Source organism: Bos grunniens, chromosome 21, assembly GCF_055505025.1.
Source record: "Bos grunniens cultivar Pamir isolate PY7600 chromosome 21, Bosgru_T2T1.0, whole genome shotgun sequence".
In the NCBI taxonomy this organism is placed as follows: Eukaryota; Metazoa; Chordata; class Mammalia; order Artiodactyla; family Bovidae; genus Bos; species Bos grunniens.
Window position 1 is genome coordinate 3,809,057 of NC_141185.1, and position 259,047 is coordinate 4,068,103.

At 47.6% G+C, this 259,047-nt stretch overlaps 1 protein-coding gene and 3 long non-coding RNA genes across 39 annotated transcripts; 3 read left to right on the top strand and 1 right to left on the bottom strand.

The window, feature by feature from the left end:
• Nucleotides 1-9,254: 9,254 nt before the first annotated feature.
• Nucleotides 9,255-149,684, bottom strand: PPP2R5C (protein phosphatase 2 regulatory subunit B'gamma). Of its 36 annotated transcripts, none has more exons than XM_086362903.1 (18): nt 148,771-149,078; nt 147,819-147,884; nt 131,441-131,603; nt 65,477-65,676; nt 44,166-44,276; nt 43,127-43,219; nt 42,909-43,039; nt 38,249-38,308; nt 36,413-36,521; nt 34,813-34,866; nt 28,551-28,721; nt 27,102-27,229; nt 24,437-24,538; nt 22,814-22,886; nt 22,196-22,255; nt 17,814-17,930; nt 14,285-14,343; nt 9,255-12,001 (listed from the first exon to the last, which is right to left on the bottom strand). In XM_086362903.1, exons 1-17 carry the CDS (start codon nt 148,795-148,797, stop codon nt 14,296-14,298), a joined length of 1,713 nt encoding a protein of 570 aa, XP_086219029.1. In that variant the 5' UTR covers nt 148,798-149,078; the 3' UTR covers nt 9,255-12,001; nt 14,285-14,295. The 36 variants fall into 36 exon arrangements, with proteins under 36 accessions (XP_086219029.1, XP_086219027.1, XP_086219048.1 ...); XM_086362901.1 differs by having other exon boundaries at nt 14,257-14,343; XM_086362904.1 differs by lacking the exon at nt 9,255-12,001 and adding an exon at nt 13,569-14,154.
• Nucleotides 106,117-115,098, top strand: LOC147348936 (uncharacterized). Its single transcript, XR_015149411.1, has 2 exons — nt 106,117-106,234; nt 114,479-115,098. It is a non-coding gene; the product is annotated as an uncharacterized LOC147348936 (long non-coding RNA).
• Nucleotides 137,274-142,319, top strand: LOC147348937 (uncharacterized). The gene is made up of 3 exons (XR_015149410.1): nt 137,274-138,666; nt 141,318-141,495; nt 141,808-142,319. It is a non-coding gene; the product is annotated as an uncharacterized LOC147348937 (long non-coding RNA).
• A 64,280-nt stretch (nt 149,685-213,964) lies between the features above and the next one.
• On the top strand, nt 213,965-230,510 carry LOC147348938 (uncharacterized). Its single transcript, XR_015149412.1, has 2 exons — nt 213,965-214,081; nt 230,198-230,510. It is a non-coding gene; the product is annotated as an uncharacterized LOC147348938 (long non-coding RNA).
• The last annotated feature ends 28,537 nt before the right edge of the window (nt 230,511-259,047 follow it).

A 259,047-nucleotide genomic window follows, 5' to 3' on the forward strand; every position in this document is an offset into this window, starting at 1 on the left:
GTTGCCAACATCTGCTGGATCATGGAAAAAGCAAGAGAGTTCCAGAAAAACATCTATTTCAGCTTTATTGACTATGCCAAAGCCTTTGACTGTGTGGATCACAATAAACTGTGGAAAATTCTGAAAGAGATGGGAATACCAGACCACCTGATCTGCCTCTTGAGAAATCTGTATTCAGGTCAGGAAGCAACAGTTAGAACTGGACATGGAACAACAGACTGGTTCCAAATAGGAAAAAGAGTACGTCAAGGCTGTATATTGTCACCCTGCTTATTTAACTTATATGCAGAGTACATCATGAGAAATGCTGGACTGGAAGAAACACAAGCTGGAATCAAGATTGCCGGGAGAGATATCAATAACCTTAGATATGCAGATGACACCACCCTTATGGCAGAAAGTGAAGAGGAACTAAAAAGCCTCTCGATGAAAGTGAAAGTGGAGAGTGAAAAAGTTGGCTTAAAGCTCAACATTCAGAAAACGAAGACCATGGCATCCGGTCCCATCACTTCATGGGAAATAGATGGGGAAACAGTGGAAACAGTGTCAGACTTTATTTTTCTGGGCTCCAAAATCACTGCAGATGGTGACTGCAGCCATGAAATTAAAAGACGCTTACTCCTTGGAAGGAAAGTTATGACCAACCTAGATAGCATATTCAAAAGCAGAGACATTACTTTGCCAACAAAGGTTCATCTAGTCAAGGCTGTGGTTTTTCCTGTGGTCATGTATGGATGTGAGAGTTGGACTGTGAAGAAGGCTGAGTGCTGAAGAATTGATGCTTTTGAACTGTGGTGTTGGAGAAGACTCTTGAGAATCCCTTGGACTGCAAGGAGATCCAACCAGTCCATTCTGAAGATCAGCCCTGGGATTTCTTTGGAAGGAATGATGCTGAAGCTGAAACTCCAGTACTTTGGCCACCTCATGCGAAGAGTTGACTCATTGGAAAAGACTCTGATGCTGGGAGGGATTGGGGGCAGGAGGAGAAGGGGACGACAGAGGATGAGATGGCTGGATGGCATCACTGACTCGATGGACGTGAGTCTGGGTGAACTCCGGGAGTTGGTGATGGACAGGGAGGCCTGGCGTGCTGTGATTCATGGGGTCACAAAGAGTCGGACACGACTGAGCGACTGAACTGAAGTGAACTGCGCTGGGTCTTCGTTGCTGCACAAAGGCTTTCTCTAGTTGCGGCGAGCGGGGGCTTCTCTCTAGTTGTGCTCGGGCTTCTGCTTGTGGTAGCTTCTCTTTTTTGCAGAGCGCGGGCTCTTGGGAACGTGGGCTTCAGTAGTTGTGGCGCTCGGGTTTAGTTGCCCCACTGCATGTGGGATCTTCTCGGACCAGGGATCAAACCCATGTCCCCTGCATTGGCAGGCGAATTCTTAACCACCAGACCACCAGGGAAGTTCTTAGAATATTTTTAATATTTAATATTTTAAACATTACCCAACTGCCCTTCTAAAGAGTTATACAAGGTTGCATATTCATCAACAATAAACGAAAATGCTCTTTTCCTCCCTCTGCTCCCCCACCGCCCCCACTGCAGTGTGAATTTCTTTCTCAGCTCCGTGGTGACCAGTGCATCCCATCAGGGTGGCTGACTTTCCATGGTTGAGCCCCCTTCCCTCTCGGAGCCCTTGTTTTCTTGCTGTGAAACAGGGCGAGGGTACGTCATAATTATAGCAGGTGCCATCTGCTGGCTTCCTCTACCTGCTTGAAATGATCATCTCTAATCCTCCCAAACACCTCCAAGGACTAAACCATTGTCTGCATTTCACGGTTGGGAGCCTGGAGGGCGAGGGAACTGGAATCGCAGCCCAACCTGCAGGCTGCAGGCCGCTTTCCTCCCTAGAGCCCAGCCTTGGAGGGTGAGCTGGAAAGCGGCCATGGGTGGATGGGTCCTCTGGCATCGGGACGGGGGAGCGTTACGGTAATCACCTGCTTGATGTCTCCTCAGAGCTTAGAGGGATGCACCCCTAGGGAGGACCCATCGGAGGAAACCGATTCCTTTTCCTCCTTTATAGTGACAGAAGGGCCAGCTTCCTCTTGTCAATTCTGGGTCATCACCTGTAGCGTCCTTGAAAGAGTAGGTTTCATGGAGAGTTAATTCTATTGTTGTTGTTCAGTCGCTCAGTTGTGTCTGACTCTTTGTGACCCTGTGGACAGCAGTACACCAGGCTTCCCTTTCACCATCTCCTGTGGTTTGTTCAAATTCATGTCCATTGAGTCAGTGATGCCATCCAACCATCTCATCCTCTGTCGTCCCCTTCTCCTCCCGCCTTCTATCTTCCCCAGCATCAGGGTCTTTTCAAATGAGTTGGCTCTTGGCATCAGGTGGCCAAAGTATTGGAGCTTCAGCTTCAGCCCTTCCAATGAATATTCAGGGTTGATTTCCTTTAGGATGGACTGGTTTGACCTCCTTGCAGTCCAAGGGACTCTCAAGAGTCTTCTCCAACAGCACTGTTCAAAGGCATTAATTCTTTGGAGCTCAGCCTTCTTTATGGTCCAGCTTTCACATCCATACATGTCTACTAGAAAACCCATAGCTTTGACTATATGGACCTTTGTCGGCAAAGTGATGTCTCTGCTTTTTAATACACTCTCTAGGTTTGTCATAGCTTTTTTTCCCAAGGAGCAAGCGTCTTTTAATTTCATGGCTGCAGTCAACATCCACAGCGATTTGGAGCCCAAGAAACTAAATCACAAAACCTCACTCCTGGAGAAGGGGGCAAGCAGGTGGGGAGAGGTGGGGCCCCCGTGCGGCCAGAGAGAATCACAGCACTGGCCTCACTTTCAGTACAGCCTCATTTCACACTCAGGATTCACTGAGAAAATCCAGGAGGTCAGAGAGCACCTCCGTCATCTACTTGCCCTAAAGCTGTGCCTCTATGTTAACTTCTCCCTCTCTTCCTTCTCTCAGCGCTGCGTCTCCTTGCGTGCATGCGTGTGTGCTGTCACTCCAGTCGTGTCCGACTGTGCGTCCCCATGGACCGTAGCCCACCAGGCTCCTCTGTCCATGGGATTCTCCAGGCAAGAATACTGGAGTGGGTTTCCATGCTCTCCTTCAGGGGATCTTCGTGACCCTGGGATCAAACCCGTCTCTTACATCTCCTGCATGGTTCCTGCATCTCCACCATGGTAGGTGGGTTCTTTACCACTCGTGCCACTTGGAAGCCCCTGAGCCCTCTTGCTGCCCCTCTTTCTGGCAGGCCTGCCGTGTCTGGTCAAGGGCCCGGGTGGGCAGGGGCGGGTGACAGACGAGAGCAGTGTTTGGATTCCTGTCGCCTGGATGAGGTTCCAGCTCCGCTCTGCTCAGAACAGGGCCAGGCCACGTGACCTCCGAGTCTCTGTCCCTGGGCTGCCTCCTGGGTCAGCGCACAGCCCGAGAGACAGCAAGTGGACGTTCCCCGGGGGCAGCACACTGGCCACCCTCTGTGCAAGGGGACCCTGCACAGCCTTCTCTGGGCACCGCCCTTCCTCCCTATGCGTCCAGCCTGACTCCTTGGCACGCCAGGGTTTCTTCACTCTTGGTCTCCTCCGCGGGCACCCCAAGTCCCAGTGGCAGCAGAGACTTGGCACCCTCAGGTGGCTTCAGCTCCTCCCAGCTGGTCCTCACTCTTCTGCATGGGAGCCCCCACCCACCCTAGCTCTTGTCAACTTGCAGGGCTTACCTGTCACCTGCCTGTTCTAATCTTGTCACCCCCTCTGGGTAGAATTCTTTTCAGTTGCCCACTGCCCACGGGCTAAAGTCCGCATTCCGCTGGCCCTTGCACACATCTACAGCCTCATTTTGCAACCACTGTCCCTGGGCCATCTGGTGGCAGCGTAGCTCCAGCAGAACTTCAGGCCTTTCCCACCTCTGGGTCTTTGAGCGCTTCCCTTTGCCTGCAATATTCTCCGCCCTCAGTGGGCAAGGCCCAGGGGGTGCCCCTGCAGAACCCCGCCCTCTCCCTACTGGGTGCTGGGGTCTGTGCTGCTCATCCCCACCATCGCTGCCTGGCACATCCCATAAACACCCATGGGATGAGGGCCGAAGGGTCCTCTTCCTCACGGCCACCTCCTTTGGGTGCACAGCCCCTTTCGGGTGGACATCCAGCCCTTTGTACCTTCATTGGCTTGACTGAGTGAGCAGAGTATCCCAGGGATGGAGCTGGGCGCAGGTGACATACAATGAGAAACAGGTGAGGTCCCTGTATGGCGGTGGAGGCTCTTAACTGAGAAACAAAATTGCAAATTGTATCAGGGCTCTGAAGGGAAGGGAGTGGGCTGAGAGGAACGGGGATATCCAATTTGATAGGGTGGTCAGAGAAGCCTTCTTTGAGGAAAAGACATGGCCATTTAGATCCGTGGGATAACAAGAAGCCGGCCAGGCCACTTTGGGGATGGCAGGGGCATGACAGCCTGTGCAACGGCCCTGAGGCAGGAAAGAGGCAAGACTGAGACCGGTGATGGACCAGGTCGGCAGCAGTCGGATCAGAGACTCTTGTTTCTGCAGCAACGAGTTCAGGCTTTAAATGCCTGGTGAAACCACTCAAGGGTTTTAAGCAAGAGGGTGACGTGATCACCGTTTAAGATGCTCTGGAGAGAAGGTTGTCACACTGTCCAGGGGACTATCAAAGCCCACGATGGAGGCCCAAGAGCGAAGCTTGGGTAAGGCGGATGGACAGGTGCAGCTGGGAGGCGTGGGCCCGGGATTCAAGACTCCACGTGCAGGGAGAGCCAGGCTGGCCTCCGGGCTTGGCCAGCGGAGGAGGTGGCACTGGCCCCTGGGATGCAGATGTCAGGGTCGTGGCTGGGAGGTGGCAGGCAGGTGTGGCCCATCCTGCCAGCACTGGCCCCTGTGTGTGGGGTGTTGAGACCATCCCAGGCACCCTGGGCCCCACCACCCACACATGCACAGACATCTGTTGTTCAGAATTCTTTCCACTGTCTTCACTCAGGTCACATCTTAACTCTTAGCAGCCTGGGTTTGATTTTTTTTTTATACTCAAATTTTGCAAGGTCAATGAGTGAAAAATATGGTACTTTTTTAAAAATAGGAAATATGTTGTTATAAATGAACACTTCTGGTACATCCTGAATAATGGACTGAAGACGATTCAAAATGCTTTTCCCAAATGTTCTGAGAAACTTGGATTTTAATATTTTGGGCTTCTCTTGTGACTCAGCTGGAAAGAATCCGCCTGCAATGTGGGAGACTTGGGTTTGATCCCTGGATTGGGAAGACCCCCTGGAGAAGGGGAAGGCCATCCACTCTAGTATTCTGGCCTGGAGAATTCCATGGACTGTACAGTCCATAGGGTTGCAGAGTCGGACACGACTGAACAATTTTCACTTTAATATGGGCCTTATTTATTTATACATGCTGTGCGGCTTGGGGGATCTTAGTTCCCCAAACCAGGGATGGAACCTGGGCCCTGGCAGGGAAAAACAAACAAACAAACAAAAAAACCCGAACGCTAACCACTGGGCCACCGGGGAATTCCATGAGAATTTTTTCTTTTCACTCTGAAAATATTTAAATTTTCACTTGTTAAAAAACATTTCCATATGAAGCTCATTGCCTGTCCTAAGTATTTCATTTTCCTAGAGAGATAGTTAAAAAATTCACAACCTAGAAAGAATACAAGTGGCAGGCAACATAAAGGATGACCCACAAACACACAATTCTGAGGTCGCATTAGATGGGCTGGGAACCAGCATCTGCTGGTTTCATCCGGGGCTTTCCCGTCTCTGGGTCTGTTTCATTCTCTGTAAAACAAGGGTTTTGAACTAGACCAGGGTTCCTAGAATCCCAGATTCTGCAGAGCCGGAGGCAGATCGTCGCTGCTGTATTACTAGTTTCTCCAGGGGGTGAGGGTGGTGCACAGTGGCACCAATTGTTTTCAAGTAGGGAATCACTGAAAACTACTATTTATGTTCATGTTTCACGAAGGCTTAACGCCAAGTGTGGAGGACAAGCATGTCGGGTGAAGGACAGCTTCCTGACCCAGGTGGCACAGTGGTAAAGAGCCTGCCTGTCGATGCAGGAGACGAAAGGGACGGGGTTCGATCCCTGGGTTGGAAGATCCCCTGGAGGAGGAAATGGGAACCCACTCTGGTACTCTCGCCTGGAGAATCCCATGGACAGAGGAGCCTGGCGGACTACAGTCCGTGGGGTCACAGAGAGTCAGACACGACTGAGTGACTGGGCACAAAGGGAGGGAACCGGCTCAGTGCCCTGGAGGACAGAGGAGCCCTCCGTCATGCCCAGCACTGTGTGAGGAGACGGGTGGTGGGGGCCCGGGCACGGCCATCAGGGATCCGACACGGTTCCCGTGTCACCTTAGATGGGGCGGATTTGGGGTCTCAAATCATGTCGACAAGAACAAGGGGCTGGGAATTGGGAGATGTGGCTTTTCTGCTCACTGAGCATCTGTGGACCTGGGTATCCTCACCCACGAAGCAACTTGCTTTGGGAGGAAGTTATGCCAGTCTCCGGGCCAGAGAAGCAAGCTCACAAGGGACCTAATGGTAACTTAGAGTTACTGGACTGCGTCTTGGTTTGGGCAGTGGGCCCGTGGTGTTCATGGTGGTTATGAATGGATGAGTGAAGTCAGGAAGCCTCTTTTGCCCGAGATCCCCACCCTGGAGACTCCTGGGCCCCTGTCTGGCTAGGCGGGTAACCAAGTCCACTGGTTACCTAGACACCTCCCCTCCCACCACTCCGTACTTACCAGGACGCCCTCGCCGACCCGCCTATTCTAGAAGCCCAGGGAGCAGGGAACACGTTTCCCCCAAGTTCAGACTCTGAGTTGAAGGGAAAATGTAAAGCGAGGCGTATTTTCAGGTTTATTTGATGTTAATGTTAAATACAAGTCACCTCCGGGCCACTCCCGGGTGTCACGCTGCATCCTCCGGGAGCGATGGAGCCTCCTCTTCAGGCTCTGTCCTTCTGCTGGGCAGCTCAGGAGTCTCGTCTCCGGAAGCTTCTACTTCCTCAAGTGGCTCCATCGGAAAGCGGGTCTCGCAGTTCACCCGGCAGCCCCCTCCTCTTCCTGTCTCCATGTGCCTGCGTGGTGGAAGCCGTTAAAGGCCCCGCACACAGGCGCCACCGGCCGCCTGCCCTGCCCCGTGCTGGCCGTAGCCGGGACGGTTAACCAACCTCGCTGTGCCTCCCGCTCATCTGTGAGGCGGCTGAGCCCCCAAGGGCTCCCCTTTCCCCGACACACGTCTGCCCTTTGCTCCCGGCAGGTCACCTCTCGGCCCTGGGAACATCCTGCCTGATAAGTTCATCTGGGGGGGCCTTGGGCCTCCCTGGAGAGTCTGTGCTAACGGTGGGATTTGCGGGGTAGAGGGCAGAGCTTGGGGCGCACAGAATCAGCTCCATCTTTGGGGGGATTGGACAACACTCATCAGTTGTCAGTGTGACTGACCCCCAATTAAACTGGACACCAAGGCTGGGGCCACGATGGCCAGGAGGAGCCGGGTGGAGGGAGGGAGGAGCCAGGTGTCTGGGAGGAGGGGGGTAGGTGGTGGGGAGGAGGAGCTGGGTGGTGGAGGCGGGTGGGGAGCTCCCAGCCGTCCCAGATCACCCCACTGGCTCCCGCATCTCTCCCTGCGCTGACTTCCATCTGGATCCATCTGGATCCTTCTGCTCATGAACCGTGAGGACGGCAGCTCCGCTCACTTCCACATGTCCTTAAGGGGAATCAGGGAGCCTGAGGTGCTGATGTTGGGACGCTGAACTTGGCAACAGCCCTCCCACCGATGGCCTCGCTGAGTGTCAGGCCGCCCTCGGGGTCCAGGAGGCCTGTTTTCTCCTCTGCCCATCATGCGAGTGACCCCCACCTGCCCTGGGGCTGGGTGTGGCTGTTTACCCTCCACAGCAGGCTCTTTACTCCAGTCTTTTTGAAACTCACAGAGAAACAGTTGTGGAAGAAGCAACCTCTAGGTTTCCTAGCAGAAGCGTTTACTATGGAATCATCTGGACTCTGACCCAAAGAGAGAAAGCTTTAAGATAGTCCGCTCAACAGCAACACTTCCTGTGGACATGACCTGCTGTGCGCTCACCTGGGCTAAGTTCTGAGGAGCCTGCCTTCAGTGTGGTCTGAACACCCTCTAAGCAGATGTGGGGTGAACGTGTCCCCTGGGGCTATTTCCCCTGCTCTGCCCGAGTGGAAGCTTCAGCTCACAGCCCTACCCGTGTGGGCCCTGGGGCTGCAGGAGGCAGTGGCAGGTGCCCTTAAATTTACAGGGAATTTGAGAGGTTTCTAGCAAGCGCACTCAGAGAGGGCAGTGAAGACTCTACTAGGGGCCCCACCAGAGACAGTGCAGCCTTAGGGCGACTTCTCCATGTTACCTGTGGTGCCAGGGCTGCCCGACCCTGCCCCTTGATCAGTGCCAACCCCCTCAGCGCATATTCTGACTCTGCGTGTGCTGCCAGTGTGAGCACGTCGGGGTGTGTGTGGGGGGGGAAGGGGGTGCGGGCACAGGAAGGCCCTGAGGACACAGCCGCTCCAGCAGCTGCACCAGCGCCGAAGGGCCGCCACACTCGGGTACCCTCCGCGGTGGCGCACGGCCTGTGTGCGTCTCCAGAGTGGCCCCGTCACCAGACACGCGGGGATGTCCCCGAGGTCGTCACTGAGCCCCGGCTCCAGGAGCTACTTCGGCACGTTCGTCATTGGTGGTGGGTGGCGGGGAGGGGTGGGGAGGAGTCACAGGGCCCGCGTGACAGACAAGGAAGCGGAGGGGCCTGGGTCACAGCCCACCCGCTGGGAGGCCTGAGGAGGGTGAGCTTGTCGCCATGACTCCAGGGAGTGGCTGATCCTGGGCGGCACCGGTGAGGACAGAGAGCCCCTGGGGAAGATGAAGGTGGATCAGCTAGGACCCCAACTCCTCCTCAGCCATCCTGCTCTGCTCTCAAGACTTTAACGTCCCTTCAAGAACCATTTTAAACATCACGGTTAGGGCTCGAGTAATTCCATTTCTATAAACTGTGTTCTGATTCACATTTGCCTACTCGTAAAACAAGGGTGGTCATTAAAAAGTCATCTCTACTTTTTTCCATTAGAGAAACAAACAAAAAAAATGAGCTTCTGGAAGGCTCGGGGAAGACAGGGCTGTGGTGGACGGCAGAGTGGCCACCCAGCCTGTGTTGTGAGGGCCTTCCAGCCGGCGTCCCCGGCGGGGCTGCCCGCCCCTCACCGTTACCTCACAGTGATCGGCACCGGCTTGCCCAACACCATGGCTGAATTTAGCGTCATGATGAGCAGTAAAATTCACAGGTTCTTTATTTAGTCCATATAATACACCATTTTTTTAGAGTTTTTCTTCTTTTAAAATTAGATAAAAGAGCATATTAAATGGCAAGTGTATGAAGTTTCTCTTCATAAACAATGTCAAAACGAAAAGTTCTGAATTACAAAACGTTAAAAAATATGTAGGTACTTAACATTTCACTAAAGCATAAAGTTACAGATATTCTCTAAAGAAAAATAACTGTGCCACTTACCTATTTTTGCTGTTTCTATGAACTTTTTTTTTTATTCTGTACATAGGACATTTTGTACAAAATATGAAGTCTACATTTTTATTACTCATTACCATAAAACAACGGTATGATGTATGTACAATATTAAAAGGAAGCCACACTAAAGCCGCGCTAAAAAGACACTCGGAACAGTGACATTTCTGATGTACAGATACCTTTTGGAAAGAGTGAAGATGCCAAACGCAGAACTTTATGAAGAAAAACAGTCACCAGTTTATTTTCAATGCAGTACTTTTGAAATCAATTTGGTACAGAATAAACAGTGTATCTATGTAATAATATGTAAGCTGAACAATTAGCACAGGGAATCTGAGTTCTAACTAGGAAAACTTTAAGAGGCCAAAATATTAAATAATACTCTCGTCAAAGAAAATCAGTTTCTCTCAAAACCTTTTTTTTTTTTTTCTTCCCTTTTTGGTGAATGTTTGTCTTCAATAAAGAGCAGAAGGAAAACCTAGACAAAAAGATGTTCTTAAATGCTGAGCTTTCCACGTCACCCAACACCGAGGTTTTTCGCTTTTTTTCCTCGGGCGAGAGGAGAGGCTTCCCAGAGACCTCTCAGGGACACACCAAGAACATCCTTCGTCAGCTGAAGACTGAAGTTCAAACAATGGTTTATCGAGATACACAAGACGCTGCTTTATACAGTGAAAAGCACCCTTTTTCCCTCAAAAGGAGAAGGCATCTGAACTTTTTTTTAAATGATAAATTTCATAATGGCAAAGTGGAGGGATACTTGTCAAGTTTCTCAGGAAGGTTTCTCCTCCCGCTTTCGGCTGGGGTGGCCTTCCGATTGACTGCCTGCTCTGAACACAAGGGGTCCGCTCCCTCCAAGTGACAGGACCCAGGGAGATGCACGCCATCGGGTGGGGGGATTAACTGAGACCCACGGGCAGGAGCTCCGAGCTGCATGGGGAACGATGTCTGCTCTGCTCCTCACAGGGTCTGAATGCGTCCCCCCAGACCTTGAGCGAGAGATACATCCCGACGGAAGCCTCTGAAGCATCAAGACATTTAACATCAAGTTGTAGCATCTTACACCAGAGACACGGGAAACTAGAATCACTGGTTGAGGGCAGCTGTGTGCATCTCAAATAGCTTTCGAGCAGGATAAGTCAGTCAAAATACTGGCCACCAGGAGAGACGTAAAGAACAGAGCCTTAAGTTTAAAGACTTTTCTCCTCGTGCTGTCCCATTGAAAACAAAGAGCTTAATACATGCAAGGAAGTCTGAAATATTTAGCAGCATTGAAGACCAGTGAAGACTCAGACGCTGTATTTTCCTTATGAAGCTTCGACTAAGGTGTCCTCTTTGCAACAGAGACTCCTCGGAGGCCATCGCTGCTGCCTCTGCCGCCTCCATGAATCCCTGGGGACTGCACCGTGGGGAGCGGATGGGGGTAGGGGTGGCACTTGCCCATGGCACTGATCCTGTGACTTCTGCCCAAAGGCAGCTGTGGCCTGTCTCGGGCCTAGAGCTGGCCTCACTCAAAATGATTCCCGTCTGACTTTCTATAAAATGTGGAATTCTCAGAGAATTTTATCAATTGAAGAGCCTCATTCAAGGGTAACAACATGTTAAGTAAAGAAAAATCATTCTTCTAAGTAAGACATTGAGCGCGCCACTTTAAAGTTCCAATTCCAGGCAAGAGAAAGCTTATTATTATTATTATTTTTTTAACAAATTTCTCCTATGAGCTCACTCCTGGGACCCTGGTGCTGGACCACAGACCTGGAAATATGGCTTTAGTGACACGCAGCAGCAGGGCGTGGTGTGCACGGCACTGGTTGGAGTAAAGTGATACCTCGGGAAGACACGGCGGGGAGAAGGGTCACGTCACTTTCCCAGTGAGCTGTGTTAAGATCAACAGCATAGAACCACCTCGGTGGGATTAAAAACAAAAACAGACCAAAAAAAAAAAAGCCACCACCCAGAAAGAAACTGTTGGTGTAACAGTCTGAAGGGCTGTACAGTCTTTAAAAATATGTGACACTCTCTTATAGTGTTCCTTTGATTTGAAAACCATTGATATTCTCATAGGACCCACCTACCCTAAATGATTGCAAATCCCATTTGCGGAGAACGTGAAGGTGACGACTGGGGTGCTTTCCTTAGCTCTGATTTTGGGGAACCATCTTACGTGGGGCCGTGCGGGGACCCCGAATTTGGGAGGGTGCACGCACAGCCCTGGGGGGTCACCATTGTTTGAACTCCTAGTCTCGAGCTGAGGCGGAAGGACGTGATTGCCTACAGACGGGGTTGGAGAAAGCTTGGACTTGAGTGTGACTGACTGGTATGGCACACGGAGCGTGTCTTCTCTACAGGCGGGCGTGGGGGCTAGCGCCCGTCCTGGGGCGCCGGCTCCTCGGCGCGGCCGTGGGCCTCCAGGGCGCTCTTGGTGTGCAGGTCCTGGGGAAGCTCGGACTTGCGGCGCGCCAGGGGCCGCTCCTTCTTCGGGTCCTTCTGTGCCTGCAATGGAAACGCACAGCGTTGGCGACAGGCCCGGCGGCCCGGAGGTGTGCTCGCCCTGCTCTGAGCCGGCGCAGCCCACGCTCCAGGGCCCCCCTGAGGACTCCAGACGCCCAGAGGGACACAGTGACTGAGGGGGATGCCTCGTCTATTAAGAGATAACCCAGGGACGGTGTGCGCGGTGTTGGCATCGTGGTCTTCTAAAAGGTACAGTTTTGTCCAGGGTATTGGATACCTCTGTTTTGCAAATTCATCAGCTTTAGTACATCTCATAAATGGCAAAATCTTCCCAGTTCATAAAATGTCACCAAAACCATTTTATGGTTGTGTCCCTTACAGAGGCATTTCAGGAAGTCGAAATTTCCCTTGGAGGTAGATAAAAAAAAAGAATGAACAACATATTTAAACTGGACTCAAAGCCAGCAACGGGTCTAAAACTTCTATTAAATTTGAAAAAAAGATATTTAAAATGAGAGGTATTAAGTAGGTCATGTAAGGGGAAAAACCTTCTAGAACTTAAAAAAACTATACATTTAATCATCTACATAAAATTTCCTAACATTAAGGGTACGATATAAGACTCCCCTCTCCATTCCATTTTCTTCCTAAACTTAGGACATTTTGGTCTTACTAGGGGAAAAAAAGAAGGAAAAAAGTTAAATGAACCCCTGTTTGCATGGGGATTTAGAGAATTGTGTCTGCAGAGAAAGGGTGGTCTGAAATACGGGGAGTTTAGATACCAACAGAGTCCATTTCCATGAGAAATAGTTAAATTATTCAGTTTTGAGGTAGGGCCATTGCATCAATACCAGTATATCTGAAACAAAACAAGAAGCCATCAAAGTTGCCTAAACACACCGTTATATACCAGGAGGCAGCCAGTTTGTAAGGAACTTTGACAGAACCACAACTTCCTTTCTGTTTAAGTGTCTCCAGCAAAGGGGAGATAGTACTTAAATAGCAATACTTTGGTGGTGATGAGCAAACACCTACCAGAAAACACTTGTACTAAGTCAGTCACTTGATAGCAAAAAGCACACATCTCTGACCACTCCCTGGAGTAGCCAGCTTGCCAGCACTGCTGGCATGATACACAAAGTATACTTCTCTGTGTTTTAATAACAATATTCAGGGACTTGCAGAAACCATATATGAAAAGTTCAGCTTTGCAGAGCTACTATTTCTTACGGTTCTTTGCAAATTTATCTATGAAGACCATAATAATGTCAAGGTTTGGAAAGAATTTTGTGTCACATCATTTTAGGATTGTTTCTAGAAATGTTATTTGGATATTAAGGTTCATTTACGGCAAAGGCAGGAATTCTGATTTTCTCTCCTGGAAACTGGTGTAAGACAGCTTCAGGACCGCCAGCACGTCGGGAGACTGGAGGCCCCCCAGTCCCCGAGGGGCTGCTGATCATGGTCACAGCCCTTGTAAAAGTGCTCTCATCGGTGAAGCCTGTTTGCCTTCGACCCGGGAGAAACTCAGAGGGAAATTCTACCCTGAATTTTATGTCCATTCCATGTTGAGTTGTAAAACAAAGCAAAGCAAGGCAAAACAAAAGCCTTTCAGATACTTGAAATATTTAATAACTGCCACCGACAGGCATTTCAAAGAGAAGAAACATTTTCATAGAAAAAGGCAATAGTAAAAGCCTAGGAGCTGGAAACCAACAAACGCAAATTGAGAAGGCAAACTCGACCGGGGAAGCTTCTGGAAGGAGAGAAAGAGAGAGTGAGGGACCTGCTGAGTCTTCCTGTGTAGCCATTTAAAACCAGGGTGTAAAGCAGAGAGCAGTTACACAAGCCACAGAGGTTAAAAAAAAAAAATCAGAGACACAGGAGGCAGGAGAGAGATGTCATGCAGGTAAGTCACCCCTGGAAGAGCGACCCTGGTGGAGGGGCGAGCACGCTGTCGACGGGGTGGACGAGACAGATGGAAATGCTGCCCCGGACACCTCCGCGGAGGTGAGCCGGAAAGACGCGGTCTCTGTCCGCAGTGGGACAGCGGCTCTGAAAGTGGCCATTCAGGAAGTGGGGGGCAACATCGGGTGGGCGCATGGTAAGACAGCACGCTTCCACTACTTAATTCAAGGACAGGACTCATCAGAGTCTCCTGAGGGACCAGATGCCTTAGTCTTCACCATCACAAGCTGGAATGACAGGGGGAAAAAAGGGAAGATACTTCATGTACACAGCATTGTCAGTTCTTTTCCTAAATATAAAAAAAGCCTTATAAATACACTTCTACGTACTGGAGTAAGGAACACCTTCACTTCCCACCTTCCGTCTTTCTACACCTTCCTTAACTGCACGCTCGACACTGCTTTCCTCCCGACCGACTGTTAAAAATGAGAATTGCAAAACATTTTAAATTTCTCTGGTATATGAACGTCATTCACATGAACTTTACTAGTTCTCTTTGGAGGTTCTACATAGGGTTACACAATTTTCTCGGAAGAAATACAAACCACAGTTCTGACAGGTAAATACAGAATCGAATTTCTCCACAGGATCCCAACCCAGTATGTTGCACGACCATTAGGGTCTCCTCCACTGGAGAAGATTCTCCTGCAATGCTGCCTGCAGTAAATGCAGTGCTGCATTCTCCTGCACCGTACCTCACGTCAGCTGTGAGCCCACATTCAAATTACTTCGAAGGAATGTAAGAGTTATTTTGGAAAAAATAAACATAGCTGAAAATAAACTAAAAGGGGCAGTGAAAATATTCAAACTGCTAAATATAAAAACTGAAAAGCCTAGTTTTTAGCATAACCTCTTAAGTCAGTTTGGTCTCCAAAATAGATTTCCCCTGCATCTCAGTATCTTCTCTTTGCTTTAACGACAGTGTTTTTGAGGATTTCAGGACTATGACTCCAAATACTTTCAAATTGACAAGAGCCTGTCATATCAAATATTATGGCTAAGAGACTGCACTATAAATGTCTTCACTAGGTAGGCTGCTATTTGCAGGGGGTCGGGTGGGGGCGGGGAGTTCAACTGATCCACAGAAATCCATAATAAGTCTTGAAATCGGGTGGTGTTAGTCTTCCAAGTTTATTCAGAGTTATCTTAGCTAGTCTAGCTCCTTTGCATTTCTGTATACGTTTTAGAATTAGCTGGTCAATGTCTTAAAAAAAAGAAGGGTGACTGTTGGGATTCTGACTGGGTTCTGTTAATTTGGGAGAGAACTGATACCTTAATAGCACAGAGTCTTCCAACACAGGAGCAAGATCCGTAGACACTTAAAGGTAACATGAGGGGCGGGGAGGGGAGATTTTTGTAGGAATGTCAATTACACAGAAAGCTCAGTCTTATAATCTAATTTCAAGAGTTTCATGAAAATAAACTGGCAAACAAAGAGCTCTCCGAGAGACGCCCTGTCTACACCCAGTGACCCAGGACTAAGGAGTGGATAAGCAGAGAGGCTGCTTCCTTCTCAGAGAGGGGAAGGAGACACGCCCTCCACACGCCCTCCAGGGGCCGCTGGAAGATCAACCAGCTGGGAAGGAGCAGCCACCACGGAAATACGAGAGCTGACTTTCAAAGGCAGTCTTTCTCAAGGGCAAGAATGCTGTTTTGTGTTCTAAATCCCCTACAGAGTGGGCCCTGAGTCAGAAATATACCCAAAGATCGCACAATTATGTGATATGTTCATTACACTTTGGGAGTAGTCTATCTTTTTCATGGGTTTAATTATCACGTCAAATGACGTCCCCAAAAGAAAACCCCTCCAGCCCTAAAATATTTAACGTATCAGGACTGGCTTGTAAGCTGTCGGTTTCCCTTTCTGTGTTGTTGGGCCTGAGTGACCTAAAGACCACCGTGAGGTTAGACTGAAGGCCACCCACGGGCAGGCTTGCTGCTAAGAGGGACCCTGACATGCAAGCCCTCTGCCTGCCTGCAGTTCTAGCCCACCTGAGGCTGTAAACTCGAAATGGCAATCAAAGAAATGACTTCAAATTCCTTTCCAAGTTAAAACAAAACAAGCCTTAGTAAATTAACACCCCCATAAGACTGAGAAAAAAGATAAAGGTTTTCATTTTTTTTCATTCAGGCTATTCATTGCTAAGACTATTGTGAGGAAATGATGGAATCCAAACTGGATTAAGTAAAAAATGCATCACTGATGTTTTTCCACTGTAGTTTCAGTGTTTGCATCCACCTGCCTTTCCCTGAACCTGAGGCCAAGAGCTGGCCGGGAGGGAGGAGGCATGGTGGGGTCCAGCAGCCCCTAGAAGGGGGTCTGGGCCCGCGCTGCCCGGTGGGAACACAGCGCTGGCCACACACACAATTCCAGACTGTCTAGCAGCCACGCTGAAAAGGTGAAAAACCAACAAATGAAAATCATTTGAGTAACATTTTTTATTTAACCCAGTATATCCAAAATATTATCATTTCAACACCTTGTCAGTGACAGAAAGCTAAGAATGAGCTTCCTAGGTTCTCTTCTGTGCATTAAGCCTGGGAGTCCCTGGGTGTGTTCCGGGCCACAGATGGCCACGGGGCACACGGGCCTCTTGGCTGCCGTGTGGGGCCATGCAGTCTGGATGGTCCAGAGCGTGTGCCCGTGGCGATGTCCAATCCTGTCTGATCATGCGGGGGACACAATTTACTTGAATGAAAAACACAGAGTTAAAAAAAAAACACAACCCTGAGCTCAGGATGACCCTCTCCTCTCGAAACCATCTGCATTCAGCTGCTGCTGCTGCTAAGTCGCTTCAGTCGTGTCGGACTCTGTGCAACCCCATAGACGGCAGCCCACCAGGTTCCCCCGTCCCTGGGATTCTCCAGGCAAGAACACTGGAGTGGGTTGCCGTTTCCTTCTCCAATGCATGAAAGGGAAAAGCGAAAGTAAAGTCGCTCAGTCATGTGCGACTCTTCACGACTCCATGGACTGCAGCCCACCAGGCCCCTCCATCCATGGGATTTTCCAGGGAAGAGTACTGGAGTGGGGTGCCATTGCCTTCTCATTCAGAGTGCAGCTCAATTTTAGCCTCTCTGTTTTTACATTTCAGGATTGTAGCGCTGGGAGTCTTTAGGAATTCTTATGAAGCTCAAAGGGGATTCAAGTTTTAGAGTCAGAAAGGGCCATGTCCCCAGACTCGGGGAGCACTTATCAGCTGCCTGGACTGAGAACGGGAGGCACCGTCAGAGACACAGGGCGACCGAGGCGCCCCTCGCAGGCAGTGGCTCCACCCGCTACCCTCTGCAAAGCCTAAATAGTGTCTGCTCCCGATTTAGCGACAGGAGCCTTTCTTTGGACCAGTGGTGATCTGAATATGCATCTCTGCGAAGTGGAAACAAGACCATGTGACTGTGGGTACTGCCTGAGGGACCCCAGAGAGCCCTGGCGTGAGCAGGACCCTGCTGTTGACAGCACGAGAGCTCTGCCTGGCGTCCTGGGGCCCCTGGGGGCTGGCAGGAACTCTGCGAGAAGTTAAAGGGGCCGGCCCTGGGCCAGAGCAGGAGCCAGAGGTGGGCAGAGGGCGCACATGGGGCAGACATGACCGCACACCTTTCAAGTTCTCGCTCTAGCTGTGAGCTGACCTGCAGGTAAGAGCTGGGATTATTACTCTTAAGAGTAAACATAGAAAACGCGTTTCAGGCACGTATTAACCCTTAAAAACTGCTTCTACTAACTTGATCTAAGATGGACGGATGGGAGGCTTCCCGTAAGATGGCCAACTCGTGAGTTTCCACGTCAGCTTGCACGGGAGGCGCTGCAGCCCACCACGTGTCTAAAATCGCACACACGTTTTATAAGCAAGTCTCTAAGGGGCGCGGCCAGCTGAGCTCTGCGCGCTTTTACCTGGCGAGCCTCTTCGTTCACTGTCTTTCTCAGCATCTGCACATCTTCAAATAAAGGCCCATCTGTCTCCATTGCCACCGGGATGCTGATGGTGCTCGCTTGACTATACACTGCGTACTGCAATGCAAAGCGCGGAGTCATTCTCGGCCAGCACTCAGGGGGGCGGCTCCAGGGCTCCTCCTCTAGACGCCGCCCTCCCCCGGGGCCCCTCCTCAAGGAAGCCTGTGTGCAGGAGGAGCCTGAGCCTGGCCTACACCTGCCCACCTGCGGGCGGGGACAGCAGAGCAGCCGCCTTACTTCCAGGCTCTCCCAGCCCTGGGCCACAGGACACCACCCTGGAGCCTTGGCCTCCTGACGCCCTGGGCCTGCTCATGGGGACCGCTTCCTACAGAAGCCTGTGCCTCCAGCCCCAACCTCTGCCCCCAAGCTGCGGGCCTCATCGTGCCTTCCCTGTGTCCACGCCGCCCTGACTCATGTCCCTGTTTGCTCTGCATTCTCCAGACTCGCCCCAACCCCAGCACGGATCACACCCGCCCTTTGACGCACAGCCTCTCTGTTTGCCTCCTGGACGATGTGGTCTCGATCGATCCCCCAGCTCACACCTCACCCTGCCAGGCGGGGCCGGCCCTGCGGGGGTCCTGATGCGCCAGTGGGGTCCCATCGGGGCACCCGGGGATGCCACTCTCCCCGGGCTCCAGGCCAAGTCAGGCTCTGGTGTGAAGTGTGGTGAAGTGAAGTCTGCTCAGTCGTGTCCGACTCTTTGCGACCCCATGGACTGCAGCCTACCAGGCTCCTCCGTCCAGGAGATTCCCCAGGCAAGAACAGTGGAGTGGGGTGCCATTTCCTTCTCCAGGGGATCTTCCTGAACCAGAGATCAAACCTGGGTCTCCCGCATTGCAGGCAGACGCTTTAACCTCTGAGCCACCAGGGAAGCTCTAGTGTGAGCAGGACGGTTTCTGACTTTGCTTCTGAGAGTGCGACTAGGGGTGGGGTGGGGGATGAGCTTGCTTCACAGGTGCTGGAGAGGCCTGACTGTCCTTAGCACTCAGCATCCACTCGTGTGTCTGCTGCGAGCTGGGTGCTACTCCAAGTACAAGCTACAACGTGAGTGCTAAAAGCCCCTGACTGAAGGATTGCTGCAGTCCTTACGCTAACCCACCGAGGCTCCGGGCCAGTGCGGGGGTCGGGGTCCCAAGCTGAAGCTCCGCCCTCCCTGCCCAGCACCGTGCCCTCCTGTCTGGGCGGAAGGCTCTCCGGTCCACAGCGAGCCCCTCCCTCCCACCGGGCAAGCACCCAGGAGAACCGCTCAGCTCTCGGGGGGGCCCTTCTCCTCCTGATCCCTCAGGCCTGGGTCTCGCCTCTCTGACGGGACGCTGGGCACCAGGCTGTGGGTGACCTTGTGACCATGCGCTGACCACCGTCGGCCCTGAAGCCGCCCCCTCCCGGGCCTGGGGCGCCAGCCAGCCCAGCTCCTCTCTCCTCTGCCACAGCTTGGATGACACAACTGTCCCCCCTCACAGCCCCCGAGGGTCTTGCAGACTCCCGCCCTCAGCCCCCTTGCAGAAGCCACATCCTTGAGTCCGATTCCTCCACTGAAGGTGCCCAGGCCCTTCAGCGCCCCCACCCGCCCTGGCCAGCAGCAGCGTCTCCACAGGCGCCCCAGAGCACCCCAATGAGCTTTCTGAACACAGGTGAGCCGGGACGACGCCCGCACAGCGGAGGGGATCAAACCCACGGGTCCTGCTCCCTCTCCAGCTTCAGCCCCGACTCTGACCACGCCTACTCCTGCCCCGTGACGACACTCCATCCACGAGCAGCTCGGTCTCCTTAGTGGCCCCATTCTGTCCTGACCCCCGGCCCTTGAAGCACCTCCCAGCTTAGTTGAGACGTGTTGGCTCCATCTGCAGGCAGCCCAACGCTCTTAAGTCCTGGTGGCGTGGGGACACCCAGCTGTGCCCACCCTATCCCCAGCCCTCCTTTACGCGTCCCTCTCTAAAGGCACGACCAGACTCTCGCCAGCATCATCCCCCATGTTTGTATCATCTGACAGTCTGGGTTCTCTCTGTTCCCACCTGGCTCCCATCCTTGACACCCGGGCCCTGTCTCATTCTCATCTGTGTATCCTAGGACATGCAGTTGGCACCATCAGCTGAGAGAGGAGGGGGCCTGCTTGGCACAGGGAGCTGGGGGCCTCACGTGACTTGTCCCAGCAGGACTCAGGCTGGGCAGGGCAGATAGGGCAGTGCCCAGGAGGTGGTGCGTGGGGTTTGAACCAGTATTTCAGCTTTTGGCCATGCTAGGAGAAAATCAGTGCTCCACACAGAACCCACGGATGAACGGCTGTGCCGAGAGCAGCGGGGGGAACTCTGAGCCCCTGGGGGGCTTGGGGCAAAGAGAAGTTCGCACAAGGATGCTAGGTGATGTCTGCAGGAAGTCAGTGTCACCAGCAGGCTCGGGGCGGGGAGGGGTGTGGGCAGAGGAGTCTCACCAGGAATAAAAACCTTCCCCCACCTGCTGAGGCTGATGTTTTCAACAGGTGGGAGAGGGAACGCACATGCCCAGAGGCTCGTCTCGCACAGGAGAGGCAGGCAGCCAGGCTCTGTGCCCCGGGCCTGCCACGCATTGTCCTCTCGCTGCTAACGGACAGAACGCTGAGCCACAGCCGCATCTGAAAATCACAGAGGTGCGCCTGGACTGCGTGTCACGAGATGCCCGCAGAAGGGAGATGAGCATTAAACCGCTGTGTGGCTTCTTGGTGGATTGAGAAAAACACATTCACGTTAGAAACCTTCCGTATTTCACGACTTTACTAAACTGAATTACGTCTGACGTTAAAAACACCCCAACGCAAGCCACCACGACTGCTAAGACAACCCGAATCCTGAAGGACCACCGCTTTCTGAATCCAGCGGCCTACGCGGGGACCTGCGGCCACGTCTCAGGGCGGATGAGACCCGGCTTGGGCAAATCCAAGGCTCAGCACCAGGCAGACTGCTAGAGTCCCCCCCCCGCGAACAGAGGGAGGGGCTGGGGGCTGCCTTAAATGAGGAAACTGGTGAACCACTTCTCAGATGGCAGGTTCGAGATGGAGCGTGAGGCTGCAACCACCCAACTACCTACTTCCGTTACAGAGATAGAAAGCAAACTCTATTACCCACAAAATTATTTACCGTTTTTGTTTGTCATAAATGGCAAGCAGTGATTAGAATTTAGAAAAGATTTTCTCTCTCTCTCGAGAATGAACAGTGAGCACCAAGGCCCTGATTTCCAGCTCTGACACACTAGCCCATGAAGTATTTTCCGACAGGGAGCGGTGGACTGCAGCGTGTGGATGGGACGGGCCGGGGTGGAGGTGGTTCTCAGGCACAGATGAGGGACGGGGCGGTGCTCAGCCCGGGGCTCCGCAGCACAAACGAGGCGGACCCCAGCAGAGCCCACCCCGCGAGACGCCGGGAGACAGAGCAGCCGAAGGAGGGAAAACGCGATGGATGAACATTCAGGAAAGGTTCAGAAATGGTAATGAGGACGATACATATATATATATGTTAGCGGGATCTCCCATGGGGTTTTATTCCTGTTTTCCAGGTAAAACAAATAAAATCAGACCCTCTGATTTGTACACATTTCACCTGTTTTCCAAGGGTGTGCGTGACGGGGGCCCTGACGACCTTGACTGGGACCCTCCGCCCCGTCTGACCTCGGCACGTGAGCTGTCAGAACAGAGCAAGGCAGCCGGGTGCCTCATGAGGCCCGGCCTGTCCACCAACACACCCCAGATGCAGGGCTTTACGACAAACGTCAGCCGTATTTTAACCTCACGTTCAGCACAGATTCTGTTCTTAAAAGTATACGCCCATAGCCACCCGCCTCAATAACTACCGCACTGTTTCACAGTAATCTTGAAACAGTACTTCTGCATAAGAGCGTGGCATACAGACAGGAATAACAAATCAGCATGTTGTTACGAAGGTGAAGGACATATTTTCAACTTTGATTCACGTGTCACTTTTTATTAATCGAGAACCCACCGAACACCTGAGATCACGATGACCTGTGCACACTTCTCACCAAAGGCAATAAATAGGCTGCGTGTCATCTGCTTCACCTCATAGAACCTTTCAGGACCTTAGTGGGTAGCTGGAGCAGTTATCCTCAGAAAACAAAAGTCTTTCCTTTTCTGGGGAGCTGAGCACAGCCCTGAGAATTCTCAGGGGCGGCAGAGACTCACAGAAAGGGCCTTCAGGGACGGTCAGATGGACACTCAGCACCGGGAAGAACGCCTGCCGGGACCTGCTCCAATCCCCCAACCAGAGGACACGACCCCAGCAGCCCCAGCTCCGGCCCCCGACCCCGGCCGTCTGGGGGGGTGTCAGCTGGCTCACCTCTACAGGGGACACTGCTTCAGAAGACACTTCTTCCAGATGACACGCCCGTTGGGCCCACTGGCCAGGGCGCGCCGGGACGGGAGAAAAGGGTTAGTTGCTAAGATGACAGAAGCCAGTCCACTGTTAGTGAGAAAGGCTCAGGCCTGTAGAAACCTCATTTTAGGAAACAGGTCACTGACTTCATACTTCACCTATTTCAAATCCAGTTTTTATTTTTTTTCCCTGTAGAATTAATTTGATATTAAAAAGAAAAGAAAGTACTGTTTCAACTACAGCATCTATGATATCGGAGAGAGAAAAGCAAGCTGTAATCTGGGCCCAGAACAGAGGTTGTATCCTGGCTTTCTTTTTACCACAGTATATTCGAAAGGTCTGTATCTTATTTAAAAAGCATAATAATAATAATAAATAAAAACGCCAATCCTGTGGTAAAAACTTGGTGGGGCAAAATAAGTACTTATACGAAAGTTGAAAAGTATTTTTATTGCAGACAGTTTCATACACAATGTTAGTGAAGTGGATCTGTCTCCCTCCCACGATGAAGCCACACTCCTATCTCACAAAAATACTCCAGTCACAGCCTAGACGTTTTCACGTCACTCTCTTTTTTAGTACCTGGGGGTTTGCTTTGGCTAGGTTTTCTATTTTAACCCACGCTTCTTCTCGTTCTTTCATTTTTAGCTTCTCTCTGAAAAATAGTAAAAGGTGGTTGGCATTAGAGAAACAGATCAAATTCAAGAGAGCGTTAAGTGGAGGGGGGGCCACGGCCGGCAACACGACCCCTCACTTCCCCTTTGTCACCGTCTGGTCTTATCTCACGTACATCACAGTGGTGACCACGAGGCATGCAATGGGGGAGAAAAACAAAACTGGGCTTAGAGGAGAAAGAGCTAAAATTACAAACACACCAAAATCTTAACACGTCTAAGAATTTCAGCTCTTAAGAACGTCTGTGCCAGCACCTCCACGCCTCCTTCCTCCCCTGGCTCTGTTGCGCTGTCACAGGATGCTCACGGCTTCGAGGAGAAGTCTCTACACCCGTGAAGAGTGAGACCGCACCCCAGTGTGGAGGAGCCAAGTGAGGACGTCCTCACAGAGGCACAGCATGCAGGTCTGCACCCGCGAGGCACAGGACCTTCAGGAAATTACTCATCACGGGACCGACCCTTTAAATCTAGAAACCGTGCGGCCTGATGAGTCAGGTCCCTTTTAGGGATGCGATGTCCCATGGACATTGATGCACCATCAGACAGGCCCCGGGGGTCACGCACTTCAGCCCTGGACACACGTCCACCCGAGGCAGGAGGGGAGCCAGGCAGCCTGAGGCCTGAGGACACCACGGCCAGCTCCCCGCGCCCTCCTCCTGCTGCTCCCTTTGTCACCGCCTCTCACACACTCGTTGATGTTTTGCTATCTTTCTCTTTCCGCACCGCCCAGGGCAGAAACTCCAGAAGGGCAAGGGTTTTTGTTTGTCTTATTCACAGCAGGGCCTGGCATACAGGTAGACACACACTGAGGAACGAACATGGCACTGTGTGATTCTAATAATGGATAGAGCACGCTGTTCCCAGCACCGCTCGGGGACGGCCTCATTGAGCGTGTCCCTGTGCAGGTGTGGGCTCTGGCGTCCTCAGGGCACGAGAGCAGGGCCCTGATTTTGTGAGGGACTCAGGCACCAGACTCTAGAGAGAATGCCCGAATTTATGGAGATCAACAAGTCAGAACAATAAAGCTACGCTGGATGAAGTTCCGGCTTTCTTACACAAAACTTACAGGATAGAATATAAATTCCTGCCTGATGACCATGAAAAATTACTACACATTCCTGTTTTTAAGTGTCCCCTGAGAAATGCAAAGATTTTGAAAGTTAAATTCTTGATTATTACATGTACTTTTTGCAAAGATGACTGAACTGGTAGAATAAGGGAGGGAATAGCTAAGGTCTGTTTTTTGTGGAGGGGCGGGCTGTGAGGCTTGTGGGATCTCACTTCCCCGAGACTGAAGCTGGGCCCTCGGGAATGGAAGCGTTCAGTCCTAGCTACCACGGAGGCGCCAGAGAATAGCTAACTTAGAAAATACGTTTTCATCACAAAGATTTAATTTGCTTTCCAGTACAACAGGGCAGACTTTGCTTTGAAGTGAAGAATAACTTTTTAGGACAAACTAGTGGCAGAGGTTTATTCAGGATCAAGGGGAAAAAAATCCTTGAAAGAGTAACTGTTGAAAAGAGCAACTTACTTCAGTTTCTCTGCTTTAAACTGCTGGGTGCAGTCATCAAACAGTTTTTGGTTCATCTCCATGAAGAGCTTCAGTGCGTTGTATATCAAGCCATGTATTGTCCTGCAACGAGAGCTTCGTGTTCAAACTCAGGATGCTTCATCTTATTCATCTTTTTGGATCCCTCTCCCTCCCCTCCCCCACCACACACTCCTTCCTCTCCCAGCCTGGCAGCGTATTTCAATAGTCCCACAAGTCTCCTAAGCTTCAGAGTTAAAAGCCTGTGACTTTTTGACTCCTTGTTGGTTTTCTCAGAGGCAGCCCTGCTTCACCACGCCTCTCCTCTCAGCGCCTGGGCCTTCTGGCTCACCGACCTTGCTAATGGCAGCCAAAAGCCGCATCATTACTTGGAAGTCGAATAAAAAACGCTGAACCTTGAACAGGTACAGTTAAGGCAAGGTTAGTCATACAGAGAATAATGGAACCGTTTTACTTCCTGTAGACGTCAGCTTCCTTTCAATCTTACTAAGGACAAAAAACTAATGTTGACACTGCCAGAGCACAGCTTAGGAGAGTGTTAAACGAAACTGCTACCGATCAGCTTAATCCAGCTCAGCTCTCAGGCGCTGACACCAGGAGGGGGAGGGCCCCGCTGTCCCCCTCCCGGCAGGGCCTCAGGAGGACTCCGGTCTCACCTGTCATCAGCTGCAGCCACGTGAGGGACCCCCCCACCCCCACCCCGTGATTCGGGCAGAGGACTGCCCCTCGGAGCCTGGTCAACCTACAGAATTGGGAGCAACAACCAAAAACTCGACTCGCAAGTCTTAACTGGTATTTAATTCACTATAATAAAACCAGACCCTGTTTAGCAAACATCTAACAGGACACGCCTGTCTTTGCAGGGGGCAGGGACATAAGCCGTCACTGCCGGCCTTTGCAGCGCTCTGCACCACATGCAGGAACTGGGGCTTAGCTCGAGGGCTTGGTTAGCACCTGCTGAGCTCAACAGAAGACGAACGTCACGCAGCAAAGCTTGTTGAAAGCGACACGTGAACACTGACCGCCAGGCCACTATTCCCACCGCCACGGCTGCATCTCTCCTACCCCAGCCGTCGGAACCACTGCCAGACCTGTGGCTGAGGGGCTGCTGCAGAAGCGCACTGAGTGCAGACAGGCGCCAGGAGCTTTACACCGACGCACACTCACTCCGTCCTAACCAACCCCCGCAGCAGGGTGGCGGGCACCACAGGGCAACACGCTGCATGTGGCCTGACGTTATCTTGGTCGACCGATCACCTCTGAACAGTGGGTGCCAACATTTACTCCTTTTTTTTTCTTTGGTTGAGCCAAGTGGCTTGTGGGACTTTAGATCCTGGACTTGGGGGACCCTTGGCAGTAACAGTGAGGAATCCTAACCACTGGACTGCCAGGGAAGTCCCAGTGCCAAGATCTTCTCTACTTTTCAGATGAGGAGGCTGTGGCTGAGAGACCCAGTGGGCAGCAGGGCAAGTCTGTGAGCCAGAACAGCAGAAAGGGTGACGGCAGACCCCGCGGACAGAGCGGCCCACCAGCTCCCGGCGGCGGGCCGGGCCGCGTCCCACCCCGCCGTCCCCCCACAAACAGGAGGGCGGGACTGGATATCAGAGCTCTGTCCCTCCTGCTTTAAATTTGGATTCACTGATTATAACACAGAAAGGGCAGAACGTGGACGAAGCGGAAGCCTGACTCCTTATTTATGAGTACAACGAGGGTACCAGGGCAGCCCGGAGGGTAGCGTGGTTTGCAGTCTTAGCAGACGACTGCTGCGAGCGTCAGTCTGCTCACCTGTGTCAAGTGAGAGGAGGGGGCAGAGCAGCACAGACAGCCAGGTGTCAGAGACTCCGAGGTAGTGTTTAGGTTACTCGCCCCTTCTCTCTGGCTGCCTGGGCAGCGGGCACAGAGGGGCTCACTAGGGCGAGTGTCAGTAGGGCTCCGGGGGCCCCCATGGGAGGGGTGGCCTCTGTGCTCCAGCGGGGACTGAGCCCAAGGCTGTGATGACCTTCAACTCCTCTGGAGGGAACTTCAGAGGAGGCCTGGAAGATGTACCTCCTGACCCGCCCGGGGACAAGATGGGGCTGGGCAGGGAGGTACTGTGTCCTCCTACGTGGGCCCGACTTGGGCACAGGATGTCAACGAAAGGGCGAGATGCAGTCCACGCTTCTGCTTGGTCACAGCCCGCGGAGAAATCGGCATCTAATTTTTTTAACTGATACTGAGACTTGGATTCAATAGTAATTGGTTTCAAGTATCAGCAAAATACTGTACACAACACTTAAAAATGGCCAGCGCAGGACTTGCTTGGGGGTCCTGTAGTTGAGAATCCGCTGGCCTATGCAGGGCACGTGGGGCACGTGTGATCCCGGGTCCGGGAAGACCCTACATGCGGTGGAGCAACCAAGCCCGTGTGCCACGACTCCTGAGCCCGCACATCTAGAGCCCGTGCTCCGCAACAAGAGAGACGCTGCAGTGAGAAGCCCATGCACGCACCTAGGGAGGAGCCCCTGCTCGCCCCAACGAGAGAAAAGCCTGTACGCAGCAACAAAGATCCAGTGCAGTCAAAAAATAAAAGCTACTTGAACTAAAAAAACAAACAAACACACAGGTTAATTAGAAAGGGGTAAAAGAAAGGCGGGCGGCGGGCGCTCACTTGTTCCAGTGGGTCTTGGAGTTGCGGTACAGGGACGGGAACATGATGGGCAGGATCTTGGCCGCGTTGTCGCTGATCAGGCTCATGATGTACTCGTTGTTCCAGTAGTACAGCGCCCGCTCCGCCACCTGCAAGGCAGAAGGGCGCGGCGCTCATCGGCCGTACGCACACAGGTGGGAGAACGACTCTACTGGACGGGAAGGGTAGTATCGCTTCTGCAAATGAGAGTGCTCTAGACTGTAACCCTGAGGCGCCTTCAGCAAAGAGGCGGATGACTCCATGTCCCTCAAGATCACGGTCACTCAGCCTTCCATGAGTTGGATCAACACTGCTGTGGGACACGGGCCAGGTGCTGAGGCCACAAATCACATGAGGTCGCCCTCCTTAACCATCAGCTGCCCAGCACCCTCTACGGGCGTCTCCCCCTGGGGAGGGCGTCTCCCCCTGGGGAGGCACCGTCCGGCCCTGAGGATCCTGCGGGGAGGCCTGCAGGCAGAAGCTGTCGCCGTCGGGGAGCTCGCGCTCTGTGGGGTGAACCCGTGACGCCGAGTGGTCTGATGTGTTAGCGCTACAGTGCGTGGTGAACGGCAGCAGGGGAGGCAGGGGAGCCCGTGTGTGCACGGAAATGTGGCTTCTGCTCAAAACTGGTGGTGGCGGGGCCCGTCCCTGCCGAGGGCCGGCGGGAGGGGGCGTGAGATGGCTGCAGGGTGGCCGGCTGGGGACAGCAGGGTGGGGGACGCGGGCCAGCTCTGAACCCGCTGGCAGGACGGAGCAGCCACACCGCCCTCTCCGGCCAGATCGTGACTCCCTGGAGACTGTGAGGTTCTGCTCCTTTGGTGCTTACGTTTCTACCTTGTTCACAAAGACTTCACCATAAATACCGTCTCGATACAAAACGATGGGGTACCCAGTGTGTTAAAAGGAGGCAGAAAGGCTGGAAGAGCCACCGGGATGACCTCTGACGGGGGCTGGGAGGGTGTGAGGGCGAATCGGGAGAGGCGTGGCGTGGCTGCGGCCCCCACGCAGGGACGTGGAAGGGATGGAAATCAGAACCACGACTGTTTCCTAAAACTCATGTGTCAGAAGTGGAGTGCTTATGGAGGGAGGGAGTGGAAGCCAAACAGCTGCACACTCTCTGTAAATACTGAGATCTCAGCTGTGGATGGTAAGGCTGTGTGTGTCTGGCAGCCCAGGGAACGCAGAGACAGAGGCGGCTTACAGAGAAGCTGCCCTTAATCACTCTTACTGAGAAGCGTGTCTTTAGTGGCAGGGCGGGACGAGGCACTGGAGGCTTATTTCATAGACCCGAAGCCTCAACGTGTTACAGCTGAGGCGAAAGCCTGATTGTCACCTTCAGATTACCTGAAGGGCAAGAACACCACCAGCGATGCCCCGAGACCCACCAGCTCCTGAGGGGACGACTCGAGGCCGCTCTCTGCGGCGCCCTACCTGGAAGTGAGGGCTGGAGACGCACTTGGCCAGCTGCCGGAAAAGAGGCTCCATGATCTTCACGAACTCTGACGGCTCAATGACATCCAGAATCTCTTCCAATTCGTTCAGGAACATGACTTCTTTTGGACTGTGGGTCTTTGGCCAGTACTTGAGAAGTGCCATTACCACCTACAGAAGAGAGAACACACGGGGGTCACGGCCTGCTCCCCTGCTCAGGGGTCCCCTCTGAGAAGCCACAGATGAGGTGGTGCTTTCTCCCTTGTAAGAAGGAACAGTGATTCAGTGGTTGAGAACGTGGGCTTTTATAATTAGTGTTCAAGGTGTTAGTCGCTCAGCTGTAACTGACTCTTTGCAACCCCACGGACTGGTGCCCGCCAGGCTCCTCTGTCCTTGGGATTCTCCAGGCAAGAATATTGGAATTGGGGGTTACCATGCCCTTCTCCAGGGGATCTTCCTGACCCAGGGATTGAACCCGGGTCTCCTGCACGGCAGGCAGATTCTTTACAATCTGAACCATGAGCTAGACCTAATCTTACATACTTTAGAATCACAGTTTTAATTTATGTGACCTACTCTGTTTAACCACCCTCTCAGTAAGAGTCAGATCTTTAAATTAAAAAAAAAAAAAAAAGATATGCAGTTAGGTGAGTTTAGAGAAAATAAGACCAATTGAGGAATGTAGAGCATATGAATTTGTATAAATGCCTTAGGGTGGAGACACACATACATAGGCACAATCCATTTCTCTCTCAAATTAACTGACTTGTCATATGTATTTACACACATACATACACAGGTGGCTTATGTGGTAAAGAATCCACCTGCAAGGCAGGAGATATAGATCGGAACCCTGGGTCGAGAATATCTGTTGAAGGAGGAAATGGCAACCTACTCCAGTCTTCTTGCCTGAAAAATCCCATGGATAGAGGAGCTTGGCGGGCTCCATGGGGTTGCAAAGAGTCAGACACAACTCAGCGACTGAACACACATATACATACATAGCTGTGTACAGTGTTTTCAATGTGTTAAAACACATCAGAAAGAGAGACGTGAAGTGCTGTGAAGTACTGACGCTGCTGGCAAGCCCTCTGCGTGGCCACGGGCTGGTACCAGCCCCTCAGTGTCCCGGAGCTCTCCTTAAATACCAAGGGGAATGACAAGCCTCGCCTTGGGACTGCTGAGAGGACGTTATTACTAAATCCACACAAGCGCCTGTGGAGCGCTGGCTGCAGTGCGGGGGTGAGCCTGGCCCGGGCCAGGGCCCCAGTGCAGGTCTGTGCAGCCGTTCCCCATGAGGCGTGCCTGGTGGGGTGGCAGCGGCCTGGCTGGTGAGTGCTGGCCGCTAGGTTCCTTGCCCGTGACACAGGCAAAGTCCCTGCTGGGCAGCCTTTCTTCATCGTGTTCCTACATTTCCCAAACTTCCTACCAGTAGAGGCTGTTCACCCAAAATATCTGATGGGTAATGCAGACTAGTAGTATCCCTAAGAGTTTAGCTACCTTAAGCCCAAAATGGTACAATGATGCCAAACATTATGCTGCTGCTGCTGCTAAGTCGCTTCAGTCGTGTCCGACTCTGTGCAACCCCATAGACAGCAGCCCACCAGGCTCCCCTGTCCCTGGGATTCTCCAGGCAAGAACACTGGAGTGGGTTGCCATTTCCTTCTCCAAAACATTATGCGCGTGTCTGTAAAGCGCAGACACCTACTCGCCTGTGTAACTGAACGACGGCGACGTGTCGCCTGACGCAGCCATCTACCCTCGTCACGGCTGTTCCTGGCCGCCAGGGCCAGGACTGTGGTGAGAATCGATGCTCGTGGCCGGGATTCCATTCGCTGCTCATCCCCGGCTTCGCAGACCACGCCAGCTCTGCTGCCAGCATGGGCGCCGGCACCGCAGGCAAAGCGAGCAGCTTCGGAACAGCGTCTGCCGAGGACAACTCTGCCTGGACGCTTCTGACCTTCAGGCTCCTGGATAACCTTCTCTGTCCTTACACTTTATAAAACTCCAAATTTACTCAAAAAGTGCCCCCAGTTTTGAAGTCTGTCATAAGAAGTTAAGACACAACTGTCTTTAAGAGGGATCATTTAAAAAAAAATGCATCATTTGATGATTTTCCTACTTTTTTGCTCAAAATCATGTTAGTAGACATTTGAGCCCCCCACTCCATTCTGTGTATTGGAATCACTTTTAAGGTTCAGCAGGTGCCAATTACTTCACAAACCCACCATTCCTTGTCATTTGACAGAATGGAGTTTTTCTAGGAGAAATATGCTGATCTGTGAACTACAGAACCCAACTGATTTATCTGGCTAATGTCTCTAGAAAAGGTCTTATTTCTGGAATCAGAGTTGTATACTGGGCTTACTTTTCACACTGTTTGGAACGACTTCTGACCAATAGCCAACTGGTTCAGCTCCTTCTGAGGGTGAGGATGTTCTGCAGGAGCAGGAGTCTGCTCAGGGAATGCTAATCTGAGCCAACAATGGCTCTCGCTGTCGGGCGCACTTCAAGACTGAGTTCTCCTGGGGAAGCCAACGGGCGGCCTGCTCCCAGGGGGAGGCTGGTGGGGGGGCAGTGGTGGTGGCTGGCGAGCCCGGCATCCCGGAAACCCCTCTCCTGTCCTGGAACACCAGGGGGAAAGGCCACGGGGCAAAACTTGGTCAGCTTCAAGGGACAGGTGGGTGGAAAAGGAACTTGATTTTACTTCCACGATGAGCCTCTGACTCTTATAACGACAGTGCACACGTTCCACACACCCAGAAGGCTTTTGGGCACTCTACACAATTTTAAACAACAACACAATAGTTACAGATCACCAATGGGTACATCGTGGGTGCAGGACCGTGAGACGCAGGCCGAGTGCCCATCCCAGTGCCTTCACAAGGGCTTACACCTTCATCAAACTCTCTACATGCCTTTGATGCTGAAGTCAGACAAGATGGGCTTTGGATTTTCGTAACACATGAATTCTAAAGGAAGGAAATTACTGAGGCGAGGGTCTGAACATTTGTAAACTTTTTTTTTTTACATTAACATCTTTAATAGCACTCTGTAATCAAGGGTGCTATTATATTACTTGTGCTATAGGAAATCAAGAAATGAAGTGGTTCTGGGTGGAAATACTGGGGACTGCGTGTGGGGGGACCTGAAGTAGCTTTGGGCTCATGCCGAGTCAGTGTTATCTATCTACTATCTAAGACAGAAGGACCCCACTGAAGCCAGGAAGGACACTGTCTGTCTCCTGCCTTCTTTCAGACAACTACAGTTAAAAGCTCTCACTGCTGAAAAGTTGTATTAGCTTATTATTAGTGGGAATTTATATGGCAGTTCAGCTGTTAAAGAATCCTCCTGCAATGCATGAAACCCTGGTTTGATTTCCTGAGTCAGGAAGATCCTCTGGAAAAGGGACAGGCTAACCACTCCAGTATTCTTGGGCTTCCCTGGTGGCGTAGACGGTAAATAATCTGCCTGCAATGCAGGAGACGAGACCTGGGTTTGATCCCTGGGTCAGGAAGATCCCCTGAAGGAGGGCGTGGAAACCCACTCCAGTATTCTTGCCTGGAGAATCCCCATGGACAGAGGAGCCTGGTGGGCTGCAGGCCATGGGGTTGCAAAGAGTCAGACACGACTGAGCGACTAGGCACACATGCATAAGCTTTATCAGCAGCCATATTACTTCCAGGTGAGAGAGAGAAGGGGGTGCAGGCATTGACTGAGTCTTGCTGGAGCAGGATTAGGACCAGGTTCTGACAGATGGTGGTGGTGGGGGGCAGGGTGGGGGGTGTGCAGGTGGACAGAACCTGCAGGGGGTGGCTTGGTGAGAAAACCTGATTCCATGATAAAAATGTAAGGTAAGAGTCAGTGAATTCTTTAGCCACTAGACAGCATGAGAAATATGCACAAAGAAACGTCACACAAGGAAACTGCGCACCCTTTTCTTAGTTTTGAAGTAGGAATAGTAGGGAAAGGGCAGGCTTCGTGTTAAAATCTCTTCATATAACAGTTGGGAAAGAACTGCAAATATAGACAGGAATTAGGGTGTGTCACTAGAAAGACATTAAAAAGGGCTTTTTTATTATTAGAGCTATCTCAGTTTTCTTTCCCTATCTAAACATGTCGTCAGTTTAGTAGGAGGATAAAATAACACGTCCTCAACCTAAATTGCAGTAAATACTTTTGTGTTTGGTACGGAAGTCTGGTAAGATTTGGTACATCTCCTGGTTTGGGAGGTGGACGTCCAGAATGTTGGTCAGAGCTGAGGCAGAGGTGCAAGGAAGACCAGGGAGGGGCTGCAGAGCAGGGGGCTCCTGTTCCCCCTGCAGGCAGAAGCTGAGCAGTATGACCAGGGGCTTTCCCTGAATTTTAGGGTGAAGGGGGGTGGCCACATGTGGAATTTAAAAGCTTACAAAGAAAGGAGAGATCAGAAGCAGTTTAACTCAGGATACAGTATTAAGAATTTCTCTTTTTTTTCACTATAAAAATTACAATTTCGACAAGGAAACTGTGGAAGACCACTAAAGGACAAGGAGGAGTCAGGAATTACGACAGTCACCTTTTCAGTCCAGTAGTGATTTTTCAACGTGTTCAAACCTTTAAACTGGCACCTGACACTTCCTGCTCTGTTACTCAACAGTAAACCAACCCAATTAAAAATGGGCAATGAATTTAAGAGATTTCTCCAAAGAATAAACACACATGGCTAATATACATGTGTAAAGATGCCCAACATCGTTAGTCATTGGGGAAATGCAAATAAAAAACCATGAGATACTCCTTCACACTCACTAGAAGGGTTACAGTAAAAAGAACGGAGAACAGCAAGTGTCTGCGAGGGTGTGGGTCAGCTGGAGTCCTGTGGCTGCGGGTGGGAATGCAGAACGGTGCGGCTGCCGTGGAGAACGGGACAGCATCTCCACAGAATTACCAAACGATTCAGCACGTCCACTTCCTGGTTTATACACAAAAGAACTGAAAGCCGGGACGCGAAGAAATGTTTGCACACAGATGTTCACAAAAGCTGAAGTATGGAAACAACGCGAGTTTCCGCTGACAGGTGAGCGCGCTGCCCACACGCGGTCTAGCCACGCAACGGAACACTACTCAGTCCCGACAAGGAGTGAAGTTCTGGCACACGTGGCAGCACAGACAAAGCCTGAGCACATGACACTGAGACAAGCCAGCTGCAGAAGGACAAATCCTGGACGAGTCCACTCACATCAGGAATCTAGAGCAGTCAAATTCAGGACAGAGAGGAGAGCTGAGGTTATCACGGGGAGGGTGGAGGGCAAACGGGGCAACCCTGCTTAACGAAGACAGAGCTTCTGTCTGGGGCGATGACAAAGTTTTAGAAACGGTGGTGGCAGCTGCACAACATCCTGAATGGAATCAATGCCCCTCAACAGCATTATCGACTCAAAGGACACGAGCCTGGGCAAACTCCAGGAGAGAGTGGACAGGGAAGCCTGGTGTGCTGCAGCCCACGGGATCAGAGTCAGACACGACTATAGCGACTGGACAACAACAAAACTGTAACCTTCAAATAACAATCTTGTTATACAGTATATTTTACCACATTTGAAGAAATTAATAACCTAGTATATAAAAAACCATTGAACCACACACGTTAGGTGGGTGAGCTGCATGGCACAGAATTACATCTCAATAAAGCTGGTGAAAAAAGTGTATTCAAACGCTTCAACGGCCACCTGACACACCCAACTTTGTGAATCTAAGTGACAACAGCCTTTTTATTTTTAATAAAGATAAAGTGCCAAGAAACCTGGAAATCTAAACACTGACGGTGGCAATCTAACGTTCATTTATGATACAATGATCATAAAATAGTTACACTCTAACTTGGGGAGAATTTTCAAAACAGCAAAAGCTCTTTAGTATAGGCATTGTGAACCCTTACTACACTTCCTCTGACTGAAGTCAGTAAACTGTGCCGTTAAACCAAGCGACGTGGAAGCATTAAACCGCACGCGATTCAGCAGCCGCGCCGTTCACTGAGTAAACGGCAGTGCGGGATAAGGTGGCCATCTTATTACATAAGAGTCACTTTGGCAAGGGGACTTGTAATTAAAATTGCTACAGTTTGCAAGCTCGTAACACACGAATAAGATCGGTCTGCGTCCGTCGGTGCTGTAACTTAGGAGGGAGAGGCTGTCGTGGTGAAGGTGGAGGAGCCAGACTGCAAGGCTGATAGCTGCAGTGCGCACACCACACCGCACGGCCCCGAGCGAGCGGCTGTACTTACCGGCTCAGTGAGGGTGCTGTCCTTCTCTAAAAACTGCACCACGCAGTAGGCCAGCTACGCGAGAGAGACAGAGTGTTAACACCGCACGTTACCAAGGAAACGCGGCATCACCGCAGACACCTTCCCCTGGGAGACAGGCCTGGACGTGACCCGTGCCCCCCACCTCCCGCCCCGGGAGGGACTCTCAGGGAGGGACCCAGGACCGACGTGCGACACAGGTCAACTGGAGAAGGAGCATCAGGAAGCTGTAAACAAACAAACAAACCCAGGAGACGGTCTTTTAGACCAAGACTGCCAAGTCAGCCCAGGGCTGGTGAGGACTTTCCCTGTGGCCTTTTGGACACCGTAATGAACAAGTAATCTAACTGCTGGGGGGAAAAAAATCTGTTTCCATCTTAAATCCCTAAACTATTAATTTCTAATACAGAACAACTAACGTGATAATAAATTGGTTGGATGTAAAGATGTTACCAGTTAATAGGAAGCAGAGAAAAAACTCTAAGTAAAAGATTTCTCAGGAAGCCAGTGTTATTAGAATGGCTGGGTTCCCCAGTGGCTCCGCTGGTAAAAAATCCACCTGTAATGCAGGAGACACAGGTTCAATCCCTGGGTTGGGAAGATCGCCTGGAGAAGGAAATGGCAACCCACTCCAGTGTTCTTACCTGGAGAATCCCAAGGACAGAGGAGCCTGGAGGCCACAGTCCATGGGGTCACAAAGTTGGACACGATTTAGTGACTAAACCACCAACTACCACCCAGGAACACACTTTCTGATGCTATGAGGCACACTCCTCGAGGGAGGCCCCACAGAATGCAGGGGGGTGTTTCCTGGTTCTCAGACCTAGACAAGGACCCGAAACTTCCCGAGCTGTGTCAGTGTGGCTTATTTCTGTCTACATGGAACTTAGAAGAAAAGTGTGAAGGAAAATCCAAATTTCCTGGGGGAAATGCAGCCAAACAACCAGTTAGAAACCATTTATGGATTAGTTTTTCAGTGTAATTGTAAACAGATGTTTACAAAGTTATAAAAACCCCACAGCTTCAAAAAAAAAAACAAAACTTTTTGTTTGGAAATATATACTTTTTTTATTCTTTTGGCTGCACCATGTGGCTTGTGGAATCTTAGTTCCCTGACTGGGGATCAAACCCGTGACCCCTATGGTGGAAGTGCAGAGCCCTAACCACTGGACCGCTGGGGAAGTCCCCAAACAACCTGTCGTTCTGCCACTTTACTGGCGGGCAGACACAGCGGTGTCGTCTTTGGGGTGCGAGGTTTCTATCCCGCCACAGGAAGTCTTCCTCCAAGAGGTCTTCCTTGACCCCTTCATTGTGTGAACCACTCCCTTTTCGATACTGACAACCAATTTTGAAATTCTCCATTCTTGAGAATTTTCTGATATTCTTAAAAAGCAATCTCCTTTACTCCCTTATCCTTTCACTCATCATCGGAATCCTGATACCCAAGTCCACATGTGATGTAACAGAGAAAGCACTCCCTGCTGAAGGCTGGGGTTCAACATCCCAAGTTCACTGAGGTCCAAGCAGAGATGGCCACGCTCCCTCCCGAGGCCCCACCAACCGTCGAGGGAGGAGCCCTCACCTGCGGATGGTAGACGCTCAGAGACTTCACTTTGTGCAAAGGTAATAACACCTTCAATAAGAAAATCTTGTGCTCTTCTTTTAGTGGTAAGGCAAATCCGTTAATTATACTGTGAAAACAGAATTTATTCAAAGTTTGAATATTTACAAATTCCAGGTTAAAAAACGTATCTCGCCGTTTTTCTTTTAGTTTTTGTGTTCACCATGAAAACCAGCAAGCAAATTATGAGTGTCAGAAAAAAGGAGGGCGGATAGTAGCAAAAATTAAAAGACTGTTAGGTCCCTTTCAGGAAGCACAGTCATTTCTATCTTTGGAACTGCAGGGTGATTTAAAAATTCTGAGCTCACAGGTAGCTACCTGGAGTAGTGGGAGCCTCTGGGGGCAAAACCTCCTCCACCAGGCAGGGCCCTGAGACCGGCAGCTCGGGTGGGCACCAGCGCCTTCCTTCAGCCTCCACCATCGTCTGGAATTCTCACTCACTTCCCCAGAGAAATCCTGCCTCTTTATTCTAGTGCTGGCAGAACAGTCTGCATGTGCAGAGTGGGTGTCATTTAAAAATCAACAAGAAAGCTGTTCCCTTCTGCAGGGCAAGGGGATCCCCTGCTCTTAACCTCCAAGCTGAAGTTTTCATCTGCAACATCGAGGGCGTAGTTACCTACTTGGCGTTTTACACTCAGGTAAGTTGCTGAGAGCTGCAGAAGTGTTACAGCAGTTTCTCAACTGGTGCCTTGTTTGTGAGCCTGGCGCGCTGGGCACTCAGGCAGGATCAGTCCAAAGTGACCACTGGGGTGATTTGTGCATTCAAACGAGGGGACAGGAGAGGACCTCGTGTGTGGTGTGGGGGCTGTCCAGACACGTCACTTGGCTCACCTCAGCCTTGCAACAATCTCAGACATGAACACGATTACCTTCCCATTTTACAGGGAAGGAAACAGGAGGCGCGAGTGTTAAGTAAGGCACAACAAGGGCACCCACTCTCGTGCTCACTGCTCTCTGCTGAGAGAGAACCCGGGACCGTGTCAGAGAGGAGCTCGCCACGAGGACTGTTGTTAGCTTTACATTTTATCTGAAACGGAGAGGGAAGTTGTTTTCAGAACGACTGGGCCTCGGTTCGCCAGATGACAACACTGCAACGGTGTTCTAACAGCTTTGGGAGTTACTAGACTGAACAGGAGGACAGTTTCCTCCCCGCAGGACTCCTCAGAACCTTTAGCTTCTAACGTGAACTGAGGTGTTGGGGAAAAAGCACTTTCGAGCTTATTCAGCGTGGAACCCTGAGGAAGGCTATTTGAGAATCAGTGAGTTAGGAGGCCTGGGAGAAGACCTATTGGTCGTTGATTAAAAAAAAAATGATAGGAAGCAAGAACTCTACTTGGATTAAGACAATGACATTTTTGAAATGTTAGTTTATAAGAATACATATGAAAAATTTATAAAATCAAAGCAATTTGAAATACTAGTATTTACTCAATACCCCAAATGTATAATAAATGACCTATTCTTCTTCTAAGTGTCAGATATAAACCTTCTTAATGTAGCTATTTTTAGCACTGCTCTTGAGGAAATAATTGAGATGGGTTCCCATAGTAATGCTACCGAGGTATATACGTGGAACAGAATCTACATATGGAACCATACGATGGGAGAGTCCCGTCACTCAGTCCTGATCCGAGGGCTCACCAGCCCCTGCCACTCAGTGAGGCTGATTCCAGTTGCTTCAGAGGACAGCCTGCTCTGCCCTGCTCTGGGGGGGCGGCTGAATGCAGTGAACTGGATCGCTTTGGCACGAACCCCACCAAAGGCTGTTCACTGCCAATTAACAGAGAGACCGCTTACCTTCCCAATATTTCCAGTAATTCTGCTATGCCATTGTGATGCTCTGTTTCATAAATAAATCTGGAAAAAGCAAGATGTCATTTAGAATTAGAACGCTGAAATCATGGCTAGAAAAGATGAAAATGCTCTGAAGAAGAAAACAAGGCTTTTAGGAAGAAAACCATGTAGCCAGGCAATGAGAAGCACCGCTAACTGTTATCAGAGACTCCTCAAGGCCTGGGTGTGCAATACTCAGGGGGCAGGGAGCAGGGCTCGCTCCCGTTTCTCCCGAATATTTCACTTTGAAAGTTTCAAACATAAATTGGGAAGGATGTTTACAGTTAGCACTGCATCTCAACACCCGGATGTGACAACAAATAGCCTGCTGTTTGCTTTTATTTTTTTGCTGCATCTCAAACTAAGCTGACACCTGACTCAATTTTAAAGCCTACGATATTTAGCATGGTCTCTGCAAAGGGTACAAGCTACTTCCTTACCACTGAGGCTGGCTCCCTTACTTCCTCCCTGACACCCCACACTTTTCCTACGTTGCTTCAGCTGCCATCTTCTAAACCCGTCTGAGCAGCCGCTCCCTCGGGCCCCGTGCGTGGTCCCTGGGGCTCCCAGCGCCTGTGTCAGCCTGAGGCAGCACACCAGGACTTACTGTCAACACGTCCCTGGTGTGAGGGCCAAGCCTGGCCTCTGAGACATGACTGCTGAGTCTACTGGGGCCAGGGACAGGAAACAGGACAGCGTCTTCTCTCTCCAAGGGTCCCCCAGGAACAACCCACTGCCGCCCCACAACCTGGCTCGCCTGGAGTCAGCCTAACCCAGAACATGCAGCGAATTCTGCCTGAAGCCAGAGGGGGCTGGTGTTTGAAAAACGTTCCTGGCTAGCAGACAAACACTACCAGTTTAGAGCCAGCTTCGGGCCAAAAATAAGTTCGCAATGAATAAAAATTTTCATTGTCCTCATTTGAAACAAATGGAATAGGGACATTAAGGTAAAGACCAGGTCGGACACAAAGTGTGACACGCTTCCGAGGAGCAGGTCTCATGTCTCTAGATTTTGGAACCAATCTTTTAAAAATGGGGTCGTGAGGCAGGGAGGTAACCCCTTTGGCTACAACAGAGGTGGGTGATGGGCAGGCAAGGCAGTCACGCAGAGGCCTGGACACCAGCTTGGACAGATCGGAGCTGAGCCCACAGGGACCCGGGTGACAACCGCTGAGCAGCAGAGCACAGTGGTGTGGTTGCAGCATGGAGCTGAGGCAGGGGCGTGCCCGTGATGGATCGTGGTGGCCAGGCTGGTGACAGCAAGGCTGCATGGCGTGTGGAGGCTGTGCCAGCCTCAGACACATCGGCCCCGCCGCCCTGCCCTGAGCTGGAAAGCTGGCCCCTAGGGAGCTCCAGCCTCCTCAGACATCTACACGGGGAGGCGCTTCAGCTCATGGAACTCAAGGCTCCCTTTGCTTCACCTGTTTTACCAGAAATACTTAAAAAACGGCTCAGACGTACAAAGTTACATTTTCGTCCAGCACGGCTGGCCCACTTCTGTTTCTGTTCCTCTGTGTCCACCGGGGCGGCTGGGCAGGCAGCAGCAGGGCCAGGCTCCTGAAGCCTGAGAGCTCGGCTCTGGCTCCTGACGCTTGGAGGCGGCCAGGCCCCTGGGTGCCACCTGTGACCCAGCGCCACCAGCACCGACGTTTAAACAAGGGTGGCCTGGAGCCGGCAGCCATTCTGTTTTCCTAAATCAACTTTACTATCTTCTCATCGATAAACTCTTAATTTGGATTACTCGATAGATGTGGAGCAGGTACAGGAAACAAAAGGTTTCCCTGGTGGCTCAAACGTTAGAGTCTGCCTGCAGTGTGGGAGACCCGGGTTCGATCCCTGGGTTGGGAAGATCCCCTGGAGAAGGAAATGGCACCCCACTCCAGTACTCCTGCCTGGAGAATCCCATGGATGGAGGAGCCTGGCAGGCTAGTCCATGGGGTGGCAAAGAGTCGGACACGCCTGAGTGACGTCACTTCACTTCACAGAAAAGAAAAAGCAAGTACAGCCCCCTTCCTTCTTTTCCAGAGGAGAGCAAGAAAGCGGGTGCAAAATGGGAGGCAGCCCTAAGGGTCCATGCAGAGCTGTGGTGTTCCTTCCTCCTTCCACACAAAGGAGCCAGGACTCCCCCCACGCTGGGCTGAAACCTGCCTGTCAAGGACAGGGCCCCCACAAACGGATGCCATGCACCCCTCTCATGAGGGGTGAGGCGCTCTGCACCTCACACGGAGGCGGAAGCTGGTCCCCCTCGAAGCTGGGCTGTGCTCACCTCCCCGAGTAGCTCTGACCCATACCAAGGGAAGAAGCCAGCTTGCCCCAGGCCGAGGCCAGGCCCTGTGGGGCGCCGGCAGCCCCTGCGGCCTCTGCCTCGAGTTCCTGGGGCCTGGGCGGGTCACGGGACGCGAGGGCCAGCAGACGGCTGACCGAAGCTTCCGAGAAGGCTGCAGGGGCGCGTTGGCAGCAGAGGCTGAGGCCCGGCTCTACCTGCCACCTGACCTTCGGGCTCCACCAGTGACCAAGACGGGTGCAAGCCCTCACCCGGAGCTGCCAGCCCTCAGCCGGGCTGTGTCTGACTCAGCTGTGAAGACGCTGACTAGACTTGAGAAAGCACAGGCCTAGGTAGGGGCCTCGCACCAGCAGCTCGGGGAGGGGGCCGAGCGCGTCGGAGACCGTCTTACAAGCCGCGGCTGTGCCACGCCGGGCGCGGCAAGCGGGGTGCAGCTCCTGGGGACCCTCTCCATCTTTCTCACATGAAGTGAGGAGCGGGTGGTGCCGAAGGTGGAGACCAGGCTGGTCACGGAGCCCACAGAACCGGCTCCCTTCTGACCGCACCCATCAGGGGCGGTTCTTACAGACGGGATCACTGATGATAAGAGGAGAAGGCCACGTGCCCAGCACCGAGTGTGCAGGGAGAGCTGAGCTGTACCGGGTGACAAACTTCTGGACAACCACCTGGTCAGGCATTCCAGGCCGAGGTCACGGTTCCTCAGGTACGAGGCAGCCTCTCCTCCCTGCACGCAGCACTGACTGGTGGTTCTGCACAGAACAGAACCCACCTGCCCAGGGAAGGAACCTTCAGGCAGAGCTTCCTCCACTTTAGTCTAAAAGACCGGAACTGAAATCCTACCTGCTTGCTGTTGATTAAACAGGGGATGCTAGGTTTTGATATATAAGCACATCAGCCAAGGAACGATCTTGTTAAAAAGGAAACACTACACCAACAAAGACAAAACAGGAACATGACATTTAGGAAACACGACGCCACCCCTCTAAGTCATGGGTCCAGCCTGGGCTCCGCCATGTAAATGGGCCATGTGGAGCGTGGAGGGAGTCTGAAGGGAGGCCATTCGTGAGCTGGACAGCTCTGACGCCAAACTGCATTGTCAAGTCTGCAGATAAAGTGGGGGGCACCAGACCCTGCTGACCTGCAGGCGGGCGGGCGGGGTGAGGGACGGCTGGGGCAGGCCGGCCCTGGGGCGGAATTCCCAGAGAGGGCCGCTGGTCTTGGCTACAGGACCATGTGTCTCGCCCACTGTCTCAGCCCCTCTGCTTTCCCTGCTTGGTCACAGCCACTAAAAAGGCCCCGGCCAGGCTACTGGGGTGCTCTGTGCTGGTGCCCCCAGGCCACCCCGTCCCACAAAATCCGCCGGCCTTCCAACCTCACAGCAGATGCCCGTCAGCGCCGGGATTCACCACTACCTGAGGCATCCCAGAGCCGGGGGCTTGGGGCTGAACTGCCCCTTACTGCTTCCAGGGGCAGAGAAGGAACTATGCTAAGGGTTTTGTCCACTGACATTTATCGGGCGCCCCCAGGAGCTGGGCAGGAATCTGGAGCTGGAGCTGTGAGACCAGCCTGCCCTCCCAGGAGACCAGACCACCCGCCACGCCGGGGCCTTTCTGGTGTGGGTCTGTTTCCAGAGCCCGGGCGGGTGAGGAGAAGGGCTGGTGGAAAACGGGAGGATGTGCGGGGCACTGGGGGCTCGCCCAGAACCTACATCTGCTCATCCGAGGAGCATGCTGGCGCAGGAGTCGGCGGATCTAGGGGCGTTAGCACCCAGGTTCACAGAGGTGGAGGTGGGCCGGTGTGCGAAGGGAGAAGGGGGTCAAGCTGAACACTTGAGGGACACTCTTCCCTGAACCCTGGGGCGCGGCCCTCCTCCACCATACCAGGGCCTAGCCGGCCCCCGTGGACCTGCAGGCCTGGGGAGGCCCTGGTCGCTGCTCTGCCTCACCCACTGCTTCCAGCAAGGACGCCTCCAAAGAGCCCCTGCGCCACCCCCCACCCTCCTCCTTCCACCAAGATCCACAGGGAAGCGTGAGCTGGTGCGGCTCTGGGTGGGTCCAGAGGGAGCCAGGCTTGGGGTGCCCAGCCTGCTGATAAGAGCTGGACCACAGGCTGGGGTGCGAGCCGTGGGGTGTGGGGTGGGGGGGTAGGGGAGCAGGCAGAGCGAAGGGGCCCTGCCCAGCGCCGAGGCAAGAGGTGTAGATGGGCCCCCAGCTGCACACGACAGGCCGGCTGCTCACAAACAGCCCCTCCTGCTCCTCAGCCTCTGAAGGAAAACGGCGAGGCTAAGTGTGACGGGACCATCGGCGTGCAAGAGGGGAAGGCCACCGTGCAGGGACTTACCTATAAAATATATTATTTATCTGTTTTCTGATGTAAGCTCTTAAGCCTAAGAATTTTCCATAGATTCTGTGAAGGGTAGTTTTGAGAAAATCTCTCTCGCGGGGATCTTCACTGTCAAAGAGCTCTAAAAGCTTCAAGGAGAAAAAGACACTCAGTGACATGGTAATGCTCTCTGCGTAGATCACGCAATCTGTAGCTTCAGCTAATCTGGGCCTTACCTGCAATACAAACTTCTGATCAATATATTTCTTCGCTATATTAGGTTGGAAATCTGGAGACTCTAAAAGTCTTAAGAAAAACTCATAAACAAGCTAGGAGGAAAGAAAAAAAAAAACCACAGTGAGTCAAATAACATGGTATTTCATTAAATGGAGATTTCAAAATATACTATGAGTTGAATCTCTGTCTGCAAATACTAACCTTAAAAAAAACCACAGACATGTATCTAAAGAATCCGTATCAAAGCACGTGGCTTAATTATACTGAGGATGGTAATTGCTTTACTTATAAGAACCACAGGCTATACTCTTCCGTGGCATCTACACAGGGATGCCCGTGGCTGAGGTCGCCCCTGCTTGGAGCCCACAGTGCACAGGACCCACGACCCTGGCTGGGAACAGACTCCAGGTGGGATGTGCAGGTCCCGGCATCCCAGGGTCCTGGTGGAAGGCTGGACGCACAGGAAGCTGGGACCCCCGCATGAATGGGCTGCAGGCTGTCACGGTCACACACGATACTGAGGGCAGGGTGCTCTGCCTCTGGCCCCTCCTGTCTGCTCCCCATCGAGCTCCTTCCCAGGGTGTTTAGCTCCCCGACTGCCCTCCTTCAGCCGACCCAGACCTCCCAATCTAGCTCCTGGGGCTGGCGCCCTGCCCAATCCACCTCTTTCTTCACAAATGTGTCAGAAAAACAGCATCCGTCAAGCAGGTGGGCCCTGGGATGCATCGCAGGCAACAGTAAGTCTGAGGACCAAGACTGAAAAGTGTCTGCATAAGACCCGCGACCTCAGCTCGACAGTCACTTCCACTGAAAATATACTGACAGTTCTGTAGCTGTGTAGTTTCTGTAACATGTCCAAACAAACAAAAACCTTCTTCTGCTACAACACTGCTCTCGGATGTGCAGGTCTGCAGGGCTGTGACACCAAAGCTCAGAGGCCTCCCCCCGCCGCCCCGGGACCAGCTGGGCGTGGGCTCCCGTCCTGGAGAAAACACCGTGTCCCGCCCCTCTGCTTCTGGGGCACCCGCGACCCCGTACCTGCAGGTGAGGCCAGGCTGCTTCTAACGTTGGCTCGTCTTCCTCTGGGTCAAATTCTGCTCCCGTGGGGTTGGAGGAAGGTGGTAACGTTCGAAACATGTTAACTGCAAACTAAAACCCACATATTTTATAATTATAACCAGGATATTAAAACAATTTCCAGAGAACATCTACAACAATCTCAAGGCATTCTAATGGCAGCTGCCTCCTGTGGCGATCTGGCTCGTCTTAGTCTCAGTGTTCGGAAGCGGCGTGGGTCTCGAGAGCCTGGGTCAACGCCGCAGCCGGACCCAGGGCCGTGACAGCCTACACCGAGGTCCCTGCCTGACCTCTGGACAGCCAGCACCAATATGCACCACTCGGCAGGGATGACACCTGTTTCGGAACATGGAGAGAGTTCCGAGTGCTAGTGAGAAAAGCGGAGATCACAAAGGAAACTGTGGAGATCCAAGAACTGCAAACGGGGAGGAAAAAGCAGAGGTCGTGTTGCACTGGACACCGTGTGCACCTTCTGGAGTCCTCCGCAGGGACAGGGACAAGAGAGGCCACAGTGACGACACGGTGGTCTCCGGGTGGGCGGCCAGAGGAGCCTTTCCAGAGAAAGGGCTGTAGTGTTGGCAAGGAGAGGAGGATAGCCTCCTCTCGCCAGACAGCCCGGCCTGTGCCAGGACAGGACGCACAGACGGGCGAGTCCTCTGGGGTCCGGGCGATCCCCGCCGCGCGACTCTCTGCCCTCTGCTTTGTTCTCCTCCTTCACTGTCCGTCACCACGTACCCCCAGCCCAGGCTCTGATTGATCCCAACTTCATAAACATCAGCGGGCTTTACAACACATGTTTTCTATACACAATCTAGAATTCTTGGGCGCACAGGGGTCCTCATGGTTAATGAGGATAAAGCACAACATATACGACAGATTCCTGATATAAAATAAAAGTTTAGTTTTTCTCTGTCACCAATTCATAACCTATTTTTCTTTTGTAGTCAGTTTATTTCTAGAAAATTTCTGTTTTGTTTGGCTGTGTCGGGTTTTGGCTGTGGTGCTCGGGATCTTCTCTCGGGGCACACGGACCCTCCAGTTGCGGGGCACAGGCTCAGCAGTTGCGGTACTTGCTCTCCAGGTGCTCCGGGGCACCTGGGACCACAGTTCCCCAACCAGGGACTGAACTCACGTCCCCGGCATTGCAAGGTGTATTCCTAACCACTGGCCCACAAGGGAAGTCCCCTCGTAGCTATTGGTTTAAATGTGACCAGTGACCTCACCAAAATCTTTGAGCCGACCTACGCCAGTTAACAGAGCTTGACTCTAGGGATCAAAAGAAGCCCTCTGTCCCTGCAGCCCAGATGCACAGAATCAAACCCCCCCAACCTACAAGGCAGAATCCCATTCCACGGCAATAGAGAGGGTCTCTGCAGGGAGTTCAGAGCAAATCTGGCTCTTCAGAGAACAGCCTTGTAGAGACCAAGCGAAAACTCCAAGGCACCTGTTTTGGCTCGTCCTGTTTTTCTGTAACACCATTTTCCATGAACACACACAGTCACTCCCCATACCACGGGCTCCAGAAGCCCCACACCGAAAGTCTGGTCTCTAAGTCGTGTGAGAGGAGCCCACATAGGTGGTGCAGGAACAGGAGGGACAAAGAACGGCTGGAACAAGGAGCCGGAAGCCGGAAGCAACCGCAACAGTTTACTAAGAATACGAGTGACGCTCTTCCTGCGGCTCAGCTGGCAAAGAATCCTGCATCTGCAATGCAGGAGACCTGGATTTCATCTCTGGGTTGGGAAGATCCCCCGGAGAAGGGAAAGGCAACCCACTCTAGTATCCTGACCTAGAGAATTCCAAGAAATGCAAGGACACGCATGTGTAGTGCAGGGGGTCGTAAAGAGTCGGCCATGACTGAGCGACTTTCACTCTCGCTTTCCTAAGATAAAAGTAAAAAGGGGCGGTGCTCCAGAACCTGTGGACGGGGTGTGCGCACAGGGCCCAGAAGAGGCCTCCCAAACAACAGGTGACCGCAGAGCAGATGCTGGGACAGGCGTGGCCAGGTCGAAGGGGCAAGTCCTCTGTCTGGCCCCCAGGTTCCCGCCCATTAAGGAGAGGCGAGCTCGTCTCCTCCAGGCCTGAAGGGTGGGGCGGGGGCAGCAAAACAAGCATGGTCACCACCGCCCGCCACCCCCCCTCCCAGGCTGCGGGGTGTGAGAGGAAAGGATCAGAACGGAGCCGGGGGCCTTCGTGGGGTGCGGCATTCCTGGGCCGGGCTTCCCAATCCTCTCCCTGAGAGCCACTGGTTGGGGGGCTCCCAGAGATTGGGGCTGGGAGCCCTGGAGGGGAGGTGTCTGTGAACACACTCTGCCTTCCTCTTTGGGAGACTTGCTGGTGGGCCCATGATGTTGGGGTGCAGGGCACCTAGAGGGGAGCACAGGGGCCACAGAGGTCAAAGGGGAGAGAGGAGGGGTCAGCTTGCCCGGATAGGGGCTGGAGGCTGGGACACATGGGGAGATGGCCGCCCCTCAGAGGGGGTATCCGGGGAAGCCCAACATTCCCCAGAGCACAGACACCCCCGGGAGGGGTGGTGACCCAGGCAGAGGCCAGGCTGCAGGACGGCAGGCACAGGCCCCGCTCAGGGGATAGGTGGGGATGGTGAGGTTCTGAGCCGGGGGTTGAGTGTTAAACTTGGTGTGACAGCCATAACCAGAGGAGCAGGAAAGGGAGATACGACAGATTGTGGTTAAGGCAATGGCTGAAAAAAAAAAGCATACCTGGCTGACGGCTTAGAGTACCCACTATTCAATCCAACAGTGATCTGACTGTCACTGTGATGGCATTTAGTCACTGTGGTCACATCTAGATCAGCTCACTTTAAGGAAAGATTACCCTCGAGAATGAGAGTGGGCCTCATCCAAGCAGTTGAGAAGTCTTCTAAGAGCAAAACTAGCTTCACCGAGGAAGAAGCAAGTTCACTGTGCACAGCGGCGGCGGCTCCCGCCCCTCAGGGTTCAGATCTGCCCCGTCAGACTCCACGTGTCCTAAGACAGAGCCTCAAAAATCCACCCATCCATCCATGCATCCATCTGCTCCTCTCTGTCTTTCTCTGCTCTATCTTACTGGTTCTGCTTCTCTGGAAGAACTCCGACTGATCCATCCTTGGGGCCTGCAAGGGGCTGTGGACCAAGTTGGTTTGAACACAAAAGTCCCCTTTTCAGTGTCCTGTGAGGATGACCATCTTCGGTCTAGGAAGTTTTATTACTGGCCAGCTCCAATGGATAGAAAATTATTTGTTTCATGCAACAACAACAAAAACCTCACACTAATTTCTACCCTCCTTTCCTACCACATTTCACTGCACTGATTTAATGCTCTAGAAAAGGGTAAAGACATTAAAAACTAAAACACAGATAAAAGAGCAGAAAGCAAAAAAACAGGCCACCTCAAGCTGTCCTTGGGTTTCCAACCCACCAACATTTCTTAGCCCGGAAGCTTCGGGGTCAAATGAATTGAGCACCGTGGTGTGGAGTTTAGCTTCAGCACTATAGGAGGCGATCACTGCCAGCATCACATCACGCCATGGATATCAGAGGGAATCCGTTTCTGCCGTGAGTCTAGAAGCCTTAGATCTGGTGCAGATCATGCAGACCACCCCCCACAGCCTCTCAGCGTGCACCCCGATCCGGGCACACAGAGCCGGAATCAGGTCTTGGACAGAAAGGTGCAGCGTGACCTTGGGGCAGCCTCCCTGGGCCCTCTTCTCACTCAAGAGCAGGACCCGAGACTCAACAGCCTACTCAAGCCTTGGTTTTCTCACCCGCGGAAAGAGAGTAAACCCCTGCTTTGCACGGGGCATGTGAGAAACAGACGTCGTGACGCGTGTAGGCGTGCACAGCCCCCGCGCACGCGTGCAGGCATGCAGAGCCCCCGCACATGGCGTGGACTGACCGTGCAGTAGGAAGCACCTGCTTTGACAGCTCTCCCGACACTTCTACTTTCAGTATTTAAATGACCCTGGAGATGCTCTTCTCCCAGTTGCTAAATTTACTGAGTAAACACAAACCAAAATGGCTCAAGAAGCGAGTTTATGGAAAAGTCTCACCATTGAGCAGTAACATGCACGCTTTCTATGCCTGTGATACTCACCACCAGTGGGTGAAGTAATAAAACACTCATGCTGTGAGACACCTGCAGTACAGTAAACAATATAAAGGTTTAAGACAGGAAGGGATACACTCCAAAAAGGAACACTGATAATCTAATTTCAGAGACAAGGAAAGAAAGGTTGATTACTCAGTTCTCTGTTTAAAACCACAAGGGTTCTCTACTGCTACTGATTCTGTTTTATTCATATCACTAGGATTTATAAAGATGAGTCCACCAAAGACCAAATTACAGCCCTTCCTCCGGTAATAGGAAGGCCAGGCTCTGAGGGTCATATTGCTAAGAGACACATTTTGGGGGTAGGGAGGAATGGAGCCCTTCCACGTTATATTTTAAATGGCAAGCTGTTATTTGACTGCAAATTACGTAACTGGGAAAACCAACAGAGGCAATGGCCAGAGCATCACAGTGGACCACCCATACGAAAACCAAAAATACACACCTAACAGCAACAGCCTCTCCACCAACAACAGGTAATGAGGAAACAGCTTCTCCACCAACAGCAGATAATGAGGAAACATGATTAATAGGTGGACCCCCAGATATGTGGCCACAAAAACGACCAAGGACCTGGGAACTCACAAGCCAGTTACAAGGCCTCAGAGCATGAAAACCCTAGGAAAGGCACTAAAGAATACCCGAACGAACAAGGACCCTTCCCTTCGCCAGTGTGAGATGACATCGTATTACAAAGATGTAACTTTTCCACAAAGCAATTCATACTTTGAAAGCAATCGTAGTAACTCTAATTGACTTTTTAGGTGGATAATAATCCTAGTAGCAGTCTTAAAGAGAAAAACCGTCCCCTGCCTCACTTGTAAAATGAGATCAGTCTGGTTTCACAGCAGAATTCAGGCGTCATCCTGGGGAACGTCTGCTTGACTTTGACCCTCCAGCACCTGCCACAGCGCCCGGCACCTGGTAGGGCCTCAAAAACCTGCTGAGAGTAAGTGGGTCCTTTGGGAAAAGCACTGACCAGTCACCTTATTAACTGCAACACCAAGTAATTACCTGGAAACTGTGAAAATGTCCCAATTAAACCTCAGCTCTCCGCTGCAGTGTCATTTCATCAGGGGAACCTCTCCTGACCCCAGGCCCAAATTGGGCCCCTGAGTTCAAGCTCTTCCATCATCCTGGACCTCTCTTCATGATCTGTGTCTCAAATATAACTGGACGGTTGGGTGATTCCTGGTCTAATGTCTTTCCCCTGGTGCTGCTTTCCAGGGCCCATCGCTTCATGCGGCACAGAATGAGCACTCTATTAACGTGGTGGGGCAGTGAAGTTGGGTCCCCTCCTCCAGGAATCGACATCATCACTTCCTCTAAGTGACAGCTGCTTTCAAAGGATGCAGCTTCACCTCCAAATAGATACCCGAATGAAGGAACCACAAGCTGAACTCTTACTGTGAACAGCTGGTTATTCTTATGATCAAATATGTTCTTAATCAAAGTTAAAGCTATGGAAATAAATACCTACAAATCTTTATAGAATACTTAAATAAAGGAAATTTACTCTCACGTTTTCAAACAACATACATTTTAATTTAATGACTATTTCACTATTAAGGGTATAATAGCATCTTCTTCAAATGAAAATATGCTCGTCATTTATAGTTATGCGATTCATGGGGTTGCAAAGAGTCGGACACGACTGAGCGACTGATCTGATCTGATCTATAGTTATGCATATAAATTTATTCTTTAGTTTTTATTTTTTGAACTTCAGAACAGAACATTTACTTACAAAAGATAACCACTAATCTGCAATACTTATAGTTCAGTTGGTGCTATTTAAAGATAACACTGCAACTGGAAGCTTCTCCTAAACTGTTTACTCTGGATCTAAGGTGACTTTTACACAGCCTCTGAACGATGTATTCCCCAGTATCTTGCTATGAAAAACCTCAACGATAAACAGCTGAATTTCATAGTGAATAACTATACAGCTACCAATTAAATTTTACCATTAACATCCTTATACATTACATACATTGATTTTTTTTTTTTTGCAATAAATTGTGAAAAAGTTTAGGAATGCTTTGGAACGGCAAAACTATGTATTCTGCATTCAACATGAGAGAAATGAACTGAAAAGGGAAGCTTAAGAGCTAAAGTATTTTATCTGCTGGTCATGTATGCATAACCAACCATCTTCTTGCTATGTGCCATCTCCACTGGCTAGATGTACACAGCTACGCGATTATAAATTATGCACATAACCTTTAATTAGTTCATTTTTTAGAATCATTGCTGGACCACCTGTGTGGATGCAGTTACAAACCAACTGAGTATCTATTATAAATGAAGCAGAGACTTACACTTCCTGACAAGACACAGAAACAGAAATGGGATTTGCCCTACTTCCTGAAACAATGAAAAAAACTAAGCTAAAACATGTGGAATAATGGTTTGCAAGGCATGGATTTCAGGCAGTGAAAGATAGAGATTCCTGAGAGATGGGAAACAAATACCCAGCTTTCTCCTTCAACAGAATTTCCAGGTTTCAGCACAGGCAGAAAGAACCCAGGTGACGTTCAGCAGACACAGGTGTTAGAATTTGCAAGGTACAGTCCCAGAGAGGACAGAAGTGCACAGAGACAACTCCAGAGACTGCAGAGGTCTCCTTAAACTATTCAGCAGAGGACTGACCAGCACATCTGTGTCAGAAAACTACTGGAGCCTGCAAGAACACCCGAAAAGAGCAGAGACCCAGTACTCCCCCGGGGCCAACAGCAGTGCCTGTTCCCACCAACCAGACTGGAAGAATTCATTAATTCACAGAGTACCGGGCTCATAATCAGAGGGGTCTTATCTCAGTAGAGGGGATAATTAGCCACAGAGTGACTATGACCACAGTCCTTCTTTCTTGTTGTTCAGTCGCTAAGCTGTGTCTGACTCTTGGCAACCCCATGGACTGCAGCACTCCAGGCTGCCCTGTCCTTCACCATCTCTTGGAGTTTGCTCATAGTCATGCCCACTGAGTTGGTGATGCTATCCAACCATCTCATCCTCTGGTGCCCCCTTCTCCTTTTGCCTTCGATCTTTCCCAGCATCAGGGTCTTTCCAATGAGTCAGCTCATTAGTCCTTCCTAACACCTCTTAAAAGCAAGAATCAAAAGGATCAAACTGTTTGCAAGTAACTTAACTGCATGCAAAGCAAAGCTCCAGAACATTAGCAGAAATCAAGACAAAATCCACATGGTCAGGCATCCAATAAAAAATTAATTACCAGACACATAAAGCAGCATGAAAGATATAATCTATAACAAGAAGGAAAACCAATCAATTGAACTGACCTGGGACTGACACAATGGTGGAATTAACAGATAAGGCTAAAACAACATTCTGTGTTTATAAAGTTAGGTGGAGACACGAAGATATAGAAAATATATAAACTATATAAGATGAAGACGACAATGTGAGATGAAAAACTTACTGGGTGGGAATTAACAAAAAAGTGGAGACACTGCAGAAAATTACTGAACTTGAAGACAACAAAGGGAATCACCAAATGAAACACATGGAAAAAAAAATACAATGCTAAAGAGAAAAAGAGCACCTGTGAGCTGGGGGACAACTCTCAGGGGCCTAACACACACGTTACTGGAGTCTCTAAAGGATTATGGTGCAGGGGGGCAGAAAAAAATGTTTGCAGAGATAAGGGCCAAATACTTTCCCAAATTTGATAAAAATTATAAATGAACTCCAAACACAAGAAAAAGAAGACAAATACACCAAGGCCCATCGTAATCAAGGTGCTTGATTAAAAAGAATAAAAGAAAAAGATGGTAAAAAGCAGCCAGAGGGAAAAAAAAAAGATGCACCAGGTTCAAAGGAACAGAGGCAGGAAAGGCAGCTGACTTCTCATGAAAAACGATGCAAACAAGAAGAGAGTGGAGCACAATTTTTAAAGGATCAAACTCTGACGTGCTGCTCTATACCCACAGAGGTATTGTGGGTTCAGCTCCAGACCACTGCAATAAAGTGAATGTCAAAAATAAAGCTAGTCACACAAAGTTGTTGGTTTCCCCGTGCCTATGAAAGTTCCATTGAAACCGTATTATAGTATATTAAGTGTACAATAGCCTTATGTCTAAATATGCTAACCATTATCTGAGTCTTCAGAGAGTCATAATCTTTCTGCTGGTGGAGGGTTTGAAATATTTTGAGCATTACCAAAGTGTGACAGTGGGACACAAAGCGAGCAGAATGGTTGGGAAATGGTGCCAACAGAGCTGCCTGTCACAGGGCCGCCACAGATCCTCAATGTGTCACAAACACAATGCATCCAAAGCGTAATAAAGTGGGGGATGCCTGCGTGTCATTCAAGATCAAAGGCAAAAGAACGACTTTCTCAGGCAGACAAACACTAGAAGAATCAATCGCTGGCAGACCTCAGGGGTGGGCCTCCCTGATAGCTCAGCTGGTAACGAATCCACCTGCAAAGCAGGAGGCTCTAGTTCGATTCCTGGGTTGGGAAGATCCCCTGGAGGAGGGCATGGCAACCCACTCCAGTACTCTTGCCTGGAGAATCCTGATGAACAGAGGATCCTGGCGGGCTATCGTCCATGGAGTCGCAAAGAATTGGACACAACTGAGCGACTACCCATAGCACAGCACAGATGTCAGAGGTAAAGAATCCACCCGCCACACAGGAGACTTGGGTTTGATCCCTGGGTTGGAAAGATCCCCTGGAGAAGGAAAAGGCAACCCACTCCAGTATTCTTGCCTGGGACATCCCATGGACAGAGGAGCCTGGTGGGCTATAGTCCCCATAGGGTTGCAAAGAGTCGGACACAAATTAGCGACTAAACAACAACAGATGTCTACGACAAGAGAAATTTAAGAAAGTCCTTCAAGCAGAAGAAAACTGGAATCAGATGGATATCGGAATGAAGAATACTGAAAACGGTAAGTATTTGGGTAAGTATAAGAGGGTTTAAGAAAGAGAGGAAAACAATAGAATGGGAAAGACTAGAGATCTCTTCAAGGGAACATTTCATGCCAAGATGGGCTCGATAAAGGACAGAAATGGTATGGACCTAACAGAAGCAGAAGATATTAAGAAGAGGTGGCAAGAATACACAGAAGAACGTATGAAAAAGATCTTCACAACCCAGATAATCATGATGGTGTGATCACTCACCTAGAACCAGACATCCTGGAATGTGAAGTCAAGTGGGCCTTAGGAAGCACCACTACAAACAAAGCTAGTTGAGGTGATGGAATTCCAGTTGAACTATTTCAAATCCTAAAAGATGATGCTGTGAAAGTGCTACACCCAATATGGCAGCAAATTTGGAGAACTCAGCAGTGGCCACAGGACTGGAAAAGGTCAGTTTTCATCCCAATCACAAAGAAAGGCAATGCCAAAGAATGCTCAAACTACTGCACAATTGCACTCATCTCACAAGCTAGTAAAGTGATGATTAAAATTCTCCAAGCCAGGCTTCAGCAATACATTAACTGTGAACTTCCAGACGTTCAAGCTGGTTTTAGAAAAAGCAGAGGAACCAGAGATCAAATTGCCAACATGTACTGGATCATGGAAAAAGCAAGAGAGTTCCAGAAAAACATCTATTTCTGCTTTATTGACTATGCCAAAGCCTTTGACTGTGTGGATCACAATAAACTGTGGAAAATTCTGAAAGAGATGGGAATACCAGACCACCTGACCTGCCTCTTGAGAAACCTATGTGCAGGTCAGGAAGCAACAGTTAGAACTGGACATGGAACAACAGACTGGTTCAAAAGGAGTATGTCAAGGCTGTATATTGTCACCCTGCTTATTTAACTTCTATGCAGAGTACATCATGAGAAACGCTGGGCTGGAAGAAGCAAAAGCTGGAATCAAGATTGCCGGGAGAAATATCAATAACCTCAGATATGCAGATGACACCACCCTTATGGCAGAAAGTGAAGAAGAACTAAACAGGCTCTAGATGAAAGTGAAAAGGTGAGAGAAAAAGTTGGCTTAAAGCTCAACATTCAGAAAACAAAGATCATGGCATCTGGTCGATCACTTCATGGCAAATAGACGGGGAAACAGTGGAAACAGTGGCTGACTTTATTTTTCTGGGCTCCAAAATCACTGCAGATGGTGACTGCAGCCATGAAATTAAAAGACACTTACTCCTTGGAAGGAAAGTTATGACCATCCTAGACAGCATATTAAAAAGCAGAGACGTTACTTTGCCAACAAAGGTCTGTGTAGTCAAGGCTATGGTTTTTCCTGTGGTCATGTATGGATGTGAGAGTTGGAGTATAAAGAAAGCTGAGCATGGAAGGATTGATGCTTTTGAACTGTGGTGTTGGAGAAGACTCTTGAGAGTACCTTGGACTGCAAGGAGATCCAACCAGTCCATCCTAAAGGAGATCAGTACTGGGTGTTCATTGGAAGGACTGATGTTGAAGCTGAAACTCCAGTACTTTGGCCACCTGATGCGAAGAACTGACTCACTGGAAAAGACCCTGATGCTGGGAAAGATTAAGGGGAGGAGGAGAAGGGGATGACAGGATGAGATGGTTGGATGGCATCACTGACTCAATGGACATGGGTTTGGGTGGACTGCGAGAGTTGGTGATGGACAGGGAGGCCTGGCGTGCTGCAGTTCATGGGGTCACAAAGAGTTGGACACGACTGAGAGACTGAACTGAACTGAAGAGGGTTTAACAATTTTTAAATCTCTTTAAAATAGAACAGTTTCCTAAAAATAATATACCATCGGGTTTATAACATACGGAGAAGATGTACAGCAACAACAGCAGAAAAACTGGGGGAGAAGACATGGAGATCCGCTGCTGTAAACGTATTTACATGACACGGTGTACAGTCACTTAAAGGCTAACTGTGACGAGTTACAGATGCATTCTAGAAAAGCTAAATACATGAGATCAAACACTAGTCATAGTTTAGGACTTTCCTGGTGGTGCAGAGGATATGAACCTGCCTGCCAGTGCAGAGGACATGGGCTTGATCCCTGGTCCGGAAAGACCTCACATGCTGTGGAGCAACTAAGGGCGTGAACCACAATTACGCAGTCCACGCCCCAGAGCCCACGAGCCGCAGTACCAAGTCCATGTACGCTGGGGCCTGAACGTCGCAGCTACCGAAGCCCAGGCCTGGCGCGTGCACTCCACAGGAGAAGCCCCGACAATGAGAAGCCCGTGCAAGTAGCCCCTACTTGCCGCAACTAGAGAAAGCTCTCACAAAGCAATGAAAACCTAGCACGGCCGAGAATAAATTAAAAAAAGTTTTTTTTTAAAAACAGTGATAGTTTAAAAGCCAACAAAAGAGATAAAATGTAATCACAAAAAATATTCAATTGATCAAAAAGAAAGCAGAAAAAGAGGAAAAGGGAACAAAACCCAGATAGAATAAATAGGGAAAAAATATAGCAAAATGGTAGATTTAAACCGAACAATATCAATACTCACAATGAAAGTTAATGGTTTGACTACCCCAATCAAAAGGAAGAGATTGCTTGACTGAATAAAAGTATAAGACTCAACCATATACTGTCTATGATAAGTCCACTTTAAATATAAAGATACACATTGGTCAAAAGTAAAAGGAAAGAAAAAGATTTGCCATGGTAACACTAGTCAAGAAAGAGTTGGAGGGACTATACTAACATACAAAGTAGGTTTTGTAGAAAATAATGTTACTTGTGATAAATGGATCATTTTACAGTAATAAAGGACAATTTAATTAATAAATAATACTAATACGTGTGCACTGAATGACATGAAGCACGTGATGCAACTGCAAAAACAGAAAGAGAGAATGAAAAACTCCAATTACAACAGCAGCAAAAAACGAAATACTTATGAGTCTAAAAAATACACGGGAATCTACATGCTTAAAACTTCAGAGATGACCAAAATGCAGAGATATGCTGTGTTCCTAGACTGAAAGGGTCAATATTGTTAAGATACCAATTCTCTCCAAATGTACATATTCAATACAATTCTAATTAAAACCCTTGAAAGATATTTTGTAAATAAAGACAAGCTGATTCTAAAATTAATTTGGAGAGATAAAATAACTAGAAAAGCTAAACAATTTGAAGAAGAATAAAAAGGTTGGACTTGATCTCAAAATTTATTACAAAGCTAATGGATTTCCTCAGTGGCTCAGATGGTAAAGAATCTGCCTGCAATGCAGGAGATCTGATTTAATCCCTGTGTTGGGAAGATCCCCTGGAGAAGGGAATGGCTACCCATTCCAGTATTCTTGCCTGGAGCATTCCATGGACAGAGGAGCCTGGCAGGTTACAATCCACAGGGACACAAAGATTCGGACACAACTGAGCGACTAACACTATCACTTCACAATCATGAAGACAGTATGGTACAGGTGAGCAGATCCCTCGATCAGTGGACGAGAATACAGGGTCCAGGAACACACTCACAAATACAGTCAATTTTTGATTGACCACATCAAGAAGGTGGGAAGGAATTCAGTGGAGAACGGTTATTCTCTTCAACAAACACTTGGACATCCATAGGCCAAAAAATGAACCGAAGAGAAAATGGATCATAGATTTAAATGTAAAAGTAGAAACATTTAGGAGAAAATTTTTTGAGTTTGGGTGGGGCAAAGAGTTCTTATACATGACACCAAAAGCAGTATCCGTGAAAGAGACAAATCATGAATTAGACCTAAATGAAAAACTCTGTAAGACACTGTTAACATAAAAAGACAAGCCACACACTGAAGAAAGGATTTGCAAATCACGTATCTGGCAAAGCGTTTGTATCCAGAAAATGTAAAGAAGTGTCAAACTCAGTAAGAAAACAACCCAATCAAAAAATGGGCCAATGATATGAACACACACTTACCCAAGGAAGATATGCAAACACAGGAAAAAATGCTCAGCATCGTTAACCGTCAGGGAATTCCAGCTTAAAGTCAAAATAAGATAAAAGGACTGAAGACACCAAATGCTGACAAGGAGCTGGAGCAACTGAACTATCACGTGACTGGTGGGAGCACAAAAAATGCACGTCGACCCGGGAAAACAGTTTGGCAATTTCTTAGAAAGTTAAACAAGTACTCGACGATATGACCCAGCAAGCCCACGCCTGTGTGCTCAAACATAACTTCAAACTTGTTGTGCTAAGTTAAAGGAGCCAGACTCAAAAGGCAACATACTGTCCGAGTCCATTTATACGACATCCTGCAAGAGGCCAAACAGAGCTGGGGGAGAGGTTAGTGGCCGCCAGAGGCAATGGATAAGGGGAAGGTCTGATTTCAAAGGAGCAGGGTGCAACGCGCAGCGCTTTTTTGGAGGGCAATAAAACTGTTCTCTACCCTGAGTGGTTACATGACTATACATATTTGTCAGATCTCAGAGAACTCTTCACGAAAAAGTTAATTTTGCCATATGGAGATTTAAAATCAATTTAAACATGTTACAGAAAGGTATTTACTAGGTTCTAAGTTCTCAAACCTTCTTGGTTTACAATGCCCTAAATGTCATCATAATTTCTTCACGGTGCTCCTAGATCAAAAGAAATAGCTACCAATTTAGGAGCTTAAAAAACTCCAGCTTTTGTGAGGTACAACTGACATGTGTAACTGTACGTCAACTGTACAATTTGATATATTTAACATTCGCATACATCCATGAAATACATCATGCAAGATGATAAATGTATCCATCATCTCCCAAAATTTCTTAGCAGTCTTTTGGGAAAAAAGGTACATATAAGTTGGTTGGCTGGAGGTAGGGCTGGGTTTAGGTAGAACCAGGAAAGGGTGGAGTAAAGACAAAGATTAACTTTTTTTTTCTTTTTGTATTTATTTCACTTATTTAAAATACGCACACATTTAAAAATAATTTTAATACATCCAACAAAACAAAGGGTAATTCTCTCAAAATAAGAACAAATCTCCAAAAAACGGCTCACTGATACTTAAGGTAGAACAAGCATTCTCTGGATTTCAATAAGCACTTGCTGTTTTCATCTCCCCTTAGCTCATCTCTGATGAAAGCGCTTCTTTACCCCCATGTTACGGTGACTTTGGTAAAACAAAAACAACTAGGCAAAAAGGGGAATGCATTGTTCATCGGAAGGACTGATGCTGAAGCTGAAACTCCAGTACTTTGGCCACCTGATGTGAAGAGCTGACTCATTTGAAAAGACCCTGATGCTGGGGAAGATTGACGGTAGGAGGAGAAGGGGACGACAGAGGATGAGATCAGAGGATGGCATCACTGACTCGATGGACATGAGTGAGTAAGCTCTGGGAGTTGGTAATGGACAGGGAGGCCTGGCGTGCTGCAGTCCATGGGGTCGCAAAGAGTCGGACACGACTGAGCGACTGAACTGAACTGATGGTTTAAATCACCTGAAAGAAATCTGCGGACTACTGAAGCTTCATTTTTAATATACCACCTCCTTTCATTCAAAATGCCCTTTCCCCTCTCATTTGCAAACTATCTTTACCCTTACAACACATAAAACTTTCCAGAACACACTGCAAACATCAGATATAAACCCCGAAGGAGAGTATCCACCATCAGTCCTTACTGGACACAAGACAATCACCGAGGGGAACTCGGCATGAAACCTCCCGTAAGGACCAGAGAGAAACGCTCTGCTCTTATTAGAAAATGCCGACTTGAACCCCAAGCCTAAAAGAAAACTTGCAAGGCACCATCTCGTCACTGACAAGCAGTACAGGTTAAAATATGGTGATGCACTCATTTCCCCTGAAACTCAACATGGATCCCCACAAGGACAGTACTGCTGTTACACTACACATCAGGAGGGGTTTTTTTTTTTTAAAGAAAAACATATTTACTGATTTTTGATGATGGCAAATGAGATACATAATCATATGAAATTTTTTAAAACTACAAAAATATAGTAAAAGGGGAAAATCCACATAAACACACCACGTGGAGGCAGCTACTATTAACAGTTGGCTCTGCGCTCCTCTAGAACAGTCTGTCTCTGAGACAGTAAGGGCAGGGTGCGGAAGGGCGCCTCTGCGTCTGATTCACTGACTTCTATGGAGTAATCCAGCCCCACAGAGACAGGTGATTCCAGAGAGGTCTACCTTGATGTGAAGCACTTCTGAGCCAGCCACTCCACTCAACCGGTGACCAAAACAACTTTTCTGACCTGCAGGCTATATTCATCTGTGACTAAGACTAGCCTTAGTGCCCTCGCCGAGGCAGGAAACTATCGAGTGAGGGTTACTGAGCTCTGACCAGGACTTGTGCTAAATTCCGCGGAAGAAGCGGGGCACTGCAAACCGTATTCTCTGGAACTGAGAGCCCAGGGGGAGTTGGAGTTGTCACAGGCTGCACGGGAAGGCTTCATCTCAGGGGGCGGGGCAGGGGGCGGGGCAGGCAGGCCATTCAGCGTGACCCGGAGACGCTGGCAAACTCAGCGCGATGCCCCAGGAAAGCGATGCCCTGGGAAACGTTTCTGAGCCGCTCTCAGGCCGTGCTGGTAGACCTCCTTGAGAGGAGTGCTTCTCACACTTTTTGGTCTCAGGACCCCTTTAAACTCCTGCGAGTTATTGAGGATCCAAAGAACTTTACTTATTAGAGTTCTGTCTATGGATATGGACAGTATTGGAAATTAAAGCAGAGAAATTAAAAAAGAATACTTGCTCATTGAAAAATAATAAACTCATTATGTCAATATAAATTTATAAAAATAACTACATTTTTCATAACTAACATTAGTTATTTCATAAAACAACTCATATTAAATAAAAAGATTTCCTAAAACAAATTCAGTGAGAAAAGTGGCACCGTGTCACATTTTTGCAAACGTCTTTACTATTTGGTTTCATTAAAAAAAAAAAAAAAAACCCACAAAGCTGAATTCTTATATCTGCTATGCTCAGAATGTTCACTTGGTTGAAATACAGGAAGAAAAACCTGTCTCCAGCAGATACGTAGTTGGAAGAGCAAAGGGTGTGATCAATAGCTCTTCTAGATAACTGTGGATTTCTTTGATACTTTACCAAAACTTGACAAGTGGTAGTTCACTAAAGGAGAAGGCAATGGCACCCCACTCCAGTACTCTTGCCTGGAAAATCCCATGGATGGAGGAGCCTGGAAGGCTGCAGTCCATGGGGTTGCTAAGAGTCAGACACAATTGAGCGACTTCACTTTCACTTTTCACTTTCATGCATTGGAGAAGGCAATGGCAACCCACTCCAGGGTTCTTGCCTGGAGAATCCCAGGGATGGGGGAGCCTGGTGGGCTGCTGTCTATGGGGTCACACAGAGTCGGACACGACTGACGTGACTTAGCAGCAGCAGCAGCAGCAGCAGCAGCAGCAGTCCACTAAAGGTTACCTATTCTGTGGAATCCTAAATCTTATCAATTAGAGGGGTCTCTAATTCCTGAAAACCCCATGATGTGTCTTGCACTCTAAATGGCTCTCCGGCCAGTGAATGATTTTATAATATCATCTGTTCGTCATTTGGAAAATACTGGCCTCACTGAATTATGTGTGTTAATGTATTGTAAACAAATTGCCTATTAGACTGAAGTGCCATGCTTTTTAAAAACAGGTTTATTGAGACATTCACATATCATACAATCCACCCCTTTAAAATGTACAACTTGATTGTTTTTAATATATTCACAGGACTGTCTAGTTCCTTTCATTGTGTATACTAAGGATCCCACTCATTGGTATCGACGCCAGTCTCAGCAGGACAGCTTGCAGCACTGGGAAGCTGAAGTCTGCACTGGCAGATACAAATCTTCCAAAATTCAGAATTTCTCCTGAGAGCTTGAATTTTCTTTTTGAATGCTCAAATTTTAATCACTGACAACAAACATCATCAGTTATCTTCCTTAAAGTGACATTTTCATTTTATTTTGTGAGAAGATGCTCCCTGAAAACCCAAGTCTGAATAACCTTTTTGTTAGTCGTTCAAGTATAAATGGTATTCTGTGAAAGAAGAGGCTATGCTATTAACTTGGTTTTGCTATGAGAAAAATGCCAAAGCCTGAAAAAAGGATTAATTAGATAAGTTAATTAAATACCAGATGGCTGACTGTATTTTAAAAATGGCCGAAATATTGAGATAATGGAGTTTATGTAATTTAGCCTAAGAATCTAGACTCCAGGAACTTCCCCCCTGGGTATTGCTCCCTTTTCATCCTCATCTCCCTGAACCTAAGCTATTTTAATCTGGAAAATAAAGGTCGGGCTTGATGATCTATAAGCTTCATTTAATTTCCGTTGAATGACGTATAATAGAAAGACACAGCTCACATGAAAAGTGCTAAACGTCATTAGCCAAGAGGGAAACACTAACCAGAACGCCAGTGAGATCCTAGCTCATACCTACCAGGATGGCCACCATCAAACAGACGGGCAGTAACAAGTACGGGAGAGGGGGGGAAACTGCAGCCCTCATACCCTGCTGCTGGGAACGTGAAACGGGGCAGCCACTTTGGGAAGCAGTCTGGCAGCTCTCCAAAACGCTAAACACACAGTGTTAGCACGGGACCTAGCGTTCCACTCCTGGGTAAACACTCCAGAGAAATGAAGACATGTATGTACACAGAAGTCTGTACATGAATGCTCACAGGGGCATTAGTCACCACTGCTAAGTAGCAGAAATGACACAAATGTCCACCAATGGATAAACAGATAAATAAAACGTGGAGTATATATTCGTGTAATGGAATATTATTCAGCAATAAAAAGAAGTTCTGACACATGCTACAACATCAATGAAACGTGAGAACATTATGCAAAGTAAAAGAAGGTCGTGTACTGTGTAATTCCATTTCTAAGAAATATCCAGGTTAGGCCAATCTACAGAGGGAGGAATTAGAGGAGTGGTTACCCGGGACAGGGGTGAGGAGTTAGGAAGAGTGGCAGTAACTGTTAATGGGTACAGGATATTTTTTAGGGGGATGAAAATATTACAAAATTATATGTGCTGATGCCTGCACAACCCTGTGAACAGACTAGACTGAATTGTACATCTTAAAGGGGTGGATTGTACTTATGAATTACCCGTCAATAAATCTGTTAAAAAAATATAGCAGCCCAGTGTAATAGGCAACGTATTTAAAAGATGTAAGCATAAAGAACACATCTCTAGAGTTTTGGATTCTTCAAAGTCAGTAGGAATAAATGTCTGTAAAAATATTAAGACAGGGACTCCCTTCGCAGTCCAGTGGTGAAGACTCCATGTTTCCACTGCAAGGTACAAGGGCTCGATCCCTGGTTAGGGAATTAGGATCCCAAGAGCCATGTGGTGCAGCCAAAAAAGAAAAAAGCAAAACACACACCAGGCAACCCTTCAAGCAAGGCTCATGGTGAGCACACCAGGGGCGTTGGGATGGAACTGCGAAGGGGCCCACCTCTCCGCCTGCCCCGCCGGGTCCGGGCGCTGCGAGGTGGAGGCCTTCTGTCGGCTCTTGAGTCCTGCACCCGCTCTGCTTCTGAGAGGGTCAGACAGGCTGCTGGCGCCATCCCCACCACACTCTTACATTGTGTCTTTCCTCAGCACCCTCCGTCTACCAAGCGAAACAGCGAGAGCAGACACAGCGCAAACCCTCCCTCACTCTCATTAACCCATCAACAGGGGTGCCCCCTCCCCGCCCCTCCTCGAGGGAAGGCCGGCTGTGCTCTCCTGCCCTCGCCACAGTCAGAGACAGAGCACAGAACTACAGAGCACAGAACTACCGTCCCTGTCCTCAGCGACACGGGAAAGCACCTCCTTCGAGCACCTTCGTGGGAGGGTCTAACTCAACTCGTACCAGGTTTCTCTCCGCACCTCTTCCCACCACGTGGGCGGTCCTGCAACTCTACTCTCTCCCCACTTCCCCTTCTTTCATGGCCTCACCTTAACCAAAAACGACACGTTACTGATCCCAGCTCTGGGAGGGCGCACATCTTGCTCACCACTCTTATTTCCTCACCTAAAAACGTGCTCAGGGGATGCTCAGCAAGTGTCTGCTATGTGCATTAGAGGCAAGATGCCCAGGACTCTGAAGACGGCCTGCATTGCCTGGAGGGGAACAAAGCTAAGATGGCGGGAGAGCCTGGTTATTAGGACACGGTTTTAACAGGGAGGCAAGAAGTAACGATCACTTCATCTGAAACAAGTCTCAAGAGCTCAAGGCATGCTAAGTGGTTCTGGTAACACGACGCCTCAGTGAAAGACCCAGGAGAGACTGCGACCCGCAAGCAGTGCAGGGCAGGCATCCAGTCCACACCCAGCCAGCCTGGGCCTCGATGCCCCTTGCGGACCCCCTCCCTCCCGGGGAGAGAGCGGGACTCAGGGGCTGCTGGCAGCCCAGGCTCCGTCCAAACAGAAGAAGCTTCCACACGGGTCATCTAATACAGAATATATTGAGTGTTTATAATAGATGCCATTTAGATACACAATGGCACCCCACTCCAGTACTCTTGCCTAGAAAATCCCACGGACGGAGGAGCCTGGTGGGCTGCAGTCCATGAGGTCGCTAAGAGTCAGACACAATTGAGCGACTTCACTTTCACTTTTCACTTTCATGCACTGGAGAAGGAAATGGCAACCCACTCCAGTGTTCTTGCCTGGAGAATCCCAGGGACGGGGGAGCCCGGTGGGCTGCTGTCTATGGGGTCACACAGAGTCGGACACAACTGAAGTGACTTAGCATAGCATAATTCAAAAATAGAATACATTTAATATACAGTAAAGCAGCATTTAAAGTCAATGGAGAAAGGGGAATATTCATCACACGATGTAGGGACTAATGATTTTTTAATCATTTTAGAAGACACAGTTATATCCCTACCCTGAGACATTAAAAAAAAAAAAAAAGGTTCCAGGAGGACTGCAAAACATCTTTTTTTTGATTTTTGAACAGAATTATCAAAGTGTTAGAAAAGACTAGAGATTTCTCTTTGCGATTCTGGGGTTTGGGAGGCCCTTCCATAGTAACTGAGAGTGGAAGTTAAGGAGAGAAAAAGACATTCCCTGATTTTCCTTAGTCTGGATGAGAGAAGCTTTAAAGGATTTACTGATCAGTATACACCTGCCAGGGGATAGTGAAGGACAGGGAGGCCTGGCGTGCTGCAGCCCATGGGGTTGCCAAGAGTCGGACACGACTTAGTGGCTGAACAACAGGCCTGTGATGGTTCTTCAGGTAGGCGTCTGGGGAGGAACCCAAACGGACCTCACAGCCCTAGGCGGACAACAGGCTGGTAAAGTCTGACCTTTAAGAGTTAACCAAAATAAAGGAAGCAAGTTGATCTCAACTTTGGATACAATAGATTATGAATTACACAAAGAACGTGACTTACATTTCTTTTCTTCCAAAGCACACACACTAATATAAGAAGAAACATATTTTAGGTCAATGAGCCTAGTCAATTTTGAAATATATAGCTTTAGGGGAAAAGAATCAGAAACTTAGAGAGTTCAATGGAAATCAGGATTTAAAATTTTATATTAAGCCACAAGGATTCCCTAGTTATCAAGGAGTAGATTTCAATGGAAATCAGGATTTAAAATTTTATATTAAGCCACAAGGATTCCCTAGTTATCAAGACAGATAAAATAACAATTCAAAAAAAATGCAACAGATAACTGGAGTTCAGCATTAAACATTAGAGTTTTAAAAATGGTATCACATGAAATGTTTCTAGATGGTACTGACTGAGGTCACAGCGGGACCTGCAAAGGACCTAGAAACGGGCTGGAGAGTCTGAGACTCAGACAGGGATTTGGGAGTCAAATGAAACCAACGGTGAACCCGCCAATCAGGGAGGACTGGCCTGACTCCGGCTTGGCCCACCACTATTTCACCTCCTCCCAATCATCAGCATTTTCCTGCCGATGTGTGGACCACACGCTTACTTCTGAATTATGCACGGGCACTGTTAAAGAGGGTAAGACAGTTAAGAAAAAAATGAAAGTTCTGACATTTCTACCCCACGTGGTGGCTGTGAGGAGCAGGTGAGTTAACACACGCAGGGCACAGCGGTCCTTCGAGTCCCCTCACTGTAGTCGATGTTCATTCCTCCAGGTGCCAGTACACATTTTTGAACAGGAGGATTTTTTTTGGTAGCAAATGTCATGTTAGGCTTAAACGTCTTAGCTTATTCTAAGCAAGTCAGAGTTCAGCTTGTAACCGAGGGTTGGGCACGCTGGTTAAACGGCAATTACTTACCATATGGACTACTTCTGGGTAAATAGGCTCTGTGATCACATTCCGATTATGGGTGATATATTCTACCATCTCACTTAAAGCAGCTCGTTTTACTTCCTTCCACTTTAGGTCACTTAGTGGATCGGAAACAAAGTCAAAGAGGACACAACACTGACGTAACTTCTGGATAAAAAGCTTCTCTTGATCAGCAGGAGGAACATCTGAAAAGGAGAAAGCAAAGTATTATCGATCGCAACAATGCTTAACCCAGAATTACTGTGACGCGCTTTTAAGTTTTCTACAACTTTTGAATCTCTATTGAGATTTGAGAAACAAGAGATGGGGTAGGAGTGAATAGAGATTATACATTCCTTAAAGACAATGAAAGGAAAAAATAAGCTAGTCGCTGCTCATATCATATGTTTCATATGACAAAGTTTCTATGTTTCTTAACTCTCTGAAGCCATGTCCAGAGTACTGTTCAAAATAAAATTCTAATTAAGTGCTTGCATTCAACAAACGTGACCCTGAAGCCGTACCAGATGCTGGCAGGATGCTGGGCAGTGGGACAGGAGGCAAACCACAGCTCCGGTGTGGGGTGAGGGGCACCAGGGCCCGCTGCACACGGCAGGTGAGCGGTCACAGGAGGGGTGCCCCCCGGGCCTGCTGTTGCTCTAGATTTACGGGGGAGGGCGTGGTGGCTGTCCCTCGGCCAGCTGGTAAGCAGCAAGGGCCATCGCTGTGGAGCTGCCCAAACACGCTGTTCCATGCACACAGTGGGGGTCTCCACCCACCCTGGTGCCCCGTATCCTCCGTCAGCGTGGGTGACGGTCAACACGTGTCACATACGACAACAGCAATGCAGAAACAGCGCAAACAATAGCGGTGTTACTGAGGGAGTGCTCGCCTGGGCCGGGGGTCGCACCGAAAGCTTTATACACATCACACATACTTTTCTCACGTAATCTTTACAATGACACAACAGAAACAAGATGCAGGCACGGAGGGTCAGTGTAGGACTGGGAAGTGATGGAGCTCTGTGCGACGTTCTGGGAGGTGTTGGAAAGCCCCGATCTGCCCGTGTGAGTGTGACAGCTTTCTGGGGTGAAGAGGAAATCGGTGGTGATATTAACAAACAGGATCTATTGACCCATTGACTGAAATGTGTCCAAGATCTGCCTGACACAGTGAACCAAGAGTTTCCACAAGATCACACTGGTGTTACACTATCAGTTAAGGGTAAAATAGCCATTCGGAGGGTGAAGCAGCCCACCAGGTCTTAATTTGATAAGGTGTACAGGAGCCTATTACTGTGGTTTCAGAGTCCACGCTGCAGAATCCTTCAAGAAACCTCTCACTGCTTACTTTTTGCTGTGGTATCAAAGAAAATGTCCATAACGATCTGAAAAGCCTACTGAAACGCTCCTCCCTTCCCAATCATGTGTCTTCCTGGAAGCATTGTTTTAACCCAAACACATGGCAACAGGCTGGATGCAGAGGCAGGCCGCAGAATCCAGCTCTCTCCTCGTAAGTCAGACATTAAAAAGACTTTCAAAATAGAAAATGATACCACCCTCTCTGGTTTAATTTTTAATGTGGTCAATATCAGTAGTTAAGCCTGCATAAACAGAAGCTCTCCACATAGTTCTGAGGGGCGTGAGAGGGTCCTGAGACCAAAGCTGTTGAAACCTCCGCCCCATAGAAGCCAGCACCGCAAGTGGGTGCCCTGGTGGCCCCGGCTTCCCTGCTTCCACTCTCCTCTCCTCGCATCAGCTCCCCCAACCCACCTCACCTCCCTTTCCTCCACCAGCTGCCCCTCCTGTTTGGAGTTCTCGCTTGGCCTGCTCACTTCCTGGTCAGACAGGACGCACTCCTGGTCGTCATTTAGCTCCTCCTGCCTTGAACGGTCAGCTCCCTCACTGGGCATTTCTTCCGCATCGGACTGCTTGCTGAGAGCAGGTGCCAGGTGGATGTCCCCTGGTTCTCGGTACCCTCCAGTGCCCAGTGTGGAACCCTGCAACTAGCAGGCACTCAGCACAGCCTCCCACTTCCTGGGAAGCTCCCCAAGCCCCCACACTGCACAGCTGGTCCAAGGAGTGAGGGCGTGCTGCCTGAAGGCTACTCAGGACTGAGGGACAGAACTATGACCACAGACATCCTGAGTCTAGGTGGCTGTTGAAACTTAGATGAGTAATAGTCACTACAATGTCTGGGTCTCTTTACAATCAAACATCCAGCCCTCTTCAATGAAACGCTTCATTTTCTTAATGACCTCTGAGCTTGACTTCAGTCCTTACTCAATTCCACACCTGCACTCACCCTCCACTTTGCCAGAAACACCTTGAATGAGCACATTTTGTAGTCACAGCTCGTGTACGTGGAAACTTTGGCTTTCTCACACTGTAGAGAACCGAGAAGCCTGTATTTACCCCTAAAAACTACGTGATGACTCAGCTGTCACCAGAACTCTGAAACAATCCTATTGCAATAAGAAGCAAGAGCAGAGTAAAATCTTTTTTCTTCATAAAATTTCTACCTATAAATATCCTTCTAAAAAAAACAAGAAAATCTCAACTTGCTGAAACTGTCAATTCTTCCAGGGTTCCAGATGGCTAAGGTGTTCAGTTCAGTCGCTCAGTCGTGTCCGACTCTTTGTGACCCCATGAACCGCAGCACGCCAGGCCTCCCTGTCCATCACCAACTCCCGGAGTTCACTCAGACTCACGTCCATCGAGTCAGTGATGCCATCCAACCATCTCATCCTCTGTCGTCCCCTTCTCCTCCTGCCTTCAATCTTTACAGTATTAAATATTTTTGTTTACAGTTTAAAGTTTGTGAGCAAAATCTCATGACCTCGTGTTTTAAAACCTCATTTGGCTACATTTACAACTTTATTGTTTTTTAAAAAAACTATATTAGACCAATCAAATCGAGTGAAAAATATTGCACCCACAGCCCCATCAGATATTTCCTTATGTTCACTGATTTATTTGGCTGCATCGGGTCTTTCCTTGGCAGGCGGGATCTTTTGCTGTGGTGCACGGGCTCTCTAGCTGTGGTGCCTGGGCTCAGTAGCTGTGGCACACGGGCTCAGTGGCTCCATGGCATATGGGATCTTAGTTCCCTGAGCCCTGACCAGAGATTGAACTCGTGTCCTCTGCACTGCAAGGCAAATTCTTAACCACTGGATCACCAGGTAAGTCCCTCCTGTGTTTTCTGAATGCAGGTTAATTTAGGTTCTTGTTGGTCACCATATTTTAAAAATCTTCAGTACTTTCTGCTGTGTTAATAGACTGTACCACTGGGGGATAAAAATGAGTGGAGGTGGTGGTGGGAGAATATGCTTTTTACCCTTGTGTACGTTGGGTCTCTACAGAATGAGTTATTTTTGTAATTGAAAAATAAACTCTCTAAAAACTATTATGTTAGCATCGCTAATCTTTTTTTAAAAAAAACTATTTATTTTTTAGTTGAAGGAATTACAGAAATTACAGAAATTACAGAAATTCTGCTTTACAGAATTTTGTTGTCTTCTGTCAAACATCAACATGAATCAGCCATAAAGCATTGCTAACCTTGAAAGGGGAAAAAAGGTATGACGGGTACAGCCCGTACCTGACCGGACTGTTCTGATTACCACGTAACGTGGATCAGACAGTAAAAGCTACCCGGGGCTGACACTGTCGGTGTATCACACTTCAGCGTTTGGTAGTCAAGACTGGTATTGACTCTCGAAGTAATAAACCACGACCCCGGATTTGACCCAATTTTTACAATTACTTCTATGAAGCAAAATAAAAAAAGAATGGATTTTGAATTCTGCCCATGACTGACAGTGGTTTACTTTAAACTGTTTATAGACGAGTTAACACTGACATTCTTGTTTTCAGACATATTAAAGAGCAACCTTGAGCCCCAAAGAGAGCATCAACTAAAAAGCACAATATGAGACAAACTGCTGTAGCCCGCGGGTTTGGCCGGGAGCCCCCGTGACAGGGGTCTGGATGGGCCCCAGGGCACCACCCGGAAGCCTGACAGTGTGCGGAGTAAGATCGCTGATCTAAGAGCAAGAGGAACACGGAAGGGGCACTTGCAGCACTGGCTGGAGAGCGTTCTTCGTGTTGAGCAACATTTCCTTTCATTATTATTTTTTTAAGTTAAGAGTGGTAACATTTCTCGCTACAAATAACATCACAGGTGCCTTGCATTTATGTTAATTTCTTCACCCCTCCCTCAGTTGTTTTCACTGATTTGCTAATGTGAACTTGGGATGCTTCCTGATTATTTCAAGGTAAATCCTTGATGATACCAGGAGCAAACCTGATGATACCCACACAAAACCTGCAGGAGGCAAGGAGCAGAGAAAAGACATTAACCCACAGCATCTGAAGAACGCATTACTCTTCGAAAAACATATTTCCTAAAGGGAAGCCTGTAATTAACAACTGATGCATAGGGGCGCTTAATGAGGGTCGCCGCCAGACTGGGGTGGCTTCGTGAGTGCCCCTGGCCCTTGGGTGAGGGAGGGCAGCATTCTCACCAGTGGCCCCAGGGCAAGCTCATAAGCAGTGGACACCCTCCTCTGACCGCTGACCCCCAAGATGCGGGTGAGCCCTGGGGCCTACCCAGGGTGATGACAGAAGTTCTACGTGTATTTTCTTTTACAAAGAACAGAAAAGTAAGAGGCACTAATATTTGACAGGAGCTGACGCACGCTGGAGGTGTGTGTTTAAGACTGCTCTGCTGCCAGGCAGGAGTGATCGGGAGCCTGGGGACCTCTGGCCAGGCAGTGAGGAGCCTCTCCAGGCCTTCCCAAGTGAATCCAACACAACACAATCCACAGGTGTTTACAGCATCTGTGCATCTCAATTATCGCAGGGCCGGACGGACATGACAACATGCTGTAACCGTCAAACTGTAGGACGGGACACAAAAAAGTTACACCACTGAACTGTCACTGTACCGGAAGGGGTGGCACGTGAACTCTGACTCTGAGTAGAAATATTATCAAAGGAAACAAAACAAAACAGGGAGGCCCACTTCCATATGACTCATCTCGGTGGTGACGAGAAACATTCCAAGAGGCCAAAAGGACCAACTTTGGCAGGACAGTCACAGAGAGGCAGGCCTTTTTAGCACGGAGATGATGGCTTTTCCCAAATAAACACAACCCCGATGAGGACCAGAGCCAGAGCTACACGAACTGCCAGCCCAGAGACGTCACTTTGAGAAGATGCTCCCGGAGGCACGGCCGTGAGGGTGGGAACCATTTCGCAGTCACTCATGTACTCCGTGCTAAGCAGATGCGGCAGGCTAGCTTTGAGAGACCCCCGTGCATCCCTCCCGGCCCCCAGCGCCCACCTTCCTGACAGTGTGGGGATGAGAGTCTACGAGCATGTGCCCATTCTGAGCCTGCAGACAAGAGGCAGTCCACACAAAATGGAAACACGTACAAACTCTCCAGAAGGAGAGAGCCAATCCTTCAGCCTGTCTTTCCAATACACTTATTCTGAGTACAAAGTGAGTGGGAATACGGCTGAATCCAATTACTACCAACTTGGAGTAAATCTGGGATTCGTCATTAATAGGCATTGAACTCCACTTACTCTTGGCAAGTACCCCCCACCAAGAAGAGTTCAGCGATACTGCTTTGATTTTGAAAGAGAGAATCCACACTCTGGTTTTTGAAGTGACTGTTTTCCCCACTGCCTCCTGCGTCTTCTGTCCTGAACCACGTGTCTGCAGACATGAGAGCCCTTCTGTTGCACCGTCACCTCCCCCATCGCAACACAGCAGAGCCTCACGACGGGCCTTATTACCTGTCAGACGACGCTCCTTCACCTTGCCCAGCTTTACATCTAGACCATGCATGGCCTTCAAATTCCCCAGATCAATTTGGCGAGAACAGAAGTCTTTGCAACATTGACTCTTTCAATCCACAAACAAGAAATATTTCTCCAATTACTCTTTTCCTTAAATGTCTTTCAATAAAAATTTTATACTCTTCTAAAAATACATTACGCATCATTTTTCAAGGTTTATTCTTAGGTATCTGTTATGTTCTGATGCTACTGTAAACTGTATCTTTAAAAAGACTCAAGAATTTTCTAACTGCTGATGTGGTTTAGAAGGAAAAAAAAAAAGATTTGGAATATGACTTTTGTAACCAGCTACCCTTTTGTGTGTATGAAAACAAATTTCCTGTATTTTTTAATTAATTAATTTTTAATTGGAGGATAATTGGTTTATAATATTGTGCTGGCTTCTGCCACACATCAACGTCAGTCAGCCACAGGTATAGACGTGTCCTCTCCCTCTTGAACCTCCCTCCCACCTCCCACCCCATCCCACCCCTCCAGGTGGTCCCAGCTCCTATCAACTCTAATGACGTCTCTGTGAGTCCTTGTGGATTTCTGTGGGTACCACCCTTTCATCTACGAGTACCGACACTGTTCTTTTTCTCGTCTGAGCAACGCTGCAAGGCAGCGGTGAGGGTGTCACCTTGGTCTCTCCATCGCCTCCGAGGGAAGCTCTCCCTAGCTCCCCAACCAGATAGACACTGGCGATAGGACTCTACAGATGACATTTAGCAGAAAAAGGAATTGTTCTATAGGTTTATGCGTGCATACTTAGTTCCGTCCAACTCTTTGCAATCCCACCTGCCAGGCCCCTCTGTCCATAGGATTTTCCAGGCAAGAATTCTGGAGTGGGTTGCCATTTCCTCCTCCAGGGCATCTGCCCGACCCAGGGATCGAATCCATCTCTCCTGTGTCTCCCTGCATTGGCAGGCAGATTCTTTACCACTGAGCCGCCTGGGAAGCCCCATTGATGGGTTCAGTGCCATCTCAATCCAATCCAACAGTGACTTCTGTGAACTGATAAGTGAATTCTAAAAGGTACATGGCAAAGCAAAGGGTCAGTACTCACCAAGACCCTCGGAGAAGAACAACAGGGTGGGTGGGGGGGGCTTGCTGTTTCAGAAACCTAGACTCACAGGGAAGTTTCATGAATGAAAACGGCCACCAAGAACAGGGCCCAGGACAGGCTTGTAGAGACGTGGATACTTGATTTACGACAGGACTGCATTACAGAACAGCGAAGAAAGATCAGTCTTTAAAAATACAGCTCTGGGAGAGGAAGGAAGGATAGAGAAAGAAGACATCGGATCATATTCTACGCAAAAATAACAAATAAGTTCCTGGAGGACTAGGACTTCAGTCTGAAAGATAAAACTCTAATGCTTTTAGAAAATAATACAAAAGAATATCCCATGTAGAGAAAGAAGTAGAGAAGGACTTCTTAAGACCTAAGGACTGCAATCATTACAGGACTGATGTAATGAACTATATAAAACTCAAACCTTTTTCTTCATCAAGACACTACAAAGAATGAAAAGACATGCCACAGAGTAGGAGGACTATTTGAATACATAAAGCCAATGAATTAACGTCTGGAATATGTAAGCATTTCCAATAAGTCAGTAAGAAATACGCAGAGTACCATGAGAAAACGAGGCAAAAATTTTAACCGGGCACTTCATGCTGCTGCTGCTGCTGCTAAGTCGCTTCAGTCGTGTCCGACTCTGTGCGACCCCAGAGACGGCAGCCCATCAGGCTCCCCCGTCCCTGGGGTTCTCCAGGCAAGAACACTGGAGTGGGTTGCCATTTCCTTCTCCAATGCATGAAAAGTGAAAGGGAAGTCGCTCAGTCGTGTTTGCAGCCCACCAGGCTGCTCCATTCATGGGATTTTCCAGGCAAGAGTACTGGAGTGGGGTGCCATTGCCTTCTCCGTATGCCCCAAAGGCTAACTGATCGCCACTCACTAGTGGCTAGAGCAATGCAAATGAAAAGCACAGTGAGGCACCATGAGACACGCCACAGACTGGCAGACAGTCTGTGGACACCCAGTGCTGGGAGCAGCCGTGTTGGGCTGGGCAGGGCTGCAGGGCCCGGCGTCACCAAGGACAGAGGTGGACAAATGCGTCTGCGAGCTGGGATGCACTGCTGGGAATTGTGTATGTTTTAAATACGTGTGTGCGCGTGCACATGTGTGTGTGCATGTGTGTGTATATATATACACACATATGTACGTTCATATAAACCTAATGGAATTCAGACACACGTGCACCACAACACGTGTCAAAGAATGTCCACAGCAGCACTAACAGCTTGAACCAGAAACAATCCAGTGTCCACCAGCAGTGGGCATTATATAATATTCTGAAGCTGTGGCGATGAATGAAATACAGCCACACACAACACAGATGTACCCTACGAAATCCGACTGAGGGAGAGAGGCAAGATGAAAAGGACTTACTCTGTGATTCCATTCATACGGAGGCTAGAAACAGGCGCCCCTGAGACCTGTGTGTGACCTCCGGGGGCTGGTGGGGGTGACGGTGGGGGTGCCGGTTACAGGAAGACTTGCTTCGCGATGACCCTTCACACTTTGCGCTTGTTGTGCACAAGTCTGAGAGTTACATCACAAACTGCAAAGGTTGCAGAATACACGCAGGTGGCAAAAAACGCCCGCAAGAACACTCAGGAGCACACGGCGAGCCGTGAGCCTCCGACCCTCCTCCCAAAGCCGAGTGCCCGGGGCCCCCAGAGCCGCCCGGCACACACTCCACACGCAGCATACACGGGCGTCTCCTACACAACAGCTTTAGAGGAACGAACACTGACGATCTCCAAACTAACCTTGATGGACACACACACAGACGATCCCAGCACATTTTCTAAGGTCCCTCCAGGCATTTCCGTTGAAGAATTTAAGCTCTGGATATGTGCTTTTTTTTTTTAATAAATTTTGAAAAAAATTACCAATCAAGATGCAATCTTAGTGACCTCTGATTTTTTCTAACTATATAAAGTGTCTCCCTGTTCCTCTCAAAGAAAGGATCAGTAATTATGACTTCAGATGCATAATGTAAAAACGGTGGCAGGATTTGTTCATCAGATCTAATGCACCTGGTATAAAGCAGAGCAGAGCAGGCCCCGGCCTTGAACACGTGGAGCCTGTATCACAAGGAGCTGATTTAAGGATGTATCCAGTACACACACGGTAGGCACTGTACCAGGCATGACAACAGAGAGATAAATTAAAGCATGCTACTTGATCTAAAAGAAAGCAACAACTAAAATGTGTGAGAACTGCAATGATGCATGAGGCAGGACGGGGCCTGGGGGTGGGGAGTGTGGTGCAGGGAAGGGTTTCCTGAGGCGCACTTGAACTTGGCCTTGGAGGGAGGGCAGAGCCACGGCAGCTCAAGGAGGCGAAGGTTCGCTGTGGAGGGGCCGGGCCCCGCTCAGCTGGAAGAAGATCCACAGGTGCTGTGCTGTGGTCGTGTCTGACTCTTTGCCACCCCGTGGGCTGTAGCTCACCAGGCTCCTCTGTCCATGGGATTCTCCAGGCAAGGATCCTAGAGTGGGCTGCCACGCCCTCCTCCAGGGGATCTTGTGGGCCCCAGGATCGAACCCGAGTCTCTTACATCTCCTGCCTTGGCAGGTGGGTTCTTTACCTCTAGCGCCACCTGCCCACCTCTCAAATCTGAGCTCAAAAAGACAGAACCTTACCCGAAGGCAATAGATTACACTTTATAAACCTAAATTAATCACAGTGGATCTTTAGCCATACATTTTCACAGAGGAGAAACTCTGTCTTGCTCACCACTTAATCCTTAGTATCTAGGACTGGCCAAGCACACAGCAGAACCTCAAATCATCTGCTGAATTTGAAAAAGTTGATCGGAAGGAAACAAATACGGGTAATTTAACTGAGCAGCATCATAATTTAAATCACATTTATATGAAAATAATGACACAGGTATCAGAGCAGAATGCAAAGTCCATATAAAACTTATGACAAAGTTCTTCAAAGAAGCTGCTCATGTGAGGCATTTCAGCACTCTAAACTCTCAGAGGTTTGCATTTTGACAGAGAAATCTGAGAAGTACTGCGAGTAGACAGATTTGAATCAGAGAGGGTTTTTAAGTGGATGATCGACATGAACACAGCCTGGAAGTAAGATCTCTTCAGAAGTGACACGGGGGCACTGAAATGAAGATGCAGGAGCAGCGGGGATCTACTAGGAGGGAGAAAGCAACAATCTATGAACCGACTTCTCAGTCTTCTCAAGAGGCATTCGTCACTCCGAGCATGGTTCCTCAGGGCGTCGGCCTGGCAGGGGTCATTTTTGGTAATAATTATCTCTTACTCCACAAATCCAAACTTCTGCAACTTGAAAGCCTGATAAATACACTGAATGAAACTCTCACTTCTCTGCAGACGATGCGATGAGACCAATTCTACGCGGATCCATGGTGCCTACGTGATTTTAAAGTTGAGTGAACCCTCCCTCTCCAGCAGTTCCTCACTTGGCTGATGAAGTTAAAAACCATCATCAACCTTGTTAAGTCTTTCTCAGTGTCACAGGGCAAGGGTCAAAGTTCATCTATTCTAATGTTTACACGTTCCACTTCAACAGCGAACAGACCAAGCTTCTCTTTCCATGTTCTCTTTTTTTCTCGGTGGTCCTTAAAACAAGGTTGGACTTACAATCAACAGCGTCTTAGATCTGATGGGACTTCACCACACACACTGAGCTGCGGGGTCAGATATTTCATGCAAATACAGCCCACAGGCTGCCGCTTCACGCTGTCTGTACCGCCTACACGAGGAGCTAGTGGCCCGCTGCTGGTGTGAAGGGGCCAGAGCGCCGGGCGCCGTCCACCTGCTGCTCAGAGAGAGCCAGCGCGGACGGCCAGCCCTGCATCCTGCCTCGCTGTGTAGAGCCGCCCTCCTCCGGTCCTGGGTGGCGTTCTGGGTGCCGCAAAGTGGAAACACCGCCCGCTCTATAATCTGGATGTAAATCTGGTTATGCAAGGATGCCAGCAGCTTCTACACCACCGCTTTCACTTTAAACATGTTTCGCTGGTGATAACTACGGCTCGAAATCCATTATGAATGCTCCCTTCGCAAACTCCAATCCTGTAGTTTATCAGCTGAGCCACACACATGCGTGAAGCTTACCTCCTCCCTCCCACAGGAAAAGACCTGCCCCCCCGGGGCCGAGTCCGGGCTGGAAGGTGGCTCAGGACAAGCGCACCTTGTGTAAATCCGACATCTGACTGGTTTCCTTGCCAACCTGGGTGCGCCTCCATCCAGCCTTGGAGACCCGGTTTCCCCACTGGTTTTCCTGCAGTTCTTCAGTCTTCTCTGTATTTACAGACAAAGCAGGTCCCATTCCCCTTACTCACTGACCTTCCACCGCTGACCCCCAGCCCACCATCCCTTTCTCATGAGACTACAGTGTAAACTTATAAGGCAGTGATTCTCATTTCAGAAAGCAACATCTGAAACCAAGGTCTAGTTCATCCCCGTGCTCTGCACCCTGGGAACTGGCAGCTTCGCAAGGGAGGCGGGGCGGGCAGAGGCTGAAGGAGGGTCAGACTGAGGTGAGACAACAGCCAGCAGAGACTGGTTTCCTCAGAAAAGCTCTTCATCAAGGCAAGTGATCTCAGGAGAGATGTCACATGGAGAAACAAACTGATTTCCAGCCTAGACCCTGCCGTAAAGAACACGGCGAAGTCACGACAGGATTCTAAGCCTGGAAAACCTTGAATGGACACACAGGAACGTTTAGGAATGTGCACCTCCCAGCGCAGGTGATGCATAAGAGGAAGTCAACAGATTTGGCTGAATTATAGCCTCAGCTCTTTTGACAGTGAAAGATTAAGTCAAACTCCTAGGAATAAAGAGATTCAGCCCCAAATTTGTTGACAAAGGCTTTCTTTCCTGCTTAAGGACTTAGTTCTAGAATGCCTCATCGGGGAACAAACAAGACACTCACCATGAGTACAAATTAGTAAACGCCCAACGTCTCTGGTCACGTTGCTTCCTCCCTCACTGAGGCTGGCGTTCCTGACGAAATATTATACAATACCACTGCGCCTGGCGACCAACAGCGCCAGCAACACAGCAGCTCTTATCTAAGGCACAAGGACAGGTTATCACTTCAGGAAAAGTAACTGCTTTTATTACATTTGACAAATAAGAGATGGCCAAACGAAGGCTGCAGAACATCTCATATCTTTACCAGTGGACAGAACCATGTGGAGTTGTGAGAAGGATATACTGAAAAAATAATAGAGGTTTTTCAGTTTTTATTCACATTCTCTACCCCCGTTCTCTGTGTCTCAGATAGATGAGTGATTCCTTCTGGACACAAGCTCCTTTAGGATGGACTGGGGGCTCTTCACGCACGTCTGGCCCAAGGCTGCGGCACGAAGGATCAGTGAAGGACACAGTCCGGTAAACCCCGAGGGGCTGTGTGCCCCGGGAGCCGGGGCCCGGAAGCAGTAAGGCGCCAGGACATCGGGGCCACGTGCACGCTGTGGGTCACCCTCCCCCGGCGGGGGGAAGCTGATGGAGATGGCGCTGGACCCCTCTGAGCCCTCACGGGAGCTGCCAGCCTCCTCATCTCCCGTGCCCACCGCCCCGTCCCTCGCGGTCTAGTATTAACTAATCAGCGCTAATATTTGCCTGTGCTGGGTTCTGGTCCTCAGCTCATAGCCTGTCAACTACTCCCTGCCCAGAGGCTGGTCCTGGTAAGGACGCCAGCATAAAGACGGAGGACAGCCCCCCATCTCCAAGGCTCAGCACACCCACGCTGAAGGTCGGGGGGTGCCCACGCCCCTCCAGGGATACAGAGCTGAAGCCTTCCCCAGGGGCTTCCCGACATCCCACACTGAACTTGGCCTCAACTGGGGAGGACCATGGAGGTAAAGAGGGGGCACAGCTGCTGTGCCCTCAGCAAATAAAAGGCATCTGACCCACGTGCCACAGAAACCAGAGGCGGGACAAGGACAAAGCCAAGGGTGCCGACACCCCTGCCAGGGTGGTCATCGCAGACTAAACCCTAATACAAAGATGCACCATCCAAGGGGCTGGCCCAAAGGTTCATCTGCCCTTGGAGAAAAACATGCCAACTCAATCGCCAGTGTTTTTGTTATTAGTTGAAACAGGAAACACTCTGTGTTCGGGTGTGTGCTGAAAGACACTCAGCTGCTCCTTTACTTCCTAGTTGACCCCAACCTGCAGGGCAAACCGAGACGATGCTTCTACTTGGTCCCCGTTTGCCTGACGTGCAGGGTCTGGTGACATGGAGAGCCTGCTGGTCTGAAGGGGGCTCTGCTTGGCTCCCACACGAGCTGCTCCTGGACCCAGGAAGAGGAGCCCGCCCTGCCTGTGGGCATGGCGAGGGGCAGAGCTGCAGGCGGTGCCAAGGGCAACAGGAGGAGCCCGAATCGAGCAGGCAGCTGTGATCTCAGTGTCTGGGGACAGGATGGGCACAGCCTCATGGGGAGGACGAGGCGCGCTGAGAACCAAGGTGGAAAGGGAGGACATGTGGGGGGGAATTTCAGTACCACCTGTTACTAACTTACTGACCTTGGGCAGAAGGCTGGACCCCTGTGGGCCTCGGTTTCCTCAACTGGGAAACGGGGGGTAACTAAGCAGTGGGGAGTGGGGGGCTGTGAACAGATGTGATGTGATGCAGTGATGTTTGAAACAGACCATGCCCTCAATACAGGGTGCTTGCTTCTGTCTCCCGTTAATCAGATGCAGTGGCTTGTTAGCGTCTATTACTCCATCCTGTTTATGCTCCTATCCTCAGAAAATGTCTGCTACGGAAGCAACGTTTTTCATCCTCTCCAGGCATTTCCGAGCAGGCCGCCAATGCCCTGCACTCAGCAGCAAGCCCGGCACCTAACAAAGGCCGGCTCTCAGGCTGTGGGTGTCTGGTTGTGCATAACACAATTACGTGGGTGCTCTGGCGAGCAAGGCACCGTGGCCACACGCGGCTGCCCCGGTCCCTGGAACAGCGCAGCGCGAGGGCAGCTACATAACTGCTGGCCAAGAGGGGCTGGATGGACCCCAAATCCAATTATGACCCGTGTGCCTGCTGGGTCACGGAGGAGCCAATCTCTCTGTTGAGTTCATGGACGTTTTGGACTATCAATTTGTGGTGTAACTGGATTTGGATGGGAAAATATCCTTGAAACTTGAAAGGTTTATAAGGGATGATGGTAGGGCTGGTTTTCTGGGGAGTAAGCCTGCTGCCTGAAGCTTACTCGGGTGAGGAGACAAGATGAACTGGAACGCAGAGGCAGACCAGGCCGGCAGGAGACACCGCTGTGCCCTGCGGTGGCCAGTCGCGCGATGTTTCTGGGCCGCGGTTTCTATATCTAAAAACTAAGGTTCTTTCAGGCTCAACGAGATTGTGTGAGACCGCTGGTCTCAGACACTGGGGTGCCGGCAGCAGTTTCCAGAGCAGGGAGATGAAACTACAACAGGTCTCTAGAAACAGTAACTCCTACACGGGCACCACAGGGAGGAGCACACACAAAACCAAGGGCTTGAACCTAGACGCGAAGCCTTTCTGCGCATGGCCGACCACCAGTCAACATGAATTACCCCAGCCAGACATTTAACGTTGAAATAGTACATTTAAATCAATTTACTCAGTTTAAATAGCATTTTGAAAAAGAACTATCTTCAAACCCTTGAGATAAAATCCTTGAAATATACCTTTCTGAAATAACAGAACAACTTGCTCACAGCGATGATAGAACTGGCTGTAAGCGGGTGTGTGATCCGAGAAGCAGCGGTTCTGGTCTCAGGCTGGCAGGTCAGAAGCCCAGGAGGGAAGCCCTCGCCTGTGGCTGTGGTCAGGTCTGGCGGCCGCTCTCTCTCTGCCGGCAGGTTGGGGGACTTCCAGACCCAGGTCTCTGCCTGCAGCTTAGCTGAAACCCCGTTCAGCTTCCTCGCCTCAACTCTGTAGAGCATTTCAGATTTTATTCTATTTCTTTTACTGGAGGTCTAATCTTATTTATTTTTGCTTGGGGCCTGAAGAATTTCCTTCACCAATTTTGAAAATTTAGTTTACTATTGTATTTCATTTTGCTGGTTCTCCACACTGTCTTCACTTCACATCCTAGAGTGTGAAGTCAAGTGGTCCTTAGGAAGCATCACTACGAACAAAGCTAGTGGAGGTGATGGAATCCCAGCTGAGCTATTTCACATTCTAAGAGACGACGCTGTTAAAGTGCTGTGTTCAGTACACCAGCAAATTTGGAAAACTCAGCAGTGGCCACAGGACGGAAAAGGTCAGTTTTCATTTTAGTCCCAAAGAAGAGCAGTGCTAAAGGATGTTCTAACTACCACACAAATGCACTCATCTCACATGCTAGCAAAGTAACGCTCAAAATTCTTCAAGCTAGACCTCAGCAGTACATGAACCGAAAACTTCCAGATGTACAAGCTGGGTTTAGAAAAGGCAGAGGAACCAGAGATCAAACTGCCAACATTCGTTGGATCACAGAGAAAGCAAGGGAATTCCAGAGAAACATGTACTTCTGCTTCATTGACTACGCTAAATCCTTTGACTGTGTGGATCACAACAAACTGTGGAAAATTCTTAAAAGAGATGGGAATAACAGAACATCTTACCTGTCTCCTGAGAAACCTGTAGGCAGGTCAAGAAGCAACAGTTAGAACAAGACAAGGAACCATGGACTGGTTCAAAGTTGGGAAAGGAGTATGACAAGGCTGTATATTGTTTACTTGCTTATTTAACTTCTATGCAGAGTACACCATACGAAATGCCAGGCTTTATAAATCTCAAGCTGGTATCTAGATTGCCAGGAGAAATATCAACAACCTCAGATACACAGATGATACCACCCTAATGGCAGAAAGCAAAGAGGAACTAAAGAGCTTCTTGATGAGGGTGAAAGAAGAGAGTGAAAGGCTGGCTTAAAACTCAACACTGAAAAAACTAACATCATGGCATACAGTCCCGTCACTTCACGGCATACAGAAGGTGAAAAAGTGGGAGGAGTAACAGATTTTATCTTCTTGGGCTCTAAAACCACCATGGGCCGTGACTGCAGCCATGAAATGAAAGATGTTTGCTCCTCGGAAGGAAAGCTAGTAGTAGTTGTTCAGTCACCTAGTTTTTTCTGACTGTTTGCGACTCGATGGACTGCAGCACGCCAGGCCTCCCTGTCCCTCACCATCTCCCCAAGTTTGCCCAAGTTCATGTCTGTTGCATCAGTGATGCCATCCAGCCAGCTATCTCATCCTCTGACGCCCTCTTCTCCTTCTGCCCTCAAACTTTCCCAGCATCAGGGAGTTTTCCAATGAGTCAGCTGTTCGCATTAGGTGACCAAAACACTGGAGCTTCAGCTTCAGCATCAGTCCTTCCAACGCGTATTCAGGGTTGATCTCCCTTAAGATTGACTGGTTTGATCTCTGTGCTGTCCGGGGACTCTCACAAGTCTCATCCAGCACCACAGTTTTAAAGGCATCAACTCTTTGGCGTTCTGCCTTCTTTACAGTCTGGTGTTCACAACCGTACGTGATCCCTGGGAAGACCACAGCCTTCACTGTAAGGACCTGTGTTGGCAGAGTAACGTCTCTGCTTTTCAGCACACTGTCTAGGTTTGTCATAGCCTTCCTGCCAAGAAGCAGTCGCCTTCTGGTTTCATGGCTGCAGAGTTAAAGAGCTGGCTTAAAACTAAATACTAAAAATACTAAGGTCATGGCATCCAGCCCCATTACTTCATGGCAAATAGAAGGGGAAAAGGGGAAAGCAGTGGCAGACTTCCTCTTCCTGGGCTCTAAAATCACTGTGGATAGTGACTGCGGCCATGAAATCAGATGACAAAGCTAGACAGCATATTAAAAAGCAGAGATATCACTTTGCCAACAAAAGTGCATATACTCAAAGCTATGGTTTTCCCAGTAGTCATGTATGGATGTGAGAGTTGGGACCATAAGGAAGGCTGAGTGCCAAAGAATTGATGCTTTCGAATTGTGGTGCTGGAGAAGACTCTTCAGAGTCCTTTGGACTCCAAGGAGATCAAACCAGTCCATCCTAAAGGAAATCAACCCTGAATATTCATTGCAAGGACTGCTGCTGAAGTTGAAGCTCCAATACTTTGGCCATCTGAGGCAAAGAGCTGACTCATTGGAAAAGACTCTAATTCTGGGAAAGACTGAAGGCAGAAGGAGAAGGGGGCGGCAGAGGATGAGACAGTTAGCATCATCGACTCAATAGACATGAATTTGAGCAAACTCTGGGAGATCGTGAAGGACAGCGGAGCCTGGTGTGCTGCAGTCTGCGGGGTCACAAAGTTGCTATTCCACTGAGCGACTGAATAGCAAGGACATCTTCACTTTTATCTCTTTTAAAGACTTCTGATAGCTAACCATCCCTGAGTACTTACTATGTGCCAGGCATTATTTTAACTCTTCTAAGCCCAGGAATCGAGTTACACAAAGAAACAGATCCACACAGAGGTTAAGGTGACAAAGCTCAGAAGTGACAGGGCTGGCATCGAGTCTAGGCGGTGTGGCTTCAGAGCCTCTGCAGGGGACAGTTCTGGCCACTCTGGTGCCATCCACTGGCCAGGAGCCCTTTCAACCCTCCAGGCTGGTCCCCACGTGCTGCCCGCTTCTTACGGGAAGAAACCCTCCCAGGCTGGTCTCCACGCGCTGCCCGCTTCTTATGGGAAGAAAACCTCCGGGCTGGTCTCCACGTGCTGCCCGCTTCTTATGGGAAGAAGCGTGGCGCTGCTACTCCCGGGCAAGATAAAGACCGGGACTGTCCCCCAGTCTCTGTGAACCTTAATCAAACGTTAACAAAATTATTATTTCTAGGATCTTAAAATCGCCTCCAAAAAAAAAAAAAATCTGTGAATTAAAATCAGCGGTGCCTAATATAAATAACTCTGACACGGGCCAAGTTCCCCGTTAGCTCGTATCCTATATGAGAGGGCGGCCTGGACAAAGGAACCCTTTCAACAGATCATCAGATGGCTGGGATTTTGCCTGAAGTCCTGGGTTTCATCTAATAACACCACCATCCAACTAAAGATCCAAACCGTCCACTTTTCCTTCTATGGATTCTCTCGGATGCTCAGCGGACTGCGAAACATGCCCCACGCTGGCAGCCATGGAGGGCACACAGCCTTCAGCTCCGAGGTGGGATCTCATCCACCAGCTCTCGGCCCAGGCCCACCTCTCAGGCATCCCAACCCGACAACCCTCTTCTCCCCACAGAACACCGCTGTTTTGGCGTCTGCCAGACAGGCTGCCTCAGACGGCCACGGCCTCAACCGAACGGTTCCGGGCCATCGTCAGAGACTAGAGACAGAGGCGCCTCCGCCCCTCGCCGTGAGTGTGCTGCGAACAGACCCCTAAAGGAAAAGGCTTCTCCAGGGAACTGGGAAGAAAGGGAAGCAGAACAGAAGGCCCTGCCAGACCTTCTAACCTTCCTCTGAGGCTTCTTTTTTAATCATCACATGCTCCCGAGTGAGCTGTATTTAAGGAAGTGATTTTCCAAAATTCAAGGACTTTTTCCTCGTAGGTTTTCGGAAGAGTCATCTTGGGAGAGGAGAGGGTAGTCGTAGTCAATTAGAGGATTGATTTCTGATTCCTCCCAGGTTATATAGTCACTGCTCTAGTCTCCAATCAGATTCCTGATAAGACCAAACTGATATCTTACCACGTAAACCCTTTCTACAATGCCCCCAAGCAACTTGACAGCCCTCAGACATTAAGCAAGCATCACATGACCTCGTGGTTTAAGAGACTTGGATGTCAGGACTGGCAATGATGCTGAGGTTTTACCTACAAGACGCTGGGTGTGGGAAGAGAATTTCCCCTGGAATCACCCCCTGACCTTGAGAGGGAAATGCTTTCTCAGGTCAATTACTGGTGGCCTGTGGGGTGTCAACAGCCACACTTTGATGTTAATCAAGGGATCACTTAATGTCACACTTTTTCTTCCTCTCCTTTTTCTGAGAAGACTATTTTTGGCCCAGCTTGAAAAGACCACTTACTCCTGAAACTGGCCTTGGTCTCACTGTCCCCACCTCTAACCTCACACCCAACCTCCAGGACCTCAGCGCGGAAGACAGGCTGGTCGGACGCAGACGGGGCTCTCCCTTCCCGGAGACAGGCTTCGAGGGGCACGTCAGCCACTGCTCTCCGGCCAGACTCACAAGGTGACCCTTGGTCTGTGACAAACTGCCAGGGCCACACCGGACTTGGTCGGTCAGAGAAACAGACCACTTCGGATTCAGTGAAGGTGGGAAGCCCAAACCAAAGCGCTCTGAGGCACATTAGAGAGAAAACGTAAAACATATTTACGGCGCTCTCGTGACTCCGGCAGTGTACTGACACACAAGTGCCACCCGATCCCAGGACAAATTGATGAGAAGGCTCGTTCGGCACGGTCACGTGCCCTGATGGCTGGCCGGGAGAGACAGAACTCAAACCCAGGGCCTCTAACTCCACCACATGGCGTCCTCTCGAAAGAAACCAAATGAACAAAAGTGGGGGCGAAACGATCATGGCCAGAAGTGAAGGCAAAATCAGGACCAGTTACCCACGGCGGTAGTGCCTAAGGAACCATCACACCACACAATTAGTCGTCGTAGGCAACTTTCCGATCTGTGACAGTTTGTGCCCAACTTCGAGAGTTGAGGGATCTCCCCGCTGACCCCAAGCAGCTCCGTCTTAAAACATCTGCTCTGGTCATGACAGGCTGGCCGGGACCCCCAGGCATCAGCGGGGCTGAGCGTCTCTCGGGCCGGTGAGGACGCCACAGCAGTCCCAGGGTCGGCCCGAGGGGCAGACCCGGGTGGCTGGTTTCTCTCACGCCCGTCCCCTGCTCCCCCGCAGCCTGGGCCGAGAGCAGATGTGAGCCCAGCGTGAGGTTCTGGCCAGGCCAAACCTTCTCTCCTGAAAAGTGAAGTACCAGTACTCCGCTTTCACTAGCTGGGGGTCTGAATTTGGAAACGAGGGAAGAACCGGGCAGATCTGATCGCAGTGGCTGCAAACATGCCTGGTTTTAGCGCGTCCCACACTCTGTGCTGGGGCTCACACCCTCGTCGCACTGAAAGTAGAACCCACAACTACTCCTTGAGAGAGAGGGTTATCATTCCCAATGTACAGATGAGCAAACAGTTCCTCAGCAGGTTAAGTGACTCGCTCGAGCTACACCAGCAAGCATAGAGAGACACAGAGAAGTCACCCAGTGAATGAGGGTGCAAAGGGGCACTGAGGGTGAGGTGAGGAGGGGGAGGAAGACAGCACGGAAGGCCAGAGTGTGGCCGCAAGTGGCCGGACGGCTGTGAGCCTGGCCCTCCCCTGAGGGCTACTGGGACCCAGACCCCTCCGTCTCCGAGTCCAGCGCCACCAGGCTCCTGTGCTTGGAAGCAGACAGGAGACTGCGGGGCTCTTTCGAACAGTCTTCCTTGGATGAACTCAGTGGGCCTATCCCAGGGTTTCCGTGCTTCAGGCATCCCCAAACACCTCAATTTCAGCCACATCTGTGCACAGTCGTGCTACTGCTTACTTGGTGTTTTTGTTTAAGTGGACACACTTTTTACTAGGCCTTGTCCTACACAACAATACTCTAAGAAATTGTGGATTTGACATGCTAATTACATACTTTTACATCAATATACAATGCTTAAAGTGAAAGTCGCTCAGTTGTGTCTGACTCTTTGCGAGCCCATGGACTATACAGTCCATGGAACTCTCCAGGCCAGAATACTGGAGTGGGCAGCTGTTCCCTTCTCCAGGGCATCTTCCCAACCCAGGGATCGAACCCAGGTCTCCTGCATTGCAGGCGGATTCTTTACCAGCTGAGCCCCAAGGGAAGCCCATATAATGTTTAAAATAATGTTCAATTCTGAACCACTTAAAACCATCTCTCGTGCGACCAGCAGCGTGTACCGACCATTTCTGGAAGCACCTTGGGTTACCCCAGTGTGTAAAGAACAGAACAAAACTCTTCTTTCACCAAGTTCATGCTTTTCTTTGTTGACTCTTACTACCCAGCAAAGGGCATACTTTGGAGTCCTGAATGAGAAGCAAGATCATTGAACCCCTCTCGTACATTCTGTTTCTCTCACTGAGGGAACAATTGCTCTCAGCCTCTGCTGACCCTCTGCCAGTCTCCGGGTCTATAAATATAAGACTATTTAGGAACCCTGTGTCAGAATCTCTCCATCACTCCCAGGCAGTCAATTAGTTCTTTCAGGTTTTGCCTTCAAATCTCCGTCATAGTACTGCTGCCAAAACAAGAACGTCTTCAGACAAACTAAACTCAGCTTTAACCAGTGTAAATAACAGATGAATTCTTTTACTTATTTCAGGAATAAACTACAATAAGGTGGCCATGTCCCACCTCACAAATCACACAGGAAGGTAAGCACCTTCTTTTGTGCATTTTGCAATTGTTTTAGTTATAAACTAGAAGCCAGCTTAAAAAGATGCTATGCCCATTGGACCATTAGTAGCATGAATTTTTTTTTTCTGAAACTATGCTAAACAGCTCGATTCAAAGGTTGAACTGACCCTCCAAACTGGTTTCTAATACACTTTTTTCTTTAATACACTGTTGTATATATTCTAATACTTTAGGCCTCACCGAATTCTTTTTTGGAAGTAGCTAAAATAATAAAATGTCCTAGGTAAGCATGCAAGCACGTCTTATACATTAAGCTATCACAAACACCAACAAGAAGGCTCATATTTCATTTGTTGTAAAACAAGACAAATCACCAAAGCTGAGCAAGGCTTTGGTGCTTAAAACCGCCTCTCGTTGCTACCAGCGGTGTGTGCCAACCACATCTGGAAGCACCTGGGGCTACCCCAGCATGTAAAAAACAAAACCAAACCCCTTCCTGCGGGCCGCTCGCCCTGCACGGCTGCCACATCTGCCCACCGCAGGGCTTCCAGGTGGCACCTGGGCTGTTTGCATTCTTCGCCTGGTGTGACACAAAAGTGCTCAGAAAGGTGCCGGATGAACACACTTACAAGAAGCCTCCAGCAGGGCCCAGGCCCAGCCCCCACCCCTCACCGGCACCCGGGCACGTCTTCGCCTTCCTGCAGTTCCCTCTGCCGCATACCCCACACCATCCCGACCGCTGCAAGTCCAGCCAGTGGGCAGGCGCCCCCTTGGAACCTCACTGAGCCTCCCTTCATCCTCTCCCCCTGCAGCCCCACAGCCGCTTTCCTCCAACCTTCTCCACAGATACATGGTTCTCTTCTGGTCATCCCCAGTCCACGGGCTCCCTGAGGGCGGGCCCTCTTGCTTATCTGTGTTTTCCCTGCTTTCTGAACTTGAAAGCCCATTCGTACCTTTCAACTCAAGGACCTGACACAGGGGCTAGAATTTGACCCAACTTGACAGAAACCATGTGTCTCTTTGGATACCATAACAGAGTTATACTAAACCTTACCCAAATATCTTTGCTAGAGGAGACCCATTTCACGTACGCCTAGCACAACACAGAGCCCGCACTGCGTTCCTTTCCAGGCCCAGGAGCCCTGGGAAGCTCCGGTGAACTTCTGGCTGCTCTGACTTACACAGGTCTGGGCAAACCCTCAGCAATCGTCGGCCTCAAAGCAGTACCGAATTGGGACAGAGCCTCCAAAGCCACAGCTGAGAACCTGTTACAGTTCCGAGGTGGGTCATCCTTACGGGCGATACGCTGGTCTCAGGATCCGAGGGAGCAGCGTATAGCTCACAAATCCTCTGCGATTCCACTTGGGAGAACGGAAGGTTTCACTCATGTAAAATGTTAGAGGGGCTACAAAGGTTAACTGGCGATGGGGACCAGAATTAACGGATTAAGACGTTGCCTCCCTCCTGTGGACAGCAGCCAGCTGAGCCTCGGAGAACGAGCGGGAGAGAAGAGGCACCGTGATGGCTCACACTGCAGGTTCCCACCGAGTCAGGACACAGAGGCTGCCTGCCTCAATGGCAGGCCTGAACGAAGCAGGTGTTTTCTTTACAAAAGCAGAACTCTTTTTTACGGAATGATACAGAATCTGAGATTCAGATGGCACCCTGCATGCCCTTGTTTCGGTTCTGGCTCTTAACAGACAAGAACACGGAGCAATCAGCTGTGGCAGCTGAGGACAAAATAGAAATGACTTCAGAAACTTCTTTTTTTTTTTTTTGGTCACTATGGACGCTAAACAGTTTCCAGTACAACTTCAACGCCGCAAAGCAGAAAACAATGCTGACAAGAACCACGAAACAACAGGGGGACTGAGTTGCCAGCAGCCTGTGAGGAAGCGCGACTGGAAGGCACCGGCTAAGGGCGACTGGGGAGCGGACTGCCGCGGAGCCATGTCTGAATCCCTCCCTCCAAGACCTATGTGCTTGGGACTGCCCTGCCGTGAGCAGGCTTGAGGCACGGAAAACCATTTAAACACTGCCAAAACTCAACACACTTACAAACATAAAGTCAAAGTTAAGAGGAAAAAATCACCTTCCTAAAAAAAAAAAATCCACCTTATGGACACCTGACTAGGGATCCTGAACTCTGTTACTTCAGAAAACTAAGAAACCTGAACAGTGGTGAGTGTTCCCGCCCCCCCAGAACCCCAAGTCCAGGGTGGCTCAACCCCAGCGCCTCGGTGGGCGTTCTGTGGATTTCCTTCTGGAAGCAGCAAGGAAAGAAAGTCTAACAACAACAATGCTGTGCTTGGAATTTGTAACAAGGGTTCACTTAAAAATAACGTAGGATCTTTTCTCTCCTTTCTTTTTTGGGGGCAGAGGAGGACAAATTTCATGTTCCCCTTTCAGGGGTTACAAGACAGGACGTCACGGACCGTCTCCAGCCTGGTGGCTGGCGTCCCAGTAAACGCCAGGGCAGAGCCGCTGACAGAGCAGCAGGAGAAACTTTATTCCGCTTTCTTCTGATGGCGAGTCCAAAACTTCAACTTTCCAGGGTGAAAGGTTGTAAAAAGCAGGTGGATGTACATTGTGAGATGAGACTAAAGTATATCTTTGAGTTTCAGTGGAGTCTTAAAACCAACTTTTTTGCTGTCCCAAAGCAGAAAGTCTGTTGATCTGGTTAGCTTCTAATGATAATGCTTAAAGACACAAATTAATAATATATACCAGCGTGTGTAAGCACACATCCTGTGCTCACCTGGATTCATATAACCCTGACACACCCCCCTCCCACCTTCCGGCTCATATATAATTACAACATTGAATAAAACGACTTTAAAAAAAAACGAGGAGAAATTCACATAACCTACAATTAACAATTTTAAAGTACATAGTTCAGTGGCATTTAGTGCATTCAAGCGTTGTGCAATCACCCCTCTCTGGTTTCAAGACTTCTTCATCACCCTAGAAGAACACTCTCCCCCCGCCCCTGGCCACCACTAACCTTTCTGTCTCCGTGGATTTGCCTATTCTGGAAATATAAAGGAAATAAAAAAATGGGCTTTTAAGTTACATAAACTGTCTGAAATATTATGTGGTAATTCCGAATGTAAACAAGGCATAAATAGGAGATTTGTGGCTTAAAGCGATGTTCTGAAGTTTGATTTTGCAGATCAATAAAATTTCACAAGGAATCTTAAAGACTGACATTGGCTTACCAGTGTAACTGACAAATAGGAACACTCTTAAAAAAATCATAAAAGACATTTTAATACCAAAATAGGACAATCTTAGCATAAAGGATAGGCCTGTAAATTGAATTAATTTAGCCGTGTGAAAACTCCACACTACATCACCTTTACCTCTGCCTGGACAGGCAAAAAGCCTTGTCACAGAGCAGCACAGGCATTTGGAAATGACTATTTCCAGGCCGTCACTGTCAATACATCTGAATCTAGATAAACTAAGGAGGGTGCTCCTGGCCGAGAACTTGACCTTCCAAGAAAGGATAACTTAGGGAACGGAATGGATTGCACCCTGTAGCAATCTGTTTGACGGCCAAGACCGACAAGGTCTAAACCTGCCTCAAGTCTCGAGAGGAAAGGGCGGCAGCCTCGAGGTCAGGCAGCCCCACCTTGCCTGGCGGGTGGGCGCCAGCCTGGGGTCTGCAGAGGTGATTCAGAAGCTGATGGTCAAAGAAACAACCGTCACAAACACAAAAGCTCCACCGGGCAGGTTTCCTGCAACTCGGCCTTTCAAACTGGGGCATGTGATCTGAGCGTGGGGGGCGGGGATGTGTGCACAAGACCGCAGGATAAACACGGCACACTTCCTGGAGTATCCGTCTTAAAAAGCAGTTGAAATTATGTCAGACATCTTTATATTAAACTATGATAATTATACAGAGAACACAAAATTCAAACAGCTTTCTGAGACAAAACCCAAGACTTCAAACATTTTGGGGGTTCTTACTAGAGCAGAACGGACTCATTGGCAAAGAGCCTGATGCTGGGAAAGACTGAAGGGGAGGAGAAGGGGACGACAGAGGATGAGATAGTTGGATGGCATCAAGGACTCTATGGACATGAGTTTGAGCGAACTCCGGGAGTTGGTGATGCACAGGGAGGCCTGGCTTGCTGCAGTCCATGGGGTTGCAAAGTCGGACACGACTGAGCGACTGAACTGAACTGAACTAGACCAGAACAGGACATGGCCCCAGACTCCCAACAAGAGCAGATTTCTGCCCCAATCAGAGGAGCTTCCAGGCAGAGTGCGGAGTGCACTGTCCTGATCTAACCAATGCTCGCCCTGACAAGACTAGTGAGAGAGGCCAGAGGAGCTGACAAACTGGCCCTAAATACTACATGGAAATGCAAGGAACCCTGAATACAAAACAGTTTGGAAAAAGAAGAACAGAGCTGGAGGACTTCCATTTCCTGATTTTAAAACTTCCAGTAGAGCTACAGGAATCAAGACTCTGGTACAGACATATAGACCAATGGGACAGAAGAGAGTCCAGAAATAAATCCTCACACTCACGGTCCACTGATTTTCCACAAGCGTGCCAAGTCCATTCAGTGGGGAAAGAACAGCCTTTCAATAAATGGCGCTGGGAAAACTGGAGAGCCACATGCCGGAGAATGAAGGTGGACCCTTACCTAACACCACACACAAAAATTAACTCAAAGTGGGTCAAAGACCAAGTGAAAGAACTGAGGTGGTACAACTTTTCAAGGAAAACACTGGAGCAAATCTCTGGATTAGGCAATGATTTCTTAAAAATGACACCAAAAACCAAAAGCAACAAGAGACACATTAGATGAACTGGATTGCATCCAAATTAAAAACTCTTCTGCTACAAACGATAACATCAAGAAAGTGAAAAGGGAGCCCAGAGACTGGGGAAAAGTGTTTGCAAAGCGTGTCCATACTAAGGGATCGTGATCACAGGCACCACCGCGGATTGCTCCCGGGAGGCTGCCCACACCTCACCCACCCAGTCAGCTCCTCTTGCCCATGACCCTTTCCTCCCTCTGCCAGGTCACCATGCTCCCCTCAGTTTTCTGCAGAGGGCTCCCCTCTTGTGCCACCAGAAAGCCTAAAGCCATTCGGCCTCATCTTCTCCAATTTCCTTCTTAAATTCCCCCTCCAGCCCTGAAAATTTCTGAAAACCCTCTCTGCTGAAGACGATGCTGCGATTTGGGTTTCCAGCAGATCTGGTTTTGACAGCCTTACCACCCACATGCAAGAAAGGAAGAGGGCTGACCGCACCATGATGACACCTGAAATACAGCAAAACTGGTTCATGCGACGAAGTGAAATGCAACGGGGAAAGGTCAGTTCAACCAGAACCGTATAGTCTGAGTGAGGCCCTGGTTAGGAAGTGGAGGTGACTGAGAGCCTTCCTGCATCCTGGGCTCTGCAGTGAGGTCGTGGGCCAACGGGCCGGGCCAGGGCTGGCTAAGCGAACCTCTGGTCACGTCTCAAATCCAAGTCCGTGACAGTGGCCTTTCCACCCCATGTTCTAACTAGTTAGCTAGGAGCACAGGAACACGGCAAGATGAGTAACCACACATGGCCTCCACTTTACTGCTTTGTCTCCCTTTTAGTTTTTGAATAGGAATCTGTTTACAGCATACACACACAGTGATAACCCAGGTATTTCCCTACCAAAGGTATCAGCTTCTCGCCTGTCTCTGAGGTTCACTGTGGGAGGAACCGGGGCCCTCCCTTCCTGTGTGACAACCATGGTCTGCAGCTCAGTCTTCTCACTCCTAGCTCCCTGATGGTCTCCACTTCTGGTCCACAAAGAGATGCTGCTTACTTGACAAAAACCCTTTTCTAGCGCTTCTCTCACCACACCCGTCGTAACACACTCCCCGATGTGCTGAACGAGTCACCCCTGGCCCCGCCAGCGCCTGGGACCACCAGTGAGCTTATCCAGGATGACTTCGGTGAGGCCTCCCCGCCCCTGCCCCACCCGGCCAGACCACTCTCTCCTCCCCGGTGCCAACCCGGTGCCAACCTGAAGGTTCCCAGACGTGCACCTTCAGCGCCCAGCACAGCACCGACCAGCAGGATGGTGATTTATAAATATTTGTTCAGGGAAGGAGACAAAGCTTTAGGGGGCCAGAAGGCAGAAGGTCACAACTAAATTTTGTTCTCTATATTCCATCAAGTTTTCCCTCCCATCAAAACAAACCTGGTGGACTAAAAATCCGGGGTCTGAATTTTAACCTTATCTGGCACAATGAAGGCCAGAGTGCTGCTATACTACCAGTGCTGAATTCAACAAGAACACGTGCACAGAGCTCTCGGAGCAAAGAATGAGGAAGGAAACATCTCAGAGCTTTATGAAAATCAGGAACATGAGTTCACTGGCTGTTAAAAAACTATTTTTAAAATGTAAACATCCTCCCAATTGTATACATCATCCAAAAGCAGCTGTCCTTCCTACTATTTCCCTTGGACAAATGCTTATACTGAAACAGCCAGTTTTCAGATAAAGAACGTCTCTCCTCCTTATCGCCCGAAAGCTCCAAATTCTATTACAACAGAACAACATATCTTACTTTGTTCTAAGTTCTAAGATCACTCATGAGGAATCTTTACCAGTAGTAAGTTTATGTCAGCATCGAAATCCTCTGTTAGCTATGGTGAAAACAAAGCTTTGACGTAAGTCTCTTGGGACGTGCAAGGCCCTCGGACCAAGTGGAAAGCAGTCCCGGAGACTGTGTTTCAACAGGAGCTTCCAGGTTATGCTAAGGGCAAGTGGGTGCGCTTTAAGGCTCCACTCAGTTAATTTCATCTGTACCCACAAACCCCCAAGGCACGGCCCTTACCTTCAAGACCCAGAATCTGCATCTCTTGCTTTTCTAGATGACACCATAAGATCAACTAACCTGGTTCCAGCTGCACGGCACTCTGCACCCCTGTGAGAAACAGAGCAGAAAGCACCGCGCTGCTAGACGTCTGTGATAAAGGGGCTGAGAGCGGCGGTGTGCACATCAGAGGGGTGTGGGCCCCGAGTCGTGACTCGGAAAACCCAGGAGCTCATCCTTCTGACCTCGGGCAAGGCCGGGAACCTCTCTGCTTTGGCTTCCACAGCTGTAAAAGAGGGACTAATAAAACCTGTTTGCTGCCTCGCAGGAGAGAGGGGATGGTTAATGAGTACCTGCAAGGTGCTCTGAAGATGAAAAAGGTTCCTGGGCGCTAATGACAAACAACCGCAGCCTCCATCGGCCTCTGGGTATCGATAGCACGGGAGGACGAACTGCCCTGAGTAAGCTGGCCCTCCCAGTTTCTCTCTAGGCCATACAATTTCGAAAACCCTGCAAGAAATGGGTGATGGCAGTGCTTGGTGTACCAGACAGGACGCAGGGCCACGCACTGGGATGGCTGATGCCCGAGCTGCATCAGCCCTTGCGCGGCCCTGCCTCGGTTCTGCACACTCCTAACCCGTCTAAATATTTACCTGGCGTGTCTGAGTTACTATGGATGTCACAGTCAAGGTGAGTAACTGGCTGATAAGTCCCTGTTTCCTGGCAGAGAACACATTACTGAATATGTTTCTTAAACGCCCCTTTATATTTTTAACATGATGTAGTGTTAAAATTATAATCCCAGTTTGGCTTACATTTCACTTCAGGGCTCTCCTCCTTTTTTAAAACAGAAGAAAGGCTCAAATAAGCAGATGATCAAGGCAATATACTAAACAACAAGGCTAGAGACCGAGCTAAGTTGGTGTTTGGCTTTAGAGACACATGTGAGCACATATATATGTGTGTATACTCCCCAAAGGTGTTTTCCCAATCCAGGCATATGGGACAGTCTATGTTTGTTTAATTGGGTACTCACAATTGCAACGCATATCAAATTAAGTGCAAAACTTCAAGATCAATATTTGAAATTTTATATTTAATTGGTGCACAAAACTTAGAAGTGAAAAATCCAAAATTCATATCCACCGACACTGTATTATTTGAATAAGTCAACCCAAGGAAAGTTACATGCCTTAGAAAAGGTCAGTTTCAAGATCTGACGGCCTCATCTGAAGAATAAATGAGACAAAATAAGAAAGGAGAGTGCTTAATGGGAAGAAGCAGGCAGAGAGGAAGAAGATAAGCAAAAAGACTTCAGGACTTTGCAAGTTTAACTTTGGCTTAAAGTGTAAACTTAAGTTAACCTTTGTTTAAGACGAATAATGCTTCTTCAATAAAATGTCATTTGTGACTTTATTGCAAAGAGATAATGTTTTTAAATTTATTAAAGTCATTAAAAAAAACAAAACAAAACCAAAAAACCAGTCACTCAAGTTTTCTACCAGCGTAGCATTTCTCTTAAGGATAAAAGGAGCAATCTGCTTATTCTCATCACGTGCTTCTGTCCTCAGGGACAGGAGGCTAGAATTTGAATCTCAGCTCTTTTCTTTCAATTCCCTTGAAAAACAAGTAATTTAATCAAATGCATTTAAAAATATAGCACATTCACAGACTCAGGAAGGTCTGGAGACAGCCAAGGACCCCGGTAACCCCATAAGACACACTGTTAGGCCTTAGCCTTGAATCCGACAGCTCGACTGCGGCATGACTGGATCTAATTTAAGAAGGGGGTCTAACTGACAAGACCCCAGTGTCTTCAACATCTAGGAAAATATTCTAAAAAGCAGGCAAAGGAGGGTCACTGGTGGTATCTCAGGTAAGATGACTCCTGGGGACCAGGCCTCAAGCACAGAGAAGGGGCCACATTTCCAGCACGGAGGTGTGGGAGAAGCCAGCCCGGCTCCAGTCCGACGGGCCTCACCACTCACTGCCTGGGCAGGTCTGCCCGCGGACGCTCCCTCTGGACCTCTGCACAATGAGCACGGAGCCTCGGTGCCACCTGGCTGTGTGCTGCGAGCGCCCGAGATCGTCCCTGGGACGGCCTGGGCACGAGCCAGACGCTCCACTCGCTGCAGCCTCCCGCCAGACGCCCACCTTGTCCCAGAGGGGTTTAAACCCAACCCGCAGAAAAGTGTGGGACCGCACTTAAAGAGTTTATGCGGTGTATGTATATACAGCACGATTCAGGGTACTATAATGTTACACTTAGCTAAGAGCATCAGGAACTAGTTCACAAAGCTATCAACACGTTAAAACCTTGTCAAAGGTTTAGTTTTCCAAAACTACTATCATGCTAGCTTTTTTGTCTTAAGAGATAAAAAAAAACAAAACAAAACAGGGAATTCCCTGGTGGTCCAGAGGTTACGACTGGGCACTTTCACTGCCAAGGGCCTGGGTTCAATCCCTGGTCGGAGAATCCACAAGCTGCGAGGCGCCGGGAAAAAAAAAATCCACAAAAAAACAGAAAACAAAAAATATTATATACTTCCAGTCAGTAGATAAATCCACGTTTACATTACTTGGTGTGAATACACACACACACACACACACACACACACACACACACACGTGTAAAATGATACACAGCAAACTCCAAACAATTTGCTCTGAGATGCCAGGGAAGGTAGGAGACTCATTTTGGGGATAAGGCTAGGGATAATTTTAGTTGGCAATATTCACATACGGATTTTTAAAAAAGATCAGAAAAAGATAAAAGGGAGCCAATTAATGCCAAAAGAGAGGGCCCAGTCCTGGGGTGACTCCACTACCCACATGCTGGGCACAGTTACTGGCTCCCACTGTGGCCCGGGAGACCTATATACACTATTAGCTGATTAGTTAATCTGGAAAGTTTTTTTTTTCTTTTTGAGAGAGGAGGAGAGAAAAATACAGAGACTTAGTAAAAACAGGGTCCAGCAAGTCCAGCTCATGCTACAGAGCTGTCTTGGGCCAAGGGTTTTCACTTGTTTTTGGTGTCAGAATCAGGTCCTCTAAAAACAGTCTGGAGGACCCTGAAGAGCATGGATCACATGGATTCTACTTACTGATACCAGATTAGAGAGGGTTTAAAACACGTACTGACTGATTCACTTAAGGTAACAGGCTCATTGCATGTTAGCTGAAATATCATGAGAATACCTGTATTAAAAAATAGCAAGAAAAATGATACTGTTTTATATTTTTGCTTATCTCTTTATAAAGTCTGACCTAATAGAAGACAGGTAGACCTGCATTTCTGCGTCTATACTGTTCTCTGATATGGTACTTTGGTTGAAGTATACAAAAAGCAGCCCAGTCTTCACCACATGTTTAGCTGGAAAAGGGAGGTATTTCAATGACTTTAAAAAAAACTGTGGTTATTCTTCTTTGAGTCTATGCTAATGTTCAACAAGCGGTAGTTTCTGAAAGCTTAGCTGCAACATGGAATCTGAAACCATACTGACGATGTCTCAGTGACATCAAAGCCCGTGGTGTGTCCTGCACTCTGAACGTCTCTCCTGCCCACGAATGTCTGCAGCCTCTCTGAATGTGTTGGTGTGCAGTCATGCAGCTTTTCTGTCGTTCAGATCAAGAAGCCCCGTTTGTTAGTATCATCAGAAGTCGTCAGCGCTGGGAGCTGTCAAGCTCACACTGGCAGTTCCCCAAAATTCAAACTTTTGCTTACAAGCTTGAATTTTATCCTGGGCACTAAGTGTGCCACTGCTGTCCCCTGAGCTTACAGGCCTCCTTCATTCCTTTTTGAGAATGGGCTTCTCTGGTGGTTCAACTGGTAAAGAATCCGCCTGCAATGTGGGAGACCTGGGTTTGATCCCTGGGTTGGGAAGATCCCCTGGAGGAGGGAAAGGCTACTCACTTCAGTATTCTGACCTGGAGAATTCCATGGACTGTATAGTCCATGGGGTCACAAAGAGTTGGACACGACTCAGCGACTTTCACTTTCACTTCACTTTCAAGAAAACATATGTCACATACTCGGGTCTTACTAACCCCATTTGTCTGTCTCTTGTTCTTTCAAGTAAAAATAATGTTCCTGAAAAAAGTGGCCAGTTCAGCTTGCAACTCACACAGCTGCGCAGGGTTCTTGGAGACCATCGCAGCACTGCAGCACGCCCGCGGGCTTCATGTGAACTGTGTCATCCACAGAACGTTATTAAAAGGCGTGTGAGCAAAGGCTGAGATCTAATAAAACTAACCATTTCATCCTTCATCAAGGATCGACTTGGGTCAGACTCGGGCAACATGGTGGGGTGCGTGGTGGTCTTCAGCTGGACACCACGGCCTGCTCCGCGAAAGGAGCTATTTTACCCATCACTGCCTTTGCACCATCAGGGCAAACGGCCACACAGGCGAAAAAAAGGCTGTTGTATTCTTGAGAAAGGGCTTCCCTGGTGGCTCAGATGGTAAAAGAATCTGCCTGCAATTCTGGAGACCACTGTGACCTTGCAGCTCCCTTGGAAGTATCTCAGGGACTCCAGGGGCCCAGTGACCACTGCTTTATGCCAACACTGAGGACACCCGCAGAGCTGTGAATACAGTGTTATCATATGCCAGCCCTGGAGAAGCCTGGCCTACTACCAGGAGAGAAGAACAACTTCTGGTTGTATATACGCCAAAATGGTCTACAAACATACACCGTTCCTCCCCTGGTCCCCGGCTCTTCTTCCTCCTTGAAGTTACCAAGCATGAAGGACCAGCAATTTAGGAAAACTGGGCTTGTTCCTTAGGAAACATTACTATGCTCATAACTTTATAAGTTGAACTACCACAATTAGAACACATTGCTAGTGAATAATGCAACAAGCAGACAAAAATTCAAATGAAGTTCACACGCATCAAAGACAGAGCAGAGACTGAAAAGGTTAATCAAACAGGTGTTAACAACTCAAGTTCTATTAGAAATACTACAATATTAAACCTTGAAACAGTAAGGTATAAGGTTATAGTTTGGATCTCAGTTGGTTCAAATACTATCTTTTTTTGGGGGGTGTATGGCACGTGGATTGGCCAAAAAGTTCTTTGGTTTTTTTCCCATAAGATGCTTCTTGTAGCACTTAGTTGTCTTTTACTACATTCAAAACAATTTTGTTAAATTGTATTGTGACAGGTGTCATATCAGCATGAGTTAAAAAAAACGAACACCAAACTGGATTGTGTAGCCATTTGTAGTAGCCATTGAAGATGGAAGAAAAAAAGCAACACTTTCAGCATATTATGCTTTATTATTTCAAGAAAGGTAAAAACGCAACTGAAATGCAAAAAAAAAGACTTGTGCAGTGTATGGAGAAGGTGCTGTGACTGATGGAATATGTCAAAGTGGTTTGTGAAGTTTCGTGCTGGACGTTTCTCGCTGGACAATGCTCCTCGGTCGGGCAGACCAGTTGAAGTTGATAGTGATCAACTCGAGAAATTAACTGAGAACAATCAGCGTTATACGCCACAGGAGATAACTGACATACTCAAAATATCCAAATCAAACACTGAAAATCATTTGCACCAGCTTGGTTATGTTAATCGCTTTGATGTTTGGGTTCCACGTAAGTGAAGCAGGGGTGGGGGGGAACCTTGACCATATTTCCTCGTGTGACTCTGCTTAAACGTCACAAAAAATGTTCTGTTTTTAAAACAAATTGTGACGGTGATGAAAAGTGGATGCTGTATAATAATGCGGAATGGAAGAGATCGCAGGGCAAGCGAAGTGAGCCACCATGAACCACCCAAAGGTACCAGTCTTCATCCAAAGAAAGTGATACTGTGTACAGAGTGGAATTGGGAGGGAGTCCTCTAGCATGAGCTCCTTCTGGAAAACCAAATGATGGATTCCAACATGTATCGCTCCCAACGAGACCAACTGAAAGCAGCACTCGACATGAAAAGTGTCTGGAATTAGCCAACAGAAAACGCATCCTCACCTTCCACGAGGATAATGCAACAAGACTACACGTGGCTTTGATGATCAGGCGACAATCGTTACAGCTTGGCTGCAGCTCTGATTCATCAGCCGTGCCAACCAGACCTTGCACCTTTGGATGTTCTATTTATTTCAACCTTTACAAAATTCTCTTAATGGGAAAACTTTCAATTCCCTGAAAGACTGTTAAAATGCACCTGGAACAGTTCTTTGCTCAAAAAGATAAACAGTTTTGGGAAGATGGAACTATGAAGTTGCCTGAAAAATGGCAGAAGGCAGTGGAACAAAATGGGTTGTTCAATAAAGTTTTTGGTAAAAATGAAAGGTTTATTTTTTAACCTTAAAATTGAAGGAACTTTCTAGCCAACCCAATAGTTCCAACCAGGGACTGAATCTGCGTCCCATGCATCTGAAGTGCCGGAGCCTTAACCATGGGACCTTTAGGGAAGTCCCATCAAATACTATCCTAATTTAAAAATCCCCACACAAAAAAGGAATTCAGGAATTCTAACAAAATGGGATTTGACCATATGACAGTAAACTTTTGGAAGTCAAATTACTAACGCATCAGAAAGCAACATCTGCATTTAAAAACAACGAACTATCATCCTATTTGGGATTAATCACAGATAAAATCTCTAACTTCTTAAAGAAGAATTCCTTATAAATCTTATGCTAAACTGGCTTTCTTCAAAAGAGTTAAAAATGAGGTGAGGAGAGGACTGTATTAAATGCTGATTTCCTGTTGCAGGCTGGACCCCTGAGAGCAAGAAGTCTGAATGGGGGTCATCAGTACACACCGAACGGAGCGGCTGATGATCATCTGAGGGTCGCCTGATGAGGCAATTTCTGTATGCGATCTACAAGCAGAACACAGCGCACACTCCAGGGTCATCAGTGACACCGACTTCCTCCAGGTGGTGAAACGACAAGCAAATTGCAGGAAGAGAGGCTTGGTAAACGGGGGAGGGAGAGAGAGCAGATAGAGACAGGGACACAGATACAGACAACACAGTGGCAGAAAAATAAGACAAGCTGTGGTTAAGGCGCTGGGCTCTAAATTACCACCGTGACCTAGAAAAGAGAGGACAACCGCGGCAACCATGAACACGGCCCATGGGCTCACAGCACTCTGGGCACCGTGTGAAGAGTTTCACACGTATTCACTCACTTAACCAACCCTCATAAAATCCAGAGAGGTAGATCCTTTGACAACCCCCCATTTCTTTCCCATTTCTGGCAGGGAAATGAGTGAGCTTGCCTGAAATGGCTCAGCTAACCCACGGTGGGGACCCCTGTGACTTCTGAACCCCGCCTTTAACCACTGAGCACCCCGCCTGTCAAGTTCAGAGGGAACTTTGCTTTTACCTGAGAGTGTGCTTTAAACTGTTACATTTTAAAAGACCAATAAAAATGCCAATAAACATTAAAAAAAAAAAAAAAAGGTACACCCCGCAAAACACTGTTCGGTAAGATGGTGTGGCTGTCAGGGAACCCACCCGAGAGGTGCCGGGCTACAGGGTCTCAGCCCCAGCCCATCCGAGATGACCACGCCCCTGCCTTATCATTTCACCACGGGCCACTCATTTGTTAGCAAGGGAGTAAAAGCAAAAACAGAAGAAAGGTCCAAGCTTGAATATGAAAGACCACTGCTCACTGCTTAGGAAATAATTTCTAAGTAATGTCCTTTGCACATTTTTTTCTAAAGCAGAACACTTTAAAGACATTTCAAACATTATGAAGAAGTTTACACCTACATGGAAGGTGAATACTTGTATTCCTTGTATATACTTGTATACCCACATGCCCACTTCCCTAGATTCAACAACTGGGGATATGAGCATATTTTGCTTTACAGTTATTTTTCTCTTTGCTGTTTGAAGTAAGGTGCAGAGACCGTGGTACTTCACCATTTAAATACTTCCATCTGCAATTCCTAAGGACGAGGAAAGTTCCTACAAATCAGAATCCCTTTGAAACTAATGGTAATTCCATAGAAAATTCCATATCGCTCTACTCAGCTTTCCACAACAGCCACACGAATGTCTTCTGCAGGTTTGATTTTGTTTTGTTTTTAGAACAAACATCTGATACAGAGTCATTCACTATGTTCGACTGTTACATCTCTTGCGTTTATTCTTTTCAACTTGAAGGGTTTTTGATTTATGAATAATTCAAGGGCCTAAAACAAAACCAGCTTTTTCTGGCTGTTGCAGTTTGTCCTTGCGCACGTGAGCCAATGTCTCTCCAAGATGAATAAGCAAGACTTTTCCTTAAGTACATTAGTGAGAGAAACTAGCCCAGGCTTGGGAGTTCTCCGCATCCTTGATGGGCCTTTTCCATCTGACAGGGAAGAAGAGGTGCGGCGGGCCTTGTCTGGAAGCAGACGGCGGGGGAGATGGGGCAGGGGTCTGCATGCCCCTGCCTGCACTGGCCCGCGCCCCAGCCTCTGGTCTGGGATGTTCTGTGTGGCCAGGACCCGAGCTGATGGAAGGCTGCTTTGTCCTATCTGATCACTTGGAAATCCAGAGCCCCCCAAAGATTGCTCTAGCTGGGTCTCCAGAAAAGGCCAAAAGGAAATATCAGAAGATGATACACGTGGCTGTTTCCTCTGGGAGAACCACCAGCAGTGGCCTGGGGACGTGGAGCTGGTGGAGGGGCAGGACCGTGGACTTGGGACTCACAGGCTGGTGACCTTGGGGAAGAGTGTCAAGGACGTCCCAGCCACCTCCCAGGCAGCAGGGCTGGGCGGAACAAGTCAGTGTTCACAAAAGCTCGTCACATCTGGCAGATCATTGGCCCAGGGGAGAACCGCCCTGTGGGGCTACCTGGCTTATGGAAATGGGGTGTGCTGCACCCCAAATGGCTGTGCCTGGGAGGACTCGGACCATTCCTAGATGCAAAGCACCCTTTGCCTGACTACTAACCATATCTCCTTATTCGTCTACATAATTAGCATCTTTTAATGAAAAAAATATGATCAGTTCAGAGAAGACTAATTAACAAAAGGTGTGCGGGCTTTACATAAACACACACCACCCCCCAGAGAGCTCTCTGTTACTCTGGTTACGTTCCTTGTTCCTCACTGGCAGGAATGATGAGAGAGAAACAGCTTTATGTAGAGGCTCACTCCAGGTAGCTTTCAAGGTATACTTCTAAAAAGTCGCTTCACAGGGAGGGACAGCTACATAGGAAACACCCTGCGTCTAGTTCTATTTGGAGAGACAGAGTCACTAGTGAGGTCTTTTGAGGGTGGCTTTCACTTTCTGTAGTCGATGACCCGATTTCCTTCCTAATTCTGGGGGGTGAGGACAGCACGGGGCAGCCGCCCTCACGACGTTTACTGGCTTCAGCCACGCAGGAGCACCCCACACCTGGGAGCCGTGTGCACGTGCGCAGCGGGGCTCAGCAGCACGGGCTAAGTCATCAGGTGGGCTGAGGCAGAAAGGAAGCCCTGGGCCTCAGCCTCCACACCGCCCCTGGGTCAAGTTTCTATTGGAAAGGTAAACACCTTTCCTTGAATCGGTGACTCAGGAATACTTGTGAGAAGACAAACTTTTCCTACAATCAGACTTCCGTTCCCCAAGAAAAAGTGGTTTTACACAAAAAGAACAATTTGCTCCCCAGCTCCCCACCAGGCCTCGGTGACCCATCAGTCTTTCGGAGACTGGACTCGCCGACCGACTCTCAGATCAGAGCACGTAATGGCTTTCCTGAGGCTGGAATAAAAGCCAGCTGGATCCGGATGGACAGCAGATCTTCCTTTCTGACCATCATCATCTTTTTTGGCACAGCTATTCTTGCCTTAAACCTTGCTCTGGAAGTGGCAGACATCTTACTATGCTAAAACCGGCAATTAAAATTCAAGGAAAAGTCTTGACCAGTGGTGGGGTTGGGGGCTGGGGGTAGGGGAGGCAAACTATGTCCCATGGGCCAAATCTGGCCAGCCCCCTGTTTTTGTAAATAAAGCTTTATTGGTCATTCCTATCTGGGGGCTGCTTTCAGGGCAAAAAACACTGACTTTTCCTGAAAGAGTCTGTCGATCCCAGTCTAGAACTGTGGTGTTCAATACAACAGCCACTAGACATGGGTCTATTTGAATGTCAAATAGCCAAAACGAAATAAAATTAACCATTCCACCTCTCAGCTGCACTAGCCACATTTTGAGGGCTCTGCAGTCACCTGTGACTGAGGGCACCGCGGTAGCCAGCACAGAGGACATTCCCGCCACCACAGACAGGTCTCCTGGTCGGCCCCGGGAGGACAGGATTTAAGTCATCAAGCTAAATTTACAGCCACCAAGTTCCAGGTGACGCCGCTCCTTCTCCAGGCAGAAAAATTTAGGCTAAGTTTCAACAACACGTTCCTGTCACACTTCTTAGGACACGCTAATTCACTATACTGACCACAAACTCTAGGCTACGTAATAGGAGATGAGTGTCAAGCCCACTGGGGCTACTAACCAATTCAGGAACTGCATTGTTTATGGACTGTAAGCTCTGAAAGCTGGGCCGCGGTGCTTGCTTCATACTACTAATTAGGAACCTGCTTGGCACGAGGTGATAGGGACTCAAGTATTTGCAAAATGAATGAAGAAATGAATCCTAGGCCCCAAAACTGTCATCCATCAGAGGCCAGTGAAAAAGATGGATATTGATAAAATGTTGGGGGAAAACACTGCTCTTTCCACAATCCTGTGGCAAAAGGTTCTATGAACAGCCAAACTTTCTATTTTAAAATGAATTAAAGAAAAATTCCATACAAAACAAAACTGCCTGGGTTGGGATTCTGGCCCTACCACTTACAGGCTGTGTGCCGCGGGCTGTTCTTTTCCCTCTGTGGGGACGACCCCTCTTCTCTAAACACATGGGGGAGTGGAGTCGGAGGTGAGCCCCAGGGCTGCCGGCCCGCTTCCGGCACCAGGAGGCATCAGGCCCCGCTCGCTTCCCCACACCCGCCCAGACTCAGCTCCCGTGCGCCTTCTGCCCCGGGGCCCCTGTGTAGGTCCCTCCACTAAACCATCGAGTCCTCTGGGGAAGCACCCTCAGCACTGGACACATAGAGGAGAGGCGAAGTGGAGATGAAATTGATCAAGACTCTAAAAGCCAATAAAGTAAAAATAAATTTTGCTAAACCACTCATGAATATGCTTGCCCTCAAAACTTGTGAGTAAATTAAGCATTTTTCAAGTTTTAACTAGTTCACTGTTTGAACCAGAAGTTAAGCTTTACTACCGGTTATTCCTTCTTAAAAACTCAAGTCTCTTGTAGGTTAGTACACTTCACTACTTTTCCCCCTCACAATTAGAGAACAACAAACAATTCAACCAACAGCAAAAAAAAACAAAAACAAAAACAAAACCCAGATTGGTCACAGTAGTCTTAGAATTTAAAAAAAAAAAAAAATCAATGTGGTATAAGATATAAAATCAAATATTCCAGTTTGGAATAAATTCATAGCTCAAATAAAAAAAGTACATTAAACTCAAACTAAAAAAAAATCTGTTATTTATTAGAAGATACCTTAAAAGTTTAAACATTTCATGTGCAATAAAATTTTCCTATTGCTAACTCAATCAGTCCCTGTTTAAGAACTTAAATGGAAACACAATCATTTTGTTTTAGCCTGTTAAAACACCTGCGTGCTAACTGTGGTCCACATTTGCTCTTTCCTGGCTGCACCGCAAAACCAAGTGACCTACAGTTGGTCACTGTGGACCTTAATTGCCGCCAGCTTCATTACAGAGGGTTTGCAGAGAAAAGGCAACCCCTATCTTATTCCAGCAGACTGGGTATTCATGTAATTTCATCTTCCTTCCCTGGGTCCACCCTAGGATCTGAAAAATCTCGCCTGGCATTTTAGTCATCCAGACGATTAGTCACCTGGAGATCTTGCCCCCACCCTTCCTTAGCACGGGTCCTGACAGTTCTGTTCTGTTAGGACAGAGCTGGGATATTATATACATTTTAAAGTGATTTGATGAAGCTTAACTATCATTTTCTATTTCACCCAATTACGAACAAAAAATGTGTATAAGAAACATTTTTAAATGCTTAAGAAAAAGTACACAATTATCCTGATACCTATGTTTTAATATAATTATCAATTTACTGTGGTAATTGTGTTTTTAAGCTAAGTTCTGTATAAATTTTAAGCTAAATTCTGAATTCAAATTTTGTATAAATTACAACTGGCAAACTGTATTAAAAGTGATCTATACACACATTGAAAACTTGCTGCCACTTACAATTTTTAAGGCAAATGTCAATACAGAGCCTATTTAAATGCAAAGTGTCTCCTACTATCCCACAAAAAGGCTAAAAGCTCAGAAATTATGACCCACAATGGATTTCAGTATTTCAAAGCACAAGTGTATTTCTCTTTTAGGCTCCATGGCAAGGACGAAAACGATCCTTTTAAAAAGGGGAGTTCTTTTCTGGTTGTTCCCGCATACTTTCTGGCTGCAGTTCATCTTTAATTCAGGGGAAACCTTCGGGGTGTTAATCGAGCGACACATCTGTAACAGAAACTCTGCGCACGGACAACTTGGCCAGGCGTGCCGCCCGCCTCTCCTTCCTACCCCCACCCAACGCCTTCCCCGGGCAGTGACTTCACATCCTTTGACATCAGCACGGCTCTGAAAGGGGGATGGGAGAACGAGCAGAAAGCAGAAAAACCAGCTTTGAACTATGCATGCAAGGCCTCTCTCAAGACTCAAATTCTGTAAGTAGTTCGTAAAATGCCAAACTGCAGCGACACACCCAGCCTCCTCCAGTTAGGTCTGCCGCAAAACGGGGTGAATTCTGCTAGAAAGGACTTCCTGCTTTTCTTATCTGAAGCACAATGGCCATTTATTAACTAACCACAGAAGGTTCCGTTTCAGTGAAACACACAATAACTTACCTCGAATATGGAGAAGGGCCACGGGCTGGAAAGGCCCATTGGAGCTGGCCGCATCCACCACCATCCTGCTGCCCGCTTTATTACATGTCAACATCTAGACTTCAGCGGGGAAGGCAATGTACTCCTTAAGGCAAGAAACCAGCCTCCATTTTAGTTTAAAAAAAAAAGACAAACTGAAGCTCTCTGCAGCTGGAGGGAACTGGCTGCTTCGTGATGTCAGCAGGCACGGGGCTTGCTGATTGGCCAGAAGCTGCAACTTAAAATGACACTAAAAAACTGCAAATGGAAAGAGCGTTCTGTTTGGCTGTCAGTGTGTGTGAAAAGCCTGGACATTTTTTGGCTTTCTCAGTCTTTATTTCTCACTAACTTTTAGGCAAAGATCCCATCTCTCAAGGGGCAGGACTGCGGCCGCAAGTCCAGCCAGACTATAAACAAATGATTCGGAGAGAGCTACCAAAAAGAAAAAAAAAAAAAAAAGTATGCATATATGTCTACGTGAACTTTAAATTTCACATTTATCTGGTACCCCAAATTCACTGGTACCTTATACCCCCCTGGCCACCTCCTGTTTTCTAATTACTTTAATGTCTGTATCATATTTAGCACTTGGGCAACCTATTTTTTTTAATGCAAATGGCTATTTAAATATTACACAATCCCAATTCATTAGTTTAGACTTTTGTTCTATCACCCTTTCCTACTACCAAGTTATGAACTAATAATCCTCAAACAGTGTTTTTTTTTTCCTCAGGGTCTAATTTTTTTAATTGGAAAAATTCAGTTTAAAAATGACATGGAAAATGAAAGTTTTAAATGCAACAGCTAGAAAGTGCTATAAATTAAAGGTATTTATACCACCTGGCTGTGAAAATTAAAGTCATAAAATAAAATGTAAGTGTTTATTTTTATACCTTAAAAGGGTCAACATACCACTTTATTTCTCATTTTGTTTACATTAGAATTTTTTAATTAAAAAAGATATTTCCCTTCTTTTTATGGGGCTAGTGTTAAAAGCTGTTATTCAGATCTTAGTCTCCTATCTTCAAAAAAGGTTAATGTAAAAAGCTGCTCCAAGAAAGGACATCATTTCTGAATCAGAGCATCCTGGGGAGGGGTGTATGTGTGTGCTGGTGAGATGATTCCCTACAATAAGGTTACTACTAGCTTCAAATGAAAGTGAATGCGCTATGAGAAGTCTCTGTGCCGGGCAAAACTGAAAAACCCCTCACCCCACACACACACAACCACGCCTGTCCCAGCCACGCCCTCTCGCTTTGTAATTCTCACACAACTCCCGCCATCCCTACTCCCCCAATTTGTGAACAAGAACCAAAAAACCCTTTGGATTCTAAACGTCATTCACAACAGTTAGAAATGGGCTAGGATTTGCAGTTACACCTGTGGGCTGGCATGCACCCCATTTCAACCAGCAAATGAACTGCGGTCATTCGGGGTGCTTATTAGGTGCCCCCACACTAAGTAAGAAGGTAGTATTTTACTGTGTGGATCAATAGCCATTAAAAAATACTCAAATAAAAGCACACCAAATCCTACCCTGGCCCCTCGTCCACAGAGCTGAAGGACGCTGCTGGATCCCAAAGCTGGGCCATGAATTCACTTACAACAAGCAACGGGGAATGGGTGTCATGTGAGCGGGCTCTCCCCACCTGAGCCCACCTGCGGCCCACCTGCCCGGCTCCTCTGCTCTCTGAACAGCCGGTGCTCTGAGGCAGGTACTGTGAATGTAGATCCTGGCTGCTGACGCCCTGAGTCCATCAGATTCGTGAGGATAGCTCTCCGAGGACTCACTGTCACCTCACACTCAGATGAACTCAGACTCAAGTGCAGCCAGGATTGAGGCTTGCAGGGGGCTTCCTCAGGGGTCAGAAAGCAGATGCTTAATGCAGATCCGTACCCTCAAGAGACAGTGATTTGTTCTCAAACAGTTTAATATTTCATATGAGATGAGAAGGGGAAATGTGCCTATCCTAACTAAGACCGTGCTGATGAGTGGAATGCAGAAATAACAGGGAAAGACTCCTAGAATCTTTATATAAAATATACAGATTAAAGTCAAAGAAAAAGGGAAGACACTTCTTGATGTATTTTTCCTAATGATCTCGGATCAAAAGATCTCAACTTTATTAGCGATTTTCCCCCATGCTCTTTTGAAGCCTTATGCATATGAAGTAGCTCTTTAAAGAACTTGAAGTCTGTGATCTGAAAATCACTGGTGAAATAAGAGTCTAAAATATAAATAAGCAAACAAACATAAATAATATGGAGAAAGAAAAAAAAAGACGAACAAAAAAAGATTAGGTATGTTTCTGGACTGGAAGCACACACATGATAAATAAGCTGATGTTAACATTTCCCCAAACTGATTTATAGTTTTAAAGCAATTTCATTCAAAATCCAGAGGAGGCGTCTTATGTTTCTGGGTAATTCTAAAGTTCACTTGGAAAAATAAAAAGCATGAAGCATGAGAACACTACTCACGAGAAAAGCAGGTCCTTCCAACTATAAAGTTTATGAACTGAGGATAGTATGATGTAGACTGGAGACAGGTCTTGGGACAGAAAGCAACAGCCCCTGACACAGCGAGTGTAGTTACACAAGTGTAACGTCTGGATAAAGAAGGACGCTCGGAACCATGGCAAGGTGAAGACTGCCCAGGTAACTAACGGTTACATGTGGGCAAAAATCTAAGCCTTCACCTCACACAAAATAAAATAGATGGGTCAAAGAAAAAATGCAGTTAAAAAAAATCAAATCAGCCCCACCCCCAAATCCCCACAGTGCTGAGAAGAAAAGGGAAGTGACTATCGATTCTGAAGCTAGAAAAGGATAATTAAAAGACACTGGACAATGCTTAGGGCATATTCCTCACATTAAAATATTTACAAGATTTCTATACGTTCCCTCCAAAAATCAAAAGGAAATATAAATGCTATAATTACAAGAAGTTAATAATATACTGTAATTTACTCAAAAAAATTGGGCAAGCTCTGGGAGACAGTGAGGGACAGAGAGGCCTGATGTGCTGCACTCCATGGAGTCACAGAGAGTCAGACGAGACTTAGCGATTAAACAACAACAATAATTAGAAAAAAACTAAGACCTCAGAGTTCAAATGATCCAGTTTGCAAAAGAACTAGAACTGATCAGTTGTTGCTGTTCAGTTGCTCAGTTGTGTCCAACTCCTTGGGACCCCATGGACTGCAGCACACCAGGCTTCCCTGTCCTTCACCGCCTCCCAGCGCTTGCTCAGACTCATGTCCGTTGAATCGGTGATGCCATCTAACCATCTCGTCTTTGTGTGAAAAAAGTATTCATCTGTCAAATCAGCAATAATTTTAAAAATTATAATTAATACTGGTAAAGGCATGTTGTAACCTTGACAACAAATCTATAAATTGTTCTGATCCTTTTGGAAAATAAGGATTGGCAATAAAATGTGGCAATATGTAAAGATTCTTTAAGTAATTTAACTTCTGGGAGTCTATTCCAGAAATGTAGGTAGCCATGAGTGAGCATCACGTTTTAGAAAAACAGTTATTTAAAAATTTGTGCTAAAGTACTTCTCAGGTGGTGCCAGTGTAAAGAACCTGCCTGCAATGCAAGAGGTGTAATGAGATACGGGTTTGATCTTGGGTTGGGAAGATCCCCTGGAGGAGGGCACAGCAGCCCACTCCAGTATTCTTCCCCAGAGAATTCCATGGACAGAGAAGCCTGGCGGGCTACAGTCCTTAGGGCCACAAAGAATGGGACCCGACTGAAGCGCAGCATGCACACGCATGACATGAAGTTTACCGTCTTTCCCATTTCAGAGTGTAACGCTCTAAGTGGCATAAGCACACTCATAGTGTTGTGCTAGCACCACCACCATCCACCCCCAGAACTTGCTTCATCTTGCAGGACAGGAGATCTGTCCCTATTAAGCACTTCCACCCCAGCCCCTTCCCCTCGGCCCCTGCACGTTCGGTCTCTATGACTATGACGACTCTGGGTTCCTGATATGTGGGATCATGCAGCTTTTGTCCTTTGGTGACTGGATTATTTCACTCAGTGCAATGTCCTTAAGGTTCTGCTGTGTTGCATCATGTGCCAGAATTTCTCCCCTTTTTAAGACTGGACAATACTCTACTGCAGGGATATACCACATTTTGTTCTATTGATCCCTTGATAGACACAGGCTGTGTCTGCCTTTTGGCCGTTGTGAATAATGCTGCTATAATATGAATATACAAATGTCTAAGTCTCTGCTTTCAAATTTTTGGGTATATTCTCCAAAGCAAAAATTACAGTAATTCTATTTTCAGCTTTTTGAGGAACTGCCATGCTGTTCTCCACACTGCTGTTGTTGCTCAGTCATGTCCGACTCTGTGCGACCCCATGGACTGGGGCACGCCAGGCTTCCCTGTCCATCATCATCTCCCGGAGCTTGCTTGAACTCATGTCCATTGAGTCAGTGATGGCATCCACCCATCTCATCCTCTGTCACCCACTTCTCCTGCTGCCCTCAATCCTTCCCAGCATCAGGGTCTTTTCCAGTGAGTCAGCTCTGCACATCAGGGGGCCAAAGTGGCAGCATCATTCTACATCCCCACCAGCAGTGCACAAGGGTTCCAATTTCTCCACATCCTTACCCACACTGGCTAGTTTCTGTTTTTCTGACAGCAGCCATCCTAGCGGGTGTTAAGTGGTATCTCACTGGTTTTGATGTGCATTCCTAACGATGAGAAATATTAATCATGTTTTCATGTGCTTAATGACTATTTCTGTATCTCCTTTGGAGAAATGTCTACTCAAGTTCTTTGCACATTTTTAGATTGGGTTGTTTTCTTGTTGTTGAGTTGCAAGAGTTCTTTAAAGTTTTGGATATTAATCCCTCATCAGACAGATGATTTTCAAATCCTTCTTCCCGTTTCACGGGTTGCCTTTTCATTTTGCTGCTTGTGTCCTTTGCTGCACCGTTTTAAATTCTGATGTAGTCCAGTTTATCTACTTTTGCTTTCCTTGCCTGTGCTTTCGTGTTGCGTCTGAGATATCACTGGTAAGTCTAATGACAGACTTTCCTCTATGTTTTCCTCTAAGGCAGTGTTAGGTCTTTGATCCACTCTGTTAAATTTTTAGGTTCGGTATAAAATAAAGGTCCAGTTTCATTCTTTTGCATGTGGCTATCCACTTTTTTCCAGCACCACTGTTGAAAAGACTGTCCTTTTCCCAGAGTGGTGGCCTCCTAGAAAACCATGTGGCCATACACGTGGCAGTTTACTTCTTGATCTCTTACACTCTTGGCGTCTATGTCTTGGTTTTTATATATATATATATATTTATTTATTTATTTGGTTGTGCTGGGTGTTAACTGCAGCATGTGACCTCTTCGTTGGGGCATGTGGGCTCTAGCTCCCTGGCCAGGGACTGAACCCGGACGCCCTGCATTGGGAACACAGAGCGCTAACCACTGGACCACCAAGGAGGTCAGTGCCACACTGATTTGACTACTGTAACTTTGCAGTAAGCTTTGGAATCAGGAAATTTAAGACTTCCAGTTTTGTTCTTCTTTTTCAATGTTGTTGTGGTTATCCTGGGTCCCTGGAGACTCCATGTGAATTTTAGAATGCATTTTTTTCTATGTTTGGGAAAAAACATTGTTAGGATTTTGATTGAGACTGCAGTGGATCTGTGGATCTCTTGGGGAGTGCTGAGGTTTTAACAATACTAACTTTTCCAACCCATGAACACACGTCTTTTCCATTTACTGGGGTCTTCTTTAATGCTTTCAGCAGACAAGTCTTTCACCTCCTATGTTAATTCAAAGTATTTTATTCATTTTGAGAGCATCACATTTTAAATTTAAGATTCTAAAATACTAGAAAATACCTTAACGTCAAAGGGATTATCCCACACAGTGAAATTTTTTACACATTTATCAAAAGTACTTATGGATTTGTAAAGTAAAAATAAGTGAGCAAAGCAGTATATAATTTTTCAGAAATAGTATGAACATAAAAAGAAACATTCTCAAAATATCAATGGTAATTACCGTGGAGTGTTATGGCTATGTGTAGGTTTTCTTTCTGAAATATCTCTACATTGTTCAGTATTGCTAAAATAAGCACACAATACTTTCATGAAAATTAACTAAAGACATATAGAGTTTTTTAAAAAAAATTTTAATTAGCTGATATTCTTACTGTCACCTTATTTATATTTTGGCCGTGCCACGTGCCATGTGGGATCTTAGTTCCCCAACCGGGAATCGAGCCTGCACCCCCGGCACTGACCGCACAGAGTCGTAACCACTGGGCCCCCAGGGAAGTCCCAGGACACACAGACGAAGTGACAGCAGGAAGACTCCTTTAGTGAACGCTGCCCCCTCAGGCACAGGCTAGGAACGGAGAAGGGGAAATATGATGCAAAAGATTCCCTGTGCTGCATGAATGAGACGAGTGTGTAAAAACACACGAACACAAGAGGGGCCTAAATGAGGCGTGATGAACGGAACCACACACACGAGGGCCTGACTCCTCGTCTCAAGGAGCCGGTTACGGGCTACTCAAATCCTGACTGCACGCTTGCATGGAATCCACGGGCTCATCTAGGCCTCCGAGGCCCAGTCAGCCTCCAGAGCCCTCTCCTCTCGATGAAACAGGGACTCAGCCAGCGCCTGTGCCCAGGGAGAGGCCGCCCTCACCCTCCATAACCCCAGGCTGCTCCTTCTTTCCTCACCTGTCGGGGGGGGCGTGTCTGTGATCCCCCCACCTCCTCGGCTTTGTGGAGGCACCGATGCCACTGATGTTGGGGGGGCGCCCAGGAGGATGAAGCCGCCCCCGAGGCGGGATCCACCCGCACGTGCTCAGCCATCCCGGGGAAGGGGCAGTGAGCACTGAAGCACCTGAAGAGCAGGGTCTCGGCCCTGGGGCTCAGTGTGAGGGCAGAGACGCCGACGGCATCCCTGTCTGGACTAGCCCCCTCCGGGAAGCCTTCCTCTCCCCGTCCTGGGCCACTGGCTGTCTTCCGGCAGCCCCAGGACCACACCGAGCACACTCACTGCACGAAGGCACGAGTCAAGCAGTGACGCCAGATTCTGACCCTGCCAAACTTGTCCCCGTAGTGCAGAGTTAAGAGGGGTATGCCACTGACCACCTGGAGCGGGACAGGTCCCCCTCCTGAGTGCAGAGCCCCTGCCCAGCGCCCCCCATCCTGTCGGTGCCCAGCCCCCACGCCCCCCACGGTGCCCTCCAGCCTGGCTTCTGGACGCTCCCATGACAGCTTTTCCTGCCCTGCGGAGGGCTTGAGCTGACTTCGAGGAAAGCACCTTTCTGGGCTCAGTGCAGAGCTCCTTGCAGAACCGCCAAGTGGGCAGACAGACTATAGCTCTCAGCGCATCTGTCCGGCATGGAGACAGACGCGAGCATCATACTGCACAAGGATGGGAGGTTTAAACAGGAGTTCCTCTTTATTCTTGGCTTCCTTCGTCACTTTACATGGGTCTTTATTTACAAACAAGCTGTCTGTAGTTACGTCCCATTTGGAGGTAGCATTCCCGACTAAAACGTTCATATTTTCATTTCTAAATTCAGCCAAAGGTTTTAATTTTCATCTCCCCAGGCAAATTTTATAGGCAAATTAAGTACGCTCATATTTTAATGAAGAAGCTTTACAGTTTCTTTTATTAAAGGAAGGCTGTGCTCTGAGCCGACACTTAACTGGAAATGACACGGGCACGGGCGATGTATGTTTTGTTGGGTAGGAAATCTAACCCCAAAAAATTTGGCTTCACTTACAGTTTAAAATAGCCTTTTTCCTTAGGCAGATCAAAGATATCTAGCATTCAGCTGTGTTCAAAGGTTGCCAGGGCACTTCTGCTTGCCAACAGCAAGGTCAAAGGGACGCTCACTAGCTGCCCTGTTGATCTGAACGAGTCCTGCGAGTGGTTTAAAGGGTGGACAAGCTTATCTCAGGAAAGGCCAGCGGGGGTGCGTGGGGTGGACGAAGCAAAGAATCTGCCCGGAGTGCGCTGCTGGAGACCTCTGCTTCTTTGTGCTTTCCCTGCAGCGGGGCTGGAAACCCTTTAAAGCCAAAGAAGTCGTCACACCCCTTCCGTGTTCTGAGAAGGTAGGAAACCCACGCACGGTACAGAGCCAAGGTGACACGCCAAGTGCTTCCAGGTCAACTGTTAGCAGGAAACCTCGGTTCATGAGGAAGAGCCCGCGTGCAGGGAGCGCTGAGCCCGGGACGGGGTCCAGCCCCACAACAGTTCCCAGAAAACTGGAGGATGCGGGGAGGCCCCAGGCCCAGAGCGCTTTTTGCTCCTTCAGCAAACCTGTGTCTCAGGGATTCATGGCAGGTACTAGACTGGGCACAAAGCAGACACACAAACCGCCTCTGCCCTCAGTGACACTTCAGACAGAACAGCGTGTGGCATGTTCTGCAACCAAAGTGTCCATCATGATGAACAGATAAATGGTGCTCCATCCACAAAATTGACATCTCTGACTCAATAGACACGAGTCTCAGCAAGCTCTGGGAGATGGTGAAGGACAGGGGAGCCTGGCATGCTGCAGTTCAGGGGTTGCAAAGAGTCGGACACGACTCAGTGACTGAAGAACAACAATCCACACAATGGAGTGCTGTTCAGCCTCGAAATTCAGGAATAAAATGCTGTATGATTCCACTTACATGAGGTCCCTAGAGGAGTCACAATCACAGAGACAGAAAGGAGAACGGTGGGTACTAGTGCCAGAGGCTTTCCAGGCGGTGCTAGTGGTAAAGACCCTGCTGCCAATGCACAAGACATGAGAGACGTGAGTTCGATCCCGGGGTTGGGAAGATCCCCTGGAGGACAGCATGGCAACCCACTCCAGTATTCTGGCCTGGAGAATCCCGTGGACAGAGAAGCCTGGCGGGCTGCAGTCCATAGAGTCACAAAGAGTAGGATACAACTGAGCGACTTAGCCTGCAGGCAGGGGCTCGGGGAGGGGAAAGTGAAAGTCGCTCAGTCGTATCTGACTCTTTGAGACCCCATGGACTATAAAGTCTGTGGAATTCTCCAGGCCAGGACACTGGAGTGGGTAGAGGGAGGTAGTAACAGGCCCAGAGTCATTGCGGGAGGAAGAAGAGACAGTGGCAATGGGCACACTGTACGGATGCCACTGAACTGGACACTTACAGATGGTTAAACGGTAAATGTTATGCTGTGTATGTTTTACCACAATTTAAGAGAAAAGATAAGGCAGGACTCAGCTAGGGTGGCTCAGGAAACAGTGGGAGACAGAGCCCGTAGGGCACGGGGCTGCCCCTGGAGAAGGCAGAGCACAGGGGAAACCCAGGCCTGGAGGGTCCGGGCAGAGGGTGAGAACACGCAAGGAGTGTGTGTGTGTTGCGTGTGTGTGCGTGTGCGCTCGCACGCGCGCGCATGCATGCCTAAGATGCTGGGAGAAACCCAGGTGAGGTCTACAGAAGGCCTGAGCTAAACATTAAATGCGGGATTACAGCTGCCAGTTGTCACCGATTCCCTGAGTTCTGCCGAGAAGGGGCTCACCGGGGATGACAGGCAGAGGCTGAAACTGACCCTGGGGTGAGAGCCACACCTGTGGCCGGAGGAGAGTGGGCAGGAGGGCGCCCCAGCAGCCAGGCCGTGCTCAGGGCTGGGCTCAGGCTGACGGGAGACGGCCCGGGGCGCCTCTGTGACAGACAGGGGCGGGGCCCGAGCGGGACGGGGCCGCAGACGCCGAGGGTCTGGTCTGTAGCCTCCCTGAGAGCCGGGGCCACCTCTGCTCCTCGTCACTGTCCTGGCCGCCTCCCCGTGCTCCGACAACCCTGGTGGTCAGCAAACATTTGCTGTGAACTGGCGCCTGGCTCGCCGAGCTGTTTCCTCCCCTTATTGTGGGCATCAGGAGAAGATACAGCACCAAACACGTGGCAGAAACAAGACGGATGAAAGCTGAGTTTCTGAACCAGGAGAATTCAGAGACTAAGAGAAAGAACTCTGGTACCTTCTTGCTGCACTTTTATCCTTCAACAAACGGGCAAGAGGGGTATGCGTTCCTGGTTGTGTCCAACTCTCTCTCTCTGTGACCCCAAGAACTGCAGCCCACCAGGCTCCTCTGACCATGTAAATTTCCAGGCAAGAATACTGGAGTGGGTTGCCATTTCCTTCACCAGGGGGTCTTCCCGACCCAGGGATCAAACTCACATCTCACATCCCCTGCACTGGCAGGTGGATTCTTTACCAACAGTGCCACCTGGGAAGCATGAAGCTCCTCTAAATAGATGCTAGTTCATTTTCAAGCAGTAAAAAATGATCGCTCGTATGGCAAGATGCTCAACTGTATCGGAAAATAAACTGCTTTGAATTTAGGCTGCAGTACTGCATTTTCACAAAACGGGGGCAAGACACACATTTTTAACTGCTATTCCAAAGTCAATTTCTAAAAACTCAGATAAGTTCTCCCAACAATGGGACAACTTCTTTCCGCAAAGGCCTAACACTTATTAGCAGTTCTAAATTTCTGTCCCATGGTCTCCAATGAATTGTTATTAAGCCCTGGTTGTTTCATTACATCTTTGACTTCTCCAGAGGTCTGTCTTTTCTAAAGCAAGGAGAATGGCTTCAGGAAACAAAGTCCATGATTTATGAGCCACCTAAAAAATTCGCTCTCTTCACGTTACACTTCTACCTTCCAGACCAAAAATATTAAAAGAAAGGGCTAATTCAGAGAAATCTTTGAATGAGCAAGACTACATTTGAATGAACAAGGCTACATTCAGCCTCATTGTTAAAAAAAAAAAACAAAGATAGGAAATACCATTTTCCACTAAGGTGAGGTGGGACAGGCACCTCCTGTACTCTGGCGGGAGAGTTCACGGGGCCGCCTCTTGGACGGTATCTGTACAGGGTTCTTGAAAACGCGTGGCCTTTGATCAGTACCTCCCTTCTTTGATTCCAGCTTAAGGAGAGGTTCAAAGGTGTGAACGACAAAAGATTTACATTAAAGCACAGTTTACAACAGCTGAAAACCAGGGGAATATAAACAGTATAATTAATAAATGCTTCTTGAGGCTCAGATGGTAAAGCGTCTGCCTACAATGCGGGAGACCCGGGTTCAACCCCTGGGTCGGGAAGATCTCCTGGAGAAGGAAATGGCAACACATCCGGTATTCTTGCCTGGAAAATCCCATGGACAGAGGAGTCTGTAGGCTATAGTCCATGGGGTCACAAAGAGTTAGACACGACTGAGCAACTTCATTTTCACTTTTCACTTTCTATTTCCATTAAAGTCAGGAACAAGACAAATACGCTTGCTCACACCACCACATATTAACATCTTACTGGACTTTTTAGTCATCTCAGGAAAAAGACACTAGAGGTATAAGAACTAGAAACAAAGAGGTGGGATTACCTTTACATGCAGCTCTAATGAATAGCTAGGACATTAAAAGAATCAGCTGCAAAACTACTGCCAACAATAAGACAATTCAGTAAGGAAGCAGGATGTGAAAGCGAAGCACAGAAGTCACCAACCTCCACATAAACCATTTACAGCTACTTAGAAGACAACGGAAAAGGAGACCCCAATTTACAATAGCAACGGCAATAGAATATTTGGGCACACACTAAGAAACGTGCAAAACCCTACATGAGGGAAACTTAAAAACACCCCTAAAGGAAATGAAAGTGGTCTTAAACAGAAAGACACTACACTCTTAGATGAGGGGATTCAAACATCCTCAAGATGCCAATCCTCTCTAGACATTTTTTAAATTTAATGGAATCACAGCAAATAAATCAGCAGCTTTTTTTTTTTTTTTTGCAATGAAATGAACCAATTCAAAGTTCCTATTGTTTGTAATAAAATCATTATTGTTGTGAGTAATTTTAGTATGATACAGCAATAGAATGATATCAGAAATCAAGATTTTCAGTGTAAGATAAAGATACAACTATGAAAATTCAAGAAACACGTGAAAACATCATAATGTTATAAAAGCACAGCTAAAATATACACATATATATTCTAGAATATATGTCCATATTCTGGCTCCCTCCATCGAACATACCTAAAAGCAACAGCAGGCCAGTAGCAGTGAGAAGTCCCTAGTGCCCTGATTTTGGTCTCTAATATTATTCCCCACTGAAAGGAATCATGGCTCTTTGAAAAATGGCTAATTCCAAGTCTGGGGGGAGGAGGGACATCTTACTGTGCCAGAAACCAGTAGACAAAAATGACACCGTGCCAAAAAATACACAGCAGCTCTCCCAAATATCAGACAATGCTTAAAACTATGCATCTGCACAGAAGAAGGAATATGGTTTTTGTAGAGTAAAACACACTGATATCAAGGAAACGCATAATGGTAGTCACAAAAGAAAAAGCAAAAAGACCTTTCGTTTTCACCATTTGAGGGAAACTGGTAACTCAAAGGCAAAGATTTAAGCTTCTCCTCACTTTCCAGTAGGAGCTACATGTCAGGATAACCAAATAGGCCCCTTTGGCAAGAAATGGCTCTGCTCTTAGAAGGATGCCAGATCAAACGCTGAAATCTCCAGTGAAACTGTTGACTCGGACAAGGATCATCAAGCGGTGCTTAAAGCACCGGCACGCGGTTGATGGGAAGAGATGCTGCAGGGGGCCAAGAGAGCCTTGCAGACGGTCACGAGCACTTCTGAACTGCGGGCAAACACCGGGCACTGGAGAGACGGACGTGTCACCGCCTCCTACGGCACAGGGGCAGAATGAGGCCTCCCATCCTCTCATCACACACAGCACGCACCTCGCCCAATAGGCACGCTGTCTCCGGAGTTACACAGCATCACTTTTGATACAGTCTGTCCCAGAAAAGGTTTCCACTTTCAGCAGCTACCGGGAATCAGGGGATATTTCACAAGGCAAGCTCCTTGGCTAATCTAACAAGTCATACAATTTGCTGTGGTTTATGGCACTCCCAGACTAGTAGTGACCCCAGGGGTCTTGCAGAAGCAAAGACAAATCCCTGCTGGAGAAGATAGCTTCATCCTAGGTTTTAGTTTATTTCAAATGTTTGAGTAGAATGACCAGCATACACTAAAGAGTAATCAGGGACATAAGGAAGTAAGACATCATGAGCAACATGTGACAAGGACTTCAGATACTGGTATTATCTGACACGGACTACAAAGCTGCTGGGCTGACTACAAGACGTGACATCTGCAAAAGAATAGGCAACTATAAAAAATCACACAGCGGATTAGAAACAGAACTTCCATAAATGAAAAAAAGTATACCTGAAATCTAAAAATCTGTGACTGTGTTTTATGTTTCATTGATTTTCACTATATTTTATGAAAGTATGAGATGGGTTGAAAACTAAAAAGAAAACTGGTCCTTCACCATGGGTGACATGAAACTCCAATCAAGAACATAGCACCGTTTCACAAAAATGCTGAAAAATACAGATGAGGAGTAAAGAAAGATAGTAAATGAAAGCTTCCAATACCTATTTGATTAGAGCCGAAGCTGGATGGGGAGAGAAACTTAATATAGAGTTAACAATCAAAGAAACAATGGTGTATTTCCTTGGTTGTGCGGGAACTTTCCATACAACTGAGGAAATATAACAATCCAAGATTCAGAGTGAATTGCAAAAAAGACTGATAAAAAAGAAATCCATACTTGGAGACCTCGTAGTGGAATCACTGGAAAAAAAATCATTTTTTAAAAAAAATTTTGTACCACCAACTGACTTCGTTGGTGGTATACTGGATAAGAATCCGCCTGCCAGCCAGGGGACATGCGTTTGATCCCTGGTCTGGGTAGAGTCTATATGCCACGGGCGACTAAAGCCTGTGTGCCACAACTACTGAGCCGGTGCTTTGGAGCCAGTGCTCTGCAACAAGAGAAGCCACCTCAATGAGAAACCCGCACGCCGCAACTACAGAAAAGCCCATGCAGCAACGAAGACCCAGCATAGTCAAAATAAATAAATAATAATAATTTAAAAACCCAACCACGTCTTGGTCAAAATCAGAAAAGTGGCCAGAAATCACAATGCTTTCCAAAATAATGAATTTGGCTTCTCAATGCTGCTGCTGCTGCTAAGTCACTTCAGTCGTGTCTGACTCTGTGCGACCCCACAGACAGCCTCCTACCAGGCTCCTCTGTCCCTGGGATTCTCCAGGCAAGAACACTGGAGTAGGGTGCCATTGCCTTCTCAATGCTAATGGAAATGAAAAGGCAATGAAATGCTGTCTTCAATGCACTGAAGGAACGTAACAATCCACAGTTAGATACTCAGTGATAAAGTGTTTGCTGCCAGCAGATCCTTATTAAAGAAAATCCTAAATGATGAATTCAGACAAGAATTTGACCTCACAGGGAAAGTCTGAGATACAAAAAGGAATGAAGACTAAAAAGATGAAGTACATAGATCTAAACGGTTATCAACAGAACAAAACAGTAATGATGTTACGGAGGACTTAAAATGGTTGGGATTCAGACATCCAATGATGGAGAAGTCCACAGAGATGGCAGTAGCAGCTACCTCTTCTGAGGCATAACTGACATATTATATTAGTTTCAGGTGTATAACAAGTTGTTCAGTTGCAAAGTCATGTCCAACTCTTGGCAACCCCAAGGACTGTAGCACGCCAGGCTGCCTTGTCCTTCACTATCTCCTGGAGTTTGCTCAAATTCATGTCTACTGAGTTGGTGATGCCATCCAACCATCTCATCCTCTGCCACCCTCTTCTCCTCCTGCCCTCAATCTTTCCCAGCACCAGGATCTTTTCCAATGAGTTGGCTCTTTGCATTAGTATCTACTGAAAAATGATCACCACAATAAGTCTAGTTAATAGTTAACATCCCTCACCAGACATAGTTAAAGAATATTTTACTTCTTATGATGGGAACTTTGAAGATCTCGTCTCTTAGCAACTTTCAAATAGTCATCACAGTATTATTAACTGTAGTCACTGTGCTGTATATTACATCCCTACGACTTCTTTATTTTAACTGGAAGTTTGCACCATTTGACTTCCTTCACCCATTTCGCCCACGGCTCCACACCCCACCTCTGGCAACCGTTTTTTAAATTAACAAACTTTAAGGATTAGGTTTATAGAAAAACTGAATGTACGGAGTTCCCATAGCTCTCCCTCCCCTCCCCTAGTTTCTTCTATTACTGACACCTTGCAGTAATGTGACGTATTTCTTACAAGTGAAGAGCCAACACTGATGCCTCATTATTAACGAAAGACCATAGTAAGGATTCATTTTGTGTTGTACATTCTGTGGGTTTTGACAGACACAAACAGCCATGTGTTCACCACACGGAAACATACAGAGTAGTTCACTGCCTAAAACCTCCTGTGCTCTGTCTATTCATCCCCCTGTTCTCCCAACCCCTGGTCTTTTCACCGTCTCCCTAGTGTTGTCTTTTCCAGAACGTCGCATAGTAAGAACCATACAGAAATGCAGCCTTTTCAGGTTGGCTCTTTTCACTCAGTACTATGCGTTGAAGGTTCCTGCATGACTTTTCATGGCCTGGCAGCTCATTCCTTTGTACTGCTGAATGACATGCCATTATCTGGATGGTTTGTTTATCCATTCACCTACTGAAGGACATCTTGGTTGCTTCCAAGTTTTGGATATTATGAAAAAAGGGTGGCGTCGTTTTTTTAACCACCCCAAATTCTTGCACAAAATTATACAGTGCAACTAAGATGGCAAAACAAATGCCCATGGCCAACATCGACAAAAAATTAGGTGAAAATGTGTCCCCCAAAGACATGTGAGCATATGGGTTAGACCCCAGCAGCCACAGGCCAGTGTGCACTCAGTGTCTGTGGGGAAGATGTCGGAGAGAAGCAACGAGTGTTCTCCGCAGGTAAGAACTCCGAAACAACCAAAGAGCCGGGTGGACGCCCCTTGAGAACAGCAGAAAGCAGAAGGGGTCTGTACACCCCACAGCGGGTGAGGGCAAGGAGTCCACAGCCGGGACTGGAGGGGCCCTGGGAACCCTCGACATTCAGCAGCTGTAGCTTCCTCCCAGAACTAGGTCACACTCGGGACGACTGCTGGGCAGAGGATCCAGAGAGGACAGCAGGGAGAGAGGAGAGGAGCTGGAGAACGCAGGTCTGATATTAGCAGCAGAGACCAAACCAGGGTACTCAGGAGGTCAGGCACCATATTTTTGAAAATTTCACAAAAAAATAACTGGAGCTAAAGCTCCAGAGCCCCAGCTCCGCTTTACTTTCACACAAGCACCGGTGGGATCAAAGTCAAGTCCCACATGGAGTTCTTATAAGGAAAAAGCGAAAGGGGACTGAGCGACACCTACGCAGCAGTAAAAGCAAGACAGGGAGACACCCCACGAAGATGTGAAGAACTGCAGCCTAACATTTCAAGATGAGACAAAAGACACTAAAGGAATCACACACTGTGTCAAAGGGCTACATGAATATTAATAGGAAAGCTCAGAGGTAGGTAGTAACTCTGTAAAGAATTAAAAGAAGAAAATCATTTCAGAAATGAAGATTCACTGAAGAGAATACGAGAGCAAATAAACACAACATAAAATGCCTCACAGGTAACAGCACATAAAAAAGAGGGGGAAAAAAACGATTAAATAAAAAAGAAATGATAAAAACCCAGAGGGAGACAACAAATACCAAAAACAGGCAAAGAAGATTCAGTATGTGTACAACAGGAGTCTCCAGAGGAGTAAATGAAAGCAAGGGGACAGAACAAATCCTCAAAATAATAATAATCCAAGAGAAAGAGACTTGGTGTTATCCCTGTGAAAGAACACAGCACGTATGTGGGAAAGTCAACCCAGAATGATATACTCTGAAACCACTGAACTTTAAAGAAAAGGGGAAAAAAAAACTGTTCAGGCATCAAAGCAAACAGACCAAATAACCTGTAAGAGAAAAGAAAATCAAACTGACATCGGAGTCGGACAGCGGTACTTCATCGCAGAAGGAAATGGAGAACACCCTTGACATACACATGAAGAGGACACGTGAGCCAGGGACGCTCTACCGACGCTTGCGGAGGTCTGAGACAGAAGGCGCCCAGAGAGGACGCTCACCGCACAGCAAAGTACCGAGAAGCCGCGCAGAGACGGCGGTGAGCGTCGGCCGCGCTCCCGCGGAGGACTAGTGCAAGCAGGGATGCGGTGAGACAGCACAGGTTGTCACGGCCAGTGACTAGCTCTGACAAAGAAGACGGGTAAAGCTATTAAGAAAAAGGGTGGGGGGAGGGGGGCAATGAAAAGATGCACAAATTTTAACCTTTCAGTCATCGTACTGGTCACAATGTTGGTATTATTTGTTTGAAAATACACTCTGTATAATGTGGGATAAAAAGAAAGTCGCTCAGTTGTGTCTGAGACCCCATGGACTATGAAGTCCATGGAATTCTCCAGGCCAGAATACTGGAGTGGGTAGCCTTTCCCTTCTACAGGGGATCTTCCCAACCCAGGGATCGAACCCAGGTCTCCTGCATTGTAGGCGGATTCTTTACCAGCTGAGCCACCAGGGAAGCCCAATGTGGGATGAAGTAAATGAATAATTATCTGATATTTAAGTTCTATTTATTATCTCTGATGTCCCTGAGAACCAGAAATCTCCATGTGACTAAAAGGAGGTGTAAGACAGAAGTTAAATAAATGCCTGAACTTGAATGGAGAGTATTAGCAGGAAGTCCTGATGTGCTATGTCTTGAAAAAAAAAACACGTTATTTTCTAGTTCGGTCCACTGAAAAGTCCTGTAAACACTGACCATTCCAATAGCAAAGAGAATCCTGGCACTCAGACCGCGGTCTTGAAATACCATCCCCCACTGAAACAAAGCAGGGACTTCTTGGACAAATGGCCGATTCTAAAACTTGTACGGAAATGAAAAGAGCCAAGGCAATTCTGAAGAAAAAGCTGAGGGACTGAAGACTACTCGATACCAAGACCTGCTAGGGTGGATTAGCGCTTCCCAGACACAGCCCAGGCAAGCCCGTGGAACAAAACAGGGCCCAGAAGGGGGTCTGCACAGCGATGGTCCTTTATTCACAAAAAGATAACACCACAGTGAGTGAAGGAAGGGCGGCCTTTCCAACAAAGGCACTGTGCCAGGGAGCACAGTAAAAAGGGGAAAACAGAGAAACACGGAAAAGGAGCTGTGATCTCACAGCAGGCACAAAACTCGACGTGGACTGTACGGTTCAAGGTGAAAGGGCAAAGAAAGTTTTAGGAAAAACAACGTAAGGTAACATCTTCATTACTTGGTGGAAAGCAAAGATTTACTCAGCAGGCCAACGCACTGTCAAAGTGCTCATGTCTTTGAGAGTAAAAACTCAAGATACAGAGTAGAAGAGAATGTGCAGTTCCCATATCTACAAGGACCTACACCTGAACTCCAACAAATCTGTGTTTTTTTTTAAATATCTTAACAATCCAATGAGAAAGAAAGGCCCAGAGACTTAAGCTTGCACTTCAGAAAAGAATATATCTGAGCAGATGATAAACCTACAAAGAGATGCTTACCTTCATTCGTCATCAGCTGGCTTTGAAACCAGCTCACCAGAATGGCTAAAATGAAGGACAAACTACAGTGGAACAAGGTATTTATAACACGTGTACAGCCAACAGAGAGTTCATATCCCGAATAAAGAAATCGTCAAAGACATTAAGTAAATGTCAGGCAGTCCCATGGGAAAGGACCAATAAACACTTGTAAGGGCACCTGGCCTCATGATAGAAATGAAAATGAAAGCGGCAGTGAGCCCCTACAATGAGATCCTGTTGCCCTGCGGTAAAGTAGGCATACAGATTGATATGATAAAATTGAGAGTCCAGAAATGAATTTTTACATTTATGGTCAATTGGTTTTTGATAAGGATACCAAGGCAACTGGCTTCCCAGGTGGCACGAGTGGTAAAGAACCTGTTGCCAGTGCAGGAGACGTAAGAGACTGGATTCCACTCCTGGGTGGGGAAGATCCCCTGGAGGAGAGCATGGCAACCCACTCCAGTATCACTGCCTGGAGAATCCCACGGATAGAGGAGCCTGGCGGGCTACAGCCCATGGGATCAGGAAGAGTCACACACGACTGAAGTGACAGCGTGCATACACGCACCTCAGCACGCTGCCCTAACGGCAGGAAGCAAAGAGGAAGTAAAGAGCCTCCTGACGAGGGCAAGAGAAGAGAGTCGAAAAGCTGGCTTAAAACTCAGCATTCAAAAAACTGAGATCATGGCATCTGGTCCCATCACTTCATGGCAAATAGATGAGGAAAAAGTGGAAACAGTGGCATATTTTATTTTCTTGGGTTCCCAAATCACTGTGGATGGTGACTGCAGCAATGAAATTAAAAGATGCTTGCTTCCTTCTTGGGAGAAAAGCTATCACAAGCCTAGACAGTGTATTAAAAAACAGTCCTCACTTTGCTGACTAAGGTCCATTTAGTCAAAGTTATGGTTTTTCCAGCAGTCACGTAGGGATGTGAGAGTTGAACCATAAAGAAAGTTGAGCGCTGAAGAATTGATGCTTTCGGAGTGTGGTGCTACAGAAGACTCTTAGAGATCCCTTGGACAGCAAGGAGATCAAACCAGTCAATCCTAAAAGAAATCAACCCTGAATATTCACTGGAAGGACTGATGCCAAAGCTCTAATACTTTGGCCACCTGATGTGAAGAGCTGACTCACTGGAAAAGACCCTGATGCTGGGGAAGACTGAAGGCAGGATGAGAAGGGGATGACCGAGGATGAGATGGATGGATGGCATCACCGACTCAATGGACACAAGTTTGAGCAAATTCTGGGACATAGTGAAGGACAGGGAGGACTGGCATGCCATATAGTCCACGGGGTCACAAAGACTCGGACATGACTTAGCGACTGACCAACAAAGAGGCGGAAAGCAAATCAGTGGCCGCCTGGAGCTGGGATAGGAGTGCGGGCTGATGGCAAATGAGCATAAGGGGCGATGGAAACATTCTAAAACTATTAATACATTGTGGTAATGACTGCACAACTCTCCATGTTAATTACAATAATACACATTTCCAATTATAATTAGTGAATTCTATAGTATGTAAGTTATGCCTCAATAAAACTTTTAAAAAGGCTATGATTTTAGAAAAAAGAAAGAAAAATCTATGGTCAGAGCTAAAATTATACTCAGAGGAGCACATAGTTTTAAGTTAAGTGAACTCTGTATATAATAACTGAGGGAAAAAAAAAGAAAAGAGGATAATTAAAAGTGGAAATGACATATATTGAAAAGGAAATAATCAGAAAAATAAGTGAACTCATAAGGAGACAGCACCACCTCAGAGGTAGGAGAAATTAAGAGATTCATTACAGAGCACAGTGTGTGAGTTAACACGTGACCCGGCCTAACCTGGCCTCACAAGGGGGGATCTGCAGATTCATCCCTGAGCAAAGCACTAGGCCCAGCCAAGTTCCGCCGCAACCTTTCACCCTGAGCCACGGACGGTGAGGTGCATCTGTTCTCCCACAGTTGATGTCTGCTATCATACAACCTCTGTGAGAGAGGGCGTGAGAGAGTGGTGTATAGTTCTCTAGACAGCATTCAGGAAAGAGCGCAAAGTGCCAGGACGGACACTTTAGATTTGATACAGTACAGCAGTTTACAGAAAGGGAAGAAAACCACGCCCAGCTTCACGCAGTAAACGTGGAGGCAGAGAGTAACGAAAACTAAATCCAACACAGCACGCAGCGAAGCCACACTGCGACGGCGCCGAGGTTCCTCCCAGTATTCATCAACACGGCAGTTATTAAAGTCACATCTTAAGGAGGGAAACCATACGGCATCTGATAAAATCCAGCAGCGGCTCTCGGACATGACCCGCCAGCCACGGTGATACGGAAACAGCGATGCAAAATGTGGACCGTGGGGCAGCAGCACGCTGGGGCAACGTGATTTACTGGAAACCAAGAGATAAGCAAGCCTTCCTCAGCGATCAGTGCAAAGAAATAGAGGAAAACAACAGAATGGGAAAGACTAGAGATCTCTTCAAGAAAATTAGAGATACCAAGGGGACATTTCACGCAAAGATGGGCTCGACAAAGGACAGAAATGATATGGACCTAACAGAAGCAGAAGATATTAAGAAAAGGTGGCAAGAATACACAGAAGAACTGTACAAAAAAGATCTTCATGACCCAGATAATCACAATGGTGTGATCACTCATCTAGAGCCAGACATCCTGGAATGTGAAGTTAAGTGGGCCTTAGAAAGCATCACTACGAACAAAGCTAGTGGAGGTGATGGAATTCCAGTTGAATTCCAGAATTCAAATTCTGAAAGATGATGCTGTGAAAGTGCTACACTCAATATGCCAGCAAATTTGGAAAACTCAGCAGTGGCCACAGGACTGGAAAAGGTCAGTTTTAATCCCAATCCCAAAGAAAGGCAATGCCAAAGAATGCTCAAACTACCGCACAATTGCACTCATCTCACACGCTAGTAAAGTAATGCTCAAAATTCTCCAAGCCAGGCTTCAGCAATACATGAACCGTGAACTTCCTGATGTTCAAGCTGGTTTTAGAAAAGGCAGAGGAACCAGAGATCAAATTGCCAACATCCGCTGGATCATGGAAAAAGCAAGAGAGTTCCAGAAAAACATCCATTTCTGCTTTATTGACTATGCCAAAGCCTTTGACTGTGTGGATCACAATAAACTGTGGAAAATTCTGAAAGAGATGGGAATACCAGACCACTTGACCTGCCTCTTGAGAAATCTGTATTCAGGTCAGGAAGCAACAGTTAGAACTGGACATGGAACAACAGACTGGTTCCAAATAGGAAAACGAGTACGTCAAGGCTGTATATTATCACCCTGCTTATTTAACTTCTATGCAGAGTACATCATGAGAAACGCTGGACTGGAAGAAACACAAGCTGGAATCAAGATTGCCAGGAGAAATATCAATAACCTCAGATATGCAGATGACACCACCCTTATGGCAGAAAGTGAAGAGGAACTCAAAAGCCTCTTGATGAACGTGAAAGTGGAGAGTGAAAAAGTTGGCTTAAAGCTCAACATTCAGAAAACGAAGACCATGGCATCCGGTCCCATCACTTCATGGGAAATAGATGGGGAAACAGTGGAAACAGTGTCAGGCTTTATTTTTGGGGGCTCCAAAATCACTGCAGATGGTGATTGCAGCCATGAAATTAAAAGACGCTTACTCCTTGGAAGAAAAGTTATGACCAACCCAGATAGCATATTCAAAAGCAGAGACATTACTTTGCCAACAAAGGTCCATCTAGTCAAGGCTATGGTTTTTCCTGTGGTCATGTATGGATGTGAGAGTTGGACTGTGAAGAAGGCTGAGCGCCGAAGAATTGATGCTTTTGAACTGTGGTGTTGGAGAAGACTCTTGAGAGTCCCTTGGTCTGCAAGGAGATCCAACCAGTCCATTCTGAAGGAGATCAGCCCTGGGATTTCTTTGGAGGGAATGATGCTGAAGCTGAAACTCCAATACTTTGGCCACCTCATGCGAAGAGCTGACTCACTGGAAAAGACTCTGATGCTGGGAGGGATTGGGGGCAGGAGGAGAAGGGGACGACAAAGGATGAGATCGCTGGATGGCATAACTGACGCGATGGACGTGAGTCTCAGTGAACTCCAGGAGTTGGTGATGGACAGGGAGGCCTGGCGTGCTGCGATTCCTGGGGACGCAAAGAGTCGGACACAACTGAGCGACTGAACTGAACTGAACTGAGGGCCGTTTTCACGAGAAATGAGGAAAAGCTGAAGCCGTTCACCCAAATGGGAGACCACAGGGGGCACGCTCTCACCTCTGATATCTGTGGGTTACTGGTCCCGGCTGAAAGCAAAATAAAACTAAGAGCACCAGTATTTGCTGGTACAGATACCGGAAGAGAAAAATACCTAATTACAAATGACAGGACCATATATACGGATGCTAATAAAAACATTACTAAGATTAATAAGAAAATTTGGTGACAGAGTAAGAAAGTATTAAAAAACCAACAGCTTTTCACTGTTGGTTAATAAGAACGAATTAGAAGCATAAATGGAAAAAACACAACGCAAGAATGACAAGACCTAGAGAGCACTTGGGAGGAAATTTAACGCAAGGGTAAAGAATCCCAGGAAAAATCATAAAACCTTATGAAAAGTCAGAAAACAAGAGCTGAAAAAGCAGGGCAGCGTGCCATTGTCCTAGATGGGTAGAGTATCATAAAAACAGAATTCCGCCAGTAATTATATCGTTAATGTAATTCCAGTCAATTCCTATTTTTTTCTGAACCAGACGAAAGTTGCTCTGACATGCTTACAGAGGCACTAATGTTTTAGAACAGCCAGGAAAGACTCACCACACAAGAGTGATGAGGGGTACGGCTTGGCCAGGGTGAGATTCGGGCTAAGTGGGTGTGTCTTTCTGGGCACGGGAAGGGAAGGGAAGGGGTCGACCTGGCAGGGCACAGCCTCGTGGGCAGGGGCCGACCTCCAGCCAGGACAGGCCCTGGGGACAGCTCCTGCGCCAGAAGGCTCAGCACAGCGGTGGGAAGCCTGTCCACCCCGGACAGCTGCGGATTCTGGCCAGGCCTCTGCAGGGCCCTGGGAGCAGGGACAGCAGGCGGCCCTTCACTCGCTCCCAGGGGTCCCGCTGGTGGGGGAGGCGCTGGCTCCAGCAGAGAAGGCCCTGGGGTTTTCTGGATGGGGCACCCCCAGAACCTAGAGCAGGGCTGGTGTGGGGGTGTTCCACACGGTGTCCATGAATGGCTGAACAGCACCAGAAAGGCATGCTATTGAGGAGGGAAGACTCCTCCAGAAGGACTTACTAGGCACGCTATCTGCTACACAGCTAAACGAAATGCAAGCCAGACACAAACTCTGCAGAAGGCAGTGAGACGAGAGCCTGGATCCCTAGCAAGTGAGGGGTCAGAAGTACATCCATGAATCCATCAATCCCTCCCTCCACCCACTCTTCCACGCCCTCCATCCATCCACCCTCCCCCACACACTCCTCTCTGGCTCCAGTCACCCTCTCTCCCCCACCCCTCTCCACTGACCCTCTCTCCGTCCACCACCCCCCTCTCTGTCCTCCCTTCCTTTCCTCCATCCATTCTTCCTCATCCACCCTCTCTCCCTATACATCTATACTGAGCTCCGGCTCTCTGCCCTGCAACGCGGAAGGCGTGGGAACACAGCTGTAAAGATGACGAGCTCCCTGCTGCGAGTTCACACACGAGGAAAATTCACCGCAGAAGACCCGCTGTCAGGAATTTAAGGTATGAAAATGTTTGACGCTTTACTACACTAGTCTCATATGTTAGCAAACATAGAGCTTTTCAGAGGTTCATGTTCGACTTTGGGGCCCTTACCTTGCTTCCCCAGTAAGATTTTATGTACTTTGACCTCAAAATCTCCTAGAGAAGCACTTTCAGGGACTGAATACCCCCCAGACAGAAAGGGGTGGCTGGGCTGTTTTGGGGGGAAACTTGAAGCAAAGAGCACTGTTCCCTGACTAACCTCAAGCAGGAAACCCCGGGTAGAGGTAATCCCCAAGTGACCCAGAAGGAGAAAGTCCGTAAAAGACTATTGCTATCGTCCTTACTTCTCCAGCACCAGAACAATGAAGAGGTTCTACCATAGTTTTTACAATTACTCTACTTGCAGTAACTCCTTTCTGGATTTCCAGAGGTCTAAGACAAACGAAAGAGGAGAATTACTTGAAAGAAAACTGGCTAGCTGAATTACAACGAACAGGAAAAGATTTAAGTCTTTGCTCTGTGTGTGTTAAGTATTTTACACCCGTAATGTACTCACGATTACATTTTCATCGTAAACAGCTCTGTAATTTGAAATATTAGTTGGTTAAGTTAGTGGCATTCAACCTGAAAAAACTCAATAAAGAAAAAAAAAATAACCCTACAGAATTTAAACACAGCAAAAGTATAAGAAGCTAGCAAACCATCAGAACGTTGCTCCTTACCCCTAGGTGGGCAAACTTTAACTTTCACAAGATGAATAATAAAAATTACCTTTTAAAGACGGTAGTTTTTGAAGTTCTCTGTTATTGCTGGCGCTAAGCCTGGAAGAGTTTTGCCGTCTGTCTCTCTTCACTATGGGCTGAGGGGCTGGTACTTTTATTTTACTAGACGCTGCAGACGGGGCAGCAATAAGGCTGTTTTTCCTGCTGGGAATCTGTTTCCAAAATGAAGACAAAAACAAATATGTATGTCAAACAGCTGTAGTTTATAGCACAATTAGAAAGGGAAAAATACACATGAAAAAGGCAAGTTTTGCTCGGGGCAGTCTCTTTCACACTACTAGAAAACAACTCAATCGCTCACAAGCCGCTGGAGTCTGTGGTTACATCCCACCCCAGCGATGCTCTTTTTCTGGAGATTTCACAGATACACCTAATTCCCTGCATCTTCTTTCGAACTTCTGACTATAGGGCTGATGTATATACATAGGTTGATGACAGTGACCCTTGAAAAACGCTCATATCCTAATTTCTGGAACCTATGAAAACGTTTCCTCACTTGGCAAAAGGGACTTTTGCCCACTCTTAGGTATATAGCCAAATGAACTGAAAAAGTGGTGTGAAGCAAAACCTTGCACACCAGTGTTCACAGCTGCACTGTTCACAACAACCAAAGGCAGGAAAGCCCACGTGTCTCTCAAACGATAACACACAATATGGCATATCCACACATCGGAGTATTACTCGGCCACGAAAAGCAGTGCCGTACAGAGACAGGCTGCAAGACAGATGGACCTTGAAAACACCATGTGCAATGAAAGAAGCCAGCCACAAAAGGCCATATATTGTATGATCCCATCTGTAAGAAGCAACCAGAACAGGAAAATCCACGGAGAGACGGCAGGTGAGTGGCTGTCAGGGCCTGGCAGTGGGGGAGGTGAAAAGCGAAGGCTCGACGCTTAGGGGCTTCCCTTCGGGGGTGAGGACAGTGTCTGCAACTAGACGGTGGTGACGGCTGCACAGCACGGTGAGCGTACAGAGCGTCACTCGGGGTACGTTTCGTGTTGAGTATCTTTTACCACATACAAAAAAGGATGTCATCTGTTCCTTTTTGGCTTGTTTACGGAACCCCCTGCCCTCACCCCAGGCAGAACCAGGAGCTTCTTTGTCCTGTGATCCTCCACTGACCTCTAAACAGGGTCTGGCGCTGGGACGGTGGTCTCCCCTCCAAAAGAAGACTGGCAGCTCTTGGACTTTTGAACTGTGAACGCCAGCGCATGTCAAGGACAGTGCCAGTCATGTACAAGGGAGGAACCGGTGTGGAAGAGAGAGAAACACGCCACAGCCGCTAACCCAGCGCTCCCAAAGGGCCTTCATCCTTCCAGATGGACTCACTCACAGCAACCCTGGAGTCGCGGGCGTGCACGTCCAAGGCTGCTCTGGGCTCTGGCGAGAGAAGGCGCTCGAGTCGGCTCAACAGTCAGTGACAGACAACGGGCTGCTTCCTCGGTTCAGGTGTTTACACGCAAAATAAAAACTCGATTGTCCGTCTCGGAATTACAAGAAATTTTTCTAAAGAAGAACGATACTGTCTAAGCTACTTGACTTGGGTAAGATCTAAGCAGACTAACTTCTTCCCTTCTTTGCCACTCCAGGAAAGGAGGTGATGGGCAGTTTCGTTTTTACGTATTCACTCAGTGAGGCGAGAGGTGCTCCAAGACTGGCTTAAGCCTCGTTTGTTTTGGATCAGTGATGGGAAACGATCATCGTTATTAACATTTGGACGCGCTGTGTGGCCCGCAGGATCCCAGCTCCTCCACTGGGGACGGAAGCTGCGCCTCCTGCCGTGGAAGCATGGAGTTCTACCACTGGACGGCCAGAGAAGTCCCGATGGGAAGTTTATCAAACTCAGAATTATTTATCAAAAGAGCTGCCCTTTTCCTTCCACTGGACGTTGCTGCAATTTAGCGGGCTCCGGAGGTTCCAAAGCGAGGGTGCACACGCCCACCGCCACGTCAGAGGCAGTTGCGTTTCCAGGTGGGACGTGGGGGCCTCGGGATGCCCTGAGACTCGCATGAAGCCCCGTCAGTGAAGCGGGTGCCAGGCCCACTCTTCTCAGCTCAGGGCCTCTTTACAGCAGGGCTGCGCGGACTCTGGGGGGCGCGGTGTCTATCACTGCCGGTTGTCGGGACCCTTGAGGCCTTGGCAGTGGGGTCTTGGAGGGCTGGGAGGGGGAGTCTGTCAGGCGCCCCCTGCCCAGCCCCTGCACACTGCTGCGCCCCCAGGGAGGGGCACAGCAAGAGGCATGTCTGCTGGGGGCACGAGACGCCCCCCTTCCCAGGTCTTGCAAGCAGCCCAGGCTGCACCTCGGAAGGTGGAAGGGCTTCCTCACCCTCAGGAAAAGCGGTCCCCAGCAGTTTCTAATGTGGGGTGCATCAAGTCTGAAGGTCTCTGGACCCAGCAATATGCCCAAATCCCCAACTTTCTATGCAGCCAGGCAACTGCACCCCCATAAAATCAGAGTGAAGAAGAATGTGGACAGCAGATATATGGGTATTTGTCAGCTTCTTAGTATTCTGAGATATTTCATTCAAACAGCAAAACAGACAACTGGATTTGTGATAAAGCCTCATTCCTAGATGTTTCCCCATATAGGGGATCACTCCTAAACAAGCACCTCTTTCCTGCCATTCAAACACTGCAATTAAAAAAATTCACAATTAGCTGAAAGACATTTATCGCTCATTTGAGCAGGGCCAAATCACTGGCCTCTCAATGGCATCTAGGTGGGGAGTGGGGTCAAAGACCCCACTCTTTCATATCTCTTTCACAGAGCACAGTCTCCACAGGTTTCAGAGCAGAGCCCAGAAACTCACCAGGCAGCGTAAGTGCCCTCACCAAAGGGTTTCTTTTAAGCACGGAACCTGATTTGGAGTCCACTAAGCCAGGGGTCAGTGAGTTATGGCCCATGGGCCAAATCTGGCCCCCTACCTGTTTTTGCAAACAAAGTTTTACTGGAACACAACCGCACCCATGTATTCACCTACTGGCCATGGCTGCTCACTTGCTACAATGGCAGCAATGAGTAGTTGCCAATTACCCCTGGCTGAGGGGTGAGAAGGAAGGAAGAACAGAAGAGAGTTTCCTGACGGAGGTCAGGCCTGCACTCACACTTAACGGTGTAGGTCTTAAACACGTGACAGTGAAGGCGTGAAAGTCACAGCCTCCAGTCACAAGACCTGCACGAGGAGTCGCTGGGCATCTAAGGACGAGACAGCGTTCGCTCCCCAGATGTCTCGAGAGTAGAAAGCAGACGGAGGGGTGGGGCCAACGAAGCGAGACCCGGGCAACCTCGCTCTGGAAACCACACAGAGGGTGAGGCTGGAGGGAAAAGGCGGGTGGACCTGCTTCCACAGAGCCCCCAGACTCAGAAATTCTGGGCAGTGTGCGCAGGAGTGAAGTTTGGGGCTGAAGGGACTTCCCTGGCGGCCCAGTGGTTAACACTGTGTGTCCAACACCGGGAGCACAGGCTCGATCCCTGGGGGCGGAACTAAGATCCCACACGCCAGGAGCACAGCCAAAAACAAAGCAAAACAAAACAAACTTTAAAAGAAGAGATATGGGGCTGAAAAGGAGATTACTTTTTGGACTGAATGCTGACCATCCACAGCTACTGAACCACGTGTGCGTGACACTGGAGAACCGGCTGTCTGTGAGGGAAGAAAGGCATTCTCCGAAGAAACCAGACTGTCCAGGAAAAAACGAAGGCTGTGAGGGTAGGAGCCGGCCCCGCAGAGCACAGCTGTCTGCATTCTCCTTCAGGGGTCAGAAGCCACGAGGGCCAGCTCTCAGCTCAGGCCTGTGAAGCCAGCGGTCAGCTGACAAGCCCACTCAAGTGCAATGCCCACGGCCAGCCGGGCCCAGCCTCATCCTCCCAAGCGTGGACGAGGAACCCCGGCATCTGAGGGGCTGGGTCTTCAACCTGAAACACGCCTCCCTGTTCCCACTCCTGCGCCTCCCTGTCCCACTCTCACGCTTCCCTGTCCCACTCTCGCACCTCCCTGTCCCACTCTCGCACCTCCCTGTCCCACTCTCGCGCCTCCCTGTTCCCACTCTCGGCCCTCTGGTTCCTACCCAGCAGGTGCAGAGGTCTTTGGAACCACTTAGGTTGGATCATCTCACGTCCCTGCTCACCCCATCATCTTAGAGTAAGAATCCAAGGTGCTGCGGATGAGCCTGAGAGCCTGCTGGGCGAGCCTGTGCGCCCTCTTTCCAAACTCCTCCTCGACGTGTTTCGCTTCTCTCCAGCCCGGCTGGCCTTCTTTCTGGTGGACACACCCAGCTCCCTCCCGCCTGGGCCTTTGTACTAGCTGCTTCCTCTGGCTGGAACACCCTTTCCCAGATCTCTGCATCTCTGGCTCCTTCTGCACTCTCGGGTCTCACCTTTGCCCTCGTCCCCCTGGGGAGACTGTCCCTGACCACCTGCAGCAGCCTCCTGGCTTCCAGCGCAGGGCAGCCAGAGGTGGTCCTGCCCACCAGGGGTGTCTGGACACGTGACACACCTGGATTCGGTGTCACGAGGACCAGCGGGAGCTGCTGGTGTCTGGAGCCCCGGGACCGCAGCTCTGCCCAGCACGAGGCGGTCCCACGCCAGTGCAGCCGCTGCCCCTTAGGTACAAGAGAGTACACGGCACTCACTGAAAGCAAGCTGCACGCGTGCGGGAGCCCTGCTGTGTCCCGCGTCGAATCCCAGCACCTACGGTGGTGCTCAGCACGCAGCGGGGCCTCAGAACGTGCCTGCTGGGTGACTGAGTGCATCTACTGAACAGAAGCCTGCAACATAAAACACGATGGCCATTCGGCTGGCCAGGCGGGGCGACGTGCTTTCCACCAGAGAACCGCAGTCCAGACTGTCGGTAACCTTGCGGGTAGGCCGAGGCATGGTCAAAGCTGTTGTGACTTACTCAAAGCCTGGACTGGCCATGCTTGGGTGCTATGCCAAGGTTGAGCTGGTTCCTCCATCTCCTGCTGAGATCTCTACAGCTATTCAGACCAGCAGCTTCGGACAGTGCAGTTAAGGAAGCTCTGTGAATGGCTTAGTGGCCACCAAGGCGTGACTATGGCTTTATGTTGGGGAGACTGTGGGCAAGTGTGGCATCACTGGATATGATGTCTGAAGACCAATCTTTCATATGTGATTATATCTGCTTTATTACATCGATGTTCCAACTACCATACAACTGTGCTCATTTCACATGCTAGCAAGGTAGAGCTCAAAATCCTCCAAGAGAGGCTTCAACAGTATGTGAACTGAGAACCTCCAGATGTACAAGCTGGATTTAGAAAAGGCAGAAGAACCAGAAATCAAATTGCCAACATCCACTGGATCACAGAGAAGAAAGAGAATTCCAAAAAATGTCTACATATGCTTCATTGACTATGCTAAAGCCTTTGACTGTGTGGATCACAACAAATTGTAGAAAATTCTTAAAGAGATGGGAGAAACCTGTATGCAAGTCAAGAAATAACAGTTAGAACCGGACATCGAACAATGGACTGGTTCCAAATTGGGAAAGGAGTACGTCAAGGCTGTATATTGTCACCCTGCTTATTTAACTTATATGCAGAGTACATCACGCGAAATGCTGGGCTGGATGAAGCACAAGCTGGAATCAAGACTGCAGGGAGAAATATCAACAACCTCAGATATGCAGATGATACCACTCTAATGGCAGGAAGTGAAGAGGAACTAAAGAGCCTCTTAATGAAGGTTAAAGAGGAGAGTGAAAAAGCTGGCTTAAAACTCAACATTGAAAAATGTAAGATCATGGCATCCGGTCCCATCACTTCATGGCAAATAGATGAGGAAACAATAGAAACAGTGAGAGACTTTATTTTCTTGGCCTCCAAAATCACTGCGGATGGTAACAGCAGCCATGAAATTAATAGACATTTGCTTCTTCGAAGAAAAGCTATGACAAACCTAGACAGTATATTAAAAAGCAGAGATATCACTTTGCCAACAAAGGTCCATATAGTCAAAACGATGGTTTTTCCAGCAGTCCTGTATGGATGTGAGAGTTGGACCATAAAGAAGGCTGAGAGCCGAAAAACTGGTGCTGAGGAAGATTCTTGAGAGCCCCTTGGATAGCAAGGAGATCAAACAAGTCAGTCTCAAAGGAAATCAGCCGTGAATATTCATTGGAAGGACTGATGCTGAATTTGAAGCTCCAATACTTTGGCCACCTGATGTGAAGAGCTGACACATTGGAAAAGACCCTGATGCTGGGAAAGACTGAAGGCAGGAGGAGAAGGGAACGACAGAGGATGAATGGCTGGGTGGCATTACCGACTCAAAGGACATGAGTTTGAACAAACGCCAGGAGATGGTGAAGGACACAGTAGCTTGGTGTGCTGCAGTCTTGAGATCGCAGAGTCAGACCCGACTGAGCAACTGAACAACAATTCTGTGGGTGTTCCTGGACCATGTGTGAGCAGACTGGTATTTGAATAAAATAAGACAATGTGTCAGGAAGGAAAGAGAGAGACAAGAGACCAAGAGAATGCTAGCTGAGGCGAGGAAGATGACTCTGGGAGAGATGAGGCTCACCCCGCAAGCAGAAAGGCCTCGCCCTTTAGAGCCCAGGCTCTCTCTCTCAGCATGCAGCACTGCGCCCGTTAGATCTGGAAGGAACCAGACTAGCCCTGCTCTAGGATGCAGGGTTCAGAGTAGATCAAGGAAAATGAGAAACTGCAGACTTCTGGACTCTTTTTTTTTTAAAACCAAGTTTGTTCTGATCCCTGCCACCCGCAACCCACAAATAAAGATAAATGTCTAAAAAGAAAGACGAGAAGGACACGAGGCTGCTGTTACCCCAGGGCCACCCTGGGTCCACTCCCTGGGTCCACTCTGATGGGGAGGGCGTGGCCTAGGGCTGAGCACCAGGGGTGGGGCTTTAGAAGGTAGGTGGGGCCTCTTTCCCACCTCACATCCCCTTGTCACCTGCCTCTTTTCTCTAATTTTACCCATTTGCTCTTTTGGTCAGTTTATATGTCTTCTTGTCTCTTAAATTTAATCCTAGGTTTGATCCTTTATAGTAAGAAGAGGGACAGCTAACAAGTTCAAAGCGCTCACACTGGAAGTATTTTGAAAGCTGCTGCTGGGCTCTGAGGCCGCTCTGTCCAGCAGAACTTCCTGCGAAGTGGGACCTGCTCCCTGTGCTGTCCAGCAGGGCACCCATGGCCAGATGTGGCCACTGAGCACGTGGAATGCGGCTGGTATGACTGAGGAACTGAACTTCTGAATCTGATTCATTTTTGTTAATTTACACGTAGCTGCGTGTGTTGAGCAGCTAACTCTTGGGCGGCGCAGGTCTAACGCCTCAGTGGTGCCAGGCACACTGCTACTCCCGTCGGCCAAAACCAGCTTCAGGTCGGAACTAGAGCCCCTTTCGGAGAAGGCACTGGCACCCCACTCCAGTACTCTTGCCTGGAGAATCCCATGGGGAGAAGCCTGGTGGGCTGCAGTCCGTGGGGTCGCTAAGAGTCAGACACGACTGAGCGACTTCACCTTCACTTTTCACTTTCATGCCCTGGAGAAGGAAATGGCAACCCACTCCAGTGATCTTGCCTGGAGAATCCCAGGGACGGGGGAGCCTGGTGGGCTGCCGTCTATGGGGTTGCACAGAGTCGGACACGACTGAAGTGATTTAGCAGCAGCAGCGCCCCTTTGGTGGTGCTAGTGGTCAAAGAACCCACCTGCCAACGCAGGAGGTGTAATAGATACAGGTTAGATCCCTGGGCCGGGAGGATGCCCTGGAGAAGGAAATGGCAACACACTCCAGTATTCTTGCCTGGAGAATCTCATGGACAGAGGAGCCTGGTGGGCTGCAGTCCATGGGGTTGCACAGAGTCGGACACGACTGAAGTGACTTAGCATGCACACACAAAGCCCCTTTAGAGCCTTGCTCAAGCTCATCTTTAAAAAAACACATATAGGGTTCCCTGGTGGTCCAGTGGCTAAGACTCTGCACTCCCAGCGCAGGGGGCACGGGTCTGGTCCCTGGTCAGGGACCTAGATCCCACATGACGCAGGGAAGCTCTCACACGCGGGAACTAAAGCTGCTGGAGTCAAATAAATCGATATAAAAAAAAACCCCACTTATGATAAAGTCTTCTCAGACGGTAAAGAATCTGCCTGCAATGCAGGAAACCCGAGTTCGATCCCTGGGTCGAGAAGACCCCCCTGGAGAAGGAAATGGCACCCCACTCCAGTATTCTTGCCTGGAGAGTCCCATGGATGGAGGAACTTGGTGGGCTGTAGTCCATGGGGTTGCAAAGAGTCGGACACGACTGAGCAACCAATGCTTCCATCATGACAGAGGAAAACGTGAAGTCCTCCAACTGAGAGATTTTCTTCCTCCCCTCTTGGAGCGTTTACTTCTAGGCCGGCTCTCTCCCGCCCCCAGGTGGAGAAAACGAAGATGACGCTGTGCCTGGGGTTTGGGAAGCAGCATGTCTCAGCAGCTGCTGTTCTGGAAGCTGACCTACAAGCAGGGCCTGGGGAGACTTGGCTCAACACCACCGGCGGACAGGAAGACGCCAGGCTGTTACCAGAACGCTGGGCCAAGCCAGACAGCATCGTGTCCCGACCTGGGCAAGTGCCCAGTACTTAAGGAAACACCGGAGATGCTGTGAGAGCTGCCATCTTTCAGAGGAATTTTCCCTGTGACTTAGGAAAAGATCCCCGTGATTCACGCTGCTGCAGACTGACTCACCCTGCGCTCCTCGCCGGGGGGTGACCTCGCCACCGCCATGGGCAGGGCTCTGGGCCTGCACTCGCTGGGAGAAGGCTGACCCAGGAGCTCCTACAAACAGGGATGCTTGCTGTTATCTCACACAAGTCAGTTCCAGGCTAACTCGTCAGGCAGAGGAGCTTTTACTGAAGAGGAGGGGGTGCTCACTGACCTCCGCTGGCTTTACCCACGAGGCACTCCCCACGCCCACCGCCACACCCCGCGTCCCACGTGAGCTCGGGGGCTCCTGGGTCTGCTTTAAACCCTCTGCTTTCCTCGCCCACGGCTGTAGGGGGAGCTCTTTACAAGAACGTGCCCCACCTCGACCCATCCATTCAGCGGCTGCTGAGTGCGAACGACGGGGGCCAACTTACCCCAATTCTACTCAATGTCTGAGAGCAACAGCTGTGACCCTTCACAAATAACAGAAAACACGCTTCATGGGTGACACGAGGGCCTCCCTCTCGTCTTCCCCAGCGTCTTTACAGGACAAGACACACTCCAACTTTTGTCTCTCTTTCTATATATGTACACACACAACTTATAAAATACGTATGATCTACTGAGAAATATTCCCAAAATAAATTTAAAAAGAACGATAAAGCACCCCAGATTTGTGGATATGAAGGGCCAACTCTAAGTTATGCTGGGATTTCTGACTGTGCAAACAGTCACCCCAACCCCCATGTTATCCAAGGGCCAACCAAACCTTTCACAAGAATCTTTAGAAACATCAGAAAAAACACCTAAGACGATAAGCTTCAGATTTGTGTGTGTGTGTGCTGAGGTGCTTCCATCATGTCCGACTCTTTGTGGCCCCATGGACTGTAGCATGCCAGCTTATCTGTCCATGGAATTCTCCAGGCAAAAAAACTGGGGGGGTTGCTATGCCCTCCTCCAGGGAATTTTTCCAACCCAGGGTTTGAACCTGTGTCTCCTGTGGCTCCTGCGTTGCAGGATTCTTTACTGCTGAGCCACTGGGAAGGCCCAATCTTCTGCTCTAATATAATGCTATTTATTTGAAACAAATTACACTGAATGAAAATTCTGCATTAAAATTCCCTTAGACGATCAAGGGGGCGATACATAAATAAGCCTCTTACCAAGAGAGATTTTTTTCTTTCAAATTTACAGAATCAGAAAGAAAACAGCCAGCTGATTGATTCGAAGCTCTCTTCCTTCCTGAACACTTTCAAAATCCACCAACAAGTACTTCTTGACTCCAGGTCCTAACACATCTGGCAAGTGCAAAGAAGAATCCAGTTAAAGTGCTGGCCTCGAGGTCTCGGTCTAGTGGGGAGGTAAATCTCAGGTAAATTAAAGTTGTCCAAGGCACTATACATGGTAAACAATTGGCAGAGCAGATAACTGCTATGCAAATTGAAAAGACAGGGAAAAAACACGTTCCAGGATGGTGAGAAAAAGTTTCCTCTAAATTTCATAACAAATGAACTTGAGTTGGAGATACAAAGACGAAAGCAGGAAAGGGATGAGAGGAGTAGTCTAAACATCAGGTCTCCGAGTGGGCTCCCTGAGGCCCCTGGGGGGGGGGGGTCTCCTATTTTTATGGTAACATTGAGACATGCTTTGTCTTTATAACCATCACTTTGCTGATTTCTCACAGGCTACCGGACTGCTGCTGCTACTGCTGCTGCTACGCCACGTCAGTTGTGTCTGACTCTGTGCGACCCCATAGACGACAGCCCACCGGGCTCCGCCGTCCCTGGGATTCTCCAGGCAAGAACACTGGAGTGGGTTGCCATTTCCTTCTCCAATGCATGAAAGTAAAAAGTGAAAGGGAAGTCGCTCAGTCGTGTCCGACTCTTAGCGACCCCATGGACTGCAGCCTACCAGGCTCCTCCGCCCATGGGATTTGCCAGGCAAGAGCACTGGAGTGGGGTGCCATTGCCTGCTACTGACATATGATATCAAAACAGACAGAATGCAGGCACAGACTCAGGAGACCAGCTATCTTCAGTTAAGCCAGATATTACAGGGATTTGCAGAAACACAGAGCAATGCCATTTTTCCTAGTGAACTTTTGTAAATAGTCATTCCTGATGAAAAATATTCTATTTATGTCAACACGCCATAGGTGTGGTATAGGTATTAAATAAATTAATGCATAACAAAAAATTTTCTCTTTTAGTTTCTGATATGAAATATGTAGTTATAGCCCACCTCAGTCAAAGCTCTCAGGGACCCTCATGAATTCTGAAGGGTGTGAAGGGGTGTGGGTGCCCCTCTATCTGAGCACAGCTCTTCCCATCAGTGTGCCAGGCACAACTCACAAGCAAGAGTGCGTGATTTGTGCAGAGAGCTTTTTAGAGCAGTGGCTGCGACACGGGGCCGTTTTGGCCTCCAAGAGACACTGGGCCATGTTAAGAGGCATTTTTGCTCGTCACTGCCGGAGATGGGGAGCTGCTGGCACCTAGTGGGGCTGCCCAAGGATCCCGGGGGGGCTCCTGAGTGCACAGCACCACGGGCAGCACCACAGGGGTGCACCTGGCCCCCCATGGCTGTAGTGCTGAGGCTGGGTTGCCCTCTCCAGAGCAGTGGGTCTCTGGTGGGAGGCACTCTGTGCCCACCAAGTGTCCAGCTTGTAGCACAGGACAGGAGCCGGCGCTAGAGAGGGGATAGCTCAGGGAGTCTTACTCTCTGAGGACAGTGCACTCCGGGCACCTCCAGACCCCACATCCTACCAATCCGACTGTCCTCTCTGCAGAGCCGCCATCTTCCTGGACACCTGGGCCCTAAGCAATGATGATGCGGAATTCCCATTCCCAACAAAATAACTTGTAGAGAGTCCCTTGGACAGCAAAGAGATCAAACCAGTCAATCCTAAAGGAAATCAACCCCAAATATTCATTGGAAGAACTGATGCTGAAGCTGAGGCTCCAATACTCTGGCCACATGATGTGAAGAGCCCACTTACTGGAAAAGACCCTGATGCTGGGAAAGACTGAAGACAAAAGGAGAAGGGGACGACAGAGGATGAGATGGTTGGATGGCATGAGTTTGAGCAAACTCTGGGACATAGTGAAAGACAGCAAAGCCTGGCGTGCTGTAGTCAATGGAGTCACAAAGAACTGGACGTGACTTAGCAACTGAACAACTAACAACAAAATAATTACATAAGAATTTTTAAAAAGTTGTTTTTTTCGGCCCCACCCAGCGGCATGAGAGATCTTAGTTCCTTGACCAGGGATTCCCCTGCAGTGGAAGCAGAGAGTCCTGACCACCGGACGGCCAGGGAAGTCCCATCAAAACAGATTTTAAAGTACTCCTCCTTGGAGCCCTCTCCGAGTGTCCCTGGAGGCCAGTTTGCGGTTGTATTGGAAAAAATCGGTAAGATGACGATGGGAGAAGGGGCACGGGAAGCCCCCAGTGAGCCTGAGTTGAGAATTCAGCCTCCACACAGAGGCTTTGGTGTTCTGGGGATGGGAGGTGGGGACTCTCCTCTCGGCAGGGGAGGACCACAGCTGTCCCCCCGAAAGCACAACCACTTCGCCGTCCATCTCCAACCTTACGCAGCTCAGAAAGCCTGCTACCAAGTTACGCGACTGGAGAGTCAAAAAACTTTTCATGGACAGGCATCTTTCACAAAAACGTTATTCCTGTTAACATGTAATGGGCGTTACTGCCACTATTAGATGAATTAATAAGCATCTCTAAAATTTCAGTTTAAATTTCTAAAACAGGACTCTACCACCGATGCTGACGGGACCCCAGCAAGTCTGGCTTCCTGTCTCAGGAACCCTGAGGGGAGAGGGTGGGGAATGCAAAGGGACAGGTCACAGAGAGGAAGACGAGCTACTGCTGAAGGTGGAAGGGGTCAGAAAAAGCTCACAGGTTAGGAGAGAGGGCTGTTCAGCTTTTCTTTCAGCAACAGATATTATGTAAGAGTTGCTGTAGAGACTTTCAAACAAAACTGAGCTGAAACAGGATAAGGAAGACATATGACCAGAGAACAACACTCGAACGACCTTTAATGTGCTTACAACCAATCTCTTTACAGAAAGCATCGACACTTTTAAAAACGTAACTTTGGACACAGTACACAAATTGAAATAACGATAAAGCATATAGTCAAGTGGTCTGATCCTCTGCAGTGGACTCTGGGACTCTCCAAGCGGTTTATTAGGGTTCTAAATGCTCATCCAACGAGCATAGCTATGTGTCTACAGACTTGATGCTGACTGAGGACAGCTGCTCAGGGACGAGTTCGCTCTGTCAATCGCCACAGGTCTACAAGGTCAAGGTCCCCGTGAACTCATCTGTCCTCACTCCTTAAAAGCATGCTTGAAATAAACCAGCAGGAAGTAATGGATGGAAACTGATTCCCAGGACACTTATGGAAAGGCAAGTCAAACATTAACCATTCTGTTTGAAAGGAGGAAAAAAAAATCTACTTGCAAAAAAGAAAAAAATCAAAGATGTACCAAATACAGGTCAGTCAAGGAGTAGAAATTTCTACTAAAAGACAAAAGTTATATAGCAGCAGTTATGACTTTTAATGGTATTTTGCTGCCCTGAGAGATATATCCTGGCCATATATCTTGTGGGGAAAACTTTCAAGAGGGGTCACGCCTGATCTATCCCATGCAGTTAAAAATGGCCAAATGTGAAACTCACCAAGTCATTTTAGAGATGAGGAGCCAGGGCCACGGAAGTTAGGTGCCACTGCTGACGGCACCAAGGGGTCAGCGTTTGTGTTCATGAACCCTCGGCTGAGGCACTGCCCCAGCCACACTTGTCCTGCCTGAAGGACTTCATGTTCTTGCTAAAGACTCATGCCGTTAAATGGCCCCCATTCTAACCAAAGCAGTCTGCGATGCTAGCCACCAGCTCCTTTGTTCTCCTTGAGGCCAGCTTGTCGCCAGCCAGGACTTTGTATAAAGACCTTTCCCCACACTTGAAGTGGCTGGTATACTGAGTCAGCCGCAGGCCAAGTTCTTTTTTTTTTTTTTTTTTTTAGGCCAAGTTCTTTTAAGTGCTCTCGGTAGGGACGACTTGTCTGCCCTGGACGAGCACCTGCTCTGTAGCCCTCGGGTTATGAGGTCCAGGATGTGCTAACTGTCCTAATGGAGGTGTGTCTGCAGGGTAACGTGAGCCAATGCCGACCGTGAAGGTGATGTGACATCTGAAAGGTTCGAAAAGCAGCGTGGGAAACTGTAAGTAAGTGTTAGTCGTATCTGATTCTTTGCAACCCCATGGACTGCAGCCCACCAGGCTCCTCTGTCCATGAGATTTTCCAGGCAAGGATACTGGAGTAGGTTGCCATTTCCCTCTCCAGGGGATCTTCCCAACCCAGGGATCGAATCTGGGTCTCTTGCACTGCAGGCAGATTCTTTACTGACTGAACTACCAGGGAAGCCCAGGGGAAACTATAAACCCATGTGAACTGTTCAGGTTAAAACATTCCAGCTCAAAGTAACATGGGCAGACAGGAGGGGAAGAAAGTGTGCGATGGTTTCATTCACCCGTGTGAGTAAATCGCACTGGCTAAGGGGGTGGGACTAGAAGTGAAGGTGGACAAGAATACAGAGGGGAGAGAGACAACAGCGGGAAAGCAACGGCCAGCCCAGAGTTCAGAGGCACAGAAGAGCCTCGGCTAGTGCGCCTGCAAAATACCCAGGACCTGCCAAGTGTCAGGCTTAATACGCCATGTTGCCTCTGGGATCCTGAGGAGGAAGCAGTGAAGGGCCCAACATTTCAGTACTTTTCAGTGGTAATTTCAAGCTCTGTAGCTCCAGCTCTTAGACAGTAGCGCTGGAAAAAATACAGAAAGACAAGTGGGGCATCACACTCAAGACACTGGAGGCCACACCTCAAGATTCTTAAGCCACTGACAGTCTAAGAACCCAATCCACCTCAAACAGACACTTGATTTAGGAGTGGCTTTGGGATTGCTGAGTTGCTGAGCAGTTGTTGTTGTTGTTGTTTTCCAGATTCAAACTTAACATTTTCCATCCTTACAGTCAGGTTCTTTTCATTAAAACAGGAATAAATGAACCATATGCACTGATCTGTGTGTGTGCAACACTAACAGAGACAGGTATGCGAGCAAGAAAGGTCTGGGGCAGCACTTGGAAGACTAAGCAGTTTTAATGAAAGAGCAACAAACCAAAAAAGGGAAAAGAAAAGGCATATACCTTTGCAGAGCAGCTAAATTTCATTTAAATCAATTTAGTCAAAAGAGTGACACGGAAGTAAGCCAAGTCAAATGCAAGAACGCCTCAGTGAAACGTGACTGTCTGCTATAAAGAAAGGACGGGGAAGACTGGCACAAAGACACTGGTATTTAAGGAACCTTTTGGATTTCTGTTTTCTGCTTTGGGGAGGGCAACAGATTTGCTGGAGTAAACCACCTCCTGAAGAGGAGGGAGACTTAGAAGGTACCAAATGGTAAGGAAAAGATAACCTGGGGCTATATATATTAAAAAAAAAAAAAGGCTAGTGCAGATAACGGCCCGTTAAGTTACTTCCCAGACAGAACTGAACTCTATTCTAATTTGGCATATAGGAAAGGGTCTGACACTTGTAAATTACTGTCATTGGCGATAAGACCAGGGACCTAAACAGTCCAGCTCTGGAGAACTATGACACCAAATTAAGCAGCTTCTCTGCTACCAAGGATTCAAAACAATCCATTAGCTCTGCCTGGGTCTGTGCGGCTCCCAGACCCTCAGCCCAAGGTGCTCTAGCTAAACCGGTTGCAAGGAAGAAAGGGTGAAGCCAAGCGCTGGCTCTGTAGACACCCTCAAAGCACGCTCCCACCAGGTAGACACAGTCCCCACAAAGCACTCCGGCAGCTTCCTCAGTAAGCCCAAAGGAAAGAAGCGAAAGAAGTCAGAACTGGCCAATACAAAGAAAAACAATGTGAAAGATGACGGACGATCGCACAAAAATAGCAATACCAGAAAATCCAAAATATACCAGCACTGTGAGGGACAGAGGCTAATGAGACAGGACACTTACAGGGAAAAACACAGCAAAGTCTGCAGCCCAGAAAGCAAGGGTGATGGGAGGAGGGGGAGGATGAGCTGCTGAGACAGACCTGCCTGTGAGCATGCTCAGTCGCTTCAGTCGTGGCCGACTCTTTGCCACCCCATGGACTGTAGCCCACCAGGCTCTTCTGGCCACGGGATTTTCCCCGCAAGAATACTGGAGTCGGTTGCCATTTCCTCCTCTAGGGGATCTTCCCAGCCCAAGGATCGATCCTGCGTCTCCTGCATTGCAGGCACATTTTTAACCACTGAGCCACCAGGGAAGCTGAGAGACAGACCTGGCCCCTTGCAAAGGAAGAGGGAGGATGGGAAAACTGAAAGGAACCTGAACCCAGTCTTGAAAGAGTCCTTGACGCCAGGCTCCACAGCAGGGATGCTAGATTTCAGGTGGTGAACCTGAATATACCAGCTGCGCCAGACGTACACAACTGGTCTGAAAACATTATTTCCCCAAAGACAAATAATACAAACCCAAATAACTAAAATGGAGGGCTATGAGCAACACAAGTAAAAGATCTCATACAGGGAAACATTTCAGAAGAGCCTAGATTTTCTCACCCTCAGTTTTCCTACCCTAAAAAGGTGTTTATGAAAAAAAATGGAAACAATACTTAAGAATAGTTACCTCTGAGTCTATTATGTCTTGTCCTTCTTTTGAACTTTTTCCACTCTTCCCTGCTTTGGGTGATTCCTGGGAAACATCAAGCAGAATCAATTAGGTTCCTCAATTTTTAGACTGTGAAACATCAAATAAACCAAAATGCAGTTTCATAAATATTTAGACAATTTAACTATGACTTTTGATAGTTTTCATCAATACCGTCACGACTTTCTTCCTTTATATGGTTAAGAGACCCAGGATTGTGATGTGACACCCACCGGCCAACCCAAAATTCAGATTCTCCTTGTTTTCTTCGTCTGCATTATCTGGCGCTCCAAACTTGAAGCAGAAACAGGTAAACGCACATTTGTACCATGCTCTCGGCATCTTGAAAGATGCACATCACAACCCTTTTTTCCCCTTCCCACACTCAACTCTGGGAGCGAGGATATCCGGGGTGATTCTGAAACGCTACAGAGCTCCACCTGAAGCAAAAACATACCCCCCCCCCACCCGTATGCAAACGCAGCACAGTCACAGCCGTCGCAGCCGCCGCCACCCAGGATAAGAATAGTATTTGAGAGCCCCAGAGTGTCCCTCCGGAGGGCAAACAGTTCTCCCCAAGCATTAAGCCCGGTCCATTCGCTGCCCTCCTCCCCAGCCGGAGGGTCTCTGCTGAGACGCCTGCACCCCGGCCTCGGAAGCCCCTGTCCAGGCGCCGGCAAGGATGGGTCAACCACCTCCGCGGCCCCACCTGCCCCCTCGCGCCCATCGCGCGCGCCGCCCCCCAACCCCGGCCGCGCCCCCCACGCCCCGGCCGGTCCCAGCCTGGGCTCCGAGGCCCCGGGCGGACCCGCTGCCCCCCGCCCCCACCCCGCACCCGCGCGACCCGGGAGCCCCGCCGGGCCCCGCTCCCGGGCCGTTCCCCGCTGCCCCTCGCGCCCGCCCCGTCCGGCGGCCCCGGGACCCGACTCACTTTCTCCTTCTTGTTTTTATTCGGCATGGCTGGTGCGGACCGCCGCCGCCTCCCCCGCCGCCTGCCCCCGCCCCGGCCGTCGCGCCTCCCCCTCCCGGCCGCCGCCGCCGCCGCCGCCGCCGCCGCCGCCGCCGCCGCCGCCGCCGCCCGGGGACTGAGTCGTTCGCTCGCTCGCGGTTCCCCTTTCCCAGGTTCCCAGAGGCTGCGGCAGCCGCGGCGGCGGCAGCGGCGGCGGCGGCGGCGGAGGCAGCGGCGGCTTCTCTCCGCCCCTCCCCCGGCCCGCCCCGCCCCTCCCCTCCCCCAGAGCTCTCCCCGCCCCCGCGCCCGGCCCCGCCCCCGTCCCACGGCCCCGCTCCGCCCCCAGCCCGCCTCCGCGCCGGCCCCGCCCCATCTCCGGCCACGCCCCTGCTCGCGGCCCCTCCCACCACGGCCCCGCCCCCAGCGTGCGGTCCCGCCCCTGCCCCGCCCCGCCCCGCCCCGCCGCCCTCCAGGCCACCCGGCCATTGGCCGAGGCGCCTCACGTGCCCTAACGCTCTCCGTTCTCCCCGCTCCTTCGCGCGGCTTCGGTCTCGCTCCCCGCGCTCCGGCTCGGGTCCGTCTCACACAGGGCAGCGGCGGCGGCTGGGGAGGGAGTGTGGGGCTTCGGCTGAGGCGACAGACCGGAAGCTGTTGTGGAGGTTCGGTACAGATAGAGCAGGGGACACATTTGAAACGGATGGCAATAACTTGTGCGGCCAGAGGGACGCGAACGGCGACTTCGGCCCCTGGCCGCCGCGGCGCTGGGTAGCGGCTGAGGAGGCCCGGCAGCCACGCGAGCAGCGGCTTCGCGGGTTCCCGCTAGGGCCCGCCCATAGGGGTCCGCCCGCCTCCTTCTGTGTTGGCCACGCCCCCAGATCAACCCCGCCTCCTGTGTTGGCCCCGCCCCCGGATCAGCCCCGCCTCCTCCTGTGTTGGCCTCGCCCCCGGTCCGGGGCCCCGCCTCTGGTGGCCCCACCCGACCGGTCAGGCTCCTGCTTTGCCAATGGGATTTTATTTTATTCTTTAATTTGGCTTGATCGTAAGAAGAAATCTCTGCATTATGACCAGGAATCACGTGGTTCATTTTACCTGGCTAATAGCTCTTGGGAGATGAGTTTTCCAAGGGAAGTGGGCTAACTTTGATATTCCCGCAATTTGTGTAGTGCAGAAATACTTTAGGTATTAACACATGTATACCTGTGGCGGATTCATTTTGATATTTGGCAAAACTAATACAATTATGTAAAGATTAAAAATAAAATAAAATTAGAAAAAAAAAAAAAAGACTCTAGGAGTGAGCGGATTTCACGTTCAGGGACCGTTGGTGTCTCACCTGTGAAGATCAGGAACTGAATCTTACCTGGGCACTTCGAAACCATTGTGTTCTCTTAGGCCTGGGTTTTCACTCTTGAAAGTTGCCAGGCAAAGCATTGTCGGTTATCCTGCGCGGCTCTGCCGTGAGAAAGCTAAAAGAAGAAAAAAAGAACTAATGTGAGGAGTGTCGTGGGAGGTCCTGAAAGTAAGTTCTGCATGCAGGTGTCTGAACGTGTGTCTTTAGACGAATATCCTCAGGTTAATTGCACAGCACAGCCCTAAACAGCCATTTGTGCAGAAGAAACGGTTTTTGATTAGTCTTTTAAGTGGGTTAATAGTTTCTCCAAAAAAAAAAGTTAAAAGTGGAGAGAGGGTAGAGCAATGCCTCTGGTTAATAACACTTCATTTTTAAAATGACATATATGCTGACAATCTAATAAACCCAGTGTAAGTCTATATCAGAAAGGACAATTCTGAAACTGTTAGTTGATGACCACAGAGTTCTAAAGGGGCTCAGGGGCTTTCCTGAGACTTGTCTGTGTCACCAGTATTCTTGTATCATAGCCCTTGATGCAGTATTGCTGTCATTCATTCAACAAACATTTTGTTGGATGCCCACTGTGTGCAAAGCACAGTGCAAGGGATACCATGGTGAACAAGGCGTGACCCTTGTCTTGAAGCACACCAGCTCCTTGGGGGTGGAAACAAGAAAGTCAGGAATCACAGGATGTGACATGGTGACAAGGCAAGCCTGCAAGGTCTGGAGTGAGAATGGCCTGGCTTGTAATCCTGAAAGAACACAGGAGTATTTTTATGGCCGGAGATGAGAGTGAAAGAACAAAGACTTCTAATTAAGACTAGTAGGCTTTGGCAAGGAATTGGACTTCTTTTTGAATGTATAATGGTTCGGGGTCACTAAAGGATACTAAGCTGGGGAGTGACTGGCTCACATTTGCACTTTAGAAGACATTGTGGCAGGAGTGTTGGGGGAGGGGAGCAACCAGGCTCTCATTCTGGTCCAGATGCTGCCTGTGAGGGCTCTCGATGACAACAATGGGAGGAAGGACCCCAAATACCCTGGAGGCCAACTTGCTCAGGCAGGAGAGCCAGAATCGAAGATGAAAGGCTGATGCCCGTGTTTGTAGTTTGGGCACCCTCATGATGAGGAAGGGATGTAAGGGGATAAGGAATGGAAAGCTGGCTTTTGAGAAAACGTGATTTCAGTCTTGGGACATGCCGAATTTGAGCTGCAGCTGCAATATGCTAGTAGGGGTGTTGACTGCAAATGGAAATGCAGATCTGACAGAGTGTCAGTGCATGTCAGGGTAGGTGTTTATCAGGTCAAATTGAGTTGAGGGAAAATGTAGGGCAAGATATCAGAAGAGCTACCTAGTTACCACCCAGTGACCTTGAAACCACAGTAACTGGAGAAACGAGTCAACACTGCAGACCTACCATGTGTGGTCCTCAATGGCCATCGAGCTGGTTTTCATTTGTCCACATTAGAGAGGGCCATCTCATAGCCAGTGTTCTAGCCAAAAGTTATAGAATGTTCCCAGGGGATGCTGGGAACCATGCCGTGTCCTGGCTCCCGTGGCATTTACAGGAACGCAGATGGTAGAGGTAGATCCTGGTCTCAAAAGAAGGGATTCAAAATAGGCTGTCAGAGCCTAGATGGGAGGGGAGTTTGGGGACAATGGATATATGTATGTGTGTGGCGGAGAAGGCAATGGCACCCCACTCCAGCATTCTTGCCTGGAAAATCCCATGGATGGAGGAGCCTGGAAGGCTGTAGTTCATGGGGTCACTGAGGGTCAGACACGACTGAGCGACTTCACCTTCACTTTTCACTTTCATGCATTGGAGAAGGAAATGGCAACCCACTCCAGTGTTCTTGCCTGGAGAATCCCAGGGACGGGGGAGCCTGGTGGGCTGCCGTCTATGGGGTTACACAGAGTCAGACACGACTGAAGTGACTTAGCATAGCATAGCCTGTGTGTGGCTGAGTCCCTTTGCTGTTCTCCTGAAACTACCATGACATTGATAATTGGCTATTGTTGTTGCTCAGTCTGACTCTTTGTGAACCCGTAGACTGTAACCTGCTAGGCCCCTCTGTCCATGGGGTTTTTCAGGCGAGAATACTAGAGTGGGTTGCCAGTTCCTTCTCCAGTTAATTGGCTATGCCCAGTAAAAAATAAAAAGTTAAAAAATAACCAAACAGGCTGTTGAACTTCCTTGGTGGTCCAGGGGTTGAGAATCCACCTGCCAGTGCAGGAGACACAGGTTCCATTCCTGGTCTGTGAAGATCCCACGTGCTATGGGGCAGCTAAGCCCGTGAGCCACAACTACTGAGCCTACATGCTCTAGAGCCTGTGCTCTGCGAGAGAAGCCACTGCAATGAGAAGCCCATGTACCACAACTAGAGATTGGCCCCTGTTCACCACAACTAGAGAAAGGTGTACAGCAATGCATGTACAGCAATGAAGACCCAGCACAGCCAAAAATGAATAAATGCATTAAAAAAAACAGGCTGTCAAAGGGATATAGAGATAGTGTGTGTGTTCATACTCGTATGTGCATGTGTGTGGTGCGTGCACATGTGTCTGAGATGGCCCATGTTCATAAAGACACTGCCTCTATTACACAAAACCCCTTTTTCTTCAGACCCCCACCCTTTTCGAACACTTATCCTGAAGATGGCCCCGAGTAACCCAGAAATGCTTTCTCCACGTCCAGTTCCTCTGTACAGTGGATTGCTGCATTTGTGGCGCCAAGGTCTCTCAGGGCCAGAGAGGTCCTGGAGGACTCGGGTCTTGGGCTGCACGGCAGTCATCAGCCACAGGACCACAGAGTCTTGCCGCCTCACTCGGGGGCAGGGGGTTGGCTGGTGAGGAAAGGCAGGGCACAGAGAAGATGGCTCCTGCCCCACAGTCAGCCATGGGGTCCTTTCGTGCACCCACCCTCAGGAGTCCTCCCCATTCCCCTACTCTCAAACACGTCTGTGAAGACCCTGCCCTCACACACTCCTCGGAGGCCAGGCCTGCCTTGGCCCTGCCGCCATGCTACCGCTCGGGCCTCCCTGACCCAGAGCCTCCTGTCCGGGCTCCCTGGACGTCAGCCTGGGTCCCACCAAGTTGCACACTCAGACTTTCAGCTGAGGTTCCTGGGGAAGTGATCACCTCACAGGCGTTCTGGGTTTCCCAGGGCCCGGTGTTGATTGAAGAGACTGATTTCCCCTGCCTCTGTGGTTTGGCCCATCATCTCAGCCTGTCCTGTGACCTCCTCTCATCTCCCCATCAGCCCGGGGTGTGCCTGCAAGCCCCCTACTCTGTCCAGTAGGCTCCCCATCCTCACTCCTCCCCACTCCTGGCCAGGGGCTGCCCACAGCCTGGATGGGGCAGTAACTTCTTCAAGGCCACCCCTGGGCCTTCTCCACTCCAGAAGTTCAACTCGTTTACCCTGCCTCTACTGTTTCCTCACTTCATTTCCACAGATTGGTGCTTAAACACTCATTTCTTGTGGAATTTTGGCCTATTTATTCACACATTACAAATTTGCAGAGTAGGGGTGGAGGGGTAGAGAATACATGTCAGTCAGATTACACTAGAATGAAATGTCCACAAGGAGTTTTGACCACAGAAGCCAGCACACACTCAGCTTGGTTGCCACGGAATGGACAGTGATTTGATGGGAACTGCTCTTCAGCTCTGAGGATCCAAGGAAACATACCCCAAAGTCACCAACCTAAGGCCCAGGGGTACCAAGACTACTCAGACTAAGGAAAGCCTCTTGCTTGGCCCCTTAAGAGCTGTGATAAGTGCCAGGGGTCAGCTGGTGAATCACCGTCTGGCAATAAACCACCCTGCTCTGCAGGGTGTCCTTGCTATGACAAACCTAGACAGCATACAGAAAATCGAAGACATCGCTTTGCTGACAAAGGTCCATATATGGTTTTTTCATAAGTCATGTACGGATGTGAGAGTTGGATCATAAAGAAAGCTGAGTGCCAACGAATTTTAATTGTGGTGCTGAAGACTCTTGAGTCCCTTGGATTGCAAGGAGATCAAACCGGTCCATCCTAAAGGAAGTCAATCCTGAATATTCACTGGAAGGACTGATGCTGAAGCTGAAGCTCCAATCCTTTGGCCACCTGATGCAAAAAGCTGACTCCTTGGAAAAGACCCTGATGCTGAGAAAGATTGAGGGCAGGAGAAGAGGGTGACAGAGGATGAGATGGTTGGATGGCATCACCGACTCAATGGACTTGAGTTTGAGCAAACTCTGGGAGATGGTGAAGGATGGGGGTGCCTGGGTGCTGCAGTCCATGGGGTCACAAAGAGTCGGACACAACTTAGCAACTGAGCAACAACTGTGTAGGGTGAACCTGGAGGACTTTCTCTGTGAAAGCCAAATGGTGATACGTTTATGAAGGTTCTAAAACTTAAAGTTTTGTAGACTGCTCTAAAACAATCTATCAAAGTCATTAAAAAAGTTCTAAAAATATTTTAATTTCATTAAATATAGAAGAAAACCGGGCAACTACACAAAATATAATTTCATTTTCATGGAGATAAAATCCCTTTCTTTTTTTCCTCCCAAATCCCTAAGTCCAGTGGAGGAGATAAGACAGGACAGAAATAACCCAAGGTGGGGAGAGAACACCGTAAGAGCATTAGAGACCTGGGATTAGGAGGTTTCTGAGCGAGGAGGGCAGGAGGCAGGCAACAGAAAGCTAGCGGGAAGGCTAGGCGCTGGGGAATAGCTGCAGTGTGCCAGTGCTGAATTTGAGTTCTCGTCCAGAGTTTGGTGTTCGTGACTCAACAGGCAGGAAACACATGGCCCAATCCAAAAGGTCTAAGCAGGAATAAATGAATGAGAGGTCTATGGACAGACGCAGGCAGAGGTCAAGCAAGTGTTGGAGGGAGGGCACAGCATGGTGGCGGGGGTGATGGGAGCTGTCCATGTCCCCACACCTACCTGGGCAGAGGCGGGGCCACGGTGCTCCCTGAGCCTGGCAGAGCCACGGTCAGAGCCCTCTGTGCACGGAGGGAAGCCAAGGAGGGGGAGTAAATACTCTGACCTCTCTCCTCTCCCCCACCCCCTCACAGTACCTCCCACTGGTGGCCTAACCACCTGGAGCAGTGGGCCAGAGAACCAGCAATGCGGTCCCTGGGATGGAGCAGGGCAGAGAAGGGTGTGTATGTGGTGGGGCCTCTGGAGGGACCTTAAGTGAGAATAACCCCGTGTCATACAGGGATGGGAGATTAGGAATCAAAAGACGCAGGTTTACGGGTCAATTCCATGTGACCTTGACTCAGATCCTCTGAACCTGTGGTTCTCAAACGGGGCAGATTCTATGCCCCGAGGACATCTGACAATGTCTATAGACATTTTGGGTTGTCAGCACTGGGTGGGGGATGGCTGCTACTGGCGTTTAGTGGTTAGAAGCCAGGGATGCTGCTAAACATCCTTCAGTGCACAGGGCAGCCCCACAAGGAAGAATCCATCTGCTCCAAATGTCAGCACTACCGAGACAGCAGGCTCCGGGAGTTGGTGATGGACGGGGAAGCCTGGTGTGCTGCGGTCCACGGGGTCACAAAGAGTCAGACACGACTGAGCAACTGAACTGCCGGAACTGAGACAGAGAAACCCTGGTCTAACCCCACATATAACAGATAGGACACAATCTTCCCGGCTCCCTCCGTGGTTACTGTGAGCGCAACAGAATATAATGGGCTGACACTGTGTCTACACACTTCATTTAAGAAGAAATTCTCCATCTGGACAGAACGTTACCGTTTGCTGAATGCACTTACACACACACACACACACACACACACACGTTATTGCCATCTTTCTGCCCTTGATGTGGAGAAAGAGAAAACCTCAACTGTGCTTTAAAGACCTGAGAGTAACACCTTGTCTAGTGAGCAAAATTCCTTGCAGACAACGACTCCGTGCTGGGAGACCTGAAAAGACTGCCTTTTTGCATGAACCACCATCCAAGTTTTAAATGAGAGGTGATGAGACTGGCTTTCGAAAAAACATTTTTTTGATTGTAAAATACATATAAAATCTATTATGTGAACCATTTTGAAATTGCAGTTCAGTAAGTATACTCACATATTCACATACAGATTTTTTTCATCTTGCAAAACTGAAACAATGTCCTGTTTTCTCTCCCCGGACCCCAGTCCCTGGCAAGCGCCATTCTCCTTTCTGTTTCTACGAGGTGGAATCACACACGAGTTGACCTTTCGTGACTGGCTTATATTATGCATACTGTCCTCAAGGTTCTTCCATGTCGTCGTGTGGGCCAGAACTGCCTTCCTTTGTAAAGCTGAATAATAGCTCATTGTATGGATATACCACAGTTAAAATTATTTATTCCTTGATGGCCATTTGGGTGTCACCTCTTGGCTACTGTGAAAAAGGCTCTTATGAACATGGGTATGTAAATATTTCTTTGAGATCTTGCTTTCAATTCTTTTGAATATATATCTGGACGTGGACTTGCTGGATCATATGGTACTTGTATATTTAATTTTTTGAGAAACTGCTATACTTTTACCATAGAGGCTGTACCATTTTATATTCCCATCAACAGTGCACAAGGGTTCCATTTTTTTCCACATCTTCACCAGCACTTGTTTTTTTCCCTTTTGTTAGTAGCCAACCTAACTTGTTTGTGTGAGGTGTTATCTCATTGTGGTTTGATTTGGATTTTCCTAATAGTGATGTTCAGCATCTTTCCATATGCTTGTTTATTTGTGTATCAACCCTGAATATTCACTGTAATGGCTGAACCTGAAGCTGAAGCTCCAATACTTTGGCCACCTGATGCAAACAGCCGATTCATTGGAAAAGATCCTGATGCTGGGAAAGATTGAAGGCAGGAGGAGAAGGGGATGACAGAGGATGAGATGGTTGGATGGCGTCACCGACTCAATGGACATGAATTTGAACGAGCTCTGGGAGACAGTGAAGAACAGAGAAGCCTGGTGTGCTGCAGTCTATGGAGTCACAGTCAGACATGACTTCACAACTAAACAACAGCAACAACATGTCCTCTTTGGAAAAATATCTAGTCATGGGCATTTTTCAGTCAGGTTGTTTGTTTTCTTGTTGCTGAGTTGTAGGAATTCCTCATGTAGTCTAGATACGAACCCCTTATCAGATGTATGATTTGAAAATATTTTCTCCTCTACCGCAAGTTGCTTTTTCACTGTTTGTGTGACACTGATTGTGTCCTTTGAGGCACAGAAATGCTAAATTTTGATGTAATCAATTTATCCTTTTTTTTTGGTTTTTTGTTGCCTGCTCTTTTGGTGTCATGTTCAAGGAAATATTGACAAATCCAATGTCATAGAGCTTTCCCCCTGTGTTTTATTCTGAGGGTTTTATAGTTTTAGCTCTTATGTTTATGTTTTTGATACATTTTGAGTTAATTTTTATTTATGGTATAAGGCAAGCCTCCAACTTCGTTCTTTTGCATTTGGATATCCAGTCTTCCCATAGCCATTTCTTGAAGAGACTGTCCTTTCCCCATAAATGTCTCGACAGTCATGTTGAAAGCCCGTTGGCCACATATGCGAGGCTCTGCTTCCGGGCCTTCTCTTCTCTTCCGCCGTCTGTGTGTCCGTCTGTATGCCAGCACCACTGTTCTGATTACTGTAGTTGTGTAATATGCTTTGAAATTAGGACGTGCGAGACTTCTCACTTTGTGCTTCTTTTTCAAGATTTTTTTTGGCTTGCTCAGGATTTCTTGAGATTCTATACGAATTTTAAGGTGGATTTTTCTATTTCTTCAAAAAGTGCCATTGGAATTTTGATAGGGATTGCATTATACCTCTAGATTACTTTGGGTAGTTTTGACATCTTAACAATATTTTGCATTCCAATTCATGAACACAGGGTCTTTCAATATATTTGTGTTTTCTTTCATTTCTTTCAGCAGTGATTTGTAGTTTCTACTATCTAAGTTTCTTTTACCTCTTTGATGAAGTTGATTCTAAAGTATTTTACTCTCTCTGATGCTATTGTAAATGGAATTGTTTTCATACTTTCCTTTTTGGGTTGTTCATTGTTAGTCTACAAAAACACAACTGATTTTTTTGGGTGTTGATTTTTATATCCTGCAACTGCTGAATTCATTGATAAGCTCTAACAGTCTTTAAGGTTTTCTACATATAAGATCATGTTTTCTACTAACAAGGGTGATTTTATTTCTTCCTTTCCAATTTTGGTGCCTGTTTTTTTCTTACTTAGCTGCTCTGGGTAGGACTTCAAGTACTGTGTTGAATAGAAGTGGTGAAAGCAGATGTCCTTGTTTTGTTCCTGATCTTAGAGGAAAAACTTTCAGACTTTCGATTTTGAGTATAATGTCAGCTGTTGACTTTCTAGTCATAGCCTTTATTATGGTAAGGTAGTTTCCTTCTATTCTTAGTTTGTTGAGTATTTTTTTAAATAATGAAATGGTGTTAAATTTTGTCAAATGTTTTTTCTGTGTCAATTGAAGTCATCATGTGTTTTCTCCCCTATATTCTGTTAAGTGGTGTACTATGTCAATAAGATTTTCACATGTTGAGCCATCTTTGCATTCCAGGAATAAATCCCAGTTGGCTGTGGTGTATAGTCTTTTTAATTTGCTATTGATTTACTTTTGCTAGTATTTGGTTGAGGATTGTTGCATCAATATTCATTAGGAATGATGTCTATGGTTTTCTTTTATTATAATGTATTTGCCTAGCTTTTGTACGGAGAAGGCAATGGCACCCCACTCCAGGACTCTTGCCTGGCAAATCCCATGGACAGAGGAGCCTGGTAGGCTGCAGTCCATGGGGTCGCTAGGAGTTGGACATGACTGAGCAACTTCACTTTCACTTTTCACTTTCATGCATTGGAGAAGGAAATGGCAGTCCACTTCAGTGTTCTTGCCTGGAGAATCCCAGGAACGGGGGAGCCTGGTGGGTTGCCATCTCTGGGGTTGCACAGAGTCGGACACGACTGAAGCGACTTAGCAGCAGCAGCAGCTTTGGTATCATACTAATTTAATACAATGAGTTAGAAAGTGTTCCTTTCTCTTCAATTTTTTGTAGGAGTTTGAGAAGAACTCATGTTAATTCTTCTTTAAGTATTTGGTAGAATTCACTGGTGAAGCCGTGTGGTCCTAGACTTCTCTTTGTTGAGAGGTTTTGCTTAACAATTCAATAAGACTGCCTTTTAGAATGAATTATAATTTTTACATCCAAATTCCCCCTTCAGAAGAATAGGCCTTCACTTTGGAGGATATCCATGTACTTTTCTCAGATTTTTAGAACATCTTTTTTTGAATAATAAACTCTGGATACTTTAATTTTTGCCATAGTTTGTTTTCTTCTTAAGCAGGAAAGAAAGAGAAGCAACTCAAGACATTAGTCTCAAGTTGACCCCGTTTGACATAGAATGACTTTTGGCATTTCCAGATACCAAGTCCACACTCAGAAAATAAAGATTTGCCACCATTTCAGGTATATAATGGACTTCCCAGGTGGGGTTCCTGTAAAGAATCTGCCTGTCAATGCAGGAGACAATCCACAAGAGATGTGGATTCCCATCCTTGGGTCAGGAAGATCCCCTGGAGTAGGAAACAGAAATCTGTTCCAGTATTCTTGCCTGGAAAATCCCATGGGCAGAGGAACCTGGAAGGCTACAGTTGATGGGGTCACAAAGAGTCAGACGCGACTGAGCATGCGGCACAGGCGTATAACAGGATCTGCTGCAGGCTTATAAAAATATGGGTTCCAACTCACAGTAGATTAATTGAACTTAGGCCTAATGACAGGTGGGTCCCTCACATGGTTAGCTCCTAGGTCGGGGTGTCTGCAGGCCCTGGCAGCTGCGAATTCCTGGGCAGGATGGAGACTGCGTGCAGAGGGCCCTGTGTGAACCTAGTTCTGCCTCTTGCTGTTAGTGTGTCTTACCAAGTTCACTCGTTCGCTCTTTCTTTTTTAAGAAGTGTTTATATGTATGAATTTGGCTGCACGAGGTCTGAGTTGTGGCGTGTGAGATCCTTTAGCCGTGGTGTGCAAACTCTTAGTTGTGGCCTGTGGAATCAGTTCCCTGACCAGGGATCGGACCCAGGCCCCTTGCATTGAGCATGTAGAATCTTAGCCACTGGACCATCAGGGATGTGCCTTCCATTCACTGTTGACTGAGCCCCCACCAGCTGTGTCTTGTTCACTTAATCACCTTGGGGCTCAGCTTCCTCATTGAGTCAATGGACATGAAAATGCCCCACTCCCTCAAGGACTTGGTAGGATAAAACTCCCAGGACAGGGTCTGGTCAGGGTTTCACGGGCCTGTGACTGTGTGGTTGTGCCGCAGGCTTTGTTTGAGGCTCAGACATTATCTTCTTGTACTTATTTGTATTTTTGAACAGGGGGCCCCAGGCGTGTGTTTTGCACTGGGCTCCACTAGTCATGCCGCAGTCCTGTGTCTGCTGTGTGATGGGAGCTGGGGTGTCAGCAGAGGAGGTAGCTGTTCCCACCCTCCCGGTACCACCTGGTACATGCCCGTCCTCTCCCCGCTGCCCCCCACCCCCCACCCCAGAGCCCTCTGAGTCCTGAGAGGCCTCCTGGGAGACCCCTGCACTCCGAGCCTCCACATGTACACACCTGGCTTCGGCTGCCCCTGGGGTCCTGGAGTCCCCCGTGCCCTGCCTGGGGTGGGGAGGGCCCCAACCCTTTCTTTTCATTGCTCTGCTTCCTTGTTCCAGGGCAGGGGCTCTTACTTGGGGCTCTGGGGTCTACCAAAAGTTTCAGGGAAGAAGCGTTTTTGACTGTTCCTTTCCTTAGGCTGTGGCGTGAGTCCATGGGAGCGTACCTGAACCCTGGCGCAACAGTTGAGCCTCCCGCACACATGTGAAATGGAGATGATCACACTCCCCCTCCAGACTGTCGTGAGGCTTAAATGATACATGAGCATCATCATGTAGGGGGTTAGGAGGTGCTTAAAGAACTCTATGTCAACATCAATAAAGTCAGCTGCCATCGAACAAATAAAGTGTGTGTGCACATCATTGGAAACAAGATAAAAGTATTGAAAGCAAACCATAGTTTAATCCATCAAAGCCATTCGGTAACCATCTTCTCAGGGTTTCCCTTTGAATAGGTATTTGGAAATACTTTCTAAATGATAAGAAATGACAAAAATGGCATAAAGAACATCCACACACCCTTTACTCACATTTACCTGTTGTTAGTGCTTGGCCCCGTTTTCGCTTATCTATTATCTATCCATCTGTCTGTAAACGTGATTTTCTTCTTTTGCCCTGTCAGAGTGAGCTGCTTAGATTACACGCTCCTCCCTAATGCTAGAGTTTGTATTTCCTAAGAGTAGGGAAATTCTCTTGCATGAGCATAATGCATAAATTTACACCGATGCAGTACTGTGGTCTACTTCCCACACTCCAGTTTTGTCAGTGCACCTAATTACACTTTCTAGAGAATTTTTTTCCCCTCTACCCTAAGATCCATCCTAAGCTTCAGGTATTGCATTAAATTGTCATGTCTCTTTAGCCTCCTTCAGTCTGGAATATTCAGTCTAGTATATTTCTACAGCCCTTTCTTTCTTTCTGATATTAACATTTTCAAAGAGTACAGTCCCCCCACTTCCCCTTTTAAAGAACGGAGCAGTCCTCATTTTGTTGTCGGATGTTTCTTTGATTCCTGTGAGGCTGTGCGTTCTTGTGTCTTTCTTCAGGTAGCACACTGGGAGGTAGCAGTATCCTCAGCTTTTACCTGGTGATTCCAGATGCTGGCCTGAGTCAAACTTAGGACTCATAAGACAGTTTTCTCTGGGTGACCCTAATGTCCCCTCTGACTTTCTATCCTACCCAAATAGTCCTAATGCAAACCTGATCTATGAGAAGAATTTCCAACCATTTGTGAATTAGAAATAATTATTTCCAAATTAGAAATAAGATAGTTGAAAATTCTTTCCATGCTTAGCCTCTTTCATTCTTTTTTAAAAATAATAATTAACATGAATTTTATTGATAAATAGAAATGCTATGATAAGTAATTGATATTATCCTTTGTGGGTTTACAATAGAATTTCTCAACCTGGATGCCTGGTTTAGGTGAGATATGGTTGTGGGTGGTGTGAATGATCCTAAAACACAAAAAGAAATATTTTTGTACCTTGTGCAAGATCTTAGCACTTGCAGTTGATGGAGCAGCCCCATTATCCGGTTTTTAGAGTTTTTCTTCATTCTCAGAGTGTGTTGTTGATAAGACTGTATTTGACAGTCCTAGTCTTTGCCACCTCATGAACTGTAGCAGAGAAATATCATGTAGAAATATCGATAACCTCAGACATGCAGATGACACCACCCTTATGGCAGAAAGTGAAGAAGAACTAAAGCGCCTCTTGATTAAAGTGAAAGAGAGTGAAAAAGCTGGCTTAAAACTCAACATTCAAAAAACGAAAGATCATGGCATCCAGTCCCATCACTTCATGGCAAATAGATGGGGAAACAGTGGAAACTGTGACAGACTTTATTTTCTTGGGCTCCAAAATCACTGTAAATGGTGACTGCAGCCATGATATTAAAAGATGCTTGCTCCTTGAAAGAAAGGCAATGACCAATCTAGACAGCATATTAAAAAGCAGAGACATTACTTTGCCGACAAAGGTCCATTTAGTCAAAGCTATGATTTTTCCAGTAGTCGTGTATGGATGTGAGAGTTGGACTGTAAAGAGAGCTGAGCGCCGAAGAATTGATGCTTTTGAACTGTGGTGTTGGAGAAGACTCTTGAGAGTCCCTTGGACTGCAAGGAGATCCAAGCAGTCAATCCTAAGGGAAATCAGTCCTGAATATTCATTGGAAGGACTGATGCTGAAGCTGAAACTCCAATACTTTGGCCACCTGATGCGAAGAACTGACTCTTTGGAAAAGACCCTGATGCTGGGAAAGATTGAAGGCAGGAGGAGAAGGAGACGACAGAGGATGAGATGGTTGGATGGCATCACCAATGTGATGGACACAAGTTTAAGTAGGCTCTGGGAGGTGGTGATGGACGGGGAAGCCTGGTGTGCTGCAGTTCATGGGGCCGCAAAGAATTGGACATGACTGAGTGACTAAACTGAACTGAATTGTGGCGTGCCAGGCTCCTCTGTCCATGGAATTTCCCAGGCAAGGATATTGGAGTGGGTTGCCATTTCCTCCTCCAGGGGATCTTCCCAATCCAGGGATCAAACCTGTGTCTCCTGCATTGGCAGGAGGATTGTTCATCACTAAGCTACCAGGGAAGCCCCACTCCTACATAGCAGTGGGAAAAAGCACTGTTCTCATTTGGTTGTGCTCATTCTCAGTTTTGAGGCCATGTAGGAGAGACTGTTTATATTAATCATTGATGGCTCCAGGTTACACAAAAGGGACCAGAGGAGGCTGATAATGTCAGACTCTCTCAAATCACTTACTCTAACCCTGAATATTCATTGGAAGGACTGATGCTGAAGCTGAAGCTGAAGCTCCAGTTCTTTGGCCACATGATGTGAAGAGCCGACTCATTAGAAAAGACCCTGATGCTGGGAAAGACTGACGGCAAAAGGAGAAGAGGGTGGCAGAGGATGAGATGGTTGGATGGCATCACTGAGCCAATGGACATGAGTTCAAGCAAACTCTGGGAGATGGTGGAGGACAGGGGAGCCTGGCGTGCTGCAGCCCATGGGGTCACAAAGAGTCAGACACGACTGAGAGACTGAACAATAACAACAGCCTCCTGTTAGATGGCGCCAACTGATTTAGGAAAATCGTGGGAGCAAAGTGCTATTCCATCCTAAAAGAAAGCCAGAGGGAAAGTTGTATCAGAAGAGAGAATTTCTAGATGCTGCAGCTGCCACTCCCTTTCGTGCTCTGCTGTCGTTGCCACTACTGGGCAGAGTGGAGCGTGGTGGCGCCTCTCATTCTCAGGGAGCTGTGTCCCAATCACGCTCACGACACTGCTCAGGATTCCTTGGTTTCAACTAACAGGAACCCTCCACACTAAGTCGACTGAAATATGGAGAGTTGGGGACACAAACACGAGATGAGGGTGGGCCTGGGTCCCCACAGCAGGAGGCCTGGGCCTGGGAGCTGTGTCTGACAGCCAGCCCCTGGTCCCCCAAGTTCCATGGAATTAGGGAGGGAGGGTTCTCCAGGGGAGAAGGTGCAGGACAAACGGGAAGAAGAGCAGATGCCCAGCGCACATCCTGCCATTTTCTCGGCCTTTTGAACCCGAGTTTCTTCTCCTGTCGTGAGGGCACCAGCAGAGCGTCTGCATCGCTGACCCGTGAGTGCCAGGCGCTTTACGGGGCTGCCTTGCTCGCAGACACGTTTGTGCCACGTCATCCTGAGACCACAGGGAATTAGTCCAGATGGAGGGGGCTCAGATAAGAGGCCCAGTCCTTGGTCTGGGCAACAGTTTGGAGTGTGTCCTGATGTCAGGAGGCTTGCTGGACCATCTGAACTAAGAAATGTGGGGAGAACGGGGCAGAAAGTCAAAGGGGCTGAAGAGTCAGGAAGGAGGGGGATCTGGGGAGGCCATGTTGGCCGCATTCAAGTCAAACTTATGAGGGATGGAAGGAGGAGGAGAGACACAGGGATGAGGAGCCAAGGAAGCCATCTGCTAGAGCGGCTGGAAAACCCTAGACAGGCCGGAAGCAATCAGAGCTACAGAGGTCAGAGCGGGCTCAGAGCTACAAGTGTGCTCCAGCCCGGTTCCCAGAGGCCAGGCTCCACGGAAGCCTGTGTCCTTGGCTTTGTGTTCGAGTCTGTCCTTGGGATAGCTTACAGTGGGCTCTTTCTCAGGCTAGTCTTCCAGCTGAGTTTCTGTGCTGACAGCCGAAAGGCCTCATGACAGTGCTACGACAATTTTGGGGCTTCCCTGGTGTCAGATGGTAAAGAATCCACCTGTAATGCAGGAGACATGGGTTCGATTCTTGGGTCAGGAAGATCCCCTGGAGAAGAGAAAGGCTACCCCCTCCAGTGTACTTGCCTGGAGAATTCCATGGACCCAGGAGCCTGGTGGGCTACAGTCTATGGGGCCACAAAGAGCTGGACATGACTGAGCAACTAACACACACGTGACGATATTTGTATCCGTCTCAAATTCACGTTAAGGCTCTAGTTCCCAACATAATGACGTCTGGAAATGGGGTCATCGAGAGGTAATTAGTTCCTGAGAGTGGAGCCTTCACAGTGGGACTAATGCCCTCATAAGACACAAGAAAGCTTGCTTCTTCTCTCGCTCGGTCTGTTCCGGTTTCTGCCACGTGAGGACCAATAAACCAGGAAGTAGGCTCTCACCAGACACCAGATCTGCTGGGGCCTTGATCTTATACTTCCTGGTTTCCAGAACTGTGAGACGTAAGTGTGTGTGGCTTAAGCCACCCAACCGATGGTGTTCTGTTACTGTGGCCCAAACTGCTACAATGGTAATAATACAGGTAGATGGCAAGAATGGCCCTCCTCCCCGTCTCCACACCCATTGCCATGCGATTTTGCCGGGCCCTCCCACTGTGTGTGGAGCACACGCCCCCGCCTTGTGACGTGGGGTCCCACCATGGATTTGTGCTGGCCAGCAGGACGAGGCAGAAGTGGAGGTGCTCCAGTTCCAAGCCTCACCTTCAGCAGGTCTGAGCGCCCCCCTTAGTCTCGGGGCTTCTGCCATCACCATGGGGAGAACGCGCCGAGGCTCGCTTCCGGTTATGGACGAGGTGCGTGGTCTTTGGAACAGGGCTATCCCTGCCAACTCCACCTGTGTTAGCCACCCTGGGCAGCCACAGACGTGGGGCTGATCTCCACCCAGCCCAGCCTGGGTGAACTGACTGCCCGGTAACCCTCGGGTCACCCACGGATCTGTGAGATGAAAAGGTGTCTGCTTAAGTCACTGAGCTTTGGGGTGTTTTGTTACACAGCACATTTGGCAATGGCTGTCTGATGTAAGATCTAACCAAACTATAAAGGAAAGATTCAATAACCTTCAACGTTCACCTTTTCTCCTTTTATTTGTTCACCATTTATTGCACTCTCTCTGTGGTGCTGGAGTTGGGATGATAACAGTAAAGAGGATGAACAAGCCGCTTCTCTTATAGAACCTGTATCCTGATGGGGAAGACACACAGTCAATATGTAGGCAAGCAGATGAAGGAGGTCATTTCGGACATTGAGAGACTATGAAAAAAAAACAAAAACAAAATCAAAGCCAAGTGAGTAATGCTTTAGCCCATGCCATCCAAAACAGTAGCCACTAGCCACATGGACCCTTACATTTAAATTAACTAAAATGAAATAACATTTAGAATTGAACTCTTTATCCACACTAGCCATTTCAAGTGTGCAGTAGACACATGTCTCTGGTGGCTACCACACTGGACAGAACAGACACAGAACATTCCCATCATTCCAGAAATTTCCATGAACAGTGCTAGCTAGGTTAGACTCAATCAGGTGCCTGGTCAGGGGACAGTGGTGGCTATTTTAGCTACAATGATCAGGAAAGCCTTCTCTGAGAAGGTAAAATTTGAACTTATACCTGATTAAAAAAAAAAAAGTCAGCCGTCTAAGATACTGGCAAGAGCTTTATAACCCAAGGACCAGGTGATGTAAAGGCCCTGAGGTATTAATGTTATTGCCTGACTCTTTGTGACGCCATGGACTACAGCACACCAGACTCCTCGACTATCTCCCAGAGTTCACTCAAATTCACGTCCATTGAGTCGGTGATGCTGTCTAACCATCCCATCCTCTGCTGCCCACTTCTCCTTTTGCCTTCAATCTTTCCCAGCATCAGGGTTTCCCCCCATGACTCAGTGGTGAAGAATCTGCCTGCAATGCAGAAGCCAGTTCTATCCCTGGGTCGGGAAGATCCCCTGGAGGGGGAAATGGCAATCCACTCCAGTACTCTTGTCTTGAAAAATATCCCATAGACAGAGGAGCCTGGCAGGCTGCAGTCTATGGGGTTGCAAAGCGTCGAACACAACTGAGCAATTAAGCATGAAGCACACTGAGGCATAAAGACATTGGCATTTCAACCTGACTTAGACCATTGTTTTGGTTGACAGATGAGGTGGATGTAGGTGAGGGTGGGGATGGGGTGGGCAGAGAAAGCCAGAATGCTAATTGGCAGCCTTCACAGGGGTCCTGGCTGGACATAGAGTTGACTTGGGTTGTTTTCTTCATCATAAGTTGCAGCTGGTACTGACCTGGGTAATTTCATGTTCTCATTATTTGGGACTATCCTAATACTGAGGTGACACCACGATAATCCTGTATTTCATAGGTTGCTGTTCGATTCAGCTTTGACAAGGTAGGGAAGGCCTGTTATGGGGTTCTCCCTTTTCTCCACTTTTTTCAAAATCTAACTCACTCCGAAGGTAAAACATTTGTTGCACAGAATTCAGCAGGCACCAGTAAATAGGAGAGAAACTAAAATGAATTATAATCTCATATCTTTGTGTGTGCTGCTGCTGCTGCTGCTAAGTCACTTCAGTCGTGTCCGACTCTGTGAGACCCCATAGACAGCAGCCCACCAGCCTCCCCTGTCCCTGGGATTCTCCAGGCAAGAACACCAGAGTGGGTTGTCATTTCCTTCTCCAATGCATGAAAGTGAAAAGTGAAAGTGAAGTCGCTCAGTCGAGTCCGACTGTTAGCGACCCCATGGACTGCAGCCCACCAGGCTCCTCCATCCATGGAATCTTCCAGGCAAGAGTACTGGAGTGGGGTGCCATCGCCTTCTCTGATCTTTGTGTATATCTTTCTATTTTTTTCTATGTATATACATATATATTTTTTTACTGACAAATGGGAACAATAAAACTTTCAGGGTTTTTTTTTTTAAAGGTTTATATACATATGTATATATATTTTAAATTTATTTGTATTTGTCTGCGCTGGGTCTTCATTGATCTGCTTGGGCTTTCTCTAGTTGTGTCCAGTTGCGGTGTGCGGGCTTCTCTTGCTGCAGAGCACGGGCTCTGGGCCTGTGGGTTTCAGTAGTTGTGGCTCACGGGTTTAGTTGCGCCACGGCATGTGGGAATCCTCCTGGACCAGGGATTGAGCCCAGGTCCCCTGCCTTGGCAGGCAGACGCTTATCCACTGTACCACCAGGGAAGTCCTATAAGTATATATATATATTTAATGCATTCATTATTTTATTTTATATTATTTTTTGGCTGCACTGTGCAGCTTGCAGGATCTCAGTCCTGACCAGGGATTGAACCTGGGCCAAAGCAATGAAAGCTTGGAATCCTAACCAGTAGGCCACCAGGAAACTCCCTGAAACCTGCAGCTTTAGGACTGAATGTCATGGCACCTTAACTTGCTCCTATGCGTAGTTCTATGGATGCTGCTATCCAGGAAGTTGGTCCCCCTTTAGTCTCCTTTCCCTGTCGGAGTCACTGCTAGTGCTAAGTCGCTTCAGTCATGTTTGACTCTGTGCAACCCCATGGACTGTAGCCCCTCCGGCTCCTCCGTCCACGGGGATTCTCCAGGTACGAAGACTGGAGTGGGGTGCAATTTCCTTCTCCAAGAGTCACTGCGGCCCTCTGCAGACTCCTCCCTGGTTTGAGTCCCTTTTTTTCCCCTCTCTCTCCTGGACTCCTGGTCCCACTGCTGTTCCTGAGGACCAGTAATCACAAGACAAAGACCTTCCACCCCCACGTGGGGTTCTTGTCCTGGGGGGCCTTCCAGCTCTGTCTTCTGACTCTGCCTGGGGCCTCCTTTCGTCTTTGGACTGTTCGTTGTGGATTCCTTGACTCACTCTTGGTCCCTGAGAGCCTTGCCTTGGATCTTCCTCTGGGTCTTTCCACCACTGGCTGCCTTGGGTGCACATCTGGCCCCTGGGGCCCAGCCCCAGCCTCCTTGGTCAGTGTCCTGGTTTGGTCCTCAAACATTCTTCCTGACAGACTTTTCTTGGCACCAACAGGACAGATCTAACTCCTCAGGATGCCAGCAGGGCCCTCTGAGATGTGCCCTTGCCTCTGCTTCCTCTGCATCCCTCGTGTCTTCCAAGTACCCTGACCCCACAAGTTCCTGCCTTGGCTGTAGCCTCTACCTGCTCTGCTTCCCCGACCTCCTTGCCTAGTAAAATCCTCCTCAGTCTGAAAACTCAGCCCAAAGTCCATCCCAGCCCCGGAGCCTCTCCCAGCCTCCCTGTGGGAATCACTCCGTCCTTCGGTTCTGAAGACGTGGCCTCAGGACCCCTGGAGAGATATCAGTCCTTTCTTTGTCCTCCCCCGCATTGTTGCTGGCTGCTTACCGTCTGTTCTTACCTGGCATCTCTCACATCTCTTCTGCTGGGATTACCATTCAGCCTGGGGCCTAGAGCCAGGCCAGGTCCACACTCCTCCTCTGCTTCCAACCTCCAACGCACGGAAGCAACTGAACCTCTATGCCACAGCTGCCACAGCTGTGAAATGGGTGCAGCCCTTGTGCCCCCTTATAGATGGCGATGAGAATTGTGTGTTAAAAAGCAGAGACGTCACTTTGCTGACAAAGGTCCATCTAGTCAAAGCTATGGTTTTTCCAGGAGTCATATAGGGATGTGAGAGTTGCACCTTTATAGAAGGCTGAGCACCAAAGAATCGATGCTTTTGAATTGTAGTGCTGGAAAAGACTCTTGAGAGTCCCTTGGACAGCAAGGAGATCAAACCAGTCAATCCTAAAGGAAGTCAACCCTGACATTCATTGGAAGGACTGATGCTAAAGCTCCAATACTTTGGCCACCTAATGTGAAGAGCCAACTCATTGGAAAAGACCCTGATGCTGGGAAAGATTGAGGGCAGGAAGAGAAGGGGCGACAGAGGATGGGATGGGTGGACGGCATCACTGGACATGAGTTTGAACAAGCTCTGGGAGATGGTGAAGGACAGGGGAGCCTGCATGCCACAGTCCATGGGACTGCAAAAAGTCGACCTGACTGAGCGACGGAACAACAATGAGGATGAAAGAGAAAACAGTGCCTCGTTATGAATCTCTCTCCCTCACCAATCTACACTCTCCTTTGTTGTTCTTATTGTTGAGACACTCAGTCACGTCCTACTCTTTGCAACACCATGGACTGTAGCCCGTCAGGATTTCCCAGGCAAGAATACTGGAGTGGGGTGCCATTTCCTTCTTCAATAATCTCCTTAGGGGCAGGAATCATGACGTGTTTACCTTGATGCCTCTTCCCTCCCTTCACCCCCAACTGAGCAGAGTGCCTGGTATACAGTAATCACTCAATAAAGATCATGGAACTGGACTGTCAGGCAAGGTTGCATACTCCTTTTGCAGAGGACCCTTCATGCATTCCCATGGGACCTGGCATGTTTTAGGCCCTCAGTAAATGCATTCTGGGTGGAACTTGAAAACACGTCCTCATTTATTTCTCACGGGTCAGGAGGCTGTGGCCAGCTGCTATAATTCACGCTGGTTTCTTTGGACCCTGGAGGAACAAAGAGAAGTGACATCGAGGAAAAAGGGGGCCACGTGGCCAGCAGGTTTCCCCTCAGACGCTTGGCATCTATAATTACTCACTGTTCACAGGAAAGAGACGGCAATCTAATTTACACGCCCAGCATTCTCCTTGTGGTGCCGAAAACCCTTCTGCCTCAGCGTCCACATGCTGGAGAGGCTGTTTTTGCCCCAAATATGTTGCTTGCTTTTCCCCCTTCCTCCTTGTTTTCCTCCTTCCTTTCCTCCTTGTTTCTTTCCTTCCTTCCACCAGTTTTAGATGACCTACAGGGTTATTAGAATTAAAATCCTGTGCAATGCATCACATGAGATGCCTTTTGCCTGTAGTCGGCTCCACCCAGAAACTGTACCCTCATCTCAAAACCCCCTCCAAAGCCGTGATCTGCACGGGCAGGGTGGGACAAGGCCACGAAAGCCAAGCAGATGTTGCTACTTCGGGGCCAGATCCTGGGGCCCACAGAACAAGGCAGGCCTGTTGTGGAGAGAAATAGATGAGGCTGTTTGAACCTAAACTATGATTAGTTGCTCTGCATGTTGCTGAAGACTGTAAAATAGTCAGCATGCCCATGCACAGACTTGTACCTTAAATAATTTGCAGCTATTACACATCCAGAGCTGAGTCCATGCGATAGGCTTTGATGAAGTACCTACTGGGTGCTTAATGGTTAACTAGGAGCCGTGAGGACTGTAAGAGTCTAACACCGATTCCACTTAAAATGGAGCTGCGAGGCCTTTCCTGGTAGTCCGGTGGTAAAGAATCCAGCTGCTAACGCAGAGGACATGGGTTCGATTCCTGGTTCGGGAAGATCCCAGATGCCACAGGACAGCTAAGCCTGTGCACCACTACTGAGCCCGTGCGCCTGGAGACCTGGCTCCACACCTTGAGAAGCCCGTGCACGGCAACTGGAGATGGGCCCCCTCTCACCACAACTAGAGAAAATCCATGCAGCAATCAAGACCCAGGGCAGCCATAATTCATTAGTGAATGAATTTTTTAAAAGGCCTTCGAGAATAAGACTGCTGTGAGGAGGCAAAGGAAGACCTGATGGGAGTTGGCCATGCAGACCTCTGGCACCCAGGCACGGCTCCAGCACACTGTAGGCACTCAATGATTGCTCATGGGGAAAATCAATCCGCAACACCTTCCCTTTACAGAGCACCTCTGTGTATTATCTCATTTTGGGATGTCGACCAGGCAGGGGTATTAGTATTGCAGGACCACATCCCAGGAGGCTGAAACCCCAGACGGTTCTTGCGTCCCAGTTCTGGAGTCTGCAGTCTGCAGTCTGCACTGAAGATGCTGGTGGGGTTGCTTCCTCCGTGGTTCACGAGGGAAGCCAGGCCTCTCAGCTCGGCCTCTAGACCGCTGTCTTCTCCCTGGGTCTTCACGTTGTGTTCCCCATGTGTGGGTCCCAGTTTCTCTTTTTGATGAGGACACCAGTCGAATGGAATTAGGGGCCTCCCCTGATGACGTCACTGCAAATTGATGACCTCAGCAAAGACCTCATCTCCAAATAGGTCGTGTTCTCAGGTGCTGGGAGTTTGGATCCCAACGTGGTTTTTAGGGGGAGGTAAACGATTTGAACTATAACAGCAGGAGCAGTGGGGGTGGAGGACCCAGAGAGAGGTCACGTGGCTGGGACAAGCCCACATCAGAGCCTTTTGCTTCAGATTCCGGGTTTTCCTGTGTCTCCTGAGGCCCTACCAGGCACACCAGGTGGAGGGACAGTCAGTCCCGTGGGAACCAGAGCCGAGAGAAACCTGGGCCCAGAGGGAGCGTGACCCTGGAGGAGACGGGGCCTTGCAGCGGGGTCCACGCGGAACTCCCCAGGTTGCCTGGGGGGAAACCTTACTCTGAAATCAAGGTTGCTGGGGTGGCGTCTCTCGAGTATGAAATCCTCAAGGTCAAGTTCTAAACCGTATGAACAGGGGGGTTGGTAGGGAGGAGTAGGGCTGTTACAATAAGGGGAGAAAAGGTAGAGAGGGGTTGACTAGGAGGCCACAGGCAGATATGGGGGTAGTTCATGAGAAAACGGGTCAACCCCTGAATCCTAAGTGCTGCAAGTCTTGGAGGAGTTCAAAGTCACAGACGCGGGGTGTGGGAGGGGTTTTCTGCAGGTGATAAGTGTGGGTGGCGGGGGTGGGGTGGGGTGGGGTGCAGAAAGGACTTCTCCTGTGTGATGAGAGTGCTGGGGGACCTGAACCATGAGCCACCTTCCAAGAAGGGCAAGCTGAGCTCAGAGAGCGCGGGACACCCAGAGAAGCATCCAGGCCTCTTGGGAGAGGTCTCCTGCCCACGGCTGCCCAGACAGAGCCTTTCTTGTACACACTTGCTGCAGCCAGAGCAGAATGGCCTTGGGGCCACAGAGCACCTGTCAGCCCTCCTTTTTGTTTTTTTGGCCTCCCGACGCGGGTTCTGGGATCTTAGTTTCCTGACCAGGGACTTAACCTGGGTGCCCCAGCTGTGAAAGCTCCAAGTCCTAACCACTGGACCTCCAGGGAAGTCCCCACATCTCTGCTGATTTGACTCTCAAACAGGCGAAGGTTCAAGGCTGCTGCAGTCGAATCCCAACTGCGGTCTTTTTCTTACGCTTCCAGAGCACTGTGTCCACACTAGCATTAACCCGTGAGGTGGGAGGAGGCCTTCTCCATGTGCTGGGAGGAGGCCTTCTCCTGCGGGGCAAGTCACAGGCCTCAGGAGCAGCAAGAGTGCTGGGGGCTGGTGCTGGGGCGGGGGGCGGGGTGTGAATCTGTCCTGAAATATGGAAAACTGCTCTCCCTGTGTAAAGTGGGAAGAAGGCAATTTTGAACTGTACAAAGTCAGAATTACAGATTATTATCATTCAGAGAAATGCATGCTCATAGTTATAAGTTTCTTATACAGACAGCTGTGGCAACCAGACTCACAAAGAATCATCTAGCAGGCCTCCCTGGAGACTGAACTGAAGGAAAAAGTAATGATTTACTGTTTGTACCTAGAAGGTGGGCTTCCCAAGTGGTGCTTGTGGTAAAGAACCTGCAGAAGATGTAAGAGACATGGGTTCGATCCCTGGATCCAGAAGATCCCCTGGAGGAGGGCCTGGCAACCCACTCTAGTATCCTTGCCTGGAGAATCCCATGGACAGAGGAGTCTGGTGGGCTACAGTCCATGGGGTGGCAAAGAGTCGGACACGACTGAGCGACTTAACACGCATACACGCGCCTGGAAGGCACGTGAGGCTGACCGCATGTTCCACTGTGGTCCTCGGTTTCCGTTTTCCACAATGTGACAATCACAATCCACCCACCCATTCCCTTGAAACTGAGGTAATGTGGGATGACCACCAAAGCTAGGTCATAAAAGGCTTTCCCTCAGGGCCTTGCGCTTAGAACCCAGCTGCCATGCTAGAAGGAAGCCAGGTGCACACGGAGGCCTTGTGTGGGTGTCCTGGCAGCACCCTCCACTGAGATGCCAGCCCAGAGGCAGCACCAAGCTCACTCTAGGGCAAGCTGCCGACTGCCACACGCCAGCAAGAGCACCAGCTGAGCCCAGTCAACCCCCAGAACCCGGGGAGGTGATGACACCGTACTTATTGAAAATGCTTATTGTCGTGTTAAGCCACTCAGGTTTGGGGGTGGTTCATTAGGCAGCAATAAGGAACTGGAATAGATGGAAACGGTGCTTATAGGAGGCAGTCAACCAAGTGAACACGATTGATTTCACCCCATTGTTTACACATGACGTGCTTGAACGCACACACCTAATATTGCCTATTAGATGCATAGTTACCTCTGCCCACTTAATGATCAGCGAAGCACCCTGAGATGGGCGGGTGTGTGGCGCAGCAGACACACAGAGTATCCGTGGAGCCCGAGGCCCCAAAGACAATGCAGCGTTCACTCGTTAAGCAGATAGTATTAGGCGTGTTTACCTAGGAGGAACAATCTGTGAAATAATAAATCTGCTGATTTCTATTCTTCTCCCTTTTCAGGCTGAGTTTTTATTATTTTCATCTTAGCACCAATCGGAAAACTGCAATGTCTAAATATTGAAATGGTGTGCTTCCAAAAGCTGCCAAGATGTACTGGCAACATGAGTTTCTCTCCAGAGCCCTAAGTTTTAGAGAGCAATCCGAATGAGTCAGATCCTTGTGGTCAGGGGCGATGCAAGGCGCTCTGGTAATGACACCACACAGCCGGGCTCAGCTGCCCTCTGGGTACAGGGCCCTTGCTCACAACCTCATTAAATCCTTAGAACAACCCTGCGAGATGGTAATGACTGTCCCCACGCCATAGACCCAGGCACCTCTCAGGGGTGCGTCCAGTTTTATGAGTCCTAAAGCTTTCAAGCTAGAGTGGATCCTGGAAGGGAAAGAATATACTTTAGAATACAAGGTGAGGTCCTGGGCCCTGGGCCAGCCCATGTGAACCAGGGGTCCCAAAGGTAAACTGTTTAGCTTCCTTTGAACTTGTAAATGTTGACGTTGGAATCTAAAGCCCTGGCTGTCCGTGCAAAGCCCGAGGTATTTCTGTGACGTGCCAGTCTTCCTGTGTCATGGGCAACAGCAGGCCACGTCCAAGCTCGGGATGTGGCACTTTCCAAGGAGTTGGGTCTGTAGGAAACGGCAGTGCGAGCTGGACTCTGCTCCCAGCTTCTCTGCTGCAGGGTGGCCAGCGGCTGCCAGAACAGCAGAGTATCCGGGCACCTGCCCCATCGTGGGGGTCCTCCGGCCAGTCGCTGCCATCTGCGGTCGACTCCCTCCTGCCTACTCGTGCTAAGTCGCTTCAGTTGTGTCCGACTCTTTGAGACCCCATGGACTGTAGCCCGCCAGGCTCCTCTGTCCATGGGATTCTCCAGGCAAGAACACTGGAGTGGGTTGCCATGTTCATCTCTAGGGCATCTTCCTGACCCAGGGATTAAACCTGCGTCTCCTGCATCGAGGTAGATTCTTTACCGCTGAGCCACTGGGGAAGTCGCCAACTCCATCCTGCTCTCCTGCCGTCTCTCCCAGGCTGCTGTCTTTTGCTCTCACAGGTGGGCACTGGGCATTCCTTCCAGCCTCTCATTTCCTCCTCCCACCACTCGAAAACATTTGAGAAAGGCAGGGAAAGGCTTGTGGCTCTGCTGTTGACAGGAGGCCTTCTCTTCCTTCTGAAAGTAGAAACTGGCTCCATCTGGTCTGGCTGAGGCTGTCTGGTACCCGCTGGGCACCAGAGGTTCCCGGAAACCCATCTTCCTCCCACGCTTTCCCCAGTGTCCACACCCCTAGCCTGTGACTCCTGCCTGAGATGCCTCTGGGAAAGCAATTCTTCCTTTTATTGTTGAACATTGCCCTCCTCTGGCTCCTCCTTTGAGCCACCCCTGTGGGAGAGTTTATTTCCACACTGCCGGCAGGGAACAACACTGTAGACCCATGCAAGGGGCTGGCAAATGTTTGTGAGTGTTAGAATCTTTCTGGGGGGGATTGTTAAAACAAGGGGCTTCTCTGGTGGCTCAGCGGTGAAGAATCTGCCTGCAATGCAGGAGACACAGGAGGCGCGGATTCGATCCCTAGGTCGGGAAGATCCCCTGGAGGAGTGCACGGCAACCCACTCCAGTATTCTTGCCTGGAGAATCCCATGGACAGAGGAGCCTGGCGGGCTACCGTCCAGGGTGGCAAGGAGTCGGACACGACTGAAGTGACTGGGCACGCAATGGACTGACATTAACTGCACATAACTACGGCGTACAATTCGAGAAGTCCTGACGGAGACAGCCACCCGAGAAATCTTCGCTATCATCCGATAAGGCAGCCTGGGCACCCCCAGAGTTTCCTGTGTCTGTTTGGAGCCCCCCTCCTGCTTCCCCAAAGCCCCCTCCCCTCCCAGGCTGGGCTGGGCTGCTTCCTGTGACTATATGTTACACACATGTCCTAGATTCGTATACAAATGAAATCATGCAGGGGGTGCCGTTTTACATCTGCTTTCTATCACTCAGCATCATGATTCTGAGATTCATCCAATTTGCTGCATTTATCAATAACAGCGTTTCCTGGGATCAGCCCTGGTCATGATGGACCATCCCGCTTATATGTCATTGGTTCCATTTGCTACTGCAATTTTGTTTGAATTTTGGTGTCCATGTGCATGAGAAAAAATGGTCTATCCTTTGCTACCTTCTCCCCTCCTTTGCTTTCTTCTTTTCTTCCTTTAAAAAACAAATCGCAGTTTTCGTATCAAGGTAATACTGGTCTCATATGAGTTGGGAAATACTCTTTTTCAATTTTCTGAAAGAGTTTCGGTAGAATGAGTATTATTTCTTTCTTAAATGTTTAGTAGAATTCACCAGTGAAGACATATGAGCCTGGAGCTTTCCCTGAGGAAAAGTTTTCACTATAAATGTATTTCTTTAATAGGTTGAGGTAATGAGATAATAGATAAACCTATTCAGGTTATTTATTCCTTTTTGAGACAGCTGCTTTGTTTTTCAAGACGTTTGATCTTTTATTTCTTGGAACCATGAAGTGTCTAAGCGCATGCGTGCTCAATTGCTCAGTAGTATCCAACTCTGCGACCCTATGGACTGCAGCTCGCCATGCTCCTCTGTCCATGGGATTATCCTGGCAGGAATACTGGAGTGTGTGTTAGTTGCTCAGTCTCGTATCTGACTCTTTGCGACCACATGGACTGTAGCCCACCAGGCTTCTCTGTCCACGGGATTTTTCAGGCCAGAATACTCGAGTGGGTTGCCATTCCCTTCTCCATGGGATCTTCCCGACCCAGGGATTGAAATTAGGTCTCCTGCATTGCAGACAGATTCTTTACCACTGAGCCATTGAGGAAGCCATTTTATTTATTTGTTTTTTATATAATATTGTTGTATTTATTTTTGGCTGTGATGAGTCTTCGTTGCTGCTTGGGCTTTCTCGAGTTTCAGCGAGTGGGGGCTACTCTTTGTTGCAACGTGTGAGCTTCTCACTGCGGTGGCTTCTCTTGTTGCCGAGCACGGACTCTGGGTGCTCAGGCTTCAGTAGTCGCGGCTCCCGGGCCCTGGAGCACAGGCTCGGTAGTTGCGGCTCATGGGTTTAGTTGTTCCACAGCATGTGAGATCTTTCCAGATCAGGGATCGAACCCTTGTCTCTGCCTTGGCAGGTGGATTCTTTACCACTGAGCCACGAGGGAAGCCCTCATACATTTTATTTACATATAGGTTATAAAATCCTACAACGCATCATTTTGATTTTGTGTAGATGATACATTATACTTTAAAAAATTTAAATAGTGAGGAAAAACGGCAAACCCACGTAGTTGCCATTTCCAGTGCTATTCATTCCCTTCTGTAAATCCGTATTTTTACCTGCTGTCATTTTCCTTCTGCATAAATGGCATCCTTTAACATATCCTGTAGTAACAATCTGCTAGTAAATACGTTAAGCATGTGTGTATGTCTGAAATCATCTTTATTTTGCTTTCGTTAAAAACCTATTTTTTGGGGTGCAGAATTCTAGGGTAATTGTGGGGTTCACTTCATTTGTTTTCACATTCTCAAGGATTAGTGTGTTCTGTTGCCTGATACCCAGTGAGTTGAGAACTCTCATTTCTTACATTTGGTCCAGTTTATTTTGGTTGTTTCAAGTAGGAGGGTAAATCCATTCTCTACTACTCCATCTTGTCTGGGAGTGGAAGTTTTCGTCTTCTTTTAAAGTTGAAAATAAGAAAGCTGTGGTATATACACACAATGGAGTATCACTCAGCCATTAAAAAGAACACATTTGAATCAGTTCTAATGAGGTGGATGAAACTGGAGCCTATTATACAAAGTGAAGTAAGCCAGAAGGAAAAACACCAATACAGTATACTAACGCATATATATGGAATTTAGAAAGATGGTAACAATAACCCTGTATACGAGACAGCAAAATATACACTGATGTATAGAACAGTCTTTTAGACTCTGTGGGAGAGGGAGAGGGTGGGATAATTTGGGAGAATGGCATTGAAACATGTAAAATATCATATATGAAACGAGTTGCCAGTCCAGGTTCGATGCACGATACTGGATGCTTGGGGCTGGTGCACTGGGACGACCCAGAGGGATGGTATGGGGAGGGAGGAGGGAGGAGGGAGGAGGGTTCAGGATGGGGAACACGTGTATACCTGTGGCGGATTCATGTTGATGTATGACAAAACCAATACAATGTTGTAAAGTTAAAAAATAAAATAAAAAAAAATAAAGTTGAAAATACTCTTCCAATTATAAAATGAGTTCACACTCAATGAAAAAGAATCAGAAAATAACAAAAACATAACGAAGAAACTATTCGTCACTCCTGGCGTCATCTCACCATGGCCACTGTCAATGTTTCGCTCTGTGTTTTGTCACCTTTTTCTGTGTGTTTGTGAGCATGTAGCAGGGTCAGAGAACCACTCACAGTACACCAGATGTGCAGAGAAAACAGGGCTTCTTTATTTTCCTACTTAATTAATCTGATCGTTCTTGAGAGATACCATCTGCTGGGTAATAAGAAGAGGGGAAAAGCAGGAGTCCATTCTAGTAACCTTAGTCTAATGATTTTAATGTAGACAGTTTTTTGTTTTTTTTTTTTGAGAAACTCATTGTTCTTAGGCTGAAATGCTTGACCGGTCAGGTATCTTCCTGCTCTCATCTTTGACTTCTCAAGACTGCCTCTAGTATATGGGGGAAGGGCTGTAGGACTTCTGGGTCCTGTTTGTAGCAGGAGGAAGGGGACCTGTCAGTCAGTTCAGTTCAGTCGCTCAGTCGTGTCCGACTCTTTGCGACCCCATGAGTCGCAGCACGCCAGGCCTCCCTTGTCCATCACCAACTCCCGGAGTTCACTCAGACTCATGGCAATCAAGTCAGTGATGCCATCCAGCCATCTCATCCTCTGTCGTCCCCTTCTCCTCCTGCCCCCAATCCCACCCAGCATCAGAGTCTTTTCCAATGAGTCAGCTCTTTGCAAGAGATGGCCAAAGTATTGGAGTTTCAGCCTCAGCATCAGTCCTTCCAATGAACACCCAGGACTGATCTCCTTCAGGATAGACTGGTTGGATCTCCTTGCAGACCAAGGGACTCTCAAGAGTCTTCTCCAACAACACAGTTCAAAAGCATCAATTCTTCGGCGCTCAGCCTTCTTCACAGTCCAACTCTCACATCCATACATGACCACTGGAAAAACCATAGCCTTGACTAGACCGACCTTTGTTGGCAAATATCTCTGCTTTTAAATATGCTATCTAGGTTGGTCATAACTTTCCTTCCAAGCAGTAAGCATCTTTTAATTTCATGGCTGCAGTAACCATCTGCAGTGATTTTGGAGCCCAGAAAAATAAAGTCTGACACTGTTTCCACTGTTTCCCCATCTATTTCTCATGAAGTGATAGGACCAGATGCCATGATCTTCGTTTCCTGAATGTTGAGCTTTAAGCCAACTTTTTCATTCTCCTCTTTCACTTTCATCAAGAGGCTTTTTAGTTCCTCTTTTCTTTCTGGCATAAGAATGGTGTCATCTGCATATCTGAGCTTATTGATATTTCTCCCGGCAATCTTGATTCCAGCTTGTGCTTCTTCTAGCCCAGCGTTTCTCAGGATGCACTCTGCATATAAGTTAAATAAGCAGGCTGATAGTATACAGCCTTGACGTACTCCTTTTCCTATTTGGAACCAGTCTGTTGTTCCATGTCCAGTTCTAACTGTTGCTTCCTGACCTGCATACAGATTTCTCAAGAGGCAGATCAGGTGATCTGGTATTCCCATCTCTTTCAGAATTCCCCACAGTTTATTGTGATCCACATAGTCAAAGGCTTTGGCATAGTTAATAAAACAGAAATAGATGTTTTTCTGGAACTCCCTTGCTCCTGTGGTCCACATACATTCTCCAGGTTCTCCCTGATCTGAGCCGCAAAATAGTTGGCCTGGCTGCTCCATGGAACAGTGGTTGCTGAGGGACAATGATGGCAGGAGACCAGCTCACGAAGGTATCATGTAGGGCCTTGTGGGCCATTGTAAAGACTTAGTTTTTATCCCAGGTGAAATAGAGGAGCCACTGGAGTGGTTTACTTCAGTGGTAAGAGATGAAAGTGAAAGTGAAGTCGCTCAGTCGTGTCCGACTCTTTGCGACTCCATGGACTGTAACCCACCAGACTCCTCCATCCATGGGATTTTCTAGGCAAGAATACTGGAGTGGGTTGCCATTTCCTTCTCCAGGAGATCTTCCCCACCCAGGGATTGAACCCGGCAGGGTCTCCCGCATTGTAGGCCAATGCTTTACTGTCTTAAAATGGGTTCAAGAGAAAATGGGAGAAAAGAAATAGGAAATAGCAAAAATCAATACTTTCCAAGTCTTACTGAAAGGAGGAGGGAAATGGAATGAGGAATGATGAGTTTGTTTTCTTGTTTGTGTCAATGGGAGATAGTGGGAGTTATCCAACAGAGAGGGGAACGAGGGCTGGTGGGAAGTTGCTGAAGACTGAGGAGCTGGTACCTAAGTGGGGTGGGGGTTGGCCTTAGGGCACAGCCAGGGTACCGTAGGGCAGGCAGCTGGGCAGATGTGGAAGGGACTGTGTTGATGTTCCTGGATGGTTTCCCTTTCTCCGTGAAAAAGGGAAATAGGTTCATCAGCTGGACACAGTGTCTTGAAATGAGGAAGGAGCTACTGGGGCTTTGGGGAGAACCGAGTAGACAGGCTTGCCAGCCTGCACTAAGGGCATATTTGAGATCGATGTGCAGGAATTAAAGTGAGACCAGTCACCTTGTTTGCAAGTTTCCCTTCATCCTCCTTCAGCTTAACAGGCACTGCCATGGTTTAACCAAGTTCAAGGTTTTCCCAGGCAAATACAGTAAAGTGAGAGGGAGGGGAGGGAGCTGAAAACCTACCCGAGGTGAGGCGGGAGCTGCAGTGACGGCTTATGCAACCCCAGTCGGGGAGGAAGGGAGCCAGGACCTCGGCTGGGGGAGGGGCAACTAAAAATCAGGAAGAAAAATTAATGACTTGTAGAGCTCAGCGGATACAACAGTTGTTGGCTGGTGTGTTGTTGGTGGGAACATACATTGGTACAGTCACTAAAAAATGCTTCCCAGGTGGCTCAAACGGTAAAGAATCCACCTGCCGATGCAGGAGCTGCAGGTTTGATCTGTGTCAGGAAGATCCCCTGGGGAAGGAAATGGCCACTCACTCCAGTATTCTTGCCTGGGAATTTCCATGGACAGAGGAGCCTGGTGGGCTATGGTCCATGGGGTCACAAAAGATTTGAACATGACTTAGAGACTAAAACAATATATACAAATATGTATAAATGTATGTATGTGTATATATATGCTAAGTGAAAAAAGCCAAGCATAGAGAGACACTGCAATAACTCACTTCTTTGTGGAATCTAAACAAGTTCAACTCACAGAAGCAGAGAGTAAACGGTGGTTATCAGGGGCTGAGGAGTGGGGTAAATGGGAACATATTGGTCAAAGGGTATCCAGTTTCAGTTACTCATGATGAGTAAGTCTGACTTAGTTAATGATACTATATTGTATACTTGAAATTTGCTAAGAGAGTAGATCTCAAATGTTCTCATCACATGCACACCCAAACCTATTTAAGATGTTAGCTTGATTGTAGTAACCATTTCACAATGTATGCACATATCAAAATGTCACATGGACACTGTAAATGTATATAATTCTTATTTGTTGATTATACTTCAATACAAGTGGAAACACTTTCTGAGACTAATTGAGGCCTCAAAAAATATTAGTGAGATGTTTTACATTTTTTTCCACACTTGGTCTTTAACATCACATTGACTAGCACGTGTGGCCACTGCCTTGGACAGAGAAAATGAAGATGGGTGAGTGCGGCCAAAGGGGACTGGGAGGCGAGGTCATTAGAGGAGCGGAGGTCACAGGCTGGATACATTGTCGCTGTGGATTTCAGATCACCCAGAACCAGAACTTGAGGTGCTTAGAGTGAGTGACAATGAACTAGAGGTGAAGATCTCTAGGAGCTGGCTGGTAAGGGGGACCGGGGATTTGCAGAGAGCACAGGCAGGAGCTGGAGGACTGGGGGAAGGTGGCAGGGATGCTACTGCTGCTGCTTCTGCTGCTGCTGCTGCTGCTAAGTGGCTTCAGTCGTGTCCGGCTCTGTGCGACCCCATAGACGGCAGCCCACCAGGCTCCCCTGTCCCTGGGATTCTCCAGGCAAGAACACTGGAGTGGGTTGCCATTTCCTTCTCCAATTCAGGAAAGTGAAAAGTGAGAGTGAAGTCGCTCAGTTGTGTCCAACTCTTCGTGACCCCATGGACTGCAGCCCACCAGGCTCCTCCATCCATGGGATTTTCCAGGCAAGAGTACTGGAGTGGGGTGCCATTGCCTTCTCTGCAGGGATGATAACCTGAAAGTAAATACAAAAAATCTATTTTTTTTGTTTTTTGTGTAACAAAAAATTTTGTCATTTTCAAATAACAATAAACAATATTGTTATTGTTTATAACAATAAAATAAACATCATTTTATTGTTAATAAGGATGCTACCAAGAGCGAGTCTTTCTGGACACAGACCAAGAAGATGGGGAGAACTTGCATGGAAGAGATACTTGCCATTAGATTCTGCTCATCTCCTAACCCAAACCCATCTTCCATCCCTCCTCCACTCCTCTCACCAGGCCCTCTGGATCCTAACCTTGCAGGGACCACACTCCTAAGAGATGACCCAGGAGTTCTGGGCTTCTTTGGTGAATCAGGAGAATAGGGATGAAAACACTCTTGTTTGGCTTGATTTGTAGCAATCGCCCATTTCCATGGTGTAAATATCCTTACCACGTCTGGTTTCAAGTTATAGGTGGTTTAACAACTAGCTTGCATCATGCCTAAGCAGACCACTGGATACAGGGTCTGGTGGTCTCCAAACCAGATGGCATGAGGGGGATGTGAGAGCAGAGGCTGGAGGCGGGGGAGGGAGGCATGGAGGTCTTAAAAGAATGACGGAGAGCTGCCTTTGCACCACTCTCATGGGGTCTGGTGGAGAAGGCAATAGCACCCCACTCCAGTACTCTTGCCTGGAAAATCCCATGGACGAGGAGCCTGGTAGGCTTCAGTCCACGGGGTCGCTAAGAGTCGGACACGACTGAGCAACTTCACTTTCACGTTTCACTTTCATGCATTGGAGAAGGAAATGGCAACCCACTCCAGTGTTCTTGCCTGGAGAATCCCAGGGACAGCGGAGCCTGGTGGGCTGCCGTCTATGGGGTCACACAGAGTCGGACACGACTGAAGTGACTTAGCATAGCATAGCATAGCATAGCATGGGGTCTGGAGAAGTGGGCTGTATTTTTAAACCAACTTTTAATATGAATTTTACTGTTTTTTGTGATGAGTCACCCAGATGCCTCTTCCTGAAAGGACCGTCATCCCAGGTGCTGGGGTTATAAGGTCGGCTGACTCCACCCACCTCAGGACGACTCTCTAGGGTCAATTCCAGTTCGCGCACACCCCTTGGGAGCCGCCACCTGGTCTGCATTGCAGTTTCTCCCTCCCTTTGCTCTGCGCTGCCCTCCCCTCCCATCCACAGGTATCAATCCCAAGGCCGGTCCCTAAGAAACATCTAACTCCATCTCAGACCCTGCTTCCCAAAGAACCCAGCTAGCAATCCTCACCCCACAGGGATGAATTCGAAAGAGTCAGTTTGATAAGGTGGAAAGGTGCCCATATGAATTTGCCACTTTGATAACTGGTGGGGTTGAATCTTTTTTATAGGCATTGACTGAATTACTTCCTTTGTGGATTGCCTTTTTGAATTGCTTCGTTTGCTTGTTTTTCTATTAGGGTGTTTGTCTTTTTTTCTTTCTTTATTGATGAGAGTGCCTACGTGTGTTACCATCATAAAGATATTCATCTTTGCTTTCTGTGTGTGTTTCACAAAATGTTCTCAGGCTTCCCAGTCTGTGATGTGTCTCTTTTGTGGTTAAGACTCGGTCACACTGCCCTACCACCTCCTAACTGTGTAACTTGGGTTCATCCTTTATCTACCGGAGCCTTGGTTTTTCGTCTGTGGTTATGTATTTGCTCCGTTGTGTCTGACTCTTTGCAGCCCCATGGACTCTTTGCAGCCCTCCAGGCTCCTCTGCCCATGGAATTTTCCAGGCAAGAATACTGGAGTAGAGTGCCATTTCATACTCCCAAGGAATCTTCCTGACCCAGGGATCAAACTCACATGTCTTGTTATCTCCTGTGTTGGCAGGTGGGTTCTTTACCACTAGTGCCACCTGGGAAGCCCTTTTCATCTATAATTGGGGGAAATATTAATACTCTCTAGGCTTGTTATGAGGACTGTATGAGTTAACAACATGCTTATAACAGCACCTGGAATACAATATATATGAGATAATTATTTGCTTTTTATTAGTATGTATATTATTTTTTCTTATTAGCCACTCAAAGGTTACATAAATTTTTTTATTGAAGTATAGCTGATTTACAACATTATGTTAATTTCCTCTGTGTAGCAAACTGACTCAGATATCTATCTACCTACCTATATATATACACACACATATATGCTCCTTTATATTCTTTTCCATTATGGTTTATCCCAGGATATTGAATATAGTTCCCCGTGACACACAGTAGGGCCACATTTTTTATCCATTCTCTATATAATAGTTGCGTGTACTACCCCCAGCTCCCAGTCCAGCCCTCCCCCGCTCCCGCCCCCTTGGCAGCCACAAGCCTGTTCTCAATGTCTGTGATCTGTTTCTGCTTTGTAGATAGGTTCATTTGTGGCGTATTTTAGATTCTGCAAATAAGTGATTGCAGATGATGTTTGTCCTTCTGACTTACTTCACTTAGCAGGATAAGCTCTAGGTCATCCGTGTTGTACAGATGGCCTTATTCCATGCGGTCTTATGGCTGAGCAGTATTCAGTCGTGTATCTGTGCCACATCTTCTTGACCATTCCTCTGTTGATGGACAGTTGGCTTGTTTCTGTGTCTTAGCCATTGTGAATAGTGCTGTTATGAACATAGGGGTGCGTGTCTCTATCTGAATCATGTGGTAACCCTATTTTTAGTTTTCTGAGAAAACTCCACATTGTGATCCATAATGGCTGCACCAACTTATACTCCCACCATGGTGTGGGAGGACTCCCTTTTATCCACGCCCTTTATCCACGCCCTTTACAGAACTTGTTTTTGTAGACTTTTTGATAAGGGTCATTCTGACTGGCATGAGGTATGCCTCATTATAGTTTTGATTTGCATTTCTCTAATAATTAGCGATGTTGAGCATTTTTTCAGGCGCCTATCAGCCTTATGCAGAGGTTAAATTTTATGTAGTAAGAGATATCTTTTATGGGTTTTGCCCTTAAAAGTGATATTCAGGAAAAACTTTATTGTAAGATTATATAAATATCTACCACAACTTTCTTAGTTGTACTTTATAGCCTTGTTAAAATATACAGATAATATATATATAATATACTACACATATTCATATGTATTTGAATCTTATGCTCATCCAGGCCCCAGAATGTGTTTTGATGTGAGATTTAAGACTGTGTGCAGACATACAGTGCCTGCGCATCCAGTGTTCCTCTAAGGAGCTGTATTAGTGTTCTCCAGAGAAACAGAGCCAATAGGATATTTGTGTATATCAAAGGATATTTCTCATGAGGACTTGGTTCACTCAATTTTGGAGGCTGGGGAATCCCACAATGTGCTAGAGGCCCAGGAGAGCTGGTGGTGCAATTCAGTCTGAGTCTGAACACCTGAGAACTAGGAAGCCGGTGGTGTGAATCCCAGCCTGAGGGCAGGAGGAGATGGCAGGAATCATCAGTGAAGCAGGGAAAACAAAGGGGAGAAACCCCTCCTCCACCCACCTTCTCTTCTATTCAGGCCTTCAATAGATTGAATGATCCCCACCCACATCGAGGGCAATTATTCTACCAAGTCCACTGATTCAAATACTAATCTCATCCAGAAACACCTTCACATACATGCTCGGAAAGGATGTTTAATCTGGGCACCAGTCAAGCTGACGCAGAATTAACCGTCACAAGTCCATTCTTTGTCAACCTGGCACCACACAAACCTCCTAAAACCCTACTTTATCTCCAGATAAGTCAGAACAAGGTCATAATTCTGCCTAACGATATAACTATCCTGTGTACAACAGAAAAACACTAACTCTTTCCCTAGAAGGGGAGGGAAGGTCCTTAACTGATGTGTCCTCTCTCCTTGATGTTCTGTTACGAACATACTCTGATGTAAAATGAACAATATTTAACTACTATGATACAAAGTCAATATATCTTATACGATAAGGGAATAAGAGAGGGAAGAAAACACACACATATTCATAGCAAAATAGGGAGGAAGTACTCGGGACAATAACACTCCTTGTTTCTGTAATGGGTCATGTGATCACAGCTGGTATTCACAATGACCTACTGCCACGACCTGTTCTTTGTTCTCTTTGCCTTTTGTAAGCCCCTTAGCTGGTTGTGGTTCTTTATATGGTGGGGTGCCCAAACCTTCATTCCTAAAGGGTCTGGGTCACTGGTGGTCCTGCCTGGATGAGGGCCATTTCAAGTTTTCGTAAACACTAAACTCAGAGATCCTCTAAGGTGCCTCTTGTTTTCCAGACACACTCTGGGCCACTGGCACCACCGAGGAAGCCCCCCTCAGCATGATGTCATCAGTATACTGGACCAGGGTGATGCCTGTGGATGGAAAAGCGGCTGAGGTCCCTGTGAACTAAGTGATGGCCCGTGTAGGAGAGCTGATTCACCCTGAGGCAGGGCAGTGTGGTGTGCGTGGTCTTGCCAGCTGACGGCATCTGGCTTCTGCTAAGCCTCACGGACAGAGATGGGGGAAAGACATTTTCCAGAGCAGTAGCTGCATGCCAGGTGCCAGGGGATGTGTCAGTTTGCTCAAGCAATGACTCCACATCTGGTGCAGCAGCTGTGATTGGAGTTACCACCTGCTTAAGCCAATGACAATTCTCTGTCATTCTCAAGATCCACCTGTCTTCGCACAGGCCAAATAGATGAGCTAATTGGGGTGCGGTGGGCATCGCCAGCTGGCATTGTTCAGGTCTTTGATGATGGCATACATCTCCGCATCCCTCCAGGGTTCACTACTGTCCTGGGTAGAGTCTGTTCTGGGGGCTTCCACTTGGCCCTTCCTACTGTCAGAGCCGTTACTCCACGGATCAGAGAACCAACGTGGAACTCTGCCTGCTGCTGAATGTGTGTTTTCCAATTATGCACAGGATGGGAAAATGACCTCAAGACGGGCTTGGGGACCCACTGTGAGACAGACTTGAGCTAAAGCTCCATTGACCACCTGACCTCCATAAACCCTAGTCTGACTGGAGAGCCATGGTGACATGTGGGGTCTCCTGGAATCAGTCCAGAACCAGTGTCCAGTAGTCTCAAAAGGTTCAATTGTTCCCTTTTCCCCAGGGTGCAGTGGTCTAGGGATGGAAGGAAGGAAGGAGAAAACCTAACCTGATACATTTCAGTAATGTGCTGGGACCTGGCCTCCCTTCATTCAGGGGTCCCGGGTCTGTAAGCTGCCCCAAGTCTGGGAATCCACTGAGGGGCTGTGACTCTGCTTTTATGACCGTGGTCAGTCATGTGTTCCCTTGACCCGGAAATACTCTGTTTATAGAGACCAAGTAAGAACTGAGCAGGCTTCCTGCCTGTTTCCCTTCTAGAAACATCACGATCCCTGCACCTCCCAAGACTGCTGCTGCCAGTGCCCCCGTCCCCAGGGCAGCCCACTGCTGACCCATGCCTCCATAGAGTTTTTACATAAATAAAAGACCAAAGGCTTTACTTATTATTACAGTACATGGTCTGAAATGGTACCCAGTATATGGAAGACAGCTGAAAGGAGAAATTTTTCTTTAAGAGGCTATAATGACTCAACAGCTCATTTTCTGTTTATCATAGACATTATCATGGAAGGCAAATTGAAGATATTACAAGACAGGATGTCATGACTCTGGGTGTTAATTCTTCAGTCAAGAGTTTGCCCTCACAAAAAGTGTTTATGTTTTTCACAAAACTAGATTTCAAATCTCTTGGCTGGATATATGCAGTGCATCAGAAAAAGCAACTAGTTCATGATAAGCTGGATTCTCCAGGATCATTGCCCGGAGGTCTGCACGAGCCGGACCACCCTCACCACGGCTTTGGCTCTGGGTCCACCACCTCCTGCCTTTGGTGGGTGAGTGCCCCTTGGCCCCGGGAATCCCGTGGCCCAATCTTCCCCTTGCGTTTAGATTTCCCACCTCAGTGACCCCAGTTCCCCGGAGGTCTGATCTACAGAGTAGGGCAATCACAGAGCCCAGCTGGGACGGCTGGACTCCCGTCAGCAAATGATTCCTCACAGTCTCGGTGAAAGGTGCCTTCTGGCCCCTCCCACTGCGGGTGAGTAGATCTTCACTGATAAAGCCACTCTAACCTCCCAGTCTCCCTAGGCCTTTGAGCTCCTCTCTGTACATTCAAGCAAGGAATGGTGCAGTTCACTCAGGTTGCACCTCCTTTGGGTCCATGTTGGAGCCATCGGAGCCCTTTCTAACTTTCCAAGCTGCTCTGTGAATGTAGAATTTCTGCATAGTGAGTCCACATCAAAAAATTCAGCCTAACCAACCTATGTTTTCTCCGCCATACCCCATAGCCCTACTATCAATTCCCACACATGTCTCCTGGTTTCTGTCTGTGAATTAGGAAACTCACATAGTTCTCTTGCAAACAGGGCTCCTCCTTCTTGAGCCATGCTTTGTACTTCACTTTAGGGTCCTCCTGGGACTAGATTCTAGTAACAGGCTTACCTGGTGGCTCAGATGGTCAAGAATCTGCCGGCAATGAGACAGACCCGGGTTCAGTCCCTGGGTGGGGAAGATCCCCTGGAGGAGGGCGTGGCAACCCACTCTAGTATGCTTATCTGGAGAATCCCGTGGACAGAGGATCCTGGCAGGGGTCCATGGGGTCGCAGAGTCGGACATGACTGAGAGACTAACAACAACAAAAAATAGGTCTAGAAGCAAAGAGGGGTGATGAGATGGGTCCTGAGGAGAGTCAGTCTTGTCCTGCATGACACCTGCCTCAGGAAGCCAGCAGTTTTCATCTCCTCAGACCGAGGTAGAAAGTCAGGTTCCTACTCTGGAGAGGCTGACAGCCCTGCAAGGTGGGCAGACCCTGCTACTGGGAGAGAAGACCACCAGAATCTGAGGCTCCGTGTTCCCAGTTCATCAGGGTCTCTCCTCAGATCCTCACGCCCCACAGCCAACACCTTCACTTTATTACTTTTTTGGAAAACATTTAAGAATATATCTAGGGACTTCCTTGGTCCTCCAGTGGTTAAGAATCCGCCTGCCAATGCGGGGAACATGGGTTCAATCCCTGGTCAGGGAAGATTTCATCTGCCTCAGAGCAACTAAGCCTGTTTGCCACAAGTACTGATCCCTTGTGCCTAGAGACCGCGCTCTGCAACAAGAGAGGCCACTGCAAGGAGAAGCCGGTACCCTGCAACTGAGGGTGGCCTCTGCTCGCTGCAACTCGAGAAAGCCTGCACACGGCGGCCAACACCCAGGGCGGCCATAAAAAGGAATGTGTGTTCCGCTGCTCAGTCGTGTCTGACTCTTTGTGAACCTTTGGACTGTAGCCGGCCAGGCTCCTCTGTCCATGGGATTCTCCAGGCAAGAACACTGGAGTGGGTTGCCATTTCCTTCTCCAGGGGATCTTCCCAACCCAGGGGTGGAATCTGCATCTCCTGTGTCACCTGCCTTGCAGGCGTATTCTTTACCGCTGAGCCACTGGGGAAGCCCAAATGTATCTTTATTTACTAAAACAGTGTGCAATATTAAAATATGTTAATGTATATAATGATCTGCTATTGTCATCTAAAACAATTATGTAACTCAAGCTCTACATTTAATATTAACAAGATTTTTGTTTTGTTTTTAAAACATTTTACTTTATACTGGGGCTTTCCAGGTGGTTCTGTGATAAAGAATCCACCTGCCCATGTAAGAGCTGTAGGAGTCACGGGTTCAATCTCTGGGTCAGGGAAGGTCCTTGGAGGAGGAAATGGCAGCCCATTCCAGTATTCTTGCCTGGAAAATCCCATGGATAGAGAAACCTGGTGGGCTATAGTCTATGGGTCACAGAGAGCCAGACGCGACTGAGCGCACGCGCACAGGCAGATATTTGGTTAACAATGTCGTGTTAGTTTTCGGTGTACAGCACGGTTTTAATGTCAGGACTTTCACAGGAGCTGCCCTTTGAGGCTGAGAGTTCAATTTGCGTTGTAATTCAGCTAATCACAGGATGAACTGTTTGACTGTCAGCAGTTCCAGCCCGGCAGCTCTGCAGACGACCATCTCCTTCAGGGCACATGGGGAAGCTCTTGGGTTATTTTTATGGATTGTATGATGCCCACCCCCGACTGGTGAGGGACATTGGCTTGACAGAGTCCACTGATTCAAGCGGTAATCTTATCCAGAAACACCCTCCTAGACACACCGGAAAGGGTGTTTGGTCTGGGTACCTCGTGGCCAATCATGGTGACACATAAAATTAACCCTCACAGAATCTCACTGGTCCCCATATTATTTAAACTTTTAAATCACCCTTTTACTTGAGGACAGCTACAGAATTATTATGAAGATCATCCAGAGAGCACTTGTAAACTCTACGTGGTGTCTCTTATTCTTAACACCTGATATCAGCGGGGTACATTTGTCACAATAATTGAATCTATACTGGCATATTATTTTTCACAAAGTTGCATACTTTATTCAGATTCCCTTAGTTTTCCGCATTCCAAGATCCCTCCCAGGACACCGCATCGCGTTCAGTTGTCAGGGCAACCTGAGTTCCTCTAGGCTGTTTGTACGACCTTGATATTTGAGGATGACTCGGTGGAGTGTTTCATAAGATGTCAACCAGGACTTGAGAGATGTTTTTCTTGTGATTACACCGGGGTTATGGGATTTGGGAGGGACGACCACAGAGGTAAAATTTCATTTCCATCACATTGTACCGAGGGCACTTGCTATCAACATCCCAGATGACGTGGACATTTATAACCCGACTGCGATAATGTTGGTCAGGTTTCTCCTGACTAAAAAAAAAAAGTTATCTTCCGCTTCCCACACTGGGGTCTCTGGGAGGAAGTCACTGTGAAGCTGACCCCTGAGGAGGAGGGAGCTTTGCCCATCTCCTCGAGGGCAGAGCAGCTACGTAAATTATCTAGAATCCCTCTGTGTGAGAGATTTGTCCCTTTCCCTACATTTATTTATTCCATCATTTATTTCTATGACTATGGACTTACGGATCTTTATGTTCTACTTTGGGTTATAATCTAAGACTAAGTTATTTTCTGGCTCAATTTGTTCCAGTTTGGGCCATTAGGCGTTCTTTCAGTTGGCTCCCGGGTCCCTTTGTGATTACTTGTTGCTGTTCAAGTCAGTCACTAAGTCGAGTCCGACTCTTTGCAGCCTTATGGACTGCAGCACGCCAGGCTTCCCTGTTCTTCACTATCTCCTGGAGCTTGCTCAAACTCACGTCCATTGAGTCGGGGATGCCATCCAACCATCTCATCCTCTGTTGGCCCTTTCTCCTCCTGCCTTCAATCTTTCCCAGCATCAGGGTCTTTTCCAATGAGTCAGCTCTTTGTATCAGATGGCCAAAGTATTGGAGCTTCAGCTTCAGCATCAGTCCTTCCAATGAATATTCAGGGTTGATTTCCTTTAGGATTGACTGGTTTGATCTTCTTGCAGTCCAAGGGACTCTCAAGAGTCTTCTCCAGTACCACTCTTCAAAAACACCACAATCTGAAAACACAATTGTGTGATCACTTTGGGGTTCTTTTTTTGAGCTGCCCACCCCCACCCTGTGTGTGGTCTTGGCCACTAAGCCCCTCAGCACCTTGACCTCCTGCAGGAGGTACTTTCTTCCACAGAAGATGCCAAGGGGGGCAGAGAGCTGGCCTGGCATGGCCACGGCCCCCTATGCTAATGAGGAATTACCCCAGACAGAGCCTCCTTGGGGAGAGCGGAGCCAGGAGAGGCAGATGCAGAAAGAGGGAAAGAAAGAGACAGCCAGAGAGAGAACTCTTGACTCCTGTAGTACCTGGGTCTCGGTCTGTTCAGTTATCAACCTAAGACCTTTTCTTTTTGTTTAAAGTGTTTTAATTTGAGTTTCTATGACTTGTAACAGAATGACTTAATAGACAAGGCTTTGTTATGGGCTCTGTTTTAGTCTGCTTGGGCTGCCATAAAAAGAAAAAAAAAAAACCCACAGGATGAGCAGCTTAAAGAGCGAAATTTTACTTTCTCACGGTTCTGGAGGCCGGAAATCCGAGGTCAAGGTGCTGCCAGGGCTGGTTTCTGGTTTGGAGACACTGCCTTCCTGCTCTGTCCTCACTGAGCCTTTTTCTGAGTGTGTGTGAAAAGAGAGACAGACAGACAGACAGGCGAGTGAGAGGTCTCTGTGTCTCGGATTAGGGCCTTTCTCTTATGTAATACAGGAGACGGGGGTTCGATCCCTGGGAGGATCCTCTGGAGGAGGAAATGGCAACCCGCTCCAGGATGCTTGCCTGGGCAATCCCATGCACAGAGGAGCCTGGTGGGCTACAGTCCACGGGGTCGCAAAGAGTTGGACACGACTGTAGCGACTGAGCTCGCACATCTCATGGCCTCATGTATCCTTAATTACCTCCGTAAATGATTAACTCCAAACAGAGTCACATGGGGCTCAGGCATTCAGCATGTGAATTTGGGGAGGCATAGTTCAGTCCTTAACAGATTGACTTGTGTCCCCACAAATTCCCAGGCCAAAGCCTTAACCTCCAGGGCCTCAGAATGTAACCTTATTTAGAAACAGGATCTTTTCAGAAGTAAGTTAAGGTGAGGCCATTAGGGTGCGCCCTGATCTGACATGACCAAGGTCTTTATAAGAAGAAGAGGTCTGAGTACAGACTCACGCCGCGGGCAGACTGGAGTCCTGCTGCCATAGCCAAGGAAGCACCAGCAGCTGGGAGAGACGCCTGGACTGGAGCCCTGCTGACCCCTTGCTTCCCAAGTTCTGAAATCCAGAGCTGCAGACAATGCATTTCTATTCTAAGCCCCTGTGTTAGTGTGCTCAGGTTCCCATAAAAAAAATCCATTGCCTGGGGGCTTAAACAGCACATATTTCTTTCTCAGAGTTCTGGAGACTGGAAGGCCCAGATCAAGGTGTTGGCAAAGGCTGGCTCTCCTGGGATCCCTCTCCTTGGCTTGTAGATGGCCATCCTCTCTCCGTGTCTTTCCATCGTCTCCTCTTTGTACTCAGCATCCCTGCTGTCTCTTCATGGGTCAAATCCCCCCTAGTTATCAGGACACCAGGCACACGGATGAGGGCCCACCCACGTGGCCTCACTGAACCTTAATCCCCTCTTTAAAGGGGCTTCCCAGGTGGCTCAGTGGTAAAGAATCTGCCTGCCAATGCAGGAGCCAGAGGAGACGAGGGTTCGATCCCTGGGTCAGGAAGATCCCCTGGAGGAAGAAATGGCAACCCACTCCAGTATTCTTGCTGGTATAATCCCGTGCAAGAATAGAAGAGCCTGGTGGGCTACAGTCCATGTAGTCGTGAAGAGTCGGACATGACCGAGGGGCTGAGCATGCACACCTCTTTAAAGGCTGTGTCACCAAACAGTTTCTGAACTCCTGGGGTGAGGGCTTCACCAGATGAACTTCAGCAGACATGGTTCAGTCCATCCACCACAGCCCTCAGCAGTGGCCATGGCAGCCCTAGGAACCTAGCAGGGTCTCTGACTTATCTGTACCTAAGTGGCCACTGACCTCAGCTCTGCACAATCTCAACAGAGCTCTCAGGACCTCTAGATGGCTGCCCACCTGTCCCCCCATTTCCACGGGCCCCCCTCCTTCCCCACTTCTCTCTTCACCCTGGTTGCACAGCAGCCCTCCCAGACTGGTCCACACTCAGATGCCTGCACACCCCCGATTCTACTGCATCATCTGGTGGATGCTTCATCCTGGAAGCAGCGGTGACCAGCACTTGAGGACCAGCAGTGCGCCCAGAGCTCACGGTCAGAGGTGGACATCCGGCCAGTGAATATCAGATGGCAGGCAGTGTTGTAACCGCTGGGGGGTGGGGGGGAGGGCCACACCCCAACTTCCTCCGCGTCCCTCCCCTGCAACCACAGGAGGCACCTTCTCCTAACTGGCACCAAGACTCCCTGTAGGCCAACCAAGTGGGGTGGGGGCCAGGCGGCATTCTGGAATTCGAGGGAGGTGCCCCAGGAGGGAACGCTGGGCTGGACCTTGGGCAGAGTCTCATTTTGAGAAGACTGTGGTGGACGGGTGGGGGGTGGAGAGCTCACAGGGGGTGTAGGGAGGAGGAACGGTGGGAGAGCTGGGAGGCTTGGGATGGATGAGGGCTGTGGAAGGTGGGGGGACAAAGGTACATGTGTGAAGAAGAAAGTTGCTCAGTTGTGTATGACTCTTGTGACCCCATGGACTGTAGCCTGCCAGGCTCTTCTGTTCATGGGATTCTCCAGGCTCGTTGCCATTACCTTGTTTGGGGGATCTTCCTGACCCAGGCATTGAACCTGGGTCTCCTGTATTGCAGGCAGATTGTTTGCTCTCTGAGCCACCAGTACAGGGGTGAGCTGAGCTGAAAGAGCATGGTGGGAACAGAATGGAGGGCTGGGTCCAGCAGGGGAGACCCTGGGGGTGGGGGGCATGGGTATGGGGATAGGGGTGACCACCCTGTTAGCGGTTCCACCCAGCCTGTTGGAAGTTCGATATTCCGTGGCTCAAAAGGTGGAGGGGACCACAGCCTTGGGGTGAATTTGCGTGAGAAGGACAGACTGTGGCCAGCTCCTAGGTGGAGGCCTGGAGCCCCGGTGACCAGCTCAGAGGGGCCTGTCCTGACCCGAGGGAGAGCCAGGGCCCTCTCCCTAGCCAGCCCCAGTCCCAGAGGCTCCACCCCGTTGCCCCACACCCAGATCCCCTGACCTCCATCCTGGGCTTTTCGCCAGGGGTGGCTCCACTTCCTGCAGCCCACCCTTGAGTCACTGTGACCTGGGGGAGTGCATCCGTCAAGCTGAGCCTCCTTGGGGATGAAGAGTCTAGGGCTGATAGGTGGTGACCACCTCCGGCCCCTGTTGAGGCCAGAACACCTGCTGGAGCTGCTGGCGGCATCTCAGCTCTGGAAGCTTAGGAAGGAAGTGACCTTGTCAGGGACCTCCACCGGAAGGTTAAGTCATCGACACTGACCCTCTTTCTGCAGAGTGGGGGTTCTGGGGAAGGCAAACTCTGAGAACTGGACCCAAGCAGCTCCAATCCTCACTGGCTTTCCCAGGCAGGCTCTGGGAGAACCAAAGAAAGCAAGGCAAGTAGCCCCTCCCCATCCTAGCTAAGCAAGATCCTCCTGAAGCCCCTGTTTCCCCAGGCAGCCTGGCCCTCCCCATCTTAGTATCATGCTTCCTTAACTCATCAGTCAACCAGAAAGCAAGGTCAAGATCCTGCTTATGGTGCGTGTGTATATGGGGTGGTATCACTCATATAGCACTAAAGGCCTTAGAACTCTCCAGAACAGCACCCTCCAATACAAACAGAATGACAGCCACATATATACTTTTTATTTATTTATTTGGCTGTGTCAGCCTGCAGCACGCAGGCTCAGGAGTTGTGGTACACATGTGGGATCTTAGTTCCCCAACCAAGGATCAAAGCTGTGTCTCCTGCATTGGGAGGCAGATTTCTTAACCATTGGACCGCCAGGGAAGTCCCCACATATAACTTAAAATGTTTTAGTTCAGTTCAGCTCAGTTCAGTCACTCAGTCGTGTCCAACTCTTTGCGACCCCATGGCCTGCAGCACGCCGGGCCTCCCTGTCCATTACCAACTCCCGGAATTTACCCAAACTCATGTCCATTGAGTCGGTGATGCCATCCAGCCATCTCATCCTCTGTCATCCCCTTCTCCTGCCTTCAATCTTTCCCAGCATCAGGGTCTTTTCAAATGAGTCAGCTCTTCGCATCAGGTGGCCAAAGTATTGGTTTCAGCTTCAACATCAGTCCTTCCAATGAACATCCAGGACTGATCTCCTTTAGGATGGACTGGTTGGTGTTCTAGTAGCCACACTGAAAAAGTAAAATGAAATGGGTGACACTGGTTTTAATATATATTTGATTTAACTGACACATCTGAAGCATCATTTAAACACGCAATCAGTATAAAACTTACTACTGAGATACTCTGCATTTTTTCCCCACAGCCACAAAATTAAAAGACACTTGTTCCTTGGAAGGAAAGCTATGACAAACCTGGACGTCACTTTGCCAACAAAGGTCTGTACAGTCAAAGCTATGGTTTTTCCAGTAGTCATGTATGGATGTGAGAGTTGAACCATAAAGAAAGACCAAAGAATTGATGTTTTTGTATTATGGTGCTGGAGAAGACTCTTGAGAATCCCTTGGACTGAAAGGAGATCAAACCAGTCAATCCTAAAGGAAATCAGTCCTGAATATTCACTGAAGGATTGATGCTGAAGCTGAAACTCCAATACTTTGCCACCTGTTGCGAAGAACGAACTCATTAGAAAAGACCTCGATGCTGGGAAAGATTGAAGGCGAGAGAATGGGACGACAGAGGAAGAGATGGTTGGATGGCATCACCAACTCAATGGACAGGAGTTTGTGCAAACTCTGGGAGATGGTGAAGGACAGGGAAGCCTGGCATGCTGCAGTCCACAGGGCTGCAAGGAGTTGGACACAACTGAGCAACTAAACAACTGTCTTTACTTCCCGGGTGTGTTTTGCACGTACAGCTCAGCTCAGCTCAGACCGGCCCGGTACCTGCACAGGGACAGCACAGTTCTGGATGGTTCTGGGAGAGGAAGAGGCTTACTAAGAACATCCAGGAGGCCGTAGGCGGCTGACCCCAAACTAGAACTTTCTCAGCCCTACAAGTGGCGCCTGGGGATCCCCAGCAGCTTCTCACGGGCTTGTTCAAAGAGGATGGAAGGAAATGGGGTGTGAGACTGTGGTGGGGCTGTGCTGAAGCCAGCTGCTCCCAGCCTTGCACCTCTCCCCATCCGCTTGCACGTCTAGGCTGCAGGAGGGGCCACCCCAGACGTGATGGAAGCTTCTGGCAAATGCCTGCTGAGTGTCTTCTAAGCCCCAGCTTCTGCTGCCAGGCTGCCACCCCTCCCCTAACAGAGATGTGCCTCCCATCTGAGCCTGGGCACCGAGCTGAGGGTGGGGCTTTACCCTACTTGGTTCCTTCCTTCCTTCATCCCTGGCCTTCCCTGGTGGCTCAGTTGGTAGAGAGTCTGCCTGCAATGCGGGAGTCCTGGGTTCAACCCCTGGGTTGGGAAGATCCCCTGGAGAAGGAAAGGGCAACCCACTCCAGTATTCTGGCCAGGAGAATCCCATGGACAGAGGAGCCTGGCGGACTACAGTCTATGGGGTCGAAAGAGTTGGACACGACTGAACGACTAAGTGTGTGCATTCATCTCTCCCCCTCTCTTCCCTTCCTTTCTTCTTTCTGGAAATATCAAGTGAAGACCCAAAGGCAGGGGGATTAGTCTGTGCAGAAAATGCTCAAAAGAGCCAGGAGGGGATGGGGGCAAGAAGAGAAATGAGGGGCATTGACTCATGCAGGGGAGAGGGGCGTGCAGCCTGGGAGCAAGGAGGGTGATTGACATTCTCCATGGCCTGGCCAGGTCAGCCTCACGGGGAGAAGAAATTCAGTCAAAGACCCTCCCTCCTGCGTCACAGGTGAAACCAGTGTGGGAGGCTGCCGGCCCAGCAGGTGATCAGACGGGGCTCCCAGGCAGGGGCCAGGCCACTTCCTCTTCTGAGTGGAGTGAGGAGATGGACTTGCAGCCCCAGGGGAACGTGATGTGTGGGATTCCAGGTCTAACAGTCTGGAGAAGGGAGGCTGAGGGGGTCAGGGCCTCTGGGCATCCCTTTGAGGCAGCTCATGAAGACCCAGCAAAAGCCAGAGGGGCATCTCCTGGGCGCTGGGAGTCTGCGTGCCCTCCCTTTATCAGTGTGTGTGCAGAACCCCAGGCCGACTGGCCTCCAGCCCAGCCTCCTGGGGGACGCTAGAGTCCTGCTTCCGTTGTGCTGTGGCATCTTTTTGATTGGCTGCTGCTGCTGCTGCTAGGTCGCTTCAGTGGTGTCTGACTCTGTGAGACCCCATAGACGGCAGCCCACCAGGCTCCCCTGTCCCTGGGATTCTCCAGGCAAGAACACTGGAGTGGGTTGCCATTTCCTTCTCCAATGCATGAAAGTGAAAAGTGAAAGCAAAGTCGCTCAGTCGTGTCCGACTCTCCGAGACCCCATGGACTGCAGCCCACAAGGCTCCTCTTTCCATGGGATTCTCCAGGCAAGAGTACTGGAGTGGGGTGCCATTGCCTTCATACACATTTAAATACTTTGGGAATTTATATTTTACTTTGGGAATTCCCTGGTGGTCCAGTGGTTAGGACTTAGTGCTTTCACTGCCATGGCCCTCGTTCTTAGAAACTAAGATCTTACAAGCGGCATGGCACGACTGAAAACACTTTTTTTGTTCTTTTATTTTATACCCATCCCTGGAGGCTCAGTTGGTAAAGAGTCTGCCTGCAATGCAGGAGACTGTGGATCGGGAAGATTCTGGAGAAGGAAATGGCAACCCACTCCAGCATTCTTACCTGGGAAATCCCATGGACAGAGGAGCTTGGTGGGCTACAGCCCATGGGGTTGCAAGAGCTGTACACGACTTAGTGACTAAATCTAGCTACTCCCATCCTGGGGGCCCAGGGGAAGGCCCTGATGGTCTTTCCATTCAATGACTGTTAAGAGGCTGGGGGAGCTGGTGGGGAGAGGGCCTGTCCAAAACCCACTCCTGGTGCCCCAAACTGGCACAGGAGGTGACTCCAGGCAGGCACAGGAGGTGGCTCTAGGTTCTTTGTGCTAAAAATAATGTAATCAGAACAGCAAGACATAACATGAAATAAAATATTATGTACAATTATATTTAAAACAAAATGACAAAGAATTAGACAAAAGAAGGCACGAGCCTCCCAGACAGACATCCTGTGCCTGGGGAGGTGCACCCAGGAAAACCACATGAAGAACAAGCCCCAGGGGAGGCTGACAAGGCTGCTGCTCCAGGGCCCCGGGTCCTCTCTGAACCTCCGCTTCCTGTTCTGCACAGTGATGACACTGGCCTCGCAGGGTGGTTTGAAAGACTGAGTGGGCTCCCATCATTCTCCAGGGCAGAGCACCCCATTTGTCCTAGTGAGGCTGAGCAGGTGGGCTCTGGGCTCCCCGACCCTTTCAGCCAGAACAGCTTTGCTTCTGTCTCTTTTGTGTGTGGGTCCCACCTAAGCTGTTTGGGCAGGGGCTAGGGGGTGGGGAGCAGAGGGATAGATCGTCTTGATCCCAGCTCAGCTCCGAGCCTACTTCCTCCCCAGCGCCTCCCGTGCGGGAACAAACTCAGGTTGCATTGACGGAAGTGAGCTTCTGATTGCGGTATGGCCAACCACAGCTCATGGTGGGTGTGGCTGACAGGCGTGGCCAACCACAGTTTGTGGTGGGCATGGCCGACGGGCGTGGCTGACCGCAGTACTTGGTGGTCTGTGGGCGTGGTAGCCACGGTTCGTGGTGGGTGTGGCTTGTGGGCGTGGCAGGCACAGTTTGCGGTGGGCGTGGTCTGGCGGCTCAGTTACTGTATAAGAGGCCCCACATTTTCCCCACCTTCTGGGTCTCGTGCTGGTAGGTGGAAGGGTCTCCAGCGCTGGCCTGGGTTAGAGGCAGGCCTTCGGTGGCCGGGTCGATCCAGCTGTGGGAACTGGGGCAGTGCATCCTTTCTCTCCCACTCAGCCCTCTGCAGCAGCCTCAGGTGCTTGAGCAGGGGTAGCGGAGACTGTCAGTGGGGGCGCATGTCAGATCACAGGGTGGGGAGACCCCACTTCAATAAAGGCAGGACCCAAGGCTGGGCTGTTGCGTGAGTGATACTGCTTGTATTTCAATCCCCAAGGCCCTTTCTCCTCCAGCACTGTGGTCTGTGGCATCTAAGATCTGGGGTTTTGGGAGTCTAAGTGTAGATGGCACGAGATTGACCTTCCCCAGTTAAGTCCCTTCTGTTTGGTCTCCAGCCAGGGGATCGAGCTGGAGTTTATTTTCCGGGGAGGGGGGGCTTCTGCCCCCACCAGAGTCCCCAGCGCATGCTTTCAGCTTCCTCTCCCCACTCTTGGTCCCTGTCTTTATCTACACTCACCCCTTGGAGGTCTCATCCATCTGCCGAGATCGCCTGGATTGACACCTCCCGCCCACCCCCAGCTGTTGCTCAGTGTGGCAGGGGAAGTGGCAGACTTCTCAGCCCCAAACTCAGCTCTTCCCTGCTGCCCCTGCCTCCGAGATTCTCCTTGGGTTCCCTCTCTGTCAGTGAGGAGCAATGGGTGGCGACGCCCCCCTTCCATATGCTCAGGCCCAAACCCCAGAGTCAACCCTGTCTCTATTCTCACGTCCCATGTGGAAGCCACCAGGAAACCCACTGGACCCTCTTTCAAAATAGATCCAGAATCTGACCACGACTCCCGGCCTTTGCAGCCATCGTCCGGGCCAGGATCCCAGCAGCAGCCCCCTCCCTGGGGTCCCAGCCTCTGCCTTCACCCCTCCACCTCACTCTACAGTGGTGGTGGGTGTTCAATGACCAGGTAAGGGGAGACACAGCTTTGACCCTTCATCTTCCTGTTGAGCTGAAACTGAGGACCATCTCAGGAGACAAGAAGGGAGTTAACAAGGTCTAGAGTTGGAACCCATGGGCTCTGGATCAGGTGCATCAGGAGGCGGGTGGGGAGGGGGACAAGGCAAGAGAGGACAGGCCTCGGAAGGCAGTCATCTAGGTTCTGGGAGCAGGACATCAGCCTTGGAGAACCTGGCCTAAGTTTAGAAACAGGAGTCGGCCCTGCAGGCAAAACAGGGATGGGGACAGAAGGACGAGATCTTGCTCACTCCAACCTTTGTCCACCCTGCAGGCAGGGGTAGAAGGAGGCTTGGCGAGCAGTGGACCTCAGGGCCCTGGGAACAGAGCGGGAGGAACATCAGGGAAGCCCAGGGCTGCAGGAAGAAAGAGGGGGTGGGAGGGGGCCCGGTTTCCCCTGGGAGATTCAAGAGAAAGTCAGGAGCTGAGGACCAGCCAGGTTGTGGGGAGTTGCCAGTACACTGAGGGTCACTTTCCCAACTGTGATGAGCCTGGGGAGCTGGGAGAACACTGCCTTGGAGCAGCCTCATCCATGAAGGAATATTCTGGAAGAAGAGATGGCAACAGCTTCAGGCCCAGGGCAGAGCAGGGGCATAGCAGGCTATTGGCTCAGGGACCATGAGGTCTAGAACTTTCCTTGGATACTTTCCTGTTGTGTGTGTATATGTGTGTGGCACCGTGTGCATAGGGCAAAGGGTGTCTGTCTTGCTGATCGCTGAACCCAGGGTAGGCAAGGCAGGTGCGGGGAAGCTGGAAGAAAATGCGAGGAGCCAGAGGACCTGCAGACATGCTTTGTTCGCTAATGGCTGATGCCACAGCAAGGCAGACGTGCTTTATGCTCCCGTGACCGACACAGTCACAAGGGCTGTTCAGGTGATGCTTGCATAGGTATACAGAACGAAGGTGGCACGTGGCCAGGAGAGTGTATCATGGTGCGTGTGCACATTGCTGTAAGTGATCTCAGCCATTACATGACCATGCAAAGTCATTGTTTACAGAACTGGGGCAGGGGCAAGAGCGAGAGAGCCTGACCATTGGATCTTGGCTAATTGCTATTTCTCTACAGTGTCAAAGGGAAAATAAAAACAAAGAATTCTTAAATGCCCAGGACTCTAAAGGAAGAAGACTTCATTAGTTGTATGAGGTGCAGAAAATCTGACTCAGCCTTGCTTAAGTGAAAAGGAAATCAATCTGTCCGTTCACAAAAGCTGGAAGAGTCTAGACTGGCTTCAGGTGCAACATGACTGGGCTCCAGCGAGCTCGGCCAGATTCTCAGCTGGCTGTCTTCAGGCCACTTGAGTGTGTCCTGTAGCTTCAGGCTCTTACACACTGAAGCCCAGGGCCCGGTGCCTCTTCTTTTCACAAGCCGACAGAATGTTCTGGATCGTTGTCCCCGGTCATTACCATCTTGTAGTCTTGGGAGGTGGGGTGGCGTTCACCACAGGCATGGCCGAGAGGGAGGTTCCTCCAGGGAAAGTGGGGTCCAATTGCTGGGAGAATGGATACCACGGCACAAAAGCAGCAGACACCCCCATCAGAGGATCTGAGGTAAGTCTAGGCACCAGGGTCCACCCCATCATGGTGAGGAGGAGTGTATGAATCCTCTTTTCCGGGAGAAGCAGCCGTATGAAGGAGGCTCCCCTGAGAATGTGTGAAGCAGAGAGAGGCCCACAGCTTTTTTCCTGAGTTTTAAGCGTCAGGTGTGAACGAAGAACAACTGGCATCTCAAGCGCAGGGGCTCCTTCCTCCTGGCTCCCTTTCCACCCAGCTGCACCCAGCTCCTCCCCTACTGTGGGCGTGGGCACAGGGGTGACTGTCTTTCCTGGGCTGACATAGGGTAAGGAGGCCTGTCTGGACCATCCTGGCCACTCTGGGGACCTGTGTGAATCTTGAGGCTGGATTAACTCCTCCTGTGGAAGTGATGGGGCTTCCCTGGTAGCTCAGCTGGGGGTCCACCTGGTTAGTGAAGGATAACCCAGCCTAGCCCCCACTGGCCCCACCACTCAGAGCCTGACAGATGTCTGCCAGACTGGGGTGGGGGCCTGGGGGGCTTTGAAACTTCACTTTCTGTGGGAGACGTTATACTTTCTATCTTCTTTATGGTAACTGAGTAAGGAGAGGGGCTTCACAGGGGTTCACCTTGCATCGTTTTGGCCCTGGGACCATCTGGGCTGGGCTGTCCCTGGGACCTTCCTGTGAGCTTGCCTGGCCCCAGACTGAGGGTCATTCTGATGGGGGAGGGGTAAGATTGGGAACTGGTTTTTGGTGTGAGTTAGAGGGAAGACAACAGACTCAGTCTTCTCTTTGGTTCCAGAAGAATACCAAGGAATTTGGGTAAATGTAGGGGGAGGTACAAGAGAAGGCAATGGCACCCCACTCCAGTACTCTTGCCTAGAAAATCCCATGGACTGAGGAGCCTGGTGGGCTGCAGTCCATGGGGTCGCTAAGAGTTGGACACGACTGAACGACTTCACTTTCACTTTTCACTTTCATGCATTGGAGAAGGAAATGGCAACCCACTCCAGTGTTCTTGCCTGGAGAATCCCAGGGACGGGGGAGCCTGGTGGGCTGCCGTCTTTGGGGGTCGCACAGAGTTGGACACGACTGAAGCGACTCAGCAGCAGCAGCAGCAGCAGGGGGAGGTACAGATAAGAAGGTGGGAAGGGGTCCTTCCTCTTGGAGAGGGCCAGCCACACTCTAAGCTGACTCCATGCCCTTCACATAAACACAGAGGGCAGTCAGAATACATTTAAAAAATTGAGAAAATGATTTTGGTTTCTGGTTTGGCATGTAAGACGCATGAAGTTGCAGCTCTGTCTTAGTAATAAGTAAAAAAACTGAAAAAACTGCAAAAGCAATGATTCTTCAGTCTCTAAGAGCAGTGGGTCACAGGGCAAGGCACTGACAGGTAAATACAGAGGTCACAACTTCCCAGAGCAGAAACCCATGAGCAGACACCGCTGAGGGAACCAGTGCGGGGCAGGGATACCCAGACGGGAGTCAATGAATTGCTGGAGGCTCAGTATGGACAAATCTGAGCGCTAAAGATTCCAGATACCCCAGTCCTAGAAGGACCTCATGCTTTGTGAGTTTTACCTCCAGGAGCTTGACCAGGTTCCCACAGTGAATCCTGGGGAACAATCCCCTCACGATACTGGCAGGAGGAGAGGGAGGTGAACCATCCTGAAATATACCAGACGCTGGGTTCTTCAGGGGGTCTGCCCTAAGCAGAAATGGTTAACCAGAGCCTAACCTGCTGGGGTTTGATCAGAGTCTGAGTGACCTCGGGGAAGGAAAACACCCAGTTCCAGCCCACTCTAGCTATCCTGTCCCACTTAAGTGGGGAGAGAGGGGAAAACTGAGAAGCACTCCTGAAGTTCACAGTCCAGAGCACAGGCTCACTGAGACCTCCTGGGCTGTAGAACTCTTCCCCTCCCTGAACCTCACTACTGCGTTATTAGAGTGCCTGAGAAAGTTTACAACTTTACAGAAGTTCCTTTTACCCAGGACATTATGTCCTGCTCTCAGACACATGGGGCTTCCCAGGTGGCTCAGTGGTAAAGAATCTGCCTGCCAAGCAGGAGGCGTGGGTTCAATCCCTGGGCCGAAGATCCCCTGGAGAAGGAAATGGCAACCGACTCCAGTATTCTTGCCTTGGAAGTCCCATGGACAGAGGAGCCTGGAAGGCTATAGTCCCTGGCGTCACAAAAGAGTCGGACATGACTTAGCGACTAAATAACAGTAACAATCAGACACACTAAAGGCAAAAAACAGTTGGAAGAGACAGAATAGGCATCAGAATCTGCTTTAGCTATGGCAGAGAGGTTGAAATGATCAGATCAGGAATTTAAGACAACCATGATTAATATGCTAGGGCTCTCATGGATAAAGTTGACAGCATGCCAGGACAGATGTGCAGTGAAAGCAGAAAGATGGAAATAACAAAGAAAAAGAACCAAAAAGAAATGCTATAGATCAAACACACTCTCAGAAATGCAGACTGTCTTTAAAGGGCTTATTAGTAGACTAGACACGGCGGAGGAAAGACTCTCTGAACAGCAGCATGCCAGGCCCCTCTGTCCTCCTCTCTCTCCTGGAGTTTGCCCAAGTTCATGTCTATTGAATCGGTGATGCCATCCAATCATCTCATCCTCTGTTGCCCCCTTCTCCTTCTGCCTTCAATCTTTCCCATCATCAGGGTCTTTTCCAATGAGTCAGCATCAGGTGGCCAAAGTATTGGAGCTTCAGCTTCAGCATCAGTCCTTACAGTGAATATTCAGGGTTGATTTCCTTTAGGATTGACTGGTTTAATTTTCTTGCAGTCCAAGGGACTTTTAAGAGTCTTTTCCAACACCACTGTTTGAAAGCATCAGTTCTTTGGCTCTCAGCCTTCTTTATGGTCCAACTCTCACATCCATACATGACTACTGGAAAAACCATAGCTTTAACTAGATGGGCCTTTGTTGGCAAAGTGATGTCTCTGCTTTTTAATACACTGTCTAGGTTTGAAACGGCACCCCACTCCAGTACTCTTGCCTGGAGAATCCCATGGACGGAGGAGCCTGGTAGGCTGCAGTCCATGGGGTTGCCAAGAGTCGGACATGACTGAGCAACTTCGCTTTCACTTTTCACTTTCCTGCATTGGAGAAGTGCCTGGAGCCAGCGTGAGGAACTCTGCCCATGGCAAAGGTCATGAGGAAGGAGGCTCGGCATACGCAAAGGCGGGATCGAGCCTCAAGAGTGCCCCTGGAAATTCTCGAGCATCTACCCCCAAAACCAGAGGCTGCCTACTTTACTGCTTTGTGCTCTCACCTACACCTCTGACTTTACGGGGGTCTGTCCCCCACCACCTCTCTCTGAAAAAGAGTTAACTTACAGCTCCAGTTGATAAAGTTGCTGGGCGTGATAAGAGTGTTTTAACCTAAAAACTCCTCTGAAGGTTATTCCGGCCACATGTGATTGTTCACAGCCTCCCAACCGCGAGAGGCATGAGATGTTCTAAACTGTCTAAACACAGATTCCTTTGAGCAGTTAAAAGATTGATTAGAAATTGTATTGGTGAAGGGTTTTTCACTTGTTGGGCCAATGTTTGCTGCTAACTTTCCATATCCCTTACCTACTGTGTCCCTGGCAGTGTATTGATTAATACAGTTGGTGTAAGTAGTAGCTTTAATGTTTGTAACCTTGGACCCTTGAGTTAATTCTTTTTCTTGTTATAGCCCACCACACCTTTGCCCTGTAGGAATGCAACTTTATCTAATGCTTTTGGAGGGTGGCGCCTGACTAATCACCTTTAGAGAAAAATAAGTTTTCTGAAGAAAGGGTCTTAAAATGTTAACAGGCCTCCGGGCCAGAAGATGATGCAAATTACCTAAACTTTTGCATATGATAAGTTTGCAGGAAGAAAGCCTGGCTTACTGCCTGACTCTACCCCTTCCCTCATTATCCTCTATGCATAACTTAAGGTATAAAAACTACTTTGGAAAATAAAGTGCGGGCCTTGTTCACGGAAACTTGGTCTCCCCATGTCGTTCTTTCTCTCACCTTCTGGCTGAATTATTCAGCCTCTTTTCTCCACTGAATTTCCTCACTGAGCTATCCTTATTTCACCACTCTTTATATCTTTAATTCTATCATATCCTGATCGCCGAAGCCGTCCCCCCTTTGAAACCCCTGATTCCACCGGGGCTGGACCCCGGCAGAGAAGGAAATGGCACCCCACTCCAGCGTTCTTGCCTGGAGAACCCCAGGGACGGGGGAGCCTGGCGGGCTGCCGTCTATGGGGTCGCACAGAGTCGGACACGACTGAAGCGACTTAGCAGCAGCGGCAGGTCTGGCATAGCTTTTCTTCCAAGGAGAAAGTGTCTTTTAATTTCATGGCTGCAGTCACTGTCCACAGTGATTTTGGAGTCCAAGAAAATGAAATCTGTAACTATTTCCACTTTTTCCCCATCTATTTGCCATGAAGTGATGGGGCTGGATGCCGTGATCTTTGTTTTTTGAATGCTGAGTTTTAAGCCACCTTTTTCACTCTCTCCTTTCACCTTCATCAAGAGGCTCTTTAGTTCCTCTTCACTGTCTGCCATTAGAGTGGTATCATCTGCACATCTGAGGTTGTTGATATTTCTCCTGTCAATCTTGATTTCAGCTTGTGATTCATCCAGTGTGGCATTGTTGCATGGTATACTTCGCATAGAAGTTAAATAAGCAGGGTGACAATATACAGCCTTGACGTACTCCTTCCCCAATTTGGAACCAGTCTGTTGTTCTGTGTCTGGTTCTGACTGTTGCTTCTTGACCTGCATACAGGTTTCTCAGGAGGCAGGTAAGGTGGTCTGGTATTCCCATCTCTTTAAGAATTTTCCACAGTTTGTTGTGATCCACACAGTCAAAGGCTTATCCCAATGTTCACAGCAGCATTCTTTACAATAGCTAGATTTGAAGCTACCCAAGTACCTATTGGCAGAGGAATGGATAAAGAAGATGTTTCATATATATACATAAATGTGTATATATAATGTATGTATATATAATATTTGCACACACAATGGAATGTTACTCATCCATAAAAAGAAAGAAATTTTGCCATTTTCAGCAACGTAGATGGATCTAGGAAGTATTATATTTAGTAAAAATGTCAGACAAAGATAGGCAAATACTGTATGGTATCACTTATATGTGGAATCAAAAAAAACAATACAAATGAAGCACATGCAAAACAGAAACAGACCCACAGAGGCAGAAAACAAACCAGTATTATTCGTGGGGAGGGGAAGGGGGAGAGGGGACATTCCAGGTATAGATTAAGAGACACAAACGATGTATAAAATAGACGAGCAACGGGGATGTATTGTGTAGCACAGGGAATTATACCATTATTTTGTGATAACTTTTAACGGCATATAATCTGTAAAAATACTGAATCACAATGCTAGATATCTGAAACTAATATAATATTGCAAATCAACTACACTTCCGAAAAAAAAAGACATTTTCAAGAGAATGAAAAGACAAGCCACAGATTTGGAGAAAACATTTACAAAATATGCATATAATAAAGGATTATTATCCAAAATATACAAAGAACTCTTAAAAGTCAAAAGAAGGCAAACAATCCGATTAAAAATGGGCCAAGGATCTTAGCAGACACCTTGTCAGAGAAGATATACAGATGGCAAATAAGCTTATGAAAAGTTGCTTTATGTCATCTGTTATTAGGGAAATGCAAATTTGACCAGCAGTGAACTATACCACTACAAATCTATTAGAATGGCCAAAACCCCAGATTCTGACAACAACCGATGCTGGTGAGGATGGAGAGCAGCGGTAACTCCCGCTCATTGCTGGTGAGAATGCAAAATGCTACCATTGCTTTGGAAGACTCTGGTAGCTTCTTACAAAACATACTCTCATCATACTATCCAGCATTTGTGATCCCTGGTATTTACCCCCAAAGAACTGAAAACTTTGGTCCACACAAAAACCTACACGCAGATATTTACAATAGCTTTATTCATAATTGCCAAAACTTGGAAGGAGCCAAGGTATCCTGCAGGAGGTAAATGGACAAATAAATTGGGTACATCCAGACAATGGAATATCGTTCAGTGCTGAAAAGAAATGAGCTAGGAGGCCATGAAAAGACGTGAAGGACACTTACATTTATCTTACTAAGTGAAAGTGCTAAGTGAAAGAAATCAATCTGAAAAAGCTACATCCTGTATGATTCCAACTATAGGACATCCTGGAGAAGGCAAAATGATAGAGAAAGTAAAAACATCAGTGGTTGCCACGAATCGGGATGGGGAGAGAGGGATGCAGAGGCTGGCACAGAGGATCTTCAGGGCAGTGAAAATACTCTGGATCATATTATGCTGCTGCTAAGTCGCTTCAGTCGTGTCCGACTCTGTGCGACCCCATAGACGGCAGCCCACCAGGCTCCGCCGTCCCTGGGATTCTCCAGGCAAGAACACTGGAGTAGGTTGCCATTTCCTTCTCCAATGCATGAAAGTGAAAAGTGAGAGTGAAGTCATTCAGTTTTGTCCGACTCTTAGCGACCCCATGGACTGCAGCCTACCAGGCTCCTCCATCCATGGGATTTTCCAGGCAAGAGTATTGGAGTGGGGTGCCATTGCCTTCTCCAGGATCATATTATAATGGTGGGTAAATATCACATAAGTTTCCCAAACCCACAGAATGCACACTGTCAAGAGTGAGTCCTGATGTAAATTACAGATTTGAGGTGATTGTAATGGGTTGGTGAAGGTCCATTAACTCATAAATGTGCCACTCTGGTGGGGGACGTTGATAACGGGGGTGCTGTGTGTGTGTAGGAAGTGGGGTGCAGGGACAGGGTGCAGAGGGCAATGCTGTGCGCCTTCTGCTCAGTTTTGCTGTGAACCGAAAACTGCTGTAAAAAATAATCTATTTTTTTTAAAAAGAAGGGCAAATGTCAGGCAGTGCCACTGTGTTCACATCTCTGGTCTCCCTTTGAAGGGTCATGTCCAGCCCTGTGTGTTTCTGCCAGTCTCCACCGGCCAGTGGATGGGGGGACTCAGCGACTGCCCTGGATGGCCTGCCTGCACCCCGGAAGTGCCCCGGAGTGTCCCAGCCAGTCCCTCAGCTCCGCGTGGATGGATGACCATCTGCAGATTTCAGGCCAGTGGTGCTCCCCAGCTCAGCTGTCCCGCAGGTCCTGCTGGACACCAGCCGCCCAGGAACCAAGGGCTCTGCGTCCTGTTTGTCCAGTATCCCCAAGGGCACCTCCCAGGAGGGCCGAGGGTGACTGAGGGAGCAGGGCCCGGGCATTACAGGGTCCCCCAGCCAGACACCTCCACATGCCACCCAGTGCATCCCCAGTATCTCCAGAACATCGTCCGGCAAGAAGGGAGAAAAAAACAACCCTTGAAAACCACACTCTTTCCGTTTTACAGGGTAGGAAGCCGAGGCTAGGAGAGGAGTCACACCACAGTCAAGAGGCCTGGGGTCCTGCCTCCCCAGTGTGGGTGGGGGTGGGGGGTTGGAGGCGGAGACGGGGAGGGCTCCTGCTCTGGTTACCCCGGCCCAGGCGGATGTGGACTCAGGTCTCCCCGGGTCTGAGTGTGGCATGGGCAGGTGGCCGGGGTCCTTGTACAGCAGAAGCCTCAACTTCCGCTGGGAACTGCTGACCAGCACAGCTGCCCGCATCTGGGCAGCGGAAGGAAGCGGTTACGGCCCTGGGTGCCCTGTCCCCAGGCCTTAGCGCCGCTGCTTGCAGAGCCCTGGGCGCCCTCCCCGGCCGCATGTGAAGCAGGTGGACCACCGAGCAGGCGGATCCAGCCATGCGGAGGTTCCTTCCGGGGCTGTGCGTGTTTAAAACTCAAACCGATTGTTAGAACTACCTCCTTGGCACCAGCCAGAGGACCCAGTTTGGAGAGGCTTAGTCTCCTGTGTCCAGATGTCGGCCAGCGGAGGCCATAAAGCCTTAGGGACTTCAAGTGTGTCGGGTCCCGCTTGCTAAGCTCAGCGTCCTTTGGCTCCCGCGCTCCCTGTTTGCACGTTGTCCCCTGTTCCTCTGCCCTCACGATCTTTGCCAAGGGCAGCTCCTACCCCATATACCCTCCCTACAGGCAGGGGCGCGCTGTGTGTGAGTGTGCAGCAGCCGACTCAGGGTAAAAGGCCTAGATGGTAGTGTTGGCCGTTTTCCCCACCGTGGCCAATGCCGATTTCTCCTTTCTTTCTTTTAAAAAAACACTTACGTATTGGCTGCGCTGGGTCCTACTTGCTGCACGCAGGGTTTCCACCTTCCTTGCGGCAGGCAGGATCTTTACTTGCAGCAGGTGGAACCTAGTTCCCTGACCCGGGAGGGAACGCCGGCTCCCTGCTTGGGGAGCCTGGAGATTTAGCCACTGGACCCCCAGGGAAGTCACCGACCATGGCCAATTTCAAACCACTGACTTGAAGTCACTGCACTGGGGTGCGGAAGAGATCTCTCTCTCTCTTTAGTTGCTGAGTCGTGTCCGACTCTTTTCGACCCCATAGACTGTAGGCCACCAGGCTTCTCTGTCCATAGGATTCTCCAGGCAAGAATACTGGAGTTGGTTGCCATTTCTTCCTCCAGAGGAAGAGATATACAGTAGGAAACTGTTATATGGTGTCTTCACTCTACAAATAAACAGTTGGAAGAGCGAAGACGATAGTGAAGTTTAGTAAAATAATAACTGGGTGATGTCTTGAATATTTATTACCTTTGTTTATACTTATTCATTTAGTTGTGTCAGGGCTTAGTAGGGGCACGCAGGATCTTCCTTGCCGGGGACCAGCCCCGGCTGATCCAGGGTATTCGAAGGAGAGACGGCGTAGGCGAAGATCAGGAAACAATTGCTTAATTAAACGTTAATTAAGGATATAAAGAGTAATAGAATGAGGATAGCTCAGTAGGAAAATTCAGTGGAGAAAAGAGGCTGAGATAAGGATAGCTCAGTGAGGAAATTCAGTGGAGAAAAGAGGCTGAAGAATTCAGCCAGAAGGTAAGAGAAAGAACGACATGGTGAGACCAAGTTTCGGTGAACAAGGCCCGCACTTTATTTTCCAAAGTAGTTTTTATACCTTAAGTTATGCATAGAGGATAATGGGGGAAGGGGTAGAGTCAGGCAGCAAGCCAGGCTTTCTTCCTGCAAACTTATCATATGCAAAAGCTTAGGTGATTTGCATCATCTTCTGGCCCAGAGGCCTGTTAACATTTTAAGACCTTTTCTTCAGAAAACTTATTTTTCTCTAAAGGTGATTGGTCAGGAGCCACCCTCCAAAAGCATTAGATAAAGTTGCATTCCTACAGGGCAAAGGTGTGGTGGGCTATAACAAGAAAAAGAATTAACTCAAGGGTCCCAGGTTACAAACATTAAAGCTACTATTTACACCAATTATATTAATCAATACACTGCCAGGGACACAGCAGGTAAGGGATATGGAAACTTAGCAGCAAACATTGGCCCAACAAGTGAAAATCCCTTCACCAATACAATTTCTAATCAATCTTTTAACTACTCAAAAGAATCTGTGTTTAGACAGTTTAGAACATCTCCTGCCTCTCACAGTTGGGAGGCTCTGAACAATCACATGTGGCCGGAAAAACCTATTCAGGCAGGCTAGAGGATTTCCAAAGAAGTTTGTAGGTTAAACACTGTCACACCCAGGAATTATTAACTGGAGCTGTAAGCTAACTCTTTTTTCAGAGAGGTAGTGGGGGACAGCCCCCCATAAAGTCAGAGGTGTAGGTGAAAGCACAAAGCAGAAAGTAGGCAGACTCTGGTTTTGGGGGTAGATTGCTCGAGAATTTCCAGGGAGACTCCTGAGGCTTGATCCCGCCTTTGCGTATGCCAAGCCTCCTTCCTCATGACCTTTGTCATGGGTGGAGTTCCTCACGCTGGCTACCGGCAGTGATAGAATTCCAGTTGAGCTATTGCAGATCCTGAAAAGTGCTGCACTCAATATGCAATATGCACTCAATATGCAATATGCCGGCTCCCGGCACTTCCTTGCTCATGAGGGCTTCTCTCTAGTTGCTGCAAGGGGGCCGAGTTGCCCTGTGCTGTGTGGGATCTCCATGTGCGGTCTTATTTCCCTGACCAAGGATCAAACCCCCATCACCAGCACCGGAAGGTGGATTCTTAACCACTGGACCACCAGGGAAGTCCCATTACCTCTGTTTTCAATAGAATTTAATTGCAAGAATATATGATTTATTTTTTAATCAATGTATGAGAAGGAAATGGCAACCCACTCCAGTGTTCTTACCTGGAGAATCCCAGGGATGGGGGAGCCTGGTGGGCCACCGCCGGTGGGGTCACACAGAGTCGGACACGACTGAAGCGACTTAGCAGCAGCAGCATGTATAACAACTGGTTTAGAAATTCCTGAAAATGCCATAGTCAGCTCTTGTCAAGAGCTGGGACAAGCACCCCACTGCTGCAGGGAAAACCCCAAACTTCATACATGAGAAATCAAACAGGGCAAATGGGAGACAGGACAGTGGGTGCAGAGTGCAGACCCTGAAAACAAGGCCTGGGTTTGATCCCACCTCCGTGGGTTGCTGTGTGATCTTAGGTAGGTTATTCGAGCTCTCTGGGTCTTGGATGTGTCGGCTGTAAACAGCAGCAGCACTACATAGGGCAATTGTGAAGCCTGGGTTAAGGAAGAAACGCACGTGCATAGTGTCCTGCACGTCCTGAATGATTAGGAAGTGTCAGGCTTTCTTGTTTTCTCTTTTGTGTGTGAGTTTTTGGTTGCTTAGCTGTGTCCAGCACTTACCATGAACTGTAGCCCGCCAGGCTCCCCTGTCCATGGGATTCTCCAGGCAAGAATATTGGAGTGGGTTGCCATTCCCTTCACAAAGGGATCTTCCCAACCCAGGGATCGATCCTGGGTCTCCTGCATTGCAGGCAGATTGTTTACATTTGAGTGCTGCTGTTTTAAATTGGTAGCGGTAGTTTTCTGTGACTAAAAGCAAAGATGATCGTTGTCCGCCATCTGGTGGTCAGAGTCTATATTACACCCTAGATTGTGCCCAGGTGGGTCATTTTTCACTCACGGCCTATGGACCACCCTCAGCTGCTGGTCAACGACCCTCCTTCACCCATTTCAACCCCTTGGCCCTTTGCAGGAGTAGCGGCAGCCTCCTCAAGAAAGGGGATTCGATGGGACAGGCCCAGTCCTGGACTCTGCAGAACTAGCTTGCATCCCTGAAGCCTTGTAAGGTCCCTGCTGCTGGGCTAGGAGTGCAGGTACCTAAGGGGCCTTAGAGACAGGGCCCCACTCCTCTGCGTGTGTGCGCGTGCGCCCGTGTGTGCGTGTGCGCCCGTGTGTGCGTGTGTGCGTGTGAAATCCAGTCCTCGTGTCTCCAGGATGGCCCTCATTCTGGACTTTTCTAAACCCAGGTCTTTGTATCCCTGTGGTCCTGCTGTGTCCTGGGCAACAGCCCTACTGTGGGCCAGGCGTCACGCCGGGTCCTGGGGACACACCCAGGGCTTAGGTTCTGGCAGGGAGACAGTCGGTGCCTGCAGGGTGGGGCTGCCGGAGCCCGGATCCGCGTGTCCCTCAGGCTGGTGACATCCTGGGTCTCTGTGCTGCGCTGGGCCTTGCGTGGGGGCTGGAGCGCCGGGCAGAGGCGCCAGAGCCCTCCGTGGGGGCCCCAGCAGTGGGTGCAGGGTCCCACTCCCTCCCAGCAGCCTTTCCTCTCCCACCAGGCTGGTGACAAGGCCTGGAAGCTTTGTGCCACGTTCGCTGTGGCTCGTGGCAACAGCCGCGTTTCCTGGCTCTTATCCGAGTATCTTGCATCACAGGTGCTTCCTCCAGTCTCATGACGGAATTGGGGCCTCAGACCTACCGACCTCAGACCTACCGACAGACAGTCAGACCTGCTCGACAGACAGCACTGTCGAGGCAGTCTGAGCACCAGTTGGAGAAGAATTTCCAGACACAGAGAATTTCAGAAAGGCATGAGTTTATTAAGAACAAATAGCCAAGATAATGAGGACGCTGCAAACGCAGTGGGCTGGCCTCCTGACAGGCTGTGGAGAGCCCACGGGACGCTGTAGGAACAGTGCGCCAGCTCAGGGGGAGCCGGCGTCTTTCATGGGTTAGCAGGCAATTTTCAAAGCCTCAAAACAAAGAAAATTCCTGCTGGAAGAGTGGCATTAGGTGATTGGGGAGGGTGCTAAAAAGGCAGAGGAACCAGAGATCAAATTGCCAACATCTGGTGGATCATGGAAAAAGCAAGAGAGTTCCAGAAAAGCATCTATTTCTGCTTTATTGACTATGCCAAAGCCTTTGACTGTGTGGATCACAATAAACTGTGGACAATTCTGAAAGAGATGGGTATACCAGATCACCTGATCTGCCTCTTGAGAAATTTGTATGCAGGTCAGGAAGCAACAGTTAGAACTGGACATGGAACAACAGACTGGTTCCAAATAGGAAAAGGAGTACGTCAAGGCTGTATATTGTCACCCTGCTTATTTAACTTATATGCAGAGTACATCATGAGAAACGCTGGACTGGAAGAAACACAAGCTGGAATCAAGATTGCTGGGAGAAATATCAATAACCTCAGATATGCAGATGACACCACCCTTATGGCAGAAAGTGAAGAGGAACTCAAAAGCCTCTTGATGAAAGTGAAAGTGGAGAGTGAAAAAGTTGGCTTAAAGCTCAACATTCAGAAAATGAAGATCATGGCATCCGGTCCCATCACTTCATGGGAAATAGATGGGGAAACAGTGGAAACAGTGTCAGGCTTTATTTTTCTGGGCTCCAAAATCACTACAGATGGTGACTGCAGCCATGAAATTAAAAGACGCTTACTTCTTGGAAGGAAAGTTATGACCAACCTAGATAGCATATTCAAAAGCAGAGACATTACTTTGCCAACAAAGGTCTGTCGAGTCAAGGCTATGGTTTTTCTGTAGTCATGTTTGGATGTGAGAGTTGGACTGTGAAGAAGGCTGAGCACTGAAGGATTGATGCTTTTGAACTGTGGTATTGGAGAAGACACTTGAGAGTCCCTTGGACTGCAAGGAGACCCAATCAGTCAATCCTAAAGGAAATCAGTCCTGAATATTTATTGGAAGGACTGATGCTGAAGCTCCAATACTTTGGCACCTGATGCAGAGAGCTGACTCATTTGAAAAAAGCCTGATGCTGGGAAAGATTGAAGGCAGGAGGAGAAGGGGACGACAGAGGATGAGATGGTTGGATGGCATCACCAACTCAATGGACATGAGTTTGAGCAAGCTCCAGGAGTTGGTGATGGACAGGGAAGCCTGGCGTGCTGCAGAGTCAGACATGACTCAGAGACTGACCTGAACAAAGGGGCTCAGTTAGTTCTGGAGACGACCTCCTTTCTGGGCTCCATGTCCGTGGTCTTGGTATGGGGCTCCACAGGCACTGTCCCCTCGGTTATATGGAGAGGGGGTTGGACAGAGAGGTCAGGTGCACCCAGGTCGTGTGCCTCCACTAGGCTCCACCACCCCCTGTGCTGGGACCCCCTGAAGGCCTGGGGCCCCCTGAACTTGAACTGATTTATGATCTTGGAAGAATCCACGCCTGAGCATTGAGAGGGAAGTTTATGTGGAGAAGGAAGGGAGAATCCGTGCTGTCATGAAGTTCACTGAGGATGGAGACAATGTGTCTGCCCTGACTGTATCTGCCATCTGTAGTTTTCTTGTAGTGTCCTTGTCTGGCTTTGGTATCAGGGTAATGCTGGCTTCATACAATGAATTTGGTGGGGTTACTACTGCTTCAGTTTTTTAAGGAAGAGTTTAAGAAGGATTGCTGTTAGTTCTTTAAACGTTTGTTAGGATTCAGCCATTCTGGTCCTGGGCTTTTCTTTACTGGGAGGTTTTTGATCACTGACTAATCTTATTTGTTATCGGTCTGCTAGATTTTTTTATTTCTTTGTGATTCAGTCTTGGTAGGTTACATGTTTTTAGGAATCTCTCTGTTTCTTTTAGGTTATCCACTTTGTTGATGCATCATTGTTCATGGTAACTGCCCGCGCTCCTTCTCATTTCTGTAGAATCAGTTGTAACGTCTCTCTTTCATTTCTGATTTTAATTGAGTCTTCTCTCTTTCTTCTTGGGCTTCCCTGGTTGGTCAGCTGGTAAAGAATCTGCCTGCGATGTGGGACACCTGGGCTCGATCTCTGGGTTGGGAAGATCCCCTGGAGAAGGGGAAGGCTGCCCACTCCTGTATTCTGGCCTGGAGAATTCCATGGACGGTATAGTCCACGGGGTCACAAAGAGTTAGACACGACTGAGCAACTTTTACTTTTTCTTTTCTTTTAGTCTAATGAAGGGGTTGTCATTTATCTTGAAAAAAACTCTTAGTCTCATTGATTTTCTTGTCTGTTGGTTTTCTAGTCTCTGTTTTATTTCTGCCCTAATTATTATTACCTTCCCTCTGCTAACTTGGGCTTAGTTTGTTCTTTTTCTGGTGTCTTAGGTCATAAAGTTAGGTTGTTTATTTGAGATCTTTATTCTTTTCGAATGTAGACATTTATCACCATGACCTTCCCTCTTAGGACTGCTTTTGCTGAATTTCGTAAGTTTCAGTAGGTCGTGTTTTCATTTATCTCAAGATATTTTTGAATTTCCTAGGCAACCACTGATCTGCTTTCTGTCACATTAGATACATTTAGTTCCAAATCAAGCGTCCTTAGACTGTGTACACACTTTCGTCTGCCTTCTTCTATTCTGTGTTCTGATTTTGAGATTCATCTGTGTTATGTTTCCCTTTGTTCCTGTATTTATTGCTGGATAGTATTCCATTCTGTGATGTGATGGTTCATTTTATGGGTTCATTTAACTGGCTCTGGGGTGCCCAGATTACACATCAATTCTGCATGTGTCTGTTAGTATTTGAGCTGATGGACTCAGGAAAGAAGGTCAGCCTCCCCGACATGGGTGGGTGTCATCCCAGCCGCTGAGGGCCTAAATGCAGTGGCGGTGAAGGGAGGAGGAAGTCACCCCCCTTCCTGCCTCACTGATGGGCTGGGACATCTCACCGCACCTCCTGACCTGGAACCGGGATCTACACCATCGGCTCCCCTGGCACTCAGGCCTTCAAACTCAGAGTGGATTATCCTAGCTTTCCAGTCTCCAACGTACATACAGCAGACTGGGGGCCTTCACCTCTGTCTCTGCTCCGCGCAGCCTGGGTCTGGAGGCCCTGGATGCTCCCTGAACGGTTGCTGAGTGACCGAATGAGCACAGACCACAGAGCAAGGGGAAGGTGAGCTTGCCACACGGTTCTGTTTGGGGACTGGACAAAACATCCCGAAGCCATGGAAAAATGGAGTGCCCAGACATCCTTCATAATCCTCATAACTCAGCGTTTGCCCGTTGCACTGCATTTCTGCTCTCTTTGCTCTTTTTATACACACATGTTTCTCACTGACCTTTGAAAGTAATTTGTAGACACTGAACTTCACCCCTGTAAATTTCCCTCTAACTGTGGATGGCCTTAAGGCCCTATATTAAAAACACAATCAGGCCTCAAATAAGTAAGCTTCCCCTGGAGGAGGGCATGGCAGCCCACTCCAGTGTTCTTGCCTGGACAATCCCATGGACAGAGGAGTCTGACGGGCTACAGTCCACGGGGTCGCAAAGAGTCAGACATGTCTGAACGGCTAAGCGCAGCACAACAAGCTTCTGCGTTAACCAGACACAGATGAGCAAGAGAAAGCCGAAGCAAGCAGAAAGAAGGAAATCATAAATGAAAATGTAGGAACTGATTATATGAAAAACAGAAGAAATAAAGAAATCAATTGAGAAAAAAAGCTTTACTATTTTACTTTTAACATTTGGATCTGCAATCTATCTGGACTTGATTGCTGGGCATGCATGGAGTTGGGGCGGGGGTAAAGATAATTTTTTTCCTTAATAAATATCTAGTTAGCCCAGCACCATTTATTGATGAGAATCACCTTTCAGTGGTAAGTGTTACCTCGCTGCTGTCCTTCTGTATCACCTTCTTGTGACTCTGCTTCTAGACTCTTCTTAGCTGGTATATTTTTCTTTGTACCAACATCATGCTGCTGCTGCTGCTGCTAAGTCGCCTCAGTTGAGTCCGACTCTGCGCGACCCCATAGACGGCAGCCCACAGGCTCTTCTGTCCCTGGGATTCTCCAGGCAAGAATACAGCAGGGGGTTGCCATTTCCTTCTCCAATGCATGCATGCATGCTAAATTGCTTCAGTCGTGTTCCACTCTGTGCGACCCCATGGACAGCAGCCCACCAGGCTCCTCTGTCCATGGAATTCTCCAGGCAAGAGTACTGGAGTGGGTTGCCATTTCCTTCTCCAACCAACATCATAGTATCTTAAAAAAAAAAAAAATTTTTTTTTTTTTAAAGACCAACATCATAGTATCTTTTAAAGAATTTTATTGTGTTTTTTTGTCCCAGTGCCTACATTACCTTTCTCCTTCATGCCTTCTTCTTCCTTCTTCAACATCACTTTGGTTATTCTTGATGCTTTGTGTTTTCATATATGTTTTGAGAATGAGCTTACCATTTCCCACCAATAATGGTTTCTCCTGGGATTTTGGTGTGATTGTAATAAACCTTTAGATTGTTTTCCTGAGAACTGACATTAAAAAAACGGAAACTTCCAAATGATTAGCGTGTTGATCTTTAATGATTAATGATTATATTTTTCAATTTATAGAGGTCTGTAATTTCTCTTGATGATGCTTTGTGGCCTTCAGTGTAGAGGTCTTGCGTGCCTTTCAGTATTGTTTGTTCTTAGATGTTTTGTTTTCAAAAAATTTAAAAAAGATATCATTTCTAACTTTTCATGTTCTGTTGCTGGAATATAGAAATACAGTTGATTTTTGCATATTGACTTAGTATCCAGCAACAATATTAAATTCTCTTAATACTTAAATTCAGTTGTCTATAGGTTTGTTTGGCTTTTCTTTTTTTCTTCTATTTTCTTTTTGGCCACGCTGCATGGTCTGTGGGATCTTACCTTGTCAATCAGGGATTGAACCTAGGCCATGGCAGTGAAAGTGTGGGGTCCTAACCACTGGACCACCAGGGAACTCCCTCGTTTGGGTTTTCTAATCAGTTCAGTCACTCAGTCGTGTCTGAATCTTTGCGACCCCATGGACTGCAGCAGCCCAGGCCTCCCTGTCCATCACCAACTCCAGGAGTTCACTCAAACTCATGTCCATTGAGCTGGTGATGCCATCCAACCACCTCATTGTCTATTGTCCCCTTCTCCTCCTGCCTTCAATCTTTTCCAGCATCAGGCTCTTTTCATATGAGTCAGTTCTTTACATCAGGTGGCCAAAGTATTGGAGCTTCAGCTTCAACATAAGTCCTTGTAATGAACATTCAGGACTGATTTCCTTTAGGATGGACTGGTTGGATCTCCTTGCAGTCCAAGGGACTCTCAAGAGTCTTCCCCAACACAGCAGTTCAAAAGCATAATTCTTCAGCGCTCAGTTTTCTTTATAGTCCAACTCTCACATCCGTACATGACCACTGGAAAAATCATACCCTTGACTAGACGGACCTTTGTTGGCAAAGTAATGTCTCTGCTTTTTAATATGCTGTCTATGTTGGTCATAGCTTTTCTTCCAAGGAGTGAGTGTCTTTTAATTTCATGGCTGCAGTCACCATCTGCAGTGATTTTGGAGCCTCCCCAAAATAAAGTCTGTCACTGTTTCCCCATCTATGGGTTTTCTAATACAGCTTTATATTTTTCTTTTCAATCTGGATGGCTTTCATCTTTTCCTTGAGTTGCTGAGTGAGTAGGACCTTCAGTACAATTTGAATAGAAGTGGTGGAAGCGTCCTTATCTTGTCCTTGATTTAGGGAGCAAACTTTCAATATATTACCAATTTGTGTGATGGTTTTTATAGATTTCTTTATCAAATTAAGGAAGTTTCATTCCATTCTTAGTTTGCTGAGAATTTTTATCATTAGTTTTGTTAGACAGTTTTTCTGTGTCTATTGAGGTGGTCATAGAATTCTCCCTCTCTCTCTCTCTTTGGCTATTAATGTGATATAGTGCGGTCCTCCAGAGAAAGAGAAAGAATAGGTTGTATATATAGAAAGAGATTTATTATAAGGTACTGACTCTCATGATTATGGAGTTTCACAACCTGCCACCTGCAATCTGGGCACCAGGAGAAATGATGTTTATCTAGTTCTAGTCTAACCCTGCAGGCTTGAGGACCAGGAAAGCCAGTGATACATTTCAGGCTGAAAGTTGGGAGCCTTAAGACCCAAGAAGAGCTCATATTTCACTCGGAATCTGAAGGCTGGAAAAGACCAAAGTCATAGCTCAAACAGGTGGGAGGAGTTCTTTCTTACACAGACTTTTTGTTCTATTTGAGTCTTTGATGGCATGAGGGCTCCCCTGATAGCTCAGTTGGTAAAGAACCCGCCTGCAATGCAGGAGACCCTGGTTCGATCCCTGGGTTGGGAAGATCCCCTGGAGAAGGGGAAGGCTACCCACTCCAGTATTCTGGCCTGGAGAGTTCCATGGACTGTATAGTCCGTGGGGTCACAAAGAATTGGACATGACTGAGTGACTTTCACATTGCCTTTCCCCCACATTAGGGAGGGAAATCTGCTTTACTCAGCCTATAGATTCAAATGTTTATCTCACCCAGAAACACCCTCACTGACAAACCAGCAGCAGTGTCTCATCTGACATCTAGGCACCTTGCAGTCCAGTCAAATTGATGTGGGAAATTAACCATCATAAGCGGTAAATTACCCTGGCTTTTTTTTCAATGTTGAAACACTTTTGTATTCTTGGAATAAACACTGATTGGTTGTTATAGATTATCTTTTACGGGTTGCTATATTTTACCCCTTTAAAATATCTTGCTGTGTTTGATTTGTTAAAATCTTGCTTAAAATTTTTACATCTCTGTTCATGAAAATAATTGATCTATATATATTAAAATTCCTGTAGTATCTTTATCAGAATTACCCTGGCCTCATAAAGAGATGGGAAGTGTTTCCTTCTTTTCTATTCCTTGGAATAAATTGGATAATATTAGGGTCAGGCTTTCTTTAAACAGTTAGAAGGATTCACAAATGAAGGCACATGGTTCTGGATTTTCTTTGTTAGAGGACAGATTTCTTTTTTGGACTGATTTTTTATATTCTTTTTCTGTCAGTTTTATTCAGTTCAGTTCAGTCCCTTAGTCATGTCCGACTCTTTGCGACCCCATCAATCACAGAATGCCAGGCCTCCCTGTCCATCACCAACTCCCGGAGTTCACCCAGACTCACGTCCATCGAGTCAGTGATGCCATCCAGCCATCTCATCCTCTGTCGTCCCCTTCTCCTCCTGCCCCAAACCCCTCCCAGCATCAGAGTCTTTTCCAATGAGTCAACTCTTCGCATGAGGTGGCCACAGTACTGGAGTTTCAGCTTTAGCATCATGCCTTCCAAAGAAATCCCAGGGCTGATCTCCTTCAGAATGGATTGATTGGATCTCCTTGCAGTCCAAGGGACTCTCAAGAGTCTTCTCCAACACCACAGTTCAAAAGCATCAACTCTTAGGCACTCAGCCTTCTTCACAGTCCAACTCTCACATCCATACATGACCACAGGAAAAACCATAGCCTTGACTAGATGAACCTTTGTTGGCAAAGTAACATCTCTGCTTTTGAATATGCTATCTAGGTTGGTCATAACTTTCCTTCCAAGGAGTAAGCGTCTTTTAATTTCATGGCTGCAGTAACCATCTGCAGTGATTTTGGAGCCCAAAAAATAAAGTCTGACACTGTTTCCACTGTTTCCCCATCTATTTCCCATGAAGTGATGGGACCAGATGCCATGATCTTCGTTTTCTGAATGTTGAGCTTTAAGCCAACTTTTTCACTCTTATCTTTCACTTTCATCAAGAGGCTTTTGAGTTCCTCTTCACTTTCTGCCATAAGAATGGTGTCATCTGCATATCTGAGGTTATTGATATTTCTCCCGGCAATCTTGATTCCAGCTTGTGTTTCTTCCAGTCCAGCGTTTCTCATGATGTACTCTGCCTAGAAGTTAAATAAGCAGGGTGACAATATACAGCCTTGACAAACTCCTTTTCCTATTTGGAACCAGTCTGTTGTTCCATGTCCGGTTCTAACTGTTGCTTCCTGACCTGCATACAAATTTCTCAAGAGGCAGATCAGGTGGTCTGGTATTCCCATTTCTTTCAGAATTGTCCACAGTTTATTGTGATCCACACAGTCAAAGGCTTTGGCATAGTCAATAAAGCAGAAATAGATGCTTTTCTGGAACTCTCTTGCTTTTTCCATGATCCATGCTTCAGTATTTAAAAAGCTATCAAAATCATATATAATTAATAGACCAAATTTAAAAATCTATATGATTTGTGTAGAAGCAATAAAAATAAATGTAATTTCAGCACTGCTTCATAGATAAAAAAATAAAATCTCCTAGCAGATGAAAGACAGATAAAATGTGTCACTTCTGGTTTTTTTTTTTTAATCCATCCAATACCCATTCCTAAACACTTTTTTCTTACCTACTTCTTACTATCAAGGTGAAAAAGCCAACCATTCACTTTTCTAGTCTCTCTTGTGTAGGAACGGTCATATGACCTATTTCTGGACAGTGAAGTGAAAAGAGAATTCTGATGGAAGGATTCTAGGAATGACTTTCCTCCCTGATAAAAAAGATATGCATTCTTTCTTTTACTGACCATGGTTGTAAGTGACTTGTTTGAAGAATTTGTATACTGAATCACAATTGTCAAAATTTATTGGTACATTATGGTATTCCTTTTGTTTTTGACATTTGTAGGGGCTGTAGATGTCCTCTTTTGACTACTGATATTAAAAATCTGACTTTCCCCCTCTTTTTAAAAATTACTCTTCCTAGGGTTTATCTGAAAAGCTTTTGATTTCTCCTTCATACTTGAATGAGATCCTTGCTGGGTACAATAATCTGGGCTGTAGGTTATTTTCTTTCATCATTTTAAGTATGTCTTGCCATTCCCTCCTGGCTTGAAGAGTTTCTATTGAAAGATCAGCTGTTATCCTTATGGGAATTCCCTTGTGTGTTATTTGTTGTTTTTCCCTTGCTGCTTTTAATATTTGTTCTTTGTGTTTGATCTTTGTTAATTTGATTAATATGTGTCTTGGGGTGTTTCTCCTTGGGTTTATCCTGTTTGGGACTCTCTGGGTTTCTTGGACTTGGGTGATTATTTCCTTCCCCATTTTAGGGAAGTTTTCAACTATTATCTCCTCAAGTATTTTCTCATGGTCTTTCTTTTTGTCTTCTTCTTCTGGAACCCCTTCTGGAACCCCTCTCTCAGCAAAAGCTGAGAGAATTCTGCACCACCAAACCAGCTCTCCAACAAATACTAAAGGATATTCTCTAGACAGGAAACACAAAAATGGTGTATAAACTCGAACCCAAAACAATAAAGTAAATGGCAATGGGATCATACTTATTAGTAATTACCTTAAACGTAAATGGGTTGAATGCCCCAACCAAAAGACAAAGACTGGCTGAATGGATATAAAAACAAGACCCCTACATATGTTGTCTACAAGAGACCCACCTCAAAACAGGGGACACATACAGACTGAAAGTGAAGGGCTGGAAAAAGATTTTCCATGCAAATTGGGACCAAAAGAAAGCAGGAGTCACAATACTCGTATCAGATAAATTAGACTTTAAAACAAAGGCTGTGAAAAGAGACAAAGAAGGTCACTACATAATGATCAAAGGATCAATCCAAGAAGAAGATATAACAATTATAAATATATATCCACCCAACATGGGAGCACCGCAGTATGTAAGACAAATCCTAACAAGTATGAAAGGAGAAATTAACAATAACACAATAATAGTGGGAGACTTTAATACCCCACTCACACTTATGGATAGATCAACTAAACAGAAAATTAACAAGGAAAAAAAAAAACAAAAAACATGTATCTATAAAGTTCACTAAAGCAAAGCACAGTAAAATGAGGTATGGCAATAAAAGGCGTTAAATTTATCAAATAAAAAAAAATAAATAAAGTGCTGGAAAAAAAAATAAAATAAAATAAAAAAAATAAAAATTACTCTTCCTAGGGTTTAAAATTTTTTCATTTTTTCCCCCACAGAATAAGCTTCAATTTTATTAATTATATGGATTTTTTAAAAATTCAAGTGTGGTTGATGTACAATGCTGTACTGACTTCTGCTGCACAGTACAGTGATCCGGTTGCGCATTTATACACATTCTTTTAGCATTCTTTCCCATTATGGTGTATCAAAGGGTACTGATATAGTTCTCCGTGCTATGTAGGAAGACCTTGTGGCTTATCCATTCTATATGTCATAGTTTGCATCTGCTAACCCCAACCTCCCACTCCCTGAATTTTCTATTCTAATGATTTCTGCTTGTCGTTTCTGCTTCCTTTCGGTTGTTTTTTCGTCCCCAGCTTCTTGAGTGTAAAATGTGCACAGCTGCTTGTGAGTCAGTTTATTGCTGTTGTCGTTTGGTTGCCGAGTCATGTCTGATTCTTTGCTGCCCCGTGGACTGCAGCATGCCGGGCTTCCTCGTCCCCCAGAATCTGCTCAGATTCACGTCCATTGAGTTGGCGATGCCATCCAACCATCTCATCCTCTGTCATCCCCTTCTCCTTTTGCCTTCAGTCTTTCCCAGCACCAGGGTCTTTTCCAATGAGTTGGCTCTTTGCATCAGGTGGCCACACTGTTGGAGCTTCAGCTTCAGCACCAGTCCTTCCATTGAATATTCAGGGTTGATTTCTTTTAGGGTTGACTGACTTTATCTTTGTGCAGTCCAAGGGTCTGCATTTTACTTCACTGATTCCTAAGATGTTGATGTTCACTCTTACCATCTCTCGCTTGACCTTGATTTATGGGCCTAACATTCCAGGTTCCTATTCAATATTGTTCTTTATAGCATCAACGTTTACTTTCACCACCAGGCTCATCCACCACTGTGCCTCACTTCTGCTTTGGTGAGCCAATTAAACATTATAAATCTATTTGTAAATATTGCTTTAATTATATTTCCAAATTTGGAGATTTACTATCTTCACTATAATTTAGTTTAAATACATTTTCTAATTTCTATTTTGACATCTTCTTTGACTCAAGGCTTATTTTTAAATGTATTATTTAACTTACAGTTGGAGATTTTAAAATTCCGTTTATGTAATTTATTTCTAATTTAAATCCATTGTGGTTGGAGGACATACTTTGAATGACTTCAGTCCTTAGAAATTTGTCAGGTTATTTTTCTTCTTTAGTCTGTAATAGGGTGGATTACACTGATTCTAAAGCAGTGAACCAGCTTTATACTTCTGGACAAAATTGACTGCGTTGTGATTTTTTTTAAATGTGTGTTGCTGGAATCTATTTGTTAATATTTCACTATGGATTTTTGTATCTATATTCATGAGGGCTATCAGTTTATAGTTTTTCTTTCTTGTACCATCTTTGCCTACTTTTTCTTTTTAATATTGGCTTCCTTCATAAAATTAGTGTGGAAATGCTTCTTTCTTTTCTCATTTGTGGAAGAGATTGTGTAGAACTGCTGCTATTTCTTCCATAAATGTTTAGTAGAACCCACCAGTGAAACCACGGGACCTGATATTTTCTTTGCTGGAAATTTTAAACTGCAAATCAACTCGTTTAATATATATAAGACTGTCCCGGTTATCCATTCCTTATTGAGTGCATTTTGGTAGATTGCATCATCTCAAGGAATAGGGCTATTTTATCTAAATTGTCAAGTTCATTTTCAGAGAGTTGTTTGTATACTCCTTTATTATTCTTATCATGTCTGTGGACAGTGTAGCAATTTCCCCTCTTTCATTTCTGATACTGGTAATTTGAATCTTTTACATTCTTTATCTTTGTTAGTCTGGCTAGTGGAATATCAACTTGACTGATCTTTTCAAAGAATCAATTTCTGGTTTCATTGATTTTTTTCCCCTCCCCACCCCCATTTTCAACTTAATTGGTTTCTGCTCTTTTATTTATTATTTCCTTCCTTATGTTTATTTAGACTTCTTTTTTTTTTTTTTGCTTTTCTTTTTCTTGATTCTTAAGGCAGAGATTTACATGACTGATTTGAGTTGTTTTTTTAATAAAAAGTGTAATGCGGTATAATTCCTTTTAAGCACAGCATTAACTATATCCCACTCATTTTGATATGTTGCTTTTCATTTGTACTTAGTTTGACTAGCCCTTTTTACATTTTAAACTTTTAAAAATTTGTGCATTTTCTATTTCAAGTTGTTTTCATCATAGATTTGTCCTATTCATTAACCTGTTCAAAGAACCAAATTGTCTTTTCCCCTCTTTTTGTTCAATCTCTAATGTTGATTATTTTCCCTTATTTTATTTAGGTTTATTTCTGTAGTTTCTTTTCATCTTCTTAAAGTGTCCATTAATTAGCTCATTAATGGACAGTCTTTCTTTGTTATTAACATATGCATTTAAGCCTTTAAATGTCTAAATACTGCTTTTTTTGCGGGGGGGGTCTCGCACAAGTCTCGATATGTTATAAAGGTCTCGATAGCATTTTATTACAGTTCAGTGTTAAAAAATATTTCCTTATTTGGCTTCGTTGGGTCTTAGCTGCGGCACATGGAGTCTTCGCTGGGTCACGTGGGATTTCTCGTTTCAGTTCAGGGACTCTCTGGATGCAGCTCGGGGGCTTACTGGTTCCATGGAGTGTGGGATCTCAGTTCCCTGACCAGGGGTCGAACCACCGCCCACTGCCACTCTGTCCTCAGGGCTCTCTTGTCCCTCCTGGTTGCCTGGTGCTCAGGCTGTGGGTCGTAGCTATTTCCTCTCCTGTCTTTGATGAGATCAGCTGTATCTCGAAGAGTTTGTTTCACAAAGTGATGCCAGAAGCAGAAATGTACTCTCAGCTTTCATGACCACCGCCTCCACAGCAAGACTGAGGAACAGTGGAGGTGCAGGGCTGTTCTTCTGTTCTTCCTGATACTTACAGGAGCAGCTTGAGAGTTTTGCTGTTTAATAAGAATTTTGCTGTTGCTGTTGTTCAGTCGCTCAATCGTGTCTGACTCTTTGTGATCTCATAGATTGCAGCACACCAGGCTTCCCTGTCCTTCACCATCTCCTAGAGTTTGATCAAACTCATGTCCATTGAGTCGGTGGTGCCATCCAACCATCTCATCCTGTCGTCCCCTTCTCCTCCTGCCCTCAATCTTTCCCAGTATCAGGGTCTTTTCCAATGAGTTGGCTCTTTGCATCAGGTGGCCAAAGTAGTGGAGCTTCAGCTTCAGCATCAGTCCTTCCAATGAATATTCAGGGTTGATTTCCTTTAGGATTGACTTTGGGTAAATAATCTATCAAGCTCAGGAAGTTTCCTTAGGCTCAAAATTTAGCTTTTAATCCTCTAATTTGTTGTTTTAATTAATTCCATCCATTGTTTTCTTAATATTGACACATTCTTGCTTTCTTGGAATAAAAACTATTTGATCATAAGGTATTAGTTTAATACATATTTGATTTAATGTTATAATGTTTTACTTATTTTTCCATCTGTCTTAAGAAATGAAAATTATTCACTTCTCCTTTTAGAATAACTTAAGAAAGCTTTTGCACCAAGGCTATGTTAGCTTCATGAACTGAATTGAGGAAATTTCTTTTTCCAAGACGTGGAATCCTTTGAGTAACACAGACTTGATCATTAATTTGGGAAGCCACCTGGGTACCATCACTTAGATATTGTGAACATTAAAATTAATTTGGATCTTGCTTGTGGTGATCTTGAAACCCAGGTAATTTGGGACAACTCCTCTTTCGATGACAGCAAGAGAAGCTAGATAAAAACATTCTACTTGAAGGGATTGCAGACGTAATGAGATAGTTAAGAATTCCTGGTCTAGAGTTTGGCAGGCTTGATAAACTGAGGAGGTTAAGACTTGCACTTTGCACTGATTCTCTTACTGGGAGAAGTCGCCGATTCAGTATGGGAGTTACTGAAAGACCAAAAGTTACTGTCTTTGAAAGTAATATGTTTGGGCTGTTTTTGATATTTTCTCTCTTTCTTTAGTTTTCTGCAGATTACCACGCTGTGTGGTCTCTTTTTACTTTTCCCACTTGGGTTGTAAAGATTTCTTAAATCTCTTCTTGATCCTTTTCATCTATTTGGGTAAATTCTAGGGTGCTGTTTCTTCATGATTATTCTGCCCTGTAAACACATCCTGCTGAATTATTGTTTTGCCTCTTCCCGTACGTTGTGCTGTTGTATCGCGCTTAGCCGCTCCGTCGTGTCCAACTCCTTGCAGCCCCGTGGACTGTAGCCCAGCAGGCTCTTCTGTCCGTGGGATTCTCCAGGCGAGAATACTGGAGTGGGTGCCATCTCCTACTCCAGGTGACCTTCCTGACCCAGGAATCAAACCCACATCTCCCCCCTCTGCACTGGCCGGCAGGCTCTTCACCACTGGTGTCACCTGGGAAGCCACGCATTTATCCGTGTGCACTCTGCGGTCCATGGAGTTGCAAAGGGCTGGACACGACTGAGAGACTCACTTTCACATAGTCCCACTTGTTTCTGTTCCCACTTGTTTCTGTTGCTTTTCTTTTGGTATTATACCCAAAATATTATTGCCATAATCAGTGTCAAAGAGTTTCTAACCTGTGTTTGTGCCTAGGAGTTTTATGATTTCAAATCTTGTGTTTAAGTCTTTAATCCATTCTGAATCAATTTTTGTGAGTTGTGAAAGATAAGTATCCAATTTGGCTTTTCCATGTGTGATTATCCAACTTTCCCAGCACCACATTGAAGGTATCGTCCTTTCCTCATTGATTAGTTTGGCTTCTTTGTTAAACATTAGTTAACTGTGTATGCAAGGGTTTATTTCTGGGCTCTTAATTCTCCTCAGTAGGTCTTTGTGTCTATTTTTATGCCAGACATATATGGTTTTGATTACTGTAGCTTTGTAATATAGTTTGAAATCAGTAGGTGTGATGCCTTCAACTTTGTTTTTCCTTCTCAGGATTGCTTTGCCTATTTGGGATCTTTTTTGACTCCATACAAATTTTAGGATTTTTTTTCCCTATTTCTGTGAAAAATGCCACTGGAATTTTGGTAGGGACTGAATTGAATCTATAGGTGGCTTTGGGTAGTATGGACATTTTAACTAATACTAATTCTTCCTTTTCCTTGCAGTGTGTACTTGGCTCCTGTGTCATGAATTAACTGATCCCATGTATGTGGCTTTATTTCTGGGCTCTCTGCTCTGTTCCTTTGGTCTGTGTGCCTGTTATGTTACACGTTATTTTAATGCACATTTCTCACTTTTTTTTTTTTTTTTACAAATGACTTGCTACTTGTTGTTTATTTTATATTTATTTTAGATTATAGAAATGATGTGAGACAAAAAGCAAGTTAGAGCAATTTTCTTATTCAAGTTTGAAATGGCTCATAAAGCAGTGGAGACAACTTGCAACATCAACAACACATTTGGCCCAGGAACTGCTGATGAACGTACGGTGCAGCGGTGGTTCAAGAAGTTTTGCAAAGGAGACGAGAGCCTTGAGGATGAGGAGTGCAGTGACCGGCCGTCGGAAGTTGACAACAGCCAATGAGAGGATCAGTGAAGCGGATGCTCTTACAACTACACGAGAAGTTGATCTTAACGAGAAGTTGCCAAAGAACTCAACCCCGGCATTTGAAGCAAACTGGAAAGGTGAAAAATCTCGATAAGTGAGTGCCTTACGAGCTGACAGCAAATCACAAAAATTGTCATTTTGCAGTGTCCTCTTCTCTTATTCTACGCAACAACAGTGAACCACTTCTCGATAGGATGGTGGCGTGATGAAAAGTGGCTTTTACACAACTGGTGATGACCAGCTCAGGCTTGGACCGAGAAGGCGCTCCAAAGCACCTCCCAAGGCCAAATTTGCGCCAAGAAAAGGTCATGGTCACTGTCTGGTGGTCTGCTGCCTGTCTGATCCACCATAGCTTTCTGAACCCAGCGAAACCACTGCATCTGAGCAGTACGCTCAGCAGGTCACTGAGGGGCACTGAAAACTGCAGTGGCTGCAGTCTGTACTGGTCAACAGAGTGGGCTCAGGTCTTCTCACGACAATGCCCAACCACACGTCGAACAACCAGCCCTTCGAAAGCTGAATGAATCGAGCTACGGCATTTTCCTCATCTGCCACATTCACCTGACCTCTCGCAAACTGATGACCACTTCTTCAAGCATCTCAACAACATTTTGCAGGATAAATGCTTCCACAACCAGTAGGATGCAGAAAACGCATTCCAAGAGTTTGTCAAATCCCAAAGCAAGGATTTTTACGCTACAGGAATAAACAAACTTATTTCTCATTGGTAAAAATGTGTTGATTGTAATGGTTCCTATTTTTATTAATAAAGATGTATTTGAGCCTAGAAATGGCAACCCACTCCCGTATTCTTGACTGGAGAATTCCATGGACAGGGGAGCCTGGCAAGCTACACTGCGTGGGGTTGCAAAGAGTCCGACATGACTGAGCGGCTAATATACACACACATAATGATTTAAAATTCAGGGCCCAGAACCGCAATCATATTTGCACCAACCTAATAGTTACCATATGTAGACGCATGCGTGGGTGCCTGTGTGGGTGTGTGTGTGTGTGCTCACTCGTGTAGGACTTTTTGCGGCCCCATGGACTGTAGCCTGCGAGGCTCCTCTGTCCATGGAATTTTCCAGGCAAGAATACTGGAGCCAGTTGCCATTTGGGAGGAAGTCTTCCTCTCTGTAATTGTTTTACCTCTTCTGGGCACCAGGGGGAGCTAGAACTCTTTGGTCGCTTAAATCCAGTTCTAGAGGAAAACGTGGATTTTGCTTTCTCATCCCCAAAAGGCTGAATGCTTCTGGGTTACCCTTACACCAAACCATTGTTCCCACCCAAAGCAAGGGGGTAGGTCCCAGAGCCCTATCTCTGGTGGGTCCTGGACTCCCACCCCTTTCCCTTAAGCTAATTTTTAACAGAAAATCTGGGACTAACACAATATTGTAAATCAACTGTGTGTGTACGTTAGTTGCTCAGTCGTGTCACACTCTTTGCAGACTCTAGCCTGCCAGGCTCCTCTGTCCATGGAGTTCTCCAGGCAAGAATACTGGAGTGGATTGCCATTGCCTTCTCTGGGGGATCTTCCTGACCCAGGGATTGAACCCCAGTCAACTGCATTGCAGGCAGATTCTTTACCATCCGAGCAACCAGGGATTACCAAAAAAAAAAGAAGACTAAAGATAAAATAAAGATATATTCAGGGAGACAAACTGAGAGAGTCTGGCATGGAATTCACAGTAAAGAAAATACTGAAAGCTATTTTTCAGGAGAAGGACACACTCAGAAGGAAGGTTAGAGGAACAGGAAGGTGGAAAGAGCAGCCAAACAGTGGCTATGTGAGCAAGTGTCCATCAGCGTTAACGGTATCGTCAGCAGTAACATCTTGTTGGCTTAAAAATACGCAAAGAATGAAACTACATGGCAACACTGGCCTGGAATTTGTGAGAGGGTAGACAGGGTTAACTGTTCCTAGATTTTTGCCTTGTTCATAAAAACAGCATTTAATATGAGACTTTGATAAGTTCAGGAAGCATGTTCTAATCTCTAGGGTAACTACTGAAAGAATATAAAAGACTGCATAATATCTAAGTTCATAGAGTAAAAAAAATGGAATAATAAAAAATGATTCATCCAAAAGTAGTTAGTATAAGAGAGAAAGAGGAATATAGATCAAGTGTAAACAACTTATTAAACTGAGGTATGTCAGTAATTACTATTTAAAGTATATTTAAATCCCAATATATTAATATTTGCATTATATATGAATGGAGACTTCTATTTCTAACCAATAATAAGGAGCAGATATACTCTATCACCTGAATCAACCAAAGAAAGGACAAAATAGATGAAACAATGGTTTTTCAAGACACAGAGAATCAGGCAGAAAGGAGTGACAAGAATAAATGAGCTAAGCTCTCTTGCTGCCCCAGCTTGCTGCCTTGATAATTTTGGAGGTGAAGTGTGGTGGACTCCTGAGTTGAGATGGAGCCGAGGGTCAGAGGACGACAGGGAAGCTAGTGTTCGCAGGACAGAAGACCCGGGAGGAGAGGGCTGCAGAGACAGACCCCGTGAGATCTGCCTAGGGTCCCCCTTGAGTATTAAGGCTCAGCAGTGATCAGTAGACGCACAGGAAGCCACCTGAGTTAGGAAAAGAGCCGCTGAAAGCTACAGTCCTCAGTGACTGTACGTGGCTGGGGATGGAGGCTGTTACAACTAGCCACGCTGGAAACCTTGAGATTCATGGGGCATTGGGTAGAGTTCACAGCAGGATTTTGCCTCAGGAGTGGGAAATATTTAATCCTAGACCAAGCACTGCTCTGGTCTACCTAATAGACTTTTAAAACGAAGACCCAGAAACTTCTCTGGCAGTCCAGTGTCTAAGACTCAGTGTTCCCAACACAAGGGACCTGGGTTCAATCCCTGGTCAGAGAACTGAATCCTGCATGCCGCAACTAAGAGTCTTCAAGACAGCCTCCTGGTACTGACAGTCTGTTACGGTCCAGCCAACAGAGAGGTTTAAAACTAAAGTTAGAGCTCATTTAAACTGCCAAATGCTTGATAATGAATATCATCATTATGTTGACATCTAAAACCAGGATTTTTCAGTCTACTGTGGTAAGAACTGCACCAATGCTTTCTTCATTGAGCTTCATCACGTGGTAAAAATGCTGAAAATTAAAACAAATAATTAAAAAAAAAAAAAAAAGCCAGTTTGCCTGCTGCCACTGAAAATCCTAAAGAGAGACCACCCTGAGTGCTGCAAGTAAGGCCTGGTGCAGCTACATCAATAAATAGAGAAAATAAATATATTAAAGAAGGCCTCCTCTCTCCAGGGTCTCCCTTTCTAGACTAGAGTTGACGAACTTAAAAAAAGAAAAAAGTAAAGACCCAAAAGGATCACAATATTTCTGAGGACCTTAACAGGATCCCAGAACAAACGCAGGAACATAAAAATATCAACACCCAACTAGCTAAAATTCACCATGTTTGTCTTTGAAGCAAAAACTATCAAGCAGGCAAAAAGGTAGAGAAATAAATCAACTGAAACCAACCCAGAACTGAGACAGATGTTAGAATTAACAAAGATATTAAAGCAGTTATTGTAACTGTAATCCATATATTCAAAAGTTAGGTACGGACATAGAATATATAAAATGGCTCAAGTCAGACTTCTGTAGCTGGAATAATCTGTGAGATGAAAAATACACGGAATGGTATCCGCAGCAGTTTGGACATTGCAGAAGAAATGATTAGGGGGTTTAAAGACAGAGAGAAAAGAGAATTTACAAATGGAAAGAGCTTTTGTGAGATTTAGGGCAATTTCAGGTGGCTTAATATATGGTTAACTGGAACCCTGGAAAGAGAAGAGGGGGAGATATAAAAATATCTAAAGAAATAATTACTAAAATTATTTCCAAATTTGATGAAAACTATAACCTGACAGCCCCCCTGCGAAGCTCGACAAACTTCCAGCACAAGAAACTGAAGTAAGACTATCTTGAAGCGCATCATAATTAAATTGCTCAAAATGAATGGTAAAGAGAAAATCAGCCAGAGAAAAGACATTTTACGTACAGAGGAACAAAGCTAAGAAACGAGCAGATTTCTCATCAGAAGCAATCAAAGCAAGAAGATAGTGCAGGAGCAACATCTTTAGATATGAAAAAATAAAACCCTTAGGATTCTATATCTAGGGAAAATATCTTTTCAAATGAGGATGAAATAAAGACCTTTTCAGAAATACAAAAGCCGAAAAAAAATTCATGAGCAGCACATTTGTATTACAGAAAATGTTAAAGGAAATGTCAGAGGTAAAATGGTGTCAGGTAGAAATGCAAACCTACCAAAGGGATGAATAGTGTCTGAAATGGTAACTACACTGGTAATGTGTAAGATTTTAAAACCTATTTAAATTAAAAAATAATAACCATGTATTGTTGGTTTCATGCATTTATAAAAGGAAAATGTATGACCACAATAGCACAAAGGTCATGAACAAAGAAATGGAAATATGCTATTGTTAAGTTTCTTATTTTATACACGAAATGGAATATCATTACCGGTAGATTGTGGTAAGTTAAAGATGTATCTACAACATTTAAAGCAACCGCAAAATACTAAGGAGACCGATAAGTCAAAAAAGGAGATAAAATGAAATTATGAAAAATTCTCAAGAATCCAAAAGAAGGCAGCAGAAGAGGATAAGAAGAATAGAGAGCAGATGGAACAAAGAGAACCCAGAGAACAGAGAGGGTTAAATCTAATCAAAACTCTAATCATATGAAATGTTAGTGACCCAAACACCCATGTAAAAAGTAAGAGACGTCAGACTGGATAAAAAGCAGGAACCAACTATATCTTCAGTCCATAAGAAATCCATTTTACATACAGAGACACAAAGAGATTAAAATTAAAAGAATGGAATGCAATGTTTATGCTAACACTAATCAAAAAAGCTGAAGTCATTAAATTAATATAAGACAAAGTGGATTTCCAAGTATCCAAAGTGTGTGTGTGCTCAGTCATGTCTGACTGTTTGCGACCCTATGGACTGTAGCCCACCAGGCTCTTCTGTCCGTGGGACTGTCCAGGCAAGAGTACTGGAGTAGGTGGTCATTCCTCCTCCAGAGCATCTTCCTGACTCAGGGATCGAACTTACGTCTGCTGTGTCCTGCATCGCAGGTGGATTCTTTACCGTCAAGCCACGGGAGGAGCCCCGAAGTGGATTTTAGGGTGAAGAGTATTGCCAAAGATAAGGAAAGTCATTTCGTAATGAGGAAAGTTTCAATTCATCAACAAAACATTATCCTAAGCAATTATGCAGCTAATAACAGAGATCTGAAATGCACGAAGCAAAATCTGATAGAACTGCAAAAGGAAATAGAGTGAAACTCAGATTTCAGCACCTCTTCCTCAACAATTTGTGAAAGCAACTAGACAGAAAATCAGTATGGATGTGGAAAGCTTGAACAGGACTAGCCATTAACTTGACCTAAGTAACAGTTGTTGAACCCTCTACCCAGCAACAGTAGAATTCACATGCTTTTCACGGCATACTGAATGTTTACCGAGATTGACCCCATTGTGAGCCACAAAACAAATCTCAATACATTTGAAAAGGATTCAAGTCATCAAGGGGCTTTCCTGGCGGTCCAGGAGTTGAGAATCCGCCTGCCAGTGCAGGAGACACAGGTACCATCCCTGGTCCGGGAAGATCCCACATGCTGCGGAGCAACCACGCCTGTGACCACAGCTACTGAGCCTGAGCCCTAGAGCCGGCCAGCCAGTCACTGAACCCCAGAACTACTGAAGGCTGGGAGCCTAGAGGCCATGCTCTGCGACAAGAGAAGCCACTGCAAAAAGAAGCCCCACAATGCAAGAAAGACTAGCCACCGCTTGCCACAGCTAGAGAGAGCCCACGCGCAGCATCGAAGACCCAGCAAAGCCCAAAATCAATCAATCAATCTTTTTTTTAAAAAAAGGATTCAAGTCATCAAATATGCTCTTTGATAAGAATGGAACTTAATTAGAAATCAGTAACAGAAAAATCTCTGAAAAATCCCTGTATAATTAGAAGCGAAATGGCTTATAAATAATCTGTCGATAAAGAAGAAATCAAAACAGAAATTAGAAAGTATTGGGAACCGAATGCTTGTGAAAACAGATTAGATCTGTGTGATGCTATCAAAGCACTGCTTCAGGGGAATCTGATCATTGTAGACATATAAATTAAGATCGAAGAGAGGTCTCACATCAATAATTTAACTTCTACCTTTAATCAGAAAGGTAAGAGTGTGTAAACAGACACGGAGGCTTCCCAGGTGGCGCAAGTGGTAAAGAATCTGCCTGCCAATGCAGGAGAAGCAGGAGACGTGAGTTCGATCCCTGGGTTGGGAAGATTCCCTGGAGTAGGAAATGGCAACTCATTCCAGTAGTTTTGCCTGGAGAATTCTGTCTATTGAGATGATCACGTGGTCTTAAAAATTCTATTGATGTAGTTTTGTTGTATTGATTTCTGTATGTTAAATCAACCTGTATTCCTGGGATAAACTTAATTTGATTATGGTATATAATCCTTTTTCTATATTGATGGATTCAATATTTTACATGTATATGCGTAAGAGATATTGATCTGTAGTTTTCTTGTGATGTCTTTGATTTCAGTACATTATGGGGTAATACTAGCCTCATAGAATGAGTCAGAAGTGGTCTCTCTTCCTTTCTTTTTTGGAAGAGTTTGTAAAGAATTGATATTAATTTTTCCTTTAATATTTGGTAGAATTCACCAGTGACGAAATCTAAACCTGGCTTTGTCTTTCTTGATTTTTTTGGTTACTAATGCAACTTCTTAACTTGTTGGGGGTAGAGTCAGATTTAAAAATTTTTTCTGTAGCAATCTTTTAAGAAAAATTTCCATTTAACCTAACTTGTCTAATTTAATGGCATACAATTGTTCGTAGTATTCCTTTATAATCCTTTTTATTTCTGTAGTGCCTGCAGTCATGTCTTCTCTTTTATTTCTGACTTTTGAGTAATTTGAGTCTTCTCTCTCTTTTTGGTCACTGTGGCTAAAGGTCTGTCAACTGGGTTGATCTTTTCAAAGAAGTACCATTTGGTTTTGTTGATTTGCTCTGTTTTTCTCTTCTTTATTTCATTCATTGCTTCTGTAGTCTTTGTCCTTTCTCTTTTTCTGCGTGTCCTACTCTGGGTTTGCTTTTCTTTTCCAGTGTGTCAGGGTAGAGGGTTATTTGACATCCTTCTTTTTTTCAAACACAGATTTGTAGCTACAAATCTCACCCCATGTTAGTGGCACCCCATGCATTTGGGTACATGGTGTCTTCATTTTCATCCCAGAGTATTTTTGAATTTCTCCTGTGATTTCTTCTGTGACTTACTGATTCTTTAGGAGTGTGCTGTTTCATTTCCACGTGTGGGTGAGTTCCCCAAATTCCTTTCTTCGGTTGGCTTCTAATGTCACTCCAGTGCAGTCCAAGGCCCTATTTTGTATGATTTCATTTTTTGAGATTTATTGAGGTTTGTTTTATGACCTAATACACGTCTGTCTATTCTGGAGAATGGTCCGCGTGTGCTTGAGAAGGCTGTGTGTTTCGCTGCTTTGGTGGAGTGTTGTCAGTGTCCAGTCCATGTGCTTGGTCTACCATCTTGTCCAGATCTTTCATCTACTTATTGGTACACATGCTTGGCAGACTGCTTGGGAGCTAGAGCTACATACACAACACTTGGGTGTCCTTCAACCCACTACGCGCCTCCAGCTCCCATCTAGGGCCACTGTCTGCACTTTCCAGAATGACCCCGAGTGGAAGTAGCAGTAGTGAGTGTTCCGGTCTTGTTTCTAAGCATCAGTTCAGTTCAGTCGCTCAGTTGTGTCCGACTCTGCGACCCCATGGACTGCAGCACGCCAGGCTCCCCTGTCCATCACCAACTCCTGGAGCTTACTCAAACTCACATCCATTGAGCTGCTGATGCCAACCAGCCATCTCGTCTTCTGTCGTCCCCTTCTCCTCCTGCCTTCAATCTTTCCCAGCATCAGGGTCTTTTCCAACGAATAATTTGCATCAGATTTCTAACCATAGGGGGAAAATTGGAGAAGGCAATGGAACCCACTCCAGTACTATTGCCTGAAAAATCCCATGGGCGGAGGAGCCTGGTAGGCTACAGTCCATGGGGTCGCTAAGAGTTGGACACGACTGAGCGACTTCACTTTCACTTTTCACTTTCATGCATTGGAGAAGGAAATGGCAACCCACTCCAGTGTTCTTGACTGGATAATCCCAGGGATGGGGGAGCCTGGTGGGCTGCCATCTACGGGGTCGCACAGAGTTGGACACGACTGAGGCGACTTAGCAGCAGCAGGGCGTAAATATTTAGTATTTTACCAGTAAGAGTGATGTTAGCTATAGTTTTATTCATTTTTTTAGACACACTATCAGGTTGAGGATAGGAGTTTCTTTCGTTTTCCTAGTTTATTGAGAGTTTTTTTTTATTACAAAGAGGGATTTGATTTTATCAAATTCTTTTGTGTTTCTATTGAGATGATTATTTGGTTCTCTACTTTTTCTGTTAATGCAATGAATTATGTTACATTGCTTAGTTTTCGAATGTTAAACCAACTTTGCAATTTTGGAGATACCTCAATTGGTCTTGATGTATTATTATTATTTTTTTTAATCCTTTTTTTTTTTTTTGAGTTGCTAGTATTTCTTTTAGGATTTTTAATGTATATTCATGGGAGGCATTGACCTGTAATTTTTCATTTTGAATGTCCCTCTCAGATTGCTAAAAAAGTTATCCTGCCTCAGAAATGAACCAGGAAATACTCCTTCTTTCTCTATTAAAAAGTTTGTGCAATTTTGGTGTTTTTCTTCCTTAAACATTTTGGAGAATTCTGGAGTGGAATCTTTTGACTGGAGCGTTCTCTGTGGGAAGGTTTGTTTTTAATTATGGATGCAGTTTATTTAATAGGTACAAACTGTGCATTTCTTCTTGGACCATTTTTCATGTTGTTTTTCAAATTATGTCATTATACTCATTTAATCTAAAATTTCAAGTATATTTGCATAAAGTTGTTTCCAATGTTTTATTATTATCTATTTAATGTGGACACCTACACTGGTGTCCCTCTTTTCATTTTTTCAATTCATTATTTGTGTCTTCTTTCTTTCTGAAACTCAGGTTTGCTAAGGGCGAAGCGACTTAGCAGCAGCAGCAGCGGCGGCGGCGGCGGCGGCGGCAGTTAAGTTTTCAACGTTTACAAGGGAGCAATTTTTAGCTTTGCTTTTTTTTTCTTCTGTGTGTCTGTTTTATATTTTTTGCTCTCAACTTTTACTTTTGGAATTTAATTATTTTTTACTTTCTTGATTTAATTTGATATTATTTTTGGGAGGATTAGATCATTGATTTTCAATCTGTTTTCTTTTCTAATATATACATTGAAAGCCTCTAAGCCCTGGTTTAGCTGAATTTCAAAGGTTTTGTACTTGCACTATTATTATTGTTCAGTTCAAACTATTTTCTATTTTTCATAGTGATTTATTCTTTGATCCACAGGTTATTTAGAAATGCATTGTTTAATTTCCAAACATTTGGTGGTTTTTAGTTATATTACTGTCATTTTTATCTAGTTTAATTTTACTCTGATCAGGTAGCATACTTTGTATAACATTATTTATTTATTTATTTTGTATAACATTATTTTAATCACTTGAAACTTGTTTAGATTTGATTGTGGCCCAAAATGTGGAGCATCCGATAAATATTCCATGCGCCTTTAACAAGAACATGTACTTGGAAGTTTCTGGAAGTGGTGGTGTGTATGTGGCAATTAGGTTATTCATCATGTTGTTCTCCTATACACTTATTTTTTTCTCCACTTGTTCTGTCAGTTTCTGTGAGAGGAGTGGTAAAATCTTCACCTAAGTTTGCAGATGCTCATTTATCTTTTTATTCCTGCCAACTTTTGCTCTGTATATTTTGAAGCTGTATTATTAGGTCCATACACATTTAGGATTTTTTAGGTTTTCCTGTTGAATGGACATTTTAATCATTACGGATTATCCCTCTTCATTTCTAGGAATACTTCCGGCCTTAAAATGTCCATTGCTCTGTTTAGCGATGGTCCTTCCGGCTTTCTTCCGGTTAGTGACGACTCGGTACAGCGCCTCTCATCCTCTCACTTCCAACCTTTCCCTGTCCCTCCGTTATCCTTACATGCAGAGTGGGCATTTGGTGAACAGCACACAGACGGGTCTTGGTGTTCAACCAGCCTACCATTTCTGTCTTTTAACTGGAGTGTTTGCTCCATAACATTTAATAAAATGAACTGGTGTCGCTGGGTTTATGTGTATCAGCCTACTATGGTTTCTACATGTTCCGTCTGTTTCTTATTCCTCGATTTTTCTTATTTTATGAATAATCAGGTGTTTGTACATTTGATCTATTTAGATCTTAATGTCATGATTTAAAAAAAATTTTAATATCATTTTAGTGGTTTCCATGGACTGGAGATTTCAGTATGAATTCCTGACTTATTGCTGTCTGTCTTAAGCTAGTACATTTATCACTTCCCAAGCAGTGTGAGAACCTTACAAAAGTCTAGCTCTGTTTATCCTCTCCGTCCTTTATTTTAATGTTCCCACATTTTTTTTTACTTCTATTTCATAACCTCACAGCATATTATTATTTTTGTTTTAAACAGTCAACGTGCATTCACAAACAATAATGTAAATATATTTTTAACCACTTATTTACCTTTTTGTATGTTCCTCACTCTTTCCTGTAATTCTGTGTTTCCATCTGGGGCTGTTTCTCTTTGTCTTAAAGAAAAAGATCTTGCTTCCTAGTTCTTGTATTGCTGGGCAGCTAGTGACAGAAGCTCTTAACTTGTGTTTCTTTAAAAATGGAAAACGTCTTTGTTGTTCAGTTGCTCAGTCATGCTTAACTCTTTGCGAGTCCATGGACTGCAGTACGCCAGGCTTCCCTGTCCTTCACTATCTTTGGAGCTTGCTCAAACTCATGTCCATTGAGTCGATGATGCCATCCAATCATCTCATCCTCTGTCGTCCCCTTCTCCTCCTGCCTTCAATCTTTCCCAGCATCAGGGTCTTTTCCAATGAGTCGGCTCTTTGCATCAGGTGGCCAAAGTATTGGAATGTCAGCTTCAGCATCAGTCCTTCCAATGAATATTCAGGGTTGGTTTCCTCCGGGATTGACTGGTTCGATCTCCTTGCTGTCCAAGGAACTCTTCAGCAAGAGTCCTTTGTCCAAGCGTCTTCTTCAGCACCACAATTTGAAAACATCAGTTTACCTTGATCTTTTTCTTTAAAAAATTAAAATTTTTTATTTTAATTTTTAATTTAAATTTAATTTAAATTAAAAAAATTTTTAAATTAAAAAAACTTAAAAAATTTTTTAAATTTAAAAAATTAAAAAAATTTTTTAATTTAAATTAAAAATTTTTTAATTTAAATAAAAAATTAAAATTAAAAAATATTGAAATAATTATAGATTTACTGGATGTTGCAAAGACAGCATACAGAGAGCCTATGTACTCTTCATCCAGTTTCCCCAGTTACATCTTATATAATTTTAGTGCAAGATCAGGACACTGACATTGGTACAAAGTGTATGGATAGTTCCGTGCCGTTTTCTGACACCTGCAGATTCATGTAACCACCCCTGCAGTCAAGATACGGAACTGCTCCATCATCACAAAGACCTGTTGGAACCAGCATCCTGCCAGCTTGAGAGAAACATAGAAAGCTTCCTCCCTTTGAGTCTCTTTACCTCCATCATTTTTAACAGAATTGTCTTAAATATTTCTTCTACCTACATAGAAATCCATATCAGGCAATGTTATACTTTTTGGTTCTACTATCAGACATAGTTTAGAAGTCTCAAGCGAGAAGGTGACTCTGTTGTGGTTACTCACTTTTTGCTCTTTATGCTGTTTACTTTACCTTCCTGATGTTCCAAGATTCCTTCTTTTATTCCCTTTCTGTTTCAAGAACTTGCTTTGATTAGTCTTTTGGGTAGATCAAGCTCTAGTAGAGTTGACCTGTTTTAATTTCCCTCTTACTCCTGGTATACAGCCTGTACTCCCTGGATGTGGTCCTGACTCCTTTACCTCTAAGATGTAGTCTTTCTGCCGTCTCATCTAAAAGCCCAGGGGGTCTTCCCAAGCCCCTCAGTCTTGCTGGGGGTGAATTCCCACTTCTGTTGTTCACGGCTGGTGTTTCTCAGCTTAGCTCCTGAGTCTCCGGGATGGGTTTCTTAGAGTCTGATTTCTTAGAGTCTCACCCTACGCAGTCACAGTGGGACAGTGACTTGAGGGGAATCGGGACAGAGGATATTATGTTTACTTCTTCATGGTCTTCTCCACCTCAGAATCTCGTCCCTCGTCTTATGTGACTTGGCATCAGTCACATGTGCCTCTGACCTCTGTGTTCTCAACTCACAAGTCTTGTGCTTTGTGTCTGGACTTGGGTTCCCAGCGTCGGGAAGTAGAAATGCCCCTATGGAAACAGTGGGGAATTTTTGTGGCATTCACATCACGGACTTCTCTCTCCTCTCACTGGGCATAACTTTCCAAATTCTGTCTGCCTCGGTGGTTCAGTGCCTTCGCGTGATTGTTTCATATTTTATCCACCTTTTTCAGCTGTTATCAGCGAGGAGATTAGCTCAGTAAGGCCTTCTATCATCCCTTCTCTGTTAAAATTCCTTTCTAAAATTCAATGCATTATACTCTCTGATGATAAAATCTCCCCAAATTTGTGTGATGGGAGCCTCTTCTATCTGTTTCTTGTGAAATCCTGACACTCCGCCATCAGTTTCGATTGCTTCCTTCTTTTCTGGCACAAATAATTTTGACTTTTCTTGCCCCAGGATTGTTACCAACTTCTAGGCCAGCTCAACGGAGAGAGCTAAAAAGCAAATATTTCAAAATGAGTTCATGTTAATACTTCTCATTTCACCCCAACATCCTCCCCTCTTCCAATTTTGCACCCCCTTTCTCCTACGAGGAATCCTAGTTTTCAGGGACATCCCTATGCTTACTTTCTGCTCAGTCCTACAATACACAGAAAACAGTTTAAGAATTGCAGCCTCAAATCCACTACTGATAACAAACTTTTCAGAAAAGTTCAGAATCTCTTTTAGTTCTTCCTGTGCTCACCCAGACAGAGCAATGTGTTCAAAAAGCACTTGAATGATTCCTTTTTTCCCTCTATGTGGTTATGTTATCAAACGGATAATAGTTATATGTATTTGTTTCTGTTTGTACTTGATTTCAGGGTATTTCTCAAATCCTGTTGATTTAATTAATTTTATGAATGTATAAAATTCTTGCAGAGTCAGACGCAACAGCGACTGAACTGAACTGATGAATGTATAATATATGAACATGGTTCAAAAGATAAAGTAGTTAAAAAGGTATATTCAGAGTAGTCCCGTTCTAGCTCACTTTCCCTTACTATGAGCAAATCTGAGCATTAAAAAAAATATGTATATATATATATATAAGATTTCTACTTTTATAGCTAACCAATTTCACTGGTTTCTGTTTTTTTCTTCCTATTTCTTTTGCAGATCTCCATAATTTTCTCTGTTTCTTTGGGGGAAATTAGGCTGTTTAAACTTCCTGTCTTTGCTGAGATAAATTTTGGTAAATTGTACATTCCTAGAAAAGTATCCATTTCATCAGTTCATCTAAGTTTTCACATGTATTTTCATAGAGTTGTGCAAAGTTGTCGATTATAGTTTTTTGGAAACTCCTATTTTGCAATATGTATTACCTTCTTACCGTTTCTTTTATCCATGGCCACATCGCACAGCACTCGGGACCTTATAGTTCTGCTTCCAGGGATCAAACTTGTGCCCCCCTGTGGTGGAAGCACAGAGACTTAACCACTGGACCGCCAGGGAACTCCCAATCCATACTTTTCTTGATAACTAAACACTTTTCTCTTTTGTAATTGTTTTCAAAAGATCAGATTTTGATTTATTAGGTAGCCCCATGGCTACTATTTTTCATCTCATGAATTTCTTTTTTTAAAAATTGAGGTGTAAGTCACATGGTGTACAGTGAACTATTTAAAAATGTACAGTTTAGTAAGATTTGGTGTTCACAATGTTGTGTAATCACTTCTCTCTCTAGTTTCAAACAAATTTTCACCACCCCTTAAGTAATTATTTCTCATTCTTCCCTGCTGCTACGGTAGTCAGCTTTTCGTCTCTATGCATTTGCTTATTTCGGATATAAAAGGAGTCAGATAGCATGTGACCTTTAGTTTCTGCCTTCTTTCACTGGCATAATGTTTTTTGAGGTTCATCCAAGCGGTGGCATGCATCAATACTTTCTTTGTTCCTTTTTATAGCCAAATAATATTTCACTGTATGGATAATCCATATTTAGTTTATCTATTCACCAGCTGATGGGCATTTGGTTCTTTTATTTTACCTTTTGGCTGTTATAATAATGTTGCTGTGAACATTCATGCCCAAGTTTCTATGTGGACATATGTTTTCATTTCTCTTGGGTAGAGTCCTAGGAGTGGAATTGCTCAAATGGTAACTTTGGGTTTAACACTTTTGAGAAGTTACCAGAGTATTTTCCTAACGTGGCTGCGTCACTCCCATCCCCACTACCTCATTCATCGCTGCTTTTTTAGCGTCATTATTTTTTTTATTGTGCATTCTTTAGATTTCCTTTGTTGTTCATCTTCTAGTTTTGGGTTGGGAATGTGGCTCACTTATATTCATTATTTCATTTGTATTGATTCAAGTGTTTGCTTTTTTTAAATTGAAGTATTGTTGATTTGCAATGTTGTGGTAATTACTGCCGTGCAACAAAGTGATTCCGTTATACACACGCATACATTCTTTCTTTATATTCTTTTCCATTATGGCTTATTCCAGGAGTTTGGATATAGTTCCTACGGAGGAGGCCCTTGCTGTTTATCCATTCTAAATGGAATAGCTTGCATCTACTAACCCCACACTCCCAGTCCATCCCTCTCCCTCCCGTCTCCCTTGGCAACCACAGGTCTGTTCTCTGTGTTGCTGTTCAGTTGCTCAGTCGTGTCCGAATCTTTGCGACCACACGGACTGCAGCACAACCAGCTTCCCTGTCCTTCACTAGCTCCCAGAGTTTGCTCAGATTCATGTCCATTGTGTCAGGGATGCCACGTAACATCTCATCCTCTGCCACCCGCTTCTCCTTTTGCCTTCAGTCTGTTCTGTAGATAGATTCATTTGTGCCATATTTTAGAATCCACATAAGTGATACCATATGGTATTTGTTTTTCTCTTTCTGACTGACTTCACTTAGTACGATCACCTCTAGTGGCATCCGTGTGGCTACAAATGGCAGGATTTCATTCTTTTTTATGACTGAGTAGTGCTCCACTGTGTTTACGTACCACGTTGTCTTTATCTGTTCATCTGTTGCTGGACCTTTAGGTTGTTCCCGTGTTTGGCTATTGTGAATAGTCCTGCTATAATGGACGTGAGTCTGAGTGAACTCCGGGAGTTGGTGATGCACAGGGAGGCCTGGCGTGCTGCGATTCATAGGGTCGCAGAGTCGGACACGGCTGAGCGACTGAACTGAAGCTTAGAGGTGTGTGTGTCCTTTTGAACTATGGTTTCGTCTGGATACAGGCCCAGGAGCAGATTGTAGGACCGTGTGGTAATTCTATGCTTAGTTTTCTGAGGACCCTCCATACTATTTTCCACAGTGGCTGCACCAGCTTACATCCCCGCAGACTGCGCAGGGGGGCTCCCTTTTCTCCACGCCCTCTCTTGCATTTGTTATCTATGCATCTTTTAATGATGGCCGTTCTGACTGGTGTGAGGTGACACCTCTTTGTAGTTTTGCTTTGCATTCCTCTAATAATCAGTGATGCTGAGCATCTTTTCATATGCCTACTGGCCATCTGTGTGTCTTCTTTGGAGAAATGTTTATTAAGGCCTGCCCAGTTTTCCATTGGGTTGTTTTTTGTTGCTGTTGAGTTGTCTGAGCTACTTGTATATTTTGGAGATTAAGCCTTGTTAATTGCATCATTTGCAAATATTTTCCCCATTCCATAGGCTGTCTTTTTTTTTAATAGTTTCTTTGCTGTGCAAAAATTTTAAGTTTGATTAGATCCCTTTTGTTTATTTCTGTTTTATTTCTGTTACCTTGGAAGACTGACCGAAAAAAATATTGTTATGATTTATGCCAGAGAATATTTTGCCTATGCTCTCTTCTAGGAGTTTTAAGATGTCATGACATATTTAAGTCTTTAAGTGATTTTGAGTTTATTTTTGCGCTTAGTGTGAGGATGTGTTCTAACATCGATTTACATGCGGCTGTCCAACTTTTCCAGGTGTCTCTAGTCATAAAGAACCCACTTGCCAATGCAGGAGACATAAGATGTGGGTTTGATCCCTGGGTTGGGAAGATCCCCTGGAGGAGGGCATGACAACCCACTCCAGTATGCTTGCCTGGAGAATCCCATGGACAGAGGAGCCTGGTAGGATACAGTCCATAGCGTTGCAAAAGAGTTGGACATGACTGAAGCAACTCAGCTTGCACACTCATGTCCAACTTTCCCAGCCCCATTTGCTGAAGAGACTTTCCCCATTTTACATTCTTGCCCTTTGGCCAAAGATTAATTGACCATAGGTGGTGGTGTTCAGTCGCTCAGTTGTGTCTGACTCTTTGTGACACCATCGACTGTAGCATGCCAGGCTTCCCTGTCCTTCACCATCTCCTGGAGCTTGCTCAAATTCATGTCCACTGAGGTAATGATGACATCCAACCATCTCATCTCTGTTGTCCCCTTCGCCTCCTGCCTTCGATCTTTCCCAGCATCAGGGTCTTTTCCGATGAGACAGCTCTTTGCATCAGGTGGCCAAAGGATTGGGGCTTCTGCTGCAGCATCAGTCCTTCCAGTGAATATTCAGGGTTGATTTCCTCCAGGATTGACCGGTTTGATCTCCTTGCAGTCCAAGGGACTCTCAAGAGCCTTCTCCAGCACCACAGTTCGAAGGCATCAATTCTTTGGCACTAAGCCTTTTTTATTGTCCACCTCTCACATCTGTACATGACTACTGGAAAAACCATAGCTTTGACTATAAGGACCTTTGTAGGCAAAGTGATGTCTCTGCTTTTTAATGTGCTGCCTAGGTCTGTCATTGCTTTTCTTCCCAGGAGCAAGCGTATTTTAATTTCATGGCTGCAGTCACTGTCCACAGGTGTGTGCGTTTATTTCTGGACTCTTCGCTCGGTTCCAGTGATATGCATGTCTGTTTCTGTGCCGATATCACATTGTTTTGATTGCTATAGATCTGTAGTATTGCCTGAAGTCTGATGTGGAGGGGTATGCCTCCTGCTTTCTGGTCCGCCCCCTCCGCCCATCCCTGGATTGCTTTGGCCATTCCAGTCCTTTTATGGTTCCATATAAAATTTTGGGTTATTTGTTCTAGTTCTGAAAAAATGCCATAGCTAATTTGATAGGGATATCATATTGTCTGTAGATTACTTGATATAAGTATTTGAAGTCATGAATTTTCTCTGTCTTTAAAGCACCCGAAAGATGAGATGTCATTATTTTTAAAGCAATCCTGCAATTTTAGTTTGTATTTTGCCTTTCACCTGAGTGTTGTCTGAGAGGAATTTTGAATTTCCACGCAGAAAAAAAAATTTTGAACGTGTTTTTAATTTCCACCTTATATAATGCCTTATATTCAATGAAGTTCAGTGGTGTGGGTTCTACATTATGAAAAGTGTTGTGTGTGTGCATTTTGGTGATCGTTCCTTGTATGTTGGAGAAGAAGGTATATTCTCTTTTACTGTGATGTACATTTCATACAAAGCCATAAGGGCTCCCTTGTCTTACTGACAACGTCGCTGTCTCCTTGCGGCGTCCCTGGCTCTCTTGCTGCTGCTGCAGCTGCTGTTTGCTGGACCGAGGGCAGTGTGTTTAGTTGCCTGTGAGTGCTGTGGCTCTGCCCGTCTTCCCTCCCCTCTCCTGTAGCCTTCTCTCTAGGAAGGTGGTTGCTGTGTTATTTGTTGCATAGGCATTCCTATTAAGTCCCCTCAGGCCTAATAACATACCCCCTTTGTCCCATTTAATGCTTTTTGGCCTGAATCCTACCTCGTCTAACATCAGAATCGAACCCCTGCTTGTTCATTGTTTCCATTCGCTGGTCCTGGGATTTCCAGTCTTTCTAAACCACCCGGCCTGTGAGCGGATTGGAAATCTTTTCTTTTAGGAGGTGACTTACGCCTGTTCGCGCTCACTGCTAAGCCGGGCTGCTGTCCGCTTTGCCCTGTTGCTGTGGGTGATGTCTAAGTATACATGGGATTACATTTATTCCGTGTCTCTCTATGTGTTCTGTTTTCTCTGTTCCTGTTTTTTAAGGTGCACCTTCCTTTATGTGTATGTTTTTTTTCTTTTTGTAATCAGCTTTATTGAGATCTATTTCACATACCGAACACTTTATCCATTTAAACTGTGCATTTCAATGGTTCTTGGTGTTTTACATTATTCATTTTTAAAACTTATGGTAAATATTTACACTACACAATTTATCATTGTAACCATTTTAAAGTGTATAATTCAGTGGCATGAAGTACACTTCTAATATTGTGCAACCATAGCCTCTATTTCCAAACCTTTTCATTACCCCAAACAGAAAGCAATAACCATTAAACAACACCCCCCACCGCGTCCTCCAGCCCCTGCTGGCCTCTCGTGGACGTTCTCTCTGTGACTCTGACTAATCTCAGTACCTCTTATACGGGAAATCACACAGAACGCGTCCTTTTCTCTCTGCCTCATTTCACTCTGCATAATGTCTTTCAGGGTTTAGCCTCATCACAGCATATTTTTGTTTTTGCATTTCATTTGCAAGTTAGGGAAGTCTATGCTTTGGTTTGATTGGCTATTTTTATTCTAGTATCATTTACAATGTCTAATTAGCTGGGGTCGTTACTGAACTGGCATTTCTATAGGTCAGCAATGGTTAGATATTGGTCATTTCAAGCGGTGCAAACTGATATTGTTTGCTTTGTCAGTGTTAAGTGACATTCGGTGTCTCCCATCTATTATTTATGTGGCAATCAGTGCGTTTATTCTGTGTCCGCCTTCCTCCCTCCCTTCTCTTCCCACTTTTAGTTGCATTTTTTTTCTATTTTGTCAGAACATGTGTATTTTGTTTCCTCTCTGATCTCTGTCTTTGTATTAGTCTCAGATCTGTAGTCAAACGTATCTAATGCTTGCCACTGGTCTTCCCAGGTGGCTGCTGCTGCTGCTACTGCTAAGTCACTTCAGTCGTGTCCGACTGTGTGATCCCGTAGATGGCAGCCCACCAGGCTCCGCCGTCCCTGGGATTCTCCAGGCAAGAACCCCGCTTGCCATGCAGGAGACATGAGTCTCGGGTTGGATCCCTGGGCTGGGAAGATCCCCTGGAGGAGGGCATGGCAACCCACTCCAGTATTCTTGCCTGGAGAACCTCATGGACAGAGGAGCCTGGTGGGCTACAGTCCATGGGGTTGCAAAAGAGTTGGACACTGCTGAAATAACTTAGCACAAAGCTCAAACACAACGCTCGCCACCAGCCTTCTAGTAGATTCTCCCAGAAGGGCTTGAGAGCATGCTATTCCCTGGGTTCTTGCCGATTTGAATCTGCTTTTCACAGCCTGGATGGTTGAAGGACGGCTCAGCCTGATAATCCCTGTAATTTCCCATTAAGTTCATTCAGGTGTCCACGCTGTCACGTTAAGTACACCATTTTTTTGAAGCCAAGTGGGATCCGCTAAGTGAGTCATTTACACTTTTCCACCCCCATTTCCTCTCTCAGCTCTTCAACTCTTGACAAATCTCATTCTTTGGACAGCCGCTCCAGTGTGGAACCGTCAAGCCTGTATTCTGATGCCATTTCTTCCCGCCACGTAACTTTGAAACAGACAGTCCTGTCACAGCTGCGATTGTATTAGAGTCCCCCATTTGATCGTGTCTTTTAATATGGAAGTCACATCTGCATACAAACTTTTGATACAAAAGGCTGTGAAGAATGCTGTGCACGACTTGAATCCCAGGGTTTTCCAGAACACACTCTTGATGCGGAGCTGTGGTACCTTTCATCGGTCCAGCACGTCTGTACGGGACACAGCGGGCCTCTGGAGTGCACTTTCCATCTCCAAGTATTAATTTGCCAGTTGCAATGCTTCATTCCCAGTAATTTGTTTGGGGACTATTTTCAAGAGCCAACCGTGTCTCCCAGACTGTTTCCTTCAGGGATTCCAATTAACACCATTAACTGAGTCCAATTAGTGATGCATTAATATACAGATTCATCAATCAGCAATGATAACTTTTTTTGGACTTAATAACCCCTTGGATCAGAGTTGTCTTTGTCTTCTGACAAGTCGTCAATCCGTTTACTAATAACATTATCTGAAAATGTCACCTTTTCCATTTCCTGTGCTTCATTAGTCTCGGACACAGTGTTGACAATTTCCAATCAGGCTGTTAAAATGAGCGATTCTGCAATTATGTGAGTCATTTCGGCTTTAGCTCTTAATTGCTCGACCTTGTAACCGGCTCCTTGGGCTCCGTCGGATACCGGGGCAATCGATCCCGGCAGAGAACTTTGTTCCTTAATTTGAGCTTGCGGATGCTGATAAAAGGTCAGTGCTTTTTTCGTGCCCAACACGCTTGGTGCGCGGTGAGGTGCTGGCGAGGTCTGCTTGGCTCGCTTCCTCACTGGATAATTCTTGCGGCCAAATAAGACATTTAGGCCGACGGGGGGATAATTGTCAGGCCACACGAATCCCAATGTGCAACAATTCTCATTATGTTGCCTAATTAACGACTTAGACTTTTGGGGGGAATAACTACTTGTCTTGTGACTGTGATAACTTTCCAGCTTTAATTAAAAACTTGTCAATTATGGAGGGAATATAAATACCTGCAAGTACAACCATGTAGATATGAAATGCTTAAGGAGACCCAAGGCCTTTGCAGCTTCTAAAGATCAATTTTTCATGGGTTTTAAGAAAAACGGTTTTCGTTTTCTGCATCATTAAATGTTTAAAAAAATAAAAAAATAATCATAAGCTAGGGATAAACAAAATAGAATGCAGTAAAATGTTGATGTGTTTAACAAATTTAATTCAAGGATTAAATTTCTGAGAAATTCACAAAATATGACTATTACCTATGTACCTACTTTATGTATAATAAAAGACATTTGAAAAGCTAGATTTCCTGGTGTTATAATGGCTCACAGTCCTTTCCAATGAATTGGTTTGCTTAAAGTATGTTAAATTATTATTTTTTAAACATGTAAGCATTGTTTCTTAACATCTAAAACCAAGTAACAATTCATTATGAAACTTCACTAAGGATCAGACTTTGGCTCATTGTAAAAATCAATTTAAAAAAGTAAATGAAAAACAAAGTCTTGAGCGGGAAAATTGGAGAAGCCAGTCATGCTTCTCTCGATGAACCCCAAGATTCATCACCATCAGGATAAACAAAAAAACCCTACAGACCTCCAATGACAGAATGAAAAATTGTGAAAAATAAAAGTGAATCCAAAAGAACAATAAATATTTCCATACATTTGCAAAACAAAAGATTTCACTGATACACAGGGATGACTAAAGTCACAATCTGGCCCATTCATTAATGGGACGGCCAGGGTCCTGCCAATGGGTGTAGCCATTAGGGTGCTCTTTGGAGGAGGGGCTATACATACAATCTTAGGAGCCAGAGTGATAATGACTGCATTAGGAAGTTAGGCTAGATTGAATCTAGCCTAGATTGTCCCCCTGAGAAGAGGAGTTGCTGAAAGAAAGGAACCACCTTGGTTCCTGTGGCAACTGCCATCTTGTTTCCAGTTGGCAGACAAAATCAGCGCTGAGGTGGACAGATGGGATTGCAGAGCAGAGAGAGGGATAGAACCTGGGTCTCTGAGGACAGCACTGAGCTGCTGAGTCAGCCCACCCTGAAACCCGATGGGCCTCTGGATTGTTATCAGAAATAATTTGAGTTCTCTTCACAGAAGCTTGAATCAGGGTATTTCTGTCCCTTGTAGACAAAGACATCTGGATTGAGGTGAACAAGCTGAATGTTTGTCTAATAGATAAATGGGAAATTGAATGAGAAGAAGATGATTAAGGGATTATAGTAGGAGCTATGTACGGTGGCTCAGATGGTAAAGGATCGGCCTGCAAGGCAGGAGACCCAGGTTCGACTCCTCTGTTGGGAAGATCCCCTCGGGAAGGGCGTGGCAACCCACTCCAGTATTCTTGCCTGGAGAATCCCATGGACAGAGGAGCCTGGTGGGCTACGGTCCATGGGGTCGAAGAGAGTTGGGCACGACTGAGCAACCAAACACTATGCATGGAGAGAGAAAGAGAGCTGGAGCCTCCCTTCCCCAGGGTGGTGGCTGGTGTGGGCCCTGGTGGGTGGTGGAGCCCAGCCAGGCTGGCACTTCGCAGCAGGGATGTCAGAATGCGCCTTAATTTTCAGAGTTTAGGGCTGGTGAGAGAACCAAACAGTTCTGCAAAGTTTTATTATGATTTAGAAAAGAGTGGAGTGTTTTGGTGTGGGGGCGGAAGGGAATGAGTGATCAGTCTTCTCTGAGACAGGTTTCATCTTCCGAACATTCGATCAGAACATGAATGATCGGCGAGTATTAAAAGCTCACCTTTAAAGGTCAGTGCACAGACAGGCGAGCTGCGTGGGCCCACCGTCCGCCTTGGGTAGCCGCGGCAGAATTCATTAACTTGTCACAGCTGTCTCAGCCTGTCAGATGTCCTTCCGCAGGACACAGGTTATCCTCATTGACTCCCCAACTGGCTGAGCCAAAATGTGAAGCCACACAAGCCCCGAGAAGGTGGAGTTTGGTGGAAGAGATGGTCAGTGCTTAATCCAATACCATTCGCTGTATTCTAGAACTTGACTGAGAATATCAATAGCTAGCACACTGAGTGCTTACCCAATGCCAGCACCGTGCCAAACCCTCGAACCGTAATTTTAGAATCCCTAATTTTTAGAATTTTTAAACTCTGAGAGGCCTAGGGGCTGATTCCCATCTAAAGCAAAGAAGGCTTGAGACTTTTCTGGTGGTGCAATAGATAAGGACCTATCTGCCAACGCAGGGGGCATCAGTTTGATCCCTGGTCCAGGAAGACTCCATGCGTGGCAAAGCAACTAAGCTCCTAGGTCACAACTACTGAGCCCACACGCTGCAACTACTGAAGCCCTTGTGCCTGGAGCCTGTGCTCTGCAACGAGAGAAGGCGCTGCAACGAGAAGCTGGTGCATCGCAGGGAAGGGCAGCCCCCTGCTCTTGGCAACCAGAGAAAGCCTGTGCAAAGCAACAGGTAGCCAGCACAGCCAAAGTAAATAAACAATAGTAATAAAAGAAGGGCTTGGACGGTTAGGGGATGTCCCCAGACATGACAGAGCTGGACATTACCTGCAGACAGTATGGGCCTAGGGTTCATAATCTTAATTGCTATACTCAACATTGCTTTCTGCACCCCCCTACCCCGAAGCAGACATCATGCTAGCCCCTGGGCAACCAGGAGATAAGAAGTTGGTGTGTGTATGTGTGTGACACATACACACCTTCACAGCAACAACAACAGGCATTTCTGTTGGAGTCAAAAAAACATGACTTTTCAATCACTTTTGTTGGCTGTGTGTTAAATACCAACTGAATACTGGAGCACTCTGGGGAGGCGACCAGCCAGCTTTAACTTTCCCAGGTGAGAGGGCGTCGTGTGGGGGCCCAGCCTACACCTCCCCTTGCCTGCAGGTGTTTGACTGTCCTGCGGACTCCTGGTCAGCCTCCAGGGCACCCTCCCCAGCTCCTGGGAGGAATGAATGGGGGCCCTTGTTGCACCTGATCACAGGTGAGTAGTGGGCATCTGCTTCAGCTACCTGAAGCTGATCTGAGCCCCCTACCTCTTTCCTGATAACTTGTTATGTGTATCGTTTTTTTGACTCCAGCAGAAATGCCCATTCAAGGACTTCCCTGATGGTCCAGTGGTTAAGACTCCACGCTCCCAAAGCAGGGAACATGGGTTCGATCTCTGGTCTGGGGACTAAGATGCTGCATTCCATGCAACACAGCTGGAAAAAAAAAGAAAATGCTGGTTCACTGTGGAAATTTTGGGAAATGCTGAAGCCTGTAAGTTAGAACAGAAGGTTACTCACCACTCTCCAGGAGAGCTGAAAACCTCCTGAGCTCCTTTCTCTCTGGCTTTCTTCCCTCTCCATCTGTTTCCCTCCTGGGTCCGCATTCTGTTTATTCCGCCAGCATTCACTGAGCACCCACTAGGTCCCAGTCGCTGTCGCTCCACAATCAAGATGCAGGAAGGAGCAGAGTTCCTGTTTTCCTGGGCTTAGGTCTAGAGAGAGAGGGGATGAAAACTGGACTGGGTACCCCATTGTTCGAAGGGGTTGGGGCGGAGGGCTGCAAGTTGTGGGGGATCCGAAGGAGACACCAGGGAGCCATGGCAGGCCCTGGGAGAAGCGTGTCCTGGGGGAGGGGCCTGCCTGAGTAGAGAACCTGAGGAGTGGGTGTGCTTGGCGCTTGGGGGATAGCTGGTTGGGGTGGGGGGGCAGCCATAGGTCCGAGTGCCTGGAGCAGGGATACAGGAGAAGGGAGGGGGCCAGGCCGTTAGAGACCCGGATTTGATGGGGGCTTTGGAGACAGCCTCTCGGGGCAGGTGGGATGAGGACGAGGACCGCATGTGCATCTTCAAGGGAGGCAGCCTCCTCCTCTGAGGGGTCCGGACCTGCGGAGACCCACCTCTGTTGAGCTGCCCAGTGGCTTTCGGACCCGGGTAAAGTGAAGTAAAGTGACGTCGCTCAGGCGTGTCTGACTCTTTGTGACCCCATGGACTGTAGCCCACCAGGCTCCTCCATCCATGGAATTTTCTAGGCAAGAGTACTGGAATGGGTTGCCATTTCCTTCTCCAGGGGATCTTCCCAACCCAGGGACTGAAGCCGGTTCTACCGCATCCCAGGTAGAAGCCCTCAAAGAGCACCCTCGGAGCTGGAACCTGCCCTGCCTCCCGGCCACACCCACCGACCTCTGGCCACACCCACCGGTCACACCCACCCAATCCCTGGTCACATCCACGTGGCCACACCCACCCGGCCTCTGGCCACACCCACCGGCCATACCCACCCAATCCCTGGTCACATCCACCCGGCCACTCCACCCCGCCTCCAGTCACGTCGATGCCGATGGGCTCTGCGGGACCAACTGCCCTGGGATGCCGTCCTCCAGGCTCTGGTGAGTTACCATCCCCAGAACCTGGGCTTTCACCTCACTGCATCGTTTCTCCTTTTTCTCCTTCTCACGCCATCTCCAGTGGCGACTGCATCTGGCCTCTGTGGACTCAATCCCAAGTTCAAGGCAACTGTCTCTGGGACCTCCCCCCTTGGATACCAGTCACTTCTAATTCAGCACATGATGAATCCAGCACTCTGCTGTCCCGAAACTTGGCCCTCCCCAGTGTCCCCTACACCTGGGAGCCATCCACGAGGTTCGTCACCCCAACGCCATCCCCACTCTGAAGTCATCACTCAAGGTTTTGTGTCCAGGGCGCTGGAGTCTGTCCACTCGGCTCCTTCCACCTTGGTCCTCAGGAATCCAGAAAGGGTCCTCTCTGGTCCACACCCCCAGAGCAGCTTTCTCAAGGCACCCCCACCCCCAATCCCAGGGTCCCTCTCAGTCCACAGGGAAGACACAGGGAATTTTTAAACCACACGCTTCTGATCTTGCCATCTTCCTTGAAACCTTTGAATATCAGGCTTCCCACTGCTCCTAAGATAATGATCAAAATCCTCAACAAGGTCCCCCTGGTAAGTGCTCTCAAAGTGCCTGCATAGCTTCACTCCTCAATGTAATGAATTAATCATTGCTCCTAATGCAGTGAATTAATCGTGTGTGTTGGTTTAATGTCTGTTCCCCACTGGAGTTCGGTTGCCTCTGCTGAATTCTCAGCGCCCAGCACAGTGACATGTTTACATGTAGAGAAACAAGCACATAATAACAACCACTGACATTTTGGGTACTTACTATCTTCTAGCCAGTGAGCTAAGCATTTTGTTTTAACTTCTGCAAGCCCCTGAGAGGTGCTGTCCTCATTGTTTCTGAGAGGGAACTGAAGCACAGGGAGGTTAAGGTACTTGCCTAGGGGCACACAGGAAGGGTTGGACCCAGGCAGTCTGTCTCCTAGGCCATGCTCAGCAATAAACAAAAAGATACATTCATTCATTGTGGGAAATACCGGAAAATGCAGAGAATTAAAAAAGAGAAGTCATTCAGAGGGGATCACCATTGCCTTTTGGCAAATATCTTCCTAGACTTTCTTCTGGGCCTAAAAGATCTAGATGTCCCTACTATTCTACTGAACACAACTTGCATCATTCTGCAGTGCTCTGTAATCTGCTCTTCTCGCTGGACAGTGTGGTGAGACCACCTTTTTAAGGAATTATCTATGATAATATTTTTGCAGATTATTTATTATTTTATTTTTGGCTGCGCTGGGTCTTCACTGCTGCGTGGGAGCTTTCTGCAGTTGCGGTGCGTGGGCTCCTCCTGGGCGTGGCTTCTCTTGTTGCAGAGCATGGGCTCCAGGGTATGCGGGCTTCAGCAGTTGTGTTGCACGGGCTTAGTTGCCCTGCAGCACGTGGAATCCTCCCAGACAAGGGATCGAACCTGTGTCCCCTGCAGGGCCAGGTGGATTCTTAACCACTGGACCACTAGGCAAGTCTTTATAGTAATATTTTTATTCACATTCCAAGGTATGGCTGAACCATGATTTGCTAACTCAGCAGGCCCCTTGTGAACACTAGGGGCTGGTCCACTCTGCCCATTGACTACACTGTAGCAGTGATCGCTGGAGGAGCTAAGTGGTCCTGCCTGTCTGTACTTCTTTCCCATGCTCACCTACCTCAGGTGGAGGTGCTGATGCGAGGGCAGGCACCGTTTTAGACTTGGCATGGGTGGTGCCAGAGCCCTCCAGCAAGGATGGAGTGACCCGCATTCCTGTCCGCTGCCTCGAATCACCTCCCAGTGCAAAATCAAGTCCACAGCTGTCCCCCTTCTTACCCCGCCACCTGCCTGGGTTGCATTCTTGACATACAGTTATGTGGAAAAGACTTGGAAAGTTCGGGAAGAACCATTATCTCCCCTACCTTCCTCCAACCCCCGCCCCCCACATGCCGTTCCCCTCTGAGGCTCACATCTGCTGAATCACAACCCCACAGCAGCCAGGCTCAGGAGTTATTCAGTTGCTAAGTCATGTCTGACTCTTTGGGACCCCATGAACTGCAGCACGCCAGGCTCCCCTGTCCTTCACTATCTCCTGGAGTTTGCTCAAACTCATGCCCACTGAGTCAATGATGCGGTTAGGTAGGTAGAATAGGGAAAAGGAGTCCAAAATGGCTAAAAGACAAGGAAGGGAAAAGCCCACGAAACTAGAACAGAGGAAGGTTAAAGGAAGGTCCAAGGACGGGAGTGAGGACTTCAGGTAGAACAGCACTCCTGACTAAGCCCAATTTGCATAGGGCAGGCCCGGGGGGTGGGGTGGGGGGGTGGTGGGGTGGTGGTGGGGTGGGGAACACAGGAAAAGAGGAGCCAAAGGGCTCTCTCTCTCCCCCGCGTGCTGGGGTGCTCTTCTCTTCGAGTCTTTGGATCAACGTGCCCTCAAGCCTCAAAGATGGATTTTCCTGCTATCTTCTAAATAAAACAGAGCTGCAACACTGAGCTGCAACACTGATTTGTCTAAGAGCTGTAACATGGTCCGTTCGAGAACTGAGAGCTCTAACATGGTCTGTCTAAGACCCGAGAGCTGTGACATGCCGAGGGGGCTTTAATTTCTGTCACTCCAAATCTTTGTTGTGACGAGACAAAGAACTGAGGAGCATGCACTCTCCTGACAATGCCATCCAACCATCTCATCCTCTGTCGCCCCCTTCTCCTCCTGCCTTCAATCTTTCCCAGCATCAGGATCTTTTCCAGTGGGTCAGTTCTTCGCATCAGGTGGCCAAAGTATTGGAGCTTCAGCTTCAGCATCAGTCCTTCCAATGCATATTCAGGGTTGCTTTCCTCCAGGATTGACCGGTTTGATCTCCTTGCAGTCCAAGGGACTCTCAAGAGTCTTCTCCATCACCACAGTTCGAAAGCATCAATTCTTCAGTGCTCAATCTTCTTAATGTCCAACTCTCACATCCGTACATGACTATCGGAAAAATTATAGCTTTGACTATATGGACCTTTGTTGACAAACTGATGTCTGTTTTTCAACATGCTGTCTAGGTTTGCCATCACTTTTCTTCCAAGGAGCCAGCGTCTTTTAATTTCATGGCTGCAGTCCCCATTCAAAGTGATTCTGGACAGTATGGTACTGGCACAAAGACAGAAATATAGATCAATGGAACAAAATAGAAAGCCCAGAGATAAATCCACGCACATATGGACACCTTATCTTTGACAAAGGAGGCAAGAATATACAGTGGATTAAAGACAATCTCTTTAACAAGTGGTGCTGGGAAATCTGGTCAACCACTTGTAAAAGAATGAAACTAGAACACTTTCTAACACCAT

Coding starts and splice junctions, on each gene's coding strand:
- PPP2R5C (XM_086362920.1), bottom strand. CDS start 148,797: ATGCCGAATAAAAACAAGAAGGAGAAA. Junction 38,309..42,908: donor ATAAATAATATATTTTATAG/GTAAGTCCCTGC, acceptor TGCTTTTTCCAG/ATTTATTTATGAAACAGAGC. Junction 36,522..38,248: donor TTACTGGAAATATTGGGAAG/GTAAGCGGTCTC, acceptor CTGTTTTCACAG/TATAATTAACGGATTTGCCT.